At 38.9% G+C, this 221,572-nt stretch overlaps 5 protein-coding genes and 1 long non-coding RNA gene across 17 annotated transcripts; 4 read left to right on the top strand and 2 right to left on the bottom strand.

Annotated features, from left to right (window-relative positions):
* The first annotated feature begins 9,780 nt into the window (after positions 1–9,780).
* LOC148869120 (peroxisomal fatty acid beta-oxidation multifunctional protein AIM1-like) lies at positions 9,781–25,705 on the top strand. Its single transcript, XM_088972090.1, has 18 exons — positions 9,781–10,021; positions 10,256–10,327; positions 11,453–11,515; positions 11,636–11,692; positions 12,047–12,114; positions 12,195–12,276; positions 12,559–12,614; positions 13,447–13,749; positions 14,016–14,106; positions 18,716–18,886; positions 19,073–19,194; positions 20,574–20,737; positions 22,795–23,049; positions 23,274–23,395; positions 23,514–23,635; positions 23,809–23,957; positions 25,100–25,247; positions 25,439–25,705. Exons 1-18 carry the CDS (start codon positions 9,928–9,930, stop codon positions 25,481–25,483), a joined length of 2,184 nt encoding a protein of 727 aa, XP_088828216.1. The 5' UTR covers positions 9,781–9,927; the 3' UTR covers positions 25,484–25,705.
* A 10,908-nt stretch (positions 25,706–36,613) lies between these two features.
* Positions 36,614–38,864, top strand: LOC148869119 (uncharacterized). Its single transcript, XR_016108068.1, has 2 exons — positions 36,614–37,313; positions 38,585–38,864. It is a non-coding gene; the product is annotated as an uncharacterized LOC148869119 (long non-coding RNA).
* Positions 38,865–44,231: 5,367 nt separating this feature from the next.
* Positions 44,232–63,672, bottom strand: LOC148869118 (protein tesmin/TSO1-like CXC 5). The gene is made up of 8 exons (XM_088969897.1): positions 62,817–63,672; positions 59,965–60,072; positions 58,792–58,918; positions 50,459–50,803; positions 49,983–50,086; positions 49,783–49,877; positions 45,335–45,760; positions 44,232–44,771 (listed from the first exon to the last, which is right to left on the bottom strand). The coding sequence occupies exons 1-8, from the start codon at positions 63,155–63,157 to the stop codon at positions 44,446–44,448; spliced, it is 1,872 nt and encodes a 623-aa protein (XP_088826023.1). The 5' UTR covers positions 63,158–63,672; the 3' UTR covers positions 44,232–44,445.
* A 5,982-nt stretch (positions 63,673–69,654) lies between these two features.
* On the bottom strand, positions 69,655–80,392 carry LOC148869117 (uncharacterized). Its single transcript, XM_088972089.1, has 3 exons — positions 79,901–80,392; positions 71,574–71,880; positions 69,655–70,702 (listed from the first exon to the last, which is right to left on the bottom strand). The coding sequence occupies exons 1-3, from the start codon at positions 80,067–80,069 to the stop codon at positions 70,081–70,083; spliced, it is 1,098 nt and encodes a 365-aa protein (XP_088828215.1). The 5' UTR covers positions 80,070–80,392; the 3' UTR covers positions 69,655–70,080.
* An 11,872-nt stretch (positions 80,393–92,264) lies between these two features.
* Positions 92,265–157,263, top strand: LOC148869116 (golgin candidate 5-like). Of its 3 annotated transcripts, none has more exons than XM_088970408.1 (20): positions 92,265–92,580; positions 92,938–93,144; positions 94,221–95,260; positions 96,026–96,097; positions 110,400–110,474; positions 116,152–116,266; positions 124,197–124,258; positions 124,373–124,420; positions 143,833–144,117; positions 144,201–144,260; positions 144,390–144,473; positions 144,665–144,730; positions 144,831–144,929; positions 145,015–145,233; positions 154,877–154,994; positions 155,091–155,314; positions 155,784–155,843; positions 155,919–156,032; positions 156,881–156,955; positions 157,050–157,263. In XM_088970408.1, exons 2-20 carry the CDS (start codon positions 93,003–93,005, stop codon positions 157,089–157,091), a joined length of 3,000 nt encoding a protein of 999 aa, XP_088826534.1. In that variant the 5' UTR covers positions 92,265–92,580; positions 92,938–93,002; the 3' UTR covers positions 157,092–157,263. The 3 variants fall into 3 exon arrangements, with proteins under 3 accessions (XP_088826534.1, XP_088826532.1, XP_088826533.1); XM_088970406.1 differs by having other exon boundaries at positions 92,280–92,580; positions 94,200–95,260; XM_088970407.1 differs by having other exon boundaries at positions 92,305–92,580; positions 94,206–95,260.
* Positions 157,264–163,953: 6,690 nt separating this feature from the next.
* Positions 163,954–198,475, top strand: LOC148869115 (putative plastidic glucose transporter 2). 10 transcript variants are annotated; one of them, XM_088970889.1, is made up of 15 exons: positions 163,954–164,392; positions 165,112–165,237; positions 165,726–165,837; positions 165,965–166,032; positions 166,143–166,275; positions 184,922–185,021; positions 185,121–185,233; positions 185,335–185,428; positions 192,628–192,781; positions 192,876–193,019; positions 193,110–193,183; positions 195,166–195,254; positions 196,511–196,625; positions 197,450–197,634; positions 197,912–198,475. In XM_088970889.1, exons 2-14 carry the CDS (start codon positions 165,141–165,143, stop codon positions 197,630–197,632), a joined length of 1,476 nt encoding a protein of 491 aa, XP_088827015.1. In that variant the 5' UTR covers positions 163,954–164,392; positions 165,112–165,140; the 3' UTR covers positions 197,633–197,634; positions 197,912–198,475. The 10 variants fall into 10 exon arrangements, with proteins under 10 accessions (XP_088827015.1, XP_088827016.1, XP_088827020.1 ...); XM_088970890.1 differs by having other exon boundaries at positions 163,974–164,392; positions 164,992–165,237; XM_088970894.1 differs by having other exon boundaries at positions 164,062–164,392; positions 197,918–198,475.
* The last annotated feature ends 23,097 nt before the right edge of the window (positions 198,476–221,572 follow it).

The raw sequence follows: 221,572 nt of genomic DNA, 5'->3' as shown, positions 1-221,572 counted from the left end.
TAGAATGGATGTTCGATTTGAATCTAAATATAAATGAATCAAGATTAACCTATATCCTAATGCTAGCCATTAGATATGCAAATAACAATCCCACCATTGACGAGCATAATGGTAGGAGGCAAAAGGCCAAATGTCATCATTCACACATGAAGCGAAGTCATAAATCCTAAAACCCCAATTCTCTCATTTAAACCATTCTCTGCATATTGTATATCTTATCCACTCCCGCTATTTTATAGTAGGAAGGAGGAAGCAGAAATGGTATCTCTCTTATCCTACACACATTTTTCCTCAAAATGAATAAAACAATATAAATTACAGAAAAAACAAAGAAATACACAAAAAATTACAAAAATATAGAAAATCATAAAAATTTCTATACCATACTAAAAAATGAGAATATTGTCTGAACCATTTATAAAAATGAGGATGGTGATAATGTTTCACTAAAAAGCCTGATTTTCACTTTTCATTTTTACCTTTTTTTTTGTTTTCTAATTTTATTTAATTAACTGTTAACACTTGTAATTGGATAAAGCAAATAAAATAATAATAGTTTTTTATTTTTCCAATTTTATTTAATTAACAATCACGCTTGTAACAAATAAAATAATAATAAAACCGCTATGAAACCTACTCCTCTCTCCTCTTAGGTCTTATCTAATCTTCTCCCCAATAGGGTTGCAATCGAATCAGATTCTAATTGGATGTAGCAAAATCCACATCCGATCCGAATATTAAGAACCTACATTCAAATTTGATCCGAAATTCAATTGGATTTAAAGACTTGGGTTCGAATTCAAATCCTAACAAACTCATATGGATTCGGATTTAATCTGACTCAACTTTAAATTCTCTAAAATACCAATAAAATTAAAAATTTAATTATTTTTCAACTTTTATATATAATAAATTAATATAAATATAACATACTAAATTTATTATATATAAATTCATATATAATATAATATTTAAAATATATTTTTATAAATTTTAAGAATTTATATATTAAAATTAATAAATATTATAATATAATCATATTCAAATTTTAATCAAATCATATTGGGTCAAATCCAAATCCGATTTGATTATTAATCGGATGTAGATTGTAACATTCGAATTTGATCTGATTACATAAATACGTAATCTGAATCTAAGATAATCAGATTGGATGTCGAATTGGGCCTCGGATTTTCGGGTATCATTGACAGGCCTACCTAATAAATCTCTTCATTGATTAGAGTCAACATGTGTCAAGTATCGAATGGTTTGCCCAAAACCCACGAATTCTAATTGAATGGAGGAATGGATTTTTTTTCGACCTCTCTATTTTCATCATTGAACAATCAATTAAATGAAGCCTTTTTTGGTTTTCTCCCTATTTTTTCATGTATTTTTTCCCATTTCCCCTCTATTTCGATTGTCCTTGTTAACATAATAAGTTGTATTGGATTGGGAAATGCTTTCAGGTTCGTTATATTGATTTGTTTTAGGGTGTTTTTTCTTGACGATCATCAAGCTAGTCCAATAATCTAACACCATACCAACGTAATACCGTAGGGGTTTGGTACTTGGTAGGGTTATAGGGGTTTGAAATGCGTTTTGTTGGTAGGAGATCCGGACTCTTCTACAAAAATCGGACGGATATTCAATTTGAGTCCAAATATAAATGAATCAAGATCAACCTATATCCAAACGCTAGCAGTTAGATATGCAAATAACGGTCCCACTATTGACGAGTAGAACAATATGAAGCAAAAGGCCAAATATTATCATGCACACATGAAGCAAAGAAATAAATTCTAAAACCCCAGTTCTCTCCTTTAAATCCCCCTCTATATAGTGTATATCTTATCCATTCCCCCTACTTCACAGTAGGAATGAGGAAATAGAAATGGTGTCTCTTTATCTTATGCACCTCTCTCCTCGAAACAAAGAAAACAATATAAATTTACAAAAAAAAAACAAAGAAATATACAAAATCATTTATAAAAAAATAGAAAATCATAAAAATTTCTATACCATACATACATATATATATACACTAAAATATCGTGATTTTACTTTCCAACTTTACCTTCAACTTTCTATTTTTTTCCATTATAATATATTGTCACTATAAAATAATTATGAAACCGAAACCGACCCAGTGTTAAGCAAAATCGACCTGGTCGGTTTGAGTCAGGTTGGGTCAATTTGGGTTGGTTTCGGTTCTAAGTTTATCCTTGTGATAAAATCTTGCTAATTTTAAAAACAATCATAAATTGAAGATCATTTCAGCCATCTCCTATTATAAAATTTAAATGAAAAGTTAATCACAAAAGTTGTTCATTAATCACTATTCACTAATCCAAAGTTTCTTGCAACCAGTCAAAAACTAGGTGGCCTAATGGGCTTTGGAACTTCATGTTTGAATTAGGAACTAAGTCGGCTCAGGTCGAGTCAGTTTTGGTTTTCTTGTGTGAAAATCGAAACTGACCCGAATCATCGGTTTAGGAATTTGCACAACCCAAAACCAACCCGTGCTGATGAAAACCCCACCGACTCGGGTTGGGTCGGTCCTGGTTGGTCGGTTTGGTCGGGTTGGACCTTCTTATGAACAACCCTATTGGTTTGGTCAAAACACTCTAATTTTACTTTCCAACTTTACCCTCAACTTTATATTTTTCCCATTATATATATATATATATATATATATATATATATATATCTGTCTGTGTGTGTATGATTGCATAATTATAAAAAAAAAACACATAAAATGAATAAAATAATATAAATTATAAAAAACAAAGAAATACATAGGAAAATTACAAAAATATAGAAAATCATGAAAATTAAAGAAAATAACATAAATTAAAAATGTATACCTGATATATAACATAGTCAAACATCACCATCAATATTAAATACCCCGTACATCATACGGACCATTTCACTAATATATAAAAAAGTACGATTATATTTGGATAAACTTTTGCTTTTGTAAGCACAAAAGTAGAAAGGATGTTTTGTGTTTGCATTGTATGCTTTTGCAGTTTGGTAAATATTGTTTTCAAAATAAGCTTTTAAAATTGAAAGCATAAATAAGCGTTTGGTTTGGTTACGCCAATATTACCTTGACACATATGATATGATAAATTCCATGTGTCAAATTGTTATTTCTTGAAATTTATAATATAAAAATGTCACAAGAGCCATAGTAGTGCCATGTGGCACAAATTGATGCAATGTGGTATATATTATGCCATTTTTATGAACATCAAATTTGGCATATATTTTTTTTACACGTCACACAAATTTGTCACATGTTGTAAAATTTACGACATGGCATATTTTGTCACAATTTTGCTACATGGCATATATGTTTTGCCACATGATATATTTTGTCATACTTTCATATTTTCTAAATGATATACATGTCATATTTACAAATTTGCCATATGGCATATATCTATGAGCATATTTTGCCATGTCTCACAAAATTTGCCATGCATTTTACAAAAAGTATATTTGACTCAAAGTGAGAACTAAAAGCATAAAATAATCCACATTGACTTTATATTTCTTGTTGCATAAGTGTTTCTAAAAAAAGTTTATCCAAATAGAACTTAAAGTTTAAAATAAAAATTGATGATGCGCAATCTAGTGAGTAGGTTGCCTACCTGAGCTACAAAGAAAAAGATAAGAGTGTCCGACTTGCTTTATTTGGGGTGGACACTCTGATGCTTAAGTCAGCGAAGAGTTTTGAGAGAGCTTAAAAGCGAGAGAGAGCTATAGAGTTGTGAATGCTAAATCGCGCGTACCTTTCTTAAAAAATAGGGGCACCTTTATATAGGTGTCGATTGGTGTGAGCTTCATGCATCGCGTCCAAGATCCCCGAGAGGACATGACTTACCAGTCCAAACTCCTCGGAGGTAGTTTCGCATGTGGACTAGGCTTCTGTGCCTTATCCGGTTGACTCTAGAATGATTAGTGCGGGAGCTGACTTCTAGAGGACCCGTGAGTGATAAGATGCACATAGAGGAGGTCAGCGAGCATGTCTCGTAGGTTGCCACCTGGACCTCAATCAGATGGTAAGTCCTCCGGAGGAGGTCGCTCCTCATGTCGAGGTCCCTTGGACCGGTACTAACGAGGTGCCACCAGGAATTTGCCATCTTGATAATCAAGGCATAGGAGCAAACTCATCTGCTTGAGGAGAAACAAAGCAAGCACTCCGATGACATCTACCATACCAGGGATGTAATTGTCAAAGATTTCTGCAATTTGACTGAACACCTTAGGAGCGAAGTTCGTCATGCCGTCCTCAAGAGGGGCTTCTAAAAGGATAGGAGATCCATCATATGGATAGCCGAATCCTGTAGGAAGATTGGGTAAATTTTCAAAAATTTCTTTACTTCCACCTGGGAATCATATTCCTAATTTAGAAAACTGCATTTTCAAGGTTTGTTCTTGTAACCAAACCGGAGGGATATACTTGATATGGAATCCATACAAGAATGTTCCTCCCAACGTAGGTGTTCACGCCCAAAGAGAGTACCAAATCCTCCCTCCACTGAAGATGACACAACATAGAGTGAGGTAGGATCAACAAGTAGTTCTTTACCAAGAACTAGTAATTCTTTAGCAAGAATCGAATATGACAGTGAGCACAACTTCTAGATTGTTTCTTCTGGCAAGAAACAATATCAAGATCCAATCGTATATCAATCCAAGAACTGGAGATCGAATAGGGTGGGGCGGCAAGAGCAGGAAGAAATAAAGAAGAAGGAAAAAGCAGTCTAATTGTGTTGTTTCTCTCTGTATTCAGCGAATGTGTCTTTGGAGGTTCGCCATGCTCTCTTATTTATAGCCTTAAAGAGAAAATTTCCTAATCCCACTAGGAGTTTACTAATCCAAATCTTTATTTGGAACTTGACTCTTTAAGTGATAAGGATAATCCTTTATCTTATCTGCAGATAAAGATCAGCCTTCCTAATCAAATTAGGAGTTCCTTTTATCCAAATCTTTATTTGAATCAGGACTCTTTAAGTGGATAAGGATAATCCCTTACCTTATCTACTGATCCAAATCCTAGATCTGCCCCTATTTAATTAATCTAATTAACCCAATTCGAAATAGGCTTTTAGGCCCATTAAGTTTTCAGGCTCACTTCCACTTTAATGGTGGCTAGCTTGGCTCTCTTTGTATGGTTGGGACCTTATCATTGATCTATACATCAGCCACATGGGTTCAGTCTAACCTCTGTTATAAGGCCTGGCCGAATTCACTGCTGAATACAGTGAACCCCTGAGTCCATCACTATGGGCGCTTAATGGGCCCAACATTTACACTAAATGGTCATTGGGTCTAGCCATTTTATGAAGGCCCAAGGACTGTGGGCAGATGTAAGATTAGCCTATCAGGTATAATCCTCAATGGTCTTACACTTAACCTCTCAGCCCATAATGATCAAACACTGCCCGACAAGAGATGACCACTCCATCGACTGCAAGGTACAATGCTGCACTCTCTACTCACATGGATCCTGAGAATTAAAACCTTTTGCAAACATTTTTTAAGTATGTAGAAGACATCGGTCAGGTCGGCAATTAGAGTTTCATGGGATTTGCTCTTTGCGACCACGTCATCTACATACACCTCGACTTTGTCGCCAATCATCCTAGGGAGTGGGAAGCTATCCTTTGGGCATGTTCTGTTGAGGTCGGCATAGTTGACGCATATGCACCACTTCCCGTTGGCATTCTTTACAAGAACTAGGTTGACAATCCAGCTCAGATATTTGACCTCCCTCACGAAGTCCGCCATGAAGAGCTTCTTGACCTCCTTGTCTATTATTCTCCACCTTTCCGAGACAAGTTACTTTTTCTCTTTTTTACTAGCCTAACATAGGGGTTTTACATTCAGTATATGGGTTATTATAGAGAGTTCTATGCTAGGCATATTGGCAACCGACTAGGCAAAAACATCTAGATTATTAATTAAAATGCTTACCAGTTCGGAGTGCAGTGGTTCTTTGAGGCGTGTGCCAATCTGCATTGTCTTCAAGGGGTCGGTATCTAAGATTGGCACCAAGACAGTGTTTCCCATCGAGCAGGATCTTTCCTCACTATTCTCCAGGAGTGGCTTCAAGTTGATGTCGACAACCTGCTTTATATTCCCCTTCAGTGTTGCAACATAGCACTTTTGTGATTTAAGCTGGTCGCAGTACACTACTCCTATTCCATGGTTGGTGGGGAACTTCATCGCGAGGTGGTATATTGATAACACCGCTTTGAGGGCGTACAAAATTGGTCAGCCTAGAATGGCGTTATATGGTGAAACCATTACCAACACCAGAAAGTCATGCTGCAACCTCTTCCTGTTCGGCGCGGTTCCTACTGTCATAGATCGATCGGTTGATCTGACCAAGAGCTCTTGTTGCCCCATCGTCAAAATCGACTAGGGGCACATCGACTCAAGCCATATCTTCTATCTGTAGTCCCATTTGCTTGAAAGCTCCAAGGAACTGGATGTTTGCTGAGCTTCCAGAATCAAGGAGTACCCTTTTTACCTTGTAATTGTGGAGCAAATCACGATCTTGACTACGAGGGTGTCATTATCACGATCTTGAAGTAGATCACCTCTTCTACTCTTCGTCGCTTTGGTGGGTTTTCCCCCTCGAAGTCCAGCCCGCAAACTAAGGCTCGATTAGTGGGGGTGACAAAACCTGCTACCTTCAACTCTCTAGTGATCGTGCTAATCACACTGCGAGCTAGTGGGTTATCATATTGCTACGTTTACAGGTCGGTGGCATGGCTGCACTGCATAAGCTCTTGGAGACGTTGGCCGTCTACTCCTATGAGAGCCATAGGGGGCTCAACCTGTGGGGGCAGCTCCACTATTTGTAAGTTGTCGACTCACACAAGAGCCTTGAAGGGCTTGACCCACGAGGGCGACTCCACAGTCTATTGGCTGCTGACTCCCACGTAAGCTATGACGGGCTTGACTTGTAGAGTCGACCTCGCGATCAGGGCTGATGAGGCTCATCTAGGCAAGACCGCTGAAACTTGCCCGGGATGATCATTCTGATTCTGTCCCCTATGGGGGTTCCTTCGATCCAAGCGTTGTTGTTGTGGCTTGAGGATGCCATTACTTGAGGCTCAGAGAACAAGTGAGCTTAGCTTTTGTGTAGCGTGATCCCCACGGATGGCGCCAATTGATGATGTGCGATTTGGTGCTCTCTACTGGCAGATAGCTCGGACGCTGAACTGAATAGGTCGGCCTAGTTGAGTTGCAAGGAAAGAGATCAGTGTGTTCGGGTTGCTTTACCGATGGTGGGCACTTTGATGCTTAAGTCAACGAAGAGTTTTGAGAGAGCTAAAATGCGAAAGAGCTAGAGAGTTGTGAATGCTAAATCACACGTACCTTTCTTAGAAAATAGGGGCGCCTTTATATAAGCGTCGATTGGCATGAGCTTTACGCACCGCATCTGAGATCACCGGGAGGATGTGACTTACCGATCCGAAGTCCTCGGAGGTAGTTTCGCATGTGGACTAGGCTTCCGTGCCTTATCCGGTTGCCTGCGGAATGATTGGTGCGGGAGCTGACTTTCGGAGGACCCGAGCGTGATAAGATGCACATAGAGGAGGTTGACAAGCATGTTTCATAGGTCGCCACCTAGACCTTAGTCAGATCGATAAGTCCTTTAGAGGAGGTTGCTCCTCATGTTGAGGTCCCTTGGAGCGGTACTAACAAGGTGCTTGAACTGTATACAAGGTGTTCGGACTGGTTTCGAGGTGTGCTTCCTTGACTTAGTGAGATTCATAGCTGTTTGTGTGGCGTTGAGGTATCATGCAACGGTCCTGTCGTGCCACGTGCCATGATGTCATTGAAGGGCCAACACCCTTCATAAAGAATAGGATAAAATACGAAAACCTCCCCTTAAGTTTTTGACAATCATAAAAACCTCCCCTATAGTTTCATTTTAACAAAAACCTCCCTTGAACTTTTAAGAAACATGACAAAAACCTCCCTTTTATCACATTTTCAGACGGAAAACATTAGATTGATGCACTAGTTTTTTTTTTTTCAAATACCCATTATACCCTTTTATAAATTATTTTACATACAAAGTTACTAAAATAATCCTATTTTGACTCAACAAAAACGTTAAAAGATGACCATTGAAGGAGGTTTTTGTCAAGTTAAAATATGGTTATTTTAGTAATTTTGTATGTAAAATAATTTATAAAAGGGTAGAGTTGGTATTTGGAAAATGATGGTGCATTAATCTAACATTTTCCATCTGGAAAGATGATGGAAGGGAGGTTTTTGTCGAGTTTCTCAAAATTTCAAGGGAGATATTTGTTAAAATGAAATTATAGTGGAGGTTTTTATTGTTGTCAAAAACTTAGGGGGAGGTTTTGTATTTTACCCTAAAAAATAAATGAGAATTTTCATTCTAAATCATTTGTATTTGGATGCATTTGTTTGCATTGCACACATGACAACTAAATCAAGTATGTATTTGTAATGTACATATTTGCATTTGTACTCCAAGCTCAGTTTGGAAGGAGTACAAATACAAATATGTAGAGTGCAAAACCATTTGTTTTGTACCATTTTGTATGTAAAAGGTTAGATTGAAAGGAATATAAATATTTATATTTAGAGCGCACAACCTTGTATTTTGTATGTTTTTACATTATATTTATATTTATACTCCTTTCAAATTAAACATAAGGCACGGTTTGAAAGTAGTATAAATGCAAATATGAAGAGTGCAAAATCTTATATTTTGCATTATTTTATATGTATTTGCATTTGTGCTCTTTCCAAACTAAGCCTTAAGGAGTAAAAAAAAAAGAAAGATTAGATAGAATTTTGTAATCCCACGGTACAATCCTAATCACAAATTGATGTCAAATTCATAGGCAGGATACGGCGCATCAATTCATGGGCAGGATACGGTTTTAGGAGGCTAGTAATAGACTATGAGGGGCTCTCATTCTGAATTGCCTTTCCAGAGTACTTAAAAAAAATGTAATTATAAACTTATAATCCATAAAATTGTTTGAAATGACACGTCTCGATCCCGTTAGAAAACTCGAATTGCAGACAAACAGAACCGAGAAAAAACAAAAAACACGGATCCTTACAAAGATGGGAACTTTGGATTAATGGAACCTTTTGAACCGGGACCGGGAATTTGGACCTTCGCTTTCACACCTAGTCAGCAACTATTATACGCCCAACCCATTTCAGATTTTTTATTAGAAATCTCCCGTTTGGCTGTTTCCATTAGGAAAATCATCGATTTCAATCCACAATAACTGCATTACTAGCTGTGGATCCCTCAATACATATATCCCATAAAAGATCCTGATCCAACGGTTTTCACCGATTATAACAGTCTCCGCTTATGGTGCTGATCGAACTCCAGTACTCCACCATTACCATTACCAAATACCAACAACAGTGGCTTCTTTGTCTTTGCACCACCAAATCACCCCAACGTGAAAAATAAATAAATATCTCTTTATCTTCTTTATATTAATATAATTAACTTTTGCCCCCCAATGTATCACCTAGTGCTCATAGTAGAATAGTTAAATGACTACGATGCTTCAAGCCGTTGGATTTAATCGGAACTTTTGATAATATCCTGTTTCAATCGTCTATATTCCATCTAGTTTCTAAGGAGTATCGAGCGACGTCATAATCAGAGCTTATGTTACATCACGGATTACGTGGCACACTAGCCAATTGCAACTTTGCCAGCGTTTTCCCGCAATATAAATCATTGATCAGATAAATTCCGAGAAGACGCAATTCCTCGGTTTCACTTCATACCCGACTAGGCGACTAGTGTTTGCTTCTCTTCGTCTCCTCTTCTCTTGATCGAGCTTACCTCAAAAACCCTAGCTATTGTTCTGCAAACCGTTGGCTATGGCGAAGGTCGGAGTCACGATCGAAGTCGGGAGCGATGGAGTCGCAATTATCACGATGCGTAATCCTCCCGTGAACGCACTAGCCCCTTCAAGTGAGCTATAAGCCTATAATTCCCATGTTTTTCTTGTCATATATATATATATATATTCTCGATTTCTATGATCAGGACTGTGGTTTTGATTGATCTGTTTGTTTATCTAGTTATCTTCAATTTACCGGAAATATTTTTGGTTTCGCTTGCAGTTGAATTTTGATAATTTCATTTCTTGTTATGGTCTGATTTGCTAAAAGGATGAAGAATCTGATCTTCTTTCTCTGAATGCAGTTATCGCAGCGTTGAAGGAGAAGTACACTGAAGCGATGAGAAGAAATGATGTTAAAGCTATTGTGCTGACGGGTAAGGTTCAGCTTCTGCTGCCATATGCTATTATTGTTTTACTTTGTGTTTTCTTGTTCTGATACATGGAAATTTCGCCTACCTAAGAAACATGGCAATTTCAAGTTCGTTGTAATGGCGTATAGTTGTAGTAGATCCACTATAGTTCAAGCCTTCAAGGTTTATGTTGAGGTCAAGGGTATGAGAGCTATGGGAATTACTTCCATTAATCAGAACTTCGAGTGTGTGAAATCTTAACCATACATTGGGGCTCATAAAGGAAGCTGTCTCATCCATCTAATTGAACGATGAGCCCATCCAGGAAACTCAATCAAAATATCAAATTATCTTGTTGATCGGAATCATTAAGAAATGAAACTTCTTCCGGGCGACCATCTTTTATTTTTTCTTTTTCTTATTTGCTACCGGTTTTGAATTTACAACAAAATCAGCTAATTGCTACATATCTGTAATGATATTTTTTTTTTGCTAACTGTAATGATGTTGTAGGTTGTTGGTGAAACAGGGCATGCTCTGAAAGATTATCTTTTTCTCTAGGCGGTTGACCTCCGAGGCGACCTTAACCTTAACTACCTTTAGGTTTTCCATGTCTATACAGAATTAGGGGTTTTTTCCTTTTATTTTTATTTTTATTTTTATTTTTTGAAAGTGATAGTCACGAACTTGCCAACTTTCTATACCAGAAATTCACCAAGCCTTGACGAGGTTAAGCACAGTACTCTGCATGACTACATCTTTTATGAATCAATATCTGCTGCGTACCATCCCCATGGACCTGCTGTGGTGCATCAAAATATGGTTTAACATTCTATATCAATAATATTATGTAGATATTAGGCAATATCTCTTTCCCACTGATGAAGTTATCAAAATGAAAATCAATATCTCACCTGATGTAACATCATTTTCTTTTTACCTTTCTCATATGTGGTACATCTGTATCAATTTCATATTTTTCACTCATCTTGCTAGTTTGATTTTATATACCCAACCATTACTTCCAAAGACTTCATATAATCATATTTATCAATACCTCCAACAATACATTTATTCTTCCCAAGCATTTACATTGTGTGCACTACAGTTGTCTCTAACTGTGCTTTTCCTTTATTTCTTCCTTTACAGGTGAGGGTGGAAAATTTTCTGGTGGTTTTGATATCAATGTTTTTCAGACCATCCACAAGAATGGTATAAACTCATAAATCTCTATCGTTGTAAATTTGTAATTGAGTGTGGTTTTATTTTATTTTATTTTTTTATCATGAATTGGCTATTAGAAATTTGTCAATGAGTTATTTGGTCTGGCAGGGGATATTTCACTATTACCAGATGTATCAGTTGAACTTGTGGTTAACATAATGGAAGGTACTTGACTGAATATTTGGGTCCTTAATGGTGTCTTAACATTAATAGACTATAACTTTAGGCTGTGTGTGGATCAAGGGAGTGGAGTTGGAATTTAATTCTACTTACACCTCAATTCTGTGGAACTTCAATCCCCCTCTCTAGGGAGTTTCAAATATGCCAAAATTGCAGAATTTAAGGCTTAAGTTCCACTGGTTTCCAAATCCGAAACTGCTATTACAATGAACCCAGAAGGTGGAATCCAGAAATCTCTGATCCAAATGCAGCCTTAAGTGTTTGTAATGATTTTAGTGCTTATAAAAGTTTCTGTTCTTTTGTATGGTTATGTTTTTTATGTCATCATGCTGATATCAGATGCAAAAAAGCCTTCTGTTGCTGCTGTTCAAGGACTTGCACTTGGTGGTGGCCTAGAATTGGCAATGGTTTGTATAATCTGCTAAACAGCCATAGATATGTTATTGTCAAGATTCTCAATTGATTCCCTTTGATTAACCTTACATAGGGATGCCATGCACGTATTGCCACACCAAAAACTCAACTTGGCTTGCCAGAGTTGTCACTTGGAGTTATTCCTGGGTTTGGAGGTACCTAAGCTTTCTTTGACATGTGGAATTCGTGGTTGAGGATCATTTTTATTTGGGTTCGACCATGATACCAGAAAGACATCATATCCGAAAAACTTGTGACCAATCAACTGGTATCATAAACATGTTAGCCAGTCAGATAGTATTTATCAAAATTCACAGGCGGGCTTTGATTGGTCAAAGCTCTTCTGGTACCATGCCTTTCTGGCATAATAGATTTTCCCTTTTTATTTTTTGTCTGACATTTGACACAACTAAATCAACTTATGTGTTACTTTTAAGGCACTCAACATCTTCCAAGGCTTGTTGGGTTACCAAAGGCTGTTGAAATGATGCTGGTAAGTTTCTATTTTATTCAACCTGGTGAGAAAGCTGAAGGATTAAAAAATATTTATTTTATATTATGAAATTACTAGTATTGAACATAGTTGCCAAGGCGTCGCCTAGGCGCCCTTGGCTGGGCGCCTCACCCAAAGGGGAAAGAAACAATAAAATAATAAAGTTTTTTTTTTTTTTTCTATTCTCTCTCTAATTAAATAAAACAGAAACTCCACCCTTGTTTTTTTTTCTATTTTACTTTCCATCTTGAATATTTATCACATAAAGTTAATAACCTTTTTTAGCTGCTAATTAATATGAATTTGCTCTATTAAATACTTATTATAGTAGTATTATTTTTGAAAATAACGAAATTAATATATGTAAAAGATTTTTATCTTTTAGATGTGATGATTTGCCACATTTTTAGAGGAGATTTAATGTTCTTAATAAAGAGAATTGCTATTTTTCAATTAACATACACGCTGAATGGTATATAAAACTAGGAAACTAGCCAAAAAGTCAGTTTTTCATATTATAAAATTTTTATTGCCTAGGCGCCCCAGTGTCGCCCAGAATCACCTAGACGCCTTGAAAAGTATGGTATTAAAATACATGTAGTGAACTAGTGATACCAGGATTGGAATATTTTAGCAGAACCAAATAGGCAGACAATGTAAAACCTACTAAATCTTCTATCTAACTTCAGACCAAACTGAATGGAGATTGAAACCATCACATGGATTCAGCTTCCATCTTGATCTACATTATTTTAATTTCGGTCAATTCAATTATGTTTTAAATAAGGCTTTTCTACGGTCATGATTGTATCATACTAGTACCTTTTTGCAGTCATCAAAGCCAATAATGTCTGAAGAAGGGAAGAAGTTAGGTCTTGTTGATGCTGTTGTATCCCCTAAAGATTTGCTGAAAGTATCTCGACTCTGGGCTTTGGACATTGCTGAAAGGCGTAGACCTTGGATGAATTCACTTCACAGGACTGACAAACTTTGTTCCCTTTCTGAAGCACGTGAGATATTGAAATCTGCTAGAAAACGAGCAAGACAGACTGCTCCAAATATGCCTCAGCATCAGGCATGTCTTGATGTGATTGAGGAAGGCATTGTTTTTGGAGGATATTCTGGTGTTTTGAAGGTATATATGCTTCTGGGGGGTTTTATAATTTTAATTTATCTCCAGTTTGTCTGCTTTCATAAGGAGATATGCGTGCTTTCATTTTTATCTGTCTAATGTTGCTATATATTTATCTGGAGTTTTATTGCTTTACAAATACGAGGGGGGAAAGTACACTTAAGTTTCACCTGATGATATGTGAAATGTGATTTATGTGATTCCCTATTTGTGGTAATCTTACTTCAAATCCTTATTAAAAAATGCTAATTTGGGACTGCTCATTGCAGGAGGCAAAAGTATTTAAGGAGTTAGTGTTATCAAGCACGTCAAAAGGTCTTGTTCATGTCTTCTTTGCTCAACGTGCTACGTCCAAGGTACCTCTTGATACGAATCATATGATGGGCATGTATCTACATTCCATCGTTCCATTAGCACATCTTGCCTTTCTTCTCTTTACTTCCTTTTTGTGTGATTCATGGGATGTTTAATTATGTGAAATTATTCCTTTTTTTCATTGTCAGCATTGATCGTTTCTAGATTTAGCCTGTGTCACTGCATATTGTGATGCATTGGTTTTATGATGTCATTGAAATTAGGCCAAGAACGGAAGGTAATAAAACATATCTTTATCCATCAAAGATAAAAAAAAGAACAAAGGTTTGAAAAGAAAACAATAGACAATCCATTTTATGCTACTAGAGAATTTAATGTAGTAGCATGGACCTGATACTCTGTCTGGCCTATATTATATGAAGGAATTGACTGAATTTAATCTTCTCATTTTTTGTGTAGGTATTAGGTATGGCTATGTGGGACAATCTGAATGTGTCATACATAGCTACCCCATGTAGTGTATTTGAAGTGTCCCAACAACACTTGGGCAATTGGTTGCTCTCTAGTACCTACCTTCTCTAGCAGTAGAAAGAGGCAAGCCCTGGGGTATAAGTCCTAATCCCCTTTAGTTATGTTTTTTAGGTAATTTATTGTATTATAAACAAAAAGCGATTTCAATCCAGTGCCATGTACATCCACACTGCTATAGGACTTCTGACTATACAGAATTTCTGTTATCAAGCAATTGGCAAGAAAACAATATGTCCCTATCAGAAAATTTGTTGTATTCTATGCTCCTGGATTCCTTACATACTGACAACCAGGAGCAAAGCTTTCCTTTAATTTTACCCAGAACTATTTGATCCTCAGTATTTATTTTCAAATATCCAAGCATTTCTATCCTCCCACACACTCCAAAAATATTCGTCGGAAATAACCCCCTTACCACTCTTTCCTTTTTGCCTAAACCCCCATAACTGCGATCTGTGCAGGAAGGATGGATCGATTGGGAAAAACAGCCAGCCCATCTGAAAGTTCCAAAACTATACCTAATACCCTAGATGTGAAAGGGCAATGCAGAAATAAATGGTTAGCAGACTCCAGTTCTGTAGAGCACAGAACACACCTCACTTGAGCCAAAGGCATATCCTTTCTTTGCAACTTGTCACAGGTCAAGCATTTCTCCAATGCAGCAGTCCATGTAAAAAACTTAATTTTTGATGGAGTGGCAGAAGGCCAAATTCTTCTGGCTGGGAAATCACAGACAACACAAGGATTTGACCTTTTATAGGACCCATCTCCTGTTATGGGCCCGGGAATAGGATCTTGTCACGGGTTGGTCCACGGGGAAAACCTCTTGTTTTCCCTTGTTCCTTCCTGCTCTTGATGAACCTATCTTGGCACCTTGGTGATTTGTTCAAGAGATCACCAACTCTCCTAACTCATTCCTTTAACTGAATATTCGATATCCTCATTCAATAATGGTGTCTCCTTAAATAGGAGATTACAAGAGTCCTAATCTTAGGGAGTCTCCTTGCTGAATAGGGAGACTTCCAGTTCTATCTTGCTAAGGATAAGATAAGCTAATCCTAATCTGATAACTTACTAACAAGATAAGATAAGAGCAATAGAATAAGATAAGAACAAGCAAGATGATCTAATCTAATCTGGATGAGACTGCTGTTGCCGAACTGGGTAGGATGAGAATCATCGAATCACTGCTGCTGCTGGCGGTGGGTTAGGTTCCTGTTGCTGCCGGCGGCGATGGTACGTCTTCCCGAGGAATGCGTCCATAACATCTCCAATGTTTGCTATCTGGTTGCCCCCTGAGGAGAATGCTGTTGCAATCTTTGAATCATTTCCACCGCCTCTCAATCACTCAAATTACTCCTAAGGGCTGGATTCCAAATATGATCTCCAATGGAGATCATGTAGCCAGCCCTTGACCAGAGCCTCCCTATTCTGTGCAATAATGAACAAGGGCGGGTACGCTTCCATCAGAGCTTTTTGTCCACCCAAAATTTGACTCTTTTACCTTCTCCAACCTGATATCTTATTCCTTGACAAAATTCGGAATATACCTTTTTAATTCCTTTCCAAAACAAGGTGCCATAAGAATTGATGTTGCTTCCAGCTTCCCACCTCATCTCCCTCACACAAAATTTGGCTTCTATCACTCTTCTTCATAAGCTGCCTGGATCCTCATTAAATCTCCAACACCACTTTCCTATTGTTGAACTTTTTCAAATGTATAATCCCCAGCTCTCCAGCCTTCATTGGTCTGCAGACCTTTTCCTATCAACTAGATGGAACCTGAACTCATCCTTCCACCTCTAAAGGTTTCCCTCATTTTCTTCTCCAACTGCCTGGCCACACCTGAAGGGATTGGAGAAAAAGGTTGGTAGTAAGCAGTGCTGCAATAACACTTTTGATGAGTACCACTTAACCACTTATCAAAAAAGAAAAGAGTACTACTTCTTCCCATGGATAAATACCTCACTTTCCACCAGGCTAATTTCCTGTCAAATCTTTTTTTTTTTTTTTTGGATCAATAACTGAACCAAACCAATTCATTAGATGATTAAAAGGAAAGAAGACACAACAAAAAACAAGATAAGGGGAGGGATAAGCTCTCTTAGCCCTCCCCACAAAAAAAAAAAAGAAAAAAGAAAAAAAAACTTACAACAGAGCCCAAAACATGGAACCCCTTCCTACCCTGAGTTGGCACTTTGTTTTATCCATTGAAGCCTCACTTCCATATTCTGTGTCAGTCATCTAAGTCTTATTTTTTTGTTAATTTCCTGTCAAACCTTTCAATCATTGGATCTCAAAGTGCTGCTTGCCTTGTCTCCAAGCAGAAGCCCCAGGAAGCTAGCCCACACCACAGCCTAAAGTTTCATTCAAGACCTTCATTTCCTGCCCCTGCTCCATAGCAAACAATTCACTCTTTTGTAGATTTAATTTCAGCCCTGATACAACCTCAAACCACCATAGGATATATTTCAAAGTCTCTAGACTCTCCATATAAGCTTCATAAAAGAATGGTGTATCATCTGCAAATTGTAGCAAAGCAATGTTTTCAACACCATTCCCCACTTGGAAACCCCTCAAAGCTCCCCCAAGCATAATTCCTTTAGTTAAGTTCTCCCTCTAAATTAATAGCAATCTTCATTTTAAATATTAAATTAAGAGTTGGGAACATTTTTAAAATTGTAATGTAAATGGATCTCAGTAATGACCAGGTGCTAAGTGATGCCTAGGCACCAGTAGACAACCAAATCTAGCTGAGCATGCCATGGACTTGATGGAGCTAGGATCTTGACCAGGCAAAACAGTTGGTTAGGCAATGCTGAGTGATTTGACTAAACTAAATCCTCACATGGTGTTATATGCTAGCACTTGGATACACAGCAAATAATGAACATCTCTAGATTGTATTGCTAAGTTGTTTTTTTTTTTTTTTAGGTGAAGATAATTGAATTGAGTATGGTAATTCAAAAAAAAAGGGAGGGTCCAAGCCCTGTATACAAGGACTTCATGTGGTTAATGAGATAAAACTATGACAATATTCATGTGTAGGTTTGAAAGCAAGAAGAGTAATAACAGAAGGATATGTTCAGATATCAATTCTCTTATCTTGATAAGCTTTTGGTGCATCTGGAGTTTGAAGACATTTTCTTTTTATAAATCTGGAGTTTGAAGACATTGACGAATCATTAAGCTTATGGTCTATTTTGGGTATTGTCTTTGATGATGGATTGATCCTTTTAATATTATTTATTTGTTTCTTTTTTATGTTGTTTTCATACTTGTGACTTGGGGTGTCAGCTTGACTCTCTCTTCTTCTTCTTCTTTTAATTCTATCATCAAAATATATACATGTATAGGGCTTCATATGACATTGTTGGGTTACTGCCCAAAACAGGAGCTCTCTTCGAGGGAAGTTCAATCCTCCTAAGAATGAAGAAGAGAGAAAGCGAGAGATTGCAAGGGTAATTCCATATCCTTCCATCAGTAATTCCTAGAAACATATAGAGAGAGCTGACACATATCCTAACAGACTGTCAGAATAAGAACCAGAATATTCCAAAAGTAAAAACTGTCTCTGCTCCGCATAGCTAATTTTGACTGTTGGGCTGTCATGGCTTGCGGATGTACACCTTTTCAATGGGAGGCCTCATTCTGGTTTCAGCATTAGGCCCAGCCGTTGTAGGTTCACTGACTGGCTCGACCCGGCTAGGAGGAGAGTGGGGGAACCTAACACAAATAGTGGCAAGCTAAAGTTTGTGTTCATTATATCTATTGATGATTTTCTTGGGCAATATATCCAAGGTTGTTTGTTGAAGTGTCAATGTTGCATACTTGTATATGGTTTTATGTCAAACTAATGCGGTCCCTTTCTTTTTCCTGTACTGTACATTCTACTATTACAATTTTGATTTAATTTTGGTTATCAATGGTTGCATGCCTTTATATTGGAGTGGAATGGCACCTGGTTTCTGCAGCAATTGGACTGTTATGTACTGTATCCATGTAGATTCTATTTCAAACTGAGTTGTGAATAAGAACCGATTTTCTGCTTCATAGACTCAATAACCTAGTTGCTATGCCTTTTTTCTGAATGAATTTCCTCAAATGTACTTGTTGCAGGTACCTAATGTTACTGATCTTGGGCTTAAGCCAACGAGCATAAAAAAAGTTGCTGTAATTGGTGGGGGTCTGATGGGTTCTGGCATAGCAACAGCTCTTCTCCTTAGCAACATATCTGTTATACTTAAGGAAATTAGTTCTGAATATCTGCAAAAGGGGATGAAATCAATAGAAGGTTTGAAAACAGATGCCTCTTTCTGAGAGTTGCCCTCTATAAGTAGAAAGCTTTCACATGTTAGAAAAGACATCTGGCATTGTTTGTTTGGTACATGTAGTTAAACTTCTCTTTTTGATGAAGTTACTTGTATCTGTGTTTGAGTATTTTTCTTTAAGTCACTTATGGCCATACAATATGTTCCAGCAAATCTTCGAAGCCTAGTTACAAGAGGAAAATTGACACAGGATAAAGCAGAGAAGGCCTTTTCAATTCTTAAAGGTGTATTGGACTATTCAGAATTTAAAAACGTCGATATGGTCATAGAGGTGGGTTATCGCATTTTTGTCTGTGTTTTGATAAATAAATAAGCTGCTTTCAAGCTTCTATGAGACATTAATGAGTTCTGTCATATTTTGTTTATGCTGATTTATTCCATATATTTGTATCAGTGATGCAACTCTTCATTAACAGGTATTTTTATCGATTTTCCTAGTATTTGGTATTGTTGGCAAAAATAAAACTGATCATTTTGTTTGTCAGTTTGGTGGTATTTATTCCTTTCGTCTTAATATGCCAGCAATTTTAGCAGCTTCAATGTTTTTTCTTTTTCTCCATGAGAGGAATAGAAACTGTACGTGCATATGGTTGTAAACTGAAGGCCTTATGGGCTTAAACCTGCTACCATTTCCAGTATTTTTTGCTAATAAATAAAAAAGAAAATTCATTGATAAATAAAATGGTACATCCATGGGGTGATGAGAAATCAACAATCATTACATGAAAAAAAAAACATAATACAAAAAAATCAGCCCAAAGACTCTTAACTCTTAAGATGACCAAAATCCAACTCCAGTAAAATCAAAATCCTTTCCAACATTCTTTTTCCATTGGAAGATACAATTGATCCCTGCACTTTGATTGTTTTAAAAAATTCTTCTATTTCTCTCCTTCCATATTCCCAACAAATAGCAAAAGAAAAACAGCTCCATGCAATTGTTGCCTTCCTATTTCCACTCAAAGTAGGCCAATGAGCAAAGATATCTTTTGGAGATCTTAGATCCCACAGATCAAGACTGAAAAGGCTGAAGTATCCCCATCAGACCTGTTGATGGGCCGGGCTTCGAGCTCAGCCCATGAACATTTTCACTGCTTCAGGCCAGGCCCATTCAAATATTGGCAAAATCTCAACCCGAGCTCAGCCCATAAAGACGTCTAATCCCCATATATACTTTGAAAAGCAGCAGCCAGTGAATCACAGCCTCCTCCTTGGCTATGTATAAATAGCATCTTCTTGCCATCTGAGTTCCCCTACTTTCAATACAATCCTTGGTAAGAATTATGTCCAAAGCTACTAGCCATGCAAAACCTCCACCCTAGGAGGAATAATTCTTACAAACCCCCCCTTACACCCGCCTTCTCCTCCTAATTCCTTGTCAAGGTTTTATAAACAGACTTTACTGAGAACACACCGTTCCTACTTTTTTCCATCATCTCACAACACTTCTCTCTAATTTTTGTTACTATTAGATCTCAAAGTTTTATATTAAGCATGAGAAATGCTTGAGTTTTTGTTTTCTTTCTAGAACTATTCAGAAGGATATTTTTTTCTTCTTGGATTGGTTATAATTGTTGTTGCTGCTGCTTCTGTTGACTTCTTGTTATTATGTTGAAGATGTTTTTTGATGCGGTTTTGCACTCTCTGCAGGCTGTTATTGAAAGCATTCCACTTAAACAATCAATATTTAATGAACTTGAGAAGTCTTGCCCTCCTCACTGCATTCTGGCAACAAACACATCTACAATTGACCTGAATATAATTGGAGAAAAGACCAGATCTCAAGATCGAATTGTGGGGGCACATTTCTTCAGGTATACCTCTCTTCTTCTTAGTGTGCAACTGTGCATATACAGATTATATTCATGGTCACCAATGAAGAGACAAATCATTATGATGAAAATCATATATTTGCATTACATATATGGATATACATCCTGTATATGAAGAGTACATGGTTATGTTTGATTTCATTAACAATGCATAAAGCATTGCAAGTTTGATTGTACCATTTATCAAAAAATGGTGATTAAGCAACATAAATTAAGCTGGGGGATCATGATATCCTCCAACTCTTTGAGGAGCAATCAACTAGCAAAAAGAAATATAAAAACCCGATAGATTTCGTCATCACTAACATACATAGACATGACAGGCTTGCTTCAACACCTGTATGGCATCAACAGAATTTTTATGGTGTGCATTTAAAAGTCAATTTTTTTTGCAAGCAGAAGAACTTATTTTTAGTTTCTACATATCAAGAACAAAATATAGTAGAAATTTTATTTTTAATTTTAATTTTTCAAAACTGAAAAAATAAGAGCTAAAAGTGCCTTGATGTTTTACTAAAAGAAAATTTAGTGTTAGTGGATTGTTGCAATTCTTGCAAATTTTGCCAATAGCTCCTATCATATTGGGTTTATAGTTTCTGAATATCGGGTTTAGCAGGTTGCTCCCTGGCTATCACTGCTTCATCTCTTCTATTTCTTTTTATTCATCTTGATAAAGTCCTGTTGATATATATGCTAAGAAAAGTATTATAACAACATAAGTTGCCTACCATTGATCATTAGACATCTTTGTCATTTTGACATTTGACAAAATTAAGTGCAGCAGAAATACAAGTACATATCGAGGGTACATCACCCTCAATATAGAACAACCAAGACCTATTCCACTTGCTACTAATATGCATTCCCCAGCACAAGAATCAGGTGCTGACTTGGGAAGATGGTATCTTGTTCCACTTGCCCATAGGACAGCTTTTATTAAACATCCATAGTATCTCGTTCCCTTTCCTTTCATGATTGAAAAATGAGGGGCAAAAAGCCTGTTTATATTCCTTGAGGGCATCTACCTAAAAAACAAAGAGAAAATGCTCCGAATTTTCAACCACAAACAAAAGGAAATTAGTAAAAAGAAAGTGGATTCACAACTTTTTGATTTGTTCAAAACTAAAAAGCACTAAAGAGGCATTCCTTTTTGAAAGTCCTCAGAATTGTTGATCTTCAAGTAAATCAACTCCCAACAAAAGGCCCTAACTTTAGGAGGTGATTGTGGGATTCATTCCACAGCCCAAATTCAACTATCAGCTCTTTAGAGTCAATAAAACACCTCTAAAGAATAAAAATGATTAAAAACATCAGCAAGTTCATGGTCTCTCAAACCTCTATAGAGCCCAAATCCCAAGAAAAACTAGCAGTAGTTTTGAAATACAAAATAAAATTGCATGGTTTTTATGAAGAGAAATAGAGAACGATTTTGGATGTTTCAACAATGGAGTAATCTTCTTCAAACCAAAGTTTCTTCTCAAAATCCAATCCTGTCAAAAAAGGTGATACCTAATAAATCTGGAGAAGGAAACAAGAATGACCAAGATGACCTTTCCAAGGAGAAAGAAGTATCACTCTTGATTCCTAGGATTAATCTTCCCAGCCCAAGGCCACCTTATCTTATTGTCTTTCATACAACTTTCCAAACTGATGAGGTGATCATTCTTATAATCCTCTACTTTCCACAGGCAATTCCACGTGATCCTTTCCAATCTTTTGATACTTTTTGTAAGGGCTTTGAAAACTGACACTTTCTTTGAATCTATCCATCCTCAAGGTACAAGATCTTTAATAGATATTTCATCAAATACCCTAAATGAGAAATTTTGCCTTGCATATCAGCAAATTTTGTTAATCACACTACTACACTTGGTAGCTTCTCATGTACAAGAGGAAGAGCATTTCATAACATCATCTGCCGATCTTTTAGGAAGTTTCTGAAACTTGATATGTTGTTTTTTTTATAATTATTTATTGAGCATCTCTTTGTTCTTGAATTATTCTTGTGACCTGGTTTTGATGTGTTCTATATTGAACAGTCCTGCACATGTGATGCCTCTCCTAGAAATCGTTCGTACGGAGAAGACTTCTGCGCAAGTAATCCTTGATTTAATGGCAGTTGGGAAGATGATAAAAAAAGTTCCTGTTGTGGTGAGAAATTGTACTGGATTTGCAGTCAACCGTACCTTCTTCCCATACACACAAGGAGCACATATTTTGGCAGGCTTAGGAGTGGACGTGTTCAGAATTGACAGATTGATCAGCAGTTTTGGCATGCCGATGGGACCTTTTCAGTAATTTCTTTCCCTTGACATCATTCTTTTCATATTTAAGCATTGATTTACAAATATCCTTGCACATGTAACATATCCATGTTCTATAGAGCATTTCTAAGGAGGCCTTGGAAGCTACAATACATTGACTTATTTCAACATTGATTAACCATCCTGTCTATTTCAATTTTGCACCTTTTATGGGCATGAGTAGGACATGTTTCACGTTGTGGTTATACTGACAGGCTTCAGGACTTGGCTGGATATGGGGTAGCATTGGCAGTGGGGAAAGAATTTGCCACTTCATTCCCAGATCGGGCATTCAAGTCTCCACTTGTGGATCTTCTGGTGAAAAGTGGACGAAATGGTAATTGAGGGATTTTCACCTTCTACATTAATATAAAATCCTCCTTAAGTTGTGCACTATTACTCAGGCCTTTCATTGCTTTATGTCTTGATCTGATGAAATGCTTTCAACATTATAGGTAAAATTAATGGAAAAGGATATTATACATTTGAAAAGGGAAGCAAGCCAAAGCCTGATCCTAGTGTTGTACCAATTATTGAGGAATTTAGAAGGCTTTCCAACATCATGCCTGGTGGAAAGGTTGCTGACTTTCTGTGTTAATGGATAGACATATCAGTTTGCATTAATTAGTAGTTTTAAGTCCATGTACTTTGATGTCAAATACCAACTTATGTACAGATAGATATAAATGAGCATTTGCTTGCTTTTAGATGCAGTTGAAGAGTACCTGACATGTTGTGGTTGACTTGTAGCCCATAACTGTGAGTGACCAAGAAATTGTGGAGATGGTTCTCTTTCCAGTGGTAAATGAGGCTTGTCGTGTTCTGGATGAAAGAGTGGTTGTTCGAGCATCAGATCTAGACATTGCATCTGTTCTTGGAATGAGTTTCCCTTCTTATCGGTGAGTTCTCCTGGTGCTTAATCTTATACCCTACTTGGTTGAATCTAAAATGGAGCCTGTCATTTTACATATTATGTGTTTCATCGTCACCTAAGCCTTGTCCCAACTATATAGGGCTGGCTACATGAGTCCTGTCTTGCCATTTCATTTTTGTGCCACATTGTTTGATGGAAAACTGCTGACTTTTTTTTTCCAGTTTATTAACATAGCATCCATGTAATATTAGCCTTCTTGTTACTTTAACTTATTAAGCCCCCATTAGGGAGTGCTTATTAGATAAATAAATGCTTATAGGATAAGTGTTTATCCTAATAAGTGCTTATGAATGTTCAGTGAAAAAGTGTTTCTTTCAAATGGGGTAGGATAGGTATTTTGAAAATTATGTGGCAGGGCAAGATGGCCCTTGAACACAATAAGCATTTTTTTTCAAGCAGCAGTTGGAAAAAAAAAGGCAAATTTTGGAGCTTATTCAGAATGGTGGCTTATTCCCGAAATGCATGTAAGTGCTTAGTGGTGTGGTTCCAGCCTAAAATAAGGGCTTTTTTTTTTCAATAAGTGCTTAAAAATAAGCACTTCCAAATGGGGGCTAGGCTGAAGCCTAAAATGCTGTATTGAATACTAAACCCCATGGAAACAAATTTTATTGTTATCTTCACTTTTCGGTAGAGGCTTATATTTAGGACAAATTGTAACATTTTCCAAATTAGCAATGCATAATAGTTACCATCCTGCCATGCTGAAGGAAAAATAAATTCTCTTCAGCTGATATGGCAGTTTCGTTACCTTTTCTCTTTATGCCCATCATGAAGTTGGCATATTTATTTTCAAAATAATCAATGAGGTACTTGATCTTCTTCACGAGAGCCTGTATTTGGATCTTTGGCTTAACAGTAGAGGCTTTATTTTTCTATTTGGATACAGTTGCATTATTTCTTTCTCTCCTCTCCTCCAAGGTTAGCAGCATACTTTTGGTCATATCTAATCAATCATGACGTGTTTAGCTTTGCATACATAACCTAAACAATGAAAATTAATTATCATGGTACTGCTATTATTTATGAGATAAATATATATTGTAGCCAGTAAGGCAGTAAATAATATGGTTTATGTGGTTCACGGTTGTTCTCTCTTCTTTCTTGTAGTGGTGGTATCGTGTTTTGGGCTGATTCAATTGGCTCTGGATATATATATTCGAGTCTCAAGAAGTGGTCTGAAACATATGGTAGCGTCTCTGGCTTCTTCAAACCGTGTAGGTTTTTGGAGGAGAGAGCAGCTAAGGGCATGCCATTGGTAACAGCCTCATCTCTCATATTCGTTGTTTAATTGTCGGGGTCTTTTTGTTTATTATTAGCTTACATAAAGAAAGAGTTTGGAGTTCCCCAAGAAATTTCTTGAGTTTTTGTCCAACTTCTTCCGAGTAAGGTATTTGATTGTGTATATAAATTAGCGCTTTACCTTCTTTCTTGTTTGTCATCCTGCAGAGTGCACCCGTCTCGAGCTCTCAACCTTGGAGGCCGCGTCTTTAAATAGCACCTTCGTGCAGGCCCACGTCAAGTATGAGCATGTACCATGCACTGTAGGAAAAATAAATATTGATGGCATCCATCTCTTGGAAAATTTAAAATGCAAAAAAGATAACATCCAACATCTCTTAGATATTGTATCAAACTTTTCCTTGTCAAGATGAATTGGTGCTTAATATGCTTTTTTCCACTGTGATGTAATTCAAAGTAAGCTTATTTATACAAGACTCCTCCGGCTGTAGAATAAGCATTGCAAAGTATGCCAATTGGTGTTTTTTTTTTTCATTGAATAAAACTTTATTACTCGAAAGATTAAAGCAATACCAGTATCCCTAAGAGGTGCGAACCATGTCCTCTCCAACAAGACAGAGGTTAATACAAACAGAAAGTTACAACTGAGCCCAAAACAACCACTCTCTATTTAACCCCTTGCTTGCTTGGCTAAACAATCAGCCAAAGATTTGCTTCCCTTCCCATTTGCATGCTTATTCATATTCTCTTTATTTCATTCCTATAGCACCAGGTCACAAAATCTAGATCTGTCAACTACCATTCCTCCACCACTTTTGAGTCCCCTACTCCCCTTCTATCACAAGGACTCTTGCTTGAGCTGATTCTTTCAACAGTCTGCTAGTAATTCAGCATTTGAAGAGTCTCCAACTCTTGGTGGACCTGAAAAAAGAGAGAAGATTATCTCAACCTCAATTTTGAGGACCCCACCTATACCAGACGGGCTTGGATTACCAAAGCCTTTAGGATAGGTGTCCAAGTCATTGGCAACCTGTTCTTTTAGGAAGAGCATAGAAGACCAATTTCTCCTGGGTTCATTAAAAGAAAAAGAACTCAATAGTTCCAAAGTTTTTAACATGGTTTTTAAAATCGAACTGGTCATGGGTTCGATTACTGGGTTGAACGGTCCGATTGTTCGAATCGAACGGTCGGCCTGTTTTGACAGAAAATTTAAAAAATAATAATAAATAATCTGAACTTACTCTGTTCAGACATACCACACTAGAGGCCAGCAAGGATGGCGTCCACTACTGCCATAAACTCCCTATTTTCCACAAACACTGCCAATTGTGTCTGGAAAATCACCCATTTCCGACGCACTATCGTTAATAGCTTCTGATGGAGCGCGATCCGACCGGTCTTAGCTGTCAACGAACTCGCCTCTAAGCTAGAGCGTCGGGGAGCCTGAAACGGGAAAGAAGAGGGAACTCCGGGGGGAACCCGGTGTTATAACTCCAAAGCTCAAGTCAATAATCTCTCAAAGGCAAAGTATAGACCAGATAGCGCAAAGTTCACATACCTTGTTTGTTGGGAGTAGGGGGCTCTTATAATCACTTCGTGCACTCGCTCCGAGGCCCTTGTCAGGTTGGGTATGATTACCCTTACGTTTGTCAATTTGGCCGTTGTCCTTTCTACTGGGACAGAACCGTCACTGTCTAACCGTCTCTCTAACTGGAGATAGCGGTGTCAGGTGGCCGTTTAGAGTGCGGTCGTCAAGCGTCAGATCCCAAGTCAGTCATGTGCGACGCCCTCGGGAACAAAATTCCTCAGTGTCAGACATAGTACGATTTGTTTGGTTTTGGTGCCCTGAAGGTGATGTGGAGTGGTGAGCGAGGCGAAGTCTTGAGTTCGGAGGTATGTATAGGGCATGTCAGTTCAGCGAGGGGTATCCCGAGCTGTTACAAGGCAGGCCAGCTCGGCGGTGTATCCCGAGCTATTACAAGGTAGGTTAGTTCGGCGAGGTATGTCCCGAACTGTTGCAAGGTAGGCCAGTGGATTACTTTCCGGTTTGGGGCCAAGGGTGAGTTCGGTCCGCTGGTTTCTCCCCTTGGTGAAAATGCCTTAGGCTTGCTTTTGTGCCGAGCTATTGCTTTTGCCACGTGTCGCATAACTGTGAGGTCGGGCCAAATCATCCTTCATCAATTGCCCCCCACTCCTCGCGCCAAGGGTCTTGCCCTGGTGCGGGGAGTTTTGCGAGGTGGTAAGGGGATTTGTCCCGTCCTTCGAATCTTGACTGCGCGAGTTGCCTTTGCCAGGGTTCTTCGGTTCCGAGAAGGCGGGAAACATGCCTACTGCTCATAAATGTTGATGGTCGTAACAGCGCGCGTTTTAAATTTCAAAAATTCGCGCCGCTGGGACGTGACAGCGGGTCATTTAAATTTGAAAAAAGCGCACCTCTACCGTTCTGAAGGGACGTGCACTGGCAGTTTTTGTCAGTTGCAGGGGGACGTGCTGTCAGCGCGAATGTGGGCCGCCGGATCGTCTTTGATCTGCACGATCGGTTCTTGGTTACTGTAGCTATAAATAGTGGGGGACCCCAGTCGATTTGTCACTTCTGCGGTTTGCCTATTGAGCTCGCGTCCAACTTTTCAGCTCGCGTCCAAGTTTTTCAGCTCGCATCCAAGTTTTTTCAACTCGCGTCTAGGCTGGTTACTTAGCCTCCAAGGTTTTTTGGCTTGTTCCCGTCTCCGAAGCCTTCAAAACTTTCTTCCGGTGAGTACCTTCCTGAATCCACCCATTTTCCTCGATGTCTAACTTTGATAGCTCAGACGACTCTTCAAATAGGACTGATGTAGGTTCTACAAACCGAGTCGTATCCCCCGACTGCCTTAGTGATCCCGAGGTGGAACTTGAGGATGACTATGAACCCGTAGGCCAAGCCGCTTCGGACAGTTTGGTGTCTACCTCTCATCGAGGTCGGATGCTAGATAGGTTTGGTCCCTCAACCATGACGCCCGAGGGGCTCCAATCTATACTCATGTCTTACAATCTGCCTGGGGGGTATACATATTTCATTCCCTCGGGTAGTTTTCCTTGGGAACACAGTCCTGACGAGATCGTAATTTTTCGAGAGCAGCTCACCGCGGGGCTACGACTGCCTTTCCACCCCCTTTTAGTCGAAGTCATAAACCACTTTGGCGTTGCCATTGACCAGCTTCACCCGAACTCTATTCGAAACCTAGTGGGGACAGTCTCCCTTTTCTGCGAGCAGAATTTCCCTTTAGACTTGGAGATATTCTCCTCCATCTTGATGCTTAAGAGACAAGCGGGTTCTCTTCCTGGGGGAAGACGGGCGTATTACCTTTCTCCTCGCCCGGGCTTTAAGCTTCTGCACGATCTTCCTAATAAGGTCCCAGCATGGAAGCGGGACTACTTCGGCGTGCGAAGTGCGCAAGGATGGCCCTTTCAGACCGGGTGGGGTGAGGCCGCTCCTGATTCTGGTGTCACTCTCAACAAAGAGACGGTGAAGGGCCTCCAGCAATGGGCACAGCAAGGTTTAAAGTGTCATGAGTACTTGACGGAGGCCAAGCTTATTGCGGTCGGCCTGAGTTCGGGTAGGTTTCTAGTTCTGCGATTTCTTGCTTGCTTGTTTCCTTCATTTTTTCTAATGTCGAACTCATTTCTACAGTTGTGAGGGATGCGGAGAGAACTCGTGGGGAGCGCCTGTTCCAGGGCATGAAGAGGAGGAAGCGGGTCGCCAAGCGAACTCGTACCGAGCTGCCCCCGGATGAGGAGCCTCAAGTTCCAGACCACACACCGGAGGATTTGCCGAGGGAGCCCGAGGTGACTCCGCCGATGTATGAAACTACCAGGGCGCCTTACGTTGAGACCACTCATACGGGTGCTCCTGCATACTCCAATGCTCCTACTCACTCTGGGTCCGCTCATACGCGAGCCGGGCCCTCGGGCTCAGGAGCTAAAGGGGAGTTCAGGAGCGTGTTGACGCCGAACTATGCTCTTCAGAAGAGTAGGGAGGCTACTTTCCCCGAGGAGATCGCGGCGTGGACCGATCTTCCTTTGAATCAGGTCGCCTACCGCGCCGTAACACACGCTATGGTGGTAAGTCAGATTTCGTCTGCCTTCATTTTCTATCGCTTTTGCTGCTGTTGCTCACTTGTTTCTTTTGGTAGGTGAATTCTTCAATTCATGCCTAAGCGGCCCAAGTGGAGAGGAGGTCGCGACAGGCACGAGCTGCTGAGGCTGCCGCCCATGCTGCTGAAGAGGCTTTCCGTGCCGCCGAGGCGAATACCCGAGCCGATGAGGCGGCCGCTTATGCTGCCGAAGAAGCTGCTCGCGTTGCCATAGCCAGGCAGACGATGTCTCAGCGTGATGCCGAGGCCATGGCTTTTGCAGCGAATTGATTTTTTGCTGAGCTGATAATATGCCCGACTTTTCTTTGCTTGTTTACGTCGAGGTTCCTCTTGGCTCCGCATTGTGGCCCATAGGACCTTATGGAAATTACGTCCACTTCGCTTGGCGGTTTATAGGTAGTATCACCTTAAGTTCACGATGTTCCACGCTCGAGGTACTAGTTTGCCTTCAAAGGTTTCGAGCTCGTATGCCCCCCCGAGCACTCTCTTTACTTTATAGGGCCCTTCCCAGTTTGGTCCAAGTTTACCCACGCCGGGTTCGAGCACCATAATCTTACGAAGGACCAGGTCACCGACTCGGAAGCTTCGTCGCTTTACTCTGGTATTGTAGTAGCGAGCTACCTGCTGCTGGTAGGCCGCTGTCCGGATGTGCGCGAGGTCCCTTACCTCGTCCAGTAGGTCAAGGTTGGTACGTAACTCATCTTCGTTTGTCTGATCGTCGTATGTTTCTAGTCGCAATGTTGGTACTTCGATTTCCGCCGGGATAACTGCTTCAGTGCCGTAGGTGAGGTTGAAGGGGGTTTCTCTCGTGGTGGTTTTTTCTGTAGTTCGGTGAACCCGCAAGACACTTGGTAGCTCTTCGGCCCACAGTCCCTTAGCACGATCTAGACGTGCTTTCAGTCCACGCAGGATGGCTCTGTTCATTACTTCCGTCTGACCATTTGCCTGCGGGTGCGCGACTGATGTGAAGTTTTGTCGAATCCCCATGTTCTGGCACCACTCTTGGAACTTGATATCCTCGAACTGCTTGCCGTTGTCGGAAATTAGTATCCGAGGTAACCCGAAATGACATATTATGTTCTTCCAAAAGAAGTTCTGTATGTTTCGGGCCGTAACAGTTGCCAGAGGTTCGGCTTCTATCCACTTCGTGAAGTAATCTACTGCAACTAGGAATTTTCTTCCACCTGTTGCTGGTGGGAATGGCCCCAGGAGGTCGATGCCCCATTGTGCAAAGGGCCACGGGTTGGCGAGGTATTTGAGGTCGGAAGCAGGCTGATGGTGGATATTGGCGTGTTTCTGACACTTGTCACATTTTCTGGCGAGCTTGACAACTTCTGCCTTCATCGTTGGCCAGTAGTAACCTTGTCGAAGTGCTTTTTGGGCGAGTGCTCTGCCCCCCAAGTGTCCGTCGCACAGGCCTTAATGAGTGTCGCGGAGTACGAATTCGGCTTCGGCAGGTCGCAGGCAACGCAAGTAGGGGAGCGTGTAGGACCATTGGTATAACCGTTCGTCTATTATGACGTATTTGGCTGTCTGGCGCTGCACCCTCTTGGCCGCATTGCGTTCTGCAGGGAGGGTTCCGTCTATCAAGAAGCTCGCGAGTGGGTCGATCCAGCTCGGCTCTACTTCGAGGACTGGAGCGGCCTCCTCTCCCCCGCCCCCCCCCCGAGAATACTAGGCCGAGGTAAATCCTCTATGTACACGGTTCTCATGTTGTTGTGACTTGTGTTGGCTAACCGGGACAGAGTGTCGGCCTCAATGTTCTCTGACCTCGGGATTTGCCTGATGAAGTGTGACTGGAAGTTGAGCAGGGCCTCTTTTACTTTCGCCAAATATGCGATCATGGAGAGCTCGCGTGCTTCATACTCGCCCATAACTTGGTTGACCACGAGCAGGGAATCACTGCAGATGACCAAGTGCTTTGCCTTTATCTTTCATGCTAGGTTCAGCCCAGCTATCAGTGCTTCGTACTCTGCCTTGTTGTTGGATGCCACGAACTCAAAGCGTAGTGCGTATTCTAATTTTGTGCCTCCCGGGCCGCATAAGACTATTCTAGCCCCGCTGCCTTGCTGGTTCGAGGAACCATCCACGTGAAGGATCCAGGGCTCCTCATCCCAGTTCGCGTTTCGCCTGACCAAGAGAGATACCACACTGGCTACTACTTCACAAGGTTCAGACTCTATTGGCTCGGGAGCTCCGGGTTCACCCGAACTGGGGACCCCGGGCTCAACCTGTAGGGCTTCGTGGCTAAAAGTGCACTCGGCGATAAAATCTGCCAAAGCTTGGGCCTTAATTGTGGTCCGTGGTTTGTAATGGAGATCGTACTCGCTGAGTTCGATGGCCCACTTCGTCAGCCTACCGGAGACCTCGGGCTTCAGCAAGACTTGTCTTAGGGGTTTGTCGGTTAAGACGAAGACGGTGTGAGCTTGGAAGTACGGGCGGAGTTTCCGAGCTGATATCACCAGTGCATAGGCAATTTTTTCTATCTGCGGGTACCTTGTTTCTGGTCCCTGCAGAATTTTACTAACATAATAGACGGGCCGCTGGACCCGATCTACTTGTTTTACTAATACCGAACTGACTACTTCGTCGCTCGCCGAGAGGTACAGTTCTAAGACCTCACCCTCCTCGGGTCTGGCTAAGGTTGGTACGGTGGTGAGGTAAGTCTTTAGCTCGTCGAACGTGAGCTGGCAATCTTGGGTCCATTCGAACCCTTTTCCTTTGATTGCCTTGAAGAAAGGTAGGCAGCGGTCTGCCCACTTCGACATGAAGCGGCTCAGAGTGGCTATGCGACCGTTTAGCCTTTGAACTTCTTTTACTTTCCGAGGTGGTCTCATGTCAAGGATGACCTTTATTTTGTCCGGGTTGGCCTCAATACCGTGCCGGTTGACAATGTACCCTAGAAACTTACCCGAGGTGACACCGAAGACACTTGTTTGGGTTTAGTCTCATGTTATATTGACGCAGAATTTGGAAGACAGAATCCAAGTCTTTTATTAATTCTCGCGAAAACTGTGTTTTGGCGACCATGTCGTCTACATAACATTCGATTTTTGTGCCAATTAAAGGCCGAAAAAGTTTATTTACAAGTCTTTGAAAGGTCGCACCAGCATTCTTTAGCCCGAAGGGCATGACCTTGTAAAGTACAGGCCGAACTTGGTAATGAAGTTGGTTTTTTCTTGGTCAGACTGGTCCATCTTAATCTGGTTGTAGCCTGAGTAGGCATCCAGGAAGCTTAGCAGCTCGTGTCCCGAGGTCGCGTCCACCAGGCGGTCAATTCGGGGCAGGGGGAAGCAGTCTTTTGGGCAAGCTCGGTTCAGGTCGGTGTAGTCAACGCACATGCGCCACTTGCCGTTGGCTTTTTTCACCAGCACTGGGTTGGCTACCCAGCTCGAGTAATGAACTTCCCTTATGAAGTCCGTTGTGAGGAGTTTTTTTACTTCTTCGTCGACCGCCCTCTAGCGCTCCGGGGCTAAGTTGCGTTTCTTCTGTCTAATGGGTCTGACTACAGGGTCAGTGTTAAGCTTGTGAGTTATAAGGCCGGGGTCAATACTGGGCATATCTGCCGCGGACCATGCAAAAATGTCTAAATTTTGGAGTAAGAAACTCACCAGTTCAGTTCGCAAAGGCTCATTGACGGAGGCACCGATCTGTAGTGTTCGCGACGGATCTATAGCCGAGGCCAGGACTGCGGCCATTTCCTCAGTGGCTGAAGCTCGCTCCTCGCCCTGCTCCGCAGGTCGCTCTAGTTCGAGATCGTCGGTTGCCTTGGTTTTTCCCTTCAGGGCGGCAACATAGAATTTTGCGGGACTCAAGTTGGTCGCCCCGCGCTACCTCCACACCGAAGTCCGTGGGGAACTTCATTGCCAGATAATAGGTGGAGACCACTGCACGCAGAATATGCGTAATTGGTCGCCCTATTATGGCATTGTATGGGGAGGGGGTCGCGACCACCAGGAGATCGTGGTTGAGTCTTACCACGCACGGCCATATGCCGACTTCCACAGGTACTGTTATTTTTCCCAAGGGCCTGACTTCCTCACCGTTGAAGCCTACCAGAGGAGTGTGAGCGGGTTTCAAATCACTTTTCTGCAACTGCAATTGGTCAAACGCCGATTTGAATATATGTCCGCCGAACTGCTTGAGTCTACTAGTACGCGCCGGACTTCGAAGTCGCTAATCCTTAGCTTTATGATGAGCGCATCGTCGTGGGGGTAGTGAACACCTCGTGTGTCGTCTTCTGTAAAAAAGATTGGTTCTTCCTTCTTCGGCCTCTTGGGAGGGTTCTGCTCCTCTCGGGTTGCTTCGCGAACTGACGTCCTTGCTGCCGCTGAAGTGCATCCTGCCACCACCGAACCGCCCACTATCATGTGGATGGTTCCCCGGACTGGTCTTTCTTCTGGGGGAGGTCGCTACAAGGCTTCGGCCGGTTTGTTGCTCGGCTCGGGGACATCCTTCCCGTGTTTCCCTTGCCGACCTGCTTTATTGCTATTGTCACAATGTACAAAATTTCTTAAGTACCCGCGATGGATGAGTCCTTCTATCTCGTCGCGAAGATTATTACATTGCTCGGTGCTATGACCGTGATCTTTATGAAAACTACAATATAAATTTTTGCTCCTCTCGTTGGGGTTGCTCTTCAGGCGAGGTGGCCACTTTACGTAAGGGGTGTCCTTGATCGTCATCAGGATCTCGGTCCGCCTTGTGTTCAATGGCGTGTAATCCGTCCGAATTGCTAAGGGAGCTCGGGACGGCTGGCTTGGCTTTGCCTCTCGGTTCTGGCCTCTTCTATCGCCGGGGTTGGAGGGCTGCTCGCCTTCTCTTTTTCTTTTTTCCACCCCGCCTTCGTTTCTCTGGTTTATCTCTTCCTCTGTTCTCATAAACTTGTCCGCGAGCTTAAGGAAGTCGGCCACGGTTGCTGGCTGGCTGACCACCATGTGCCATTTGAACTCTTTGTGCGTCACCCATCTTTTGGCCGTGACAAGCTGTATCGCGGGGTCTAACCGAGGGATCTGCAAGCATGCTTCATTGAACCGCTTGATGTAGCTCCGGATGGGTTCTCCCTCTCTTTGGATTACCCCGAAGATACTTTCCTCGGTTCTGGGACACCTTTTGCTGGTAACAAAGTGCCTAGTGAAGATCTGCACGAACTGAGGCCAGTTTCTTATTGACCCGGAAGCTAGGTTCCGGTACCAGGTGCGGACCACCCCTCTGAAGGTGGTGGTGAAGGCCACGCACATGCACAACTCGCTTGCCCTAGCGAGGTGCATTTGCGACTGAAATGCGTCAACGTGGTCGTTGGGGTCAAAGGACCCATCATACTTGTCCAGAGAAGGGAGTTTGAAATCTCTAGGCAAGGGGACTGCCAAAAGTTCTGCTGAAAGGGGGGAAGGAACTGAGAGAATGGGGACGGTTTTTACCTTGCCCGAGCTCGTTTCTTCCTTGCCTCTGAGCTCGAGTAGCACGCGAGTAGCAGTTCGGTGACTTCGTCGGCGCCTTCGTCGGCACCTTCTTTGAGTGGGCCTGGTGCTGGCGCTGCTTGCCTCCGTGTTGCCGAGCTTGATGGGCCCGGAATGCTGGCCTGCTGCTAAGGCGCTGAAGCAGTTCTCCGTGAGTGGGAACTCGGGCTTGGAGGACCGAGGTGACTTTGTTGGCGAGGTTCTTGACTCACCTGCGGGCTGCGAGACGGGGGTGATCTTTCTTTGCTTTCGGCTCGGGGATGAGGCCTGACTATTAGGGGGGTTCCGTGGTCGGGAAGCCTCTCCTTGGTGAGGTCGTCCACTTTGAGGGGAGGCCTTGACCGGCTTTGAAACGGGGTGCCGGGGTGGAAGCAGTGGTTGGTTCAAGGGTAGCTGAGGGAACTGTTGTTGATAATGGTGTTGGGAGAGGTGGTGCAACACCTGGTGTTGCTGGAGTTGGTGCTGCTGAAATTGTTGCATTTGGGCCTGCATTGCCCGCATGCATTGCATGAGGTCATCTAGCTGGTTTTGGCGGACTGCCAGTGGGACAGCAGTGGGTTCCGTGAAGTTCGTTTCGATGGGGGGCGGATGGGGAATGTTCAGCGAGGGAGTGTTAGAGGTGCCATCGCCTGTGGCACATTCAGACTTGGGATCCCATCCACTGAAAGGGGGATGGTGAACTGCCCAATGCACACCGCCGGAACATGAAGTTGTTCTCCGGTAGTGGCTGTTTCGGTTCCACATCCGGCACTGCTGGAGGAGGCCATTTCGGTGTTGGAGTTTTTGAAAGAATGGTAGGTAAAGAGATTTAGAGGGAGGCTTTTGGAAGCATTCCCACAGACGGCACCAATTGATGGAGCGCGATCCGACCGATCTTAGCTGTCAGCAAACTCGCCTCTGAGCTAGAGCGTCGGGGAGCCTAAAACGGGAAAGATGAGGGAACTCCGGGGGGAACCCAGTGTGATAACTCCGAAGCTCAAGTCAGTAATCTCTCAAAGGCAAAGTGTAGACCAGATAGCGCTAAGTTCACATACCTTGTTTGTTGGGGGCAGGGGGCTCTTATAATCACTTCGTGCACTCGCTCCGAGGCCCTTGTCAGGTCGGGTATGATTATCCTTACGTCTGTCAATTCGGTCGTTGTCCTTTCTGCTGGGACAGAACTGTCACTGCCTAATTGTCTCTCTAACTGGAGATAGCGGTGTCAGGTGGCGGTGGCAGGTGGCCATTTAGAGTGCGGCCGTCAAGCGTCAGATCCCAAGTCAGTCAGGTGCGACGCCCTCGGGAACGGACTTCCTCAGTGTCAGGCATAGTACGGTTTGTTTGGTTTTGGTGCCCTGAAGGTGATGTGGAGTGGTGAGCGATGCGAAGTCTTGAGTTCGGAGGTATGTATAGGGCAGGTCAGTTCGGCGAGGGGTATCCCGAGCTGTTACAAGGCAGGCCAGCTCGGCGGTGTATCCCGAGCTGTTACAAGGTAGGACAGTTCGGCGAGGTATGTCCCAAACTGTTGCAAGGCAGGCCAGTGGATTACTTTCCGATTTGGGGCCAAGGGTGAGTTCGGGCCCCTAGTAGGGACTTCGATCCGCTGGTTTCTCCCCTTGGTGAAAACGCCTTAGGCTTGCTTTTGTATCGAACTGTTGCTTTTGCCACATGTCGCATAAATGTGAGTTCGGGCCAAATCATCCTTCATTGGCTTCATTGGCCTCTGGAAAATTACATTAGAGAATTACCATTCCCTCTCCCTAACTAAATCTCTCTCATCCAAACCAAATCCCCGTAGATTCCATATCTTAGCTAGCAAATCCAGCCCCAAACTCTTCGGTCGCAACCTCAGAGTATCCGTTATCGGCAGAGGCCCAGCAGGCAGCTCGGCTTTAATGGCTGTTGTAGAGGTTTCCGCCGCTCAATACATGCTAGCCAGAGCAAGAGATGATTGGCGGTGCAAGAAAGAACCAATATTAAAAAAAAAAAGGGGGGGGGGGGGGGGGAGTGACAAATGCGCAGAGATTTGGGAGCAAGAGGTGGTTGTCGGTGCAAGAAAGCTTCAATACAAGCTGGCCGATGCAATCCTTCCACTATGTTGGCCGGCTGCCGCTGTAAATCTTGGTCGCCGGCGGTTGATTGTTCGGAAACGCAAGTGTGCTTGCTGTTTGCCAAAAGTTGGCCGCTGCAAATCTTGGTCATCGCCTTCAAGTGCACGAAGGTTGTTGGCCGTTACAAATCTTCAGTTGAAAACGCAAGTGTCGTTATTCTCTTCTTTGGTCAAAGGAGATGCTATGCCAAATCTTGGTCGCCGACGGTTTCTATGCCAAATTTTGTGGATTTTTACCCAAAACCGGTGACTCCATCGTAATCGTAGTCTTGATAAATAGAGGTTGTTGCTAGTTATAAAATGCAAACCGCCGTAGGTGAAGTTCACCGCCATCGCCGGTCGCCATCAGTTGTGAGTCGGGGTATGGGGACTGAGAGGAGGGTCTAACCCTAATGGCCTAATTGGTAAGTGTCTTTTTTTGTTTTTATTATTTTTTTAAATCAATGAAAATGAAATTCGTAACCCGCGAACCGCTGTCTGGGTCGAACGATTTAGCGGTTTGACCATTTGGGTCAGTGGTTTTTTGACATTTTCAACAGTTTTTAGGATTTAGCGGTTTACAGTATAATTGGACCCGGAGGGCTGAACAGTTACCGGTTTTACCGGTCCGGTCCGGTCCGGTTTTGAAAACAATGTTTTTTAACCAATCGATTGTTTTATAGCATGTATGTTAACCTTTAATGGCAAAGGCCACTTGCACCCAGACAAATAGAAAAAGCAATCACATAATTCTGCAGTAATCACACAAGAAATCGGAAGTGTTTATTTTTCATATAAAACACTTCCTAGCAGAGAGCACTGGTTTTAGAAGAAACAAGTCTATAGCAAATTTCTTTAACAGGAAAACTCTGAAAAAGAGACTAACAAAGGGGTTTAGAGAAAGAAGCACACAAAAGATACACTTTTGGAGAGTAGAGACCAAATCCTTTGTCTGGATTTGAGGGATCCACACAAACCTAAGGGTATTTAACAAACTATACAAAGAACCAATTGGTCATTAACCAATAGCTTAGGCATTTATCATGGTGAAGACAGATTATTGCTTTTTACATATGAAATTGTAAAATTGTATAGTACATCGCTCAAGTAGTTTGAATCAACGTTCAAAAAATTGACGTATTGGCTGATATATATTGTATCGGGAGCACTAAAATACGTCTTTATAGAGGATGTATCGGGGTTTTGACCGGGGGTTGAGGAATCTTAAACCTTGGTTCGAATGTTTGATAAAAAGAAAAATATTATAGCTTTTTTTTTTATAGAGGGGGCAACGTTTTTGTAACAAAAGAAGGCTCTTTAGGCTCAGTTTGGAAGGAGTACAAATATACAAATATGTAGAGTACAAAACCTAATATTTTGTATATATTTGCACTATAGGTTTTAGTTTGGAAAGAATACAAATACAAATATAAATACATGCAAAATAATACAAAATACAAGATTTTGTGAGTCCGAATCTCTTGTACATCAAATCAGAGGATGCCATGTCAGCACCTTATCATGCATGAATCTCACATGTGAGAGTGGGATTAATGTATGTTTCAAATATCCTCCACCCCTATCCCATTTTTAATATATTAAAATTTATATTAAATTTTAAAACAAATAAAAAACAAGCGTTAGGTTTCTTCTTCCTCTTTGTCAAATAAAAAAAGGGTTTGCTCTCAATGAACAGAGTCCATTACGTTTGTCATCCATGGTGAGCCGACTAAGCTACTAGCACTTGGGGAGTGGCTGACCATACAGACAGTGGTGATGGAAGAAAGAGTCGGCACTGAACTCCTGCACCTTCATGCTGAATGGAATCTCTTTGTATGGCCAATTATAGTTCACGTTTAGCCAATACAATGTTCTATTATAGATTACTTCTGCATTGAAATGGCTTAGCGATTTGGGAATCTTACCATAATGCTACTTTTGTGAAATGCCGAAATGAAGAAAGTGATTTTGTGATATCCCCTTAACCCCTGTTTTTTATCAGTTTTAAAATTTAGTATAAATTTCAATATATTAGAAACGAGATAGGAGTGGAGGACGTTTGAAATGTCCATTAATCCCACTCTCACATGCGAAATTCACGCATGAGAGAGTGTGACATGGCACCCTCTGATTTGATGTACAGAAAGAACTGTAGTAATGTGTAGGAGATCCAGACTCAGATTTTGCACCCTATATATTAATATTTGTACTCCTTCCAAACTGAATCGTATATATTTGTATTTATACTCCTTTCAAACCGAGTCTTTACTTTCTTTTTCTTTCTTTTAGTGACAAACTGAAAATACCTGGAACTGTGAAAGGGTGTCAAAAATAATAAAATAAGATTCAACCAATGATAGAAAACAAATATCTAGAAATAATGAAATAAATGAAGGGCATACTGAACATGGGTTGGGTAAACGAAACTATGCTATTGACCTTTTCCTTCACTTGTTAGTTTCAATTTTTGCATAACGTGCTTCTACAACCAGAGATTGAGTTGATAAATTCCTTCATAAACAAAAGGAAAAGGCACCACAATGCAAATTGGTGTACAATTAATATGCGTCCGTTGTAATATGGCAATCACATGCAGTATTGATGTAAGGTAGGGGTTCTACAAATTTCAGATCTGGTGATGGGTCACGGGGAAGGAGGAGGGGCTTTGGATGATACAGATCAAGAATAGAGATGCAGAAGCAAGTATAGAGCTTTCTGTCCATCAAAGGATGAACAAGAGATTAGAAGGAATAAGAAGAAATCTTGTTGTTAAAGGTAAAAACAGCCCAAGCGGGCCCCTCTCTCTGATTTTTCTCTTTTTTGATAAAAAGGTATTTCATTAAAAAACAGCCCAAGGCTGAATCAGAGATACAAAACATTACAGAAAAACAGAATAGAAATCAATTACAGAGACAGAGAGCAACTACAGTAACTACACCAACAACAGCCAACTACAGAACAAGAAAAAAAAAAATACAGAAAACAAAGGACTAAGATCCATCCATTTTGTTCAAATCTCCTCTCTCTCTCTGGTTCAGACCCATGTTTTCATGTTTGCCTTATAACAAGCAATGACCCCTATATCTGACTATTTGCATCAAATATGCACTAAGAAATTAGTAACCGACCTACGGTATTTATTAAATGATGCCTTCCCAGTTCACCTTCAGCAGACTTTATACTGTCAACTTAAATCTGCCATTTGTCACAATAATGGCTTATTGGAATCCCTTTATCTACTTTACATAAATATCGAGCTTAGCTACTAAAAGTCTAAAATCTAAAGGAGTTCATATCTCCGCCCCACAACATGATTTTCAAAATCGACCCGGTGACCGAATCGGTCAGGGGTCTGGCTATTGGGTGTTGTTCTGATAAAAAAATAAAAAACTTTTAAAATTGAAAAACAGTCAAAACCATTCGAATGATTTGGTTTAAAAAAAAAAACAGTTTTAGAGAAAAACCATTCGGTCTAATCCGATTTCAAAAATCATGTCCCACAATGCCCTACAGTATATCTCCGTCGTGTATTAGGAACATTTCCTGATAATGACATTATCAAAATTGATATTATCATGAGAGATGTTCAGAATACACGATAGGGATGTACTGTGAGGCGGAGATGTGATCTCAAAACTAAAGAGATGTCCTAAAACTGCATAACTGAATCTGATGGCGTTCATGTAATACACCCCGAACACCAATTATATGGACAACCACTCCACACCAACCATCAGCAGCAGCAGCAGCGAAGAATTGAATGCTGAATGTATTCCCGCATCATAAATTCATAATATCATATGAAGCTTTCATATTGCTGCAAACTTTTAGTGCGACATTTTGGATTTTGGTACCCTGAACTTTTAGGAATATAAATTTGAGCCAACTCTATTAAAAATAACGTTACAACGAGGATAAAATTACAAAGATGTTCATATTCAGATACTCTTTTTTTCACTATTTTTCGTTGTTCCATTCAAATGCGTCATAGAGATGGTTTCATATGAAAATAAAAGTTCAACGAGCAAAAGAGAATCTAAACATAAACGTTTTTGCAATAGAATTGGACTTAAGTGTATATTTCTGAAAGTTATAAGGTACAAAAATGTCCCACTTAAAAGTTCAGGCCTTTTAAGTGCCACTACCCCTAAAATATTTACATTGTTAACATATCATCAGCATCCTCTAGGCCTTGCCCCCAACCATATGGGGTCAGCTGATTTAAACTATTTATATATGCACTTCATTAGTCCAACCTCATAGTGATTTCCAAAATCCGATCTGAAGGTTTGTTGAATACTACTCGAAACTCAAAGAGCAAAACAGTTTTTATTAGAACATTTAAAGAAGAACTGATTTGTACATTCTTTTAAGCTTATGCACAAGTAATCGAGTAGGATATGCCCAACTAAGTCAAAGTAGTGGAATATGATCACGTACATCTTTGTGTTGCAATACTCACCACAGTAGACAGTAGTAAGAATATTACAAAATCAGTGAGCCACTAGTGACTCAAGTACTAAAAAAAATCCGTAACACTACATTTACCTCAAGCAATTTCCCTGTTATTAGTTTATTTACGTACTTGAGCAAAACAAGCACCAGAATGAACAATAATTAAAAAAAGAATGGTTGTACTTCTTTTTTTTTTCTTTTGGGGGGGGGGGGGGGGGGGGGGGTGTACCAAGAAGAGATCTTATGCCTCACTGAAGGTTGAACTGAGAGATTACACAATTCCAATAAAGCAAATGATTCCACACAAAATCATCCTACAGAAAAAAAATACTGCTTTTTTCTTTTTCTTTTTTTTTTTTTTGTGTGTGGGGTGGGGGTGGAGGGGGAGCGAGAGGGGAGGGGAAGATTTTGGTGGTGAGATAGAATGAGAAAGGGAAAATGGGTGGAATTTTTTCATGTTCCAATGTTTGATTGCAAAAAGAAAAATAGTGAGAAAATCAACCCTATTAATAATTATTAATTAGTTAATTAGTAATATCTTTATTATTTTATGTTTTTAATTTTTTACTATTATTAATTATTTAGTTACATATCACTATTATTTTTTAAATCGAAATAGGCCGTTCATTCAAACAAGATAGTGGTTCCAGTTCCCTGTCTGTTTTTAAAACCTTGGTTAAGAGTTAACTGGAATTGATCCATTTATAACAGGATTGAATATGGAAAATAACTTGAGTGAAAGGAAGTTATAAGAAATTATTAAGTGACATGATTTAATGATAGTGAGATTGAACTGAACGGAACGTAGTGACTACACAATTCATGTAGCAGACGCCATACAGATGGGACAAAACTATAATAATGATGAAGATAATAAACTCATAAAATATTAAGCAAAATGGAGTTCGAGCTGGATTTAGGATTTCATGGGCGTAATTTAAAAAGTAAGGAAAATTAGTGATGGGGGCACATTCCTGTGAAAAAACGAAAGGGGCCCCATAAATCTAACAATAATTTAATATATTTGAGTGATTTTGTCTTTTTGAAACAACTTTTGTTGGCTAGTGATAGGGCGGGGACTCAAAAACTTGAAATGGGATATACCCTACCTTAGTCACCATCCGTTTCAAAGCAATGCTTATTCAATTGAAAGTTTCAAACCTATAATTATTCAATTTGATGAGCCCTACCTAAGTCACCATCGGCCTTAAACCTATACTTATTCAATTCAATGTTTCATACCTAAAATTATTCCATCGGAAGAGCACTCAAATCGTTCAAATTTATTTGTCAATCCACCATATCTTAGAATTTCTCAACCAAATATTGATGCATCTACCGGAACTGATTTTCTGAAACTTTCTGATAATGGTACTTTGAAACCTTGATTATGGTAAATCCAATAATTATTAAATGAACAGCATTCCAATTTATTTACCACTCAACTCTTGGTGCATACTGCATACACCTCTTTAGCGTGCAGTAGTAATCACTACAATAACTGAAACGCTAGCTTTTACCAAATATTAATATTGGCACCAGGGAAAAAATTCCTTGTGCGTCTTCCTCTGAATTTTGGACATTAAATCCAGATTTCAATCAATCACATTAAAGTCTATTTATTTTTTATTATTCAAGTTTTACAATATATTTTCACATTTGGCAAATTATACTTTTCATCAACTTCAACCAATTCACATCTTTTAACTGCAAGGCACAGGGGATGCTGCATCATAGTTTTTGCCTCAAAAGGATACATGATCTATTTATTAGGGCTGTTCATGAAACTGATCAACCCAACCAATCCAATCCAAATTAGCCAATTTTTAAATAATGCCGATCCATTTCAGTTTCTCAATTATAAAAACCCAAGAAGTTTCAGTTTGATGGTGTATAAACCGATAAAAACCTAACCAAATCGACTGTCAAGTACAATTATAATTGTTAGCCCTTATCTCTTCTCCATACTTTTCACATCTCCCATAAAAAGTGAAACCTTAAAAAAGTAAAAAGCTGACAAAAGTTACACCAACCTATCACTCATTTATATTCTTAATAAAATAAGTGTCATTTATTTATATTCTAAATAAAATAAGTGAAGTTACAGGAACGAGGGCTGACAATATATTTATTGCTGGTGCTAGAAAAGATGTTAAACAATAATTTACAAATAAAAAAAACTAAAGGAAAACAATTGCAGAATTGTTGTATGCGAAAATTGAAAAAAAAAAAACTTTTTAACTTGGGTTTAAAAAGACAAGAATGATGAATCGGTTTCAAACCCATTAAACCGACCTTTAGGCACATTTAAATTTTACTCAGTTTTTTATTAACTTCGATCGGTTTGGCTTATAAGTCAGCCCAAGCTTATCAGTTCGACTGGCAAAAACATGTAAAACCCAACCCGTCCCGTGAATAGCCCTACTGTCCATTATTTCAAGATGTAGACCCATAAAGCAGATGGATATACTCTGTCAATTACAACAAATTTGTGAAAAAACGGCCATTATCCAACGTTAGACTCAAGCTCCCAGCTATATAGGGCCTTGCTTTCAGACTCAAAATCTCGAACCTACATTCTGATAATTGTCAGTTAAAATTTTAGTATTACATCAAACAATGACTACAAAAATGAGTGAGTTAAATCTATATGCCCCAGTCAAATGGATGGCCCTAAAAATAAAATGCATTCTCCACCTTGGAAATGAGCTTCAGTCAAGAACAAGCATTTATGAGTGAAACCATGTCGCCCATGATCATCCATTTAAAAAGCATCGCATTTGGAGAAAAATTAAAAAAAAAAAAAAAGATATGATTCACCTAGAGATATAATAGAACAAACTACAATATATACTCAGAGGAACATTAGCAGATGAGGCAAAGAGAACTATATAAAAATAAATATATTAATGAGGAAGGAAAAAATGGACCTCATCGTGATCGATTCTTCTTCAATCACGGTGGACCAACAAAGTAACAATGAGGCTCAACATTTGCTTTTAACTACATCAGGAGTAGCTGAATTGAACCTTTCCCAAGTATTACAGAGATGTGGTAATATGCTTCCGGCCACTCCCCTCTCCCTCTCTCTCTACCATTTTTTTACACATCCTCTGTTTCAATCTTTGGTTTTATGTTACCATTCTCAGAGGATTGTCTATCCTTTGCCTGCACCTTGTTATTGGAAGTACTGACTGAAATTATTGTTTGAGGGGTTGACACACCGTTATTAGGATTGCAGTTGACAGGACCTACTGTCTGGAATGTCTCGGCACTGGATGGAATAGGAGCTTTTGTAGTAGTAATTGCACTCATTAGTTGGGATGTCTCAGCATTGGCTGAAACAGGAGCTTTTACAGTTCCATTCGTAGCAGGTTCTTGTTGACTCCCAGCTTCAGTTGTTCTGGCCAACGAAGAACAGTTTGTTTCTGCAATGTGAAACAGAATTACAAGAAAGCTGTTTTTCAGGTGACATGCTGAAAGCAAGAGCATTATAAGACCATCCCCACTTTCTGTGTGAATGAAGAACAAATGCCAGGAGGATATGAAACACTATTTCACTGCAGAGACCCAGTTTCAGAATCACCCCAATTCCATAAATCACTATTTGTTATGGCATTTAAGGTCAGAATGGATACAATGCAGGCCCTAAAGCATTTGTGCAATTTTCATGTGGAAGCCTTTTTGCTCAACCTATCCCCACCCCCCATCCCCCACCCCCCACCACCAGCCCCCCCAAAAATAGAACATGGGAACAAAAAGCAATAAATGACAAGATATTATTTCTAAATTAGTTGGGAAGTTTGAGCCCATCATATTCATCTGAAGGATCCTTTGCCTGTTTCAAGGGACATTCATCAGTGTAGGAAATCTTTCTTTTACGCTTGTCAGTGTAGGAAATCAATGTTTGGCTTTTCATTTTCACAATATAACTAATACTGGCAATGTCCAAAGTTTAGAAACAAGAACACAATCAACTAGAGAAGCTTACCCTTGATACTTGCACAAGCAGTTAGCCTTCGAAGATAATCCCGAAAACCTGTCAGTATAAGCCTTTCCTGCTCTGCATAAACCTCAGTCATGCCCTGCCCAAAAGAAGATTGTGGAGGTACGTTGTGCCCATGGGCCATGGCCCCATTAGGGGAAGGAGCTGCCATGAACATCGAATCTTGTTCATCACACATCAATGCAAGCGTTCCTGGGGACATTGGCCTTCCTTTCTGCATGTCAGCACCATCTGACCCAGAATCATCTGTGCCCATTTTATCAGGCTGAATCCCACTGGAACGATCATCAACCACAGTTTTATTAAGTTCAGATTCTTTGCGATTGTCCTCCTTGGAATGAGTTGATGAAGCATGGGAACTTTCTAGCTGATCTTCCCTATCTACTTGCTCCTCTGTCATGCCTCTCTTCTCTGCAAATGTCATATTATGATATCCAAATGATTAGATTCCCTTTGAGACAAGGTTGCACACAATTTTTATTTCCTTTTTTTTTGGGATAAGTAGACTGCAGTCCACCTCAGAAATCTGAAATTACAGCCCCCTCCTAGTCTACTAATAGCCCCCCCCCCATAAACCACATCCTGTCCATGGCTTTGGCATCAATCCATAGTCAGGATTCAACCCACCTGTACGGTGGGGCTAAGATTTCTGAGGTGGACTGAACTATAAAAACCCCCTTGTTTTGTTTTTTTCAGCAATTACAGTAAGACACTCAACCATACAAGTAGAAATATCTATGAAGATAATGATTTCTGAAGGGGTAAATTTTGTTGGTCATTATTGGTTCAATGACTATCTTTTATTTGTTTTCAATGTCTGATACAAAACAATCAGTAATACGATCTCAATAGCCCCCAGCGAAGTGAATGACATTCGTCAAGTGAAAAACCGACAACACTAGAAAAACATTGATAATCTAATAAATAATCGGACTCTGCTTTAATTTTTTTAAATACAAAAATTTTAAAAGTGAATTACTTTTCAAATTTTATATATAATAAATTAATGTAGATATAACATACCGAGTATATTATTAATAATTCATATTTTTCAAGGCTCCAAGGCACCCACAAAGGCACATAAAGTTGCCTGTGTAGTCAACTTGGTGCACTCATGGGGTGGAAGATGAACAAAACAAACACAACCAAAAACTTTGAGCAAGGATAGGTTTGGAGGTTTGTGAAAAAGAAATTAGAAGGGAGAAGTGTTATTCAGAATAGATGATGGAAGAAGATTTGTTAGATACACAACAGTGCTGACCGCCTCCACCCAAAACCAAGAAGGAACATGAGAATCTTGCAAACGGGTCCGAACTACAGTCAGGATGTGTCTATTCTTTCTTTCTGCTACTCCATTTTGTTGAGGAGTACCAGGACAGGAATTTTGGGATTGGATTCTATGTTGTTTCAAATAAGCCTAAAAATCCTCATCAAAGTACTCTCCCCCTGAATCAGATCATAGGACACATTTTTTCTTTAAATTGGGTATCAACATAAGCTTGAAATAGCTTGAATGTATGATAAACTTCAGAGTTCTTGCAAAGAAAATAAATCCAAGTGAAACAAGTGCAGTCATCAATGAAAGTAACAAAATATTTGAATCCTAGTCTAAAAGTAACTGGAGACAACCAAACATCATTATGTATTAAATAAAAAGGAACTATTCCATGCTCAGAATGAGAAGGGAAGGGTAAAATATGACTTTTGCTCAAACAAGTAATGCAAGGATTATTAACATTCTTAAAGGAAGCAATAGAACTCGGTAAACTACCAGAAGCAAACAAATAATCAAGTTTCTTAGAAAAAGGATGACCGAGGCAACTATGCCACAAGTTCCAGTCATTATTACAACTAAAAGATTCAAAACTAGATGTAATAGAGAGTAAACAGTCGACCCAGTCTACGCCCCTATCCCTTCACCTCCCCAGTTTGTTGTTCCTGTATCAAACAACCATTAGAGGCACCTGTCATGTGATTAGAGGCACCAGAGTCTATAATCCAAAGGTGGTTTGATGAAGGGCAGAAGGTAGAAGACTTACTAGAAAGGCCAATGGCTAAGAAAGCGGAAGAGATAGCCGAGGACATGAGCTACCAATTCCATTCTTCAGAAATACCACCAGAAGTATCATTCTGTGAAGCCACCGAAGTAATGGTAAATGAGGCATCTGATTTCTCTATAAATGTCTAGTAGGCTTTATAAGACCCTTTCTTCTGGTTAGACCCGTTTCCTTTTGGTAGTCGAGTTGGACATTATGTAATGATATGCCCCTACTGCTTGCAATAAGTGCATGTATTCTTCTTCTTACAATGTGAGACAACATATCCAAACTCTTTGCATTCATAGCATTGAATTCGGGAGAAATCCTTTTTCCCTTTTGATTTAGTTGTCAGGAAAACAACATCAATGTTGGAGTATTTCTTCCCATCAAATGTGGTTTGTGTAGAAAATCTGGTTTCAGCTCTCAAAATTTCCCCAAGAATAATATCTAAATCAGGAATTGTTCCTCAACTCAGGATATTGGATCTGACACCTTCAAACTCAGGTCTGAGATGCATTAGGAAATGCATAACCTTCCTTCTATCAAAGTGTTCCTTCATATACTTCACCCAACAATCCGATGGATCCTTTCCCATGTGTACTAACTCATATTCTGTCCAGAGGTTAATAAACCTTGCATAGTATTCCTGGACTTTTCTCTCTCCCTGATAGTATCAAAAGATATCAACCTCTATTTGGTACTGTCCAGAGGTTTTTGATTACTGATATACCTTCTTGAGATACTCATACATCTCATAAGTTGTTCTATAAACTCTCATAGGAATGGCAATGACAACCTCAACCAATCCAAGAATCCATGATGCAATCTTTGCATTATCAATTTTCCACTGATTTAAAGCCTTAATGTTTGAGTCATCAGGTTTAGGTGTAGTTCCATCTAAATAGCCCCAAAGACCCTTTCCCTCAACATGAAACTGGAAGTTAAACTTCCACAAGGCATAGTTCGATCCATTAAATTTAATAAGGACATTCATTCTTTCCGAAGCCATTAGCATTAAAAAAAAATTTGTTGATTTCCAAGACTGATATCAGAAATCGAAGAAGAGATGATGATGGGAAAGCACCTTTCACTCAGATGTCCAGAAAAGGAAACTGTCACAGTATGCTGAACCAAGAGAAGAATAAAACCCTTCTTAAACCAAACTGATTTCAACCAGGCTGAAGAGGGTCACAAGAACTCCTCTGGGCAACACTAGATCTTGAGTTTCAAGCAGATCTGATGTCTCCAAGTGCAGATCGAAGAAAATAAGTAAATCTGGTGGCAGACTTCCAGATTTCATATCTGTCAAGATCTAATTTAAACAGCCTTGGGAGAGAATATTCTAGGTCACTAAAGGATTCCCAAGTATTGTTAGGAAGACCCCTAGATTCCAAAAGATTCAAAGGACAAAGAAGTAAACTCAGTAGATCAGATCGTGACCTGATCTGATACCAATGTCAGAGTCTGATCTAAGTTTGTAAACCCAGGAAAAAGGAGAGACAGCAGCAGATTTGTGGGTGTGTCCAATGGAGAGATCAACACCCTAAGAAAGATATTTATATTAAACTGTAAAAGGACCAAATTGTCCTCACTATACAAGAGAAGAAATAGTGAACAAGATAAAATAAAATACAGCAAGAGGTAAAAATACAAAAATAGCCTCCTTGGTTAACTCTCTTTATCTCTACATTTTGGGTATCATTGACAGGCCTATTTAATAATAAAGGAAGGGTTCAGAAAGAATATATATATGTGTTTGTAGACAGGGGAAAGCAAAGTGTCTTTGGCATTAGAAGTAAGAGTTAAAAAGAATATATTTGATGGCAATAATAAAATCTTAGACTGACAAGTGCATAAATGTGGGTTCAAGTTGAGAGCATCAGTTTCTACGAAAAAACAAAAACATTAAAAAAAATAAAATAAAAAAAAGAGGTCGGACCATCTGAGAACAGCCACTTTGAGCAAGAGTCTCCAAGGTTAGGTCCATAAGCAATCCACCCCCACCCTGGAATGGATAGCTAGGGTCATTATTCGGTAATGGCCCAATTCTAATTATTTTTTGTGGGAAAAGATCATCAAAGATGAACAGAAAAAATACTACGAGCAAGTAGAGATAATATCAGCTTTGCCTTTGTGTATTCAGTCAAATTTGTGAAAAAGATATGAAAACCATTCATCAATTAAAACAATAAAATATTAATACCACCAAGCAGAAATGCTACAGTTCCTGCTTAGTGCTTTATCCAGACAAAGTAGTTAAGCTGGCAATACATAGCTATTGAATGGATAAATGGATATATTTATAGGTGGGCTAGCAGGTACAATAACACTAATATTTAGTTCCAAACTTGAGAGTTGAAGGAAAGTTTACACTCTCTTTCAATCAACATGTACCTGAAAGTGTCTTAGCAGCTTCTCCTGATACCACCACCAAAAGTGTGCAAAGCTCCTTCACATCCTGTGGTTGGATGATATCTGCTAGCAGAGACCTTCAGCATGACCAGTAATGCTACTTAATTAATGTGGAGTTGTGGACATAGATGAAAAGCTGCCATTAACTAGAAAAAATGATAATCTGACAAGAAAATGAATACCTGTATGCAGATTTTGAAGAGCCTAAAACTGCAGTATTAACAACGCGAGCAACGGGGATGGAAGATAAGGAAGAAGAGGGTAAAGAAGCTTTTGGATGATTTCCCTGATTAACAAAGAAAACATTCTGCTCAACCAATGCAATTACAAGTTCTACATATGGTAATCAAATCCAGAAGCAGAGGTCGTTTTGAGGAACAAATTATCCATAAAAACTAAGATAATTGGCAGACGATAAAAAATGAAACACAAAGCATATGGCATCCTTCTGATGCCTGGTGCCTATGCAAACATAAGGCATGGTCTTTTGATTTACAGCCCATTTTTAAATGGCATTTGTATTATGGATCCAGAAGGGAAGGGAAGGGCATCTATTTAATGGGTGAAGGTATAACTTCTGGTGGTTCTATCAACTAGATTCTTCACAAACTGACTACCAAAATGATATTTTCATCAAGGATGCTTGGTTCAAAAATACCTGTGGGAACTGTGCAAGCCTGTGAACAGATAGATCCTTGGCTGTTGTGCAGAAGAAGAGATCCTGACTTTTTCTCTTCTTGGATCCTGGAGGGGATCCAATAGCCCCAGTAATGGCAGCATTGGCTGCCTGTTGGATGTATGCCATGGCATTACCATGGTCTCCATGAAAGAGAGCCCGTCTCTCCTCACTGCCTTCAAAGTTTTTACAGTCCATGCATTTACAATTTTCAGAGCACAGAATGTTGGCTTGAAAGCACTCGCAATACTTCTTGAGGCATCCTGATTTCTTGCAGTGACATCCTTTGTTGTGCTTTCCCACCATTGGAACCTCCCCCGCATCCTCCTAGATTCATTTCAGTGGTTCAAATAAATGTCCACAGCCAAAATTAAAAATAAGAACAAAATCTATTCAGCATTCAATAGGGTGTAAATTGAAAATACTTTAGAAGTATACACCGATTACAAATTTTACAGTTTATTAGCACTAAACACTAAAAGCCACATCTAGGTTCTGTTCAAATTCGAACCGTCCATGTGATATTGTGATGTAACTTTGAATTGGTATCACACTGCAACTGCATGCAGTAGGGAGTAAATTGAAAATACTTTAGAAGTATACACCTATTACAAATTTTACAGTTTATTAGCAGTAAACACTAAAAGCCACATCTAGGTTCTGCTCAAATTCGAACCATCCATGTGATAATGTGATGCAACTCTGCATTGGTACCACACTGCTACCCCCACCCCCCCACCCCACCCCACCCCACAAAGGAGCAAGGAGACTTATGCACTGAGCAAAGTGATAAAAAAATGCAGTAATATACAGATTTTACTGGAATTAAAATCAAGAGGAAGTCATATTTATATAATCTAAGTTTTTAATTGTTTCATTATATTTCTGCAAAAGGAAATTATGTGAGCTTCTTTAAGTATATGGTTTTTCAAAGCAAGCGTCTGATTTATCAAGACTTGTTTTGGCATCAATAACGATCCAAATTTTGCATTATTCAGTACTGAGTTGTAAACAGATGGAATGCGGGAAGCTTTCATTTGACATACCAGATTCCAGGAAGAAAAGTCAAAAAATCCACTTAGCACAGTCTAATAACATGTCCCATTTAAAACCAAACATGAAATTCTTGCAGTAAGATATAGATTTTCATGGAACAAAGCTCTGGCATGCATTTAGTTATTTACAACTCATAAATAAATAGCTTCACTAAAATGGGCATTTCAACCAAGTAGATTGGTAATTGTGTTTTGTATATCTGAGATATATTTTTTTCATACTCCCATCTTTTCAGCTTTTTGCATTTAGAGTCATGTTATATTGCCCCAGCATGTAGCTTCAAATTTGTAATTTAGACAGGATTGGTTGTCTCATCTGAGCTTATTTCAAGCATCAATTTTTCTCCAAGTTCTTCAACAGTTTATGCTAGGTTCTCAATAGGTTGTTTTTTTATGAGTTTTTAAGGCAGAACATTTTGGCTGTTGTATTGGGATTACTCCTCACTCAAACATGGCAAGGGAAGTACCTCAGCTCCAATCACACTATTTTATCAGCCTCAACCAAGATCCATGAGACTAACCACACATGCTTGAAGAGACAATGAATGGGACCAGATCTTTTGGCATTCTATTGTTTTTGGAAGGGTTGTCAAATGAATGGGTATATGGACCTAATCACAATAGAATGGACTAAGGCAAAGTTATCCAGGTTTTTAAACAGGCTGGATGTGGAACTGAGCCCAGCCTGACCTGGCCCCAAACAAACAAATCTTTAACACCTTTTGCTTCATCTGTCCACCATTGAAAGATAATAGCAGATGTTTGATTGCATTCTTCACCTAGATTTTGTTTTGTTCAATTTTCAAGTCACGGGTAAAATCTCACATCATCATTTAACAACTTGAAATCACAGAGACAAGACTTAATTAGTGTGCATGATCATCTATTTTGTTGGGATGTGAAGAAATCTGCTTTTGAATGTGTATGTATATGTGTTTTGTCAGGAGCAATAAACATGGACGAATGGATGAACTTAGTTTATTTGAGTTTCTATAAAAGTATGCCAAGAGTGGTGAGTGATTTCCATGCTCCAATTGATTCTAGGCACCTCATTGATGATTCTAGGATTTTTCTCTTCTTTCTATATCTTTACATTGACGAATGGATGAACTTAGTTTATTTGAGTTTCTATAAATATATGGCAAGAGTGGTGAGTGATTTCCATGCTCCAATTGATTCCAATGACGAATGGATGAACTTAGTTTATTTGAGTTTCTATAAATGTATGGCAAGAGTGGTGAGTGATTTCCATGCTCCAATTGATTCCAGGCACCTCATTGATGATTCTAGGATTTCTCTCTTCTTTCTATATCTTTACATTGACGAATGGATGAACTTAGTTTATTTGAGTTTCTATAAACGTATGCCAAGAGTGGTGAGTGATTTCCATGCTCCAATTGATTCTAGGCATCTCATTGATGATTCTAGGATTTCTCTCTTCTTTCTATATCTTTACATTAATTCTAAAAGTAGCCACTACAGCCATCAATAGCCATAAGTTCTTCATCAAATATGCCCATTCAACATTCCCAAAGGACTGAAACTAACCAGCTAAGTTTTTCTTTAATTTTCCTATTTGAGCCATTTTCATCCTTTTGTGTCAAATTATCTCCTATTGCTCTCATAGTTGTATCAATAAACCTTCATAAGCTTTCATCATAATAAATTTCACCTCAAAAATCCACCTAACAGCCTAGATTTTATAATTCTTGGGCCTTCTTTAGAAAGTGGAATTTTTGTCCTTTTGTGCAAGACATACTACAAACCCTACCAGACTTGGTTGGCCCCTTCATCTATCCAACCTAAACCTACTTATAAATTTTCATTGAAAAATTCCAACCCTAGACCTATTTTCCTCAAATCAAAACGTTTCTCAATTTTGGGACAAATCTACAAGTATTGCAATTAAGATCCAAGACCAAACAAATCTCTACTTTTAGTCTTAAAATCCTCCCAAACCCTATTCTAGCTAAGTTAATTTCTTCCTAACTCACCCTTGGGCCATTGTCACCCTACATCAAATTGATACCAAGCAAGTGATCCTACAACAATTTGGTACCAACAAACAAGTATATTTCCATCAGAAGGTACCAGCTAGCTTGCTGGTTGTAGTGGAGACCTGGGTCGAACCCCACTTTCATCAGGATTTGGGTTGTTTTGGGGTTCGGGTGAGGGCTACCCCCCCCCCACACACACACACTGTGTAGCTCATTTCCCTAGCAAAAGAGATTATAAATTTCCATGATTTTTTTATCACCCATTAGAAATCAAATTGGTGAATTAAACAGAATGCATTCATCCCACCGGCCATTATCCAACCGGATCCACCTGGGGACAAGGGATAACTTATCCAGATGAATTTAATCTGTTAATATCAATTGATTGAGCAGCTTAGAGAACAGAATCAAATCTTGCGTGTTAATTATGTATATCTTTCACTTAGAGATATACCATTGCAGAATGCTCAACTCATGTGGTCCAATTTGCAAGAGAATCCAGTGTGTTGTAAGCCGGATAGATTTTTAGTCAATGCTAGTTGAGAGGAGCATTTTAGGTAGGTGGAGGTTAAAACTATGACCAGATTAATATCAGATCATTGGCCTTTGTAGTTACAGTCAGATGAATTATCTTTCAGTCCTATACTATTCAGGTTTGAAAATATGTGGACAACACAGTGTTTTAAAAGCAAAAGGCGCAAAAAAATGCGCAAGGGCAATTTTGCTTCCAAGGCACAAAGCGAGGCACTCATCTTTTTGAATCAAGGCGCAAAAAAAAATCTAAAAAATTCAAAAAAATGCCAAAAATTCAAATTAGGGTCTTAAATTCTTAATCCCTATAAAAAAGGTTTTACAACTTTAAGTTCCCTTTAAAAATATCTTTTATTAGGATGAATGAATGAGAAACATTAGCAAATATGGATATTTTTACTTAAGGTATAAAACCTTTTTTATAGGGATTGAGAATTTAAGACCCTAATAAGGATTTGTTTGGGTTTGCCTCAAGGGACTTGGTCAGGGCTCCAGCCCAGCTACTAAACAAACAAACAAACAAAAAACAGAAAAATGCACAGATTCTCAAAAGACACATGCCTGGGCTGAAGCCCAAGGCGCAACAGGCACACGCCTTTTGAAAATACTCCACTAGGGACCTAGACAAGGCGCATACCCTAAAATGTGCCTTGCCTGTGCGCCTAGGTGCGCCTTTTAAATCACTAGGACAACGCACCCAAATTTCAATGAAAACATAGACTTGTGATGGAAAGAAGGGTAAGCAGAAGGGAGTGTTGGGTTTTAGTTTATGCAAAGGTTGGGGATGATCAAAAATAAGTTGAAGTTTTGGAATGTTCAGGATTTTAGAAGAGTTGAGTAAAAAAATGGAGATTTTAAGACAGGTGGAGGAGGTGGATAGGATAGAAAGGGAGGAGAGTAGGGGATTGCAAGAGGAAAAGAGAAGGAAAAGAATGGAGTTAAGGGCTGAGCTAGAATTGATTTTAAAGAGGGAGGAAATCTGTTGGCAACAAAAGTCGAGATGTAAGTGGTTGAGGGAAGGGAAACGAAATAGCAAGTACTTTCATTTGTTAGCAAATGAGAGAAAAAGAAGAATAAAATATCAAAACTAGTAGAGAATGGAGAAGAAATACGGAATAAAGCAGAAATTGAATCAGTGTTAACTTCCCATTTTAGAACCTTTTTGCCCAACTGTCCTCTCGACTCTCAAGGCCTAGGTTAGTGGGTCTGTTTTGGGATAGAATTCCAAGGGAGGTGGCTGTGAGATTAGAAGAACCTTTTTCATTGGGAGAAATAAAGAAAGCGGAGATGAGTATGAGTGGAGATAAAGCACCTGGTCCTGATGGATTTATGCTATCATTTTGCCAAGAATGCTGGGAGACTATAAAGGAGGACTTGTAGAAAGTGTTTAATGATTTTTATGAAAGAGGGAAAGTGGGGAGAGAAATGAATTCCACATTTGTTTCCTTAATTCCTAAATGTGCAGGGGTTGTCTCCACCAAAGATTTTAGGCCCATAAGTCTCACAACAAGCTTGTACAAAATCTTGGCAAAAGTTATATCGATCAGAATGAAAGAGGTGTTGCATTACGTGATTTCAAGTGAACAAGGGGCTTTGTCAAAAATAGACAAATTATTGATCAAATTCTTATAGCGAATGAGGCTGTGGAGGAGTTTAGGAAGGGAAAGAAAAAAGGTTTTATTTTCAAATTGGATTTGGAGAAAGCCTATGACCATGTGGATTGAGGGGTTTTGCAAAGGATGATGGAATAAATGGGATTTGGGAATAGATGGATAAAGTGGATGATGCAGTGTTTAAAAAAACATTCATTTCTCAATTCTCATCAATGGTGCTCCACAAAATTTTTTTTTAGGCAACCAGGGGAATTTGACAAGGTGATCCTTTGTCCCCTATGTTGTTTCTCTTGGTGGCTGAGATTATAAGAAAGTTGCTGAAAAGGGCTGATGAGAGAGGGTTTTTTCGAGGTTCTAGAGTGGGTAGGCAAGGACAGGTGGTGTCACATCTGCAATTTTCAGATGATACTTTGATTCTTGGGGAATTTAGGGGTATTTAGGACGTGAGAGCTTTGAGGTGTATTTTGAGGCTAGTGGAAGAGGTAACTGGGCTGAAGATTAACCTCTCAAAGTGTAATTTGGCGGGGACCAATTTGGAGAGTGTTTTAGTGGAGGAGTGTGCCGGAATCTTGGGTTGTGGTATTAGGGAGTGGCTCGTTAAAATATTCAGGACTACCTTTGGGGGGAAGCCCAAAGTTGCCAGGGTTTTGGGATGGGGTGATAGAGAAATTTGGTAAAAGGCTAGCCATTTGGAAGAAAAATTACATATCTAAAGGGGAAGGGTAACTTTGATTAAGTCAACTCTGTCGAGTATTCCAATTTTCTTTTTGTTAGTTTATCAAGCCCCAGTGAAAGTAGTGCAAAAATTGGATAAGTTAATCAGGGACTTTCTTTGGAACGCAAGGAATAATAAGGTCAATCATTTGGTGAATTGGTCGGAGGTCTATAAACCTAAAGAAGTTGGGGTTGGGGGATAGGAAGTTTTGGGCGAAAAACAGGGCATTGTTAAGTAAGTAGTTGTGGAGATTTCCTAAAGAAAGGGAAGCTTTGTGGCATTTGGTCATAGGAAGCATCTATGGCTTAGACCCTAATGGATGGGACTCCAGAGCAAGAAGAAGACCCAATGCCAGAAGCCCTTGGAAAGCAATTTTGTCTTTACTTTTTCACAACACATAAGATACGATGTTATTTCAACACAAGGGTAAAATTTTGGGAGGGCATCTAGTGGGGGGATGCAACACTTTGCCAATTGTTCCCAAGAATTTACAGGATGTCAAAATTCAAAAACAAAACTATTGCTAATTGTTATTCCTTGACTAATTCTAGAATGGTGTGGGACTTGGATTTAAGGAAGAATTTAAGAGACCGTGAAACTAATGAATTGATCCCTAGGGATGGCAATTTTCCCCATCCCCAATGGGGACCCGACTTCCCCAACCCGATGGGGTTGGGAATGGGAATTGTTTCGGTAAGGTGGGGACGGGGACGAGGATTAATAGGAATCCCCAATCGGGCCCGGGGCCGGGGATGGGGATTGAGATCCCCGCCCCGACCCCGATTATATATATATATATATATGTTATTTATATTAAATGTATATTATTTATATATATGGGAAAATCTATGATGCAGAAAAGATATGGTATGGAAAGAGTTTTGACCCATCAAAACCCACCCATGAATTTTGATAAATAACACCTTATTTGCTACAACGTTTATGATTTCAATTTATTGGTTAGTTGTTTTTATTTAAATTTTTTATTTATTTTTCAAAAAAAAATCTATTATCTAAAAAGTTTGGGGGATTTAGGTCCCCGCGGGGAACCCATCCTCGTCGGGGATCGAGAATGGAGGACAAATTTTATCCCCAACAGGGATCGGAGACGGGGATGGGGGTTAATTTCAGAATCGGGGGCGGGGACGGGGAATATGATCCTCACCCCATTGCAATTCCTATTGATTCCCTTGTTCAAATTACTTCAAGACATTGTTCTTAATCATTCAGGTATTGATGAGAGGGTTTGGACCCCATCCATAAAAGGTAGTTATACTTGTTCATCTTTTTCTAAAGTCCTTGTTAACCAAGTTGACAGCCATTCCTCCCCAACCAAAGAATTATGGTCCAGCCCAATCCCCCCCTCCAAAGTAAAGTTGTTTTGTTGGGAGGTAGCAAAGCAATTCTTAAACACCTAGCAGACTCCGAAGGAAGTGTAAAAATTGGGCTCTTTCACCCCATGTTTGTGTTCTTTGCTAGAAAGACAGGGACCAACCATCTTCTTTTACAGTGCTCTTATGCATCCTAGATTTGGCATCTTTTTGTCTCCTTGGTGGGCAAAGAGTGGACAACTCCTGCAAAGGTGGTGGATATGTTTAAACCACAAGTTATGAGACCTTCTACACCGAGACAGAAGATTTTATGGCAGTGTGTGAGAGGTGCAGTGTTGTGGGGTTTATGGAATGAAAGAAACAGCAAAATATATGAACAAAATTACAAAGATGTGGAGGAGTTTATCGAACTTACAACTATAAGGGTTGCACACTAAGCTCAAGTCAACAAAGAGTTCAATGAAGTAAGCCTGAATGATTTATTAAGAGAGTGGAACATAATTCCCAGTTTTAATAACAAGGTACCACAAAGTAGGGGTGCTCACGGTTAGGTTAACCGAGCTGTGGGCCTATTTTTCAAACCGAACCAGTATTACCAATTTTTGGAAAATCGGTAACCAAAACCAAAGCCGACTGGTCAACCAATTGACCGCTTCAATTAATCGACAATTTTTCGGTTTTTATATTTAATATATATCATATAAAAATATATAATAAAAAACAAGAAATACATATAAAATATTATATTATAAATAATATATTATATATTATATATTATAAATAATATATTATATATTATATATTATAAATATATATTTATATATAATGCATATATATTAATTTATAATATATAGATAATATAAAATAGATATGAAAAATATGTATAATATACATATAATATATGAATATATGTACACCGGTCAATTCAGTTAACCACCTGTGTTTTATATTGGTTAACTAAAACCGAACCAACCAATCGGTTAACTGGAATTTTTGGTTCAGTCTCATCAGTTCGGTTCGGTTTTCGGTTTTTTTATGTTGGAAATTGTAAATGGGTATTGACTTGCAAATACCGGGAGTTCAGGAGTGGGAAGAGTGGTTAGGGATTCAGCTGGCAATGTAATTCTTAGCTTTTCAGGGCCAGCTGGTTTTGGAAATTCTCTAAGGTCAGAGATGTTGGCTTTAATCCAAGGCCTTAAACTGATAATTGAGCAAGGGTTAATGAATATAGTGGTTGAAGGGGACTGTCAAACAGTTATTTTTTGGATGCAATCTCAGGAATTGATACATTGACAATTTAGACAGTTGGTGAGATTGGCTCAATCCTTGGGTACCAACTTGAAGTCTTGAACATCTCATTTATTCAGATTCCCATGAATGCAAATAAGCTAGCTGACTCCCTGGCGAGATTGGGGGTAGGTAAAGATAGTTTGGATGGGGTTGCCCAGGGCAGGGCTGTAATCTGTAAGAGGAATTTCTTTTGCTGTTTTTGACCTTTTTGGTCTCTTTTGGTTTGATTTAAAGGCTGTTGTATTTTAGGCCACCTGCTGTGGTTTTTAGAAGTGTGGTTTCTGCTCTTTAATGAATTAATCTTTGATGCTTATCAAAAAAAAATATATGTATTTCTTTCAGTAAAAACCAGCAGTTCTGGTATCCATGTGTACATATAGTAGTCACTTATTTCAACTAGTTTACAGTTCAACATATTTATTAACTCCTTTAGAGCAAGAGAGGTAAGGGGAAAGGGAGAGGGAGAAAGGTGGATAAAGAGATAGCCAAATGTCTGTATAAAAGAATATGCAGTCACCTTTGATGAATACCTTCAATAGAGCCTTAGGTCTCCTAAGTTCTAGTATTTATATTTCACAAAATGACATAGGCTACTACAAATGCAGCCAACTTGGAAGCTAATAGGTAGCTTTATACCTTTCATGGAACCCCAGAGTTCTAAATTTCATCATTAGTCACACAGACAATCAGAACATTTTATTACCCCTAACCCCATTAATGTAAAGAAAATGAAAAGGCAAAAAAAAAAGGTCTTAATTCAGACTGTGCAATAACATTCATAACAAAAAAAAAAAAAAACAGTAATAACTAAAAAGCATATGGTATGTACTACGATTGTTTTCTGAGGCGAAATTTTGAGGTTATGAACAATAGCAACCAACAATAAATTAGGAAGAAATCCAAACCTTTCCTACAGCACTTTAATAGTAATGCATACAAATAAGCAAAGTACTTACAATTTTAAACACCGTGAATTTTTGCAATTGCATTGTTTTTGTTTCTTTGGAGTGCTGTCTTTTACTTCTATGCCAGGCCGTGGGCGTGATCTTGGGGATTCTGGCTTTCTGAATAAATAGAAGTGTTAGTGTTAGAGACCAAAAGAATTTTTTTAAATTCCTCTGTTGAGTATAATAATACATACAGAAACCTCATGTAGGTAGACTTTGAGCTTTTCCAAGAATAACTTAGCCAACATTATCAAAGAGTTGAAAGCATAGCAAAAGAACAAAGGAAGCGAAGAATGTGATATACATCTGTGTGTGTGCATTGCATTTATTGAATTTCACCTTTGGTTCTATGCATATCTTCAATACGTACAATACTAAGGGGGGGCATGTTTTGTGTGTGTGTGTATTGGGGGGGAGGGGGAGATCTTCATTGGTTGTTGTAAGTTTCTATGTACAAGTGTCCTTGACATTTTCCAATTTTGAAATGGTATCAATAGACTGACTTGTATTGTTGTTGTGGATAGAATTGATGAACTCATTTTTTGTCTACTTTCTACATCTTAGTTCTAACTTTTTCATTTGTGTGAATGGGTCCTTTCATACTACACAAGGTTGATCCACCCAACGGATGTAGAAATTGGCTTGGCTTGACTTAACAGAAAACACAATGACTTTGGACCTTATCCTGACTTGGTTACCAGAAAAAGAAATTTCTGAAAAGAGCATGAGTACCTGAATGCTCTAAGAAAAAGAAAACATTTGCATGGTGATATGCATTCTTTTTTAATAAAATTGATAGTATATATTGCCTTCGAACTGTGTTGCATAAACACTTTAAATGAGTGTCATGTCTATGTTGAACACTTCAATTTTCAGCATTTCTATGTTCCACACCTTGTCCATGCTCTATCCCTGCCATATCTGTGCCACATGGTCTCCAAATTTTAAAAAATAAACTCATTGTAACGGGTAAAAATGTGCAGTTCAATCATAAGGAAGGATTTGTAGTGGGTCTAGTGGCATATTCTCAATCATATTAGATTGGGCTTTTATGCTTAAAAAATTCAAGATATAAGAACTAATCATGGCAGAATAGTGAAAATATCTTATGTGCATACTTTTGGTATTTCCTTCAACAGATTTCTTTCTCTTCATACTGTTTTACTTGTAAATCTTCATTTTTCATTGTGAAAGTATATACTGTCACAAGTCCAATTCCATTTAATGCAATAATAATAATAATAATAATAATAATAATAATAACAATAATAATAATAATAATAATAATAATAATAATAATAATAAATATAACTATCATCATCACCATCCTTTCTACCACCCTCATGTTAGATGAATTGGCAGGCAACTGCAGCCAACAAGGGAAGTCTCAAGGATGAATCCCCTCAAAGACTGTGTGCCACATAGAATGCCTCCTCTGTAGTTTGTGAGTTGTCAGATTCTTTGAGATACCAGATGGGTACCACCAGGGGAAAAAATGCCTATCTTTGCCAAGCATACCTTCCATAAATCCAGGATATGTCTGGGAGATTCTATGCATTTCAAAGTTGCCCAAGAATTTAATGGTAGGAAAATTACACAACCCATAGACATATTTAGGGAACAAGATTATCAAAATAACTCAAAAACCACCCAATATCTTCTAAATTTAAGTACTAGGTTCTCTAGATTTAGGAAGAAAGAAACAAATTCAAGGTTGCCCAAGAATTTATTGGTAGAATACATTATACAGCCCACAGACACAATTTAGGGACAAGATTATTGAAAGAACTCAAAAACCACCTGATATCTTCTAAACTTAAGTACTAGGTTCTCTAGATTTAGAAAAAAAAAAAAACTAAATTGTTAACCATTGGATATCTTCTAAATTTAAATGGTAGGTTCCTTGGATTTAGAAAGAAAGAAAACAAAATGGTTATATACATCTATGATTTCTTTGAAGAGAACAATTCAAGATACAAAGCATCCCATCTTTACTGCTTTTTTATATCATTATTCACTAAAGATATTGCTTACATTTATGGATCATAACTCCACAGCTAACCTACAAGAATAATAATTTCACAATCTGAGTCATAAAATGCAGCTAAAGTCGGATATTGAAGATCTACTAGACTACTACCGACAACTACCACCAAGAAAATTTATTGATCAAAAAAAACAAAACTACTACCAAGAAAAATAATCATTTTGTATGGTATAACTTCAAGCTGAAGGCATATTATTTCCTGTTTTCAAGAAAGAAATCAAGTGTAAGTTCAAACATAATTTGTCTGTCAACAATCTCAGAGCAGTTGCTTTTCTGTTGTTTGTTAAAAAACGATCAAATATAGGCAGACCAAGTTACACTGTTTCTTCATCATCTGATCTCTCAATTAACACAAACTAGCTTCCAAACTCAAATACAACATATGACGACAAGCTTACCATTTTTAGCTTTAAAAACAATAAAATTTTCTGATGATAGTGTAACAAAAGTATCATATCAAATATATTCTGATAATTGAACAACTTTATATATATATATAGATATATATATATATATATATATATATATATATATATATATACAGAGAGAGAGAGAGAGAATAGAAATTTGAGAAAAAAAAAACAGAACAAAATAATGGCTTTGCAGAAAATCTAAAATAAAATAAGTAGAAAACTGAAAAGGAAAAAGTATGAAAAAGAAAAGAAAAGCAACAAGAGCAAAAGAACATTAGTGATGCAGCGGGTGAAAAAAGAATGCTGGTTAAATTGCCTGAAAAACTGAAAGCTTTCACCTTCCTCCTAAAATCAATTAAACAAAAAAGTATCATCCTAAATAACGGTTGCAGAAAACTTACACAACTGGAAACGAAGGACGGGGAAGCGAAGGTTGAGGCTGCAGAGGCGGCTGTGACTGTTGCTGTGACAGTGACTGTGATTGTGGTTGTGACTGCGGCTGTGGATGTGGATGTAACTGTGGTTGTGGCTGTGCCTGTGGGTGTGGATGTAACTGTGATTGTGGCTGCGGGTGCGGGTGTTCCGGCAAGACGACGCCCGCCGATGCACTGCAGAAAGCCGTGAAATCCAGCTGCCTCGCGAGCTTTTTCGGCGGGAAATCTGAGGTCGCTGCAACCGTCCCCGTTGTCCTAATCGACTGGAGCTTTTTCAGCGAGAAATCCCCGCCGTTACCTTGCTCCATCGGCTTTAAAATTGAAAAATTAAATAAAATTTGAAACGGACGACGACGAATTCAATCAAATAAATTTTCTTCAACCACCACAAAATCCCTCAAAAATCATCTTAAATTAGATAACTTCCGGATCGAGCAGCCTCTCGAAGATCGCCGATAAATAGTTAAAGGAAGGAGAAACCGTGTCGTTATGCAGCTGCAAATTAAACCCCGGAACCCGGCAAATGTCGACCGGAAATTGTTGCAGAGTGACTGGACTCCGGCGAACTCGATCAGTACGTGCGGAGACAAAGTGCAAGGAGATACAGAAAAGATGGGATTTTTGCTCAAAAATATTTGTTCGAGAGAATAAAATTGAAGGGAAGGGAAGGGAGAGAAGGGAGTAGAGAAGCTATTAGCCTCTCTCCTCCCTCTCGATCTTTTGAAATTCAATTTGTAAATATTGGACGGCTAGATGAGGATGGTAATCCCATCTGACGGTAGATGCTAAGGGGATTGATCCGACGGTCGAAATTCATAGGCGAAGGTATGGTGGATTGGTAAACGTTGGATTGAGGGAGATATGAATTTTCAAGGAAAGTGGTGCGAGTGGAAAGTGCTGACTCCTTGGGGAATTTTGTATGTTTCTAATGATTTCGATTTATTTATGGAATAAAAGTAAAATAAAAAATTGGCGCTAAAAATGCCAGGCCATTGAACCTTTGAGCTTGATTTTGTATGGGCTCCTCTTTAATTTTGACACGTGCGACATGGATTTTTGTTTTTGGCACGTGGGCTTTAATAGATTCCCTGTCTTTCAATTGGTCGGGCCTTGTCTAGACTTTGAGCACTTGATCCCCACTAATATTAAATCACATCCTTTTTACGTTTGGTATACAAAATTTTCGGTACCAAACCAATAGAAATCGATCATACATACCATTAGAAGAAAAAAAAATCTTTCTAATTTTAAAATGAAAAGTACAATGACAGATTGCTATTGATATTGATATGGTACATAAAATTTTATGTACTAAGGATATAGAGGAGGATTATTGGATGAGGGACTGTTTGATAACAGCTGAATGGCTGAATTGATCAATTGAATGACTTATTTCATTGTTTTTTAGTGAGATCCTAAAATCAAGGATTAAGGATATGACTGATATCTTCTTTTTTCTACATATCTTTAATTTTGTGGTTATTAGAGTGTCCACCTAGTATTTTAAAGTTTTAAATATTAAAAAAAAAACTTTGTATTAATGTATCTATACATATTTATGGATGCATCAATACTGATATTATACTTCCAATTCAAGCATATTACATTGATGTTTTAATCCATGCCTAAAACATGTTATTGTTTAATTATTTTATCCATTCAAAACAATGCAATAAGTCATTCAGTTCAGATATTTTAGTTGCTATCAAATAGCCCTATAGACACAAATGTTGGTACATAATCTAATTATTAATCGAGGATAAGGAGATAGACATTCTATTATACCTGAAAAAACATTAGCCTTAATGTTTTGAAAATAAACGTGTCAATTCTCTTATTTTCTCTTAAAATATTATGGTTGTAAATAAATCTAATGAATCCAATATACCCGGCCAAAATTGATTTGTTAATATCTTAATTTAAATTGAATCTTATTCATAGGTTTTGATATAGAGTGTCATTAATAAAATCATCTAAATGTATGTAGAGCCAACGTCGAGAAAAATTTTGGACAATCAAGACAAGTAATAAACAATAGGGGCAATTTCCTTAAAGGATCCCTGCTGTTTGCGAAATTGACTAACTATATTCTTATTATTTACATATTATCTTAAAGTACATTACTGAACGCTAATGGAAATAAATGAAATAATGGATTTGCCATCCACTATTCCTCAAATTTCAAAATAAAACCCAACTAATTAGCAGCTCCGATGATGATGCTTGATCCCTTTTTCTGGCGAGCTGTGTGTTTCACCGCTAGAAGGCGGTGAATACAATGGTGTTCCCCTACCCCCAGACATGCAAGACTACTAGAACGCCACCGGAACTTCTCAGAGTGTGTTTCGCATTAGAGTTTGTCAACCATATATTAGATCGAGGGAAAGAAAGGGAGAGGAAGAAGCAAAAAACAAAAACTGGGAGGAGCTGCTGCCAAGTTTAAGGCGGTGATAAAATAGGGTCCTCTTCTTCTCCTTCTTCATCTTCATCGTTGTTCATTGTCTTATTGGCGGAGAATGGCTTATTGGGGTTGGGGATGCTTGGTGAGTGAGTGAGTGAGTGAGAAAGAGAGAGAGATAGAGAGAGAGAGAGAGAGAGAGAGAGAAAGGCTTATTGGGGTTGCTCGACGAGTGTCACAAACCCGAGACATTCCTGCCTGCCTCCTCTTTTCCCTTTCTCTATTCTTGTGTTGTGCCCAAATCTTTTTCAATGTGAGAATCATTCCAAAGCCAATGCCATTTTGATATAAGAAATCTTATTTTTAACAAAGCCAAAGACAATGCAGATTTCCGGGGGGGAGAAAGAGAGAGAGAGAGAGAGAGAGAGAGAGATAGGTGCAAATAGAGTCGAAGGCGATGAAGATTTATGAGATAGAGAGAGAGAGAGAGAGAGAGAAACACTCTAGCTACTACAACTATTGAAGCCAAGCGGAGCCCTGTTTTACTCAAGGGGGAGAGAGGTTGGATGTGGAGGGGTCTGCCGCTATTGCAATGTGATGAAACAGGGGCAAGAGAGAGAGAGAAAGAAGGGAATGAGGGGAGAGAGAAACACAGAGGGAGGGAGAGAGGTTGGATGTTGCAGTAGCGGTGATGAAACAGGGGCGAGAGAGAGAGAGAGAGAAGGGGACGGTGGAGAGTGATAGTTGTAGAGAAGTTTGAACTCATGGCTTCATCCTTGATTTCTTTAGCGTTTCTGACGACCCATTGCCAATGCAACAGGGTTTATGACGATGAAAAACAAAGGGAAAAGGGACCAGGGTTTCCTCCCCTACCTTCAACTCTGTTTTTGGATCTACCAAAATCACCACTACTGCTACAATGGCGATGAACAATAAGGGTATTTTAGGAATTGTAAAATAATTACCACTCACGTGATGTCACGGTAATACCCATCTCTAAACTGGGTAAGTAACTTTCCCACTCGAGGGGGAAGTTACCAACACTTGAATAAGACAAAATTGTCCATTTTTATGACTAAAATGGTCATTATCTTATTTATATGGGAAATATAAAAGCATGGGTAATTAGCTTATTGAAAAATGAGCTAAGCCAAAGTATATTTTCATGACCAACAAGATTTACTTACCATCATATCCAACTAATCAAAACTTTTTGTTGCACGGTGTGGTAGGTGTACCATAGATTTTGCCAAAACGAGTGGTAAAAGTCTAAATATTGACACAAGTGAAAAAACAAATAAGGGCATGATCCAAATTAAACTCACTTGAAGGAACCTAAGAGTATAAAAGGCAGATCGAAAGAGGTAGGGACAAGCCAAAACAACTGAAAATAGTAAGAAATTACCTAAGAGCTTATAACTTAACAATGAAAATGGCATTGAACAGAACAAAATGGTGATAAAGTATTCGTATAGCTGATCCCATATAATTGGGACAAGATGATGATGATAATGATGAAATATAATAGATCAATTTGGAATCAACCTGTCAAACTGGTTTTAAATTTGAGTATGGACAAAAAAAAATGCAAATTGTAACCCTACAAAATATCTTTTACATAAAGTTATTATAGATAAACCAACTGTTATATACACACATAAGCAAAAGTACACATGAACCCACTATTATAAAGCAAAATGCACAATGGGTCCAATTTTAAATAATATATTATACATATGCACATCAATGATAAATCATTTGCAAACTAGCATAGATAAACATTATAAATTTGTCTCTATTACATAATGCCATACTTGCCTTGGTTCTTTTATTTTCCTCACATCCACACCATCATTGCTTTGGTCCATTTATTTCCCTCTTCAATATATTATCTCTTCTAGTGGGTATTTGGTGTCGTGGTGTTTCTTGTGTGTCTGCTGTGACTTCGTTTCAATGGCACATTAGCACTACATAGGATATTACGTCTAAATCAAAATGTTCTGTATTTTTTTTTTAATCTCAAGTTGTGTAAAATTTAATTTTAGGTCTCATTCGCTTTTCGGTAAGTTATACCTGGGTAAATGTAGTTACTTTACCCGGGTAAGTGCATTTACCCATTTTTTTTAATTGTCAAGTAAATAAGGCAATGACCATTTTAGCCATAAAAATCCATTATTAAAAAGGGCATTTTTTATCCCATTCAAGTGTTGGCAACTTTTCCCATAGGTGGGAAAGTTATTTACCCACCTAGGAGACGGATACCCAAGAAAATAAACTTTCCCTACTCCCCACATAAATCTGAAAAAAAAAAAAAAAACATGGGATTCTTGGTCAATGGAAACCAAAATCCTATTGACCAGCTTCCCTCCTCTCAAAATCTGAAAAAAAGAACATGTTTCCTTTAAATTCACTTTTGATGTTTCCCTTTGTGTTTTAGTTTCCTCTAGTGCAAGGTTCAAAGTGTTGATACATATCTACCTGTATCAACCAATACATATTGTATCGGAGCCTTCCTGATATGCCCCTACAGGGGGTGTTTCAGATCAACAAGTGGTTCAGGGGGTAGACTGACATTTATGAACCAAATTTGAAAAAAAAAAGACAAAAAACGAAAAACAAAAAAAAATACCGATATAGGCCAATATGATACGCCCTACCGACGTATCACCCTGTATACTTTGAACCTTGCCCTAGTGGCACTTATATGCAATAAAACGAAATAAATGATTGTTGTATTGCACTTCGTGCCAATAATGTTTTTCTCAATTTCCAATGCAAAATGCAATGGACACATAACACCATGATTACCAAACATCAACCATTTTGTACGTATAAATGCATGTGACACTCAACCAATAGTTTGTAATAAGATGTCAAACTTGAGCCGTAGCATTAGCCATTACGGGGGCGTTCTTTTTTTGGATTTTGAGAGGGGGGAAAATTGGTCAATGGGATTTTGGTTCCCATTGACCAAGAAGCCCATATTCTTTTTTCAGATTTATGTGAGGATTAGGGAAAGTTTAATTTCCCGGGTAAGTGATACCCATATCCTAGGTGGGTAATTAACTTTCCCACATAGGGGGAAAGTTGCTAGAAAGGTTCAAAATATCAATACGCTCGATACACCGGTATGGGCGTATCGGGCAAATCGATACTATTTTTTTTTCTAAAACCGGTTCAGGGGGTCGGTTTAAGGCTCCTCCATCCCCTGAACCAGTCAGACCCCCGATACACCTACTATAGGGGTGTATCAGAGGGGTCTCAGAATGATACATATCAGCCAATATGAGCCAATACGTGTTGATACTTTGAACCTTGGCTACCGGCACTTGACTGAGACAAGAATGACCCTTTTAATAATGAACTTTTATGGTTAAAATGGTCGTTGTCTAATTTACTTGGGAAATAAAAGAACATGGGTATGCACTTATCTAGGTAAGTGTTTCCCAAGAAAAACTTACCTAGGTAATTGCATTTACATGGGTAAGTAACTTACTGAAAAATGAACAGGGCCTAGGTGTGAACACCATGTCTCTATGGGCTTAGGTTCATTTGTAGGGGCTAACCAAATTATGAGCCTTTTTTTGGCAAATCAATATGACCTTTTGGTTTTCAGAAAGCTGAAAACTGAAACCAATCAGTTAATTGATTGATTGGTTTGGTTATTTAATTTTTCAGTTTTTTGAATTTATAATATATATTATAAATAAATACATAATTATATAATATAAATACTAAAAAATATAATATATTTCTAATATAAATATATGTAACATACTATCATTATATATATATATAAAAGTCACTTCGGCTAACAACCAGTTTTTCATATTGGTTAATCAAAACAAAACCAATACCTTTGGTTTTTTCGATTTGGTTTGGTTTTTGATAAACAACCCTATTTAGAGGTGTAACATGGTTTGTGTTAAATTGGCACGGCTCATGAAGGTTAGGGTGGGGCCTAACACGAGACCGAGCAATTGAAACCAATCGATTAACCATTTGATTAATTGATTGGTTCAGTTCTTTGATTTTTCAGTTTTTTCTTTTGATCAGTCCGATTAATTGATTAACTGACCAATCGATTAATTGATCAGTCCGACTAACCCCATTAACCACTAATTTTTCATTTTGGTTAACCAAAACCAAATCGATTCCTTATCTGCTCCTTACAGAGCGCACCTCACAGCCCCATCCGGGGCTGTGAGGAGCAGATCCAGACTCGATTTTCAATTTTTCGTTTTTGATGAACACCCCTGTTTAGAGGTGTAATGTTGGTTGTATCGAGCTGGCACAGCCCGTGAAGGATCTGTGATACCGGTTGGTGGTTATACATTTATTTTTCTGCTATCATAGTCGAACCCATTTAATTATACCAGTTGGGTTAAATCGGATCAAGATAACCCATATTCAATCCAGTTATAAATGGATCAACTCCGGTTCACTCTTAACCAGTAAACCAGATTGGATTTCAAGTATGAATTTGGATAAGCTGATACTGTTTGCTGTAGCACCATCCATAGAGTCCAAAATCCAAACCACATTGTGTACAGTCCGGTTAAGGTGGCGTTAAATTGGCGCTGGTAATAGCTGATCCTTGATAGGAGAACACTAACGTGTATAGGAGAGAGGGAAAACAGAGGATTCCACTCGACAGATGCAGTATTGCAGTTAATCCTCAACCATTGAATTAAAGAAGAATCGTGTTCCACTCAAAAAGCAGAGAGGCTGTGAAGACTACAGGGAACTGACTGAAGATAGACTGAGTGATTGTTGATCAAAACTATTCCTCACCTTCCAATCTAGAGTCATCCGCTTGATTGCTGTGCCGAACTAGTATGCATCACCCAGCCGCTCTCTCAACGTACTGCACCGATCATCTTGCCCCCTACGCACGTAACCATCTCGGCGATAATCCTTGGGCGGTTGGGGACCTCTCATCGGGGATCTGCTTCTGTCCCTCAAATCACTTCTCCACCGGCCCTGATAAGGAGCTGCGGGCGGTGGCAGTGGCGGAGATAGTGGGCGCCGCTCATTCCTCTCGCCGTATCCTCCCCTGTTACGAAAGGAGTCCCTCCCACGGTCTCTGTCATCAAGCCAGTCAGGAGGCACTAGCCTATCAAACCTGTTTATTCTCCTGTAGTCTTCCTCTTCACGATAATACGGTCTCTCTCTCAGCATGCTGCGATCTGGAAACCTCCCTTCATGCTCGACGTAGGGTGGGCCGGCTCCAAACATCCGAGGGCCATCTCTCCCCCAGCTGCGAGGTGGAGACCTATAGCCACTCGTGCCTCTTCCAGGAGAGCGATCCATTGGTGGACCAGAAAAGCGTGGTGGGGGAGCATTCAGTGGCGGTGGGCCTGGATAGCTCCTTCGAGGACTATCACCGGGTCCAAAACGAAGCCTGTTGCAGTTGTTACAATATTCCCGTCGTGCAAAGTTCAGGTTTCCGCATCTGAAGCATGGTGCCAATAAACCAGATAAAAAGAGGAATCACCATACCAAATAAAAGGTTGAATGGACCCATTACTGAACAATGGAAACGTTCTTACTGAATAAATAAAATTGTAAATCACCATACCTAAATGACTCCAGATCTCCTGCCCACGTCTACCCCCCCCCCCTCCCCCCTTGAGTTAGGAACATCTCCCCCTGCATAATACTATGCAGAGGATGAGATGATGTTCTCCATGTGTGGCTGCGATTATCGTGGGCAGGAGATCTGGACTCATATAGAATAGGCACGAATGCTGTTATACATGTCTCCAGCAAAGTGAAGGCAAACAAATGTGACAACCAGTTTTGCCACGTTTCCCTATTTCTCATTCTTGCCTGTCTAATAAAAGTTTCCAATCAAAGAAAACTCAAGAGCTATTTCTTGAATCCAGTAACTGTAAAACACAGTAGGTATGGGGCTGACCTGGAAAGATACCATATAATGGCAAATCCAAAATAACACATGCAAATGGATGATCTGGATTTGCCTATTCATTGATCCACATGGACAGGGAGAAAACTTAGCAGCATAAGTTTCAAAATTCACTGTGATCAAATTATTTTTTAATCAATTATGATTAAAAGATGGTCATTGGGGTGGAGCTAACCGTTAAACCTCCAGATCCCCTCTTAAAAAGTTGATGACAATAATGATGATGATAGCAAGAATAACAATTAACTCAAGAAGTAATAGTAAAAATTTTGTGGCAGTAATTATCAAAAACAAAAATTGTGGCAGTAATTATCAAAAAAATAAAATTGTGGCAGTAATTATCAAAAAAAAAAAAATCGTGGCAGTAAGGAACCATCAGATTAAGCCAGGGACTTACGAGGGCTCTGGACAAATCCAATCTCCTTCTCTGGGAGACACATTTGGATTATTTCTGATAGCGCTTTCACCTCTGAACGGCCCAGGACCATATCCAGGCCCATCAAAATCTCTCCCTGATGATCTACCTCCGCCACTTCCTATTCCAAGGCCATATGGAGGTGAAGAATCTCGAAATCTACCAGGACCCCTCCCACCCCTAAATCCACGACCTCGTGAGCCTCCCAAATGATCAAAATCATAGTAGTAATGACGATCCATCTTTCTATAGCGCATAGGAGAGCTGGAACCTGCATGCATGCCATATCCTGAAAAGGGGACCAGTGAAATCCAATATAAGTGCCGCTCCGATCAAAAGACTGCGGAAGCAACATTTCATTAGATCTGAGTCATGACTAAACAAGTTGGGAAAGCAACAGCTACCATCATTAATAGCATCTCCCTCCATACAGGTCATGACTAATAGAACAAGAAGAAGCTATTAGTGCTGTAGATTGAAGCAAGCTCAAAATATATCTGATATTGTCATCGACTTCAAAATCAACTTGCCAATGTTAAGAACAAACTTAAGTACTTAACTGAAGTCATAATTCAAAGTGCACCATAATGACCAGTATTGACCATGGAAAATAGCATACCATAATCCCCAATTACAAAATAACCAGTTTGCCTAGGTCAAAAAGCTGTATCCATCTATTGATGTAGACTAGTTACATGATTACAGAATTTTAGGCCCTTTTGTATCTCCAAATATCAAGGCAACATCATGAATCTTGAGCAACTTATACTTAACCATTTCCCTTGGTCTTGGATCAGAAACCACATCTCATCCAAATCCACCAATAGCAATGAAATAGGAACATTAAACAACTAAAATCAACATAAACCAATATCAAAAACAATGATCCCTGCAGTAGTTTGTAGATCCCATTTGCCAAAAATGCCTGCTGGCAAGGGAAGCAAAAACAGAGAAAACCCAAATGAGAATAAAGTGTTAAAATGGCAAGCATATACTGAAGATGGCCAAGTTGATCCAAAAACATCAACTTAGCCAACTCTTTTCAGAATCCATCACACTGTTGTCAGAAGTTCACTTGCAACCCAAAAGTAAACCACTAATAGGGATTTTAAAAGATTTCATTCCAGGACTTGTAGTATACCAGTCATTTTAAGAAGAATAGTTCATAGTATAATATTTCACACATAATAACTGTCTTGCCTCTACGGATGCCTCTGGACTAAGAAACAAGCATGCAGGTATGAATGATTTCAAGTAATGTAACTCCATCAGTTATTCCATTTTCTTTTTCTGTGATAGAATATCCACCCTTTATCAAATACAAACTAGTATCCACCACAGCTTTCTGAGCAATTCAACCAATCATAAATTTAAGTCATAGAAGCTGAAGGATAATGGGTAATAGAAGTTACAGATGCCCCTGCTTATCCACCTTCTCTGCCAACTCAAAAAAAAAACGTAGTATTAACTTCTAGTAGACCATCCAGATAAAATAGACCCTAAAGATTTAACCAAACTGCTAAGCATCAAAATGTTGAGACACAAATAAAGGGAATACAAGTGTACAAGAAAAGGCCACGCCAGCCTTTAAAGAATGTAACTAACAGCCAACCACTAGAACAGATTAACAAACAAACTGGACAAGTGGAGAGGTGGGTATAACAGAATTGTAACAGCAGTATATAAATAAGGAAAGGAAGCTAGGAGGGGATTATCGATTTGGGAATACAATCTCTTCTCTCTCTCTCTCTCTCTCTCTCTCTCTCTCTCTCTCTCTCTCTCTCTCTCTCTGAAAGAGTCCCTGAGTTAGGCAGTTCTTAACAAGTTGGTATCAGAGCCAAGATGCCAAGCACAAGGTCATCAGCAATGGAGGACAGAGTCGACAACATGGAAGAAGAAATGCAAAGAATATTGGCTGGCATCAAAGAAATCAAAGAAAGCTTTGCATCCTTGCTTGAACGACTGGCACAGGCACCACCTGCGCCGAATCAGGAAGAGCGCAGTGACACCAGTCATCGAAGCGGATCAAGAACAACAAGAATCGAGTTTCCCATCTTCACAGGGGGAGATCCCACATCATGGCTTCTACGAACAAAAAAATACTTCGATTACCACGACACACAAGGACTTGATCGTGTTCCATTAGCTTCTGCACACCTGGAAGGAGAGGCTCGTCTGGTACCAGTGGTACCGGCGACGGCACCCAAGAGCCACATGGGCAGACTTAACCAAGATGAAAGCCTCGCTAAGCTACGACAGACCGGCTCCGTCCAAGATTATCAGATGGCATTCGAAAGATTAGCTGTGCACATGCAAGGCTGGCCAGAAAATGCGCTTGTCGGCAGTTTTGTTGGTGGACTCAAGGAAGAATTGCGGCTGGAGGTAAAAGCCATGCAGCCAACCACCGTTCTTGAAACAGCAGCATTAGCTAGACTACATGAAGACAAACTGAATCGGGCAAGAAGGATTAATCGACCCTTGGGAGCTACGATCAAACCAGGTATACTGAACCCAGAACTAGGTATCTTGGGTAAACCGGAGCCCAGATCAGGAGTAGGAATCATAGGCAAGGACACCAACTCTGGCTCAGGCCCTGACTCAGCCAAGAGGTTAACCTGGGCTGAGATGCAAGCCCAATGGAAAAAGGGCCTTTGCTATGCATGTGGAGACAAATTCGGGCCGGGCCATTGCTATAAGATCCCTCAAGTTTTCTTCCTTCAACCTGAAACAGAATATGTCAAGCAATCAACAGACATTGAAGAGCCAATGGACAACCAAGAATGGGGGCAATGGACAAAGGAATACCCAGAAGTATCCCTGCAAGCCTTGACCGGTCTTGCTTCTTCTCAAACTATGAGAGTAATCGAATTGGTACAAGGGCGCCATGTGTCGATTCTGATACACAGTGGCAGCACTCTCAATTTCATTACTCAAACATTGGTCAGACAACTAGGGATTCTGGTCCAACCATGTACAGCCTTCTGGGTGCACGTAGCTAATGGGAGCAACCTGGTGTGCGACAGTACGTGCACAGAATTAAAGATGAAGATACAAGGACATGAGTTCGAGGTAGATCCGCACCCCCTGGAAATCAGTGGAGCAGATGTAGTTCTCGGAGTCCAATGGTTAAGGCAACTAGGGCCAGTGATATGTGATTGGGCCCGTCTCACCATGGATTTTCAAGTGGGCAGCTCTCAGGTGCATATTCAAGGGCAGCTATCCAAGGGTCCAGGACCCATTAGTCTCGCCTCCCTAAGGAAACAGGCAGCAGACCCAGCCCACATCATATTAATGAAGATAGACTCCCACAGGAACGGCCCCATCCTAGCCCAAGGAAGCAGATCCGAAGAAGGCCGCACACAACTATAGCAACTACTTCAGAAGTTCTCAGTGATCTTCCAAGAACCTAAGGACCAGATTTCGAGTGGATACGCAAAGGGAATCACATCAAACCAGAGGCATTGGTGGTATGGTCAGGTCTCCCAATTGATGATGCAACTTGGGAACCTTACTTGGATTTACAGAATAGATTTCCACATCTTGACCTTGAGGGCAAGGTCACTTTCAAGGGAAGAGGGACTGTTGAGACACAAATAAAGGGAATACAAGTGTACAAGAAAAGGCCACGCTAGCCTTTAAAGAATGTAACTAACAGCCAACCACTAGAACAAACTAACTAGCAAACTGAACAAGTGGAGAGGCTGGTATAACAGAATTGTAACAGCAATATATAAATAAGTAAAGGAAGCTAGGAGGGGATTATCGATTTGGGAATACAATCTCTCTCTCTCTCTCTCTCTCTCTCTCTCTCTCTCTCTCATTCAGGAGGCAGGCTCCCTCGAAAGAATCCCTGAGTTAGGCAGTTCCTAACACAAAAACAACCACAACTTTATAAAATAACCATAAGAACCTCAAGGTTTTATATGGAATGTACTACAAGGTTTTCCAAGATTTGAAGGAATTCTAAGTATCACCAACTGACTCCAACCAGCACTCAAGTAGCCAACTTCCCTGAAAAAACGATTCCATTCACACTCTATGACATTGCTAAAATTTCAATCTTATTGAACTGAATTTGACATCTGCCAATCCTATTATTAGTTAATATAAGCAGCATACAAATACCACCTATTTTCTTGTTAACAACCATTTTACAATGGCATGAAGGAATTCCAAGACTTCCCAAAACTTAGTCATGAGAACACCCTAAAATCTTAAAAGCAGCATCATATACATCATGCATCTTGCACTGCACATTAAAAACTGAGCTTAGATTTGAAGCCTGTACCACATATCCAAAGCATTCCAAACTAAAACCCTGCCTATAGCTTAAAGCCTTGAACACCACAATTGGAGTCAGGCAGTTACAGACTGCAGCATCCCTCAAACTAACACATATGACATGCATATCCATCGCATGTAAATACCCTGCAGTATATTTATCCTCAACAATGCAAACATATTTAACCAGAGCCAGATTCCCAGCCCCATGTCCAACCCAAAAATTCTTTGCTCAATACCAACTACCTTATGCACCAAGCAATTTTGAAAACTGTAACAAAGAACAAAAAAAATCATTCTTAGTTTGATTAATACCCCCATAATAAGCAATAGCTGACTCATATACTTGGTATACAAAGAATACCAAAAAGGTTGATGTGCAATAGGTACAATCTAATACACCGGCATAAATTCATCATTATAAAAAACTATAGCAAAACGGTATGTCTTCAAGAAGAATTTTTATCATACTCTATCATGTAACATATTGTTGAAAAGAAACATAAAGCATGATATAAAAAAGGCAAGATGAGAAAAAAATATCAGAAGGAAATGGCATTTTCCTTGTTAACAGTTTAAGTGTTACAGGTTCTGGGTAACACCCATCCACTTCTTATTCTCTTAATGAACAAGGACCTTGCTGATGCATTGAGCATTGCCTGGGAAAGAGGTTGAGGCAATGGGAGCAGATCTTCCTGAGTATTGAGTAGTGGTTTATCAGTGTTTTCTGACTGGAGTAATTGGTTACCTGTGTAGTGTGTACCTGTGTACCTTTGTACCTTTGTCAACCAGCTTCTTATAAGGTTTTCTTTATTTGGTCCAACAGCCCTTGCACATTTCAGCCTGAACACTGTATTCTACTTACCTTTCACACCTTAACAAGTTTTCTTTATAAAAAGGAAAGAAAAAAAAAGTCGCTGGGTCAAGACCATGGAAGAATTTTTCATGGACACCCCCACCAAGAATAGGATAAAAATGAATTCTAATCAGCTCTAGTTTTGAAATTTTAGGTGAATCAAGTATTGGTAGCATATTCAGAGGCCACAGGAGACACCTCAATTTCATTTTCAGGTAATCATTAGTTAGCAAAAAGGATAAATAGAAAAACCATTGCATTTAAAGACAAAGTCAGGGAAGAAATGCAGAGATCTAGTACCATAGAAGCAGGTTTTTCTTGGATCTCCCAGTTTGCAAACTCCCTTGTAGATTCATTAGCTTGTGGGGAAGTAAAAAGACAAACTAGTTTCCGCAGGGGAGTAGCCTTTTAGGTTAAAAGAAGTGTTTTTCTGGTATAAATACATTTTATCTCTAACCGTATGTGTGGTAACAGGTAAGCCTGAAGAATCAATCGTTTTTCACTAAAGAGAGCACAGAGCAGTAATAGGCTGGCTCCAATGTAAAGAATTGAGATAAAAGGCAGCCTCGTTTTTCAGTTCACTTTGCCTAGGAATAGGGAAAAGGTCGTATGAAAATGCATAAGGGCAGCAGTATTATGGCAGATCCAGGAAGAGAGGACTAAACAGAATATTCAAAAAGCATAAAAGATCAATCGAAGGCATTGTCCAGAGTGTCCAAAGTTAGAGCTACACATTGGATAAAAAAAGTGGAGTAATTGTCCCTTTTCTCCACTGCCAACCATCTTAGAGACTGGCAGTACATTGCCCATTCATCATCTACGCGAACTAAGACTGTAATGCAATGGAGCCCTCTTCCAAACCATATAAAACTGAACTTTGACGATGCAGCTAAGGCAACCCACTTGCTTCAGGAGCAGGTGGCACGCTAAGAAACTCCCAAGGGGTCATTGTAGGGATATACTTTGGCCTGCTAGGTGTAGGACATTCAACAAGAGCAGACATCCCAGCTATTCCGTGGGGAAACAGTTTGAGTAAGTCTCCAAAATCCAAATCAGAAATTCAATAGTGGAGGGGGATTAAACTGGTTGTGAGATGGTTAAAAAAGATCAACAAATGCACATTGCATTGTTGAAATATGATTAGGGAAATAAGGCAGATAGAAAAAAGATATAGTGATCACTTGCACATGGACTACAAGATCAGCTAATGGACTAGATGATTATTAACTAAACAAGGGGCAATGAGGGAGCAATTTTTTGGGGACAGTTGTAAGCAATATATTATTATTTGGGATAGGTAGCAATGATCATTCTTTGTACCACAATCGATAAACTTTACTGTTATAATCAGAAAAAAAAAGGATACGAAGTATAAACACATACTATAATGTACCCTTATATTCCCTCAAATTAACAATAAAACAATTATCAGTTAACAATCAAAAAAAGCAAAGTGGCAAGCATCTTAGCTTAACATAAACAAGATCCAAACTTCTAAGTGAAACCTGTTGCCTCGAAATAAGCCATCTTGGACCATATTGACATATGTCACCCAAATACAGAAAGGGCACGGCTGGATATGGTATCAGATACAAAACTTACACTAAAAATTGAATTATCTGACATGATACCATATGCCACCCTTGTATAGGTGACGTATACAAAGCAGCCAGCCATAATCTAAAAAGTCAGAAGAATTCCCGATATTATTTATTTTTTTATATTGTAATGCTTCTTGAAAAGTTTGATTCCCCTTTATGTCAGATTATTTGGGTTAAGATTATATAACATCCAAAAATCTATATGAGGATATCTTCTGTTCTGCATTGCATTTTTCACTTGCATTCGCTGACCTGTAATTTGGAAATTGAAATCTTCCGTTCCATTGGATCCGAACTGAGAGCAGAAACAGCTCATTTTTATTGCATCAGGCATCTTTGATTTTCATCATAAAATGACATCCTTTCATATAGTTTCCGGCTGCAATTATTTGGCCGTTGAACGTGGAAGCGAAAGAAGTAGCCCTATGATGCAAACAAATATGTAGCTGACACAACAGATAGGAAGATCTCCACGGGAATTTGTCATTCTAGGGTCAGAAAAAAGTCTGCATGACCCATGAAATGAAAATTTTGAGAGGTCTTTTTTAAAGACGAATCATCAATTCCTAGTCTCTGTATTCGTATAAAACCATACAACCCAATCTTTTTAATTTAGCCAAACCACTGCAATGCTTTTATCTTCCTCAAGGTTCAGTAAATCAGTACTGTTTCAGTTTAAACGGTTTCAATTGTTATACCTTTCATACTGGTTTAATTGTATAGTGTTATATATCCCCTTCCTATAAGTCTAATTTTTCCCAAAAGACCATTGTAAATGGCTAGGACGTTAGAAAAACATCGGGAAGTGCAACCACATGGTTACTAGACATAATGGTCAAATTTATAAGTAGTTTTAATCTGTTCCATGAATATGAAAGAACCTAAGTTCTCTAACCTTCAAGAATCCCATGATCACTGAAACTTCAACAAGGATCATGAAACCATCACTCTTGAAATCAAGGGGAGAAATTGTACACTTAGAAGGGAGGAAAAATAAAGCGGCCGCTCTCGGGCTCAAACGCGGATTCTCACACTTGTTAGAATGAAGTTAAAATAATGCCATATTATATAAACCAGTAACAGCCTAGCAATTCTTAATGCCCCTCAATTAGGAAATGCAAATGAACGATCAGGCGACTCTGATATGATATTCTGCAAACTCAGCAACCAACAGTTTGCGGCTCTATTTGCAAATGCAAAACTATCTGCCATTATACATATTATCATGAATTCGTAACTCGACCAATAAACTGCAACCAAACACTATTTGAAACTCGGCAAATATGATGGTGCCCTTGAGCGCAGTAACAATGTTTTTAAATGGAGAAAACTCATTAACTAACATGTCTATGTGTTGTCTTACCGCATGTTAATCCCCATATCAATAACCTCGCACATCTCTAGAGTTGTGCAAACCAACAATGAAGAAATCATATCATACCAAATATAAAAATGGTAAGATGACAAATTTATCGATTGTTTCTAAGGTTTCAAAGTACAGAACGAGCCCTAGCGCTGTATTAAAAGTTCAACAGATGCAGGACGAGGAGAATAAGCTTCGGATACGAGACCTGAGTTTTCATGAAATCGATCAGAACGAGAATAAGGTGGATCTCGACGGACTTCTTCGGGCTCATAATCGCTATCTCCGTCGCTTTCAGTAGGTCGTACAACGAGGCTACTCAAGTAAGGCCGATGTGTCGTCGTTGCCGTCGACTGATCCTTCTCTCGCGAATTCATCCTTCCCTCTCTCCGTTGTTCAGCCTTGTCTTGTGGTGAAAATGAAATAGGAGATGAAGCAAATCCCAAGTGGTTCGGCTCTAGCTTGGCTCGAATCGCTTATCTTTTTGTCAGCTCGATGACAGGCTGACATTTGCATTTCACGAGTTCTGATCTGCTGTTACCAAATGATGTGAGCCAACGCTGTAGTATCTATTGGCATAGCTCACTTGACGCTGACGGCCTGAGATTTGCATTTTACGAGTTCTGATCTGACTGCCGTGAGACAATGCTGTATTATCAATCGGCATTGCTTAGCTGTACCCTAATATGGCTTCAGCCCCAAATTCCGTAAGTAGGCAGATACAGCGTTTGTTTACAACAGATCGCCATCTAGTCATTATTGACACGTGTTAAAAATAATTGCCAGGTGGTCAATGTCACGAAATATGGACCGTTCGGTACGCGCTTAACTTCTGTTGCTTCCGGTGAAACCCCAACAAATAATATTTAAACAAAAATTAAAAAACAAGGGTTATGAGTGATTGGGGTTCAAATATTTACAAATTTGATTTAAGCACTAACTTCATAAGGGCAATCAAGGTTAGTTCTTTGAGTTTATCTGGGTAAGCCCTCAAACCCTGGAGTTGACCTAAATAGGATCGGTTCAATGAATTTGGTACTGGATCTACCTAATAACAGATGGATTGGTTCAAAGCCCATTCTATTCAATTCCACATCTACCTAATAACAGATGGAAGAGGATTGGTTCAAGGCCCATTCTATTCAATTCCAGATTAAACCAACGCTTTTGCTCACCCCTAGAGACCATGAAGGAAGTAAGGGGTGGAGACAAGTCAAGTGCACCTGATGTACATTGTCCTTATCAGGGAGAATATAAGATTGATTAAGGCTGTATTCGAAAATGTTGCAAATAAGTGTGAATACAGATATGTTGAGTGTAAGATGGTTCATATAAATTATAAAATTGGATTAGTTTTGGATTGATAAATTTATCTTTCTACCAAATAGATTTTTATCTGTAATGGATACAAAAATGAATTTCAATAAATCATATATTTTTTTATCAAAGCCCCACTTATATGAAAGATTACTTCTTTTTTTATTGATGTACTTTTACATCTTATTATCAATGTAAATATGCATTGATCTGTCATTTGTCAATGCATAAATGTAATATTGCCAAATACAAGTAAAAGTGAATCAGAATGCAAATTTACCCTAAACCGGGATTTGTACTCCATTTACATCGTTTCCAAACGTAGCCTAATGGGCTTAATCTCCATTCTTTTTTTTTAGAGAAATGTTGTATTGCAATCTCAACTACTAGATGATTCTAAATATAAATTATATATTATAGTAAATTATAGATAACATATACATTAAAGTATCATCGTACCTTATATAATATAAATATATAACATATTAAAATATTTATATAATATCTATCTATTACTATATAAAGTGAATACTTTTTTTAATTTTATGTAGGTCAAAAGTTCCCTAAAACAACACATAAAAAACACAGAAGAAAAGATTAAAAAAAATAACAATAAAGGCAAACAAAACAGAATCAATTAACTAGGAGAGGAACAGAAATCAGGAGAAACCCATTTGTTGGCCAGCGGGGGGCGGGGCAAGCTTCAACCCAGCACCCAGCTTGGTGCAGGCCTCTTTGTGCGGCAGCATGGGCCACCTGGTTGGCACCTCTTTAAGTCCCTTGCTACAAAAGACAGTCTTGAGCGAGATCACATTTGCACCTCACAAATGCCCTATATGTATATCTCAGCATGTATTATAAATCAAGTTTAAAATATTTTTATGTATCGATCCGGCCGATACATATTGTAGCGTAGCCTTCTTGATATATTTCTATAGGGGTGTTTTGTGTCAGACCATGATTCAGAAAGTAATTGAGCCTTAAACCGATTCCTTTGAATCAGATTCAAAAAAAAAAAATACTGTTACAGGCCGATATGCGGACATAAGGCATTTGTAAGATGCCTTCTATAAGGCGCATATGTAAATTCTATTGGAACAATATCAACATAAACATCCAACATCTTATTTGGCAGGCTGCTAACAATGTTTTGACAGTCACTCTCAATAGTTACATCCTTTAAGCACTGAGCCAAACTTTGCAACTAACAAAAGTCCAGACAAGTCACGAACCGCCACACCCACTGCTGCAGAATTGCTATTAACAAAAGGCCCATCAACATTAACTTTAATCCAGTTTGCTTGTGGGGGACTAAAAAGGGGAGCTCCCTATATTCTATTAGAATGGAGTTGTATTAGTTCTATGCAAGTCAAACACATATTATCCACCAGGTAAAAAATGATCACCTTTAAATTATTATAAAAAGCTTGTTGCAAATTGCATTTCTATATCGAGAGACAAAGTCATGATACCAAACATCCCTAGTCCAAACCGAGTGGTGGCTTAGTAGGCACATAACAGGATAAGTTCCAGACGCAATATGTTTTCGAGCTCTATTATTAACGGCTCTAAATTCACCTTTCAGAAGAGTGTAATGTTATTAGATAAAGTTTGCGGTATTATGACCTGAAAATTAAATTATAGCCCCTATCCGGGCGAAAGGCGAATAATAAATACCATAAAAAGACATCCCTAATCCAGGATGCTTGTCAAACAATGATTAATTGGTTTACAAAGTAGTTGATTGAAATTGAAACTCATAGGACACATGCTTCAAAACATCAAGGTTATTATCTAAAACTTCCCTTCACCTTCTCACATCTCTTAAATTTACTTTGAGTTTTCAAAACCTCTAAAGAACATTTTGTAAGAAATTCACCATCATTCCAACCTCTCTCTCTCTCTTATTATTCTTATTATTATTTTTCTTCTCCCCTTCTCTTTCCCCTTTTCTCCCCCTTCTTCCTCTTTACCATAGCAGGACACAAAGGAGTTGTTTGAAACTCACAACAAAGTATGTGTTTGGTTCAGTGGGTGTTTATAGATGGATCATTTATTTATATTTTTTCATTTTAAACGTTTATTTGTAGTTTTGTATTTTTTTTCACTTTAAAATTTTCTTATTTTTGTTGTTTGGTTGGATATCACTTTAAATGTTTATTTACTTTCCATTAATGTGTGTCACATTAGCATTTGGTTTCATGAAACATTGGGGCATTGGGGGAAACAAGAAATTGACGTTTTCTCAAATGCCCAATGCACAAAAATCAAAGTGTTTCAGTTTCCTACCATTTGTTTGATAGATGGTAAAACCAAACAATTGTTTCATATGCAATAAACGCCAATGCCTATGTGGCGCTAGTGTGGCGGCGTTTTCTCAATAAACGCCCACGAACCAAACACAACTAAAGAATAATAGGACACTCTTTTTATCACCCTCAATTAAGCAATGATGGCAACATATTTTGCTAAAACACTATTGGATATTGGCTATGATTCAATATACAATGGTAACATGGTACTCTTTGTCTTTTTAGAAGCCTACTTCACCTTAAGCAATCGTCATAAAGAGACACATTGCCTTTTTTATATAAAAAGCAATTTCTTCTTCTTCTTCTTCTTAGATATCTTTTGAAAGGCTACAAAATAGGGGTAGCCCATCCCCCATCCCAGGTGTAGGTGGGATTCGATTCCAAGTCTCTATTATGACTAGCAAGAGACCTTACCAACCACCAAGAGTAGATTCATGCATAGAAAGTTGGCCGCTCACAATTAATTTGGTCATTTAAAATGCGTACTTGCTTATGTAGATAAATTATTGTAACAATTACTAACAATAAAGTGAAAAAAATAGTATTCAAAACTTATTTATAAAACTTTTAAATTAAATAATAAAAAATTGGATGAATATTATAGTTTTTTACATATTGCATACTTTTTGTATGTTATGTAAGGATGTGACCCATGACAATCTGTTGAAAGCATTATTTGGTTTTGGAAGCTAAGTTGGATTTGGTTTCTTATCAAAAGAAACAAGGTAACTTTTTTTCTCTGGTATTTTCACACCCACAAATCCAACCCCCCCCCCCCCCAAAAAAAAAAAAAGTTTAGAATAAGCCCATTGAAAAAGGAACAACCCCCCCAACAGACAGCCTTTTATCCTTTTAATTGTCGTCGTCATCATCATCATTATCTATGCCTTGTCCCAACTATATGAAGTTGCAAGTGAATCTTATTAGGCCATTCCATTCAGTGTGCTTTCATTTAGGTAGTGTTTGGTTTGAAAGAAAGTGTAAGGAAAGGAAGGGAAACGTAGGGAAACCCATATAAACCTTGTATAGGTTTCCCTACCTTTCTATTCCTTTCCTTATATTTTCTTTTAAGCCAAACACAGCCTTAGTTCATCTATTAAAATTTACTCATTCATGTTAATTACCAAAGATACTTCATGTATTGGACACGCCATATAGTGATAATTTATATTGTTCACGGGCTCTTAACAAATTATAACAAGCCACATTCTCACCTAGCAATCATAATCACTAGAAATCCACCCATTGCAAAAAACAAAAACAAAAACAAAATAAAACAAAACAAAGAATATTATTTGATATTTTAATGTTTTTATTTCTATCGAAACAATGGTTATCTTAATAATCAATATTAGAGGTGTCAATTGGACTAGATTTGGTCCAACCTTATCCAGTCCAATGTGAGTCCACTTAGAAATGGATTAGACCGAATCCAATTCAAATCCAATACAAACCAAAGTCAATCCAATCCATTAAAATGTAAATCCAAACCGAATGAAATATAAAAAATTATATAAAAATAGAACATATAAAAAATATTACAAAAATATGTTAAAATGAAGAAAATATGAAAATTACAGGAATATACCTTTTTGGCATTGTAAAAGCACATTCGTAAAAGTGCTTTCATAAAAGTATTTTCATAGAAATGCTTTTGTAAAAATACTTTTGTAGAAGTGCTTTTATAAAAGTAGTTTCATAGAAGTGTTTTTGTAAAAATACTTTCATAAAAGTATTTTTATAAAAGTACTTTTGTAGAAGTGCTTTTATAAAGGTGCTTTCATAAAAGTGCTTTTATAAAAGTACCTCCATAATTTATAGAAGCACTTCCATAAAAATGCTTTTGTAAGTGATTTCATGTAAAAGTACTTTTATAAAAGTGCTTTTTATAAAACTACTTTTTAAAAGTACTTTTGTTAAAGTGCCTTCATAAAAGTAATTTTATGAAAGTGTTTTCGTAAAAACGCTTTCATAAAAGTATTTTCATGAAAGTGATTTTATGCCAGCTTTAGGTTTGGTCAGTTTCAAATTAGACAAGGGTTTAGCCTCATGATCGTATTATTGGAAATTTGGTTAAGGTCCAATTCAAGCTAGTAAGAATATGGACCAATTTATTTTAGATTGGCCCAATCCAATAATTATAATGGACCGTCCAAATCTGATTTGATAAGATTTGGATCGGATTAGATCCAATCCAAAATGGGTCGATCTACACCCCTAGTCAATATTACCAATTGATGACTTTTTTCTTCACTCTTCTCACCTTCATAAATTTCAATGTTTTTCCTCAATGCAAGTCCGCAAAATGCAAAACAATAAATATGAAGCATCCAGTTTACACATTGCAACTGTGAAACGGTGCATAAGACTCTGGCTTTACTATATATCTATTTTGTGTGTGTATATATATATATATATAGTTACTAAGACTTCTTTTTGGCCATCAATATACTAGACCCACCATATGGTAAAGAAACAGGGATGCCATGATGATTAGTTCAAATTTTGTGCAATATGGTTCAACACGTTAATGTTTCTCTGTTCCCCTTACATTTTTTGGGGGGTAAATGATCATACCTTTTTATTTTTATTTTTTTTTTGAGAAATCATACCCTTACATCGTGGCCACATTGAAAAGGCAATTAACTAGAATTGTGGAATTTATTTTAGATGAGATAGAAATCTAGGCTGTGTTTAGGTAGGGAAAAGGAAGGAATATGTAGGAAACCTATACAAACCTTATACCGGTTTTCCTACCTTTTCCTACTTGTTTCTTTCAAATCAAACACAGCCTTAGGGGTGCAACTTGGGTTGGTCCAAATTTTTACATTGCTTCCGGCTATGGTTTTTGGACTGAGCCCATTCAAATTTTAACAAAAGCCCAAATCAAGCCTGCCCAAATTTGCACCCTTAGATAAATTGAAGGCAGGAGGAAAGTTACGCGAAACATTGCTGACTTTTTTAGAACTCAAAATTTTGTATCAACAATAGGATTCCACGTGACTGCTAAGCTATCTTCCCTTTTCCCCCCTTTCCTCATCTATCCTCTCTTTTGGTTATCATTTGCAAATAACATGAATCCAATGTAAAAGAATGGGATATGGAAGAGTGGGAATTCATGGTATTTTTGTAATATTTAGGATAAATTCAAATTCGTCTTGCATATAGATATCTTCCATTTTAAATATTTGTGGAATCAAAACCTTCTACAACCACAAAAACATGTAGAAATTTGTAGGAAAGGATGAAGAGGGGAAGAAACTCAATTGGTTGGTAGGGGCGTGGACAATTTTTTCAAATTGAATCGGTTCTACTGGTTTTTCAATTTCTCCAAACCGAAACTGAATCAGTACCACTGGTTAATTGATCTATTGGTTTCAAATTTTGATCAGTTCGGTTCATTGTTTTTTCGTTTTTTATATTTATTATATATATTATATTATATTATAAATAATAAATGATATATAATATATTATAAATATTACAAAAATATATAATGTATATAATATATTTATAAATAGATTATTATAAATATAATATATGTATATATTTATATATAATATATAGAAAAATGTGACATATATTTAAAATATACATATAAATATATACCGTTCGGTTTGGTTAACCGCATTTTCCAATTTGGCTTTCCCGGTTTAGTTTGGTTTTTCAGTTTTTCATGGACACCCCTATTGGTTGGGGCGTAACCCAGGTTGGGTTGGATTGGAAATTTGTCCAGTTTTCAATGGATTTGAACTTAACCCAGAGTCTGATCAAGTTGGAGTTCTTCAAGTCGGGAAACCAATTTTAAGCGCTAACAAATGGAGCCTAATCCTCCCCATGCCCATAACACCCAACTCTAGTGACATCAAGGGAGATGTTTGGTATCAATGTCGTTTATCAAAAAAAGGGAAAAAAAAACAATGCCACATCAAAGCCAATTTGACGTTTCCGCTTTTTGTCACTCACCATGTTGTTTGGTTCAGGCTTTTTTTTTTAATGGTAAAAAATGCCTATGTCTCGTAAATTGCAATCTTCTTGATGCATGAAACATTGAATTTGACATTTGCTTGACGAGTCGTTGCTCACAATGGCACTCTGACGTGGCGCTGATTTGTACCAAACTGATTGCGTATACAAGAAAAATGGTGATGAAGATCACTTTACCAAACAACAAAAAAAAGGTGAAAAACATTGATTCATTGCCTACCTAGTAGAGACAGAAATAGTACCAAATAGATTAACATGCACCATCATGGTTGTGGGCTTTTTTTTTTTTGAAAATCAGGCCCCAAAAAATGCCCACCAATGTGGTGCAATTTGGCTACTCTCATGTGTCTGATGACTCGGATGTTAATTCCAGTGCTTGCCCTGTTAGGGGTCGAGCTGTGCTAGGGCGAGCTGTTTGGTTCTGCAAGAGAGATAGAATTAGAATGCTCGAGTTGTTTTTACCTGGGGCAGGCACTCTGATGCTTAAGTTAGATAGTTGTTTGAGAGTTCTTTAGGAGATAAGAGTATTTGAGAGCTTAATCGCGCGTATCTCTTCGGGTGAAAATGAGACCTTTATATAGATGTGGGTGATCAAAGATCTCTTGTAATGGGTCACAGGCTCTCACAGAGCTATTTCTGTTAAGTCAAGAGAGTAATGACGTTGGTTATATAATATGCACAGCGGGCTAAGGTTTGTTCGATTAGTTCTAATGCACATGATGCGGGTAGGCCGACCCAACGTTCAACTCATTAATATGTGTCAAGTCAGCGAGCATGCCTTGTAGGTCATTGATAGTACCTTCCTTAGCTTGGCCGATCCCTAAGGTAGGTCGCTCCTTGTTCAGATGTCCTTTAGGTCGACCAAGCCGATGTACTTCAGGTTAGCCCTAGTGAGGTGCTGCTAGCCGCTCTACCTAGTTGCTCGAGTTGTGTACAAGGTCACTGGGTAGGTTTCTATTAGGTCGGCGGATGCAGGTTACTAGGTCTCCAATAGGCCTTCGGAAGTAGGTCACCAGTAGGTCACCAAGTCGGCGGAGGTAGGTTGCCAGGTCTCTAGTAGGTCTCTAGGTCTCTGAAAGTAGGTCTTTAGGTCTCCAGCAAGTCTTCAAAGGTAGGTCGCCAACTAGGACTACGTCATTTTGGCTAAGGCAAGTCATTGCCTATGTGGTGTTGGGGTGTCATTTAGTTGTTCTGAGATGCCACGTGTTATGATGTCAGTGGAGGGATAAATCTGCCCTCATCACCCACGTTACCAAACACATCAAGATTAGAGCCCAAGTGTCACTGCAACCAACTTCAGAACTTACCAAATAAGCCAGACCCTCCAAGTCACAATGGTAGGTGTCCACACAATATTATCTATAAAAATGGGCTATATAAATGCCAATAAACACGATACTAACATCACAATTAGAGGTGCAACTTGGATTAGGTTAATTGAGACCAACCAGAACCTAACATGAATAAAAAAAAAGCTTGCATTGGATTAACAAAATATGAACTTTGGGTCGGATTAAAATTGAGGCCTTTGACAACCCAAACCAATTCAATAGACATGTTTTCACATTCTTTATATTTGTATACATAAATACCAAGCGTAAGATCATGTGCCATGTGCTATGTGAGTATAAGCTAGTATTAATCATACACATATATATTGGACATATAGGATATATGATATTTAGATTTAACTTTTATGACTTGCATCAGAATCAAGGCAAATACCCTTTTTTTTATAATATATAGATTATAGGTACATGTGTGAGCATGTTTGTATATTGTTCTGATTTAATAAATTTGTTTGAAGTTAAATGGCAGAGGTTAATGTAATGTAAAGTACTCATGAGTCATGAGGCACCATAACTTCAATGGTAAAGCCAAGAAAAAAAAATCATTAGTAAAAGATAGTTAATCTAGTAAAATTATGTGAATTATAAACATTTTAACAAAAAAAAAGCAAGAAATAAAGTCAACCGGAGCCCAATTAGGTCTCAACCTAATTTGATCAGGTCGGGTCAGTACTGGGGTTGGGGCTCAGCAACTCGAGTTGATGAGCGTTCGACCCAACCCAGCTTAATCTAGCCCGACTTGAACCCCTAAAAAATCCATTATCCATTTTTTTAAGCGTAAAAAAAAGGTAAATTATAGACCCCCCTTTTATTATGGGGTTAGTAACAAATTCCCCCCTGTACTTTTTGTTTCGACAAAGATCCCCTGAACTTTAGCCATTAGACAAAGATCCCCTTTACCATTTAGTTAGAAGATGGAAAACGTTAAATTACCAAAATATCCTACTAAACCTTTTCTATTTTCTTTTTCTTGCCCTTTTTCCCTCGGGCTCTGTTTGGGTGGGATCAAAAAATATGGGAGGGGATGGGATGGGAAAGTACTGTTCACCTTACTCTTTCGTTCGTCCTTAAGAACTTCACGAATGAACAGAGACACATCTTCAGGAACTTCATGAATAGAAGCACGAGAACTTCACGAATAGAGGTGACTCTTGCCAAGAGCTTCGCCAAGAACTTTATGAACAGAGGCGACAGATTGATGAGAAGGGTTTCCTTGTTCGAGTTTGAGAGATTAAGGAAATTGGTTACCAATCCTCTTACTCGATTTCTTTGATAGGTTGCATTGAAGCTCCATCTCGACAAATTTGCAGACTCTAAAAGGGGCGAATTTTGAAAAGGAAGAGAAGAGAATACTGAGGGAGAGAAGACAAGGAAGAAGAGAGAAGAGGAAGACAGAGTCGCACTGAGAAAGGGAGACAAGGGACAGAGAGAAGATGAAGATGAACCCAGGGAAAGAGACGGATGTCTATTCGTCGTTGCTGAGAAAGGGAGAAAGGGAGGAAGACAGAGTCACACTATTTCTTTCCTTCCTTTTCGTTGTCACTGGTTCGCTTTTATTGGCCTTCCCTCCTCTGTTCATTGTGATGGTAAGTGGTAACAGTGATTTCTTAGTTTTTCCACTAGGGTCACACTGTTTTGGTGCGCCTCCGATTCCATGATTTTGGGATCTGCCATTCCACGTATTTCCCATTCCATCTTTCTTTTTTCTCTCAAACCAAATAAGAGAAAAGGAAATATTTTTGTAATATTCTCTTTTTTCTCATCCCCATCCCACAAACCCAACTGAGCCTTAAAACCTATTTAACCTCTTAAATTGATATCTCGAATAAAGTACCAAATAGATATTTCATAAAGAATTTAAGATCGTGGGCTCTGATTTGTTTGTGCATTTGTTTTAACAGGCGACCTAGGCTTCTCATTTTCTTGGTGGCACTGACTGAAATGGATAACGAAACTAGAAGGAAGAGGCGAGCCCGCCATTAACCACACAAAACCAGAAGGAAGAGCTAGGGCTTTGATTCTCAGTTTCTTGGTGGCACTGAATGAAATGGATAACGAAACCATAATGAAGAGGCGAGCCCGCCATTAACTACCCAAAACCAGAAGGAAGAGAGGGCTCTGATTTTCAGTTTCTTGGTGGCACCGAATGAAATGGATAATGAAACCAGAATGAAGAGGCGAGCCCGTCATTAACTACACAAAACCAGAAGGAAGAGCGGGCTCTTCCTCCTTGTTTTCTGCCAAAGATCTACAGTCGACGTTTTGGCTTTGAACTACACAAATTTTAGACATGTATCAAGCTTGAGACTCACAAGATTTCAGATGCACTTGGAGATCAACAAGCCCGCTATTAAAACCATAGAGGTTAATTTTCTCATCATCACTGTTCCATTGCTCTCATGTTCTTTGGTATCCTTCATTTTGATTTATTGACTCCTGGGTATACCTTATTTTGAAATTCCAACATTTTCTCATTAATTTGTTCAGATCCCGGATGGAGATATCATTGCTGACTATGTTCACAGACATAAACAGCCATCTTTAGACCATCCTCATTTGAAAAACCACAAGTTCCAGGTACATACGCAGAATTAAAGTTAGCTCTATCTCTCTCTCTCATGAGTTTGCTCGTATGTCTGTAACAGAGAGCACCACCATAAATGCCAAGAATGAGAGTGAGCAAGGAAGAAGGGATGAGAAACAAGATTAATGGCAGTGAAGGAATGACGTGCATGTCCTAAGGGAATGATTCCCATAAGGTGAAGCTCAGTGAATGATGTGTTGAGAGCCAAATCTCTGTATCACTTTGGGAAGAAACAACGCATACGCAGGCTTCCTCTTCCCACCCATCAGGACTTGCTTCAACCATCAGGACACCCAGACCCAGTCATGGCCCACCACCAATGCATCCATATCAGGGCCTCTCAATTTACTCCCAGAGAACACCGGATGGGTCGCACAGGTCTTTGCCGGAATGGGACCGCCAAAGACTGTTATGTTCTTTGGGCATGTCTTTTGTCATGCTGGCGATCGGAGAACCGGAAATGCTGACTGAACTGCATGCCACAGTTGGTCTCGGTTGGTTTGCTTTCAACTTCTGCTCCACACTGACAGCGCTTGAGAAACCGAGCTTGGACCTTTACGAAAGAAAGCACTCTGTTTCTCTGGGAGTCATGGGCTGGTTATCGTTGAATGCCGGATCCACTGGACTTGGCGGAGTTCTCGGCACCATCACATCGGATGGTAAAGGTCCGTGCGATGAGAGTTCTTGTCCCAACTAAAGAGCACTCTCATATCGTCTAATCTTCTCCCAACTCCCAAGCATCAGTCAAAATGGCGGGAAATGTCTTGCCCTTGCCACTATTGGCTGGCGATGGTCGGGTTTGGAACGGTGTGAGAACGTTTTCAATCGAGAAGACAATGAACAGTATAAAGGGTAGTTTGGACATTTAAAAATCTTTAAACAGCCGGATAATTTTTTTTTCGAAATTAACTTACAGAATGTTAAACGGAAGGGGGTCTTTGTCTAATGGCTAAAGTTCAGGGAGTCTTTGTCGCAAAAAAAGGAGGGACTTTATCACTAGCCCTATAGTACAAGGGAACCCAAAAAAAAAGACAAATTCCTGTGATGGTGCGACTTGCGAGTCGATCCCGAGTTGTCCGACTATCCTTTTCTACGTTATGTAAGTTTTTGAGTACTCAACATAAAATACCTTACCGTTTCAATCTCTTTGAAAGCCAATCTCCTTCAACTAACCGACGGGGGATTGGCGAAGTCGTCCATACATCTGCATTTCAAACCCTAAATTGTCAGATTATCCATGTCACATATCCAGAGAACACATTCCGTTTGGTAGTAAACACAATTTCGCGCGTTTTGGCCGGGTTCCAGCTTCGACATCGTCGATCCGATCTGTGTGAAGGTATATACTTTTCTTTGGCTCCATCATGACAAATTATACTACGTACTCTCTCAGTTATTGTGTTTTTTAGTTTATATTTCTTTCCTTCTTGCTCTAGATTCTGGATTTTGCCAGTTTTGCGTTTTACTCGATCATGTTGTCGTAAAAAACAAGAATAAAGGAGAGATAAGTATTGGAATTTGATGGACAACAGATTCTTTAATTCATTTTGTTTTCGTCGATGGCCTTGATTTTTGATCTTTACTGTGTGCACACCGAGCTCTGACATTTGCAAGAAAAAATGTTTAGGTTTTGGCCTTTGGTTAGCTGGGATCTTTACGTCATCGATCTTAACTTCATTTTTTATGTTGTTTACAGGTTTTAATGGTTTTGATCTGAGAAATTTGGAGTTGGATTCAGTGAATTCAGTTATTCCTTAAAGAATGGCGTGGTTGGGGAGGGTCTCTCTGGGGGGCTTCCCGGATCTAGCCGGGGCAGTGACAAAGCTTAGTGAGAGCGTGAAGAATATAGAGAAGAATTTTGATAGCGCTCTTGGGTTGGAGGAGAAATCTGACTCGAGCGAAGGTACGATTTTCTGTCTGCATTTTGGAAAACGTTAATAGATCTCACAATTTTCATAATATTCTTTAGTGTGAATTTTGTGTAATGATATGACACGTATGTGCAGACAAAGAACTCTTTATAGAAACCTGGGACAAACCGCATTAGGCCTTTGGCTAAGGCTTAGGTCCCAACTCAGTTTCACTCCATTAGCCACTCCTGGAATTTGAATTGATTAGGTTTCTTTGAATGCCAAGAATCTTCAGTTGTCTTAGGTTACTGCACACAGTGCCTTGTGGGGAGCATAGATCTACTGCTGAAGATTCGGCCATAAAACATGGTGCTGAGGGAAGGTGATTGGATGACAGAGCATCTCGTGTCATTTGGGTCAATACACCTATTTATGTTGATGACCAAAATGCAATGGAGATGTTGCCTTTGCCAATCATGTATTTTCAGCATGGTGTTTTGCTCCTGAAGCTTCAGCAGCAAAATCGTACTCTCTAGTACCCCTCACTTATTGTAAGTGTTAACATGTACTTTTCATATGCATGCTAAATGCCTTTTGATATGCATATGTATGTGTATTCCCACAAAAGTTGGATTTTTAATTGCATAACTTGGACTTCAATATGCCACACAACTTGCAATTTCATACTGCATATTCTAGACTGAAAATCAAATAGAGTAGAATCCAGTGCCTTTGTGTTCATATTCCAAATTTATTAACTTGGATAGGCATATTAAAATTTTATTTGTGGGATATATTTTTTGTATCAATAGCTATTGCTCAAACTAGGGGCCATTGCTTGGTAATGGTAAAATCTTGGTACGACAAGCATGAGAGTGCAGGTTCAAGGCTGAGAGCTGCCACTTTGTGCAAAGAATGCCAAAGGCTAGGTTTGTCTCCAGTCGACCCATCCCAAGACCCTTAGATAGCTAGGACCAAAGGCTAGATTTGTTCCCAGAATTCAAAAGTAAGAAGTGCATGCCACAAGTCCAAATTGAGTAATCATACTGTGGGAGTACCTGAATTGATTTTATTATGTTTTATCTTGCATTACTGTATGAATTATTAGCTTCAGGATTATGGTCTTCAGCAACGGAGAGGAAAACACTGTTTGAACCTGTCATGGCCTTTATGGGACACAAAGGTGGAGAAAGTTCTGCTGAACCTTTGGAAAAAGTTGAATCTTCAGATCAAGAACAAGAAAGAGTAGAGACTGATTCAGTCCCTCTAGCTGGCACAAAACAAGTTTCTCCTGACAAAGAAAATGAACCACTCAAAACCAAGGAGGAAAATGAGCATCCAAGTAGTGAAACAAGCATGAACAATGCAGTTTCAGACCTTAGGGAATCCAGCGAAGATTCAGTCCCTCTAGCTGGCACAAAACAAGTTTCTCCTGACAAAGAAAATGAACCACTCAAAATCAAGCAGGAAAATGAACATCCAAGTAGTGAAGAAAGCATGAACAGTGCAGTTTCAGATCTTAGGGAATCCAATGAAGATCCACAACCATCGTTAGCAAGGACAGATGATACCTTTGTTGAGAATGCTGAGGCAGGGAACTCATTAAACTCCATTCAACAGAAAGAAAGCTTGGAAGTGGGTTTTAGTGAAGAATCACAGTCAGTTGGAGGCAAGCCAAGAGTAGATGAAGTAGAACAAGCTGAAGCAAATGTTCTCCATCTGCCAGGTGAATCAAACTCAAGTATTGATTTGCATGAGAGCCAGGGTGAAGACGAGAGAAAAAAAGAAGTCATTGATGAGGAGTGTCCTATTGTACATGTTGAGACCATACATGATAAAAATGTTGGAGCTGAGACTGAGACATCTGAATCAAGTTTTACTGGTATGGCCAAGGATGATGGTTTCAGGGAATCCTCTGATAATCAGTCTGCAAATGCTCTGCCTTCAGATATGGTTTCTGAATCTGTTCCTCATGCTGGTGAATCACCAAGTAGCACAGCTGAGATGAACCAACAAGATAGTGATTTCAAGCCTGACACTAAAGAGCAACATTTAAGCTCTGGAACCAACATACTGGACACTGTCAATTCTGTGACTGAAATGGATAAAGTAAAGATGGAAATGAAAATGATGGAAGCTGCATTGCAAGGGGCTGCTAGGCAGGCTCAGGTATATCAAATTTCTCATACTACATTCATTTCACATTTGTATCAGGCATAACTATCATGTTATGAGTCCCATCTGCACCCAAAAGAAGAGAACCATTCTGAAATACATATAACAAATGGGCAGGAGATTAGTAGGTGGTAAGTAGTTTCTCTACTTGCACTGCAAAAAGAAATACATACCCAACTTAAAGAGCATCGGAAATGTTTTCAACAACTTGGCCCTTCATCTACAGAATTTTTTGTCACTGTTCAAAGATTAAAACCCAATCCATGACAAAAGAAGTATTTCTTGAGAAATTCTGCAAGTTGTTCTACACATTACCTCAAATATCCTTCTATTGATTCTTTCAACAAGCCGCAAACACAGCAAATGGATTAATGGACCACAGAAGTAAGATTTTCCTCTCAAACTGAATCTGCAACTGCTGCTGGACTAACAAAAGAGGAGAAGAACAAAGATGCTAGTCCATCCTAAAGATGAAGAAGGAAAAGTCCACATCCTTTTCTTCTGAGATAATAAATATTTGGAAACAAATCATTTCCAATTATGGCTTGTATTATTTGCTGATCTCCAAGGGCTTGATGGTGATATGTTGGATAACTATTATTGATTTGTAATCTACTGGTATTTGTCTTGATTTATCTTTGATCATTATTGTCTTTGCTTACTGGCCTTTTTGCATGCTCGTATTTTTAATACATAATTTTCTTGTTATAGTCTACAGCCTTTGGTAATTGAAAATTTGAAACATTAAATGTTTTCCAGGCAAAAGCTGATGAAATTGCAAAGCTGATGACTGAAAATGAGCAGCTAAAGGCCGTAATAGAGGATCAGAAGGTAGGTATGGTTCTAATACTGTTTTCTTTTTCACATTTTAGATGAAACTTATGATCTAACAGCTAACAGATATTCTTTTTTTCCCCTCTTTTGCTTCATAATTTATGTCATTTGAGTGCGTGGTCCTTTTTGTTTGATCCATATTTTAGTTTTCTTTTTTTTCTCTCTTTCTTGGAGACTGAATTCATATTAAATATTTTTTGAAAGTTGCTTTGCTGTTCCCCCTCCCCCCCCCCAAAAAAAAAAAAAAAAAAAAAGAAAAAAAAAGAATCTTGTTGGAATTTATTGAAAGTCAAAGTCTTGTTTGTTTAACTCATGGATCACACCATTCATAAAAACAGTTTCTAAAAAAGAAACTTGTGGGAATTTATTGATGATCTGGTTGACTGGACTTTTTTCATTGAGGTAATGAAACCGTGTAGGTTTGGAGATAGGTGATGTAAATGGATATGGGGGTGTTTGAGAACCTGCACTATTTGGTGATAGTTAATGGCATAGTTGTGGATTTTTTCTCGGCTAGGTGAGGGATCAGGCAGGGAGATCCCCTCTCTCCCGTCTTGTTCACTCGTATTGCCAATGCTCTTAGTAAACTCATATTGAAAGATGATTCGAGAGGCTTAATCCTAAGGCGGAGAGTGGGAAAGGATTTTGTACTGATTACCCATTTACAGTTTGTGGATGATACGGTTTTATTGTGTGAAAGAGATGAGCAGGATTGGGTTAAGAACCTCAAGTCTTAATGCAGCTCTTTGAGAGAATATCAAGTTTAAAAAAAAAATTTGAAAGGAGCTGCGTAGCTGGGATTAATATGGAAGACGAGGAGATTGAAGGTTGTGCAGCTACTTTAGGATGTAATGTTGCTTAATGGCCTCTGTCTTACTTAGGTTTACCCCTTGGAGCCAACCCAAAAGAAGCTAGGTTTTGGAATCCAGTTTTAGGAAGGTTCTCCAAGAGGCTTGTTGGATGGAAGAAAGGATACTAATCTTTGAGTGGCAGAATTACCTTGATTGGGTCAATCTTATCCAACCCACCTGTTTACTGCCTGCCAGTGTTCAAGATCCTAGTAGGAGTGAGTAGAAAGCCTGAGAAGATGATGAGAGATTTCTTATGGGAACCGGGGGAAGGAAAAAGGATGATAGGATTAGTTGGGAAGTGGTCAGTAGAAATAAAAATGTTGGGGGCTTGGAGATAGGTAACATACAAAGAAGGAATTTAGCCTGTTAGGAAAGTAGTTTTGAAGAATGGCTCAAGACAGGGACAAACTTTGGACAAAAGTGATAACGAGTATTCATGGGCTTTTGGACAATAGATGAGATGTTGGAGCATTGGCTAGGGAAAACCAAACCTCTCCTTGGAAAGCCATTAATGCGGTACTACCTCTTTTCCTTCCTTTTATTAGATACAATCTTTGTAGTGGTAACCACATCAAGTTCTAGGAACACATATGGGTGGGGTCTTCCCCTATGAAGGAGCAATTTCCCTCACTTGTTTTAAAAATAAGCCCATTTCTAAGTTCTTTGTTCCTTCACGGTTCTACCTAAAACAATGACTTCAATTGAGATTTGGGCTTTTGTAGGGGCATAAGAGATTCTGAACTTGGAAGAAGTCTACCTTGACCCATCTATGCATGATAGCCAAATATGGACTTGTACTCCTTCAGGTTCTTTTTCTTGTTCCTCCTTTTATAAAGCCTTATCTCATCCCTCCACTAGCTCTTTGCCATCCTTTCTAGTTAAGGAGGTATGGGGTAAGCCTAGGATTGGAGCTTTTAGTTGGGAAGTTGTTCTTGGAAAGATTAATACTTGTGATCTACTTCACAGAAAGTGGCCAAAGTGATGTTTATCCCCTCATTGGTGTATTTTGTGCAAGGCAAATGATGAGAGTTGCTTCCACTTACTAATCTCTTGTCCTTTTATTATTTCTATCTGGGAATAGTTTTCTGCTTGTTTGTGTGTAGGTGGAATCCTCTGGTGGATGTTCAAAGTCTCTTTGCTCCAACTACCGTTGTATTGCCTAAGAAAAGGGGGAGATTCATGTAGACATGTACAAGAGTGGCAACAATATGGACAGTTTGGGAAGAAAGGAATTCATGATTATTCTTGGAGAAGGAGAGAAGTAAAGAAGACATTACTGAAACAATAATGATTAGAGTGGCACTTTTCTTGAAATCCTTAGAAGCATTCTCAAATGTTTCAATGGATGATATCATCAGAAATTGGAGGGAAGTGGCAGATTCTTGTTCAAGTAAGACCACTATTGATTGTTACTAGTCTCCACCAGGAAGAGTGGTCATCAAACCTAACTTTGATGGTAGTATCAGAGGAAATCCAGGACTTTCAGGTATTGGTGGTGTATTCAGAGACGAGAAAGGCAAGATAATTGGCCTATATTCAGGACTGGCTGGGGGTGGGGGACTTCCTTAGAGCAGAAGTGTTGGCTATGATGGAAAGTGTACAAGGGGTGAAAGAACTGCACATTAGAAAATTGATTATTGAGGGTGGTTCAAAGTTGGTAGTGAGTTGGATGCAGAGTGAGGGGATGAAGTTTTGGATCTTCAACAATGATGGTTAACAAGAGAAATGGAAGTAACTCTCAGCTGGATTATGCGAAGTGGCAACTCCCTAGCTGATGTACTACTATTTTCTGGGCACAGTTGTAAAAGAGAGGGCATGGTGTGGGTAGAAATAATAGTTTTTATCTCTCATCGACTTTGCTTTGTATTTACAGTCCTTGTACTCCTCTAATTCCTACTTGGGATTTATGAAGTTATTGATCAAAATAGAAAAAAGAAAAGAAAAAGGGACTTGTTACCCTTTTCCATTCTAAACATGGGTTAGTTATTAGCTAGGCATACTTGTAATGTAACATTGTAACTCCTAAGGCATTTCCCTTACTACAGCATTTTTGATAGTAAATAAGAAAAGAAAATTCATTTAGTAAAAAAAAAGTTATAGATAGAAAACATGTAATAAGGCATCACTCAATCCGCAACAGAAATCCCACTCCACAACCCTATTTTATATGCCCATTACCTACACTGAAATCAGATACAAACACCTACCCAACCAATTACTTAGATCTCCTCAAACTAGTTTCCAACATCCTGTGCATCCTGACAGAAACTAACCAATTCCAACATCCCCCATTGACTTCTTCTGAAACCATAGATTTTGATGCAAGTCCTTGTTATGTGCCTTAGAACTTTAGAAGCACTTTAGTCTTTTTCTCCTTTTTGTAATTGTCGCCCTACATAAATAATATGGCTAGCACCACCAGCTAGAATTTTTAGTTCTCTTTCAAACTGATCTTTCTTTTTCCTCTTGTCTCTTCTACTGTTATTCTCTATGATAAGATGGTATCAGAGCACGATGTTGCAAAACTAGTTCCTCCTTCTTGGTCCTTTTTTCCCCTCTTCTTCTTGGATGGAAATAGGAGAGACAGCAATTGCACAGGTCTGAACTCTTCTCATTTGCTTTCTCTCCCTTCTATCCTGAGTAGAACTCCTTGAATCAACACTGGACTATAGTGGATGTTCATTCTGAAGTGATTAAAGAGAACTGGTATGAGTTTCCTATTTCAACTTACCTTTTTTGGATTGGGAAATTAAAATTTTCTGATCGGACTAGTTCATAACAGTTGTTTGTGATCCTTTAAACTTGGTTCTTAATACAAACACCAAGAACAGTTCAGTTGTGTGGTGGCTGAATGGTGTAAAGGAGTAGTTCCTTTTTGGATCTGGGGATCCAAATTGAAGCAGGTTATGTACCCGTGTAGGTCATGAGGGACCTGGTTTGTGGTAGAAAAATGGTACTGCAGTGGTTCCCTGTTAACTGTGTCACTTAAGCCAGCTTGTGTGAGGTCTGTATGACCTGTTTGTGGTAGAAAAATGCACAAACCAGTTGTTTTTGCCTTGTGTTTTTTGGCATCGAATTGCTTGGCAGATTGGTTCCAACTCTGCAGTGGTATTTGTTTACCTGTTCTTTGTGGGAACTATAGAAAACATACCCGTCAAGATTTTCTAGAATTGTTTCTTATGGCTTCTGAAGAGTCTGGAACATCTGGAACTACTTCCAGTCATAGTGGATTAAGTACTAAACTAGTAATCATGATACCATGAATTTCCCCATGACTATCACTCTATTGGATGGCTTGAACTATTTGGCATGGTCTAAGGAATTGCGATTGGATATCACTGCTAGAAGCAAGGCCAGGTATATCCAATGTTTTAAAAGCACAAGGGTCATTTTACGCTTGAGGCGTGCACCTTTTTAAAGCAAGGCACAAAATTCTAAAAAATTCAAAAAAAGCAAAATAGTAAAAATAATAAACACATTATTAATTAAAAATATAAACTTAAATTTTAAAATAAATGATTTAAAAAGCCTCTTATCTCAAATTAAAATACATAAACATAACATGTAAAACATATTTAAAATGAAAATTTAAAAATAAAATCAAGCATAGCATATAAAACATATTCAAGCATGTAAACTCTTAATCTCTTTATTTTTTTCCCAATTGCATTACTTGAAATAGCTAATGTGATGTTAAACATTATGCATTCCTGATTCTACGAGCCACCTTTGTACCAAGTCCCTCAAGGCAACCCAAACAAGTCCATATTAGGGTCTTAAAGATGTTTTATAACTTTTAAGTGTCTTTTGAAAATATCTTTTTTTAGGATTAATGAATGAGCAACATTAGCAAATGGGCTTGCCTTGAGGAGCTTGGTTGGGGGTCTGGGGGCGGAGCCCCCCGGCCCAGCTACTAAACATAAAAAGACAGAAATATGCACAAATTTTCAAATGGCACACGCCTGGGCTGAAGCACAAGGTGCACCGTGCACCAAGTGCACACCTTTTGAAAATGCTGCGCCTGGGACCTAGGCTATGCGCCTCGCCTGTGCACTAGGCATGCCTTGGGTGTGCCTTTTAAATCATTTGGTATATCAATGGAAAAGGAACCAAAAGCAGGTACAACTAAGCATGATAAGTGGGATCAGGAGAACTATATGATCATGTCAAGGCTTTTGAAATCCATGTTGCTTTCAGTGGAGCAGAATTTTATGTGGGCAGACACAGTCTGAGAAATATAGGAATAGACTAAGTCAACATGTTCAGAGCAGAGTTATTATGCTAGGATTTATCAGTTGTAGGTAGTCTTCCACATGTAAGCAGGGAGAGAGAAGTTTATCTGCATACTATTTAGCAGTTAGCTCTTACGTCAGTTTGGAAAGAACTGGACTATTATCTGAATGTGTGTTTGCATTCCTGTTAAGCCTCAACCCTGTGTATGAACCCATTAGGGTATAGATTTTGGGTAGTAAGGACCTCCCTTCTGTCCAAGAGGTATATGCTTTGGTCCAGTCCAAGGAGAGCAGGAGGTCTGCAATGAATGCTTCTAAGGGAGAGCCTATTTCTTTGGCTTTAAGGGGAGGCACTGGTCAGAAGAAGGTGGATGATAAGGATAAGTAGTGGTGTACATTCTGTCAGTTCGGTCCAGTCCAAACCGATGACTTAACCGACTTTGGTTTGGTCATATCCCTCAATCGAACCGAACCGAACCAAACCAAATTTAGTTCGGTTTCTGTCAAATAGAAACAAAACAACTTTCAAATAAACTGGTGCAGCTGTGCAGTCTCAAGAGTAAATTCAAAAAACTGACGAAGGAGAAGAACAACTCACTTGGATAGTTGGATTAACTGGTGCAGCCATGCAGGTCTGAATTCTGAAGTCTCAAAATGTGAAATCTGTTCTCAGTCTGATGTCTGTTCTTTGAAAGTCTGAATCTCTGTACTATGCAGTCTCAAGAGTCGGTTCAAAAAAGTTTCTTCTTCTCTCAGCGTCTCTAACTCTCTTGGTCTCAAACTCTCTCACTCTCTCACTGTCTCCAGTCTCAATTTGTTATTTGTGTAAAACTGTAAATCACGGTTTTGCACTTTTGCTTTGCTTGCCTCTTAATGTTTCCACTTTCCACTGGAAACTGGAAATTTGACAGTTTGGCTCCCTCCTAGACTCTAGACTCCTAGCCAAACTTGGCAAGTCTGGTTGGCTGTGTTTTTGAGTTTCCCAAATCAATCACAATATCCCAATTCGACAATTCCCAGTTTCCCACATCCAATTTAGCAATTACTACTACTAGATACCAGTAATTAGTAATTACTAATTAGTAAAGAATGTAAAGTAGTAAATTAGTAATTAATTTTACTATTATTATATAAGGACCCAAAGCCCAAAGGGATAAGGGAGATTTAGCATTTAGGAATGGTAGTTCGGTTCAGTTAAACTTTGTACACAAACCGAACTGAAACCGAAAACCGTTTTTTCACATATAAAAAACCGAATCAAACCAATATCCAAATTAACTGAACCAAAATTGCTTATTTGGTTTGGTTTGGTTTGGTTTTCGGTTTTTGATCCAAATTTGAACACCCCTAGGTGTACACACTGCCAGATATCCAGGCACACCCTTGAGGCCTGTTGGGAACTTGGGATTTGATTGGGAAACCAAAATGGGCCCTGGATTTGGTGAAGAAATCAACACTAGAACAGAACAGGAAACCCACCCAAAAGTACACTTCAGCTAACTTGGCTTCCCAAGAATCACCCCAGGTCCATGTAGATGTTTTTTTTTTGATGATTATAATAAGTTTATTAATGAGCAATAGATAATAGTACAAAGTCCCCGAGTAGAGGCATGAGTTGCAACCTCTCCGGGCTAGTTAAGTACAAATTCCAGATTACTGATAGTTTACAAAGTAGCACAAAAAAGGTCTTCCCTGGAAACCCCCTGTTTGGCTAAAGAATCAGCCATAGAATTAGCAGACCTGCTAACCCATTTTACCTCAACTCTCATATTGCTGGTTAAGCACTTTACTTTTTTGATGAGATCTTTGTAGCCCCAAAATGGTAGTATCCGGGTTTAGAAGCCATCCCGTTACCACCTGAGAGTCCCCTTCAACTAGGAGATGCTCCACTCCAAGCTGGTTAGCAATCTGAATTCCTTGTACTGCAGCAAGGATTTCTGTCCTTATTTCTCAGTATACCCCCTATGCTTGAGCCCTGGGTTACCTTGGCTGCTTCCATCAAAATTCAACTTGATGACACCTTCCAAAGGCGGAACCCATTCTGGCAAGATTCTATTCTTCTTTGTTGAAGTGTTAGCTATTATTAGCCAATTCCTTCACAAGTCATCAAAGGAGAAATCATCAAACATATCTAATGTTTTCAGCCAATGGATTGTTCTTGTAAGGATGCAGTTCTTCATTTCATCTAACCCTCTTTCCTTCTTTGAAAAAATTCTTCCATTCCTTTCCTTCCAAAGAGTCAACAAAGTGGCTGCCCTGACACATTTCCACATGACTTTGCCTCTTCTAGTGTGCCAAACAAAAAAAGATGGGTTAAATAACAACCTTAAATCGGAAGGCAAAGACCACCTACCTCCAAATAAACAAAGGCTCCAATTCCATAAATCTGTAGCAAAAGAACAGGAGATCAGCAAATGAAAACAGTCCTCATTCTTGGCCTTACACAAGGAACACCAATTTGGGGAAAGACAAAGAGAGGGTCTCTTTTTTCTAAAAGTTTTCCAATAGTAGACTTCCCAGTAGAATACAACAATTTTGGGGGGAATAGGTCGCGCCCAGACTTCTTTGAAAGGGAAACCTTGGGAAATGGGGTTAGAACTGAGGGATTTTAGAAAGGAAGCACATGTACCTTTTGGAAGAGGAGTCCAAATTCTTTGATAAAAAAAAGTGGGGTCCAAGCAAACAGATTCTAGTAAATGAATTAGCTCAACAACACAACTCGACTCACCATCACTTAACCCTCTATGAAAACCGAAGTCCAGTTTAAAGACATGGGAGTTAACGGGCTCCGGAGAAAGTTTGCAATTGGCTCATTTTTGTGACGGGAGAGGGAATAGAGTGAGGAGAAACGATCTTTGAGGGGTTGTGTACCCACCCAAATATCCTCCTAGAATAGAATGGCATTACCAGAACCAACATCATACCTGATTAAACTGAGGAAGCGGGGGAGAATACCATGTATATCCTTCCAAGGTGTTGTGAGGGTAGCTCAACGAGATATCCCGGAATCCCAACCATTTCCAGAGCAGCCATGTATGCTTTCCACCACATCATGCCATAGTCTCTCTCTCTCTCTCTCTTCTGGGGCCATCTCCATAACCACTTCCCTAAAAGGGTTACATTCTTCAGCACTATGTTCCCTATCCCTAGACCCCCTTCTTCCTTTGGTTTGTTAACTATTTCCCATCTAACCAAATGGTCCTTTTTCACCTCTCCTGGTTCCCAAAAAAGTCCTTCATTCTCTTCTCCAGTTTCTTAGCCTCCCTTTGGTGGAATCTTGAACACTGAAAGGAAGTAGGTTGGAAGATTGGCAAGTATAGCCTTATTTAAAGTCAGCCAACCCCCTATTGAGATGTAATTCTTTTTCCAAGCCGCCAAGTATTTATCAATTATCTCCACAATAGGGGCCCAAAAACTACTTTCTTTAGGGTTAGCTCCTAAGGGTAGCCCTAAGTATGTCAAAGGCCAAGAATAAATGTTGCAACCTAAGCACTCTGCAATGGATTCAATCTCCCTATTCTCCATATTTACTCCAACCACACAACTTTTATCAAAGTTTACCCTCAAGTTGGAGACACTTTCAAAGGTTCTTATTAGATTCTTAAGGTTCTCCACCTTACTTAACTCATTCCCTTCACAGAAAATAACAATTTTATCAGCAAACTGAAGGTGAGTTACTGGAATGCCTCTGTTCCTTATTCTCTTGAAGGGATGAGAGATCCATCGTATGGATGGTGGAACCCTACAGGAAGGTTGGGCGAAATTTCAAAATTTCTCTCTTTCCCATTTGGGAATCGCATTCCCTATTTTAGAAAACTGCATTTTCAAGGATCAATTTTGAACCAAACCGGACCAGATCTAAAACCAAAAGGGAGGAGAGGGATATACCTGATAAGGAGTAGCAATAACTCCCAATGAAGGTGTTCACACCCAAGGGGAAAACCAAAAACTCCACTGAAGATGACAGTGTGAGGTGAAGCAGGATCATCAGGACGACTCTTCAGCAAGAACCGAATTCTTAAGCAAGAATGGGGTAGAGGGCTGGTGAACACAACTTTAGATTGCTTCTTCTACCAAGAAGCAATATCAAGAAAAATTCTTGATCACTCCCATAGGTGGAGATTGAACTGGGTAGGGGCGGCAAGAACAGGGAAGAAAAAGAGCAGAAGACAAGAGCAGTCAAACTGTGTTGTCTTCTCTCTGTATTCATCGAAATGTGAATGAATCTGGAGGTCCGCCCTGCTCTCTTATTTATAGCCTTAAAGAGAAAATTTCCTAATCCAAATCTTTTATTTGGATTTGCACTCTTTAAGTGATAAGGATAATCCCTTATCTTATCTGCAGATAAAGATCAGTCTTCCTAATCAAATTAGGAGTTCCTTTGATCCAAATCTTTATTTGGATATGGACTCTTTAAGTGGATAAGGATAATCCCTTATCTTATCTGCTGATCCAAATCCCAGATCTGCCCCTATTTAATTAACTGACTTAAGCCCAGTTCGAATTGGGCTTTAGGCCCATTAAGTTTATGTGCTCATTTAACCTCTTAACATGCTGCCTAGTTGGCTCTCCTTGTATGACGTGGGACCCAAACATTGATCTACACATCAACCATATGAGTTCAGCCCAACCTTTGTTACAAGGCCTGGCCAAATTCACTGTATGAGACAGTGAACCCCTGAGTCCATCACCATGGGCTCTTAATGGGCCTAACATTTACACTAAATGGTCATTGGGTCCAGCCACCTTATGAAAACCCAAGGACTGTGCGCAGATGCAAGATTAGCCCATCAGGTATTACCCTCAATGGTCTTACACTTAACCTCTCAGCCCATAATGATCAACCACTTCCCGACAAGAGAGGACCTCTCCCTCGGCCGCAAGGAACAATGTTGCACTCTCTACTCACACGGATCCCGGGAATTAAAACCTTTTGCAAACATTTTGAAACCATAATATATATGTATATCTCTATATAAATATATTTTGCAAAACAAATTTCAACGGTTGAAATCAATTGTCGGCAGTTTAGGTTTTCTATTAGAGAGAGTGCATCCCTGATCATTCACTTTGTTCGACAAAGGGGTTGATCCTATCACTATGATCACCCACTCAGATGAATTCTCGGACTATCCCAACATACCTAGGTTTTGATCCCCTCTAAGGATCTCACTGATTGGCATATCAAAGACAACCCAATCTGACACCTGGTGCAGTACCATAATTGACTCTAGGGGTCAGGTGTAACATTCCAGTTTTGCCCATCTATCTCCATGGTCCAGGGCAATACTAGAATTTCTGTCTGGTTTAGGGCTTCAAGAAAACCCACACTACATGTACCTCAGGTCTCACCCTGGCAGCTGAGACAAGCCATCCCAACCAACTTGGCGGTACATCAGTGTCAACCTTGGCAGGATAAATCTCCCCAGATCTTTCCAACGGCTGTGAAGATTCTAAACTAACACGAGTCTCATAAGTGTCCAGTTTAAGGGTATTACACAGAAACACACCACAATGACATGAATCAATTATGTACTTTATTCATTTACAATAAATGTCAATAGGTACTTCAATCTGATTGGAGCTAAGGGCATATTTGTCTAACATCTCCATCCCTTTATTTGGCCCTCCTCATCTACTTTGGAGATCATTCTACTGAAGACATTAACAACAAGAGTAAAGAGGAAAGGGGAAAGTGGATCACCTTGTCTTAAACCTCTATTGGCTGGAAAGAAGTTCTTAACAACCCCATTCACCAAAACAGAATAGTGACAAGAATTTAAGCATCCTCTTATCCAATTACACCATTTATCCCCAAATCCACGTCTTCTTGACAACTCCAGCAGGAAACTCCAATCCACTAAATCATAGGCCTTCTCCAAGTCTAGTTTACAGACAAATCCTTTTCTACCCGATCTCTTCATCTCTTCCACACTCTCATTTGCAATAAGGATCTGATCCGTAATTTGTCTATCCTGTATAAAGACTCCTTGTGCTTGGCTAATGAGAGAAGGTAGAACTGCTTTGATCCTCCTGGAGAGCACTTTTGCCAGAATCTTATGGATGCTTGTCACCAGGCTGATTAGCCGAAAATCTTTGGGGTGTTTGGCATCAGTCTTTTTAGGAATTAAGTTTAGAAAAGTGGCATTGAGTCCAGGACTCACAACATGTTTGTCTTCAAATTCTCTAAAGGCTCCAATTAAATCTTCTTTGACCATGTCCCAACAATCCTGAAAAAAGCCATTGTAAATCCGTCTGGACCTGGTGCCTTAGCCCTATCCATAGAAAAGACAACTTGTTTAAAATGATCCACATCCTACTAGCAATTTCCTCTTGAGAGGTTATCTCCACACCATCAACCTCCAACTTTAGTATCAAATTTTTCTTTCTTCTCCCATTAGGCATAGCATGAAAAAATTTGGTATTCCCATCCCCTTCCTTGATCCACTTATGTTTGGATTTTTGTCTCCATGAAATCTCCTCCCTCACCAAGATCTCCTCTAACTCATTTTTCAGTTTCCTTCTTATTTCTCTATCTTGCTCATCCATCATTCCTTGGGATTCTTTTGCATCTAAATCCTCAATCTGAATCAATAATCTAGCTTTTACCTCCTCCACTCTTCCAAATTGATCCTATTCCATTATTTTATTTTGCCTCTCAACCTTTTTAATTTTTTGTGGAATCTAACCCCATTCCATTTCACTTCTCTCATCTCTTCACTCCACCATTTCTTAACCTTAGGCAAAAAATCCGGATGTGTCAGCCACATATTCTCAAATCTGAATGATCTGGGTCCATTACCAAAAGGTTCTTGTCCTACTTCTATAGGGCAATGATCAGAGGTTATCCTAGGTAGGGCCTTAGCCACCAAACCTCTCCAATGGATCTCCCAACCCTCATTAAATAGGAACATATCAAGCTTCGAGCAAATTGGGTTTTCTTGGAAGTTGGACCAGGTGTAGGTAGCCTATAGTAAAGGAAGCTCTCGTAACTCACAGGAATTAATGAAGCCATTGAACTTCCTCATACTAGTTGTGATGGCCTGTCTGGGATTATTTGACTCAGTTGTGAATCTTATTGCATTAAAGTTGCCTCCCAAACACCAAGGGCCTTCCCTTAAACCTTGAATTCTATGAAGCTCCTCCCATAACTCATTCCTCTCTCTGTGATTAGTTGGACCATACACATTTCTTAGCACCCAAATGAAACCATCTTCCACCATTCTGAATTTTAGGGATACAGTGAAGTTTCCTATTAACTCCTCTATTGGTTCTACGAAGTCCTCCCTCCACAACATAACTATTCCCCCCGAAGCTCCCCACGACGGAGCTGAGCACCATCTTACCCCTGTTATTTTCCAAACCTCTCTAACCCATCTCCTATCCAATTCAGCTAATGTTGTTTCTTGCAGCATCATAACATCATGTCTTTCTCTCCTAAGTAACTCCTTAATCGATCTCCTCTTTCTAGCACTGCCCAAATCCTTTACATTCCAACTGATTATCTTTATTTACCTTCAAGAATTTAGCCCTCCAGAATTGTGTTCCTTCATTTAGAACTCTTTTTCCTTTCCTCTCTGCCACTGAACTTGATATCCCCTTCAATGTTCATTATTAGTCTCTCTACTTCAGACTTTTTCTTCTTTTTCCTACCCTTATTTCCAACTAACTTCCTGTTCTGACCTGTATTTCCTAATTCCTGCCTCAATCCATTGGATCTTGCCTCAGACTCCGGTTATTTGGAATCACCTCTAGCATTTCCTCATTCTGTTTATATTCCTCCAATAGGACACAAATCTGCTCCTAAATCCATTCTAATTCCTCCTGATTCCTCTCTACCAATCCAACTCCCTTCTCAGTACGTACTCCATCAATATCAATCGCCACTCCCCTGATTCCATGTAGATGTTACTAGTTCTGATCTCAAAGAAGACATCCTCAATTCGTTCCGTGACCATTTGTAATGGTATGGTAGGTCACTCCGACAGACATATTCAAGACCTACCCCCTCAACTTCATTTGCGTCTACATCAGGTAACATAGCCTCTGCCTTCCATGTGTTCTCTGATGCTCCAAAATCTCCTTGGGTCATTGATTATGGGGCTTCAAACCATATCATTGGTAAGTTCAATTTTTTTTTGGGTCTTATTGCCACTCCTAAGTTCTCACCATAGCAGCTCCGATGTGCATGGTGGTAACACTACTGAGTTCCTCCTGGTTAGGATTCAGATTACAATTTCTAGAGAGAGAGAGAGAGATAGTCTAGGCTAAAAAACTCCGCTAGCTACCATCTTCAACCTCCGATGAGGGTTGGATCTTGGAAGAAAGAGAGGTAGAGGAAAGAAAGAGAAGGGAAGGGGGTGAACATCAAGATAACAAAGCGGAAAGGGAAGAGAGTGAAAATTGAAACTGAAAAAAATCCAAATTTGTCAATGGTTACCTGTTGGATAACTATGATCCAACCCACCCAAACCATTAAATCTCCCTTTATTGGGTTACCCAACTTGTCAATAACTTAGGATTAAATGGATACAACCCAAATTGTCAGTTAATGGTTGGGTTTAAAAATTGCCAGTTGCCACACCTACTGGAGACAAAGATCTGTGAGCAAGGGAGGTAGGGAGGTGATGGTGCTCTTCAGTGCAACGTTTGGATGAAAATGACAACAGGGTTTAGTTTTGCACCTATTTTCTAACTTCTGAACAAAATTACCAAAACACTCTTCCTTACATGTGTGAATCCCACACATGTATACAATTTTTTAAGTTCTGCTAAAACATATGTTATACGTAATGTTCAATTTCCATTGAGTATCGAGATTTTCTCACTTCCCAGAAACAAACATTTCTCGTTTATTTGTCAATCCAAATGTATTTTTCGTCCAGAGAAACACAAGAAACAAAAAGAAATATTTCTTTGGATGGATGCCAAATGGGACCTAGAGTGCAATATCTAGCAGCAAAGTGAGTGTCTATGCTTCCATGGGAGCATGCATTTTTGGAACTATTCTTTGTTCATTCATACATTCTTGCTTGTGCTTTGTTGTATTTATTTCATATTGTTGATGCACCTGTTTGTTCCAAGTTTATCTAACACCTATGAAGTGGTATTGTGTAGCCATCAAGGAAATCATTCTTATCATACATCGTGCTGAAACCACTTTGCAAGTATCAATGCATATTTTTTGATTGTTATTTGTTGAACATTGTGCTACAGAAAAAATCCAATGTATTAGAAGTTGAATCACTGCGAGATGAGTACCATCAAAGAGTGGCAGCTCTTGAAAGGAAGGTGTGTTCTATTTTGTTTCACCTTTGTTGCTCTATGTTAGAATTAGATCTTGCTTTGATATCAAATTTGAGGTTTAACTGTTTTTCGGCATTAACAAGGTAACCTTAGGCTTTAGTAATTGGTCTCTATTTAATGAGGCAAGAGTTCTTAGCTATGTACCCATTAGTGTTGTTTTCTGTTTTTCCCCCTATTTTTTGTCTTGTAATGACATGGGACCTCTAGAGATTGCCAACTTACCAACTCCATTGACAATCTTACTTATTGCTTATTGAAAGATATTTCATTTTTGACTTCCCTTTGTTATACTGTTATTATTAAAGAATACTTAGATCTAATCTCATCAGTTTATTGTAGGCAGTGAATGTGACTTTGAAGCCAATTTAAACTCCATCTTATATTCTATCCAACATTCAAAATTATAATTCAAATGGTCTCTTGGTCTTCTATTGTGTGAGATGAAGGATTGTTGAAAATAAATGTTTGAACATTCACAACTTGTATCCTGTGAAGGTTTAAACCTCATGATGATACATGTCTAATCTATGAATTTGAAATTTGTAGAGTTGTAGGGCAATAATGTCTTTATTTATGTTGCTGTTAGCATGCTAGTAGTGTCAGCAAATTGGTTATTTCAGTTTCTTTCTTTAGTTCCTGATGAGTTGTGTTAGTAAGGGCATTATTGTAAGTTATCTATCTTTTAAATCTTTAATAAAAATAGCTGAGTGGGGTGGCAATGCAAGCTATTACCCACTCTTTTATGAATTCCTTCTCTTTGACTTCTTTCTCCTTCTTCTCTTACTCTCTTTCTCTCTTCTTCCTCTTCTATTCTCTATTTTTCTTGTTGAATTCTCATCTAGAGTAGGACTGGTCACAGTCTCTACTAGACAAGTAAATTAAGTAATGCTTACAAAAGATCACAAGGACTCCACAAGATCACTCTGTCACTGTCATCTAACTTGTTTTCTTCAACATGGATGTTGAGAACCAATTGTGATGGGGATTCTAAACAGCCCCTGGAAACATCAGAGGCTGTAATGTTACATGCTCATCTATCATATGGCATGGTGATCGTGCATAGTGCATCTAGTTCTAGGATCTTGAGTTATGCATTACATGTGGTCATTTGCTTTCTGATATGGCATGGTGATGGTTTTGGGTCCAACTGGGATCTTTAGTGATGTTTTTCTGCTCATTCCTTGAGTTTTGGGCAGCGGTAATACTTTGATCTTTTCGTTGGATTCATGTTTACTTCAGTTATTGGGCTCTAGTTTTATTTAATCTATTTTTATTTGTTTGATTTCACCTTATTTAGTTGTTAGGTGCAGTGTTGTTTATTAAGTAGAAGTTTTATTATTAGAGGTATTTTAGCAATTCAACTGATTGTAGGCTGGCCTCTTCTGCTTGGGGGTTGAGGTGGAGAGTAAATACTTGTTATGTTATATTTTACATTTTTCAATGAAGATTTGAACTTCTTTGCTGCTATTGAGCTTGGTTAGGTGATGCTTTGTTCACTTAGTGTGATTTGTAGAGAATGCTAGAGTGATTCTAAGTTGCCTTTTTGTGTTATCTGAGGGGCGGGAGTTCTTTCACCATGCATTAATTCTCAAAAAGTGATCATGCCACAAAAAAAAAAAAAATCACAAAAAGGATCAAGGCTAATCATTCTATGAAATTCTCCTCAAGGACCTCTTGAAATGGACGAAAGATAGGAGGGAGAGAACTTGGATCTGAACTATGAATCTGTGATGCCTTTCTCATTTGAATCCTGCCTTTTATAGGCTTACAACAATATAAATTGGGTTCAGTTACAGCCATGGGAATCTATAATCGCCTTCTGCTGATGTTGCCTTTGTCTGGAAACTTGCCGGATCAAACCTGAGCTGGAATTGGGCTCAAGTACCATGGGCTGAATGGGAACATGCCTAACAGCTCCCGTCCCCTCAAGCTGGACCTTGGCATCAAGTTTCAATTGCGGAAAATATTCATGTAACTTGAAGTAGGGCTCCCAGGTAGTAAATGAGACCGTACCACGAGAGCCTCTGATATTACTTGGCCATCCTTCTGGACCCAGCAGAAGCGTGTGATTTTAAGTAGCTCCATGACCAAGGTGCCTTCATCAGTGAACTGAGGTAAATAAGGGGCAGCCCAGTTCATGAGGTTCCCACCAATGTGGGGTCTGGGGAGGGACAGATGTATGCAGCCTTACCTCTGCACATACAAAAAGGCTGTTTCCAAGATTTGAACCCTGGTCACCCAGGTTGCAGACTCGCAATGGAACAACCCAACCATTGTGCCAAGGTAAATCTGAACAGCTAATCATTCCTTCTCTGATGCACTTTTAGGAGTGAGACATGAAAAATGGGATGTCTTCTGGAGGAGAGAGGTAGTTTGAGTTTGTAAGCAGCTCCGCCAGTCCTTTCTAGAATCTTGAATGGATCAAAATTTTTGGGTGCTGATTTGTTCCAACTTCCAAGCATGTCTTGTAACTACGGCTTGCTTGTGAGACTAGGAATGGCAACGGGGCAGGGATCATATTCCTCACCCCCAACCCTGATTCTGAAATTAACCCCCATCCCCATCCCCAATCCCTGCCGGGGATGAAATTTGTCCTCCATCCCCGATCCCTGACGGGGATGGGTTCCCCGCAGGGACCTGAATCCCCGGAATTTTTTTAGATAACAGTATTTTTTTTTGAAAAATAAATTTATTTAAAATAAATAAAAAATTAAATTATAAATAATGTTTTAAATACATTTTGATATGTATATAATATAAATAATATAATAATATTTATTAAATATAAATAACATATAGATCGATCGATCGATCTTGTGAGGCTGTAATTTCAAGTACACTCAAATCACTCACTTGGATTTCAACTGGCCACTGCTTTTTACTTCATTAGTTGTTGGGCCTGTAGAAGGTTGGACTTGAGATCTTGAAGACTAATGTTCTGTAGGATGTGTTATTCCAAAGAGGCCACTGCAATAGAACCTCTCTCATAAGGGATGAGAGGTGTTGGATCCTGCCCATACAAGGCCTTACAGGGAATCATGCCAGCAGCAATATGACAGGTGCTGTTATACCACTATTCAGCCCAAGGGAGCCATTTCATTCAACCTTTAGGTCTCTCACCTGCGAAACAACGAAGGTATGTCCGCAAGCACCAATTCACCACCTCCATTTGACCACCAGTCTGCGGATGATAACTGGTGGACTGCTGGAGCATAGTGCCTTTGAGCTTAAGGAATTCCTACCAAAACCTGTTCATGAACACCAAGTCTCAGTCTGAAATGATAGAGCGAGGTATCCCATGCATCTGTGCCACTTCTTTCACAAACAACTTGACAACCAATGCTGCATTGTAGGAATGAGGTAACCCAACAAAATGACTATGTGGTAAAGTGATCAATGACAATAATAATGACTAATTTGCCGGAAAATACTGGAAGGCCAGGCACAAAGTCCATAGACATGTCTTCCCACACTGATTGGGAATGGGCAGGGGTTGAAGTAAACCTACTAGCATTTGAGTGTCATATTTCTGTGCTGGCAGGTAGAACATGCTGCAACAAACTGTGAACTTGGCCTCTCATTCCCTTCCAGAGCTGAGACGCTAGTTCTGATAGGTTCTAAGCACCTTAGAGTGGCCACTGACAGGAGAAGAATGAAATGGGTCCAGTAATTGTTGTATACGGGCTGAGTTTTCTAGGATTACCATTTGGCCTTTATAGAATAAGAGTGCACCCTGTAATGAGCAATACTGAGAGAACCGGATTGGGCATAGACCCAGAAAAGGGAGAGGTTCATGGGTCAAAGGTTGAATTGGGGTTGAACCGTGATGATGATATATATGTGTGTATGTATGTATATAATATGCACAATTATATAATACATATGCAATAATTTTAATTATATAAATATATTCAAAATATATAATTATATTTGCTATATTATATACTTATTTTATTCTAGTTCCATTTTTTATTTTACAAATTGATATTTACGGCCAAAAAGGCATTTTTTGGCAAAAATAGTAGGGCAGGAAAGGTGCCTTTGGGCCTTGGGAAAAAAGATCACCCAAATCGGACTTTTGACTACAAAGTTATGGCCTCCAGAAGTTTGCATATTAAGTAAAAAAAGCTAAACAAAACTGGCTGGTTTTATGAAACTGGGACTGGGTCCACTGGTGGTTTTATGGTTGGGCCCGTTGGTCAGCTGGTTTTGGCTGTTTTTTCATGACTTCTGGTTTTAGGGGTATGACTGAACCGCTAGGGGCCTGGTCGCGGTTCAACGAATCTGGCCAGTCAGTCTGGTCCGGTTTTCTAAACATTGGTATTGAGTAGCCAGGCATGGCAGATGGGTTCTGGGCCCATTTTTTATGCGAGGCCTGAAGTTGTGGATGGTTAGCTGATTCCCTTTGCAAGTTTGCAATCAGAGGGTAAGTGGGCCGATACATTAACATGGGTCCAAGCCCCTGATTGAAACTCTGCAATAGAAGTATAGAACTATGGAGGGGTTCATTTTTTTTTTTTTAATAATTCCTTGATGGTCCTATTCTACCTCCCCAGCCTATGCTTCCTGCTTTCCATGAATTCTTTAGAAAAAGGAGAGGATCAATAGATAACGACGTTCTATACAGTCAATGATGTTCTTCATCTTTAATCTTTTCCTTATTTATTACTTCTTGTTCATCTGGGCCTTTGAAACCTAAAATACTTTAGCCCTTCATAAGCCCTAGGGAATTTTGAGAAAATCCATTATAGCCTAACTAACTATTCTATCCACTGCTATTGTGACCTTTGGAAACTTTCAAGTACTAACCTAATAAGGGCCTTTTCTCAATCCTGGCTATCTTGGTCTCTTGGATTTTTTTTTTGAAATTTAAGCACTTTAATATCAATCACCTACTTAATAATCAAAGCCTATTAACCTTAATCCCAATTTAATGCAACCCATGGTTTTAGAAGTCATGAGATCTAAACTCATCTGCATTATTCCATTTGATTTAATCTTTACTCAGAAACATGCAATTTGCTTGAAGTCTGCAACTTCTTTTTGGTTCTTCACCAAACTGGCTTGAGTACCATCCATGAGTTTGGTGGATGTTCTCAGGGTACTTTTCTTTGACTGCTTTCTGTGAAAGCATTTTATTGGTGATAAAGGATTGATTTTTCTCACTGTGTCATGTATGTTAGATCCTTCAAATGTTCTAAGTTTTCTTAATGTTCAGTTGACAAATTTTCTTAAGCTAACAATAATGTTTTTTTTTTCTTTTTATGCATAAAACTAATTCTATAGTATGGGGACTGGGGAGGGGGATTTCCACATCCAACCAACCCCTCATTCTGCTGGTTTCTAGATCAGCTGATCTTCTAGAAAATAATATTGCAAGAGCAGTAATATCGAGAATAAGCTTTTCTGTGGTATATCATTTCTGAGTTGAAGATATTCTTGTATTTTTGTATTGGGTACCTGGGATTGCCCATTTCTTGTATTGAGACTTTGAATTTATTATTGTCCGTCTTTACATAATTTAATGCAATACTTTTTGTTCTTATTAGAAGATGTTATCAATAAGCTAAAAAACGATAATAATCTGTAATTTCATAAGGTGCGTGGATTCTCTGGCTTTTGTTTTGCAAACAATGACATGCAATTGCACTCATGCTTTCAGGTTTATGCTCTTACTAAGGAAAGGGATACACTGCGGAGAGAGCAAAGTAAAAAAAGTGATGCTGCTGCACTTTTGAAAGAAAAAGATGAGATCATCAATCAAGTAATGGCTGAAGGTATGGTAATGAATCTGATGCCATATTTACTCTGTTACGGGGATGTTCTATAGCTCTTTCATGGTTAATATCTTGAGTCTAAATATATAACTCTAAATATCAGTCATTAGGGGATGACACTCAATCAACATGGTAAAGGCATGGAAAATGGCAGGCAGATAGGGGGAAACACCTTATTGCCCAAGTGCAAGAATAATGTTTATCAACTACTTTCTGCATTTAAATTCATAATTGAAAAAAAATTATTTGGCATTTTTTAGTAATATGCATTATGATATGCCATTGCAGCAGTGCGTGACATAATAGGATGGATATGTTATTTCGTAGGCAGAGTAGAGTCGCCAACTTACGTGTTTAGGGATGCAAAGGTGTTGGCATCTGGGATAAACATTGTATAGTCACTTGTTGTATAGGACCAATATGAAGTAGTTTTCTACATTCCCATATTGCTTCACTTTGAATTAATGCAGTTATACTTTACCATTTTAAAAAAATCTGGGATCAAAATCTCATTATATTCAATCAAACAAGAAGACTGATTGAATTGGAGTCCGTTTGGGGATTTTGATTTGGGTTCTTGTTGGGTGGCGGCTGTGGGTGCTTGGGGCTTGAAAGGGAGTCGTTTTGGTTGTTTTAATGACCGGGTTTTCATTGTTTGTTTTGTATCGCTTTTGTTTCCTTTTGTAAAGGGTTTAGTTTGTGAGGGGTCAGCCTGTCTGGGGTGTTTTGGCCTGGCTGGGTTTTGTTTTATCTTAGTTGGGTTTTCATTGAGTGTTTGTGTTTCTTTTCCTCGGGTGATTGCTTATCACCTTTCCTTGTAACTTCTTTTTGCTTAATAAAATTTTTTCTTTATCTTAAAAAAAATATTGGACCACGTGCATCCTTGAGTTTGGTGGTTTCTATGTACCGTTCTCTTTATTATTTTCTTTCTTTTAATATAAGTTTCTTGTTATTGTTCAACAGAACCAAAAGGGTATGCAAAGGTACCTATCGTTACCTGAATATAGATCAGGTATGCATGTTTGATGCAGGAGCCAAGTGGTCAGACACGGGATGTTTTGAAATTTTATGCATGTTTGCAATTTTAGACAACTGCATATTTTTTTGGTAAATTTACATTTTTGTGACCTGGGGGGTGGGGTCAGCCTAGTAGTTTATCTGTCTAGTTCTATCCTATCTTTTTTTGAGATAAGTTATACCCTAACTTGGTCAAATAATTTAAGAGTTATTTTCTTATGATAGTGGCAATATGGTATTTCCATATTTCTGAGTTAGTATGGTTTGCCACCCTCATAGTGTCTATGCATATGTATGAAGTTCAAAAGCATAAAGGGATAACTGAAGAGAGTTTGTTTGAGGTTTTTACAGCTTAAGTGCAATGAGTAATTCCCATGCCCTATCATGATTCTATGGACCTTACTGGATGATTTTGAGTTTTTTGCCACCTCTCTCTCTCTCTCTCTGCCCCCATCTTCTCTTTAATTTTGCAAGCAGCCATTACAGCCATCAACAGTCATAAGTTCATCACAAAGTGTTTATTAAATGTTTCTAGAGGATTGAAACTGATATGGTGAGCTTTTCTTTATTTTTCATCAAAACTCATCCAAACTTGACAATGTTGCGTCCAACCATTTCATCCTTTTGTGATGGACCATCTCCAAGCTCCCATATTTGGAGCTCCCATAGAAACCTTTAATTATACCAAATTTTATCTTGGAACTCTATCTAAAACCCTAGTTTCCAAACTTTTTGTATTTTTTACAAAGCAAATTTTTTGTTTTTTGTGCAAGGTGCACTCTGAAGCTTGCTGAACTTGGTTTCCCTCTGGAACCATCCAATCTAAATCTACATACAAAGTATTGCTTAAAAATCTCAAATCTAGCCATGTTTTCCTCAATTTGAAGCTTTTTATGGTTTTCAGCCATATCTACAATTTTTTGCAATAAGCTTTGAATATGCTTCTTAACTTGAGCAATCTCTATCTTTTGTCTTAATATCACCTGTAAACCCTATATCTACCAACCAGTACCTTCCTAGACTTACCCTTTGGTCATAGTTCATCCTACATCAATTGGTATTAAAGTAGGTTTTTTGATAGACTAGTTGCATGGCGTGTGCAAGGTAGAGATCAAAGACTCAAGACCAGACACAACTGGAAAATTTTCCAGGTCACATGTTGAATAGTTTGACCGTGAGTCATATAAATAATATAGATAATAGATTTTGTGATTGTTTTTGATCAGTGATTTTGTGATATGTATTACGTGTGTAAGAGGTGGCTAAATGGTTAAGCCGCTGTTTTTTGATACAAATGCCTAGGGTTAATGTCTTACAACTTGCCATTTTGAAGTTTGTAACGATTTAGTGACTCGGATGGGTCATGAAAGCCAACTGAAACCTTGAAACTTGGCTGGTTTTCAATGGTTCCTCTGGGTTTTTACCAGTTTGACTGTTTTTCCAGATTTCGGAAAACTGGGGTATTAAAAAACTGGAATAACCTCTGGTTCTTGGGTTTCATGTCCGGCCAGCTGGTCCGGTCTGAGTCTTGCAATACTAAAAGAGATAGAAGGAGTGGTTAAAAAAGATAGATAAGATGAAAATTGAATAAAGTTGGGTGTGCAACTCTTTCCCTTCAAAATGATTAAAAAATTTAATTTCAAAGCATCCAATAAAATCTCTTTGGGAGGTCTTTGGTTATGTGGCAAAGACTGAAGGCTGACGTGGCAGTTGCAGTGGGAAAGAGTTAGAGATGTGAGAAAACGTTGAGAGAGAGGAGATTTTGGGACAATTTTATAGGTTATAAATTATTATATAGGATGCAGATACATGGCAGTTAGAAGGGATAGGGTAGGTTATTGAAATCTGTAAAGACGCACTACAAAAAAGTCAAAAAGGAGGGTGCAATTCATTTGAAGGAATTTAGACCAATTAGGTAAACAGCTTGTATAAAATCATTGCTAAGGTGCTCTCGAGGAGATTGAGAGTTGTGCTCCCTCACATCATTTCACAAAATCAATGAGCTTTTTTGTAAGGGATAGGCAGATAATTTTTTTTTTTGATCAGTAACTGTGGGTTGTATTAAAATTAATAATATGAAAAAGTTACAGGGATAGGCAGATAATTGACCAGATCTTAATTTCCAATGAGAGTGGAGGATTTGAGAAGAAGGAAAGGTTTGATGTGTAAACTGGACTTGGAGAAGGCCTATGATTTGGTGGAGTGGTCTTTCTTTCTGCAGGTGATGGAAAGCTTTGGATTTGGGGCAAAGTGGTGCATGTGGATAAAGGGATGTTTGGAGACTTGTCACTACTCCATTTTGGTAAATGGGGTGGTGGTAGATCGTTTCCCTGCATCTAGAGGGATTAGACAAGGAGACCACCTCTCTCCTTGTTTGCTTTGATTGCTGAAGCCTTGGATAGGCTGATTACAAGGGCTAACTCTAGGAGCCTAGTGAGAGGGTGGAGGGTAGGTAGAAATAGGGTTCCACTCACTCATTTACAGTTTATTGATGATACTTTTTTGTTTTGTGAGGGTGAGGAGATTAGAGGGAGGTGGCGAAAGGGGCGGAAATTTTGGGTTGTATGATTTCTGAATGGCCTCTAAATTACTTGGGGCCACCTTTAGGGGATAATCCAAGAAATATTAATTTTTGGAACCCTGTTGTGGATAGACTCACCAAGAGGCTAGCTTCATGGAAGAAAAATTACCTCTTTGGGGGGGGGGGGCAGATCACTCTGATTAAGTCTACTTTATCTAACCTGCTTGTGTATTTCCTGCCAGTCTTTAGGATCCTGGTTGGAGTGAGTAGAAGGCTGGAGAAGTTGATGAGAGATTTCCTTTGGGAGCCAGGTGAGGAAAAAAGAGATCATAGAATTGCGTGGGAAATGGTTACTAGAGGAAAGAATAAGGGTGGTCTAGGTATAGAAGGCATTCAGGAAAGGAATTAGGCTCTTTTGGGGAAGTGGTTATGGAGACTACCAAGGGAAAAGGATAAACTTTGGGCCAAGGTGATTGTAAGTATTCATGGGCAAATGACTAATGGTTGGGATGCTGGAGTCCTGGCTAGGGCTACATGAGCTTCTTCTTGGAGATCTATTCATGCTATTCTCCCTTCCTTCTTGGCTTATATCAGGTATGACCTTTGCTCTGGAAATTGGGTGAAAATTTAGGAACATAAATGGGTGGGGGATGTCAGCTTGAAAGAGCAATTCCCCTCTTTGTATTCCCTGTCCTCCTTTAAAGATGAGCCAGTGTCCACTTTTCTGGTCCTTCAGACTCTGGTTCTGGGTTTGATTGGGACATGGGTTTTAGATGGGGCCTTGAAGATTTTGAAATCCTTTCTCTCTTGGTTCTAACTCAGATTTGGGTGGGGTGGTTTTTGAACCGGGGTGGGGGGATAGTAGGATTTGGACTTTGACCTCCTTTGGGATGTTTTCTTGTGCCTCCTTTTTCAAAGTCTTAATGCAGTCTTATGATAGCCTGGGGATTAAATTTCCTGTCCTCGAAGTTTGGGGTAAACCGATTCATCCTAGGATTGGGGCTTTTTGTTGGAAGTCTTTCTCCTTGTGATTTGCTCCAAAGAAAAAGACCCAACTGGTGCCTATCTCCCAATTGGTGTGTCCTCTGTATGGCTAATGGTGAAAACTGCTATCACCTATTAATTTCCTGACCTTTTGTTTCAGATGTTTGGCTTTGGTTTTTCTCCTTGTTTGACTGTAGGTGGACCCCTCCTCTGGATGTACAAAGCTTGTTTACCTCTTCTTTTTTCAGATGGCCAAAGAAGATGGGTAGAAATCTATGGAGATGTGTTAGGGCTGCTAGTTGTTGGACTGTTTGGGAAGAAAGGAACTCAAGAATATTCTCTGATAAGGAAAGGAGTAAGGAAACTGTTATTGAGGTAGCCACTGGGTTTCTGAAACTGAACTTTGATGGTAGTAGTGAAGGTAATCCAGGGCCTTCGGGCATAGGTGGAGCCTTTAGAAATGGAGGAGGAAAAGTCATTGCTTTATATTCTGGTCCTATTGGTGCTGGTGACTCACTCCAGGCTGTGGTCTTGGCAGTGATGGAAGGCATGAAGAAGGCTAAGGATCTGAACTGTCGCAAGCTTATTGTTGAAGGGGATTCAAAGCTGGTTATTGGATGGCTGCAAAAAGAAGATAGTGGTCTATGGAAGTTTACAAATGAAAAAATATTGTTTAATCGGTTAGCAGGATTGGAAGTTCAGATAAAATGGGTAAAGAGCAAGGTTCAAAATTTCGTCACGTATCGGCTCGTATCGGGGCCTTCCTGATACGCCCCTATAGGGGGTGTTTCGGGTTGGCGAGTGGTTCAGTGGGTAGGCCGTCCTTAAACCAGCCCCTCTGAACCAGATTTGAAAAAAAAAACAGTACTGATACAGGCCAATATGCCCTACCGGTGTATCACCCTGTATCAATATTTTGAACCTTGGTAAAGAGAAGTGCCAATTCCTTTGCGGATACTCTTGCTAAGCAAGGGGTGGGAAGGGAACAATTGTTTTGGGCTATGTTGTAATTTGTTTGTTGTTTCCCCTTGGGGAGGGTTAAGAGGTTTTACCTCTCCCCTTCTTCCTTGTACTTATTTCTCTAATCTTTAAAAATCTATGCTATTCAACCAAAGATGGGTGTGAAATGGTCGATGGGCATGAAATTCTCTTATATATATAGAGAAGAGATAGATGTAGAAGAGATGATCCTGCATCATTTGATATCAGATCAGCTGTTCTATCTCTCTTCCCCATTCCTAGCACAATAGCAAAGAGAATTGAAAAATTACATAGGGATTTTTTATAGAAAGGGTGGGAAGATGAAAAAAAGATCCACATGATTGCATGGGATCAGATTTGTACCCCATGGAATTCAGGTGGTTTGGGACTGAGAAGAATCAAAACCTTCAACACAGCCTTATTGGGTAAGTGGATCTGGAGATATGGAGTGGAAGAAAACAGTTGTTGGAGGAATCTCATTGCATTCAAATATGGTCTTCAATCGGGGGGATGGACAACTGCTCTCAACTTGCCTTCATATGGATGCTCGATATGGAAGGCTATTTTGAAAACTCTTCCTAATGTCCTAAAAGGGGTAAGTTTCAAGTTAGGTGATGGGGGAAGAATCCGCTTCTGGAAGGATAAGTGGCTTGCCGAGGTTCCTCTGGAAGAGAAATTTCCTATGCTCTTCTCAGTGGCTGAGGATAAAGAGGCAATGGAAGCCTAATTTCCTAAGAGATTTCCATGGCTGGGAGGTGGATGAAGTTGTGGATTTTCTAAGTAGCTTAGATACATTCTCTTTTCAGCCCTACTCAGAAGACCAATGGATCTGGAATTGGACTGCTGATGGAAAGTTCTCAGTTAGTTCGTTTGCTGATGGTCTGACTATTAGAAGGGCAACTGATTTCCCCTGTAAACAGATTTGGAAACCCCATTCTCCCTCCAAAATCAGTTTCTTGATGTGGGCCTCTGCACTTGGGAAATGCCTAACAAGAAGCAACCTAGCAAGAAGAGGTGTCAACCTGGATGACATTAGCTGTGGGGTATGTGGTCTTGAAGAGGAATCCGTTGAACATCTCTGTATTGATTGCAAGCTCGCCTGGATTATTTGGTCTCATTTCTTGGATGCTTTCGGTGTTTGTTGGGTAATGCCGGGTACAGTGAAGGATCTGCTTCATAGCTGGCACCTTCTGGGCCTCTCTAAAAAAGGCAAATACATATGGAGAGCCATACCAGAAGCAGTAATCAGTACTATATGGTCTGATTGGAATGACAGTCTTCAGAAAAGAGAAGAAAAACCAGAGGTGTTAATCCAGTGTATTGTGGTCAGACTTGCTTCTTGGCTTTCTATCATCCCTGAATTTTGTAATGAGAACTTGTTTATGATGCTTAGATCAGTTAGTCTGTGGGAGTTATGATCATATCCTTTGGGGGCGAACTGGCTTGCGGTTTCCCCCATTCTTGTATGATTATCTGTTCATCATAAATAAACTTTACCTTACCTCTTTTCAGAAAAAAAAAAGATATCAGATCAGCTGTTCCTACATCACTTTGGTATCCAATTCCAAGCAGGCATTCCTACATCAATATGATGCCTATGAGTTATATATTCCTATTCTGTATTGTGTCACTGCCTTGGCAAATTTCTGGGCTGGGCTTGGGCCCAATACTTCGGGACTGATCTGGCATTCTGGCCCACATTATATTTGCATTATATATATTAGAAAATCTATGCTGCCAGAAGACTGGAAGAGCTTTGACCAATAGCCCCTCTCCCCCATGTGAATATTGATAAATACTACCTGATTGGTTACCACTTTTATGATAATGGTTGATTGGTAACAAGTTTTTCCAGTATCATGTCTTTTTGGTATCATAGTTGAGCAGTGAGCCCTATATATATTTTGTTTACATATATATAATAAATATTATATGATATATTATATAAAATATTATAAAATGACATATAATACAAATTACTGTATATATTAAATATAACATATTTAATGACATAGGCCCAAAGCCTGGCCCACCCCGGCCCAGGCCTATATAGACCTGGACTAGGCTATAGCCCTTATCATAGATGCTAAGCCTGGCCCGACCCAGCCCATGATCACCCCTAATGTCAACTATATGGACTTATACATATCGATACTTTAGATGCTGGTGTTATCCTTCCAAAGTTTTAGTTCTCAGCATGTTACACCTTGATAAATGTGATACTTCAGTGTTTTCTTGTTTTAGCACGGTAAAATATGTAAATAGAGAAGACAGGATTTTCTTATGTTATTTATTTTCGAATTATGAATTCTTGTATCAAGTGTCATCCAGTTCTTCTTTGAATTCTTTAGTTGATTTGATTCTTGATAAAGTTTAATCAGGTTCTTTCGTTACATATTGATTGAACATAATCTGATTTCATGTCAGGTGAAGAGCTTTCTAAAAAACAAGCAGCTCAAGAGTCACAGATCAGGAAATTAAGAGCACAGGTATATAACAAAGTGATTTGATTTTTTGACTGTCTGAAGTTGATCTTCTTGACAGTTTTATTCACAAGAATAATTTAATGGTCCTTTATTCTAATTTTTTCCTGTGGAAGCTAGATCAGAGAGTTTGAAGAAGAAAAGAAAGGGTTGATTACCAAACTTCAGGTATTTAAGTTCTAAAGAAATGCAGTCTCTTTTTCCCTCTAGTGGTGGATTATTTGTAAAATATAGGCCTGATTTTTCCACTTTTTCATCTTCAGTTCTGTTTGATTGCAATGTTTATGACATAGAATGGTTCAGTACCTTTTGTGCCTTTCCTACAAAAAGATATTATCCGGAGACGTTTCGTGTGCACTAAAATTTCTGGAAGTTAAATGTCTTTTGTTGAAATATATGCCTTTACCGATATAAAAAAAAAGATGAAATATATACCAAATGGAGATCGTCATTGTCATCACCCAAGCCTTATCGCAACTATACCTAATGAAGATATATGATACTAAAGTTTACACATTCTTGGCCATTCCAGGTATTTGGGCATATACTGTGAAACCCAGCCTGGATGTTTAGCGATAGGTCTTGGTATTCCAGTCAGTTGCTCTATGAGGTTGGCCTAGTGATGTAAACTGATGGTACAGAAAAATACTTCCATCGAGATAATACTGCAAAAGAAAAATGAACATAAAAAAGGATTCACCTTTAGTGTTTTCAGTTTAGGATTTCTTACCACTTCAGAAAATAAATTAGTTATCGAATTGTTATTTGGGTCCAATTAATTTAGAAAAAAATATCATGGCTTTTCTGATTATTGAACTTCTCAGCCATCTTCCCCAACAATAGGGAGTGCGTCAACTTGCATGGTCATCTATTTCTGGATACTGGTTTCCTTTCTTTTAGGTGCTTATTTGCATAGTTTTTAAAGTGCCAATAGGGAGTACACACTTATCCACTAACCTGTTTCTCCTTAGTAAAGTGTTTGCCCACCTCGATGTGTTTTCTCTACTAACCTGTTTCTCCTTATTGTCACAACTCACAATAAAACTGTAAATCCCACTTCACTCAACAAACTCTTTATCCACATAGTTTTTAAAGTGCCAATAGGGAGTACACACTTATCCACTAACCTGTTTCTCCTTAGTAAAGTGTTTGCCCACCTCGATGTGTTTTCTCTACTAACCTGTTTCTCCTTATTGTCACAACTCACAATAAAACTGTAAATCCCACTTCACTCAACAAACTCTTTATCCACATAATCTCAGTCCCACCACACACACACACACAGAGAAAAGTACAGTAACTATTAGTGGGTTTTCTGTTGTCAATAGATCCATCTCAATTAGCATTTGTATACACTTCATTTTTCAAGTGCCCATTAATAAGCCAGCCCCTGGAAACTTCTTTAGGTACTTAAGGATCCTTAAGTTGCCTCTAAGTTAGTTGTCTTAGGGCATGCATGAACTGATTAAGGACACCCACGGCATAAGCAATGTCAGGTCGGGTAGATAGATACAAAAGTCTCCCCACAAGTCTTTGAAATTGCTTCACATCTTTTACAATTTCACCATGGTAATCACCCAACTTATGATTGGGATCAATATGAGAGTCAAGCGACTTCACTCCTAATTTCTCCAATTAGGATGTACTTCCTTTGAGAAATGAAGATCCCCTTTTGTGAGCAGGCAACTTCAGTTCCAAGGAAATATCATAAGTACTTAGATCTTTCACCTTGAACCGAATGGCTAAGAACTCCAACTGGAGAAGGAGAATTTAGTTTTTTTTTTATCAATAACAACATTTCATTAATTAATCACAAAAGTAATTACATGGAGGAAGATAACCTTTCTTATCTTCCAACTGGAGCTTGAGCTCCCAAGAACAGAAAAAAGAAAAAAATTACACTTGTGCCCAAAACATTGACTCTCTCTCGACTCCTTGCTTAGCTAACCCATCAGCAAAAGAGTTTGCTGATCTTTTCACCCAGCTGATCTTAACTTCCATCTCTTGAACCAGCCACCTAAATTTCCTCCTCTCATTACTGTACATCCATAACCTGCTATTTTCTTTATTCAGCCACCCTACCACCACCTCCGAGTCCCTTCAATGACGAGTTTTCTTATATTCATCTCCTTAGCTCTTTGGACTCCTTCCAAAACTGCAAAGATCTCAGCCCTGAGAGAGTCACCCACTCCAATTGGGCCTGAGAACATGGCTGAAACAAACCCATTCTCATCCCTAAACACACCTCCAATCCCCAATTGTCCAGGATTCCCCCAACTATTGCCATCGAAGTTATTTTTAAAAAACCCGCTTGGGGGGGGGGGTTTCCAAGACACACTCAATACTGTTTTGGTCTGGGTGCAATTAGCAATCTCACCCCACTTCCTCAATAAGTCATCCATTGTGAAGTCTGTAAACAACTTTGAATATTTCAGCCACTGTACTACCCTTATATGGATCAGTTCTCTCAGTTCTTCATTGCCTCTTTCTACTTCAGAGAAGATCCTAGAATTTCTTTCCTCCCACAGAGCCCAACATACTGCGGCCCTCAAATATCTCCACATGGTCCTTCCCCTTTTCATTCGGCTCCTGAAGAAGGAAGGGGGAAAAAGGTTTTGCAAATTTGATGGAGGATTCTACCTACACTCAGAGAGGGATAATGCCCACACCCAAATGGACTTAGCAAACTGGCAAATTGCCAGTAGATGAAAACCAGTCTCCCCATCCGCTTTATAGAGAACACACCTGTGAGGGGATAAACGTGTCTTGGGTCTCTTCTTTTGGAGCATATCACCAGTATTGATTCTTTCCAAAAAAGCTTCCCTGCAAAAACTACTAACTCTAGGGGGGATTGGTCTGCACCAAACCTCATTAACCAGGAAGGGAGGGGCAACAGGACTAGGGGGCTGACTTAAGACTTTGAAAAAAGAGGCACAAGAAAATGAGCCAGTGGGGGTGGGGGTCCAGATTCTAGAATCCAGCTTAGTAGGGTCCAAGAAAACATTATCAAGGATACCAAGGAGGCTTGAGATGCTATCCAAGTTTGTATCTCTCACAGCCCTTCTCAAACCTAAATTCCACCCAAACCTAGAAGAGGAAGATGAGGGGGTAATGAAGGAAGAAACTTGCTCATTTTTTAATTCAGAAAGGGCATACAACAAAGGAAACATGTCCTTAAGAGGGGCATTCCCCACCCAAATTTGTTCCCAGAATTTTATGGAGTTACCTAAGTTCAAATCATACCTGATGAGGGGAGAAAGTTGGAAGCAGACCATGAATGGCTTTCCAAGGTGACACACTTGTGGTCTTAGCTCAGATCCCAACATCCCATCCATTTTGCTCCAGCCCATGTATGCTTACAACTACTTTAGCCCATAGTCTCTCATTTTCTATTGGGAGTCTCCACAGCCATTTCCCCAGAAGAGCCAAATTCCTTTTCCTGATGTTCCCATTTCCCAAGCCACCTAGTTTTTTGCTTCTGGTCACCCACCTCCCAACTCACCCTATGGTCCCTTTTATCCTCTCCTGGCTCTCATAGGAAATCTCTCATCTTCTCCAATCTGTTAGATATCTTTGCTGGGATTTTGAACACTGAAAGGAAATAAATGGGTAAGTTAGCTAAAGTAGCCTTAATTAGTGTAATCCTCCCTCCAAGGGAAAGGTAATTCTTCTTCCAAGAGGCAAGTCTCTTTTCAAATATTTCCACCACCGGATTCTAGAAACTTCTTTCTTTGGGTTATCACCCAAAGGCATCCCTAGGTAATTCAATGGCCATCTTGAAACTTTACAACCCAACATTTTTGCACTTTTTCTAATCTCTCCCTCCTCCAAATTCACACCCGCTATACAACTTTTCTCAAAATTCACCTTTAGGTTGGACATTTGTTCAAAGAGTTGTATTACCAACTTCATGTTCTTGATGTACCTCAAGCAAGGTTTTAAATGTCGATGTCGATGGAAACGTCACTTACCAAAATATAGGACATATGTCGGAAATGTCGAGGGGAAATATTGTAAAAATTAGAGACATTGTGGAAATATTATGAAAAATGTGGAAATATGCAAAGATATTTTGTAAAATGATAAAAGAAGCATTAATACATATTTCTAGACTATTATCTTATTCCCAACCATTATATAAAGCTAAGAAACTAAGATCAATAACAAATTTGTAAATGATGAATTAGTGATTTATTATGCATTTTGATGTTTTTACAAGGCTATCTGATATTTCCTTTTCCTATTTTTAATTCTGATTTATTATAAATTCTAATATAATTATTTCACACTAGTAAATAGAAATACATTTATTCTTATTTTTTTTTAAATATTAAAGTTATAATACATTATGTTTTACTATAAATTTAATAAACTGATTCTCCTTTTTGTAGTATTAAGGTTATGATAAATTCTGATTTCTTATAAAACTTAATGAATCTATTATGATTTTTAATACTAAATTTATAATAAATAATGATTTAGTATAACATTTATTAAATTTATTCCGATTTTTATATTAAATGTAGAATATGACTTATTATAAAATTTAATAAACATTTTATGATTTTAATAAATATTTTAAAAAATACTAACTAGTTAATATTTTATTACTTGAAAAATATTTTATGTTTTATATTATAAAGTAATTATTTTATTCTTTTGTTTTTATATTTTGTTAATTCTTTTTTATAAATATTTTATTTGAAATATTAAATAGAAATTATTAATGGAATAATCTTTATTAATATACTGTATTATATTAATATAATATACTAATATATTATATTTTTAATGTATATTAGTCGACATCTTGTTGACATAATTGGAAAAACTGTATTTTTTTTTGGTTATTTGGACCGATTTGGTCGACATTTCCGAAATATAGGAAATGTTGACCGACATAATGTAATTTTTATATTACCATCCATTTTCATGTCGGTGAGCCTCGATATCGATATATGTCGGGCGACATTAGTGACATTTGGCGACATTTGAAACCATGACCTCAAGTTCCCACCTTCATAGAATAGAATTGTATCATCTGCAAACTGTAAGCGGGTAAGGGGGATTTCCTCCCTCCCGAGTCTCCAACCTCTTAAAAGGCCCCTAGAATCTGCTTTATGAATTAGTATCCCCAGGACATCAGTAACCGGAGTGAATAGAAAGGGAGACAGGGGGTCCCCTTGTCTTATTCCCCTTACGGCTGGAAGGAAACCCACCACTGTCCCATTCACTAGCACAGAATATTGACAGTTCTGAACACACCTCATGATTCGTTTACACCATCTAGTCCCAAACCCAAATTTGGACATAACTTTCTTCAAGAACGATCGTTCCACCAAGTCATAAGCCTTTTTCCAAATCCAGCTTACAAACCACTCCCTTCATGTTCTTTGTAAAATTCTCCACACTTTCATTGGCAATCAAGATTTGATCAGTAATTTGTCTTCTACTCACGAAAGCTCCTTGATTTGGAGAGATTATTGCTGGCAATACTTCCTTCATCCTCAGAGACAAAACCTTTGCTAGGATCTTATACAAGCTATTTACTAGACTGATTGGCCAAAAGTCCTTTGGGTGGGATGCATCTTTCTTTTTTGGGACCAATGCTAAGAAAGTGGAGTTCAAACTTGGGTTAATCACATCTCTTCTATAAAATTCTTCAAGTACACTAGGAAAAAGGTCACCTTTCACGATATCCCAACAGTCTTGATAGAAAGCCATTGTAAAACCAACCGGGCCTAGCGCTTTTGTTCTATCTTTAGAAAAAACAGCTTCTTTAATCTCCTCAAACTCAAACCTTCTTTCTAATCTCTACCTATTGTCCTCCCCTACATCTAGCCAATCCAAACCTTCTAACCACATCCCTTTACTTAATGGCCTTCTTATTATGGACTTAAAGTGTTCAACAAATGCCCCTGCTTTTTCATCATGTTGTGTTAAAGCAACACCATCCACTTCCAGTCTTGGGATAAAGCTTTTCCTTCCCCTCCCATTTGCCACATAAGAAAAAATCTGGTATTTCTATCTCCCTCTTGAAGCCATTTTCATCGAGATTTTTGCCTCCAATTTATTTCCTCCTTACGTAGACAATCCTCTAACTGCCTTTGCAGACCTCTTATTTGTTCCTTATCTACCTCTCCAAATTCTCCCCTTTCTTCTTTCGAATAAAGGAACTCAATTTGATCCATCAAATTGATTCCACTCCTTGAGCTTGGCTTTTAGAAATTGGAGTTTCTTATGAAATCTCATGCCTTCCCAATCCACAACTAGGTTACACTCATTCCACCACTCCTTAACTCTCGTAGTAAACCCAAAATGGAGCAACCACATATTCTCAAACCTAAAAAGGGTAGGTCCTCCACTCTTCTCCTCTTTGCAGATCACAATTGGCCGATGATCCGAGGTCAATCTAGGAAGAGCTTTAGAGGCTAGGTTCCCCCAATGGTCTTCCCAATCCAATGAGAATAGGAACCTATCCAACTTAGAGCAGATAGGACTCGATTGGAGATTGGACCAAGTGAAAGTCTTTTGGGCTAAAGGTATATCTTTGAGTTCAAAGGCATCCACAAACCGGTTAAACTTCCTCATACTGGTTGTCACCCTTTGATTAATAATATTGGTTTCCTCCGTGAATCTAATCACATTGAAGTCCCCACCCACACACCAAGGCCCATCCCATAGTCCTCTAACATCAACCAATTCCTCCCACAATTCCTTCCTCTCTCTGTAATCATTTGGTCCATAAACATTTGTTAGTACCCACACATAAGCATCTTCTTGCTGCTTAAACTTCAATGGAACTGAATATTTCCCGATTAGTTCCTCCACACCTTCAACCACATCCTTCTTCCACATTGTTACTATCCCCCCTGAGGCTCCCCATGATGGGGCAGCCACCCAGTTGATCCCCCTGGCTTTCCATATACTCTTTGCCCATCTACCATCAAACTCCATTCTCTTGGACTCCTATATTAATACAATGTCCGGATCAAATCGCTTTAACACCTCTGTAATCGTTGCTCTTTTCCTTGCACTTCCTATACCCTTCAGATTCCAGCTAAGTATCTTCATTATCATCTCTTTTTTAATTCCCTTCTTCACTTACCCACTACTTCCCCCCTTTCACCCCGAACTTCTTATCAACTTCCACATCCCTTTTCAACCTCTCAACTACACTCAGTTTCTTTTTCTTCGCTTTGATCTCCTCCTTTTTCTTTTGTAAGCCACCTTTCAAGACATTCAAGTTCTCCATTCTACATCCCAGTTTCCCCACAAATTCTACTATTGAATTCTTTCTCCTGTCTCCCTCCACCAATATTCTTTCTGCCATTTCCCCTTCATTTCTCCTCTCCTTTCCTACTCTCCTCTCAATTGACCCCTCCCCACTGATCTCAATCATATCCTCCCTCCCCAACACATTTTGTTCCACCTTACTAAATACTCCTTCAATAATTTCCCACACTTTCTCATTCCTATACTTCCCTATCAACTCCCCCTTTTGGTCCTTCATCAGCCTCTCCACAATCTTAGGGCACCCACCTCCTTTGCTTGCTTCACATACTAGGGCTGCAGAACTTGGAATAGGATCGAAATCTGGAACAAAGGACACAAAAAATGCATCAGTAGCAAAAACTGAATTTACTCGATTACCTGGGTTTGTCTGGAGGGGCGGAGTTGAATCCGGGAAAAAGTTCTTGGCCTCCCTTACTAGTTCCGAGAGTTGGTAATTATATGTCCCCCTAAGTTGGTTGGGAAGCATTTCTGTCCTTTAGCTAATCTGGCAATCTGTCCTCTTTCCCAGTTGTTTACCCCTTGTTGATGTATTCCTGTTCTACTTCAGGTTCTCCTGATTTGCCACTCTATTTGTGCCTTGCACAATCTGAAGCCTTGGAGATGGGTTATTTCCATAAGGTTCAGCAGCCCTACTTGCTTCATGAATCCCAGGACTCCTCTCGTCGCCCGTCGAGCCTTCCTGGCCGTCTGGAAAACAAGTTACAGATTATGATTTAGTTATTTATTAAGCTGAAAAACAAGTTACATATTATCTATCTGCTCTGTACTCCAGAGTATTACAATATACAAAGAGACCCAGATTACAGAGATCAGCATCCCACTATTGTAATACAACCAGCTACAATTTAGCCCAAAATAGAGTAGGTCTATCAACTCCCTGTTTTTCTCGAGTATCTACCAATTCATTTGCTGTCCTTTTAACCCATTCGGAAATGGAGTTAAATTTCTTAGCAAGAATGCCAATCTCCCTAAATGCAAATCTGTACTTACATGGTGCTTAGTTTACTTGCTTAGACCAAGAAATAACCAAAAGTGAGTCCCCTTCCACTTCCAATTTTCTAGCTTCTAGTTCTGCTAATTTCAAGCGAATCAGGCCTTGTAAGAGTGCCATTGTCTTTGCCTGAACCAAGTCTCCATACCCAATTGGTATTGAGAACAAAGCCACAACTTCCCCATTATGATTTCGAAATACTCCCCCTATTCCTGCTCTCCCAGGGTTTCTTGAGCTTCCATCAAAATTCAGCTTCAATTTATTTGGTTCTGGAGGTTTCCAATGCATCTTATCGAATTACTCCCCCTATTCCTGCTCTCCCAGGGTTTCTTGAGCTTCCATCAAAATTCAGCTTCAATTTATTTGGCTCTGGAGGTTTCCAATGCATCTTAGTAATCTCTTTATGTGTTCCCATATGTGCCACTTCCATTTCCTTATTATATCATGTGTTGAGATATCTTTGAATATATCAACAGTTTTTACCCAGTGTGCAGATCTGGGTTTAATTGCTTCGATTACTTCCTCCTTAGATCTGCTCTTCTCATTGAAAATCCTTTGATTTATTTCTTCCTAGATGGTCCAAACTAAAGCTTCTCTTGTTGCCTTCCATAAGCATTTTGCCCCATTTTTTGTAGCCGCATACAATTAGAACTGAATAAGCTAACCACATCTTGTGGGGGGTCCCATCTGCAACCGAAGTGTGAAGAAAAGTATTCCCAAATGCAAGACACACAATAGCATGAAATTAGTAAATGGGGAAGGGTCTCACCACTAGCCAAGGAACAGTTCCCAACAAAGGGTTTGCACTTTAGGAGGGATGGCTTACACCAAATTTCTTTTATTGGGAAAATCTCCCCCAAAGGTTCTGAATGGGTAAGGATGTTGAGAAAGGAGGCACAAGAGAAAAGACCATTCGACGAGGGAGACCAAACTCGCATGTCCACGGAATTTTGATCCAAGAAGACTTGTTCCAATTTTGAAAGCAGATGAACTAGGGATTCACATTCGTTGTCCCTTAAACCCCTCTTAAAGCTAAAAGTCCCAGTTCAAACCAAGCTCTAAGAGTAACCCAAACCTGGCAACAATCTTAGCCTTATAGTCTGACAAAGCATAGAGAATAGGGAATTGCTATTTAAGGGGTGATTCCCCCAACCAAAGGTCTTCCCGAAAAAGGACTTTGTTTCCACACCCCACATCACAACGGATAAAATTAAAGAAAGAAGGAAATACCTCAAATATTGCTTTCCAAGGGGAATTTGAAGCTGCCTGAGGTGCTACTTTTGCATCCCAACCATTGTTCGCTGCACCATGGATGCTTCCAATGACCATGTGCCACAACCTTTCACCTTCTAGGGGCAATATCCAAAGCCACTTTCCTAAGAGAGCTGTATTCCTCTTAACCAGATTTCCTAAGCCAAATCCTCCATGGTCCTTTACTTTATCAAATGATCTTTCTTTTCATCTCCCAGCTCCCATAAGAAATCTCTCATTATTTTTTTTCCAATTGCGGTGCAATTTTTACCGGGATTCTAAAAGTGGACAGGTAATAGGTGGGTAGGTTGGCTAGAGTGGATCTAATTAAGGTGATTCTTTTCCCCCATAGAAATGTAGTTCCTCTTCCAAATGGATAGCTTCCTAGAAAATCTTTCTATTATGGGTTTCCAAAAGCTGTCTGCTTTCAGGTTTCCCCCCAAAGGTATTCCAAGATAATCTAAGGGCCAATTTTTTACCTCACAACCTAGTATTCCCACAAGCAAGCTAATTTTTTCCTCTCCCAAGTTCTGCCACACAACTGTTTTCCCAATTGACTTTTAAACTTGAGGCTCTGAAAATGATCAGTTAGGACCTTCAAATTTCTTAAGCTGGATTCTGCGCAGTCCTCACAAAGTCTGATTATGTCATCCGCAAACTGCAAATGGGTTAGCACAACCTGATTTGTTCCTACCCTCCAACCTCTAATCCGGTTTTCTAGGTCAGCCTTTATAGTCAGTCTACTTAGCACCTCTACAACAAGGGTAAAAAGGAAGGGGGAGATGGGATCTCCTTGCCTTGGTCCTCTTTTTGCTGGGAAAAAAAATCTTATGCCACACCATTGATCAATATTGAGAAATGAGCCGAACTGATACAACATTTCCACTTTCTTCATCTTCCACCCAACCCAACCTTTTCCAGTAAGCCTAGAAGGTGAGCTACGGTGGAGTTGAGAGAAGGCGGTGAGCGACGGAGGTGAGCGTCGGTGGAGGTGAGAGAAGGCAGTGAGCAGCGGTGAAGAAGGAAACGAAGGGGGTGAGTGAAGGCGGTGAATAATGGTGTAAATGATGGCGGTGAGTGTTGGAGGTGAACGACGTCGATCAGAGGTGTCAAATGATAGGGAGTGACGGTTTGCTATTTGGTCGGTGGGGGTGTGTGATTGACGACGGGGGTACCTTTTATGGTTTTAGTGGAACCATTTCTTCTTTCCTCTGACATTAATCGATGAATCATTGCGGTAGAAGAAGTGGTGCACGAAGTTGGAGAACGACGGCGGTGGTCGTTGTAGCATGACGACGATCGATGGATTTAGGCGGTGTTCATTGGTGACAGATTGTGCTGGAATCTAAGGTGCTCGGTGAGTTTCGAGGGTGAACGATGTAATCCTCGTTCTCTCCTAAGTGCTACACAAAGGAAAGTGTAGTGGTGATTGTGGTGGAGAATATTAGTAGACAAGTGTGGCCTCGCCAAGGGAAGATGTTAAAAAGGGATGTTGCCTCCTATATATCTCAATCCCATAAGAGGGGGGTGGTAGGTGGGGTATGGAGATGTGGCACAACTCTGGGACACGTGGATCTGGTGTCCACAGTGGATTCTTGTTCAAGAAGGCAGTGACAGCAGGGGTCTGGCTAGAGTTTGGGGTGACGATTTAGAAAAGAGAGGGGGAAAGATGGTTCTTAGAAATAGAGGAAGAGGGAGTAGGGGAAAGAAGATGCTTTTTGTAGAAATGTCTGGTGGGGTGCCTTGATTGGAAATTGCCAGTAGAGGTGTTGGAACACTGGGCTACAGTCGAAGGTGGGTGGTATGAGGGTCAAGTATCTTTCGGAAGATTTACTGCTATTCATTTTTCTGTTGATGGAAGAAGCTGAATGGGTTAGGCGAAATGGACCGTGGTATGTTGGACAAAATAGGCTGGCGCTCGATTAGTGGGAATCGACTGCGTGAACCAGATGTCAAAGAGAAATGAGCCGAGTACGGAGAAGGAGGAGTGGATCAAAGTTTTCGGGTTACCCTTAGTTCTTTGGTGCCCAAGTGTGATAAAAGGGATAGGGGACATCTGTGGAGGTTTCTTGGGTACAGATGATTCGACGGTTGAATTGAAGATGTGTGAATGGGTGAGGATCAAAGTGAGAGTAGGTGGGGAAATTCTTGAGAAGGTGGAAATAGTGGCGGGGGATTTTTCTTGTTGGGTTTGGATTTGGAAGGAAATCAGGTCGGAGGTGAGAAAAAGGGGAGGGTGTGAGATATTGACTGATGAGAGGGGAGGGGGAAAGAAGGAAAAGGAAAAAAAGGGGAGTTGGAGGTGAGTAATACGGTGGTCCTTCTGTCGGAAGAAGGAAGCTCGAGTAGGGGCAGGTCATCGGAGAAGTGGAAGATAGAGGGGCGGAAGATGGGGATAGGTCAGCCCGTGTTGCGCACGGAAGATGATGTGCTGCAGTCATACCCGTGGAAGGAAACGGATCCATTAACTCCACCTGTGACACATGTGAGGTTAGCCCAACCCCGGGACTGTGTGAAAAAGGAGATTCAAAATTTAAATCCGATAAATAAGTGGGAAGAGTGCTTGAAGAACTGGCTGAAAGAGATGCTTCTGGAATGTCTTGTGGAATTAAATGTGGTGCCAGATAGTAGGATGCTGTATCTAGAAAGGAACCAAGAAGGAGAAATGACAAGTGGCATGTTGGGAGAAAAGGAAAGGGCATGCTCAGTTGCAGGGGGAGGTCAGAGAGGCGAAGCAGTCAAGTCTCAGTTTGGTCAGGATGGTGTGGGTTCAAATGTGTCCCTTGAAAAATCGGGTCCAGAGCAGTCTACCAAGGATGGTTTGGTCCAGGACTGGCAGCCTTTATCAGGCCCAAATTGGCTATTAGCCACGGCTCAGATGCCGAATTTGCAGCAGAAATGCAGTGGGGCTCATCACCAAGATGATATCAGTAATGTCATTTCGGACAGTGTGGACTGGGTGGTGTTTTCTCAGTTGAGAGAAGAATCTGAGCCAGATCCAATTCTGGAGACATCAGTAAGAGATCCCTCAATTGGCAGCCCGGAGCAGACTATCCAGCCCACTCAGCCGATGGAGCTGATGGAAATCACTCCGTTGGCGGTTGTCAGGGAGGATTTAAATGTTGTTTACAGTGTGCCCCCCACTGTGGAAAGTAATTTGCAGGTTCAGAGCATAGGGGAGAAAAGGGAAGGAGGACTAGGGGTGGGGGAGAGGCCAAGACAGAGGGAGGAGGGGGCAAAGATCAAGGAAAAAGGGGGAGTAAAGGGGAAGGGGGTGGAAGGTTCTTCAGATTGGGTGAATTCGAAACTCCTGGGTCTAGGCAAATTTCTGGGGATTTCAATAGCAGGTATGGAGGCAGAGACAATTAGTTATTTGGAAGCAATTGAAAGGAGGTGGTGGGAGGAGAAATGTAAAGGCAATGTGAAAAAAGGGGGTAAAGGGTCGAAGCAGAACATGGAGATGTTGAGATTGGTGTGGGGGTTGAATGATTCAACAGGAAAGGGGGAGGGAGCAGCGAGGGGAGGGGGAAAAATAGAAGGGGAGGGAGGAAGGGGAGAGGGTTTTGGAGTCGTGAGTGTTTAATGGATCTGTCTATTTTGTCATGGAATATTCAGGGCTTAGGCTCTGGGCATAGGAGAACAGTGGTTTTGTAATTTACTGAATAAATGGAAAACAGAGGTGGTATTCTTCCAAGAAACAAAGTTGGAAGTAATGGATGCAGGTTTTGTAAGAAGCATTTGGGGTCAAGGTCAGGTGCGGTGGGTTAGCAAGGCAGCTAGGGGCAGTGCAGGAGGTTTATTGACCTTGTGGGACAGATCTAAATGCAAGTTAATTTCTTCTCATATTGGTGAATTTTCAGTCTCAGTTGTGTTGGAAGTGGGAGGGGGGGGTTCAAGGTATGTTCACTAATATATATGGTCCGGCGGAGAGTGGGGAGAAGAAGTTGTGGGTGGAGCTGTTAGTAGCTAGAGGTAGCTCAAACCTGCCTTGGTGGGTGGTTGGAGGAGATTTCAGTGGAGGGAGGGGGGGTTTCAAGGTATGTTCACTAATGTATATGGTCCGGCGGAGAGTGGGGAGAAGGAGAAGTTGTGGGTGGAAGAAAATTTGCTGATTTTGTTAACCAGGCCGATCTTCTAGATCTGCCTTTGGTGGGGGCTCAATACACCTGGACAAATAACCAAGAATCCCCGGTTCTGGTTAAACTTGACAGATTTTTAATCTCCTCGAGTTGGGAAGAGGCATTCCAGCAAATTAAACAAGTTGCTCTTCTTAGACCTTTATCAGATCACGCTCCATTCAGTTACTATGTGGAAAGGTGGAGAGTCTGGTGAGAAGTAAACTATCTTTCAAGATGGAAAATGCTTGGTTTGAAGAAAGGGAGTTGGTTCCTCTGCTTATATCGAAATGGGTCCCTTAGAGAGGAAGATAGAAGGAAGAGACTGCTAGCCAAAGTGGGTCCCTTAGAGAGGAAGATAGAAGGAAGAGACTGCTAGCCAAAGTGACTCTAGATTCATTAGCCTACAAAGAGGAATTAAAGTGGAGGAAAAGAGCCAAAGTTAAATGGCTTAAAGTGGGGGGGATAAAAACTCCAATTTTTTTTTTAACAAAATGGTAAAAGCAAGGAAAAGAGTAAATCAAATTGAGAAACTTGAATGGGGAGGGCAAGTGGGTGAAAACTGGACAGAAATGAAGCACCTTGCCACGAGTTTTTTCTAGGAGTTGTTTAAAGAAAACTGGGCAAGAAGACCCTTTCCAGAAGAGCTTACTTTCAAAAGTTTATCGGTGGTTCAGCAGAGGGAGTTAGAAGCGCCCTTCACAGAAAATGAGATATGGCAGGTAATCAATAATATGGGAACTGAAAAATCCCCGGGGCCGGATGGTTTGACAAATATTTTCTATAAACGGTGCTGGGTGGGGGTGAAAGGGGATCTATTGAAGGTGTTCTATGACTCTCACCAAAATGGATCATTGGTTAGAAGTCTGAACAGCACCACTTTCATCTCCCTTATTCCTAAGGTGGAAGGTGCAACAAACATGAAAGATTTCAGGCCAATTAGCCTACTAAACAGTTTTTATAAAATTCTATCCAAAGCCCTTGCAGCAAGAATGAAGAAAGTTCTTGGTGTGATCATTGAGGAGAATCAGTTTGCGTTCGTACTGAGTAGGCAGCTGTTGGGTAGGCGTGTTGGTGGGAAATGAGTTGATTGACTCAAGAATAAGAGAAGGCAAACCAGGGCTGATTTGTAAGTTGGATTTGGAAAAGGCATATGATCATGTATACTGGAAGTGTTTGGATTTGGTGCTAGAGAAAATGAAGTTTGGACAGAAGTGGAGAAATTGGATTAAGGTGTGTATTTCCTCTCCAAAATTCTCAGTTTTGCTTAATGGGCACTCCATGGGTCTTTAAAAATTCAAGAGGATTAAGGCAAGGGGATCCCCTCTCTCCTCTTCTGTTTATATGCATAATGGAAGTTCTAAAGCAAAAGGTGGGGGTTGAGGGTCTATGAAAGGGCTTTGAGGTCTCTCCGGGTGGGGAAAGTGTTCAGATGCTACAGTTCACCGATTATACTCTGTGTTTCATTGATGCATATGTTGATCAGCTGAAGATTCTCTTGGGGGTACTTAGTTGGTTTGAAGTGGTTTTGGGACTGAGAGTAAATTGGACCAAAAGTAGATTGATTCTGGTGGGCAAAGTCCTTGCAGAAAGAATGAAGAAGGTTCTTAGTGTGATCATTGAGGAGAACCAGTTTGTGTTCGTACCGAGTAGGCAGCTGTTGGTGGCAAATGAGTTGATTGACTCAAGAATAAGAGAAGGTAAACTAGGGCTGATTTGTAAGCTGGGTTTGGAAAAGGCATATGATCATGTAAACTGGAAGTGTTTGGATTTGGTGCTAGAGAAAATAAAGTTCGGACAGAAGTGGAGAAATTGGATTAAGGTGTGTATTTCCTCTCCAAAATTTTCAGTTTTGCTTAATGGGCACTCCATGGGACTTTAAAAGTCCAAGAGGATTAAGACAAGGGGATCCCCTCTCCCCTCTTCTGTTTATATGCATAATGGAAGTTCTAAGCAAAAGGTGGGGGTTGAGGGTCTATGGAAGGGCTTTGAGGTCTCTCCGGGTGGGGAAAGTGTTCAGATGCTACAGTTTGCTGATGATACTCTATGTTTCATTGATGCAGATGTTGATCAATTGAAGATTCTCTTGGGGGTACTTAGTTGGTTTGAAGTGGTTTTGGACTGAGAGTAAATTGGACCAAAAGTAGATTGATTCCAGTGGGTAAAGTGGAGAATCTTGAAGAGCTCACAGAGATTTTACTTGGTCAGATTGGATACTTGCCTATCTCCTATCTTGGCCTTCCTCTTGGAGCTAAATGCACCTCTGCGGTGGTGTGGAATCTGGTGGTTGAGAGAGTGGAGAGGTGTCTTGCCCAAAATTATTACCCTTGGCTAAGTGGTTGTTGAAGTGTAGCTTTAGGTGTTGAATTCACAGAGAAGCTAATTAAACCAACAAAAGGAGTTATCGCTAAGAGTAAATAAACTAAAAAAAATGATTTTCTAAAAATAAGAATAAGAATATTCGAATAAAAGTAACAATGATTGAAGGATGAGAAGTAGTATTGTGATGAACAAGGCTTCGAGATTCACTTGATTGATTTGTTCAGCTGTTCTCAACGTTAATTCCTATTTATTACTCAATTGCATGTTTCACATCCCAAACAAACAATCGGAAAATATAACTTTGAAGACCAATGATAAGAACAAAAGTGTTTGTTCTGAGAAAATTAATTTCAACGAAGAACATAGTGATCTATTCTTACAAGCTATCCAAGAGCGAGAATATATCAAACTGACAGTATTGCAGTAAAGGATCAGCCCATAAAATAAATCTACCCAATCAATTATTTTCTAACAAATTGCACATAAAAGGAGCATGACTAATCTCATATGGAAATTGAAGAATATAACTTCTGGGTTTATCAAATCTAAAAATAATTAAGAATCTCTCAAGAACAAAATCAAACGTTGAAATCTCTCAAGGAATCAAAGCAAAATAACAAATAAAACTCATCTATCAATATCCTCCCTAGCCCCGTTGAAGCTTTAGCCACGCTTGGACGTCATTCTCCTCTGTTCTCCTCGTGAAAGAATGAGAAAATAATGGCAAAATAACCTCTGCTGGTCGTACCTTTTTAGGTCAGATTTTTCCCTTTTTATTGCACCGTCAGGCTCCTCAAACTTCTCAACCCAGATCCACATCTTATTCCCCCTTTTTCGCCTTGATAGAAATTGATTTAAAAAAAAAAGTCATCAATAGATGAATTGTAGCCCTATATCTTAGCTCTCCATATCTTCAAGAATCATCGAATTCGGACGTTTGTAGAAAAAGTTATGCCCAAAATACTAGACCCTGTTCAGTGTAAAACGGGAAACAAATCAGCACTCATACTTGGGTCATGGAACTTGGGCTTGGGTTTCTTGGACATGTGCTTGGGCTTTCCTCCATTCAATTATTAATCCTTCCAGCATAAAAAATTGCACAAACAATAAAATTTACATTTATAAGATTACTATGGAAAAATACTACTTTTAAGCTCTTTATTTTACAAATGTCAAATGTTTATCACACTTCAGATATACATTTTCATGCTTTCATCAAGACGAAGCTTATGTCTTGGAAATCCAAGTACCTGTTGCTGGGGGGCAGAATTACATTACTAAAAAGCTCGCTTTCTAATCTTCCGGCCTACTTTCTATCTCTTTTCCCAATTCCAGTCAAAGTTGCCCAAAGAATTGAGAAAATCCAAAGAGATTTTCTTTGGAGGGGCTGAGAGGAGGAAAAGAAATGCCATCTGGTTAACTGGGACCAGGTATGTTGCCCTAAGGAGAGGGGGGTTGGGGATCAGGAAGCTTAAATTGTTTAATAAAGCTCTCTTGGGAAAACGGATTTGGAGATCTGAGAAAGAAAAAGGCAGATGGTGGAGGAAATTAATTGCAGCAAAATATGAGACTGACAATGGGAACTGGGTAACTACTAATCAATTGAATTCTTTATGTTGCTCACTGTGGAAAAAAGTCATGGAAGTTCTACCTTGGATGAGTAGTGGTCTAACTCCAAAAGTGGGGAATGGGAATAGGTTGCGTTTCTGGAGGGATACTTGGTGTGAAAGTACACCCCTGGATGAAGTATTCCCTCAGTTGTTTCAGATTGCGGAAAATCAGAATGGGTCGGTGGCTAGTCAATTTGAAGTGGGGGGGGGGGGGCACTATTATTTGGAGCCCTTCTTTTAGAAGGTCATTTCAGGACTGGGGAATTGGGAAAGTTGCAGATCTCTTGGGGCTGCTTCACAGGCAGTCCATTGACTTGTCGTCTGAGGACTCTTGGATATGGAAGTTTAGTGTGGATGGTAGTTTCTCGGTTAGCTCTTTTGTGGAGCTTCTAAATGAAGCTGTGCATCCTAAATTTCCAGTGGTGAAAATTTGGAACCCTTCGGTGCCTTCTGAAGTGAATGCTTTGGTGCTGCGTCTCTCAACAGATGCCTTATGATAGACTCCCTGGTTAGAAGGGGTGTTCAGATTCAGGACCAGCTGTGTGCTCTTTGTGGAGATATGGAGGAGGATGGCAGGCACGTATTCATTCACTGTTTGGTTACAGCTGCAATATGGAATCACTTTTTATCAGGGGTAGGGCTGCAATGGTGTATGCCTGATTCAGTTCTGGACATGATATGGAGTTGGGAGCTGAACGGTGGTTCAAAATTGGCGAAGTGCATTTGGAGTGTCATACCTTCAGCCATCTTATGCACAGTCTGGATGGAAATAAGGCGGCTAGCATAGATTGCTTGATTGCCTTTGCATTTGGAAAGATAGTTGGGTGGCGGCGGCGAAGGACATTCAGGTTTCTGTCCTTTGTTCTCAGCTGAGATCTAGGATTTTTCTTGAGTTATGATGTATTGTAGGTGTTAAAGTGAGTTGTGTTGGTTCTTTGTTTTAGGGGCCTGGGTAATCTGCCACTTTTGGCTATTTGAATAAAAATTTACCATATCTTTTTCAAAAAAAAAAAAAAGAAAAAGAAAGGACCAATCCACCATATCATGGGCTTTTACCAGATCTAATTTACAAATTAAGCCTTTGCCTCCTTGTTTTTTCCTTTCTTCCACACATTCATTTGCCACAAGAATTTGTTCAATTATTTGTCTCCCTTCCACAAAAGCTCCCTGATTTTGGGGGATTAACTGGGGCAAGATACTCTTAAATCATCCCACTAGGACTTTAGCAATGATTTTGTACAAGCTATCCATCAGGCTTATTGGCCTATGATCTTTTGGAGATTTGACAATATGAATAATTTAGTCTAATGGTATCTATTATACTACTATTAATAACATAAAATAAAAATATAAAAATATAATGTTGTGTCATATATAAATATGTAGGAGTTTGGGTGAGGTGATCCTCCAAAAGTGCCTTATTGCCTAGGCATCACCTTGACAACTATGCTTAGTAGTCTTTGTTGATCCCATTTCTGGAGAAGAAAAAAATATTGGAGGATAGAACATTTTTTGATTCTTCTGGACTCTGATGATGATAATTTGATATATTTCAAGCTCAGGAAATTGTCTTGTTTATGCATGGTTCTGGGTCCTTTCTTAGTGTGGAAGACTGCAATTATAACACTTAGATGTGGACCAGAAGCTGTAGGCCACATCTGGATTGTGGAATTTAATTGGTTCCTCAGGGTTACATTTTTACATCTTCATCCATTTTATCATATGTGAGTGTACATTTTTTGGAGACTTTAATAGTTATGCAGGATTCCTTGTCTTTCTGATTGTATTTTTGGTACCAATCTAACTTTTCAATATTCCTCTTCATTCTGTTTATCCATATTGTAATTTCATTAAGCTGCTAAAATGTGAGTCAGCTTATCTACCTTATGAAGCTACTTGGTCCAATGGGTTCATTCATTAAGTGAACAGCTAATTCCTTGATGAGAAGCATATCCCTTCTATTTCTTATTTTTTCCCCATTTGCCTTATTTTCAGGTAGAAGAGAACAAAGTAGAGAGTGTTAAAAGAGATAAGGCAGCAACTGAGAAGCTACTGCAAGAAACAATAGAGAAACACCAAACAGAACTTGCTTCTCAAAAAGAATATTACACGAATGCTCTGAATGCGGCCAGGGAGGCTGAAGCATTAGCTGAGGCACGAGCCAATAATGAAGCAAGAACTGAACTTGAGAGTCGTCTCAGGGAGGCTGAAGAACGTGAAGCTGCATTGGTTCTAGCATTAGAAGAATTAAGAAAAACTCTAACCCAAAAGGAGCAGCAGGTACTAGTTTAAATCAGGAACTCTGGTTTGATTCCATCTTTTACTACCAAAAAAATGATATAATATTTTCCATGATGCTGTAGGAAGTTTTTAGAGAAGACATGCTTCGGAGGGACATTGAGGATCTTCAGAAGCGTTATCAAGTATTTTTTTTTTAACTTTCTTTAATTGTGACATTTGTTTAAAAATAGTTTTTTGTACCTTGTCTTTCTATTTAGGTGTTTTCAATGTTTTTCAAGCTTCAGTTTAATATGATTTGACTGTTTTTCCAGGCAAGTGAGCGTCGATGCGAGGAGTTGATTACACAAGTTCCTGAATCTACTAGGCCACTTTTAAGGCAGATTGAAGCTATGCAGGTTACAGTTTGATATGGTTTGACTATTTTGATTTCAAAGTAGTGATACCCTGGTATGGTTTCGGGGTGTATTGATACTTTGAACTCTCTTATTTAGCAGATCAGTGTGACCCCCCCCCCCCCCCACCAAAAAAAAAAAAAATTAATTAGATGGTTGGGCTTTGAATTTGGTATTCTTTTGAATAATTACAGGAGACAACTGCTAGGAGGGCAGAGGCCTGGGCTGCTGTGGAGAGGTCCCTAAACTCTCGTCTCCAGGTTCTAGAAATTTTTAAATATTTTGCTTCCTATGTTTTCTATTTGTAATTCCCTCCATATGCATTGTTAATCTGAACTCCTTTTGTTATTGGATTAACAGGAGGCAGAGGCCAAAGCTGCAACTGCTGAGGAAAGTAAGCGGTCTGTGAATGAACGTCTATCTCAAACTTTATCTCGTATAAACGTTCTTGAAGCTCAGGTTCTTCCTTTTTCTCTAGTGATACTCTATTGGAACTGATTTAGATTTTCACTTGATGTTCACTTACTAAAATGAAGTATTTTAGATATCATGTCTTAGAGCTGAGCAGACACAGATTAGTAGGTCCCTTGAAAAGGAGAGACAGAGAGCAGCTGAAAATAGGCAGGAATACCTTGCAGCAAAGGAGGAAGCTGACACTCTGGAAGGTCGTGTCAACCAACTTGAAGAAGAAATCAAGGAGCTCAGGAGGAAACACAAACAGGAGTTACAAGACGCACTGGCCCAGAGGGAATTATTAGAACAGGTAGCCTTTCTGTGGTACTTATCTAACTTATAAATTGATGTGCATAACAATGTGAGAGAGTTAATGACAATGACTTTGTTTGCTTTTAAAAGAGCAGAAAGTAATATCCCCATAATGAATGCTTGTCATAAATGGCTAGCTTCTATAGTATTCTGGGTCCTAAAGGTGTAATCATGTGCATTTTGTTATTTCCTGAAGTTTCATTGCACTTAATGTTAGCTACTAGTTCTGTTTTACGTGTATATATTTTGATTTTTGAAGGCCAAACTGCATTAGTGCATTACAATTTTTTTGAGGTAAAGTATCAATTCATTCAAATAGAAAAATAAAAGACCCATGTACAACCAAAGGCTGTACAATGGGAGAGCACACACCAATTTAGACTACTATCCCATTTGTGATTACAAAAAGATTTTCAACCTCAAGAAGAGAACTAAAGAAAGATCTGTCTATTGCTAACTGTGCTGATGACCAGGATAACGGCTTCCCAACTATTTTCTGCCACACTTCCTCCACTTGACAGCCTTTGTTTTAGAATAGCCTTGAGTTTCTTTCCCGCCATATTGACCAAAAAATTGCTCCTGGAACCATTTTTCTTATAACTTTCCCTTTATTACTCAAGCCTCAGATCTGCCAACCTTTCACAAAATCTTCTACTGAGGCTGGGCAGCAACTCTTGAAAGCGAAGATCCTGAAAATTTTCAACCAAATGTTGTAGGTGAAACTACAATGCAGTAATAGGTGGTCACCTGATTCTTCTACCCTGTTGCATAACACGTTCTGGTGAATCAATCACCATTCCCCTCCTAATCGGGTTGTTTGTCTTTTGTAAGAATCTTGTTCAGGTAGGTAGACCAAAAAAAAAAAAAAAGCCACCTTTGATGGGATATGTTTGCACCAGATTATATTCAAAGGAAAATCCTGCTGTCTGTCTTCTTAGTTAAAATCAATTTGCAAGCTCTACAGCTTCTGGAGAAGCCTTCCAAGTGGTTCAATCTCCCAATCATTCAAAGTTCTTCTGAAGCATGGGTTCCAAACATATTTCCCATTTTGAAACTGCACACAGTCTGCTACTCTTGCCTACTTATCAACAGCAACTGAAAAAAGTTCTGGGAAATCATCCTTTAACATATTGTTTCCACACCAGCAATCTGTCCAGAATCTGACCCTGGTTCCCCTCCCCACTTTACGACTGATTTGCTTCACCTGGATTCCACCACAACTCCCTTGCTGTGCAAACCTCTAGAACCAGTTTCCAAGCAGTGCTAAGTTCTTTTCTCTTAGTCTTCTTATGACCTCTTAGTTTACAAACCTTCATTCTTCTTATGTTTACAAACCTCTCCCTAATTTACCAAAACAACTTTTTTACCATCCTTCTATCCTGTCCATGAGAACTTTCTCATTCTTATCTCAATTTGAGATGCCATCCCTGCTGGAATTGGGTAAAGCGATAATGAGTAAACAGGTAGAGAAGTTATAATACTCTTTATTAGAGTGAGTTTACCCCCATTTGATAGATAACTTGCTTTCCACCTAGTCAGCAGCCTTTTCTCTATCCTCTCCACAATTGGTTCCCACATAAACTTAGCATTGCATTTGGCCTCCAAAGGCATTCCCACAGATACTTCAATGGAAACTCACACACTTTAAATACCCAGAAATCAGTCCAAAGTTGCAATTTTTGCACCTCACTCACTGCTACCAGCTCAATTTTGTGCACATTCAGATGTAATTCAGAAACCACTTTGAACCACCACAGTGTTGCCATCAAATAGTAAAGTTGCTCTCATGATGCATTGCAAAAAAATACGAGTCATTTGCAAACTGTAACAGGGGAATGTTAAACTATTCACTCCCACTGTGAAACCCTCCTAAATACCACTTGACAATACTCTTGAAGTCAATTTCCCTAAGACTTCTGTCACACAAAGAAATATCAGGGGAGACAAGGGATCACCTTGCCTTAAACTCCTTGAACTCCTGAAACGACCACAAGCCACACCATTAACCAAAACCGAAAAAGGAGTTGTTACACATACCTTCATCCAATTCCTCCACCTGGAACTAAAATTCATTCTCCATAATATGTAGTCCAAAAAGTCCGAATTTCCATGATCATAGGCTTTTTCAAGATCCTTCATCTTACACAACAAACCAACTCTTCCACTCCTAACCTGGGAGTCTATTAGTTCATTTTCTATTAAAACCCCATTTATCAACTGTCTTCCCTCAACAAATGCTCCTTGAAACTCCAAAAGAACATAACCCATGATTGATTTCAACCTTTTGGCCAGCAATTTGAATAAGATTTTATAAACACTACCAATAAGACTAATTGGTTTGAAATCCTTAAGTTCCTTGGCCCCTTCTTTCTTAAGGGTTAATGAAATAAAAGTGGAGTTTAGACTTCTTTCTAAATCAGCAGAAGAATGAAACCTGGAGAATATTGCCATAATTTCTTCCTCCATTAAGCCTCAATACTTTTTGGAAAACTTCATAGTGAAGCCATCTGGGCCAGGAGCTTTATCAACCTCCCATTTCATTTATTGCTTCCCACACCTATTCAGTAAACACCCTCTTTAAATTTCTCCCATGTTCCTCAAACAATCTACTAAAATCTAATTGTTCCACCTTAGGCCTTCTCTTCCATTCTTCCTTGTATGGCTTTGAAAAGAAATATTTGTTGCCTCTTTAGTTCTTGTTTCATCCTCCACCTCTTCCCCATCTATGACTAGCCTCTTTATCAAGTTTTCTCTTCTTTTAGCATTTGCTATTTGTAGAGAGACTGGGCCAAATGGGCCCCTAGTACTTGTTTATGTTTTAAGTAGCACCATGTTTACATTTTATGTGTTAATGGGCCTTTTTCATTATGGGCTTGTTACCTTGTTTTGTTTTTCTTTAAGTTGTTTATGTACTGACCGCCTACTCTCTTCATTGCTCACCATAGAGTATGTTTGAGCAAGGGTGACTTCACCATTGGCTAGAATATTCTGCCTAGTAATGTCGAACTCAGGGTTGAGTCCTATAAGAAACTCAAACACCCTGTTTCGTTCTACCAATTTTTCTAAATTCTCTGCATCCTTGGTGCTCTCCCATACAACTGTCTCCATAACATCAATCTACTGTCACAATGATTTCAACATGGAGAAGTAGACTACTACACTCTTCTTCCCTTGTCTTAGATTGTTCACATCACTCTTCAATTTATAGGCTCTCCTTGGCAAAAGTCATCCAAAGGTAATGTTGGCTTATGTAGGGCTGCATAGAATTGACTAACCACCCATTCATTGTGTAGTTCTCCTGCAACCATTTTTCATACGTAGGGTCCGTCTTTGCAGGTTTCTCCTTGCTGCCTGTGAAATACCCCAGTATACTTCTACTACAAAGATAAATTCATATAGGTTGTGCCCAAGCTAGATAATTGGTTCCATCTAGTTTAATTGTAGTTACTCCACTCAAAAAGGAATATATTGGACCAACCCTGAATACCGGAATCTGCTTCATTTCAATTCCAGCTTGCTCCATTAATCAAGCGAAAATCAAAAAACTATTTTTTCACTCTTTATGGACCTAACCGATGTCAGCCATGTACCAAAAAGTTGAAAAACTAGGGTTTTACTGCACTCGGCTCAATGAGAGAAAGAGAGAAGAGATAGCCGCTCCTACCAGAGCTTCCCAACCTTCTTCAAACCTCAACTGCTCCCTTCTGGGAATCAAAAGAAACCTCCCAAGCCCTAAGCACCACAACCAATTCTTCTCTTTATCCTGTAACTTGAAATCTCTCTAGTTGGCTAGGGTTTTGGGCAGAAAAATAAAAGCTCCACTTCTTGGCACTCTTCAGCCAGACTTTAATTCTCAAAACCCTCTACCAACAAGGCAAACAGTCATTTGAATGATCAGAAGCTTATCTCATGGAAAAAGAAAAAGAAAAAAGGGAAGAGGGAAAAATTGCTCTGATACCAAAACGTGGAACTGTCCAAATCTGATAATTAGAACTGATTACAGCAGTAAAAGAAAAAGAAAAAAAGGTGATCACAGCAGAAGGAAGAAGAAGAAGGAGAAGAAGAGAAGAAGAAGAGAAAGGAGAAAGAGAGAGTTCAATGGATCCCTCCTCTCTCTCTCTTAATCTTTTATTAAACCCACTTAACTATGTCTAATTACATCTCTGCCCTGCGGCCATCACATAAATAACTTAAAAGAAAAACAAAACAAGTTAACAGGACCATAATAAAAAAAGGCCCATTAACACATAGAATGTAAACATGATGCTGCTAAAAAACATAAACAAGTACTAGGGCCCATTCGGCCCAGTCTCTCTACACTATTTTGTGGAAAAACTTGGTATTTTTATCACCTTCCTTCAGCCATAGACACTTAGACCTCTGTCTCCATTTTATTTCCTCTTGAAAAGCAAGTTCATCAAAGTCTGCTTTGGCACTCCACTGATGTTTGTCCATTCTCTTCACCCATTTAAATACAAGCTTCCTTCATACCTTTATTTTCCCTTTAAGGCACTTGGTTTCTTACTAACAATAAAGCTTGTTGAACCTTCAAAATGAAATTGAGACCACAATAGCTCTAATAGAATCATAAAGCCCTCCTCTTCCAGCCAGAGGTTCTCAAATCTAAAAGGAGAAGGTTTAGGTAGAATTCCATTACTGTCCAAGCAGATTGGCTTGTGATCTGATAGAGGACGGGAAAGGGACTCCATGGAAAGTTGGCCAAGTTTCTCTTCCCAGCCTATTGAAACCACAAATCTATCAAGTTTTTTTTTCCTAAAATTGCCACCTCCTGATTGTTTGTCCAAGTGTATTTTGTTGCCAAAAGATGGATGCCCACTAATTCCCATCTACTCATAAACGACCCAAAACCTCTCATGCCCCTTGATGCCCTACTTCCTCCTTTTTTCTCATGTGCAAATCTGGTAGTATTGAAGTCTCTGGCTACCCACCCAAGGTTTCTCCCATGTTCCCCCAACCCTATTCAGTTCCGCCCAAAACAGCATCATCAAACAATTTTCTTTTGGCCCATAAACCCCTGAAAAAAATCCAGTCCCAACCATCTTTTTTTGAAGGATAGTTTAAAATTCATTAATCTGAAAAAGAGATACAATACAGATCAGTTGGTTGTCAACTCAACAAACCAACCAAAACTACACCACTCAAACTGAAAATAATTCTTCATTACAAGGATGCAACTCAAGAGTACCCCAAAAATTCTCTGACAAATCAGCTTTGTTCACTTGATTGAAATTTGGGAGCTGCAGAACCCAATCTGATATCAGCTTACTCACTGCAGCTACCAGAAGATCCCCAACCATCTTTGCACAACTGGAATAAAATGGATAATGAGAATTGTCCTGTTATTTTATCCTTCATCTTCAAAACATCCGGATCTCAAACAATGACCAAACCCCCTGTTGTACCAATTTCTACTTCCTCATACTGACATGATTTGAGCCAATTCTATGCTTTCCATTTTAGTCTCTTGAAGGCAAAGGACGTTTGGATTCCACTTCCTAACTTGAGCTCCAATCACTACCCTCTTACGACCAGAATTTAGGCCTCTTACGTTCCATGAAATAATCTTCATGATGATTGTTTAGAGAAAAGAACTCGAAGAGCAGTTACATCCCCTTTTCACCTCCTTCTACCACCCTCACACCCACCCGTAGTTCCTAATTTATCATTTAAACCCAAGCGAGTCTGAATAGTTCCTTTTCAGTCTTTTTTTTTTTTTATCACTAACAATTTCATTAATTCACCAAAGAGGTTACATAAGGAAGACAAACACACTTATCTTCCAAGTACAATCAAGAAAACAAAAGAATAGGTAGGGACAGAAAATTACAACTTAGCCCAAAACATTGAATCCCTTTCTGCCCCTTGTTTAGCTAAACCATCAGCTACAGAATTGGCTGATCTTTTGACCCAGCACATTTTAACCTCCATCTCCCGCACGAGCCACTTAAATTTCCTCCTCTGATTATTGTACCTCCATAAACCATTGCTGTCTGCATTCAGCCACCCTATCACCACCTCCGAATCCCCTTCAATTAAGAGTTTTCTGATGTTCATCTCCTTGGCTTTTTGGACTCCTTCCATAACTGCAAAGATCTCAGCTCTAAGGGAGTCACCCACTCCAATTGGGCCTGAGAACAAGGCAAAAATTACCCCATTCTCATCCCTAAAGACACCCCCAATCCCTGATTGTCTAGGTTCCCCCTACTACTCCAATCAAAATTTAATTTCATGAACCCAGCAGGTGGAGGTGTCCAAGACACACTCATTATTGACTTGGTCTGTGTGCACTTTGCTATTTCACCCCACTTCCTCAACATGTCATCCACTGTGTAACCTGTGAATAGTTCCAAAGATTTCAGCCATTGTACAACCATAAAATGAATGATAGCCTTTAGTTCTTCCACCCCTCTCTCAGCCGCTGAGAATATCCTGAAGTTTCTTTCTTCCCATATTGTCCAACATACTACAGCCCTCAAACCTCTCCACATGGTCCTTCCCCTTTTCCTACGCCACCTGAAGACAAAAGGGGAAAAAAGGCCCTGCAGATCTGATGGAGGGTTCCATCTATACCCAAAGAAGGAAAAAACCCATTCCCAAATTGACCTCGCAAAATGGCAAGACACCAGTAGGTGAAAACCAGTCTCCCCATCCGCTTTACATAGAACACACCAATGGGGTGACAAGCAAGTATTGGGTCGCTTCTTTTGGAGTAGATCACCAGTGTTGAATCTTTCCAGATAGGCTTCCCAACAAAAACTACCAACCCTAGGAGGGATTGCTCTGCACCAAACCTCATCAACAGGGAAAGGGGGGATTACAGGACTGGTGGACTGGCTTAGGACTTTGAAAAAGGAAGCACAAGAAAATAAGCCAGTGGGGGTAGGGGTCCAAATTCTAGAGTCCACCCTTGCGGGGTCTAAGACAACACTATAAGAAGTTCAAGAAGGCTTGAAATATTAGCAAAGTCTGAATCTCTCAAGGCCCTTCTGAGACCCAAATTCTACCCAAGCCCAGAATTGGAAGAGGATGGGGTAATGAAGGATGAAACTGGCTCATTTTTAAGATCAGATAGAGCATACAAAGAAGGAAACTGATCCTTTAGAGGGGCATTTCCTTTCAGTCTTTCTGCTCTTCTTTCCTCTCTCCTCCAAGATTATTCTTTCAACTTCCATGAGATAGCCTTTGGTAAGCCCCAAAACTCCCAAAATTTAGCAATTTGGACATCACCCAGGGTGATGGATCCTCAACCTCTCCCAAATGAAAGCACCCCTGTTTCGATCTTTGCTGTCCCTGACCCAAAACCGCTATTTCCATACATACCTGCTAACCTCCATTCGTTTGCAGGGACAACTGCCAGTGGTCATACTTCAGCACTGCTTCCTTGGGTCTGCACCTCCAACAAGTTATCTTCTCCCTTCTGTGTAGGTGTCACCAATGATTCTTGATCATCGTTGCCCCTAACCTCTTTGATATCTACAGGTGGCTTCCTCATTTGACCTTCCAGTGTTTGCTGGCTTTCCATCTGGTTACCCTCCCCCTCAACTGATATGCCAAGAGGCTGTCTTCCCAGTGTCTCACTGCTTTGAGTTGCAGGTGTGTCGTTTTGCACTAGAGAGAAGAGGGTATCCATACATACCTGCTAACCTCCATTCGTTTGCAGGGACAACTGCCAGTGGTCATACTTCAGCACTGCTTCCTTGGGTCTGCACCTCCAACAAGTTATCTTCTCCCTTCTGTGTAGGTGTCACCAATGATTCTTGATCATCGTTGCCCCTATCCTCTTTGATATCTACAGGTGGCTTCCTCATTTGACCTTCCGATTATTGCTGGTTTCCCATCTGGTTACCCTCCCCTTCAACTGATATGCCAAGAGGCTGTCTTCCCAGTGTCTCACTGCTTTGAGTTGCAGTTGTGTCGTTTTGCACCAGAGAGAAGAGGGTATCTATTGTTTTGGACCAAACCTGGTTTGGTTCCCTCTCTACTATGGTCCAACACCCCCTTGTCTTTGGTTTGAACCAGGTTTGATTGGGAAATCTTCTCACCTTGAGATGCCAAGTTGACCACATTAACTTTCACCCTCCGATCTGAATCTTCAAAAAGTCTCCCATTTAGTCTTTCCCTTAGTGCTCTCCAACCCTCCCAAATTTCTCCAGTTGTCGGGCCCTGAAACCAGTAATTGTACCAGTTTTCCAAGAAATTTGAGTGTCAATTTTTCTAAGAAAGTGTCTTCGTTCAAAATTTGAAACTTGTTTAGGTTTCCAAGATCATTATCGACAGCCACCTGGATATTATCCACTCCTGTTAGGCTTTTTTCTCTGTCAGGCATCTCAGATATTCTACGCTCCCAGGAATTTCTCGTAGCATCTACATCAGTGCATTACAATACTGTTGAAATCAGAAGGCCAAATAAAAAAGTTCATCTTGTTACATAGTTTCTACTATTAATCTGTCAGTTTACTTGGTGGAATGCAGTCAGAGTTCCCATTTTTAATAATTAGTTTCTCTCTTCTGTCATTCCAATAAAATTCCTTGAAGGAGTTGATGGGAAGTCAAAAGCAGTCTTCCCTATGCAATTATTCTCCAATTTGTAATAAAAGTTCCCTTCCTATATGCTTGAATGTTCTTTGTGTGCCTTTTCCATCTTATCTACTTACATGGCTAAATCTTGGTTATGGTTTATTGCATTACTCAACTCTAGTGAGTTGGTTTTACGAAGAACAACTTGTTCTGACTTAGTTGTGCTGATGTGGACAACTACTGTATGCAAGCTTAAAGCGAGTTTGAGGATGTCCAGTAGTATTGGGCCTTGAGTCTTCCATGGGCCGCATGGCTGAGTCCAGGGATTGTCAGGCTGCATAGGAAAAAAAAGAAACCTTACTAGGACAAAATGCAACTTATATACAACCTTTTCTTTGTACATTTATATCAGCCCCTCTTCCCTGAGAAAATTCCTGGTTATGCCTGTATCCAATGATGCAAAGTGGATGCCTATTTTTTCTTCTTTACTTTTTTATCTTGCGTATTTAAATGTTGAGACATGCTAAAAAATATACATTATGTTCATATTTAGGGAGACATGAAATGCCAAAAATTTTTATGTAAAGCTAAAACCTCATCTTGTTTTGTCACACTTGCTGGAACTATATTCAGATAATAACCATATATGGAAGGAGATGAGGCTTAAGTGAGGGAAAAAACGTCCAAACCTGATCTTTTCCTGGGATTCTTACCGAAAAAAAAAAGATATTTTTCTTGGGATAATCTCGAAAATATTCTTGATGAATAATTAAGAGATGAAAAGAGAACTATTGGGACAAAGTTTTTGGGTATGTGAGGTTACCAGTTTTCCTCTTACCTGGATGCTTTCAAGCTATGGTTGAGATGGAACATATCAGGGAAAATATATACATTTATAGTCTTGTATTTTTGTTTACAATGTTTTACTTTAAAAAATATGACATAAGTTTTTTGCTTATATATCCAGTCTTTGTGATGAGTATGTTGGATCTGTTAAACCATTGTTTTCAGTGTTCATTCAAGATTCTATGTAGAGTATCACGATCCTGACATTTATTTTCATTGTGAAATTCAAGTATCCTGATTTGAGTACCTTCTTATAGGAGCTTGAACGGGAGAAAACTATGAGGCTAGATTTAGAAAGGAGTGCTCATCTTGAAACTCCTGCAGTATCTGATCAAGCTCCAAAATCAAAGCATACACATCCTTATGTTGACAATGGTGGTTTATGGCTTAAATTGCACCAATTCTTTTTTTTTTTTTTTGGTTTTATAGTTTGCTCTATATATTCATTAGTTATATTTTCATGTTGTGTAGGAAACCTCTCCAACCGGAAGCTTTCTAGTGCTCGAAGCCTAAGCAGCATGGAAGAAAGTTTCTTCCTACAAGCATCTTTGGACTCATCTGATGGTTCCTTTGAGCGGAAACATCATGGTGACACAACCATCACACCTTACTATTTAAAGAGCATGACACCAAGTGCTTTTGAATCTACACTCCGTCAGAAGGATGGTGAACTTGCTTCTTACATGTCTCGTTTGGTATGCATCATTCATCATAATATTTTCTTTTTCATTTCCTTTAGTTATGTTTAATTTGTGAATATGTTTATTTGTTGGTATAGCTTGTCTAAAATTGTCATTATTGGTACTGTAAATTCTGTAATATATTCCTGTGGTACTTTTGCTTTAAGTATCACAGTAATTTCAACTACCTAATTTCTTTACAGCTTAATGAGTAGATCTTTCTCCGTTAATGATGTTTGGATTTTTTCTCTCTTCTGGTGGGAATTCTTTTATTGTCAACTTAATTTTTTTTTCTTTTATATCAAAATCTTATCATTCTTTAGGTCTAGTTTATTTGGTCTGGGGTAGGAATACTGTTCGTTTCTAAATGTTGATTATTCATGTTATCAATGTCAATTTCTTGTTTGATCAGTGATGATCCACATTAATTTGTGTTTGATCAGTGATGATCCACATTAATTTGTACATTGATTATTCATTCCAGACATCCTTGGAATCCATCCGGGACTCTCTTGCAGAGGAATTAGTTAACATGACAGCACAGGTCAGTCTACATCAATTTTCAGTCTGTTCTTATTTCTTGTGATATTGCTTAACTGGAATCCTTATGGATGTTCAGTTTGAAAAATTACGGATGGAGTCAGCTGTGCTGCCTGGCTTACGAGCAGAGCTAGAGGCATTACGAAGAAGGCATTCTAAAGCTCTGGAGTTGATGGGTGAACGTGATGAAGAGGTGCATATTGTGTGGGGTTCTACAAACACAGAGATAGACTTTACCTGGCTAAAGTTTTCAATATTTTCTTTTCGTTTGGTTTTTCCCTGATCGTGAAATAAAAGTGTTTCTTGTTTGCACTTTAGAAATCAGTGCATGTGCTAGCTGTATGTGCTCTGGATCCAGGTTTTCATTTCCTCTTTATCTGAAGCTCCAGTTAAGTTTGAATGAACTGTATGTACAAGGCTGATGGGGTGCACTGGGATAAAAAATTAGGTTCGAGCTAGCATAGCACACCAAGAGTTGAAAAGAAAGGAAGCAAACTTGCATGAAAGCTCACTTCTTTGTTTTCACTTTCTATTTTATTCTTATTAATATCCCTCAGAGTTTGCAAAAGCTAGTATAGATGTTATAAAATTTGCTGACTCATTTATTCATTTCCAACCTTAAAAGTTATCTCAAGTAGTTGAATTTGATTAGTCCACTTGAAAGGATAAAAATTCACATTCAGATGAAGATGTTATTTTTATTTATAGTGAAGCCTGAGAATTTATTTCGGGTATAAGTTAAGAAAAGGAAAAGTAAACTAATTGTAACGTGTCAAACCTTTTAAAAATTAGAAAAGGTAGATTAGACATGCAATCAACATTTCCTTGGCCCTTGTTAGGTCATTGTAAAGCTTCTAACTTTTTAACTTAAGCTTGATTAAGTGGCTTAGGGTTCATCAGTTCATGGTGTGTACAAGTGCATGCTTTCAGTTGCTACTGGTGGTCCTATTTCTGATTATGATCACATTAAGAATTCAAAAAGGCATCCTTTTTTTTAGAAGACTAAATTGGTGACTTTTGCAAGTGGATATATTTTTGCAGCTAGAAGAACTTCGAGCTGATATTGTGGACATGAAGGAGATGTATCGAGAGCAAGTAAACTTGCTTGTGACCAAGGTACTTGTATTCTTCCCTGCCGAGGTGCATTCTGTTTTTGGTTCTTGACAATCTTGGTGAAGTCTTTTTCACAATTGTCCTTACTTGTTAGCAGATCCAAAGGTTGAGCTCTTCTACAGTGAAAGCCACCACTTGATCTTTGAATTTGGTTATGGTCTTCCCTTTTGTACTGATCAGATGAATTTTCAAAGGTTGTGTTTTTAAGTGTACTGGAGATAGATATGTGACTTCTCCGGTCTATAGCAAGGCTTATTGTTGTATATCACAAATGGAAATAGATGAAATCAATACCAAAATGGTATTGCACATCTCTCTCTCTCTCTCTCTCTTATATATATATATATATATATATATATATATATATTTCAAAGCAAATTTCTCTTAGTGAATTTACTATCTATTAGGAGCATGCTTCATTCAAGGTTTTGCCATCAGCGTTGCTTGTTTACTTCTCAGTTTATTGACTGTATTCCATCTGAGGAGTAGCAATTGTAAACTTTATCATGAAAACATTACTATGTAGAGGCAAGTGGCTCCAGCGGGACTGACCGATGACCCCCGAGGCCTAGGGCTGTGCATTTGGGTGGATTCCCAGTTCCCACTTATTAGAATGCCTAGACCGAAATTCAGGGCTTTCTGTGGAATATCGGTGATGGAACTTTTGGTACCATTCTTAATATCACCTTTTAGAAAGCGCCAGTATGCCAATATCGCCTTTGAGCTTGGGGGTTCCGTCATTCCCACGTTGGCGAGCTTAGAAGGGGATTGAGCAGCACGAGGAAGACAAGGGAACAACCTGACAAAGGATGAAGGTGGTTTAGGGCTTGGGTACCCACTGAATCTTGGTCATCTCACTGTAAGTGAAGTGATGTCCTAAATTAGGCCCATGCCAATAGAATTGGGATCTGCTCCTCACACCTACCTTACAGCCACATCCCACCGTGTATTGGAAGCATTTCACATTCTCACATACAAATAAGGGATATGTTCCCGATGAGCAGCTGGTATATGTTGTGAGGTAGATGTGAGGAGCAGATTCAGACTCATGCCAATACGTGGTGCCTCTTGAAATAAGGATTAACTGGACAAAATCGCTGTTCCCGCAGGCTGTGGAACCTTTGCTATGATAACTCCCCACACTAGTAATATAATAATACATGAGACCTACAATCATTTAATTTCTCATTGTGGGTCTCATGTATTTTATCACTGGTGTGGGCTATCTACTGAGACTGGATCTGCTTCTCACATCTACCATGCACTGGGAATATCTCTCGTGCTTATTAGTTATTATTCATAAGAGATGTTTCCAATGCATGGTGGATGTGCCTGTGAGGCGCCATTTGTGAGAAGTAGATCCCGCTTAGCATCTACTGCCTATTGAACAGCTATCACGTTCGGTTAATCCGAATTCCCTCGTGTTTTGGCACTTGCCATGGGCATGGGAGTAATTTGGATTAGTTCATTCTGTATAAAATAATGGCCAGCCCATGTATTTTGTGACTGTCTGGCCAGTATCATTGGTTCCACAGCCTGCTAAATAATTATTGCCGCCCCACATTTTATGACTGGTGACTGGTGTGGGGGCATTATCACTGGATCCTATGGGGGAAAGTGGAAGAAGATCATGTATCATTATCAGGTAATGATGCGATGTAAGTTTAGCAAATTGGCAGTACTGATTACTGAAACACTGTATGCGGCCCTAATTTATACCAGATGACTCTTGTTGCCTTGTTGGTAACAGTCCGGATCTCATGCACTGAAGGATTTTTTATTTTTATGCTAAAAACTCAATGAGAATTTATCAAAATTTGCGGGGATGATTTTTAAGAAAAATCAGCTATGCCTGTGTGCATAGCCTTGCACGTTAAAACGGTGAACCACAGCCTTTGATTTATTGCTGTATATTGAGAAATCGGATCTGCTCCTCACATAGGGTGTCTAACACACACATCCTATCATGCATTGGGAGCATCTCCCGTACTTGTAAGCTATTTTTCACGGGAGATGTTTCCAATGCATGGCGGATGTGCATGTGTTGAAGTGGCGTTAAGCCATTAAAGTGGAGACCAGAGACACAATGCATCGAAGGCCGTGCATGAGGGTTAACTTTGGCTGTTGGGGCCCAACAGCATAGGCTGTTGAGACAATTCCTGGGCTGGACATGTTCTAGGCAGTTCACCTGTTCATGCCCATGCTTTGGTTTTTAGTCAAAATAAATTAAGATGTAGTGACTAATTTACCCATTATCATGGTAATGAGGTATGTCTAGAAATTACCTCAACAGCATAGGCTATTGGCTCCCAACAGTTGAAGTTTTTCCCATGCATAAGGTTTAAATTTTAAAAACCATGAGACTAACACTAGCAGATTTCTCCTTGGTGTTTTTGACCAATCAAACTCAAATGTTGCATTACTTTTGATTTTGATGAATTCTCCTTGGCTAATGTACTAAGAATTAGCACGGGATTCAATCCTCATAAGACTGCTCACAAAGTACTCACAGCCACTTGTAATCATGTATTAGAAATATCTATGTGCTTTTTAAGTTTTTATTCATAAAGAGATATTTCCCATGCATAACTGCAAGTGATTTTGATGATGTCACCATTGGGAGATGTTCCAAATACACGGTGGGGATGGGCTGTGGGACATTGTGGGGCAGAGATATGTACTCTTGAAAAAGGTGTGAGCATGGTCTTAAAAATACTGAATCCCGATTCTATAAATTCTTAAGTTCAGATTGGCGCTCTCATAGAACAGACTCCACTTGCACATCTCACCATGTATTAAGAACATCTTCCTGCAGGGTTGGGATGTGCCGTTGGATGCACGCACGCTGTTCCACAGAGTGCACAGGTAACGTATGTCAGTCTGGGATTCCAATACGAGTCCAGATCTACCTAAAACAATATGTATAAGTAATAATAACACGGGTGAACTAATACTTTTACTTCTGATTTGGTTTTTAAGCTCGTGTTTCTAACTTTGAAAATTTTGGGGATGTTTGGTTTGGTGTCATGTGTCATGTGCTTGTGTGTCGGTTGTGTTTATGCATAGTAAATTGGGCAAAAACAAGTTGTGGCCTTTGTAGGCAGGAAGTGCGATGTAATGGTTATTTATTTTATCTTATTATAATAGGCGCCAACGGAAACGCAACAAAAAAACATGTTCGCTCTGAAGGTGAGTTTAATATTTCTCGGGATTAAAAATGCTTGTGCCGCGTGGCACATAGATGCAAACCACAAATCAAAAACACAACAAAGAAAACCTGAAACATGAGAGTCGGGATCCGCACTCACAGCGCGCCGGCCTCACAGTATGTCTTGGTCGTACATCGGGAATATCTCCCTTATTTATATTTATTATTCATGGGGAGATCATACAAGATGACATGTGGCTGTGAGGCATGTTCCGTAAAGATCAGATCTTAATTAAAAAAAAGGTAAAATACAAAAACCTCCCCTAAAGTTTCTGACAGTTATAAAACCTCTCCTATGACTTCATTTTAACAAATACCTCCCTTCAGCTTTTGAGAAACTCAACAAAAACTTCTTTTCCATTACTTTCCAAGATGAAAAATGTTAGGCTAATGCACTAGTTTTTTTCAAATACCTATTCTACTCTCTCATAAATTATTTTACATACAAAATTACCGAAATAACCCTATTTTAACTCAATAAAAACGTTAAAAAATGATCGTTAAAGGATGTTTTTATCAAGTTAAATTAAGGTCGTTTCAGTAATTTTGTGTGTGAAATAATTTATGAGAGTAGAATGGGAATTTGAAAAAAAAAAACTGATGCATCAGTCTAATGTTTTCCGTTTGGGAAGGTGATGGAAGGCAGGTTTTTGTCAAGTTTCCCAAAAGTTTAGGGGAAGTATTTGTAAAAATGAAACTATAGGAGATGATTTTATGATTGTCAGAAACTTCAGGGGAAACTTTTGCAATTTACCCTAAAAACTTACGGAGATGTTCCTAATACATAACTGTAAATTCTAATGGAACAACATGAAGACAGATTTTATGAAGTCGAAATCCCATATCCGGCTGAATGATACACAATACGTAGGCATTTAGGCAATTACACTTGGATCTTGTTTGGTAGATTGATTGGATAATCCAAGATTATATAAAACTCATTTTTACAGAAGCATCATTTTCTGAAGGATAAAATATAGAAAACCTTCCTTAAAGTTTTTAACAATCATAAAAACCTCCCCTATAAATTATTTTAAACACAAACGGAAAACATTAAACTGCATCGGGTTTTTTTTTTAAATACCCATTCTACTCTTTTATAAATTATTTTACACACATAATTACTGAAATAACCTTGTTTTAACTTGACAAAATATCCTTTAGTTGTTATTTTCTAACGTTTTTGTTGGGTTAAAATAGGGTTATTTTGGTAATTTTGTATGTAAAATAAGTTATAAAAGGGTAGAATGGGTATTTGGAAAAAAACTAGTGCATCGGTCTAACGTTTTCCGTCTTGAAAGGTGGTAAAAGGGAGTTTTCGTCGAGTTCCTCAAAAGTTCAAGGGAGGTATTTGTTAAAATGAAACTATAAGGGAGGTTTTTATGATTACTAGAAACTTTAGGGGAGGTTTTTGTATTTTAACCTCTTTATTTAGGGAGAATGATCGATAACCCAAGGTCAGAATTTGTAGGTTCAAAGTACATTTGGGGAAGGTGCCAGATCGGAATTGATGCCAATTCACGGCTGGGTATGGGTGCATAGAGTGTGGTTTTTGGACCTTGTGAATGTTATAGCTTTGCGGTGGAAATCAGAAATCTGCATTAGGCCTGACCGTACTTTTCCGTTTTATTTATTCATGGAGAGATTATGCAAGAGCCGTGAAGAGGGTGTGTGGATAAGATCCAAAATCACTCAAACAGGAGGGCCACAATCTCATGGTGAGACGTGATGTGTTACATGGATCAGCTACCCACGGAGCACACCCCACAACCTATCTGATCTGTGCATTGGGAACACATCTCATGGTTGTCAGGGGAGATGTTCCTAGTGCACGGAGGTGATGGGCTGTGGGCAGCTAATTCGAACACATATTGATATACAATAGCATAGACCTGGCAAAAAGTTGACCCAACCTGTGAACTAAACCCAACCCAACCCGAAAAAATAGGGTTAGGGTCTCATATTTAGCTACTCGAATGTGAAAATGATCCGACTCGATCCAACTCAAAAAAAGCTGGGTTGGGTTGGGTCATGGGTCAACCCACTGACCCAATTGTCAAGTCTAACCGAGATTATTTATGCATTGTTAGAAGTTTCCACTCTTTAATTTTTTCTATTGTCTTTACTTTTTATTGTTTACTCTTTAAATTGTTAAATGTTCCAAGTTTTTTATTTTATATTTGGAACCTTAAGGTTAATTCTTTTAATTTTGACATTTTTCATATAACTTTTCTTTATTTTTTTTAAATTTCAATTATTTTTTGGATGACCCGAATTTACCCATGGGTCAACCCTAACCCGAATTTAAAGTTAGGGATTAGCATTTGATAACCCAACCCAAAACTCAAACCCACCCGAAATCAACCGAAAGTACTTTGGCCCAACCTGAACCTGACCCACCCAGCCCAATTGCCAGGTCTACAATAGCATGTTACCAAAATAGTTTAGATTTGCTCTCAACACCATCCCGATAAATCTATTACAGTTACACATCAGAAATATCTCCCCATAATGATAGAGTCCAAATTTGTTCCTCAAACCAAATTCACAATATATCGTAACCGCACATTGGAAACATATTTTATACTTGTATGTTATTTAGGAGAGATGTTCTTAACACATGTGGGATATGATGTGAGATTGGTAATAACAACTCCCATGAATGGTAACAAACAACAATGGGAGATGTTCCTAATGTGCGGCTAAAATGTGTTGTAAAGAGCATTTACGAATAGATCTAGACTCTGATTTGTGCTCTCTGAGGAGTAAATCCTAATTCTGCCCAGTTCAAATCTAATGAAGGAAGATTTGGCCCGACCTTGTAATTACACATGTGGAAAAGGCAACAGCTCGGCGCAATAGTGCGCCCAAGGTGCGAGCACCATAGGGAGGAACTAGCAGTCCGAACTCCCTACTAGGAGCCTGAACTCCCTACTAAGAGCCCGAACTCCCCACAAGGAGCCCGAACTCTTTCTTAGGCCCCGATCCAAACACAAAGGGTTGTAACCCAAATTGGCCTGGCCCATGGCAGTTCGGGACACACCTCTATCCGAAGTCAAGACTTCACCTCGCTCACTACTCTAGCACTTTGCCCCCCGGACGCCAAACTTAACAACCATACCATGCCTGACACCGAGGAAGTTCGTATCCAGGGGCGGCGCACCTGATTGACTTGGGATTTGACGCTTGACAGCCGCACTTCAAACGGCCCCCTACCACCGCCACCTGCCTCCGCCATCTCTAGTTACAGAGACGACTCCAACAAGGAGTAGTGGCAGTTCTGTCCCAGCAGAAGGGGTGACACCCTGGCAGAAGCACAGAAGTAATCATACCCAACTTAATAGAAGCCTCAGAGTGAGTGCGCGAAGTGGTTATAAAAGGCCCCCTACCCCAACAACAAGGTATGCGAACTTTGCGCCATCTGGTTTTATCTTGTTTTTGAGAGAATACTAAATTGAGCTTTGGAGCAATCTCATCGGGTTCCCCCCAAAGTTCCTTCATCTTCTCCGTTTCAGGCCCCCGTTGCTCCAATCAGAGGCAAGGTCGTTGACAGCTAAGACCGACTGAATTGCGCACCATCAAAATCTATTCCTCCCAAAAGCACTCCTCACGTCGACCTCACAACATGTATCGACACATAAGAAACATCTCCCAAGTCGAGTTGCATGTTATTATCCCAATTCGAGTTGGGATCAACTCTGGTCGAATTGGGATCTCATGCCAATAAAATACCTTCCAACACCCTACCAACATGATCTCCGCACATTTCGGTGTTGGAATGTATTTTGTTGGTAGAAGATCCGGACTCGCTTTGATGTCTGAAACCTTGTACAGCTGACAAGTTGTACGGGCCCCACGCTCCCAGGGCCGTATTATACGATGTTTCTTTTTTTTTTTTTTTCTGGCAAGCGAGAAATCTCCTACCACCAGTCACCACGAGTTACTCCTTGAATTAAACGTAATCATGTACGGTGTAAAGTGTTAAGACGACGACCAAAGCGGTAGAGTCCAGATGTTTCTTTTTTTTCTTCGTCGGTCTTCCTTTTTCCAATAGACTTCGCGACTCCAGTAAGCGAACGTCAGAAGATTCAGAACTACAGCCGTCTGTTTGGCGGGTGTCTCCGTTCTTTCCTACCAAGGAATTATCCACTAAGCTGAGGACTTGGTTACTTTTATTTCGATCCTTGCCTTTGTCTTTCATCACTGCAAATCATTTAAAAGCTGAGGAAAAGGTAATTCGCTTCAGATTCCTGTTAGCAGATTTCGGCCAATGATTCCATCCAATCATTTAATTTCTGTTTTTGGATTTCTGGTCAGAAACTGGTTTATCGGATTCAAATTCATATTTTGTAAATTTACTTTTTTGACTATATTTAATTGTACACGCGAATGATATAAATTTCTATGTGGAGATTCTGTTTGTATTCTGAATTTCTTCTCTATACAAAATTCTAGTTGCTTCACTCATCCTCTCCCTTTCTGAATCTTTGATCCGAATAGATTATATTAGAGCCAGCTCTTCTTAACGAGTGACGAACGGAGGTTCGTAATTTTAGCCTTTTAGGTAGAATTTCCACTGTTTTTGTTATTAACTATTATTTTTTTTTAATAATTAAAACGTCTACAGCAAACTGGAGTTAGTTTCATGTTCTTGTTTTGGACGTGGGAGTTTTTCTTTTATTTGATCCCTGATAAAACTCATCTACTCTAGAACTCTGCACTGTCATGTTCTTCATAATTTTGATCTTCTTGTTTGCGTTTTATATTGGCATTTGGCGAGCTATTAGTTTAGCATTCTCTTTACTTACTGCTTTCCCCCCATTCTACAAAGGTGTGGTTGCTTGAAATACTGGTAGATGTGTTAGGAAAGACTCTGCCATGGAAGACCAATGTCATTATTCTTTGTCTCGGGATGCTGTGCACAGGATTGATGGTTGATTTAGTGTTGCAGTTTTAGTCCTAGGTTGAACCTTTTTCGGCATGCGGGGTCGTCAAACTTCATGGGAAGCTTACTCGATGTACAAGCGGATGCCGTCGAGAGACTATACGAATTCAGCAGACAGAGTAGAAAATCCAGGTGCTTGTAATTTCTCGTTTCTTAACACCATTAATGGTTCTTTCCCTTCACTGTTTTTGATCTGCCCACTGTATAAAAAAGAAAAAGGTCGAGATTCCACATCATTTTATTGTGGTGCTTCCATTTTTTTGCCTGTATTATAGATTGCAGAAAATAATTATCGTTCACCAAGTTTATCATTTCAGTGATAGACTTGAGAATCTAGGAGTCAATTGTGATTCTTTGGTGATGTAGCACTAAAGTGCCTCCTGGGATATCTCTTCTCTCTCCCTCTCCCTCTCCCTCTCTCACTCTCTCTCTTTTTATTTATGTTGAAGTAGTTTCTTAATGATATTTAGCTTTTTCTTATTCATGTGTTGGGGTTATTCTTGAAAAGTAGCAAACGTATTGGAGAAGTGGTTGCTTCCCCACAGAAAAGTAGAGTTTGGATTTAGATCTGTATATGTTTAGTTTGGGATGATACATGACTAAATTTTTCTATTTTTTAGCTCATTTGCAGAATGGTATGGAGCCAGAAGCTACAAACCCTTCCTGGAAGCTCTCTTTGCCACATGTACTTGTGGCAACCATCTCTTCATTCTTATTTGGCTACCATCTTGGGTCTGTTGAGCATGTTCACAACCTCAGTTATCATCTTTTGAATTTTATATTCTAGTTTTTTATTTGTGGTTTTAATTCTTCTTCTAAGAATCGTTAAATTGGTGGTGTTTGGTTTTGCTAAATACAGTGTAGTTAATGAACCACTTGAAAGCATTGCTGTGGATCTTAATTTTGGTGGTAATACCCTGGCTGAAGGTACTTACTGCAATGAATCTGTATTGTTTGCTTACTGGGTTTTTATTTGCATTCAGGTTTCTGTTTCAGTGGTCTGTTTTAAAAGTTTATCTACTCTCTGTTAAATAAAGGTCTAGTTGTGAGTACATGTTTGGGTGGTGCCTTTGTTGGATCTCTACTCAGTGGTTGGGTTGCTGATGGTGTTGGGCGCCGCAGGGCCTTCCAGATTAGTGCTTTGCCAATGATAGTTGGGGCTTCTCTGAGGTATAATTGTGAACTGACAAATAAAAATGCACTTTTTCTTTAGTTTTTTTATATAGGTTATACTTGTGGTTTTTGTTTAGTAAGAACTAAATGGAGATTTATTTGATAACTGGAAAATGCATTTATTTTTATTCCAAAATATGTCGTTTTAGATTTCTTGTTTGTGCATCTTTGCACTTGTTTACTTGTGGAGTTCCTACACCTCTTAGTGGGTGAAGCTTAGGGCCATATGTCAAATCTTCCTTAGAAGTCTTATTGATATTACTGCATTTTTTTTTTTATCTTTGTTGAGTGTCATTTTTCCTTTTTTTTCGGTAGTTGGCTTCATTTGTCCATCTGTACCTACTAGTGGTGAAGTATAGTAGTTTTTCTCTTTGTATTATACTTGTTTTGGCAGGACATCTAGGAATAGTATTGCATGGACTCTCCTAAAGTGATGGCATCTTCGTGTCTGATGCATGTCAAATTCTGAAAGTCCATGGATTGTTGAGGGGCACTTATACATGACATTTCCTTCTTATCTCATAGCTTATTTTACCTAAATGAATGCAAAATGGAGAATATCCATCTCTCATGGCATCATTATCATCCATGCCTTATCCCAACTATATGGGGTCAGCTACATGAATCCAGTTTCGCCAATCTGTTTTATTTAAAGCCATATCCACTGTTAAATTATCAGTGCTTAAATCATTTCTTACTACTTTTACCCATGTCCTTTTTGGTTTACCCTGAGCTACTAGCCCCTTCAATGCGTAACAAATCACTTCTTCTAACTGGCGCAGTTGGTGGTCTTCTATGCACATGACCAAACCATCTTAATCTACTCTTGCTTATTTTGTCACCTATTGAAGTTACTTCTAGGTTCCTATGGATAACTTCATTCCTAATCCTATCCTTTCTAGTTTTTCCACTCATCTATCTTAGCATTTGCATTTCTACCACTGAATATCCATCTTTCATATCAAACATTATTTAGTAACGAAGACAACATTGTAGATCCCTTTGTTGGTGTATAACGTTAGAATTTTTTTCGAGGAAAATGTAACATATATTAAGAGGAACACATGTACATGAGGGGATGTACAGCTAAAACAAATAAACAAAGAGCCCCAAAAAACAGAAAATCAGGACATCACACTATTGCTATACAATTCATTTCTGTGCACCCCAGCCTTAGCTAAACTATCAATGACAGAATTCAATTCTCTTGGGATCCAACGAAGAGAAGAGCAAGATAATGAGCTTCAATAAGAAAGTGACTAAGTCTCCACAGCCCTCTATCCTGAGTCCCTAACCAGTTTATGACAATGGCTGGATCTCCCTACACCAAGAGTGGAGATATGCCAAGCTGAAAAGACCCGTAGAGCTGCTAGAACTTCTGCTTTCACAATATTGGCGATTCAAGTTGGACCACTGAAGGCCCACAGAACCTCTCCCTATGAAAACAAAATGCCACCATTGCTTGTGGGCCCTGGGTTGTCAAAAGAGCTTCCATAGAAAAGGAAGATGAACTTCAGTCCAACTTGCAATGGTATATAATGTTAGAATGCAAAAGTTATAAACCACTTTAATGTCAGCTTGAGAAAGAGAGAGAGAGCAGAGAGAGACAAAAGTCCAGATCTGTCAGGGTTGATCAATCTGATCGAACTAACCCAGAAAAGATGTATTTATATTAAAATTATGTGAATAGACAAGACTGTCCTTACAAAGAGAATAAAAAGATCTGTACACTAAAGTACACACCTATTATTGTACAAGAAAGAAAAAATAAAGTACAGAACAATAGAATTACAGAACTACCCTTCATTAGTTCTTCTACACTCCCCCTCAAACTGATGTTGAGGTAGAAGCATCAGTTTATCAACAAGGAAATTATATCGGGCTTTGGTGAAGAGATCCGCAAGCTGTAGACCAGATGAAACATGTCGGAGAGAGATGTGACCCGCATGAAGAAGGTCACGAATGAAGTGACAATCCACCTCAGTATGTTTAGTTCTCTCATGAAATATAGGATTGGTTGCAGATGCAAATCAGTCCTCAAATATTAGGTGTAAATTTAAAGATTAGAAGAAAAAGGAAGAACAGCAATACAAGAGAAGAAGATGGCGAAAAGAGAAGGAAGAAGAAGAAGAAATCGAATCATCTCTCCTTTCTCCTCTAACCCTTTTTTATTAAGAATTAAAGTTAGAGTAATGACAAGTATGTCCTTAAGTGGGCGGCTAGCTAGGTAGTAATATAAAGAGATTAAACAAAAAAGAAATAACAGACCCATTAAGGGAGGCCCATTAGCCAACACTAAAAGAAAAGATATTACAAGAGAAGATACTAGGGCCCATTCGGTGCAATCTCTTTACACTCCCCCTCAAGCTGAGCATAGATGTCAATCATGCCCAACTTGCTTATATAGTGTGTCATTTTCCCTCTTGGAACTCCCTTGGTCAAGATATCAGCCAATTGCTCGTCTGATGTGATGAATGGCAAACAAACTTCTCCTGGGGAAACTCTTTCCCTTATAAAATGTCTATCAACCTCAATGTGCTTAGTTCTGTCATGTTGAACAGGATTATGTGCAATGTTGATAGCTGCTTGGTTGTCATAGTAGAGCATCATTGGCTTCTCGTAGTCAATCCCCAATTCTTCTAGAAGGGATTGTAGCCACAGTAATTCTGACACACCATGTGCCATTGCCCTGTATTCTGCTTCAGCTGAGGATCTAGCAACTACAGACTATTTCTTACTCCTCCATTACCCAATGTTCCCAGTGACCAGAGCACAATAACCTGAGGTGGATCTTCTATCATCAATACATCCTGCCCAATCAGCATCAGTGAAAGCTTCCAGCTTCATATGTCCATGTTTAGCAAATAGAATACCTTTCCTTGGAGTACTTTTCAAGTAACACAGAACCCTTTCTGCAGCAGCTAAATGAGTATCTCTGGGAGAATGCATAAACTGACTAATAACACTTACTGCATAGGAAATATCTAGCTAAGTCATGCAAAGATATAACAACTTCCCAAGCAGTCTCTGAAACATCCCCTTATCAGTTAAAAGCTCACCATCTGTAGCAGAAAGCTTATGATTAGGATCAATAGTAGTGGAGATTGGTTTAGCTCCAAGTTTACCAGTTTCAGCAAGGAGGTCAAGGACATATTTACACTGAGAAATGAAGATACCATCCTTAGATCTAGCAACTTCAATGCTCAAAAAATACCGAAGATCTCCCAAATCCTTGATCTCAAATTCAGAGTTGAGAAATCCTTTTAGTTTACTGATCTCTTCAGTGTCATTACCCGTGACCACAATATCGTCAACATAAACTATCAAGAAGGTCACTAGAGAGCCATTTCTCTTCAAGAACAAAGTATGATCAGATTGAGTTTGTGTGTAGCCAAAGGAGACAAGAGCAGCCCTATACCTTTCAAACCAAGCCCGAGGAGACTGTTTGAGACCATAAATAGATTTCTGTAGTTTACACACCTTGCCTTGCATTTCCGTCCCATACACCCCTGGAGGCAGAGACATATAGACCTCTTCATGCAGGTCTCCATTCAAGGCCAGTCAAAAGTAGCGGCTAGAGATAACCTAACCTTGAGTAAGGCCATCTTAGCTACAGGAGCAAATGTCTCAAGATAGTCAATACCATACATTTGAGTGTTGCCCTTAGCAACCAACCTAGCCTTAAACCTCTCAATAGAGCCATCAGAGTGATATTTAATGATAAACACCCATTTATAACCCACTAGTTCCTTCCCTTCAGGCAAGTCAACAATATCTCAGGTATCGTTCTTATGCAAAGCATCCAGTTCAGCCATCATAGCATCCCTCCATTCAGCTTGAGATAAGGCTTCCAGTACGGACCTGGGTATCACATGAGAAACAGATGCAAGAAAAGAGTAGTAGGAAGGAGAGAGAAGGCTGTAAGACAGGTGTTTGGAGATACAATGGGCTGTACACTTCCGTTTGCCCTTGCGGAGAGCAATAGGAAGGTCAAGGTCTGGGAAAGCTGTAGATGGGTCAGAAGAAGGCTGACCTGTTACCTCAGGAATGATGGGAGGAGCAAGAGGCTCTTCTGAAGGAGTGGAAACAACCTGCCAATGTCTGAATCTCTGCCTTTGGTACCACCTTTGGAGAACAGGAGGAGGAGGAATTATAGGAGAATGAGGTGGAGGAGGAGTAGGAATATCGGAGGTAGGTCCAGTGGTAGAAGTGGACACCTCGTGATAGGACTCAAGAGGAATGGGAAGAGGAATAGCTGGAGACATAGCAAAGGGCTCTTCAGATTTCTCCCCCTCAGGAGGAATGCTAAAGAAAGGAGTCAACTCAACAAAGGTGACATCCCGAGATACAAAACGGGTGCCATGAACTGGATCAAAACAGCAATATCCCTTCTGTGTGGAAGCATATCCCAAAAAACACATTTATGAGCCTTAGGTTCAAAATTGTGCCTTTGATGGCTGTGAATATGCACATAGAAAGTGCACCCAAAAACACGGAGAGGAAGAGAAAAGATATCCTCATCCGAGAAGAGAAGGCTAAAGGGGGTTTTAAAGTCAAGGACCCGGGAGGGCATATGGTTGATAAAAAAAGTAGCAGTAAAAACAACATCTCCCCAAAATTTTATAGGAACATGGGATGCAAACAAGAGGGATCTGGCAACTTCAACCACATGTCTGTTCTTCCTTTCTGCCACCCTGTTTTGTTGTGGAGTGTAGGGACAAGAACTTTGATGAATAACCCCAAAAGTTTCAGTTGAAAAACAACCCACTTGATGTATGAAACTGTTTGAGATTAGATGCAAACCAGAAAATGAACAAACAAGAGAGGAAGAGAAGAGAGAGCTGGCGGCAATGAGTGTTAGAGAGTAAGAGGTTCGAACATAACCTCTCTCTAACACTCTAAACATCTTATTAATAAGTTAATCTTTGACAAATTACAGAGAGGCCCTTGAGTGAGCAGGAAAATACAAAAAACAGAATATTACAGAGTATGGGCCCAGAATAAGGCCCACAACAGAGAGAAACATAACATAACATGAAATGACAGTCTATGGGCCATTCGGCCCATCTTCTCTACACTCCCCCTCAAGCTGAGCATAGATGTTAATCATGCCCAGCTTGCCAGTGTCATGTTGAAGCCTTGCCTTGGAAATGCCCTTGGTGAGAAAATCTGCCAGTTGTCCTTCAGAAGTAATGAATGGAAGACACACTTCACCGGAGGAGACTCTTTCACGAATAAAGTGTCTATCAACCTCAATATGTTTGGTTCTATCATGTTGTACCGGGTTGTGAGCAATGTTGATGGCAGCCTGATTATCACAGTACAACATCATGGGTTTGTCATGATCTACCCCAAGTTCTTCCATTAAGGACCTTAGCCACAATAATTCCGAGACTCCATGTGCCATGGCTCTATATTCTGCTTCTGCGAAGGATCGAGCCACAACTGTTTGTTTCTTACTCCTCCAAGAGACAACATTACCAGCCACCAGACTGCAATACCCTGAAGTAGATCTTCTATCATCAATATTTCCAGCCCAATCAGAATCAGTATAGGCTTCAAGTTTCAGATGACCATGTTTGGCAAATAGAATTCCTTTTCCTGGAGAGCCTTTCAGATAGCACAAAATCCGTTCTGCTGCTGCCATATGGGTATCTCTAGGAGCATGCATGAACTGGCTAATGCAACTGACAGCATACGCGATATCTGGCCTAGTCATGCACAGGTACAAAAGCTTCCCAAGAAGTCTCTAAAAGACCCCTTTGTCTTCCAACAAAGTTCCATCCGAAGCTGAAAGTTTGTGACTCATATCAATAGGAGTTGCAGCTGGTCTTGCACCCAATTTTCCAGTTTCAGACAACAAATCAAGGACATATTTCCTCTGGGAAATAAGAATCCCATCCCTGGATCTGGCAACTTCTATGCCAAGGAAATATCTCAACTCCCCCAGATCCTCAATCTCAAATTCTGTACGGAGGAAAGACTTAAGGCCCAGAATGCCAGAGGCATCATCACCAGTCACTATAATGTCATCAACATACACAATGAGATACACTGCTAGAGACCCACTTTTCTTCACAAAAAGAGTATGATCTGACTGTGTCTGAACATAGCCAAATTTAACAAGTGCAGCTCTAAATCTCTCAAACCAGGCTCTAGGAGATTGTTTGAGGCCATAAAGAGATTTCTTCAGTTTACATACCTTTCCTTGCATATCTTTCCCATACATTCCTGGAGGAAGACACATGTAGACCTCCTCATGTAAGTCACCATTCAGAAATGCATTCTTTACATCTAACTGATAGAGAGGCCAATCAAAGTGAGCTGCCAGAGATAAAAGAACCCTCACAGATGTCATCTTAGCAACAGGGGCAAAAGTCTCCAGATAGTCAATCCCATATGTCTGTGTGTAGCCCTTTGCAACAAGTCTGGCCTTGTACCTCTCAATAGTCCCATCTGCCCTGTATTTAATGGTAAAAACCCACTTGCATCCAACTGGATCCTTCCTTTCAGGCAAATCCACCACCTCCCAAGTACCATTTTCATGTAGAGCATCCATTTCAGCCTGCATGGCATCTCTCCATTCTGAAATCCCAAGAGCTTCTGATACAGACCTAGGAATGGGGTTAGAAGCAACTGAAGAGAGGTAGGCACAATATGAAGGGGAAAGTAGGTCATAAGAAAGGTGTTTGGAAATGCAGTGTGCAGTACACTTCCGCTTTCCTTTCCTAACAGCAATGGGGACATCAAGATCTGGGAAGGGGGATTCCAAGGGAGCTGAAGCAATACCTGTTATCTCATCTGTGATTGGGAGGGTATGAGCCTCATCTGTTGTAAGGGAAACCACTTGCTCATTCCTGGATCTCTGCCTTTGATACACTTTGGGATTATGGGTAGGACGAGGAGGTAAAGAAATAGGAGCACTAGGACAAGAGGAATGAAGTGGCTGATCCTCCTTTGATTCATTTTGTGAGGATACAGATTTGTCAAGAGACTGAACTGGGACAGGAAGGGGAAGAGCAAAAACTTGTGACAGACTCTCCCCCTGTTGACAATGTCCTTCCTGAGAGGAACCAAAAAAAGGAGAAAGTTCATCAAAGGTAACATCCATAGAGACATGTCTGGTGCCAGTCTTTGGATCAAAACAACAATAACCCTTTTGTGTGGGGGAGTAACTGAGGAAGATGCATTTGTGGGCTTTTGGTTCAAACTTGTGTCTCTGCACACTTGGAATGTGAACATAACAGGTACAACCAAACACACGAAGAGGAATTGGGAAGAGATCCTTATCTGGATGAAGAAGACTGAAGGGGGATTTAAACCCTAAAACCCTAGATGGCATACGGTTTATGAGATAGGTAGCAGTAAGTACAGAATCACCCCAAAATCTTGTGGGAACATGTGAGGCAAATAAAAGGCTCCTTGCAACTTCAACAATATGTCTATTTTTTCTCTCAGCAACTCCATTTTGTTCAGGGGTTCTAACACAGGAGCTTTGGTGAATAACCCCCATGTCAGAGAGATACAAGGATAAGCTCTTCTCAAAATACTCTTTTGCATTGTCAGATCTGAAAACCTTAATTCTGGTACCAAATTGAGTCAAAACAAGCTCATGAAATTGCCTCACAAGTCTCGGGACTTCGTCTCGGGATTTCATTAAGTATATCCAAGTGAATCTAGAAAAGTCATCAATGAACAGGATAAAGTATTTGTAGCCCCCCATAGAGGATAAGTGGTAAGGCCCCCACACATCAGAGTGTACAATATGAAAAAGAAAAGAGGATCTTTTATTGCTCACAGGGTAATTTTTTCTACAATGCTTTGACAACTGACATGACTCACAATTGAGACTGGACACACTGACTCCCTTAAACAGTTTGGGAAGCAAATGACTTAAAGCAGAAAAAGGTAAATGACCCAACTGACAATGACTCAACATAATTTGACTGACTGACTCTGAAGAAGTAGAACCAAAAGCAACATTCTTGGGATGATCAAAGCATTGGCCAGGGGTGTCGAGCAAGTATATTCCATTCGCTTCATGGCCACTCCCAATCACCTTCCGAGACTTCAGGTCCTGAAACACACAGTGAGAAGGGAAAAAGGTTACACAACAATTCAATGACTTGGTCAAGCTACTTACAGATAACAAGTTGGTATTTAACTTAGGTACATGAAGAGTGGAAGATAAAAGTAAAGAGCCTGTAGGCTTGACAGTTCCCTTGCCAGAAATGGGGGCAAGAGAACCATCAGTTAAGGTGATTTTGTCACGACCAGGAAGCAAATCATATGACACAAACAAAGTGGAAAGGTTGGTCATGTGATCAGAAGCACCTGAGTCAATGATCCAAGGGGTCTTGGGATTACCTGAGGTAGATGCATGGTTAGCAGAAGCCCTTATACCTGATTGAGCAAATGCAGAGGTGGCTGGACTTCCAGAAGGGTTGGATGATGAAGTTACACCTTCAAGCTGGCTGATCATCCTTCCAAACTTCTCATAATCAGCTTTCATGGCTTCCAATTGTGCACTTGCAGACTCAAACTCTGTATCTGTACTTGTGGCTGTATGTGCACTTCCTGTCTTTCTACTGTCATTCTTCTTCTGGAATCGGATAGGGACAAGACTGGGATGCAATTTCCAGCACTTGTCCTTAGTGTGTTTCGGCTTCTTGCAATATTCACACACCACCTCCTTCTTTCCTGTGCCACTGGGGGCTCCTGTAACCCCTTTGGGTTTGATTCCCATATTTGCAAAATGATCATTGATACTGACCCCTTGAACCTGCACTTGCCTCCTGCTTTCTTCACTGCTGACCAAAGCATATGCTTGAGACAATGAAACATCTTCCTTGGACAAGATGTTTTGCTTTGTAATGTCATATTCAGAATTCAGCCCTGTCAAGAACTCAAAGACCCTATTCCTTTCAACCAATTTCCTATATGTTTCAGCATCCTTAGGGGTATCCCATGTCACGGCCTCTATCAAATCAATCTCTTGCCATATAGATTTTAGGGCTGAGAAGTATGCTGCAAGTGACTTCTCCCCCTGTCTTAAATTCTTCACATCACTTCTCAGTTTGTAAGCTCTGGCAACATTCAACTTCTGGGAGTAAGTTTCTGCAACACTATCCCAGATTTCTTTAGCCGAGTTCATCCACAGATAATGCTGACTAATCTGTGGCTGCATTGAGTTCACAAGCCACCCAATCATTGTGTAGTTTTCTTGTACCCATCTCTCATAAGATGGATCATCCTCTGGAGGAGCTTTCTTGCTCCCAGAAATAAAACCCCATTTTCCTTTGCTACAAATGTGGATTTTCACTGATTGTGACCAAGCCAAGTAGTTGGTCCCATCAAGCTTAACTGTAGTTACAGCTAGCATAGAATCAGTTGGGGTTCCCAAAATCTGTCCATATTCAGCAGCATTCTTGTTTTCAAGGCTTGAGAAATCCATCATGTAAAGGCTCCAATTAGGATTTTTAATAGGTTTCTCAAGGTACTGGGGTCTTGATGAGTTTAGTTTGAGCTGAATAGGCAACAACAACTAGCTCACAGAATCAGTTCAGACTTGATAACTGTTATAGTCCAGTTCGGTGGTAGTTTTTTCTTTACTGTTTCACCCTTTAAAGGACACCCAACAAACCTCTAATCACAAGGTATTTCAGGTTCTCAACAGCCGTTGTCCCAAAGAGAAGAAAACAGGGCCACAGTCCTTAAGAGACCTTTCGTCGAACACTCAGTGTGCAGTAGTTAACAGCCTATTGTTAACTAGAAGAAACCACTTCAAGGTGTTCAGTATAGGTCCAAGAAGAGGCTGGGATGAAGATGAGACTAGTGCCACTTAGTTTTAGATCAGTTTCAGCAGTTTGGCAGTCCAATAATCAGCCGAATAGCACTTCCAAAACAACCCAGAAAAACAGTCCAGCAACAGTGGGCCGAATGTATGTGGGCTTTGAATGCTTTAATAGTCCTCCCAAACAACAAAAAATAACTCAGCAAAGGACTGAGAAAAGACTTACAGCAAGAGAGTCTCTGGTTTGAACTATAAACCAGGCCGAACACTTGTTCTCTGAGATAACTTCGAAAGTCCTTTTCTCTGATTTCAAATCAGGCCAAACAACTTGTTCTCTGATTCTTCCTGGTCACCGAACCCTTCTCCAAGTGTATAGAAACTTGGGCACCCTCCAATGACCTCCAAGAACCAGGCGGATGACTGTAAACTTTCAGCCCTAGAACCTCCTCATGTAGTTGGCTGAACTAGAACCACATGAGGGACACGCCAAGCAATGGCCCGCTCTGATACCAAGTTGAAAAACAGCCCACTTGATGTATGGAACTGTTTGAGATTAGATGCAAACCAGAAAATGAACAAACAAGAGAGGAAGAGAAGAGAGAGCTGGCGGCAATGAGTGTTAGAGAGTAAGAGGTTCGAACATAACCTCTCTCTAACACTCTAAACATCTTATTAATAAGTTAATCTTTGACAAATTACAGAGAGGCCCTTGAGTGAGCAGGAAAATACAAAAAACAAAATATTACAGAGTATGGGCCCAGAATAAGGCCCACAACAGAGAGAAACATAACATAACATGAAATGACAGTCTATGGGCCATTCGGCCCATCTTCTCTACAGTTTCAAGATAGGTGGAGAGGGTTCTCTCAAAATACTCCTTAGCATTATCAAAACGGAATATTTTGATACGAGTGTTAAACTGGGTGAGGATGAGTTCATGAAATTTTTGCACAATAGTTGGTACTTCATCCCTGGATTTCATGAGATAAATCCAAGTGTAATGCGAATAATCATCAATAAAAAAGATAAATAACCCCCCATATTTGGCAAATGATATGGCCCCCACACGTCAGAGTGAACAATATGGAAAGGAGAAAGAGATCTTTTATTGCTTATTGAATAGGAATGTCTACAATGCTTTGCCAGTTCACACGACTCACAGTGAAGACTCGATAAAGACACTCCCTTAAACATATCTGGAAACAAATGACTCAAAGCAGAAAATGACAAATGACCAAATCGAAAGTGACAACAAAATTTTGTTAACAGACTCTGACAAAACTGACTCTAAGGCAACTCCATGAGGCGGTCCCAAAGCTCGATCTAGTGTGTCCAGCAAGTATATTCCGTTCGCCTCATGGCCACTCCCAATCATCCTCTGAGATTGCAGGTCCTGAAAAACATAATGAGTGGGAAAATAGGTTATGCTGCAATTCATGGATTTAGTTAAGCTGCTAACAGATAAAAGGTTTGTGTTAAGTTTAGGGACATGAAGGACAAAGGATAAATAAAAGGTGTCAGAGGTTTTTATATCTCCTTTACCAGAGATGGGAGCAAGAGACCCATCAGCAAGGGATGTTTTCTCTTTGCCAGAGAAAAGGTGGTATGAGCAGAAGAGATTAGACAGGCTGGTCATATGGTCTGATCCACCAGAATCAATAATCCAAGGGATTTTATGATTACCTGAAACTGAAGCATGATGTGCAGAAGCACGAATACCTGAGTGAGAAAATGCTGATGAAGATGATGTGTTGTTGGAAAGGTGAGATGAAGAAACCGTAGCTTCCAAGTGATTTAGGAGCCTCCCATACTTTTCAAAATCCGCCTTCATTGTTGCCAACTACTCAATGGTTGATTTCTCTTCACTCTCCTTATTTCCTCCTTCAGGTACTGTAGCAACATTAGCTGTCTTAGGCTTTCCTACCTGACTGCCCTTCTTAGAGCTGTTGTTATTCTTAAACCTATCAGGGAGAAGCTTAGGATGAAGCTTCCAGCAAGTGTCCTTTGTATGCTTCTTGCAATATTCACATATCTGCTCCTTTTTCTCAGTAGGACCCTTTGGCTTTTTTCCTGCATGTGCAAAGTGTTCTGTAGGTGGACCCTGCAACTGAACCTGCAACCTACTCTCCTCACTACTTATCATAGCATATGCCTGTGAAAGAGTAACCTCATCTCTGGCCAGGATATTTTGCCTAATGATGTCAAACTCAGGGTTGAGTCCAGTGAGAAGTTCAAACACCCTATTTCTCTCCACCAACTTCCTATACATTTCAGCATCATTCTTACTCTCCCATACAATTGTTTCCATAACATCAATTTCTTGCCATAGGGATTTCAGTATAGAGTAGTAGATTGCTACACTCTTCTCTCCCTGTCTTAGGTTCTTCACATCACTTTTCAACTTATATACTCTGGCTACATTCAATTTCTGTGAATAGGTCTCAGTAACACTGTCCCATATCTCCTTAGCCGAAGACATCCAGAGATAGTGCTGACTTATATGAGGTTGCATAGAATCGACCAACCATCTTATGACAGTATAGTTCTCTTGCATCCATTTTTCAAATTCGGGGTTTGTCTCTTCGGGTTTCACTTTACTACCTATGAGATACCCGAGTTTTCCTCTACTACAGACATAAATTCTTATAGACTGTGCCCAAGAAAGATAATTTGTCCCATCTAGCTTGATTGTGGTTACACTAGTCAAAACAGAATCTACCGAGCCAAGGCCTGAAATCGGCACTTGCTTGAACTCACTTTCGTATGGCTCCACTAATCAAACGAAAATCAAAGAACCAGAAATTTTGTCTGTATAAACTTACTTGAAGTCAAACCAGAACCCAGATGCTTGAAAACTAGGGTTTTACTCCGTCCAGTTGTTGGGGAGAAAGAGAGAAGATGCAACTGCTCCTACCAGACCTACCCAATCTCTTCCAAGCCTGAACCGCCCTCCTTTAGGAGTCACAAGACACCTCCCAAGCATAGAGCACCACACCCAAGCTTCACCTTTACCTGTACCTTCGAAAATCTCTAATCGACTAGGGTTTTGGGCAGCGACAGAACAACATTGCTTCTTGGCAATATCCAGCCAGATTTAAACTCTCCAAACCCTCTACCAACTAGGCCAAAGATCCTCTGTACTTTAGACAACCTATCTCTCCATACACTTTCTTAACCTAAGGGTGTATGGGAAAAGAAGAAAAGAAAAAAGGAAGAAATAGACCTGCTCTGATACCAAGATGCAAATCAGTCATCAAATATTAGGTGTAAATTTGAAGATTAGAAGAAAAAGGAAGAAGAGAAGTAAGAGCAGCAATACAAGAGAAGAAGATGGCAAAAAGAGAAGGAAGAAGAAGAAGAAATCGAATCATCTCTCCTTTCTCCTCTAACCCTTTTTTTATTAAGAATTAAAGTTAGATTAATGACAAGTATGCCTTTAAGTGGGCGGCCAGCTAGGCAGTAACATAAAGATATTAAACAAAAAAGAAATAACAGGCCCATTAAGGGAGGCCCATTAGCCAACACTAAAAGAAAAGATATTACAAGAGAAGATACTAGGGCCCATTCAGCCCAATCTCTTTATAGTTGCAATCTTGATTGCACTCATGTTGTCTGCAAACAGAGGAATAGTAGATGAGTGATCAATATTCATGTCATGAAGGAGTGCCTTAAGCCAGATTATCTCACTATAGACTGAAAAACATGGCTCTGTACTCGGCTTTAGTAGATGGCTTGGAAACCGTTTGTTGTTTCTTGCATTTCCAAGAAATCAGAGAATCACCAGGGAATATACAACCGGCCCAGTCAACATCTGCATTGGAGCTGTGTGGATGAAGAGGATGAGAAAAATAGGCCATATGAGAGTGTGCTCCGTACAAAACGAATAATTCGGAGAACTTCCGAATAGTGAGGTTGACGTGGAGCTGAAACAAACAGAATCATAATCTGAATCGCATAGGAGATGTTAGGTCTAGTCATGGTGAGGTAGATAAGACTACCTACAAGCTGTCTATACAAAGTAGCATCAGGAAGAAGGTCACCCTCATCTTTACTCAACTTACAATTAAGCTCCAGAGGAGTATCAACATGTTTAGAATCAGTCAAGTGAGCAAGAGACACCAAATCAAAAGCATATTTCAGTTGGTTGACAAAGTAACCCTGATGACATCTTTGAATTTCAAGTCCAAGGAAGTATGTGACTGGCCCAAGATCTTTCATTTTGAATGAGTTACTAAGTAGGAGTTTGAGATTGGTAATACCATCCACATAATCTCTAGTAATAAGGATGTCATCAACATATACCAAAAGAAGAGTTAGTCCCTGAGCCCACTTGAGAGTGAAGAGAGAGTAGTCTGAAGCACTTTGCTGAAAACCAGCTTCCAACACTACTGTACGGAAGCGATCAAACCAAGCTCTTGGAGCTTGTTTAAAACCATATAAAGATTTCTTCAGTTTACACACCAACTGAGGATTGTCACAGTAGCCGGGAGGTGGTTTCATATAAACTGTCTCCTGTAACTCTCCATGGAGGAAGGCATTCTTAACGTCCATTTGATGAACTGTCCAGTGTTTGAGGGCAGTAATGACCAGGAGTAAACGGACTGTTGTCATTTTAGCCATAGGTGCAAAAGTTTCATCATAGTCAATTCCATACTCTTGTTTGTATCCTTGAGCAACCAGACGGGCCTTATATCTGTCCAGAGTACCATCACATTTGAGTTTTACAGTGTAAACCCACAGACTACCAATTATGGAGGCACCTGGAGGAGGAGAGACAAGATCCCATGTGTCATTTTCCAATAGAGCTTGAACCTCTTAATCCATAGCTTCTTTCCAATGCTTTACTGCTATGGCCTGGCTGTAAGACTTAGGAATATTTGTGGATGACAAAATAGTAGAGAAGAAGCTATGATTCGAAAAGAAGCCATAGCGATAAGGTGGACAAGAAATATGAGATGACCGACGCAAAGGAATAGATGAAGGTAAATCCTCAGGAGGAGAATCTGCACTTACAGTAATGATGGATGGAGAGGAATGACTAGACATTGTTGCTTGAGATGGAGGAGGCATAGGCAATGGGCGAACTGGATGCTTTCTGAAGTACGTCTGAAGAGAAGGAGAATCACCTGTAGATCCAAAATCATGCAGAACAGAGATGGATGGTGCAGGTAATTTACAAATATGTTCAAAGAATGAGAGATTCTCAAGAAATATGACATTACGAGAAATGTGCAATTGATGGACTTTGGGATCATAACAAAGAAATCCCTTGTGTTCCGTACTGTATCCCATGAAAGCACACATAGCTGATTGAGCTGTTAGCTTTGTGCATTCATGGGGAGGGAGATGGACAAAGAAAACACATCCGAAGACACGAAGGGTGGATAGGTTTGGTGGACAATGAAATAAGGGGAGCATGTGAATCTTGTATCAAGGACCTCACCATACTAGCAATATGACGGTTCTTGTGCTCCGATACTCCATTCTGTTGAGGAGTACCAAGACAAGATCTCTGGGACTGAATGCCGTGCTGTTTAAGGTAGGTTTGAAACTCACCATCCTCACCATCATAATACTCTCCCCTTGAATCTGACCTCAAAATATTAATGGTGCTTTTAAACTGGGTCATTACCATAGCATGAGAGTTTTAAAACATGGAGAAGACTTCTGATTTCTTTCGAAGAAAGTAAACCCATGTGTAATGAGTACAATCATCAATGAATAATACAAAGTACTTATAACCCAAGCGTGAGATGACTGGAGACGACCACACATTACTATGAATGAGATAAAAAGGTGTAGATGCATGCTCAGTAGAATATGGAAAAGGTAAAACATGACTTTTACTATAGCAGCAAGTTAAACAAGATTTATCACTATTCTTGATTGAGGTAGTATTCAAAGGTAAACAGCCAGAGGAAAACAAATAATCCAAATTCTTAGCATGAGTGTGGCCCAAACATCTATGCCATAAATGCTACACATTATTACATGAAGAAATAGAAGAACAAGGAGAAACAGATAGCAAACAAGAATCCGGTGAAGATCTCTTAGTCTCAAATTCCAAAGCAAACAGCCTCCCAAGCTTATGCCCCTTCCCCTTCAGCTCCCAGTGTGTTGGTCCTGAATGAAACAACCATCACGAGTAAATAAAACATTATTACCATCATCAACAAGTTGTTCAACAGATATTAAACTAGTAGTCAATTTAGGGACAAAAAAGGTTTTGGGAAGATGAAAGGGTTTGGTCTTAGAGGTGGATAAGAACAAATCATTACAACCATATATAGGTAAAGAATCACCATTGGCAGTAATATTATGGCTGTCAAAGGATCTAGGTTTAGGAGAGTGACCAAAGGAGGCCCCAGTCATGTGATTTGAGGCCCCTGAATCAATAATTCACATGTGACACGGAGATGAACACATAAAAGCAGATTTACCAACTAGACCAAAAGCAGAAAAAGTATAAGAAATAGCTGAAGACATAAGCTCACGGATCCTTTCTTCAGTCAGATTTCCCTGGGCATCTGATTTGTGGGCTGATGATGAGGTGGCAACATCAGTGGCAGCAGATTCGGTTGAGGCCTGATAAGCCTTATGCTTTCCTTTCTTAAGAGGCCTAGTCGGACATTCCACAATGATATGTCCTTGCTGTTTGCAGTAAGTACAGAAGTTCTTCTTCTTGCAGTGGGATGCCACGTGACCAAATTCTTTGCATTCATAACACTGCAACTTTGAAAAGTCTTTCTTACCCTTCTGCTTGGTGGCTACGAACACAGTATCAATCCCATGTTCCTTTTTCTGATCAAGTGCAGATAAAGTAAGAAGACGTGTTTCCTCCCGTAACAACTCTCCAAGAATTGCATCTAGTTCAGTGACTGGTTCTCTACTGAGAATGCTGGAGCGTAGAGTTTCATAGTCAGGCCTGAGATGCATTAAGGAATGCATGGTCTTCCTCTTAGTAAGATGTTTCTTCATGGTCTTCACACAACAATCTGTAGAAAGTTCCCCAAAGTGAGCCAGTTCTTGTTCAGTCCAAAGGTTTATAAATCCTGCATAGTATTCCTGAATCCTCTTCCCCCTTGAACATAGGAGAAGATATCGATTTCGATCTGAAATTGCCTAGACATATTTGATTGCTGATATACCTTTTCTAGGTATTTGAACATGTCATGGGCAGATTTGAGACCTCTCATCGGGATGCTGACATCCATTGAGATAGACCCAAGTATCCATGATGTAACCTGAGTATTTTCGGTTCTCCACTATTTCAGTCCTTTGACATCACTTGTGTCAGGCATGGAAGTGGAACCGTCAATGTAACCCCACATGCCTTTCCTTTGAACAAAGTACTGAAAATGAAATTTCCAGAGAGCATAGTTGCTCCCATCAAACTTGACGGAAATGAATTCACTATTTTCCAAAGCCATACTGAACAGAAAATAAGTGAAGACAGATCTAATCGAGCAGCAAGGAAGTAATAAAGGTATGAAAATCAAATAAACTGATAATAGAATCCTCTTACAGTCACCAGAAATCATCTAAGATTCAGCAGAAGACGAAAACTTGAAACACAGTCCATAAAAGGAAAATCTGGGTACAGCCGCCCATAAGAGATGTATAGATCTCTCTCAAATCTTCTCAGATCTCGATTGTATTTTCAGAATATGATGAGAGGGCCTAGGCGACACTTCCTTTCAAATCTCACTGCAAACTGAAGTCGTATGAGAGAGATCTAATAAAATCTCTCTCCTAGGATTCGCAAAGCAGAGAAAACTGTCTCTGGATAGATCAAAACAATCCAGATTCAATCGGCAGTAACAACAGATGTCACACTAATCAAAGAGAGGAGAAAAGGATCAGAGAGTAGCCTGCTCTGATGCCATGTCAGCTCGAGAAAGAGAGAGAGAGAGAGCAGAGAGAGACAAAAGTCCAGATCTGTTAGGGTTGATCAGTCTGATCGAACCAACCCAGAAAAAATGTATTTATATTAAACTTATGTGAATAGACAAGACTGTCCTTTCAAAGAGAATAAAAAGATCTATACACTAAAGTACACGCCTTTTATAGTACAAGAAAGAAAAAATAAAGTACAGAACAGTAGAATTACAAAACTACCCTTCAGTAGTTCTTCTGCATTTAATTGTATATTCTACTCCATAAACATTTTTTTGAGTCCGCTTTTTCATATATTGCCAAGTTAGACTCTTGGGCATGTGTTGGATTCCAACTTGTGTCCATGCAACACTGGGTAGAAATTATAACAGTTCTTTTGACTTCAATAATGCATTGTAAGATGTAATAATGCTCACATTGTTTAAAATATGCTAGCTTCATGTTGTGGAGATCTAATTCCAATTTACTTCTTGTTTCCATTACCTAGGGGTCCTCTTTTGTTTGATAGACTTGTATGTTTTCTTGGTGTGATGGTAAAATCTAGGGATGACAAATGTGAGAATGTGACTCTGAGTTTGATAACGGATATCTTGTGCAAAATGGCAGAAGTTAGGTCTTCATGTAGTCCTATCCCCATTGCACAATTTCTTGGTGCAATGGTAAAATCTTGGGATGACATGCTTGTGAATGAGGTTTGAGTTTGAGAGTGGTCATCTCATGCAAAATGCCAGAGGTTAAGTCTGTATCCAATCCACCCTTCCCAAGACCCTGGATAGCTGGGGCCAACATTGGTAATGGCATTCTTCTACTACATGTCAATGACAAATTCCTGTGCATATGGTTATTGAATAGAACTACGAAAAAGTATAAGACAAGAGATTGATTTGTAAATCTAGTGGTCTTAACATTTAAACCATATAATTAGTCTATTTTCTGCCAACCATGTTTTTGCAGTGCATCAACAAAAAATATTGAAGGAATGCTTCTTGGAAGGTTGTTAGTTGGAACAGGGATGGGTCTTGGTCCAGCTGTTGCGGCTCTCTATGTGACAGAGGTATAAAGAATGGTTTTCTGTTGCTTGAATGATGTTTTGGGGGTCCATAAATGATTTTAACACTTCGTTCTCCTTATCTTCCCTTACATACATTGGCAGGTTTCACCTTCTTTTGTGAGGGGTACTTATGGCAGCTTTATTCAGATTGCTACATGCCTTGGGCTTATGGGGTCTTTGTTCATTGGAATACCTGCAAAAAGAATTGTGGGCTGGTAGGAAACAGGAATGTGAAATTAAAATCTGAAACTTTTGATGATCATTTTTGTACTTTTCTCCTCTAAAAAATGTTTTTATTTCTTTGACATGTTCTCAGGTGGCGAGTTTGTTTCTGGGTATCTTCCATTCCTACTGTGGTACTTGCTCTCTGTATGGAATTCTGTGCAGAAAGTCCCCATTGGCTTTACAGGGTCATTTTCTTCACTTGTCAATTTCTTGCTTGACTTCCCCCATGTTATGCTAGACAATTGATGCAAATGTCACCCATATCAATTATACACTGCCTTCTAATTGCATCCCAAGCATCCATGGATCCCATCTGACCCGAGTCTATGACCTACTTCCATGGAACTATCATGTACTCTAGAAAGTGCTTTGGACTGTATTAAACCTCTCCAAGTTTCTATACTGAATCTTAAAAATTCTTGTTTAAGTTCTGTCCTTAACATAACTGTTATCCTGTTCTTCTACTGATTTTTAAGTCAATTAGGTTATTTATATGTGCAGTAAGACTCTCTCATTTCTTACCATAGAGACTGCAATACACTACTTCTGATCACACAGTCATGTGCAGGAAAGATACATTGAAAACTAACTGAAGAAGTAATAGTCAGCCTTAATGCATATGCAAATATCCTGAAATGAAATTTATGTTTAGATGAATGATTTTTGTTTTCATAAACAGAAGTATCTGTGTAACTTATAGCAGGAAAGAGGATTAAAAGTTGAAGAGACACAACATAAAAGATATAAAGATATACTTTTTTTTTGATAGGTAAGATATATTTATTTTGTTCTCTCTATATTAATCATAGCTTAAAGGTGTCCCAGTGTTAAAATTTCAACCCTATACGGTTACTTATTATGTTACTGGCACTGCACGAGGGGTAAATTTTGTATCACTTGATAAAGGGGAAGACTCTCATTGGATTTCTTCCTGTCCCACCAAACATGCACATTGACAAAGTGTTGAAGGATGCAAATATGGGAAATGTTCTTTAAGGGATTGAATAGGATAAGGATACCTGGTTCTGTTTCATATTAAAGAATCAACAGTTCAATATGGAATATAATATTATTTGGTTAGGAATTTACAGATCATGAAACACACCGTATTGCTTCTATAATATGTATGAAGGAAATATCTAATCCATGTATACAGTCATTAGATTTGTGCAAGCAAGTGGATTATGTTGATCAGGATTTTCTTGACCATCCTATACTACATTTATTAAATCTGATATGAAAACCAGATTAATATAGTATTTGGCTAGGAATTTACAGATAATGAAACACACCGTATTGCTTCTACAATATGTATGAAGGAAATATCATTAGATTTGTGCAAGCAAGTGGATTATATTGTTCAGGATCTTCTTGACCATCCTATACTACATTTATTACATTTGATATGAAAACCAGATTAATATAGTAACCTTAACCATTCATTCAATTTGGATGAGAAATCTCTTAAATCGATGCTTTTATATTTGTTTTTTACTATTTATACATGTAAAAACTTTAGTTGAATGCTTTTTAACAAACACATTTTAATTTTGGTTGATAAGCAATACCTAGTGTTGAGTTTGGGCCGATTTTAAGTTATTGGGCCCAGCTTTGTTTTATTTTTATTTAAGTTATTCAGTTAGGAAGTTATTGGGCCTTAGGCCCATTAGTTTATGTTATTTTAAGTTGTGACTGTTCAGCTACTTAAAGTAGCTGCCCTACTAAGGGTATCTTTGTAATCTTTCATTCTTTTATTTTAAGTATATAAATCAAGAGGGGTTGGCGGCCAGACCTAATTTCAATTCTGGCGACATCCCACTCTTTTTTCTTCTTCTTCTTCTTCTCTCTCTCTCTCTCTTGCTGAAACCTTGCAGCTTCTACTACTTTTCTTCACAAACCATACCTAAGAATCAATTATCAACAATTTCTACTTGGTATCAAAGCAGGCCGAAGGTTTCTTCAGCTGCTCTATCATGCAGCCCTAGATCGGCCGACTGCATGGTGATATGAGAGGCTGATCAAAGACCTCAGGTAAGCCTAGTTTTTGGATTTTTTGATGGATCTGTTTTGCCCTGTAGCTGGTCTAGGGTTTCCTATCAAATTCAGGAAGAGCTGGAAAAAGGGGAAGAGTCTTGTTTTTGTAGGACTCTTCAATTTTGACCTAGGAAGTGGCACCCTAATTTTTTAGGGTCCCTTGGAGTTTTCTGAAGGAGGCGGTTCAAGTTCCACTTGTTTTGGAGGCCTCTGGAGGGAGCGGCTGCTTCTTCTCTCTCTTCTCCTGCTTTCACAAAAAGGGAATCTTTTGTGGGAGGACCATCTAGGGTACCAGAAGGGTGTCTGTGGTGCCTGAAGGGAATTATCTCATATTTCTTCATTTTAAAGTGATTTTCTAACCCTTTTTTTTGGGGATTAATGGAGGGTCACGAAGCTAAAAAAACTGGGGAGTGAAATGGGACAAGGGGGAGGAGGTGTCGGAGACCTTTTCGGGACTGGAACCATCACTATAGTTAAGTTAGATGGTACAAACTATTTAGAATGGTCACAATCTGCAAAGATGGCCATTGGTGCTTGTGGGAAGTTGGGGTATATCACTGGTGAGGAAGTGAAACCCGAAACTAACTGCTCCCAATGGGTACAGGAAAATTATATGGTAATGACTTGGTTGTGCAATTCTATGCTGCCCCATATAAGTAAAAACTTTTTGTGGGCAAATACAACTAAGGAAATTTGGGAAGGGGTTGCAGAAACCTATTCACAAAGTGAGAATGTTGCTAGGGCCTACTAGTCGAGGAACTAGGTTATTGCTACCGGACAGGGAGATAAACCTATTGTTGTTTATTTTTCAGCCCTAAAAACTCTATGGTAGGAGATAGACCATTTGGAGACAGTGGTTTGGGAAAGTAGTAAGGATGCAACTGCCTACAAGAAGCTCTTAGAGAAGAATAGAGTCTTTGAATTTCTTGCTGGCATTAATCCCGAATATGACATTGCAAGGCAACATATCCTTTCCAGGGATAGTGTTACACTCTCTCAGGCATATGCCTTTGTATCAGAGGAAGAGAGTAGGAGGAATGTGATGATGAAGAGTTTGGGTCTTGAATAGTCATCTATGGTTAGTACTGTGACACCTAAACAAAGTGGAGATTTGGGGTGGCAGTGAAATCAGGAAGGAAGATAAGAGGGACCTGATCTATGACTACTGTAAGAAGCCTAAACACACGAGAGATACTTGTTGGAAGCTTCACCCTCACCTTGTGTTGAATAGACTAAAAAACAAGAAGGGAAATGTTAATATGGCAGCAACCGGTGACTTACTTGGGCCCCCTACTACAACTACTTTGGAGTCTATTGTAGCTGTTGTGGTGAGGGCCGAACTTGAGAGATATGGGTAATTACTTAATCAGTGAGGTACAGTCATCCCTAATTTGTTATTAGGTGGACAGCTAGGTACAGGTGGATCTGGTGGTGGACATTCTACTTCCTTTGCTCATACAGGTAGTTCACATGCCACTACAAACTATGTTTCTACTATAGGTAAGGAGGGACCTCCTTGGATTATAGATTCTGGAGCCTCAGAGCATATGACCCATAGTTCCACTATTTTCTTCGCTTACCAACTTTGCTTTGGTAGAGGTAGAGTTTCCACAGCCAATGGATCCCATGTTCTCATTGCTGGGAAGGGGTCTGTCAAGATAACTGGTTCCATTTCCCTACCCTTTGTCCTCCATATACCCAAATTGAGTACTAACTTGTTATTTGTTAGTAGTTTGACTAAGAACTTGAATTGCTCAGTGACTTTTTCTCCTGGTCATTGTGTTTTGCAGGATCTGGTTTCAAAGAGGACAATTGGGAGTGGTTGTGAGGTGAATGAAATCTACCTTTTGAATGCGCTTCCAAATCATCAAAGTCATCATGTTAGCAGGGATTTTGAGTCAAAGTCTGTAGGTCAGATTATGCTTTGGCATAATCATTTAGAACATTTGTCTTTTCCTTCTTTCGTTTCTTATTTCCATTCATCCTTATTTTTCCCAAGGGGGAGATGTCCCACATTCTTCTTAGGGTTTTTGGTTGTGTTTGCTTTGCTCATGTTCTTGGTCCTCACCGCTCGAAGCTTGACCTGAAGGCAAAGAAGTGTGTTTTTCTTGGGTATGCAAAAAATCAGAAAAGGTACTGTTGCGATGACCCAATCTTTGGGAGTTAGTATGTTATTATGGATGTCACCTTTTTTGAGTCCACATCTTTTTTCCCGAAGGGTTCTTCTCAAGGGGAGTGTTTTGGGGAAGGAAGTGAGCAGTCTATTCCTCTTCCGGTTCCAGTCCCTATGTCAACTCCTACGTTTGGCCCTCCTATGTCTCCTACCTTACCACCTCCCTTGCGTCCTGTTTCTCAGTGCTACTCATGACATCGCCTTTACAGGGAGGTTGATTCCACTGTAGAAGAACCCACATCACTTCTTATCAGTTCCTCGAAGACTCCAGATTCAGCTGACATTGACTCAGGTATTCCTCTTGATCCCTCTGATGTTTCAGTTCCTATTGATTCCACTAACCCCATTACAGATGACCTGGACCTTCCTATTGCACTCAGAAAAGGGGAGAGAAAGTATACTGTTCATTGTATTTCATGGTATCTCTCCTACAGTGGATTTTCTCCTTCTTATCGTGCCATCCTTTCTTCCCTCGACTCTGTGTCTATACCCAAGGGTGTCAAGGAGGCTCTCCAAACCTGAGTGGAAGATAGGTATGCAGGAAGAAATGGCAGCTTTAATTAAGAATTAGTCGTGGGAGATTGTGGATCTACTAGAGGGCAAGGAGATTGCTGGATGCAGATGGGTTTATATAGTTAAATACAAGGTAGATGGAAGCATAAGGCTAGAATGGTTGCAAAAGGGTACACTCAAACCTATGGCATTGATTACTTAGAGACCTTTGCACCAGTTGCAAAAATGACTTCTATTCGGATCCTTCTCTCTCTTGCTGCTACATACTCTTGGCCCCTTTTCCAGCTTGATGTAAAAAATGCCTTTCTTAATGGGGACCTACAAGAAGTATATATGGATCTTCCTGTTGTTTTCTACAGTGATGCTAAAAAGGGGAAGGTATATAGATTGAAAAAGTCTCTTTATGGTTTAAAACAGTCTCCCAGAGCGTGATTTGACAGGTTCAGGAAAGCCTTGATTGTTTTTGGCTATACTCAGACTTAATTAGATCATACTTTGTTTGTGAAGCGGAGGGGGTCCCTGGTGTCAGTTCTGATAGTTTATGTGGATGACATTGTAGTTATAGGAAATGACTTGTGTGAGATTGGCAGTTTGAAGAAGAATCTGCATATAGAATTTGAAATTAAGGATCCTGGGGAGCTGAGGTATTTTTTGGGCATTGAAGTAGCAAGGTCAAAGCATGAAATTTTTATTTCTCAGAGGAAGTATGTTCTGGACCTTTTACAAGAAACAGGGAAACTTGGAACAAAGGCAACTAGTATTCCTATTGACCAGAATCAGAAAATTAATGCATCAGAAAGTGAGTTGGTGAAGGACATTGGGAGATATTAGAGACTAGTGGGGCGGTTGCTATATTTATGTATGACAAGACTAGACATCTCTTATGCAGTGAGTGTGGTGAGCCAATACATGCATGCCCCACGAGTCCAACATTGGGAGGTTGTTGACAGGATTCTTGCTTATCTAAAGGGACACCTTGGTAGAGGCATACTATTTGCTGACCATGGACTATTTAAGTTAGAGGCTTACATAGATGCTGATTGGGCAGGATGCCTAGATGACAGGAGATCTACATCAGGAGTTTGTACTCTTGGTGGAGGCAATCTAGTTTTGTGGAAAAGTAAGGAACATGCAGTTGTGGCAAGGTCAAGTGTAGAAGCTGAATACAGAGCCATGGCACATGGAGTTTCAGAGCTTCTTTGGATCCTTTCCTTATTAGGAGAAATTGGTATAGAGGCAGAAGAACCTATGATGCTGTACTATGATAATTAGGCATCAATTAACATTGCCTACAACCCAGTTCAGCATGACAGGACAAAGCACATTGAAGTGGACAGACATTTCATAGAAGAAAGGGTGACCTCAGGGGAAGTTTGTCTTCCATACATTGCTTCTGATTTGCAGCTTGCTGATGTTCTTACAAAAGGTGTTGCAAGAAACAAGCTGGAGCATGATCTACGCAAGTTGGGAATGTGTGACATTTACTCCCAACTTGAGGGGAAGTGTTGAGTTTGGGCCGATTTTAAGTTATTGGGCCCAACTTTGTTTTATTTTTATTTAAGTTATTTAGTTAGGAAGTTTTTGGGCCTTAGGCCCATTAGTTTATGTTATTTTAAGTTGTGACTGTTCAGCTACTTAAAGTAGCCGCCCTACTAAGGGTATCTTTGTAATCTTTCATTCTTTTATTTTAAGTATATAAATCAAGAGGGTTGGCGGCCGGACCTAATTTCAATTTTGGCGACATCCCACTATCTTTTCTTCTTCTTCTTCTTCTTCTCTCTCTCTCTCTCTTGCTGAAACCTTTGAGCTTCTACTACTTTTCTTCACAAAGCATGCATCAGAATCAATTATCAGCAGTTTCTACTCCTAGGTAATGGCTCATCTTGACAGGGCTAAACACCCATAACTCACATGGATACCATGACTACACTGGTGTGGTTTCTTCCTTTGCAAGAGAGTACATTTGTGTCACATATACACTGATATGTGTTTCAATCTATACCTATTAGAATATGTATGTTAATCTATGATACCAAAATTCCTATATGTGGGTAGACGTAGTATTGACATGACATAATATGTTTACTGATGGGAGTAAGGATTAGCTGGGACGCAATAGCTGTTCAGTGGGCTGTGGAACCAATGATAACTCTCCATGCCAATAATAAAATATGTGGGACTCAACCATTTAATTTCTCACTGTGGGCCCCATGTATTTTATCACTGGCGTGGGGCATTACCATTGGTTCCACAGCCTGCTGAACATCTATTGCATTCAGCTAATCCAAATTCTACTAAAAGCGTCTCTTTGCGTATTAACATGATATAATGTTGTATCAATCTATAAAAGTAAAAAAAAAATACATGTGTGGACAATTAATTTTTAATGCATATGACATTCATATCCATGTCTTCCATAGTATTTCTTGAGTAATGGGGAAGGTCAGGTTCCAGAAACATCAGAAAACCTGAAATATATTGGCAATTGGCATTGTGCAAGTGTCTGGATGTGCTTGACATGTGAATATAATATGGTGGTTGACTTGCCAACTTTCATAATGCGGAGTCCTGCAGAGGAACCTACCACACATCACACATACTATCAGCCTTCATGTCATGTTCTTATAGGAATAGAGGATGCTTAAAATTTCTTATATTTTACAGCAAGGACGATATGTTGAAGCTGAAGTTGAGTTTGAGAAGCTCTTAGGTGGGTCACAAGTCAAATCTGCAATGGTTGAACTAGCAAAGTCAGACAGAGGGGATGAAACAGAAACTGTGAAGTTCTCAGAGCTGTTTTATGGTCGCCATTTCAGAGGTGCTTATGGTGATAGCGTTCTTAAATATATTTTTGTCCCATATATTTTCTTTTTCTTTTAAAATGCAAGTTTCATAAACTCTTCCTTTTGCAGTTGTTTTTATTGGGTCAACACTTTTTGCTTTACAACAGCTATCAGGAATTAATGCTGTATTCTATTTCTCATCAACCGTCTTTAAAAGTGCGGGTGTACCTTCAGACCTGGCAAACATATGTGTGGGACTTGCAAATTTGTCTGGTATGGATGGCTATAGTCTTAAGTGGCTTGCTTGTTTTTGGTGGAAGTTGGAAGTGTAGAAAGTCCTTTAACTACATGAATTGTTTTCAGGGTCAATCATTGCAATGATTTTGATGGATAAGCTAGGGAGGAAAGTTCTTCTCATGGGGAGCTTTTTGGGAATGGTAAATTGTTTTCAGAAACCATTTTATGAAACTTATCTTCATATACCGGCTGTTGGTATCAGAACCTTGACTCTAACCATTTTGTTTAAAAACCATAATCTTGCCTATGATGCATGTAACGTTTCTGTTCTCTCCATCCATTTCATGGTCCAAAATTCAGAATCTTCTGAGGAAATCAAGTTGTGATGATCATAACCATCTGATTTATGGACTTGTTTCCCCTGACTGTTTTTTTTAACTGTAATGTAAAGTATTTCATTAAAATCAAAAGGGCAAAAAACAATGAAACCTGTACAATGAGAAACTGAACAGAGGATACACAATTCTGTTCAATACAGCCCAATGCCCAATACAGATTAACTTTTCCTCACAAAAAGGAAGTCACAATCAAAGAAAGAACTAGAATGTCTATTTCTAAATAAAGGGTGAACTGCCAACCATGAATGAGCCATCCCCAGAATTTTACTTAAGATTGCTTCCTTTGGAGCCTGAGTCCCTTCAAACAATATCCTGTTTCTTTCGCACCACACAGCCCATAATACTGCTGAGGGGAGTATGCTCCATGCTATCTTTCCAGCTCTACTTAATCCTTCTAGACACCAGGCCTCTATGCCCCTTCACTTCAGCTGGGAATCACAACTTTACATCAAACAAACCTACCATTCTTAACCAGATCCAATGAGTATATTCACAGTGAAACAAAAAATGGCCAGACGACTCCACATTTCCATTGCATAAAGGGCAAGCCAAATCTGCCACCTGTAAACCTCTTATGACTAGATTCTGTTTTGTTAGGATCTTATCCGACACTGCTGACCATACAAAGAATAAGCCAGTTTAGAAGGAACAGCTTTAATCCAAACCTTGTCACTTGGAAAGGAAGTGGTGTCCTCCCTTGCTACATATTGAAAAATGATTTTACAGAAAAACTACTGATTTCTCAAACATCCAACTTCTTTTGTCTTCCCCTATACCAGACGTCTCTGAGTCATATAGAATCTGGAGCAAGCTGATCAGAGAAGTCACCTCCCAATCGTTTAGGTTCCTCCTGAATTGGGGGTTCCACATGCAATATCCATTCTGTCTTTCCAAATAATCAGCTACAGTTGCATTCTTGTTTGTAGCTATTTCAAACAGATCAGGAAATAAGGACATCAAAGGTTCTTCTTCACACTAATGATCCTTCCAAAAGAGAACCCTCTGGTCATTTCCCACTTTATATTTGATGCCCTTCAAAAACTGAGGCTGTATTTTCTGAATTGCCATCCAGTTTGAACATCCGTAGGCTGATCTGACCTCTTCTGTTTCCCACTCCCTGCTACTAGACCCATATTTGGCCACAATTATCCTTCTCCACAAGCTATTTGACTGATCATTAAATCTCCATACCATAACCATTTTCCAAGGAATGCAGTGTTAACATCTGTCACTGATCTGATCCCTAGTCCCCCATTTGCTTTAGAGCAGCAGATTTTCTTCCAGTTTACCAAGTGACATTTTGATTCTTCCTTCCATTCTCTCCACAGAAAGTCCCTCATTCTCTTTTCAAAAGCTGCTGTCCACTTAGCAGGAATTAGAAATAGAGATAGATAGAACACAGGAAGGGAAGACAGCACACTTTTAATTAAAGTGACTTTTCCCCCTTTGGACAAGTACTTGGTCTTCCATGATGCTAATTTTCTATCCACCTTTTCCAATATGGACTCCCAGATGGATTTGGATTTGCAATTTTCCCCCTTTGGACAAGTACTTGCTTCCCCTGACTGTTGGGGTGTTATTTGTAACCTCCAAATTGAATTTCAATATTTTAAAGATTGGACCTGTTGAATGGAAGGTCCAACCTGTCTATGACATGTATGGTAATCACACGTATAGGTATAAACTACTACTGGTCATATTATCAGAGCTTGACTTCTGAATAGTGCACTGTATTGTTCTCAGAAATCTGACACATCTCTTCTTTATGCATATGCTTGGTCCAGGCAGTAGCATTGGGTCTTCAGGTCGTTGCTGCAAGTTTTCATACATCAGGCTCTGAAGCTTTGTATCTTTCTGTTGGTGGAATGTTATTGTGAGTAAACACAGCCTGGATGTCTCAAAGTCAGTCTTAGAGATCTAGATGTTCTTTTCTTTTTCTATTTGTCTACTAGATACAGATAAATAAGTTCAACAACAAAGCTATGATGGTTAACTTGTAGTTCCTATATCCTTACTGTACAACTGTGACATTGCGGGTTTAGTCCCATGTCCACTGAAGGGAAGAGAAAGGGAAAAAGAAAAATGAGGATAGATGGAATTTCATGTTTTTCTTTCACCAACTTGGCTTCAATTTTCTCTCTTTTCATTCACCTGAGAACACTATGCTATAATGACTACTATGCACATACACATACACCTGGTTCAACGAGAAAAAGTAAATTGAAGCTGAGTTGGAAATGAGTCCTTAAGTATATAGATATACCAAAGAGAGGGAAAGTATGAGAAAACATTATAATATGCCATTCTTTACACCCACAACAGCCGTCCAATTGAATAAAAAATCTTACATTCCAAAAGAGCTGAAGTTTGTGAGAGCAATTGACTAAGAAAAAATGATACTACTACCATCTACACACAACTGAGAAGGATTTTTTCTTTTCTAAAAAAATCTCCTATTTCTTTTCTTCTAGATGTTCCAATAAAGAGCAGATGAGACCATACTCTCGGGGATACCAACCTCAACAACTGGCCCAGATTCAGTAGCTTTCCAAAGAGTGTGGGGAACCAACCCATAAAGTCCATAAAGAAAAAGAGAACCCTCAAAGCAGAGATGACATGGAGCAGTGGAGAAATGGATGATTTACTTACTCTTCCATCCCTTTACAGAAACTTGATCTAGTTGGAACTTGGAATAGGAATGATCATATGATTTAAGATGATTGATCACAAGGACTTTGTCCAGGAAGACTAGCCACATAAACACTTCATTTTTAAGGGAAACTTGCCTGCCTTAAATTCCCCCAACCTCATGATGATTGATTTTACCATGCACGAATGTTACATAGAAAGAACAGCCTGAGAACTTTCCATGGGAATTCTATTTCCACATGATTTCATCCCTTTGATTGGGAAAAATAGGAGCATTCTCAATTCTTTGAGGAGCATTATGAACTCATTAATTTTTCTGCTTAAAAAGGCCCTATAAAAATGTGGTCCCAAATCACTGAATCATCATGCAAATAACTACAAGCAATAGTCTTCCTGACTTAGGTAGACACTTTGTAGAGTCTCAGGCATTGCAATGGAGATACTACGGTATGTTGACCAATTATGGACTTGTTTATGCAGGTTTGTCTTAATATTTGCACTGGGAGCTGGTCCAGTCCCAAGTCTCCTTCTACCAGAAATTTTCCCAAGCCGCATTAGAGCAAAAGCTATGGCCATATGTATGTCTGTACATTGGGTAATATTCTCATTCTTGTGTTTTTCTGTTTTTTCTTTTTGGTGTTTTCCTTCTCGTGTGAGCTGAATTTAGAATTTGCACTTGAAGAAGCCCATCCCTGTGAATTGGGATTCCAGTTTAATATTTGTCTTGAGAATCCTGTGTTTAGTTGCAGTGCAAATTCATTTGCACTGATGCAAAACTATGGTAGTGCAAATTATTTAACTGCAAGTTTTGATTTATTTTTGTTTCAAAATTTACCTTATTTTGTTTGGTTGCATTAAAAATGAAGTAAAATAAGACCTAAAGCAGAATAAACTAAAACCCAAAACAAAATTAAACCAAAATTTGCATTCCTATACATTTGCAATAGTGCAAATAAAATTGCACTGCAACCAAACACAACTTTGCATGAATTAACTTCATGTTGTGATCCCATAATGGAAGTTCGATTTGATGCAAAGATCATGGCTGAGAAATCAACTAGTTTGGACTGAATCAAGTTCTTGGGAGCTGATTTTATTTTTTTTATTTTTTTATAAATGGGGGGAGGGGGGGATTGGGATGTGGGGAAAACTATCCTTTGCGATGGTTTCATTGCTTTCATTTTTTTTTTTTCTGTACTTTACTCATTGGTGCTGATTCACTTGGTGAGAAGCCATTGACAAATTGGTAATTGTGTATTTTTCATCTTCATATATGCATCAACATAATTTTTTTGTAATATGGCATATCCATCAGCTTATCAATCACTTGTATACTTGGGGTGGCTTTTGCAACCGAATGCTCACAGTGGTAATAGGCGCTTATTTCCTCATGCTCTGGATCTTACTCTTGGCTTTCAGGTGGTAAACTTTTTTGTGGGATTACTGTTCTTGCATTTTCTGGAACATCTTGGGCCACAGGTTTTATATACTGTCTTCGCAACCTTCTGCTTGATGGCAGTGGTTTTTGTAAAGAGAAATGTGATAGAAACCAAAGGAAAATCACTCCAAGAAATCGAGATCACACTTCTACCGCAGGAGTAGAGGTATTCATGTTTGTTGCAATCAATTAATCGTATTTAACTTTTCCATTCTAGATAGTGATTGCATTTCCAGAATGAAGTTATGGTCTTAAGTTTCAGATGAGAAATATTGTACCCTGTTTTGACCTGTACCATACCACTGTCTTATGATGGACATTCTCAATTATTTTGGCTAAGAATATCTCATACATATAAATGAATTATGCTGATCTGCTGGGAGTTCATGGCCATTATGGAAATGTTCTCAAAGAAGTCTGTTCCTGGTTTGTTTGTACTGTAGCATCAGATGCCATCATCTTGTTGGTGTCAACATGGAGCTATACTTGGAGACTTCTGGCAGAAAACTTGGCTGTTGAATACTCACCCAACTAGGCTGGTGTAAATTCAGAGAGATTCTGTGTGGATCAATTCTGAGCATCATGATTTTAGTCCTCTTGTTCATATTGCAGCCATCCCTCTTGTAATTGTTGTAAGTTTGAATAATATTCATGACATACCTACGGACTCATACATATATGTTTATGTTTTCGCGGAGGGATGGCAGTACTCCAGGGGCCTTAGCAATGAGAGCTGTGTTGATGAGGACCTGTTCTGGTACGTCAAAAAAAAAAGTAAATGTCAAGCAGGGGACATGTCTGTCCTTTACGCACAGTTCAGATCCTTCTTAATCCCTGGAATAATGTCTTAGGGTCTATTTGGCTCATGGGAACAGGGGTCTGGAATGGGAATGGCCTATTCTGATTTTAGCTATTTGGTTGGGAGGAATGATGTTCCCCCATTTGAAGGAATGGCCATTCCAATTTTCTTCCTTGTTAATAAGAATCTCATTTCTCTTTACTTGAAATCAATCCTCCTTGGGTGTCTTACATATCTTATGAAATTGGATTCCGGTTCCCAAAATAGGCGATTCCGATTCTAGGGGTTTTAGTTGTTTCCCTTTTATATCAATTGGTTTGATTTAGAAAAAGGAATCACCCTTAAGCTAATCAGCTTTCTTACCCATTGCATTTTCAAAGTGAACCAGACCCAACAATGATTATCAACTTATAAAAGGAGAAAAAAATGAACTTGATGAAATATTTATTTAAAAAGGTAGAGAAAATGAACTTGATGAAGAAATATTTATTTAAAAGGTAAATTGTTGAAACCTCTCAAGTTTTTCATCATTGCTGAAACCTCCCTTGAAGTTTGGTAATCTCAATCACCTCCCCTGCACTTTTTTTGACAAAGTTGCAAGTAGACTCCCTTCATAAGAATCCTCTAGCAAGAGGCATAAAAATGTCTAAAATGCCCATTTAGTTACTACTGAGGCTGGTTTTTATAGAAAAAAACAATACAAAAAGAGAATTTAAAGTTGCAGCTTTTCCTTTGAGTGATTGATATGAAGGGCAAATTTGAAAAATAAATCAGTTTTAGAAAAGAGAGTGAAAGGATTTGAAATAGCATTCATATGAAAAGAAAATTTAGAAAATAAATATTTTGGTTAAAAATAACTGCAAGAGCAATTTGGACATTTTTATGCCACTTTTAGAGGATTGGGGTCACTTGCAGGTTGTAACTATATCTTAAAGTTTAGGGGATATGATTGTCATTAACAAACTTCAGGGAGGTTTAAGCAATTTACCCATATTTGAAAAAAAGCTGCTTTCCCGTGAAGGATAACTTTATCCATTTGTCCAGTTCGAATTTAAATAATTTGTATCTATCCAATCGGATCCATTGTAATTCAAACAGGATATTGGTTAAGTATATTCCTATATCTACCTAATGTTAATCTGTTTACTAGGAGTCATACATCCCAAGTCTCAAAGAATTTATATGGTATATGATCTTTTCAGATTTATTTCAGGGAAAATTCCTGATTATTACTCTATACTTTGGGCCTAGTGTCACTTTGGTCTTTGAACTTTAAAATGCGACAATTCAATACCGGAACTTTCAAAACGTGTTAATTTAGTACTTACCGTCAATCAGTTGTTAACTAGTCATTAAATGACATTTGAAAAAGACAAATTTCCTTTGAGTGTCATCTAATTTTCTTTATCAACTATCCAAACATTAACAAAAAGAAAAAAATTAACAGTCCTAAATCCTTCTCTTTTATTCAAGAAAGTTGGAGTCATGTATGCCCAGTGAGACGTGACCCCAACTTTCTTGAATAAAAGATATAAGGATTTAGGACTGATAATTTTTTGTCAAAATTTGGATGGTTGATAAAAAAAATTAGATGACACTCGAAGGGCATTTTTTGTCTTTTTCAAATGTCATTTAATGGCTGGTTGATGGTAGGTAGTGGATTGACACGTTTTGAAAGTTCAGGTATTGAATTGTCACGTTTAAAGTTCGGGGGACCAAAGTGACAGTAGGCCTAAAGTACAAGATATTAATCGGGAATTTTCCCTTTATTTTATTAGTGTACGCAATATCTAAATCTGACTCATTTGTAATTGGAATCTAACTGATTAAATTTCATTCAAATCTGAATTTCAATGAATAGATCCAAGGTTCAATTCAATCTGATCTATTTCTAGTTCTAGACGTCATTCTCAATTCAGTTTGGGAAAAGTGCAAATACAAGATTTAGAAATACTGTATATAAGGTTTTGCACTGAATATATTTATATTTAAGCTGTATTTGGTTGCAGTGCAATTTTATTTGCACTAGTACAAATGCATGAGAGTGCAAATTTTAAAAATGCAAGTTCTTGTTTAATTTTGTTATGGATTTTACTTTATTCTAGTTCATGTCTTAATTTACTTTACTACAATCGAACAAGATAAACTAAAATTTAAAACAAAAATAAGATAGAATTTACACTCAAATCATTTGCACTGCCAATGTTTTGCATCAGTGCAAATTTATTTGCATTGCAACCAAACACAGCCTCTCTTTTCAAACTGAGTCCAAAGTTCAAAATACCTTGATATGTCAGAAGGGGTGTATTGATTATTGGACGTTATATTTTTATTTTCATTTTAGTTTTTTTTTTCAAAATTTGAGGGGTGGAAATATAATTATTTAACATTTAAAATGAAGACTTAAAAAAAGCCTAAAAAACAGTGCATCGATAACCTGCCGATACAATATGTATCAGCCACAAGGTTTTTAAAACCAAACCAGACAATGAACTGGTCAGGGTCCGATCTCGGCTCAAACGATCTGACAGTTCAAACCGAACGGATGTCCCATTTTGACAAAAAAAATAAAAATCAATCAAACTGTTGAACGGTTCGAACAATTCAACCATCCAGGTCAGCGATTTATTGACCAAATCAACGGTTTTGAAGAAATAATGGTTCTGAGGTAAAACGACTGACCGGTTCCCAGTTTTTCCGGTCTGGTCCAGTTTTGAAAACCATGATCAGCATATACATTGTGAAATTTTGATCCTTGGTCATTCCTCACCAAATAATCCCATTTTCTAGGAAAAAAAGAAAGCCACTGTCTAGACTACAAGCCTTAAGAAGCACTGGCTGCTGGAATTGCACTCTTTACTACCTCCACTGTCATTAATGGTTCTAGGAACGAGTAATTCTTTTATTCGCCAGGTCTCGTTGGGAATTTTTTTTCTGGGTATTGTTCGGATTAAGGCTGAACTGAGTTGATGCTTGAATAGAGTTCAGTTTTCCTTTTGGATGTGGAATAAAGTCAAGATTAGGCTATTGCTTTGTGACAGTAATATAAGATATGCCCCATCACTTCCCCTTCTACAAAATCACAAGAAACCACTGTTGAAATTCTGAATTTCTGTGGTTGAAATGGTGGAATTAGACTAATAAATTTGTAGCTTATATGGACGAAGAATTTCCAGGTGACTAATGTAGGGTGTGTATCGTCACATGGGCAACTTGAGTTTAAAGGCTATTGAAGGAGCCAGATGGCTTAGAATTAGATGGCAAAGCTCGGGAGAGTTGAAAATCCAGACCCGGATCAGTCTGGTTTTCGTTACTAACTATTAACGAGTGATGGATCAGTCGGCTTTCCTATCGGCGTTCCCACCCAGAGAGATACAAAACTGAAAATGGGATCCATTTTTATGAAAATGACTGTGGAACAACAAGATTAATTCTAAAGTCTCATCTGTACAATTTTCTTATTCAACTACATGAAGCAGAAGTAATGGAAATGTTTTTGCGACATTGACTTGATCTTGCTGTCTAACAAGTTTTGGCCTGAATGGTTGTCATGGGAAAGAGAAAGTTGGGGTTTTAAAAAGGCTCCGTTTGGTTTGAAAGAAAATATGCAAAAGTGAATTAAACAGAAAATTGTTAAGGAAGTCTACAATCTGTTTAGGCTTTAGAGCTTTCGCTCAATTTTTCTTTTCTTTTTTTCTTTCTGTATTATTTTCTATCAAACAAGGCACAACCTTTTAAGTCACTAAACCCAATAAAAAATAATTCATATTGTTAATTACCTGATGTACTGGCAACTTACGTGCCACGTGCTTACTTCTGATTGGGTTTTGTAACCCGCTTTACAAAAATTTGTTTGTAGCATCCAAGCAGTAAATTACAAGTTTACTGGGTAGGGTATATCTTCAAGAAAGTTGTTTCCTCAGGAATCACTGATATAACAAATCACTGCTACATCATAACTCATAATAGTCAAGTAAAACAAAGCAGATGCATTAAGGTCCTGTTTGGTTCACGGGAATAGGGGTCTGGAATTGAAATCAGAATGGTCTATTCCGATTTTAACTGTTTGGTTGAGTTGAATTGAATCCTATTCCCATTCTTGGTGGAATGGTATTCCCCCATTTGAGGGAATGGTCATTTCCTCCCCCTCCCTGAAGATAATTTCTGTCCGGACCAAACAGACTATGAGAATGGCCATTATAATTCCAACTGTGAACCAAATAGGTCCTAACTATTTCACCAACAATGCACAATGCGTAATACTTGGGCAAAACAAATGCAAATGTAAAATTCTTACCAGTATACTTAAATCATGGTACACTAAGTATTCTAAATTTACAATGACACTCATAGGAGTTAGAATCTCCTGCAAGCAAAACACGTTCCAACACCCTTTTAACATGATTGATACTTCACATCTCACCATGATACTGGGACCTGCCATGTATATATAAGATGCATGGTGTCAAATAACATTGGAAGGGTGTTGGAATGTATTTTATTGGCAGGAGATCCAGATTCCACTCCTAGGGAGTGATGTGAACCCCTAAGCTTCACCGCATATAAGATTACAAAACACAACTCAAAAGTCATCTATTCCACTTGGAGTGTGCAGGGCTAAAACCATGAATCACAGCTCTTGATGTGGTCCCGCCTTGAATTGGATGAAGTGACATAAAGTGAGACTACAAAAATGCATCAATTTCATGATTTTAGGTCAGTGCTAGTCCAAGTAGAAATCTAGGTTTACTCCTCACAATGTGCGTCTCACACCAGCCTCACAATGCATTGAGAACATCTTTTGTACTTGATTTTGTCCTTCACGCCAAGATATTCCAATGCAGGACTGCACTATGCTATGAAGTTGGTTGAAGCATGCTTTGTGAGGAGCAAATCTGTCAGTTTCTTTTTCAAACACATTATGTAAAAATGGACCATGTGGGCCCTCCTAAATCCACAGAGTAAAATTGATATTAGAGATTGATACATGGAATTGGTTTTTGAGGCCGCTGAGAGAAGTTGTTGATGACTTCTGTCAGAGAATCCCCCAATTTAATTCAATGAAGTTATATAATGACATTTTGAGGCCGGTGAGAGAAGTTCATTTACCCATGTTCTTTTGATTCCTACGTAAGTTATATAATGACATTTTTACCCATAAAAAGCCAATGTTAAAATAGGCAAACTTGTCTCATTAAGTTTTATAAATTTTCTCCCTATGTGGGAAAGTTAATTTGGGAGATGGACATCCCTTACTCGGGTAAATATACACAGAGAAAGTAGCTAATTTTACCATGGGGCCCAAAGCTTACCAAAAAATAAACATTGTAAAATTGGTTAATGGTAATCACTTTCTTATTGACCAACTTTCCCCTCTCCTATTTCTTGAAAAACGATTGTGACCTTAGGAAAAGCTCTATTACTAGATCTTTCTTTTGACATGTCAAATGCAGTTTATTAAAATGATTTGATGATTTGTAAGGTTGTCCAATTGGAACCAATGTTGTAGCCAGTCAAGCACACTCCACTGAGGGTGCAAATCCACCTGAATAGAAAGATTTGAAGCAAACCACACACTACGAACTACTGGGCAAGAGAAAAAGAGGTGTGAAGTTAACACTTGAGCCCAAAGTTGATTTTCTTTTGTTAAAAACCTCCAACTGAACCTCATTTGAAAGGCTACATTTAGGGTTTGTTCGTTTTCTCTCAACTTTTATCTCTTAAGAGGAATTCTTAAAAGACAAATAAAAACTCTCATATATGGGGTCAAAATGGATATTTAATAGTTTTCAGAATTCAAAATTCAGAATAACATTCTTTACATTCAGAGTTCAAAAAAAGAAAAATTCACCGATACCAATATACCTCTTAATGTGATAATCTTTGAAACCTAACCCCCTTTGAAATTTTGAGACGCAAAAGGATCTCCAATTCTTCAAGTAAATGTGTCATTACTCATCCATATAACCCCACCAAAACTTCCGAGTTAGCATCATTAACTAATCACAATGATCCTGAGAGAAAAGTTTAGTGGACATAACATATGAAGGAAGTGAGTTGACTGTGCTTTCAATCAATACAGATCTACCCGCATGAGATAAAAATCGACTCTTCCAACTTTCTAGACGACCTCTAACTTTGCTGATAACCATTCTACCATCTTCTTTGCTACTTCTAAATTCATGAAAGTGACAGCAGAAATATATTTCCCGTCCCGTCATCAATTTTACCCCCAAGAGAGTTGTTATTCTCTCCCTACTTCTACAATGAACATTTCTACTGAATAAGATAGCAAAATTTTTGAAGAATTTATTTGAGACAGGAAGCTTCATGCTTTGTACCACAACCACAGATTAGCATATCATCAGCGTACATTATGTCATTTAAAGTGACACCCTGGACCAAGCAGCATTCTTGAAAGTATATCTGCACAAGAAGAATAAATAAGGGAAGAGAGGACACCCCTAATGGATTCCTCGCTGGGGTTGAAAAGGGGTTGTCGGTTCCAATCCGAATGAGTTGGAGATAAAATCATATACACCCGACTGAACTATCTATCATGGTTGAACACGTCAGTAGTCACTGTGGACCTCATCTAAGACCCAGCTGTACTGAATACTCGCGTGTTCAACCGTGATAGGTAATTCATCCGGGTGTATATGTTTTTGTCTCCAGTTAATCCGCTCCCTGTCAGTTCACCATTAACTAGAACCGAATAAAAATCTGTAGTCATACATTGTTGGTGAAATCTTGACTTAACATGCATCATATATTTGCAAATGCATAATAGTTGGGCTTGGAAATTTATTTTCACTCAGTCTAGGAAGGATGTTTGTCTCCGTCTGAGCATATCACTTGTACACATGCAAGCCATTCTCACATCAGCATTAAAAAAAAAAAAAATCATGCTTTAATACAATGCTGGGTAAATGTCCATTAATGGAGTTCTCCAAATTTTTTCTTAAAAGTCTCATATAAATGCAAATACATAAAATGCAAAACCTTGTATTTTGTATTAATTTGCATGTATTGATATTGTACATATTTATATTTGTACTCTTTACACCAATGAACAAGGCTCAATTTGGAAAAATACAAAGTAGAATCAAAATATTTTGTATATATTTATATTGTTAGTATTTATATTTACACTTTACACATTTGTACTTGTCCTCTTCGCAAAGATCACGCTAATAGGAAACCAGCAGTTCTATTGTGGTTTTCTACCATTTAGAAAAATAAAATTTATAAAATTTCAAAACCAAGCATCCACCAAATAGCAGACTCTTGATCCCTAGCTAGATTGGACATTAATTTCTAATAGATATACCATCCTGACGTGCAAAACTATGCATCAAATGATGACTGATAATATTTGGTGATAATAGAATTGTATTCTAAAGAAAAGCACGACTTAATTATGGCAAAATTATAACTGTAGACAATATTCTATTTACCCAGGAATTCAATTCCCTGTCCTAAAATTTTACTATTAATTATCATGAGAAAATGCTTGATACTTCAAAAGAGGGTTTATTTTAAAAGTGCATAATCATACGAAAAATTGAACATACTTCCCTAAATAACATCTAAGTTATCTATTTAGAAACTGATTTTCAGTTTACTAGATGCTTCTACTAATTATTCTATGAGACTTGGATTACAAATTCCACCAGTTCTTAGTTTTGGAGTGGGAAGGTTAGATAGTGATGAGAAAATCCTAGCATGAACTGGACTAGAATTGTTGGGTCCTCACAGTTTTGTTGAATAAAGGAGCTAGAGCTAGAGGCCACCACAAATAAGGAATTCATCCAAAATTCTCCCTGAAAAGGTGAGTCTTTCACTAAGGATGGAGAAAACAAAGTTCAAAGCTCATATATACTTGATGGCTGAAGTTAATTAGTTTTACATAACTTTTATTCAATGGTAGTGGAGAGAGACGCACAGAGGCTATGGGATCTGTGGATTCCATCATCAAATCTAGACTGTGAGAGAAATTGAACCTTAGAAGGAAAACCCTCAACTGGCAAAGGCAGAGAATCGAAGATATCGATCTTGCCGGCGATGATAAGATTTGGCACCCAAGAAATAGTTTGGACTAATGATAAAACTATATTTTAGCTAATGGTGAGATGGTGAAAATTTTGGGAAATTAAAGCCACAGAAGGTAAGAGATGTAAGGAAAAGGTGATTATATAATAAAGGCAACTGTTCCAATATCAATAAAAGACAAGCAAAAGGACACACTCACACACCTGAAGACAGCAAAAGAATTTATTACAAAAAGTGCAGCAGATCCGGGAGGAAAAACCCAGTGCTGTCCGGGCCGGATCAAGAAGAGCCAACGAGCGTGGTCTTTTGTTGAAATTGATTAAGTATGAAAATTAAAGAGAAAGAGATACAGATTGTAGAAAAATTAAGCCTTTATTATATATATGTTCATAACTTCATATTATCGTAGGATTAGGGCCCGTTTGATAGCAGCTGAAGTGGCTGATGAACTGAACTTTGGGGAATGACTGAACTGAATCGTTAATCGTTTATTGTTGTTTAGTGGATAGGTTATCAAGGAGGTTTTGCAGCTCTAAAACTTGGTTTGATTATTATAAATAAAATATAAAATATTTAATTTAAGGGAAAATTTCCGATTAGTACCTTGTACTTTAAGTTTAGTCCAAACTTTAAAGCGTGATAATTCAATATCCAAACTTTCAAAATATGTCAATTCAGTATCTACTATTAAGGAATCATCAGTTATGTGTATCACGTGACATCATGTGAGACTTAAGACTTTTGAAAATGATAAAATTAACCATAAAAATAAAATACCGTTCATCATCTTCTTCCTCAAGAAGATGAATCAGAGCCCAAATTCTCTATCACAAACATAAAAAACTGCCTACGAAAAGCAAAAAGAAAACTTGAACTTTTGTTTCGAAAAAGAGAGAACTCAAGGAAAAAAATAATCAATCTCATTTGAAACTTTTCTTCAACCCATCTCACCCACTCATAAGCTAGAAAGGTGGTAAGATTCTGTAACTGCCTTACAGCGTTATCTCCAAAATCACTTATTCACACGGTTTTTAGAGTGCTTTTTTTTTCATATTTTAATAATCATTTACTTATATGATGATGGTGACATAATATACCATGATAAAAGTGATGGTGATTATCATTTATAACCCAAGGTTTAGAGGGTTAGAACTTAGAAGTTAGTCCATGGGAGTTGGTTCTCTCATGACTACCGATGCCTCAAGTTCCAAACAAAACAGCCGGAATACCTGCCGATCCGTCCCATAAAAGGACAGTCTTCGGACACTCCGGCGGCAGTTTTCTTGCGGGAAAACAGGTTTTTCCAGTTGATTGTCAGACAGGGTGTCTCAACGTCTCGTGGAAGCCTCACACAGTGGAGATCTGAAATCAGCATTAGAATGCATCGTCGATCCCTATGTCGACGTGAACTTCATCGGTGTTATTTGCTTCAAATCGAGGATGACAGAGGTCTTGCAACATGGTGAATCCGTAGGTGAAGTTCGGATTGAGTACGAGGAGTTTAAGTCCTACGTTATGCCGTTGTTTCTTGCAGTTCATATCGGAAACCTGACGCTGGTTTGGAAACCATTAGTAAGCGCATCTGTTCTGCTACTTCATTTATCCATGTATATTAAACCAATTCATATATGAGATTGGCAATGGTGATGGAAGTTTATGATGGGGAAAATCAAGGACACAATAGCTCAAATTAGAAGGGACGAAAACAATTTAGAGGGAAAAATTAGAAGGGACGAAAACAATTTGATAGTTTGTTTTGATTTGAGTCAATGGTTGATAAAGAAAATCAGATGATACTCAAAGGGCATTTGTGTTTTTTCACATGCTATTTAACGGCTGGTTAACGACATACTACATTGACATGTTTTGAAAGTTCAGATGCGAAATTATCACATTTTAACCCAAATTACATGGTACTAATTGAGAATTCAATTGCAATGTTCAATATGCCACTTTTCAATTCTATTTTTTTCTTTTTTTTTTTTATTTTCTCACCAGTTGCCTCAATTCTTAAAGGTTCATCAATTTTTAGGGCCCATTTGGGAGGGCCACTTTTTTGGGTTACCTGCATTGTAGTGGGACATACCTACTTGGCACGAATGTGTGAAGAGGAGAGCCAAGTAGAGGTGTAAATCAGGCCATGCCGCCTACAGCTCGACACGATTTTGAGTCAACCCAACTCGGCATGATTGAGCGGGTCATGCCACTCATAGCTCGTGTGTTGACACGACCCAACACGACCCATATATAAATATATATAATATTTATATATTAATAAAATAATATATATATATATATATATAAAATATTAATAAAATAAACAATTGTATACATCAAAATTCATTTTTTCTCAAATTTTTAAATAAATAGCTTTGGCCCAATCCACGGCCCGACCTAGCCTAAGGCTTGGCCCATGAATTAGCCCAACCTATGGCATAACACAGGCCCACACAGGCTTGAGCTATAGGCCGTGCCAGGCTGACCCCCCAAAATATCCCAATGAAGGGAGGCACAGCTCGCACTTTGCGCGGGTCACATGCGGGTCATGCCATGCCAGCCCCGCATGGCTTTTTTACAGCTCTAGAGTTAGGCTTGAGGCATGCTATTTTTTTTCACTTTTTTTATTAAAAAATGATAAAAAAATTGAAATATGTGTGTATATGTCTGTCTGTATGTGTGTATATGTGTGTATATGTCTGTCTGTATGTGTGTATACAATTGTTCATATATGAAATAATGAAATAATAAAATAAAATAAAATGAATATAATGGAATTGAAATTAAATATTAAATTTTATTATATATGAAATATGTGTGTATATGTCTGTCTGTATGTATTGGGTTGTGGACCATATCGACCCATGGGGCTGAACCCCTAAGCCTAGCACAACCCAATTACTATAGTAGGCAAACCATGCTTGGCGTGGCATAAGTCGTGCTAAGCCATGTTGGTCCATGGGTGGTTTGGCCCACATTATGGCTCTAGGTGCTTGTGTGTATGAAAGTGAAAGTTGTATATATTTTGTTCTAGAAATAGTTGATCTCTCTTCATTGTGGGTTAAAAAAATATTTCCTGTTGTTTTATTGTTTAGGCTTAGTTTGGAAAGAGTAGAAATATAAATCTATACTATATATAAGTGTGAATGTAGTGTGAAACTCTTTTTGGACTAAAATTACCCTCTATTTCTTTATTTGAGAAAGGGTATAAAAGTCAATTTATTATAACTTTAATGTCAGCTTTAATGGCTATTATAATGATCATATTTGTGCATTTAATCTATCTCTAATTGTAAGAGTTGAAAATGTAAATTCAATTATTACTTTCCACCTTATTTAATCCCCTTTCATTAAGTCTTATACTTAAAGGTATTAATTCCCATTTTCTCTAATTCAATCCTATATTTAAGTTATTTTTCACCAATAAATGGCACTAATTAGATTTATTTCAATATTTTTAACAATATAAACTCATATATTTTAAAATTGGCTAAAAAGCAAAAACATTATTTATTCAAGTGATGGCTAAGCAATTCAACCATTCTAATTAAATTGATAAACCTATGAAGTCATAGTTAGGTAATAAAATTTTTAAAATAGAAGTAAATATAGAAACTTACAAAAAAAAAAAAGAAAAATTAGACATATTTATGATATTTTAATTAATTAAATTAAAAAATAATTATAATAAAAAAGAATTATTTTATTGATAATGAAAATGAAACACATAATTTAGAACTAACCAAAAATGAAATATAAAAATTAATAATAAATAGTTCAACTTTTGGGTTAAATGTGCTAACCTTTAATGCCATAAACAAGGAATAAAAAATTAATAAAATATAAAAATACAAAAATAAAAAATACATAAATTTTGCACAAAAAGCATTCATGCACATGTATAATATCATATGTTTATCATATTAAACAAAAAGTAGGTGTGATATACTAGAATTATTTTTACTCACAAAAATAAAAAATAATATAAAAAATTGGGCACATCTATAATTCTATATCTACACTAATATTAAAAATATGAATATGATTGTGGAACTTTCTTTTGGCTAAAATACTCATTTTGATTTTAGTCCCTATTTAATTGTAAGATTTAAATTGTAAATTAAAGTACTACTTTTCACCTCATTCAATTCCCTCTATTTAAATCTTATAATTTTTTTGATAAATGAACAAAACAAAGATACACCAAAAAGAGATACTTTAAACTTTACAAGCACGTAGGTCTATCAATGATAAATGAAATTTTACAACTCGATCTGGTTATCATATTTGGGTGAGGTATTTATGTAATCAAATTTGAATTTTGCAATTTGCATTTGATTAATAATAAAAAAATAAAATATAAAAACAAAAAATACAAAAAAATTCATAAGCTTTATAGAAAAAATGGATATATTATTACTATTATTATCATCATCATCTAGAATTGCCATGTGTAAAGAGTAGAAATACAAAAATATACAATACAAATACATAAAAAATGCAAAATTTTGCACTCTATGTGTTTGTATTTATACTCATTTGGAAATGGATAGGTTTAGGCGTTTATATTCATGCTTGTCGGCAATGATGTCCATGACGCATAGTTTCCTAAACCAGCTAGGTAGGCAATGTTATTGCTTCTCCCCCGATGATCTTCTCCTTCAATGTGGTCACCAAATCTAGAGGTGTAAATCGGGTCATGTCGCCCATGGCTTGGCCCGGCACGGCAACACGCAGGTTGTGTGCCCGTGTCAGGCCCAACATGATGGTTCGGGCCATGCTGGGCTTGGGGTTATAGGTCCACAGGCTAGCACAGCACGGCCCACGGGCCCGTAGCTATATCAGGTTTTTTTTCAAAAATACCCCCAACAGCTATATATGGGGCATTTATTTATTTTGGTTTGGGGGGAGAGAAAGAATGATACAAATGCCCCCCAATTGCTATATAATAGGTAGTTTGTGGGCATTTTGGGTAAAGTGATAAATAACTTTACAATGACCAAACCCCTCCCAACAATTAAAAAATGATTAGTTTTTAAGGTATTTTGGGCAATTAAATTATTTTCAATTCCTATAAATAGCCCTATCCTCCACCATTCTCATCACACCAATTCAACAATTCCTATAAATAGCCCTATCATCCACCATTTTCGATTCCTACAATGATCAAATTCAAGAACAATAGGAGAAAATGATGAAGTCAATATTTTTTTGTATACTCAATAGTTGTATAGCATTTTTTCAAATTATTGTAAATTTTGTTTTTATTTATTTAATTTATTTGATATTTTTTAATAACATGATTTTTTATTTTCAATTTATAATTATATTGTATTTTTTATATTTTATTAATTTATTCCATTTTCCAATTTTCATATTTCATTCATCCAACCATTGTATGCTTTGTATCGTTCAAATTTAAATGAAATAAAATTCCTATTTTTCTTCCAACTTGTTATTCATTTTGAGTATGCCTCTTTGACTTATTATTTGGTTAAGTATTTTTTTTTTCATTTCTCAGTTAGATTTCTTATTTTTTCAAACAATTCCCAAAAGAAAGTTAAATATATTAGTTTTACTTAACAAATAAATCGAAAAATAAAAAATATAAAAAAAAAACAAAAGAAAAAACCAATCTGACCTAATTCAGCCAACACCCAAGGCTGAGCCTATAGTCCAAGCCAATGACACGGCTACAGCCAACCCGGCACAGGCCCGCACGAGCTTAGACCCTGCGCCATGCCGGGCCGACCCCAAAATTATCCTGGGGAGTGAGGCACGGCACCGTTTTACACCTCTAACCGAATCCCAACTAATTAATGCTTTTCTTTTCACCGACTCCACAAAAAAGTTATCGTCAGCTGGCCATGGCGTCACGACCGGATTGATTGTGCCTACGTACGTAGACGACTTCTCAAGCTGGCCAATGGCCAAACAGAATTCATGTACCCCATTTCATATGTGGATGGACGATGGAGATTGATCGTAATAAGGAATTTATTTCCCCTAATTAACTAGCTAGGCTAGCAAATCATCAGAGTTTACGACGAAAAGCTTTCGTCGATGGATAGATCATAGACCATTCTCAGTGGGTTTGAAGCATTTCTTGAGCTCTGAAACAATATCGAGAAAGCGATTCCGAAGATGGTCATTGTCTTCTCCTGGGTTAGTATAATAATCTTCATCCAAGAAAGTGGTTTGCGACTTCTTTTCCTTGGGTATGATCCTAATTCTACCCACTTTTATGGCAATAAATAGATTAATATATAGCTAGACCTTCAAAAGCCTTCTCAGTCCTGATTCTGGTGTCGTATATATTTGAGTGGGGATCTGCTGCACTTCATCCAAGAAATGGCACGTGAAGTTCTGTACCAGAGAGGGAGGCAAAGGCTGGTGTCGGGATGCAACTGTATTTGCAGCAGATATGAACTCCCAAAGAGCAGATGGCATCGTTTCTTTGAATTTTGAACAGAGTGCAATCGTCTCTCTGTGCGATAATGAAACCATCCAACGAGGGCGATAGATCAGGTTCCTACATCCTGTGGAACCCCAATCCAGCTGGATCAGATTGATGAACCCTAACTTCATCCCCAGAGCTGCGAAACCCCAACCTAAGATAATCAATTGGGTTGATTTCTCTATTTCTTTTTGCCAAATGCTGTAACATATATATGCAGTCCCAATCAAATAGGCACACTTGATGAGCACTCAAATTGAATAAACATTTTTTTTTTTTTTTTTTTGCCAAGGCGAGATTCTTGGATCACCAACAATTAAATTTGCTAGAGGCATAAAGGGTCGGGATGGACTGGAGACAAAATCATGCATACCGGTGTATTGACTCCCGATAGATTGCCTAGCCTGTTGTATAAATAAGGGCATAGTTATTATGATTTTGAAAAATAATTATTTTTAAATTTATAATTGTTGGCATACTTATATTCATGATTACATATAGATAAATACATGGTACATACATAAATATATACACATTTATGAATGCATATTAATTTGTCCACAAGTTAAGTGGGGCTTGAGTTGAATTGATTCTGAAATTTTGTCAAATTCATTCTTTTCAATTCTAACCCTAACTAAAATTTCAATCCAACCCATTTTTTTTGAATCGGGTTAGGCTAACCCGACCCAAGTTACAGCCCCAGGTATGGGGATAAATTATTCATGAAACTGAAAACAAAAATCAACACGGTGGAAGCTGTGTGTGAAGACAATTAATATCCGTAAGACTGGGTTTGGAAAGAATACAAATACAAATATATACAGTATAAATAAATTAAATACATACACTACATATTTGTATTTATACTGTTTCCAAACTGAGCTAAGTATCTCTCTCACATAATGACTCTCCACTCAAATTAATAAAAATTAGGACAATTGCAAGAAGATTAGACTGATGACCATACAACGCAGATGTTAGCCAAACTAACCAAGCAAATTTATCTGTGACCACTCAAGCAGACTCTGGTGGACCAATTAAGCCCCTTGACGCTGCCAATTAATTTCACTCCACGTGTTCTGATGCTCTGACAAGATACTAGTCAATTAACAGGTGGCATCGATGCTCCCAGTGCATATGGTTTGTGATCCAAGCGGCATGAGCCTGAACTCAGTTTATGAGGCTCATCTTAGTAATCAATAGTCTTGGGGTGTCTCAGATCACCTGTTATAACTACCTTCACGAGTCATTAGGAGTTGAATTGCTATTGTTTTCTGCACCTAATCTTCTACTATAATTGTGGAAGACACAGAATCAAAATTATTAAATACCAAGTGTTTTATACACTTTTCGTTCACTCTTTCTTCCATCTTTGACTGTTACTTGTTCTCCATCTGGTGGAATAAAGTTGATTTGATTTTGATTTCTGATATCTCTGCTCCCCTTTTATCCCAAATGAAAAGGCTCTTCTTTATAATTTCTTTGACAAATATCTTTAAGCTCTACAGATCTTCTTCAGGTATATTTATATCATCAAATGTTTTCACAGAAGCATGTATTTCTATATATACCAAATCCAAACAATCCCACCATGCAAAGGTTTATGGCCTAATTTGGTTTCTTGTATATCAGAAATTAGGGCTTCTTTTCAACAAGGAAAATTAGAGGAATTTTATTAATCACATCATATATCATGAAATTAGGGTTCTTGTGTCAATTTGAACCATCCATTGTTCCATTTTTGAATATATCATTCTTTACTTTGTAGCAGAGTTCTTCTGAAGCCATAATAGCTGTCAATACTTTCAAGTTTTTGATTCTGAATATATTTTTTTTCATAAAGAAGGGCCCCAAGGATTAATTTTCTTGGATTATGAAATTTATCCCATGAGGGGAGAATCATTAATTTAGTCCCAAAGCTGTTTCGAAAAAAAAAAAAAAAAAGATTAGTTCCAAAAAATTGTGAGGTGGAAAGTTTCTGGGTATTTAGAGTTCTTCTCTAGACAACCCAAGTAGTTGTCCATGGGACATATTTTCAAAAGAATGAACAAAGTGGTTGTTCATGGAAACAAATTCTTTGTTATGTCCAATGTTTCAATCCTTGGACATCAATAGAGAACAAGGAGGCTCCCAGAGGTTTTCTGGCTGGTTGTAGCCAGCCAAGACTCTCATTTGGGAGGGGTTCAGCTTTAATCTTTAAATCGAGTGAGAGATATTAGGATTTTCTGGGCTTTTCACTGAATATAACTTTCAGGCTTTTCATATAAGGCCCACCCTGAAAAGTCAAAAAACTGCTATGTTAAGGCCAAGAGGGTTATGCTATAAAGGACAGGGAGGGTTAGGGATCTGCTTGCTACCGATAAAACACTACTAACCCCGTCCCAAATGGGCACTTGGGAGTTGGGACGTTGTTGGCATCGTGTGTTGGTAGCTGATCCGAAGTGGGACGGGGATGGGCTACTCCCATGGCCCTCTGATTGTGTAGTCCAGAGAGAGAGAGAGAGAGAGGTCCAAGCTGTTTTCATAAGGTGCAGATCCTACAAATGATGACTGAGGCAGAGGCTATATTGTTTTTGTTTTGTTACAAGAGCTCTAATAAGGAGACAACTGGGTAAAATATATAGAAGCATAGATTATAATTATAAGATATTGCCCATAAATACATACGAAAAATCTTTCTGTTAATGCAGAAAGAAAAAAGCGTTAATAGTTACAGAAAATACTAATTATAACATGAGTTCATCAAAAGAATTAAAAGTGTTTTGGGGTAACTATATATGTATAGTATGTTTCAAGTTAAAAGAAAAGGAGAAAAAGAGAACATAGTAGGCACACGGACCTCCATGAAAAGGAGTCATATATACTTATACAGAATTGCCTATACCCTCTCCAATGGAAAGATAAGCTCCAAGCACAAAAAGCCTCAATTTTAGGCTTTGTGCTTTGAGGCTTAAAAGTGTTTTGACTCTTGATTATTATATTTTTAAAACCAATTCTCACTCAACACTCAAAACATTATTTATTCATATTTATTTCCCAAAGCCTAAAATTCAAAAGAAAAAGCTTATTCAAATAACAATAGTTTTGCTATATATATATATATATATATATATACAGATTTCATTAGAAATAAAGAAGGGTTATCCCCTAAGATTCATATATACTTCAATTTAAACTAGATTAAAAACATCAAAGCTGCCCTACATCAACCAAGAAATTTTCATATATTAATTATTAAAAAGCAAAAGGCATATACTTTTATTACTGTTGGCTCTGTCAAGTGAGGGAAGATACATTTCAGATCCAGATCATCCGTCAGATGAGGGACCCCCAGTTGAATCACATGTATGGTATATATATGCTTGTCATAATATCATCTCCGTACTCCACAATGGATTTCTTTTTATCCTATCCCATAAGTATTTAACTCACCACCCAATTTTCTTAATTTTTCTCTTAAACAAATTAAGTGGAAGTTACCTACTACTCAATAATTTTGTTTTTAAATTTATGACTTGGAAAGAGTCATTAAATATATATATATATATATTTACAATCTCTCACTCCACATGCACGGCTGACGTGGAGTGTACTATTGGTGACACAGCCATGAAGTTATTTGAAAATTAAAGGGGGTGATATTTAGTCATTTAGATGGTGAAGATAAACCCACTTTGGGCTTGGGGGTACCACACCTCTAGCTAGTTCCATCATGCCTAATTCTTGCTCAAAATTAGGGTTCTAACTTCTTGATATCACCATGTTCATCTTTATTTGAAGTAGCTGAAACTTCTCTCTGCCCTTCTTCTTTGAACCTTCATCTTGAGATGTTTCGTGGATTTGAAAACAAGGATAGTACATGAGCATGAGCTCTCTAGTGGTAGCTTAGCTAGAAGCATCCAATAAGGCTACTCTCTCTGGATACGTAGATTAAATTATTAGTGGGTGAACTGGGTGGATGATCGATTGTGAAATCCACTTTCTTTGTTGGTGTTTCAGATCACTCGATCGATTCATCACTGGCAGAGGAGGGCAGCGGTGATGTGACAGATCGACAAAGTCCCAGCTCTCCAATCCTGATACAACATTCAGTAGGAGCTTAAACTGGACCAAGAACATCTTGGTGGCCGGCCGGAGACGTTAGGACTTAAAACTTAGAACCAAGGACATGCTTTTGATTCACTCCATAAAAGTATTTTCATGGATGTTCAGGTTCATGCATCACACAGGACATTAGACATATATATATATATACATGTATCTTTAAATAAATAAACACCAATGTCGGTGTAAATCTTGTGCAAATGCTCAAACACATGGCATGCATGGACATTGTACAATGCCTTATTCACACATTCAAAGACCAAACGCCAATAGTAGCTGTACTCACTAAGGGGAGCATGGCCGAAAGTTTAGGGAATTGTCTGCTACCATCCTCTTCCATGTTAGGACAATTTCTAGCATGGAAATTAATGGTTCTACCATGTTTACCATGTTTGTGTTCTCCGATGTGTTGTTGAGAGTTCCAAAAACAAAGCAAAATCAGCTGGGGTTTTAAAACAAAATTACAGAAAACATGTTGGTTATATTTATGTTTTCGTTTGTAAAACTGAATAAAAAAAATGTCGTATTGAGTTTTTGGTTTAAAGAACATATTTTCTTCTGTCCTTTTTTTTATTATATATTAATATCATGTTCTATGAATCAAATAATTTTTAGTATCACTATTTTGATGGTTTCAAAAACATATATTACTTTTTTCAAAAATAAGAACACAGTTTTAATTAAAATTCTCTCTAAATGTATATGATGTAGACGCACATGGCAGGCCTAGGATAAGGACACATAGCGCAGGGCAGGTTGCATCCTCACAGTCCGCTCGTAAACAACTCCAAACAGGTTCAAGTAAAAATACGGTGTCACTCCCCATATAAGCTATCTTGACATTCTAAGCACTCTTAAGTTCTTTGGTGACCTCGCCTGAGCTACTTTATTCAGGTCTTGTTGGACTCTTTGATATGCCCTTACAAATTTGATCATTGAAATCTCCGCTCCTGAAATAACACCCAAGGCCTCTGACATCTTCCTTTGCTTACAGGTCGAAACTTAAAACCCTTAGACTCAATCAACCCTTATCTCGAAAGTAAAATTAGATTATTGCTCCCGACCCATCGTTGGCAGCAACAGTATTAATTACTGTCTTTATTTGGAGAATGATTTATATGACCTACCAAGCCATCACTGAATGGATCTTATCTAATCAATGATTCTTATGCATGCTTATATCACCATAGTGATCACACTCTCAACTCCTTTATTTTACATTTACTCTGTGACAGAAACAATCTAATGATCGTCCCTTCCAATTCCCAAACAATAAAAGCAAAAGCATTGGTTTGATCTATGTAACATAATGCATGCATTAAATGCTACCCATTCCTTTTGGGACGAAGGAATTGATATGGCTGTATTAATTGATGAGGTGGTGAACTAGCCAGTTGAACTAAGCTGGCTACAAACTTTCTTTTTGACTCGGTGTTAAGGGTTTAGAATTGGTTATTAGCTAGTGATTAGTGGATGATATACTTGTATATGGAACAGGAAAAGGAATTAAAGTTGTACGATTAAGGCTCCTCTTTCCAGAATGCATATTAAATATGATTGTGAAAGAAGAAAAAGCTGGGTTCATCCCACCCAAAAAGGAACAATCTTTAGGGATGGCTTTACTTCGTTTGGGGCAAGTAGCTAACGTTTGTAGTTTGTACTACTACACCATATATATACATGCATGCCTTGGGATTGGAAGGGAATGCTTTTGGTAGTTAGGTGGTGTTTGGGTTGATTCTAGAATAAGTACTTTTTGTGGGTGCCTACTTAATTGTGCTTCTAGACTGCATAGAGAATTAGAAATTGAAAACATGAGTATACTTTTGGTAGTTAAATTAGGGCATAGATTGGTTTAATTAGGGAATCTATGCTCTGTACATATGCTTTCTACGGTTCAAACAAACGTTTGCTGTTGGAAGTGAATTTTAAGTTATGGTCTGCCTCCAGCCTGGAGTAGTACTTCATTTCTTTTCCTTTGTGGTATCTTGAACTCCCTTTTTCTGACCTTGGAAAAGGAGAGGAATATAATTAAAGAAAGCTATTATGTAGTAGGGGTTGACCTCTAGCTAGCAAAAAATAAAGAGGAGATAATACATGTTTGGTTTTGGTACAAAGTGCTTTTGAACCTACCCATGCTAAATTAAAACAGCTTAACTAATTAAGTTGGAGAGTTAACTAGTTTTTTAACTCTCCAACGGTTTCTGTTATGCATCATAGTTAAGTATTTCTTTTCTCAGGATGAACCCTTTTTCAAAGGAGAATTTATGATGAATTTGTCTCTAATTTGTATTACAGAGAAATGCTTGTTATTTGTTATGTAAAGAGATAAGCATGCAGAACTTACCATTTTTACCTGTCTCTATCTTTCACATTTTCAATTTTCAAGTACTACTACCTCCAGGAATCTGAGAGGTCCTGTACTGTAAGATCAGTTTGTACATTTTGGGTCCTGGGTCAAACTGCAGTTCAACTTATCAGCTATAACAAACATATAGTAATACTACTTCTAATTACCTTATACATTAAGAAGCAAACAGGCAATCACTTGCACCTTGATCGGGCTCCATTTGGTAAGAGTGCAAATACAATTACAAATATATATGCATGGCAGTTAGACCTATTCATGGGCGGGCCGGGTTGGGCTTTTATTCATCATTAATAGAAATACGTTAGGCCCGAGCCCGGCCCTAATTAAAAGCCCGAAGCCCGACCTAATAAAAAAAATTATAATTTTCTCTATTCAAATTAGAATTAAAAATTCAGATGGTTTTTGTTTTCCTATTTAAATGAATAATGGGCCTATAAGATAGTTTTTTCCCCTTTCTCTTACGTTTTAAAACACAATTTTACATTCTTAAATCAAAAAATTTATTCAAATGGACATAATCACATAACCCATTTTAAGTCTAATTTTAGGTCGGGCCAGGCTATTTTGACAAAACCCGAGCCCGGCTCGAATTTATTACAAATCGGACTTTTTGGCTCGAGTTTAAGCCCACGGGCCTATAAACATGTTCAAGCCAGTCTAGGGCCCGAGCCGGTCCATCAGGCCACCCGACCCATGAACAGGTCTAATGATAGCATTGTATTTGTACTCTTCCTAAACGAAGCCTCAAAAAACAAAGACAATATTATCGTCAAAATGCTAGCTAGCTAAAGTCTCTTTCTAGTTGTAGCTAGTGAAGACTTGGGACTAAATCCTACCTGCACCAGGGTTGTGTAGCCCCATGCATGAAATCAAAAAATAAATAAAGGACAATGTTGATTAATTAAATATCACCTTACTTAATTATTAGTTTTTATTTTTTATTATTATTGATTCTCCTTAAATTTTTTACTATTTAAGAAAATAGTGCATTAATATCACCTTATTTATTAGTTTAATAATTTATTCCCCGCACAAAGCAATTACCACATTAAGTGCTATTATTTGACATTTTTTTTCATCTTTAATTTCATCAAATCCGAATCTCTATCCTTTTGCTATCAGATCTGTTTGTTGTGGATTGCTATGATTCATTAATACATATTAATGCATAAATTAAAAACAAACAGAAAAATATCAAGAGGCCCTCCAATTAATTATCTAGCTAGTAAATTAAAAAACAAAAAACAAAAAATCTCATGAGACAACTAGTTGCATCTGATTTATTGAGGACTATTTTGCACATGCATCCCATTTAGTGGTTTCATTATATATGATTCCCCTCTTGGATTTTGTATTTCAATTTGCCCTCAAAGTAAATGCTACGTGCATTAAATTATCATACTACCACACTATATAATAGTGTTATAAATAATAAATCTCTCCTAAGATTTGTATTTATCAATTCTGTTTTCAAATCAAATGGGGCTTAAGAGATTTTAATTTATATACATGTTTCCATCATTTTTTTTCTTTCAGTACATTTTAAGGCTTATTACAGCATGCCTGACCCAATATATCAATGATAAATGATCTAGTGTCTTTTTATCATAGATTATTGTTTCTACTATATATATAGATCGAGTTGTCTGTATGATCTGTCTAGTTTAAAATTTAACTGGATTTGTTGTATATTTTGTTTTATTTCTTGATTTACAACAATTAATAAATGGTACCTAAGATTAAGATAAAAAAAACTTAGACTGTGTTGGGAAACAATGTAAATATGTAGAATGTAAAACGGTTCATATAAATTGTAAAGTTGAGTTAGTTTTGTACTGATAAATTTATCTTCTTACCAAACAGACTTTTAGCCGTAATCCATGCAAAAGTGAATTTCAATAAAACATATGCTTTTTTTTTTATCAAAAGCACATTCTAATGCAAATTTACTCTTTTTTAATGATGTACTTTTATATCTTATTATCAATGTAAATATGCATTGATGTCATTTGTTAATGCATAAATGTAATATTGTCAAATACAGGCAAAAGTTAACCATTATCATTTCCAAAGGCAACGCAGCGTTAAGTAATAATAGCCCGTTTTGGAGGGTTTCTGCTGTGATTGACTGAAAAAAGTCAAATTTTCACCTCATGCAGGATTTCTTTTTTTTTTTTTTGACTCATGCAACTCAAGAAGCCGTTGCATGAAGCCCGACTCAAAACCCAACGGACCGACGGTACTTGGTAGTGCTACCTGCTACCAATGGGATCAATCAAATGGCGATTCCCAATGAGATCCACTGATCACCTCTGTAGTAATTA

This window comes from Nelumbo lutea, chromosome 2 (assembly GCF_056320005.1).
Source record: "Nelumbo lutea isolate HS-2025 chromosome 2, American lotus-T2T, whole genome shotgun sequence".
NCBI classification, from domain to species: Eukaryota; Viridiplantae; Streptophyta; class Magnoliopsida; order Proteales; family Nelumbonaceae; genus Nelumbo; species Nelumbo lutea.
This window is presented reverse-complemented; position numbering and strand designations above follow the sequence as displayed.

Bases quoted from the DNA above. Each gene is read 5' to 3' on its own strand.
- LOC148869120 (XM_088972090.1), top strand. From the start codon at position 9,928: ATGGCGAAGGTCGGAGTCACGATCGAAGTCGGGAGCGATGGAGTCGCA. The intron at 12,115-12,194 runs GTTTGTATAATC...AACCTTACATAG, and splicing joins GTGGCCTAGAATTGGCAATG to GGATGCCATGCACGTATTGC. The intron at 19,195-20,573 runs GTGGGTTATCGC...CACTCTCTGCAG, and splicing joins ACGTCGATATGGTCATAGAG to GCTGTTATTGAAAGCATTCC.
- LOC148869116 (XM_088970406.1), top strand. From the start codon at position 93,003: ATGGCGTGGTTGGGGAGGGTCTCTCTGGGGGGCTTCCCGGATCTAGCC. The intron at 144,118-144,200 runs GTACTAGTTTAA...ATGATGCTGTAG, and splicing joins TAACCCAAAAGGAGCAGCAG to GAAGTTTTTAGAGAAGACAT. The intron at 156,956-157,049 runs GTACTTGTATTC...ACTTGTTAGCAG, and splicing joins TAAACTTGCTTGTGACCAAG to ATCCAAAGGTTGAGCTCTTC.
- LOC148869118 (XM_088969897.1), bottom strand. From the start codon at position 63,157: ATGGAGCAAGGTAACGGCGGGGATTTCTCGCTGAAAAAGCTCCAGTCG. The intron at 58,919-59,964 runs GTAAGTACTTTG...CTCAATTATCAG, and splicing joins AATTCACGGTGTTTAAAATT to TTTAAGGCCTTGGATTAAAG. The intron at 50,087-50,458 runs GTATTTTTGAAC...TTTGTTAATCAG, and splicing joins GGCTTGCACAGTTCCCACAG to GGAAATCATCCAAAAGCTTC.
- LOC148869115 (XM_088970889.1), top strand. From the start codon at position 165,141: ATGCGGGGTCGTCAAACTTCATGGGAAGCTTACTCGATGTACAAGCGG. The intron at 185,022-185,120 runs GTATAAAGAATG...ATACATTGGCAG, and splicing joins CGGCTCTCTATGTGACAGAG to GTTTCACCTTCTTTTGTGAG. The intron at 185,234-185,334 runs GTAGGAAACAGG...ACATGTTCTCAG, and splicing joins GCAAAAAGAATTGTGGGCTG to GTGGCGAGTTTGTTTCTGGG.
- LOC148869117 (XM_088972089.1), bottom strand. From the start codon at position 80,069: ATGAATTCGCGAGAGAAGGATCAGTCGACGGCAACGACGACACATCGG. The intron at 71,881-79,900 runs GTCTCGTATCCG...TCCCCTTTTCAG, and splicing joins TCGATTTCATGAAAACTCAG to GATATGGCATGCATGCAGGT. The intron at 70,703-71,573 runs GTAAGTCCCTGG...ACCATGCTTCAG, and splicing joins TGGATTTGTCCAGAGCCCTC to ATGCGGAAACCTGAACTTTG.